General features: G+C 32.4%; 12 protein-coding genes and 1 long non-coding RNA gene across 18 annotated transcripts; 7 read left to right on the top strand and 6 right to left on the bottom strand.

Annotated features, from left to right (window-relative positions):
- Positions 1–93,483: 93,483 nt before the first annotated feature.
- LOC134687745 (myb-like protein D) lies at positions 93,484–108,820 on the bottom strand. Its single transcript, XM_063548201.1, has 4 exons — positions 108,808–108,820; positions 105,875–105,999; positions 94,971–95,642; positions 93,484–94,110 (listed from the first exon to the last, which is right to left on the bottom strand). The coding sequence occupies exons 1-4, from the start codon at positions 108,818–108,820 to the stop codon at positions 93,484–93,486; spliced, it is 1,437 nt and encodes a 478-aa protein (XP_063404271.1).
- Positions 108,821–109,924: 1,104 nt separating this feature from the next.
- LOC134687051 (pre-mRNA-processing factor 17-like) lies at positions 109,925–149,088 on the bottom strand. Of its 2 annotated transcripts, none has more exons than XM_063547011.1 (14): positions 148,820–149,088; positions 146,426–146,512; positions 145,743–145,872; positions 145,301–145,384; positions 144,525–144,667; positions 144,112–144,208; positions 143,011–143,225; positions 140,237–140,384; positions 139,382–139,497; positions 138,872–139,005; positions 135,871–135,947; positions 134,971–135,071; positions 134,214–134,257; positions 109,925–110,167 (listed from the first exon to the last, which is right to left on the bottom strand). In XM_063547011.1, exons 1-14 carry the CDS (start codon positions 148,976–148,978, stop codon positions 109,990–109,992), a joined length of 1,713 nt encoding a protein of 570 aa, XP_063403081.1. In that variant the 5' UTR covers positions 148,979–149,088; the 3' UTR covers positions 109,925–109,989. The 2 variants fall into 2 exon arrangements, with proteins under 2 accessions (XP_063403081.1, XP_063403080.1); XM_063547010.1 differs by lacking the exon at positions 109,925–110,167 and adding an exon at positions 133,089–133,550.
- A 130-nt stretch (positions 149,089–149,218) lies between these two features.
- Positions 149,219–172,311, top strand: LOC134687050 (actin-binding protein WASF2-like). Its single transcript, XM_063547009.1, has 7 exons — positions 149,219–149,359; positions 159,291–159,571; positions 160,530–160,683; positions 162,805–162,928; positions 163,763–164,008; positions 164,964–165,744; positions 166,592–172,311. Exons 2-7 carry the CDS (start codon positions 159,304–159,306, stop codon positions 166,786–166,788), a joined length of 1,770 nt encoding a protein of 589 aa, XP_063403079.1. The 5' UTR covers positions 149,219–149,359; positions 159,291–159,303; the 3' UTR covers positions 166,789–172,311.
- Positions 172,312–176,185: 3,874 nt separating this feature from the next.
- LOC134687048 (uncharacterized) lies at positions 176,186–178,073 on the top strand. Its single transcript, XM_063547007.1, has 2 exons — positions 176,186–176,441; positions 176,872–178,073. Exons 1-2 carry the CDS (start codon positions 176,234–176,236, stop codon positions 178,071–178,073), a joined length of 1,410 nt encoding a protein of 469 aa, XP_063403077.1. The 5' UTR covers positions 176,186–176,233.
- Positions 178,074–178,231: 158 nt separating this feature from the next.
- Positions 178,232–179,518, bottom strand: LOC134687049 (uncharacterized). The gene is made up of 2 exons (XM_063547008.1): positions 179,176–179,518; positions 178,232–178,893 (listed from the first exon to the last, which is right to left on the bottom strand). Exons 1-2 carry the CDS (start codon positions 179,501–179,503, stop codon positions 178,232–178,234), a joined length of 990 nt encoding a protein of 329 aa, XP_063403078.1. The 5' UTR covers positions 179,504–179,518.
- Positions 179,519–183,842: 4,324 nt separating this feature from the next.
- Positions 183,843–185,780, bottom strand: LOC134687743 (uncharacterized). Its single transcript, XM_063548200.1, has one exon. The coding sequence runs from the start codon at positions 185,778–185,780 to the stop codon at positions 183,843–183,845; it is 1,938 nt and encodes a 645-aa protein (XP_063404270.1).
- Positions 185,781–192,125: 6,345 nt separating this feature from the next.
- LOC134687742 (uncharacterized) lies at positions 192,126–193,766 on the bottom strand. Its single transcript, XM_063548199.1, has one exon. The coding sequence runs from the start codon at positions 193,764–193,766 to the stop codon at positions 192,126–192,128; it is 1,641 nt and encodes a 546-aa protein (XP_063404269.1).
- Positions 193,767–203,342: 9,576 nt separating this feature from the next.
- LOC134687047 (uncharacterized) lies at positions 203,343–213,151 on the top strand. Its single transcript, XM_063547006.1, has 3 exons — positions 203,343–203,754; positions 206,500–206,712; positions 212,129–213,151. The coding sequence occupies exons 1-3, from the start codon at positions 203,367–203,369 to the stop codon at positions 212,770–212,772; spliced, it is 1,245 nt and encodes a 414-aa protein (XP_063403076.1). The 5' UTR covers positions 203,343–203,366; the 3' UTR covers positions 212,773–213,151.
- A 6,163-nt stretch (positions 213,152–219,314) lies between these two features.
- Positions 219,315–225,301, top strand: LOC134687046 (uncharacterized). 2 transcript variants are annotated; one of them, XM_063547003.1, is made up of 6 exons: positions 219,315–219,446; positions 219,782–219,889; positions 220,505–220,540; positions 221,363–221,439; positions 222,344–222,496; positions 224,336–225,301. In XM_063547003.1, the coding sequence occupies exons 2-6, from the start codon at positions 219,812–219,814 to the stop codon at positions 224,502–224,504; spliced, it is 513 nt and encodes a 170-aa protein (XP_063403073.1). In that variant the 5' UTR covers positions 219,315–219,446; positions 219,782–219,811; the 3' UTR covers positions 224,505–225,301. The 2 variants fall into 2 exon arrangements, with proteins under 2 accessions (XP_063403073.1, XP_063403075.1); XM_063547005.1 differs by lacking the exon at positions 220,505–220,540.
- A 6,983-nt stretch (positions 225,302–232,284) lies between these two features.
- LOC134686068 (uncharacterized) lies at positions 232,285–235,896 on the top strand. The gene is made up of 4 exons (XR_010101525.1): positions 232,285–232,386; positions 234,585–234,611; positions 235,104–235,180; positions 235,873–235,896. It is a non-coding gene; the product is annotated as an uncharacterized LOC134686068 (long non-coding RNA).
- Positions 235,897–242,937: 7,041 nt separating this feature from the next.
- On the bottom strand, positions 242,938–245,643 carry LOC134686067 (uncharacterized). Its single transcript, XM_063545758.1, has 3 exons — positions 245,394–245,643; positions 244,414–244,677; positions 242,938–243,138 (listed from the first exon to the last, which is right to left on the bottom strand). Exons 1-3 carry the CDS (start codon positions 245,528–245,530, stop codon positions 242,979–242,981), a joined length of 561 nt encoding a protein of 186 aa, XP_063401828.1. The 5' UTR covers positions 245,531–245,643; the 3' UTR covers positions 242,938–242,978.
- An 859-nt stretch (positions 245,644–246,502) lies between these two features.
- LOC134687045 (actin-binding protein WASF2-like) lies at positions 246,503–255,077 on the top strand. 2 transcript variants are annotated; one of them, XM_063547001.1, is made up of 7 exons: positions 246,503–246,608; positions 250,021–250,297; positions 251,115–251,262; positions 251,878–251,989; positions 252,525–252,791; positions 253,182–253,863; positions 254,667–255,077. In XM_063547001.1, exons 1-7 carry the CDS (start codon positions 246,603–246,605, stop codon positions 254,855–254,857), a joined length of 1,683 nt encoding a protein of 560 aa, XP_063403071.1. In that variant the 5' UTR covers positions 246,503–246,602; the 3' UTR covers positions 254,858–255,077. The 2 variants fall into 2 exon arrangements, with proteins under 2 accessions (XP_063403071.1, XP_063403072.1); XM_063547002.1 differs by lacking the exon at positions 246,503–246,608 and adding an exon at positions 248,809–248,923.
- Positions 255,078–273,262: 18,185 nt separating this feature from the next.
- On the top strand, positions 273,263–282,176 carry LOC134687044 (actin-binding protein WASF3-like). 3 transcript variants are annotated; one of them, XM_063547000.1, is made up of 7 exons: positions 273,263–273,320; positions 278,480–278,756; positions 279,173–279,326; positions 279,871–279,982; positions 280,495–280,758; positions 281,093–281,777; positions 281,975–282,176. In XM_063547000.1, the coding sequence occupies exons 2-7, from the start codon at positions 278,483–278,485 to the stop codon at positions 282,160–282,162; spliced, it is 1,677 nt and encodes a 558-aa protein (XP_063403070.1). In that variant the 5' UTR covers positions 273,263–273,320; positions 278,480–278,482; the 3' UTR covers positions 282,163–282,176. The 3 variants fall into 3 exon arrangements, with proteins under 3 accessions (XP_063403070.1, XP_063403069.1, XP_063403068.1); XM_063546999.1 differs by lacking the exon at positions 273,263–273,320 and adding an exon at positions 275,101–275,214; XM_063546998.1 differs by lacking the exon at positions 273,263–273,320 and adding an exon at positions 276,726–276,859.
- The last annotated feature ends 6,182 nt before the right edge of the window (positions 282,177–288,358 follow it).

Here is a 288,358-nt window from a genome sequence, read left to right as displayed (position 1 = left end):
CCCCTATAAGTGAATCAATATTAAAGCCAAAATATGCAATCTTTAATGACATGACAACAGTATCGTAACTATATCCCTTCTTAATAAGTCTGTTTAAAGGTTTTGTTAGCTTTTGAGGTGAATACTGACATTTTTGTGCTTTGTAAAGAATATTACCATAAAAGATTGGATGTGAAATACCTAAACGTATAAGATGTCTGCATGTTGAGTTATATTTACGAATGGTGTCTTTGTACCGATGATAAATTATAGTAAATGTTTTGAAGATCGTATACGGATCAAGCATGACTTGTCACTAGTGTGTGATTCAGACACAGGTGCCATCCTAAGAGCCGCCGCTGTCAACGATGTAGCAAAAATAATCCTGAGTAAAATCTCTTGGTTCGTCCCTCACGTCACCCCTTCAGCCGAAAACAAGATGCGGCTGTACAAAACCAAACAAAGTAAAGTCGACTGTGGATTTCGCATAAGGCAGTGTGATTCTATCACCGTTCCCCAAAACACGATTCCACTGGCGCTTATCTGCTAAAAGTGGTCGCAAAAAGCCTAGCTTCATCATCGTTGCCTTCCGAAACCGACAAAAGTGGGGATCAGACCCATAACGCCGCCCTGTCCGATCACTGTCGATTGCGAAACATCCATGTTACTCTCAATGCTGAACGCTTCCCAGCCGTCGAATTTGATGCCGGTTTCACCCAAAACAGGGTCGCCAGAGTGTTCAAGGAGGCTGCAGACTTTAGAAAGAAATCCTACAACATAGACACCCTCCTCAGTAACAGGGGCGTCAACCCCTCTGATTTCATAGACCTATACCCGCTGTTTGTCTTCGATGTAAGCCATCAGTCCGAGCGGCTAAAAGAATCCTCGGTGGACATCCAAATTCGAGCCGATTTCGAGCGCAATATTCCCGCCAACACCAAAGCATTTGCACTTGTGATCTCCGACAGAATCCTCCAGTTCCAATTCGACGGCCAAAAGATGACTGTCGTGTTCTAAGCCTAAATAAATGAACAACTTACTTTTGCAGCGAACTGTAAGTAACACCGATCCCAAGCAGGAGTTCTCGTTCAAATGATAGTATCCGGGAACCATAGCCAAATTCTAACCCGCTTCAATCCACCTTTGCTACCAAAAGATTGAAATGATTATGAGATGGCATTGGTAAATTTGGAGACCTACTAATCCTTTCCCAACATTCACGCAGGCAACAATTCCTTTCGATACTCCCCCGACGATGGTGCAAACTGGTTTTCCATCACACTGAGCACAGGTTCCTATGGTATTGAAGACATCAACGATGACATCCAGCGGCAGCTACGGCTCAACAAACACAAAGCCAAGATCATTATCGATGCCAATCGGGCAACCCTAAGAGCAACACTAAGTCTCTCCAGGCACTACCAAGTAGATTTCAACGTTGCAAATAGCCAACACCGTCATGGGATTCGAGCGGCAAATTAACACCTTTGAAAGGGTCTCAGACGGTTATACAAAATGGGAATACATTGTGAATATCATCAACATCATTAGCATCCTGGTGAAAAGCGATATCATCCATGGGAGCTATGTGAATGGAAACCAGCAATCCACCATCTACAGTTTCTTTCCCGGCGTCGATCCTGGTAAAACAATTATTAAAACCCCAAAAAATCTATTGTTCTTATCGGTGACCCTGAAAACCATCAATCGCATGTGCACTTATCTCACCGATCAGGAAAATACCCCATCGATCTCCGCGGCGAACATCTCACCATCCGCTTTCATTTTCGTGAGGTATACATAAATGACTTATCTCGAACATGGTTTGAACTCGACAAAAGGTCAACTGATAAACTACAACATGCTGCCAAGAAAGGTTGTCTGGTCTCCTCCATTCGTTTGTCCCATTCAAACCTCTAGGCAAGTGCAAAAGATTACCAAGCTTCTCCAAAAAGGTACCGGTGGTATGAATCTGGAGCTGAGTACCATCCAAATAAAGGAAAACATGCAAAAAGTAGGTGGATTTCTACCCATGTTGGAATGGCTGTCAATGAGGGCACTTCCAATGGTAGCTAAGACCATTCTACCTGCCTTGGGTGTTGGATCCTTGAGCAGTCTGGATGGTGTAGCTGTCAACAAGGCATTGGGATCTTGATTGTACATGAAACGTGGTGGATGCGTTTGCACAGTGAATCCCAGTGGCAACGGTCTCTACCTCAAACCCTCAAACGCCCGGATCACCTATGGCGATGGACTCTACTTGAAGCGTGGTCCGCAATTTCATGACGGAGCAGGTCTGATCTTAGGTGCTAATAGTTATCAAAGGTACCAGGATTATAATTTAGTACGCCAGACGCGCGTTTCGTCTACATAAGACTCATCAGTGACGCTCATATCAAAATGTTTATAAAGCTGAGTCTAACAGACCCTTCAAAAACATTCCCTCCTCGGTATGCTCCAATAGATAAATCGATGATTTAGATTCTGGGTATCAGCAGACCAGAGATGAATGTATAGAAAACCAATTCAACGCGGAGATTCATAAATATCAACGTGTCTTAAACACCTACAACCGACTGGACAAAGTTGTGTCTGAAGCACAGGGTGTATGTTCCGTAGGCAGTTTGATGTTGACCAGCTGCACAATGGGTTCAGCTTTGACCGGTATAGGTATTATAGCCTCCTTGCCTCTGGGGTCCTTAGCTTGCTTGAGTGCCACCGCCGTAATGGTACTCATACTGATATCAAGGCGTGTAACCAAAAAGAAAAATAAACACCACGATACCTTGCGATTGGCCCAGTCCATAAACTCCTTGGTTGAGCAATGTGTCAGCTCTGCCTTGGCTGATGATGAACAGATCAATGATGCCGAGTTTAGGAAAGTCGTCACCCGCCTCAAAAACTACTACGACGAGAAAGATCAGCTGCGGCAACCTATGTCAAATTTCAGCGCGGATCTGTCAAAATGTTTATCTTAGTTTATTCCCACTATACCCAATTCAATGGTTGTAAGACCCAGTTTTCGGGCCTAAAAAATCATATCCTAACACTTCCAATCCTACCGTCCTTATAAAAAATATCAAAGTCGTGGTAATCATACCCAGTGCGCCTGAATGTTGTCATCCCATAGCTGGGTCAATATGCGCATTAGATTCTCCATAGGCCATAATGTTAACGTTTTCTTCTGTTGCTCAGGCCATATCGTAAACTTGGATATGTATGATAGCTCGTTTTGAAGCTGAGACACTTGGACATATGTGGTGCGATTTTCGGGGTGGCAAGTGTGATTCGTTTTCCCGTCAAGTGCCCAACCCCGAAAGATAGTGAAAAATGTCACTCTCCACAGGAAATAATCCCAAAATTCTGACCATAAAAATCATTAAAAAATATGTCCTTTGTAATTTTTTGATCAAGTTTATTTTTGTATACTTTTTTTCACATCACATCAGCGCTAAAAAACACCAGTCCTAGTTCATTTATGTCAATTTTTAAAATCACAGCTCCCACATATGCATAGCGGACTAATTTTTTAATGAGAGTCAAAAATCTGTGTTCCTCATCTCAAGGTCCTTTAGGGGTCTTGTTCCATATTAGATCAGCTAATGTCAGATTCCACTTATTATGTAGTTTGTATCCCTTCAGTACACATTTCTGAACAATTCTGTGAAGTTTTAGCCATATCTGAAATAAAATAAGGTCATTTTAATACTTTTAGGTAGCAATGTTTATAACTGTTTAATATCATTTTAAAGAAGAAAAAAAAACACAATAAGCATATGTTATAAATTTTCATTTTAAACATTTGTTTTAATTTTTTTTTGTATAACTGCAATTCATAAGCCTCTTCTACCTTACAGACTTTCTACAAATCATCTTTTTTTGTTGATAAATCATGAAAATATAGTGTTTTTCACTTAAAAACTATCAGATTTAAGAAATTTTTCCACCCTAAGAGTCTTGTTTTCTATTATTTTTTTTTATTGAATAAAAAGCTCTTATATCTTTGCATTACTGTAAAGATTAGTCATAGACCTTTCCAAAACTAGTCTTGTTTTAAAAATCCATCAAGTAATAAGAATGTTAGAGGCTTTCTTTGTATGTGTCATGAAAGTGGGAAAAATGGGTTATTTTTTTGGTGAAGAGTACATTGTGACGTCATGGTTTTTGTGACGTCATTGCATTATGACATCATAATTTAGAGTTGTACACAACTTACAGAGTGTAATAATTTTGAAAAATGATAGGCAAAAAGAAACGAAACAAATTTAAGGTTGGTAACCAAGCTTTGTTATCACGTTATGATTCCCTAGCAACAAATCAAGATTGTAATGGTGTTGCTCCATCTACAGCTCCATCTACACAGGTTTTAAAAAATTCATCTATGCAAGTTTCATCTGCATCATCTAAAAGTGAATTTACTAATTCAACTACAAATGTATTGCCAAAAATCCCACAGAATCCCTCTGGTTATCCCGTCTTACTGAAAAGGATTTTAAATTGTATTCTAAAGAAAGTTATGATAAGAAGTCATATGTAGCACCTCAGACTGAAAAGTGTGCTACTATCGTGAAACTCCTTCGTCCACATAAAGTTTGCGACCATCAAATCCCAAATTGATGCCGTCGGAGCTTAAAATCTCCATTCTAATGAAACTTACAGAAAACAACGTTAAAACATGTATTTGAAATCTGTCAAATGCCGCCTGCACTTGCGCGTACGTCCCATAACATCAATTGTCAATTGATGCCATGTAGGAAAGTGACGTTATCCAATCAAAATGAACGTTAAAAACGTTGTTGCATTAGAATAACCAATAATGTATGTGACAAGGTTGTTAAACTTGCTAATGAGGAAACTAGAAGGTGGTTGAGAATTTTAAAAGGAGAAATGAAACCTTAGGGTTAAATAAAAATAGTCCAATAAAATTACAAATGGATGGTACTTACCAGAGTGTTTATATTAAAAGTAGACATAAAATGGGTCAAAATGCCTCACAAGCAATTGGCATTGCCTGTGAGAATGAAACTGACAGTCATGATGTTACAGGATTTCACTTAATAAACAAACTATGCTGGGTCGGTGCATGGTTACGGGGTAAAGGTTATGATGTTGAATGTCCTAACCATGAGCATTGTACAGCTAATACCAATAGGTATGATCCTTTGAGTGAAAAGGATCTGGGTATGAAATAGGTAAAAAAAATGCCACAAATGAGTTACTTGTAGATTATTGCACTACTGATGGTGATGCAAAAAGTGTAAAAGGTTTACAAGAGGCAATGCAAGAGGTATTTGGTCCCTTATGGTCGGTTAACAGACTTGCCGATACAATTCATAGGGGTCAAAGTCAGTTCCGTGAAGGAATTCGTGCAAACTTTAGTGTCGGTATGTTCCCTGGTGAAACAAAAGCCCAGAAAAATGATATAAAAAAAGCTTTTGCAAATGATATAAAACTAAGGTCACATGGTATAATGAAATCATTATTTATGAAGTACAATGGTGACCGACAACAAATTTCAAAATGCTTGCCTGGTATTGTTCGGTCTGTGGTAAATTGCTACAGCGGTAATTGCGGTGATACGTGTAGATGGAGCATAACACTTTGTAATGGTGGTATAAATCAATAAACCTAAATAGCCATGGCTTACAAAATGGGTCTCTGATACCAACTGACAGAGACAAATTATAAATAGAATCATTACTAGAGATGAAACTCTCGCAGAGTGCGTTAGATCAAATGAAATTTTTCAGTAACACTAACAAGTGTGAGTCTGTAAATAGGACTATTTCCGCATACCTACCAAAAAATAAGAATTTCTCCCGCAATGCCATAGGTCGTGCTTCTGCATTATAGAGATGTTGCCTTGGTTAAAACTCTAAAAGCTGTTGGCTGCACAATGGGTAAAAAGTCTCGTGCTGCAGTAGCTCTGAAAAAAATACGTAAACTTGAAATATATGATAGTGCATATCAAAAAAGTTCAAAAGTAAAATATCGAAGGTTACAGGCTCGTAAAAGGCAGGCGATTAATTTTCTGCTTCACAAAAGTAACCGAAATGACGGGTACAAAAAGCATCAGTTGGAACCAAAGCTTAGTCAGTTAACTAACTGCAAAGAGTTTGTTCCACAGCCTGGTTGTAGTTTTTGGCCAGATTAACAAGGTCACAATTTCCATTTCTCTTTCAGCTATTTCAGGAAATAGTACATGTACAAATGTATTAATTTATTCAGCTATTTATTTATTTTTAATGATTACAGGGACTAATATATATATGGTATATAAATTATTGTGATGATAAATCAAAATCTTTTTCAGTAATATGCATGTGCATGTTGTTTTGAGTTGAGTTATTTCTATTTCTATAATAAAGAGTTTGTTTCATTTTAACTGTTTTGAAAATGGGATAAAGGTCCAAGACATTGAAACATACCACACACAGCATCATACATGCAAATTTAGACACATGTATATATTGCATAAAAATTTATGTTTCCTATCCTGCACACATTAGTTGAAACTAAACATACAAGGAAATAAAATAAAATAAAATCATGTCCATATTTACTTCCATTCTATTTTGCAACTATTTTAGTTCTGTAGGCTTTTTCTTTTACTTTTTGATATCCTAATTTTATAATTTTGTAGGTTTTGTTTGATTTGTTTGGTTTTTATATTGAGGATTTCTTTTAACTCGTGCTTACTTTAGTTGGTTCATGTGGTTTGATTGTCCCAATTTCCTGACACAGTTAGAAATACATTTATAAACAACAAGAGTTACTCCCCCTTCTATAAAAAGTAAAATGTAAACACTCGTGAAACCAGCCGTAAATGTTTTACCTCAGGTTAATAAACGTGCATGTTTGTTTCAGTGTCTTGGAGGGTAAGAGGGAGGGCTTTTATCCCATTTTCATTTTTTTTAGCAGTGTAAGAAACTTGTATTTGAGTAAATGATTCGTGCATAATGAAATGTGCAGTTGTCACCTCGGGGAGACTTAAATTTTAGAATTATAAATATAACAAACCACAGTTTAAGATGCAGCATGCAGTTAGGATATGTTGTGCCATGCAGTTCATGAGTGGTGCATTTTTGTGAAGCTAAACAGACCTTTCGGTGGTTATTTAAATCATGGGGCTCAAAAATTATATGGTCAGCATTAACACACAAGGCATTATGACAGAGATAGGAGGCTTCTAAATTTCTATCAATATCAATTGTTTTTAGCTGTAACATTTTTGACAAGCGTGCAACATTCATTTTTGTCCTTTTTCCATTTGGATAAGCCACATTTAGCATCCCTAACATATAATTTCTTTTCCTCTGAATGGCCCCTGTCCATATTTTACACGACCCATTTTCTGCATCAATGCAATTTAACAACAAAATATTGGTATATTTTTGATAAAAATCAAAAGTTTGAGAAGCCATTTTGTATTGTTTTGATTAATTAGCACTAAAAGAGTGTAACTGACCTTGATTTCAGCAGCTTTCATCCTAATATTGTAGTCACTGAGCCATGAAACACTTCATCACCTTTGAAATTAAAGGTCACAAGATGGGTCAATATGCGCATTAGATTCTCCATAGGCCATAATGTTAACGTTTTCTTCTGTTGCTCAGGCCATATCGTAAACTTGGATATGTATGATAGCTCGTTTTGAAGCTGAGACACTTGGACATATGTGGTGCGATTTTCGGAGTGGCAAGTGTGATTCGTTTTCCCGTCAAGTGCCCAACCCCGAAAGATAGTGAAAAGTGTCACTCTCCACAGGAAATAATCCCAAAATTCTGACCATAAAAATCATTAAAAAATATGTCCTTTGATTTTTAATTTTTGATCAGGTTTATTTTTGTATACTTTTTTTCACATCACATCAGCTCTATAAAACACCAGTCCTAGTTCATTTATGTCAATTTTTAAAATCACAGCTCCCACATCTCAAGGTCCTTTATTATTCAAATTTGGCTATTTCTTAATTTTCACGTGTATTTTGGCATTTAGGTCCTCTGTAACCACTCTAATGGTCATTGCAGCACACATCGTTTATACTCAGTTTATTCCTCCATCAATAAGCTTTAATTTGGTGTATACTTTTTTCCTTAATTAGGAGCTGACGGGTTGCAGCAGTCCATTCCATTATTCAAAATCAGCTATTTCTTAATGTTCACGCGTATTTCGATGTTTAGGTCCTTCATTACTCCTGTAATATGCGTTTCGGATCATATCGACTATATATCTTTTACTCCTCTTTTAATAAGCTTTCGATTGAGGTATACGGTATATCGATAATAAGGGGCTAAAGGGTCGCAGCAGTCCATTTCATTATTCAAAATATCCATTTCATTATTCAAAATTGACCATTTCTTCATTTTCACGCGTAATTTGGCATTTAGGTCCTCCGTAACCCCTCTAATGGTCATTGCGGCTCATATCGTTTATACTCAGTTTATTCCTCTATCAAAAAACTTTAATTTGGTGTATAAATTTCGCCCTGATTAGGGACTGAAGGGTTGCAGCAGTCCATTCCATTATTCAAAATAGGCTATTTCTCAATGTTCACGCGTATTTCGATATTTAAGTCCTTCGTTTCTTCTCTAATATCCGTTGCGGAACATATTGACTATATACCTTTTGTTCCTCTCTTGATAAGCTTTGGAATGAGGTATAAGGTTTATCTGTAATTAAGGGCTGAAAGGTCGCAGCAGGCTATTCCATTATTCAAAATATCCATTTCATTATTCAAAATTGGGTATTATTTCTTCATTTTCACGCGTATTTTGGCATTCAGGTTCTCCGTAACCCTTCTAATGGTCATGGTGGCTCATATTGTTTATACTAAGTTTATTCCTCTATCAATAAGCATTAATTTGGTGTATAATTATTTCCTTAACTTGGAGCTGACGGGTTGCAGCAGTCCATTCCATTATTCAAAATAGGCTAGTTCTCAGTGTTCACGCGTATATCGATATTTAAGTCCTTCGTTTCTCCTCTTATATCCGTTGCGGAACATATTGACTATATACCTTTTGTTCCTCTCTTAATAAGCTTTCGAATGAGGTATAAAGTATATCAATAATTTCTGGCTAAAGGGTCGAAGCAGTCCATTCCATTTTTCAAAATATCCATTCCATTATTCAAAATTGGGTATTACTAGTATCTAATTTTCACGCGTATTTTCGCATTTAGGTTCTCCGTAACCCCTCTAATGGTCATGGTGGCACATATCGTTTATACTCAGTTTATTCCTCTATCAATAAGCTTTAATTTGGTGTATAACTTTTTCCTTAACTAGGAGCTGACGGGTTGCAGCAGTCCATTCCATTATTCAAAATAATCATTTCATTATTCAAAATTGGGTATTATTTCTTCATTTTCACGCGTATATTGGCATTCAGATTCTCCGTAACCCTTCTAATGGTCATGGTGGCTCATATTGTTTATACTAAGTTTATTCCTCTATCAATAAGCATTAATTTGGTGTATACTTTTTTCCTTAACTAGGAGCTTACGGGTTGCAGCAGTCCATTCCTTTATTCAAAATAGGCTATTTCTCAATGTTCACGCGTATTTCCATATTTAAGTCCTTCGTTTATCCTCTAATATCCTTTGCGGAACATATTAACTATTTATTTTTGTTCCTCTCTTAAACAGGTTTCGAATGAGGTATAAAGTATATCAATAATTTATGGCTGAAGGGTCGCAGCAGTCCATTCCATTATTCAAAATATCCATTTCATTATTCAAAATTGGGTATTATCTAATTTTTAAGCGTATTTTCGCATGTAGGTTCTCCGTTACCCCTCTTATGATCATTGCGGCACATATCGTTTATATTCAGTTTATTCCTCTATCAATAAGCTTTAATTTGGTGTATACATTGCCTTATTTGAGGGCTAACGGCTTGCAGCAGTCCATTCCATTATTCAAAATCAGCTATGTCTTAATGTTAAAGCGTATTTCGATGTTTAGGTCCTTCGTTTCTCCTCTTATATGCGTTGCGGAACATATTGACTATATATCTTTTGTTCCTCCCTTAATCAGCTTGCGAATGAGGTTGAAGGTATATCTATAATTAGGGGCTAAAGGGTCACAGCAGTCCATTCCATTATTCAAAATATCCATTTCATTATTCAAAATTGGCTATTTCTTAATTTTCACGCGTATTTTAGCATATTAGGTCCTCCGCAACCCCTCTAATGGTCATTGCGGCACAATCGACTTGTTATGTCTATAATTAAAGGATGAAGAATAGAAAATTACAAAAAATAATAGAGTATTTCAATTTTGATATATGTTTTGGTATTCAGGTCGTCCATACATTGAACCAGGAATTTCTATTAAAAACAGTTAGGAAAACCAACTAGTTTATCCTCCGAAACTAAATAAATAAATAAAATTATAAATATAAAGAGTTGTTTATTCTATTTTCTGATATTAATTTGAATATTTGTTACATAACACCAAACTGAAGAATTTAGAAATACGGGATATAGCTGTCACAGTCATTTTTTTTTCTCACTATTCACCGCTTCAAGTTGAATAATGAAACATAAACTATTTCATTATTCATTATTCATTTTTTAACATTGAATAGTAAATAGTGAACTATTTCATTATTCATTATTGAATTTTGAATTTTGAATAATGAACTATGAATAATGGACGTACTTCAGCGCGGTGTTAGAAACGTAGTTCGATAATGACGTTAACAGTCGGTTATACAAACAAAAAATGAATATGTCGGAAGATAGATTAGAAACATTTGATTAACAATTTTTACACAAAATGTCCATGTATTGCGAGTAATTGATTTAATTTGACCGTTCTTAGTCGGCTGAATTAATCACAATGTGTTTTTTTTTCGAGTGCAGGAAGAAGGAATTGTATCTTACAGTCGACCATTTTACTACATAAATACAAAACAGTATACGCATACTTATCCTGCTTCTATTTGAGGCAAACAGATACATTCGAATTATTGTTTATGTGGCCGTTAACTTTGTGATCCCTGTTAAAATGCTGTCGATTTTAATGTAAAGTAACGTCAGTAAAATAGAGATACATGTATTCATGCGTAAACTAAAAAATCGTCTACTAAAACATTAGTTCGTACTGTAAATTTTAGGAAAATAAAACATATATTTGTACTCGCTACGAAAAAGGAGAAAGCTCGGCGAACATTACATTTCTCTCGCATTTAGACTAAAGCTTATACAAATAAATGTTGCATATTCCGACAATAAACGAATTAGGATTTTTTTATTTTCAATGGCAAATGTAAGGGAAGTTGTAACATTAGTGTGAACGGCAATCTACACCAATATTTTAAATATTCAATACGCTCCGACTTGTTTAAAAATTCATTTTACAGATAATATTTGAAAAACATAAATTACCTTTATAGCAATTATTACTTGGTCGGACTTAAAAATTTAGAAACAATATCTTCAGCATACCGGTAAATTGTGAAGCCTATCACATATATTTTACCTAATACACTCACGTTTTATTCCGTTTTAAAATGCTACGTTTCAACTACGTTTTGAATAAACATGTCCTGTTATTTTAAAAGCTAGGTTTTACTAGGTTTGTTTGTGCTACATTATTATCACGTTTTGCTACGTACTAACTACGTGTAGACCCACGTTTCCAACACGCCGGTAAATTCATTGTAAAGCCTATCACATATGTTATACCTTAGCATAATAGCTTTTACAAAAAGATTTTTTAAACCTCGATGTTTTAATACTTTGGACCATCGCACTTTAGCGTGATACACCATCGGACTTTAGCGAACAAACAACCATCGCACTTTAGCATGAGACACCATCGTACTTTAGTGAACAAACAACCATCGCACTTTAGCGTGATACACCATCGTACTTTAGCGTAAACCAACGCACTTTAGCGTGACCATCACACTTTAGAGTACCATCGCACTTTAGAGTCCTACATATTAATTTACTAAATTTACCCCTATAAGGGACTTTTTTACTTCTTTTCCCACTTTTTTTTGTAGTAAACATGTGATGTATCCAATTTTCAAGTTCCAGTTTCAATACAACATTCATAAATGCTGAATTTGTAAAAATAGAGCAAAATTTATACTACATCACATACTGCGGCCAATGTAAATTTGGTATATAAAGTTGCACATTGACTGTTTTTAAAAGAATGTTGTAAATACTATGTTTAATAAATATGAATTATTTTCTGTGTTTGCTTTGACCAGTATTGCAAGTACATCTAAAAACTAAAGTCTTGATGTACTGCTAAAATACAAATAGTTATTTTCGATATGAACTGGCACAACTCTAAAATTCAAAAGTTGATGACAGTTAAGATGTTACAACAACTGCGTGGAAATACAATCACAATAAACAGTCCCGACCGATCTAAGCTGGTATAATAATATTAAAATATGACAACGGCAGAGCAATTGCAACAGAGACTGCGTATTAAACATCCCACATATATAGTAATTTGATGATTAGAAAAATGAGTAATAAATTTTTACTAAGGTTAAGTAATTTGAACGTGACTGCGTACTTATACATCCCTGTCAACTGTAATAAAAATAGTATATTCAAAAATTCCTAAAATGTGCAAGAGTCCAGTACGGAAGACGGAGTTACTGGACACAAGTGATGGCAGAAAAATTAGTGATGGTAGGGAAAATGAGTGACTCTTCTATGTTTTTTCATTTATGCCCTGGGGAAACTGTCCTGAGCTTTCTTATCCAAAAACTTTCCCGAGCAAGTCTGTCGGTCTTTGACCAATCCTCGTTGTGATCTATGATAGTGATGGAAATTTTTATTTGATCAGCTTGGGCGTACCGAGGTGATATCAAATGACGACTTACGGGGAGGTCGGGCTTGCAGGTGTAGTCACTACGATGATCATTTATGCGTTTGTTGAATTGCTGTTCTGTCTCGCCAACATACTCTATGCCAAATCGACACGGAAGAATGTATACAACATTCTGGGTTTTGCCAGTTTCAATACAAAATATCGTGTACACAGACCCAGTGGAGTGGCAAGTAGATGTTTGAGTATTCAGTATGTGTTGGCAAGTCAGACATCGTCTGTTACCCCATGACTTGCACCATCCTGTAGTTGAACAGCTTTTATTAGAGGAAACGTCAGCTCTCACAAATAAGTCTTTCAGACTTGCTGGTCTCCAAAAAGCTGACAGGAGGATCTGGAAAGATTTGGGATAATTTTGAGTACGGATCAAACGTGAAAGGTTAGTAAAGGCGGGATTGTATGTTAAAACAAATGGAACTATTTTGCTGCGCCTCTTCCAATTGTACTGTAACAGGTCATTGCGGGTTATTGTTAGCACGCGCAAACCCCTTATCTATGTCCCATTTCTTATAACCTCGATTGGTTAGAAATCCTCGAAGTTCCTGTAACCGCTGAGTGACAGCCTCCTCAGAGGAGCAAATCCGCTTTACTCTGAGAGCTTGACTGTACGAGATACTTTTTGTACAGTGTTTGGGGTGACAGCTTTGGGGAGAAAGGTACTACTGTTTATCTGTAGGTTAACAGTAGAGGTCTGTTGATATGACACCATCCTTTATAGATGTAGTTGTGTCTAAGAAAGATATCTTAGAGTCGGATTGTACAAATTATAATTTGTACAGAATTTTTGTACAAGTTATCAGTGTTTTATGAATCGCTTAACACAAATGGATGATACTTGTTCACTGTCTTTTGTTGCACAAATTTATGTCATATTGCCATGACTACATGATACAATCTTATACTGAGCATAAATACAAAAACAAATTGAAGAGCACAAAATGATTGTTTGTGGATATAATTTTGGTATAAGGAGGAAACTACAAATAGAATTTTAACCCTTCAGGTGTCTTTTTCAGTTTTACTTAGGACAAGGAAAATAGCACTAAATGTTAGGTTGAAGTATATCAAATTTGAATTTACGGCATTAAGCTGATAAATTGTACACGATAAACTTGCATCACCTAGTGCATAAAGATATGTGCCAAAAACATATAACTTGTACAAAAACCCTGTACAAATTATTTGTACAAACTTACCAATGCTTACATCTTGTACACAACATATATATATATGCATTTCGTCAACAAACGAAAAGTGGTACGCGACGATTTTATATGAATATGATTTAACATTAAACAGGATTAATATTAAAATTCCAATTAAGTATGTAGCACTATATTATAATCATTTTATCAGCAAATGCATGTCTATATCAATTTCCTTGTTTTTTCAAGGGTATTTTCCTGTTGTTGCAAATCTGATGCCAAAACATATTTATATATAGCAATATTGAACAATTTAGTGACAAGTTTTATGTAGATAAAATGGAGCTTATATTCATATATTTCATTGTCTATCAATTTACAGGTTTGTAATTTTTAACACGCATATATAAAGAATACTAATGTAATTTTGCAGAGAAATTTGTAAAAAGGTTTTTAGACCTAGTCGTTTTATAGGTTTTACCGATATTTCAAATCCCAACAAAAAGGCTCTGTATTTCTATAGATTCTATGGTTTGTTCAAATCACGCTCTGTTCTGCTTATGTTCTTTTAGGGGTATGGAGAGAGCGCAAAAAAACCCAAAATATCCTTCTCGTCACCCTCTCCTCCTATGAAAATTGAAAAATGGTTATTTATAACCAAGTAACTGTGAGTTAAGTAATGAAGGGAGTGCTTTTCTTACTCCTTCTCCTGTGAAATTCCTTGCGAAAACTCAAAGCCACATTAATCTTGTTACTTGGTAACCAAAACCACATTTAAAAACGTCAAATATTGTTTCATCTCGATCTTATGCTCTCTAGTATGTGTTTTCTACAACTAATATGTAAGTGCTTTTATGTACTCCCTAACTACTATAAAAGAAACTGTCATTCAGTTCTGTAATAAACATATGACAATTATGGTGTTATTTGTGTATGTGGTGTTACAAAATCTTGATTTGTTTTCGATTTTTGTCTTCTCAATCAGGTTGACAAACTTTACTTTTCGGCCCTCCACACTACACTCCGAATTATTCTTGATCTTGAAGATCAGCTTCTTTAAATAATTTAACAATATAATGTCTGTAAACAAACTAAATAAAAACCTAAGTAAGATGGTTAAAAAAAATCAATTTGCTTCAGACCCAACCTCTTAATCATAAATAAGCTTCTACCAAAGTTTCATTAAATGTAAAAGATGTATAACAGACTAAAACATCAGATTGTATATACATGTTGACTGCTATATGTCCTTTTATTAGTAAAATAGAGACAAAAAAAAAGAACAAAATATTTTCAAAATTTGATCTTGGATACTTTTTTTTTTTTATGAAAAAAACTTCTGTTCAAAATTAATAGAAAACTTAATAGTTTTGAATGATTAAACAACTTAAACTTACATTTTATTCAAATTTTAACTGTTAAAAACAAAGTCTATCTGTGAAAAAAATTTAAAAAAATATTATAATTTTGAGCTATGTCTCAAATAAACTGTAACCACATCGTGGTTAATAACGCCGATGCTGCAGACGGAAACTAGAATAACTGCTGTCTCTCTTTCGCGCAAAAATATTATGACAAAAAAGACCATTTTACTTTTTTGAACCATGATGTTCCTTTGGTGTTAACTACGTTTTTTTATCCAAACTTGTTCGCTGTGCTTGGTATGAAGTGATGCTTATAGATTTTCATGTATTTAAAAAGTTAACAAAACTACCGTGAGGTCATAGTACGGCCTGCAACACACTGAGTGTAATATCATTCAATTGTTATCATGTAGTTTGCTGTTATCATGTAGTTAATACTTATGCATAGGTGACTACGTTACCTTCCCCCATCCTTGTAACTGCCCTTATTAAATAAACGTGCAACTCAACTGTGGTTGTTATTACATGGCGTCAGATGTTTTTGACGTATTCCACGCCGGAATTTAAGTAACAATTCAATTAATCCTGTCAGCAGTAACGTCCGGAAGATATTTTAGAGAATATTATTGCACAATTTGTGTACAACAGGTGACATTGATCAGTAACAAATATGGCAACCGGGTTTCAGTTCGAACACCCATCATTAAATTGGGGTGCACCAGACGTGTACCAAGAATTTCAAAGATTCAAACAACATGTTGAGTTTACATTCAAGGGTCCCCTAGTTAAGGCAGAGCCTGCTGACCGCGCAGGTTGGTTAGGACTATGGATTGGACAACAAGGACGTGAAGTCTACAAAACTTTTGTCTGGCAAGAAAATGAACAAGACAACCCTGACATAATTCTAGGAAAACTGGAAACATACATCCGCCCAAGGACAAATAAACGTGTAGCCAGATTTAAAGCATGTCAAAGGAAACAGACTGAAGGTGAGAACTTTGATAATTTTGTTAAAGATCTTAGATTATTATTGATGGACTGTGACTATGGAAACACAGAGGATATCTTAATAGATCTAATAATCAGTGGCGTTAAACACTCAAAAGTCCAAGAGAGAATGCTCGACAAGGGCTCAGATTTGACTATAGCAAAAGCTATTGAGATTGGGCAACAATTTGAACTATCACAAAAACAACTCAAAATGATTCGTGGCGAAGAAATTCTACGCGTCAGTGAACACTCTTACGACAAAAAGAAAGATCACAAAGGTACAAAACAACAACACCGTAGACCGCCTGTTAACACTCAAAATAACAATAGACAAGATAAAAGAAGACAAGATACCTATCATCAAGCAAAATGTGGAAATTGTGGAACAACGCATGGAAACAACAGATGTCCAGCAAAATGCACAACATGTAAATACTGTAAAAAGCCAGATCATTGGTTAAAAGTTTGTAGAAAGAGACTTAGAAAAATCAACATGATTCAAGAAATAGATCAGAGTAGTTGTGATAGTCAAGATAGTGGAGATGAATTATTATACATATCAACCGTAAAAACCGAGACTTGGCGAAACTCAGAAGATAGATGGATTGTAGACGTTCACATTGGAGACAAAGCACTTCCGGTCAGAATTGATACCGGTGCAAAGTGTAGTAATATTTCCAAGAAATCACTCAATAAATTAGAATTAAAGAGTAAAAAGTTCGAAATTACTGATTCAAAGAAAATACTGAAATCGTACACAGGACACAAGATTCAACAGATTGGTAAAATAAGACTTCCGGTTATATTCAAGGATCGTAAAATTTATGAAACTTTTGAAATAGTCGAAATGGAACAGGACAATATTATCAGTGGCGACTTTGCAGAGAGTTTGAATCTCGTAAAAAGAATAGACACAATTGACACTATAGATGAAATTGCTAAGACAAATGAATTGTCACATGACTTTCCAGAACTGATAAAACTTCAGGAACATTACCAGGTGAATATCGACTCACAATAGCTGAAAATGCAAAAGGTGTAGTGCATGCACCGAGACGAATTCCTGCCGCTATTAAGGAAAAAGCGATAACTGAACTTAGAAACATGGAAGAAAACGGTTACATAACAAAAGTTGAAGAACCGACAGAGTGGGTCAGTTCCATGGTAGTCGCACTCAGAAAGGACAAAGTTAGGATTTGTATCGACCCGAAAGATCTGAACGAAGTGATTCAACGTGAAAACTATCCGTTAAAGACAATTGAAGACGTAATACCGTTGATACCAGATGCAAAAGTATTTTCGGTACTAGATGCTAAATCCGGATTCCTACAAATTAAACTAGAAGAACCGTCTTCATATTTGACAACTTTCAATACTCCGATTGGCCGATATAGATGGTTACGCTTACCTTTCGGAATCAAGTCCGCACCAGAAATATACCAGCGTATTATGGATCAGATGCTTGAAGGCATTACAGGAGCTACCGCTATTATAGATGACATTCTTATTGCAGGCCGAAACATGGAAGAACATGACAAAATTCTGAAACAAGTGGTTGAACGTGCTACTAAACATAACTTACGTTTAAATTTTGATAAATGCTTTGTGCGAAAAGCAAAAGTTGCGTACATGGGCCATGTTATCACCGACAAAGGACTTCTACCGGATCCTGCTAAAATTCAGGCCGTAGTCGAAATGCCTGCTCCACAAAACAAGGAAGGTGTTCGTAGATTCTTGGGACTTGTTCAGTACCTTTCAAAGTTTATACCAAATCTCAGTCAAGTGGACGCTCCGTTAAGGACACTATTGAAATCTGATGTTTTATTCATATGGGAATATGAACAGGAAAAGAGCTTTCATGAATTAAAGCGTTTGTGTAGTACAACGCCAGTTCTTGCATTTTTCGATGTTAAGAAACCTGTCGAAATCGAGTGTGACGCTAGTCAAGAAGGGCTAGGCGCCGTTTTAATGCAAGAAGGCCGTGTTATTGCTTATGCATCTCGTTCCTTATCCGAGTCTGAAAAACGTTATGCACAGATTGAGAAGGAGATGCTCTCCATAGTGTTCAGTACTAAGAAGTTTCATTGTTATATTTTTGGGAAGAAAACTGTAATACACAATGACCATAAACCGCTAGAACACATTTTTAAAAAGCCATTATTAGCAGCACCGCTTCGTATACAGAAAATGATGTTAAAATTACAATGGTACGACGTTCAAGTGTGTTATCGGAAGGGAAAAGACATGAAAATATCCGACGCTTTATCAAGAGCGTTTTTGTCAGTAGAAAACAAAACTGAAGAAGGAGATATCGTCCAGGACATGATTTGCATGATATCAGTAAGTAAGGACAAATATTCCAAAATACAGGATGCACCGAAATCCGAATTGTGTGAACTTAATGAAACAATTCTTAAAGGATGGCCAGATCTTAAAGTCGAAACTCCGTTTGAAGTCAGAGAGTACTGGGATTCTCGTGATCAGTTATCTGTTCTTGATGGAATTATTTACAAGGGACTTAAAATTGTGATTCCGCCCAGTTTGCGTGACAACATGTTAAAACTCATACACAAATCTCATCTTGGCATGACAAAATGCAAGAAACGTGCTCGAGAAGTAATGTACTGGCCACGTATGAATATAGAAACTGAGCGATACATTGAAGATTGTGCGCTTTGTGCGTCATATCAAAATCAGCAGCCAGCTGAACCGCTTAAACCTACTCCGACTCCGGATCTACCGTATATGTTAGTTGGATGTGACTTGTTTGACTTTCAGAGTAAAGCTTACATACTTACCGTGGATTATTATTCTAAGTACGTTGATGTGTTACCGTTGAATTCAACCAATACTACAGCTATAGTTGAAGCTCTAAAATCCATATTTGCAACACATGGAATACCAACTACATTACGTTCAGACAATGGACCGCAGTTCAGTTCGTCCGAGTTTAAGAAGTTCAGTAAGGAACTCGGAATTGACCACCAAACATCGAGTCCACATTTTCAAAGTGCAAATGGTGAAGCCGAAAGATCTCGTTAAAAATCTCTGGAGAAAATCTGATGACAAACATTTGAGCCTATTAGATTACCGTACTACACCATTGGAAGGAATTGACTTGTCGCCTTCCCAACTTTTAATGGGTAGACGACCGAGAAATACTCTGCCTGCGTCAAAAGAAGTGCTGAAGCCTAATATGAACAACTCAATGAATGTAAAAAGGCACTTTGACCGCGAGAAAGAAAAGCAAAAGTTTTATTATGACAAACGCAAAGGAGTGAAAGAATTACCAACAATAAATGATAAATGTGCCGTGCGTATGACACCTTTACCCGGCTCAAAGGAATGGAAACCAGGAACTATTGTCAAGCACAGCGACAAACCTAGATCTTATATCGTGCAAAGGTCCGATTCAGGAAACAATCGCTTGTATAGGAGAAATCGTAAACACTTGCGTACTTCTACCGAAACAGCCTCCAAGGACATTAACCGCGAGACAATAAGTGACAATTTTGAAATAGACAATCTACCCAATAGAATCGAGACCGCTCCGAAAGAATCAAATGACAATAAGCTAGAACGCAACGAAGAAGTGAAGAGCTCAGATGTGACAACGACTAAATCAGGAAGGATTGTCAAGAAACCAGAGAAGCTTGATTTGTAAAACTTTGTGAATTAGACTTTTAAGTTTTCTCATATAAGCGTAGAACTTTATGAGCAAGTTTCATTTTTAGTTTTCATTAGAATAGACTTTAAAGTTGCTAGTTCCGAAATCCGAAATTTTCATATAATGACAATTCAATTTGATTCAATTTGTGAGTGTAATAAGAGACTTTTAAAATTCTTCAATTAGTTTCATTTGCGAGAGAAAGAGAGATGTAATATCATTCAATTGTTATCATGTAGTTTGCTGTTATCATGTAGTTAATACTTATGCATAGGTGACTACGTTACCTTCCCCCATCCTTGTAACTGCCCTTATTAAATAAACGTGCAACTCAACTGTGGTTGTTATTACACTGAGCTTTGTCCTAGACCAAACAGCAAGCTATAAATGACCCCAAAATTACTAGACGTGTAAAACAATTCAAACAGGAAAACCAACGATCTATTCTATATACAAACTGAAAAATACATATGAACCATGCACACCAACAAACGACAACTACTGAAAATTAGCATGATTTTGCAGGGACATGTAAGTAAGTGGGAAGAAAACCAATGTAACAAATTTTTAATGTGTAATGATAAAAAAAAAACGGCGCAGGAAATAGACACGATTACTTTTCCGGATGTTGGAAATAAACAAAAAAACCATAGGATAATTTTATTTTATTGGTTCAAATACTAAAATAATCTCAAGGGATTGTGTTGAGTGAAGAAGTCCGGTTTCAACAGTAAAACCCAGTAAAAGTGTGGGATGTATACATTAATAGATTCCGTTTGAGGTCTCAGGAAAGTGGTTTTATTTTGACACTATAATACTTCCATGGTCTGAGCAAGGAATGGAATATTTTTACAATTACTTGGTCTGAGGAAGGGCTTTATTATAAATTCAGTACCTCGTGTATTCAGCATGAAAGTTACGGCGATCTCTGATGTAAAAATGCTACTTTGAAATATCTAAAAAAAAAAAAAGAAACTTTTGAAATTTCAAATTGTTACCAAGTCATCGGATATTTTTGACAAATGTATTTCGGTATGTGTAATTGGGACTAAGTGGCCCTCTGCGACTTAGCCGTTTTCAACAAATTAACACCCACTTACAGAAAAGTCGGTAACATTTCATGTGTAATTATTGTCTTTCCTACTCTCTCCTTCTAATATAAACTCCTTGGTAGAAGCAATGAAAACATCTTTTACTTATACGTAAGAGATCAGACTACCTTAACTATCAATCGTACCATCATAACCGGAAAAACATCCCGGAATCGCCGATTCAGGAGAAAAAAACAAAGCTGCATGAACTATACAAACACTGTTGTCAATTTGTCTTCAGTTACTTTGTCGGAGACCGACACTAATGTACTGTCAAAAGGTCTTAATTTTTGTCCAGCGCCGGGCAAAATAAATTCTTTACTTTTGGAAGATGACCTAGACAAGTAAGCAAGACACTCAGAATCAAGGAATATTTTTCTAAGGACACCACAAAAAGTACCACTGATAGTGACACAAGTTATCTCGACTCGGATGACGACCAAGAAGATTTCGATATTCCCAGATTCAGGAAAAAAAGTTCATGGATTCCTAAACCCAGTAAATGTGCTAATTAGAACATATTATTGACAAAATTAAATCCGGCGTAAAACATCTGTCCACTGACAATTCCCAAACATTCAACAATTTATCGTCTGAAGAAAATGAAGTTGTGTGGTTACCAGCAGATAAAGGTAGCGTTGTTATCGTCATGGACAAATGTGACTACATTCAAGAGACAGACCGTCATGCAACTCTCTGATGAGAGATTTTATAAGAAATTAGACTCTGACCACACCCCTCAATTCAACAAAGACATCACCACAGATCTGAAAAACATGTGTGAACAGGGACATATTGATGAAGAAACATTTAAATGTCTAAAACCTGAAAAAACAAAGCCCGGGCGTTTCTATCTTCTGCCCAAAATTCATAAAGTCAAAAATCCAGGTAGACCAATTGTTTCCCATTAAGATCACTCTACAGAGAAAATACCAGAATTTATTGACCTTCATCTGAGACCACATGTAGAAAATTTACCATCCTATATACAAGACACAACACATAAAGAAAATGGAATCTTTGAATCCTCTCCCACCTGAAACGATACTTGTTTCGCTTGATGTTACCTCCCTCTATACTAACATCCCCCATGATGATGGTATTGGAGCCTGTAGGGAAGTCTGGAACTCTCGTAACACCTTACATCCACTAACTGAATGTCTCATCCAGCTTCTAACTTTGGTATTACAATGCAATAACTTCACATTCAATGGTAAAAACTTCCTCGAAGTTAATGGAACAGCAATGGGAACAAAGATGGCCCCGTCTTATGCCCATATTTTTATGGGGAAATTAGAACAGAGATTCTCCATTCTTCTCTTTATCAACCCTCTCTTGGTTCCGAATTATCGACGATATTAACATGAAGTGGGATAATACTGAACAAGAACAAGAACTAAAAGTGTTCATCCAACATGCCAACGATGCCCATCCCTCAATTAAATTCACATATGAAATCTCTGACTCTAAGATCACATTTCTTAACACTACGACGTAAGTGAGGAATGGAAACATTTGTACAGATCTGTGTTGCAAGCCCACAGACAAACATCAATATCTATCCCCTTTGAATTTTCATCTTAAACATTGCACCAAGAGCATTCCCTACAGCCAGGCCATACGAATAAAACGGATTTGCTCCACCAATGATACTGCAAAAAAGCGACTACAAGAACTTCGCGGTCATCTAAAACATCGGGGCTACAAAAGAAAAGACATTGACAAAGGTTTTTATCTTGCTAACAACATCAGCCGAGATGAACTTTTACAATATAAAGACAAAAAGGTCAACAAGAGGGTGCCTTTTGTGTTGACTTAACATCCAAAATTTGACAACTTATCTCACCTAATCCGTGAAAAGAAATAAAAAAACATCCCAAACTATCCAAGATCTTTCCCGAGCCACCTGTACTCACTTTAATTAAGAAAATTAACAACTATGGCACCAAATGGGATAAATGAAAAGATGTAGTTCGACATCATGCAGTGCTTCACATCTGGGTTATACTATTTATTATTACAGTCTCTGTTTCTATTTCTTTACCTTACTCATCTCTAAAATAAATCTGTTGAATATAACAATTTAGATTGCTTAATTTTTTGAGGGATGTATAAGTACCAAGCCACGTTCAACTAGTTTACTTTAGTCAAAATTTATTATTATATTTTAACGGCCGTTGGTTTTTAAACATATCAGACTCTAATGTAACTATACTACCGTTGTCAAATCTGAAATATTGACAAATTTAGACCGTTCAGTGCTGTTTATTTGGAATTCTTACTGACGCAATCTTTCTTGTAACATTATAATTATAGATACCGTTAAAGCTTTGGAGTTGTGCTAGTTCATATCGCAGATTTTTTTATTTTTTTTTATTTAAAGCATATATATGAACTCTCTGATGTAAATAGTCATATAACCTATGTCGTGTTTAACACATTTTTAGAACTGTGCAAGCGTTATAATTATTTTCTGTGACTGTATCTTACATTAATTTGTAGGATCCTTTACTATAGATAATTTAGCTGATCTGTAACAATAACATCTTCATGCCTTATATATCATGTACTGTAGTACGCCGCTAGATTAAAACTGACGTGGAAAGGTAACATATGGCCACCGAAAGCTTTTTTTTGGAGAGCCCAGGTGGTCGTGTGGTCTAGCGGGACGGCAGCAGTGCAGGCGATTTGGTGTCACGATATCACAGTAGCATGGGTTCGAATCCCGGCGAGGGAAGAACCAAAAATTTGCGAAAGCAAATTTACAGATCTAACATTGTTGGGTTGATGTTTAGACGAGTTGTATATACATTATGTACACAGCCATGTATCACCATAATTGATGGCGATCCGATGGATACATCTGTTGTAGGGTTGTCACTGACTCAGACGTACTTATGAATATAATTATTTTCTGTGACTGTATCTTACATTAATTTGTAGGATCCTTTACTATAGATAATTTAGCTGATCTGTAACAATAACATATGCATGCCTTATATATCATGTACTGTAGTACGCCGCTAGATTAAAACTGACGTGGAAAGGTAACATATGGCCACCGTAAGCTCTTTTTTTGAGAGCCCAGGTGATCGTGTGGTCTAGCGGGACGGCTGCAGTGCAGGCGATTTGGTGTCACGATATCACAGTAGCATGGGTTCGAATCCCGGCGAGGGAAGAACCAAAAATTTGCAAAAGTAAATTTACAGATCTAACATTGTTGGGTTGATGTTTAGACGAGTTGTATATACATTATGTACACAGCCATGTATCACCATCATTGATGGCGATCCGATGGATACATCTGTTGTAGGGTTGTCACTGACTCAGACGTACTTATATATATATATAAAGTGCCTAGAAAATCAACCTAACGATGTTAGAGAAGATTTGATTCGTAACTTCCTCCCCGGCGCCGGGGCTGGAACCTGTATATTTTTTTCTAACTTCTACGACAACACCGCCTAGCATTGCGCAGAGACCTTATCCCCTCCTCTAACTCTAGCTTATAAAAATAAGCTTACGTTTCGGGAGGTGTTACCTGCTTGTAGGAATTAAACAAGGATCTCTGATACAATACACGAAGTATTTATTTTTAGTGTACAGAAATGATCATCTACTCATCTCTTCAGTATAATTGCAGGATGCTAATCTTTTTTTAGAAGCATACAATCACTGTAAATAAATATATGTATATGTCTGTCTGTGTGTAGTGACAACTCCAAATTATACCTTGTCCATCGGATTTCTTATGATTAAGAAATACCAGGCCTTAGAATATGTATAAAGTGTCTAGAAAATCAACCTAACGATGTAAGAGTAGATTTGATTCGTAACTTCCTCCCCGGCATATATATATAAGTTAACAAAAAAAAATTTCTGTGACGTATTAGATTTATATTAAGATCCATTTTGTTACATCTTGTGATCAATTTTATTTGGCAATCGTCAATGGCAGTCAACAGGGTTTAAGAACATCAGTTGTTCGACCTGTTAGTCAAATGCGTTTTGTTTAAATATACTTTTTCACTTTTTTGGTCTTTTGGAAAATGTTGTTTGTGCTGTTTTTAGACCCTTCTACAACGAAATTTGTTTGACATGCACACGTATAAAAATTGCGGTTTTTATCCAACGCAATCATAGGTTTGAACGTAGTTTTCAATTTAGACTCGTTTATATTTTTTGTTTGAGCATGTATCATATTTTCCCTCCGGTTTATATGATCCGTTCATCCTATATTGTCTCTTAAAATTCAAGAGTCAATCTTAAATTGAGAGTAAATTATATGGCCTTCCAAATACCGTTTCGATCCCTAACATCACTGAAGAGACATATATTGTCGAAATCTAGATCTGGTGTACTAAAGAAATATTGACACCGAATGTTTGTGGCACAACATCGTAGCCACAAGTTAACAAAACTTTTTTTTTCTGTGACATATTAAATGTATATTCAAACAAGTCGAACAACTGATGTTCTTAAACCCTGTTGACTGCCATTGATGATTGCCAAATAAAATTGATCACATTATGTAACAAAATCGATCTGAATATAAATTTAATACGTCACAGAAAAAAAAAGTTTGTTAACTTGTGGCTACGATGTTGTGCCACAAACATTCGGTGTCAATATTTCTTTAGTACACCAGATCTAGATTTCGACAATATATTTCTCTTCAGTGATGTTAGGGATCGAAACGGTATTTGGAAGGCCATATAATTTACTCTCAATTTAAGATTGACTCTTGAATTTTAAGAGACAATATAGGATGAACGGATCATATAAACCGGAGGGAAAATATGATACATGCCCAAACAAAAAATATAAACGAGTCTAAATTGAAAACTACTTTCAAACCTATGATGGCGTTGGATAAAAACCGCAATTTTTATACGTGTGCATGTCAAACAAATTTCGTTGTAGAAGGGTCTAAAAACAGCACAAACAACATTTTCCAAAAGACCAAAAAAGTGAAAAAGTATATTTAAACAAAACGCATTTGACTAACAGGTCGAACAACTGATGTTCTTAAACCCTGTTGACTGCCATTGACGATTGCCAAATAAAATTGATCACAAGATGTAACAAAATGGATCTGAATATGAATTTAATACGTCACAGAAAAAAAAAGTTTTGTTAACTTGTGGCTACGATGTTGTGCAACAAACATTCGGTGTCAATATTTCTTTAGTACACCAGATCTAGATTTCGACAATATATGTCTCTTCAGTGATGTTAGGGATCGAAACGGTATTTGGAAGGCCATATAATTTACTCTCAATTTAAGATTGACTCTTGAATTTTAAGAGACAATATAGTTTGAACGGATCATATAAACCGGAGGGAAAATATGATACATGCCCAAACAAAACATATAAACGAGTCTAAATTGAAAACTACGTTCAAACCTATGATTGCGTTGGATAAAAACCGCAATTTTTATACGTGTGCATGTCAAACAAATTTCGTTGTAGAAGGGTCTAAAAACAGCACAAACAACATTTTCCAAAAGACCAAAAAAGTGAAAAAGTATATTTAAACAAAACGCATTTGACTAACAGGTCGAATAACTGATGTTCTTAAACCCTGTTGACTGCCATTGACGATTGCCAAATAATATATATATATATATATACGAGTCTAAATTGAAAACATATATATATATATATATATATATATAAACGAGTCTAAATTGAAAACTACGTATACAAATTGCGGTTTTTATCCAACGTTATCATAGGTTTGAACGTAGTTTTCAATTTAGACTCATTTATATGTTCAAACCTATGATTGCGTTGGATAAAAACCGCAATTTTTATACGTGTGCATGTCAAACAAATTTCGTTGTAGAAGGGTCTAAAAACAGCACAAACAACATTTTCCAAAAGACCAAAAAAGTGAAAAAGTATACTTAACCAAAACGCATTTGACTAACAGGTCGAACAACTGATGTTCTTTAACCCTGCTGACTGCCATTGGCGACTGCCAAATAAAATTGATGACACGATGTAACAAAATGGATCTAAATATAAATTTAATACGTCACAGAAAGAAAAAAAATTGTTAACTTGTGGCCACGATGTTGTGCCACAAACATTCGGTGTCAATATTTCTTTAGTACACCAGATCTAGATTTCGACAATATATGTCTCTTCAGTGATGTTAGGGATCGAAACGGTATTTGGAAGGCCATATAATTTACTCTCAATTTAAGATTAACTCTTGAATTTAAGAGTCAATATAAGATGAACGGATCATATGAACCGGAGGGAAAATATTATACATGCCCAAACAAAAAATATATAAACGAGTCTAAATTGAAAACTACGTTCAAACCTATGATTGCGTTGGATAAAAACCGCAATTTTTATACGTGTGCATGTCAAACAAATTTCGTTGTAGAATGATCTAAAAACAGCACAAACAACATTTTCCAAAAGACCAAAAAAGTGAAAAAGTATATTTAAACAAAACGCATTTGACTAACAGGTCGAACAACTGATGTTCTTTAACCCTGCTGACTGCCATTGGCGATTGCCAAATAAAATTGATCACAAGATGTAACAAAGTGGATCTAAATATAAATTTAATACGTCAAAGAAAAAAAAATGTGTTAACTTGTGGCCACGATGTTGTGCCACAAACAGTCGGTGTCAATATTTCTTTAGTACACCAGATCTAGATTTCTACAATATATGTCTCTTCAGTGATGTTAGGGATCGAAACAGTATTTGGAAGGCCATATAATTTACTCTCAATTTAAGATTGACTCTTGAATTTAAGAGTCAATATAGGATGAACGGATCATATAAACCGGAGGGAAAATATGATACATGCCCAAACAAAAAATATAAACGAGTCTAAATTGAAAACTACGTTCAAACCTATTATTGCGTTGGATAAGAAACCGCAATTTTTATACGTGTGCATGTCAAACAAATTTCGTTGTAGAAGGGTCTAAAAAGGCACAAACAACATTTTCCAAAAGACCAAAAAAAGTGAAAAAGTATATCTAAACAAAACGCATTTGACTAAAAGGTCGAACAACTGATGTTCTTTAACCCTGCTGACTGCCATTGGCGATTGCCAAATAAAATTGATCACAAGATGTAACAAACTGGATCTAAATATAAATTTAATACGTCACAGAAGAAAAAAAAATTGTTAATTTGTGGCCACGATGTTGTGCCACAAACATTCGGTGTCAATATTTCTTAAGTACACCAGATCTAGATTTCGACAATATATGTCTCTTCAGTGATGATATACAACTCGTCTGAACATCAACTCAACAATGTTAGATCTGTAAATTTGCTTTTGCAAATTTTTTGTTCTTCCCTCGTATATACAACTCGTCTAAACATCACCCCAACAATGTTAGATCTGTAAATTTGCTCTCGCAAATTTTTTGTTCTTTCCTCGTATATACAACTCGTCTAAACATCAACCCAACAATGTTAGATCGGTAAATTTGCTTTCGCAAATGTTTTGTTCTTCCCTCGCCGGAATTCGAACCCATGCTACTGAGATATCGTGACACCAAATCGCCTGCACTGTAACCGGCGCGATATCACTGCCATGCTGGACGTTTTAATTGACAACATATTTATTGAATTTGGATGTTTGGTCTTCCAACAGACTATTGGAATCCCAATGGGTACCAATTGCGTTCCTCTTCTTGCAGATTCGTTTTTGTATTCCTACGAAGCAGAATTTATATAGGGCTTGTACAAAAAGGAGAAAAGAAATTAGCCCAGTCTTATTATTTCACCTTTCGGTATATTGATGATGTACTGTCTCTTAATAATAATATATTCAGTGATCAATTACATTTTATATATCCGAGTGAACTTGAAATTAAAGATACTACCGACACAGATAAATTTGCTACATATTAAAACCTTTTTCTCGAAATGACTACTGATGGTAGGTTGAATACCAAAATTTATGACAAACGCGATGATTCTAATTTCCCTATTGATCGTTATGGAATAACCGTTTCACAAATGATATCGCATATGTTCCTTACGTCGTAACTACAATCCCCTTCCCTTTCGTGAATTTGACCTACCGAATTAGACTATTTACCGGATTTGTAATCACATAAGCAACACGACGGGTGCCGCATGTGGAGCAGGATCTGCTTACCCTTCCGGAGCACCTGAGATCACCCCTAGTTTTTGGTGGGGTTCGTGTTGTTTATTCTTTAGTTTTCTATGTTGTGTCATGTGTACTATTGTTTTTCTGTTTGTCTTTTTCATTTTTAGCCATGGCGTTGTCAGTTTGTTTTAGATTTACGAGTTTGACTGTCCCTTTGGTGTCTTTCGTCCCTCTTTCAATTTTTGTGTAGCAACATTCCAGCGGCACCACCATACGGAGTATATGTGTCTCAATTGATACGTTCCTCTTGAGCAAGCTCAAAGTACGTTGATTTTGTTGAACGAGGAATTCTGCTTTCTCAAAAGTTGCTAAGACAGGGCTATGAATCAATCAAATTAAGGTCATCACTCAAGAAATTTTACGGTCGCCATCATGAGCTGATTGGCCATTATGACAAAAGTGTGTCAGAAATCATATCTGATATTCTGCCTCAGTCATAATAACCTACCATTATTACCGAACTGAACAAAGAAATAACACGACAAGTGTCGTATACGATGCAGGAAATGCTTACCCTCTCGGAGCACCTGATTTCACTCCCGTATTTTAGTGGAGTTCGTGTTATTTCTTATGTTTTATTTATAACTGTTGATGTAAATGTCCTTTGTTTTTTTGAGTCTTTGTTTACTCCTTGGTTTTGATTGTTTATGTCTTTTAACAATTAAGTTAACATTTTCTGAATTTGTGATTACCAAAATTAATAAAGTTACAAGGCAAATCAATTAAGGTGGTATGGGTGTCTTCCGCCATCTTGGATTGTAAAAAACAGAGAACCTAAGGTCCAGATTTTCTATCAAGTCAGCAAAATTTGATTGCAGGAATGCAGACATTTAATGTGAATTTTTATTTAAAAGAACAAATTTATAAGAATATAACTTATACATATTATAAATTTTACAAGTGTTGATTTTTTTTGGTTGTTTTCTAAATGTTTTTAAATTAGCATTTTAAGGACAGGTAACTCTAGAACAGTGCATTTGCTGAAGGATTCTACATGGAACTTTCCTTTTTTGTATTTTAGCCGGAAAAAACGCACGGTAACCCTATCTTTTCTTTTGGTATTCTAAAAGCGTTGTCTGAAAGCTATCTTTTCCTAATTTATTTTACAATTCTATCATTTTGTTTAGTTTCTTAGTGTTTTTTCCTGTATAATCCATACAAAATGTGTCATTTTGGCACCACCTGTAGCTGTAAATAAATGTAGACTGTTGTAATGTTTGATAATCTTTTCATATTATGACATTTAGACTCTATTGTAAAGTTCCTGTCTTACATGTTATGATAAGAGAAGACCCATGAAGCAGAAAATATAAGATCTTCATACTAATAGTCATGTTCACATTCCAGTTCAATTTGCTGTAAGGTAAATCTTTCCTTGATAAGTCTACCCTACTCAAATTTATTATTTATTGGTGTTTATGTTTTTAAAGCATCAAACAGAATAAAACTTTCAAGATTCGTCCTGCTTGAACTGACTTTTAAAAAAGAAAATAGTTTTTTTTACTTACAATGAACACTGCCCTTTCCTGGATCCTGATATCTATATATTTTACGGGAGGCTTAATACCAAACATTATGATAAGAGAGATGATTTTCATTTCCTATTGGCTAACCGGACGAATAGAAATAAATGCCTTATCCTCCGGCCATCCGGAAGAATAGTTTTTCTCTGCTATTATGCTATTATTCCGGCCATATCAGAATAATAGATATGTGTTGGTTAAGTGGTTATTGAAGCATCCAATGGAGAATGTAGTGGAACCATTGGAACTATAATTCACTTGTTGCAGATTCTCAGCTCGTACGTTACTGATTATGAATTAAAGATAGAACATTATGGAAAATAGTTATAATGAATTTTTTTAATATAAACAAAATTATCATTGGAATAACCCCCTCAAGTCCCAACTTTTATTGATTTTTCTATACTGACTGTTAAATGAAGCACTGTAGGATTACTGTTTATTTTCCCAAATTATATGATAAATATGCATCTAATACTGTACAAACAAGTTTCCATTCACTAAAACAAATAAAAATGTAAATGAATTTTTATCATAGAGATTTATTTTTCATTTTAAAGGAACTGGAAGGAGGTTATCAACGATGCCTCTCCTCATTTCATATTCTACCTTTAAATTTCCCGAAAGGTTATGAGTCTACTGATTTATGGATTCAATAGGCATCTATGGTTCCTAAAGAAGATCCTGAATTTATCATTTCCTTGAAGGTTGGTTCGGTTCTGCTGAATTAAGTCGTCAAATGATTTTGCAAGATTTTTCTCAAAACGTTTGTTGTTTTCCAACACAAATTAAAATATACAGAGAAAGTGGTATGCACATGTTAAATTGTCTCCAAAAAAAGGCTTAGTTTATGATAGTAGAACAAAGTTTATTGAGAAAATAAAAAAAAACATAATGAAATAAAAAAAGGGCGATTACACCCAACCCTTGTATACCATTCCCAGTCCAGGCATATGGTAGCATGTTCATCTATCTCCGTTGTAGTAAAACTAAGAAGCTATTAAACCAAGAGTTCCAAATGGTGAAATTGAAATCATTCCTTTGTTAATTTTAAGAACGCCATCACGAGTTGGTGGACCGTTATGGAAAAACCGTTTCACAAATGCTATCGGATATGTTCCTTATGTCGTAATTACAATCCCCTCCCCTTTCACGAATGTGACCTACCGAATTAGACTATTTACCGGATTTTTTATAACATGAACAACACGACGGGTGCCACATGTGGAGCAGGATCTGCTTAGCCTTTCGGAGCACCTGAGATCACCCATATTTTTTTTATATTTTTTTTTGAGGGGGGGGGGGGGGTCGTGTTGCTTATTCTTCAGTTTTCTATGTTGTGTCGTGTGTACTATTGTTTGTTTGTCTTTTTCATTTTTAGCCATGGCGTTGTCAGTTTATTTTCGGTTTATGAGTTTGACTGTCCCTCTGGTATCTTTCGTCCCTCTTTTATAGAAGTTTGTTTCTAATATCACATTCTGTCTAACTTTCGTTGGGCCATCATAAGATATATATTCCAATTAACAATTCTCAAAATGTCCATAGCTTACGCGCGTGTGCAATCCGACACCTCATCCGGGTTAATTTCCGCATCAAATGACACTGCTGTTGATATTGAATATTTGCGCATCATCAATCGGATGGACGGGAAAATAGAGATTTTTAACTATTCTTCCGACTAGCTGGATAAATAGACACTTTGCAAATTCAGCGGTTAATCAAACCCCGCCTCTTTTAGGGACATATAGAATATTCATAGATAATTAATTTTGTTTACATACTGGTTACCAGTTATGATCTATATGTTTCGGCTCATAGAGACATAAATTTGAAATGTTATCAGTAAATATACATACGCATATTGTTTATATTGAAATATGTGGTAACCCTACATTTAAAGAAGGAATAGTTAAGAAATGTAGTGTTAGTTTTAACTCTTATATAACCGTTGAAAATATACCGCACAGCTTTATATTTGACCTTTGGAAAAAAATGTCGTGCATATGAACTTTCCATAGGATGTGATTTTTTTCAAAACTTCATAGTAAAAGTGGTACAGTTTTAGCCGTAACAGGAGTTACTATGGAATTAAATTGTCAATATTTAAAGAATACAACCTATAGATGGCATATTTTGGTACTAATATTAATATGAATCAACTTTACTAATTACTATTTATAGGCATCTCAATAAATACTAAATACTATATATATAAGTTCGTCTGAGTCAGTGACAACTCTACAACAGATGTATCCATCGGAACGCCATCAATGATAGTGATACATGGCTGTGTACATAATGTATATAACTTGTCTAAACATAAACCCAACAATGTTAGATCTGTAAATTTGCTTTCGCAAATTTTTGGTTCTTCCCTCGCCGGGATTCGAACCCATGCTACTGTGATATCGTAACATCAAATCGCCTGCACTGCAGCCGTCCCACTAGACCACACGACCACCTTGGCTCTTTTAATCTAGCGGCGTACTACAGTACATGATATATAAGGCATGAAGATGTTATTGTTACAGATCAGCTAAATTATCTATAGTAAAGGATCCTACAAATTAATGTAAGATACAGTCACAGAAAATAATTATATTCATAAGTACGTCTGAGTCAGTGACAACTCTACAACAGATGTATCCATCGGATCGCCATCAAATCTAACATTGTTGGGTTGATGTTTAGACAAGTTGTATATACATTATGTACACAGCCATGTATCACCATCATTGATGGCGATCCGATGGATACATCTGTTGTCGAGTTGTCACTGACTCAGACGTACTTATGAATATAATTATTTTCTGTGACTGTATCTTACATTAATTTGTAGGATCCTTTAAGCATGAGTATCAATGCACATGCAATAAATTATCTTTCGTTAAAGAATTCGATTTTAGTAGATTGTGTTCAAAATTATTTTGCTCTGTCATCAACTATAACGCCTGCCAAGAAAAGCCAACAAAAACGGGTGACTTCGGTCAAACTCAATTTAAACTGCAGTCAGAACACTACATTTTAAATAAAGTGGAAAATGTAGGAAACCTGTGTCCAAACCCAAATGCTCGGAAGACCGTCTCGAGAGTTATACTTGGACTGTATATAAAGTAAATATATTATTTGTAATAAGTTATAACTTAAGTTACTCTATAGTAAAATATCTAATTCCTACTAAAGTACATACGAACCCCCCTCAAGTCACAGACACACTGTAACGTTTTACTACGTTTTAAAATGCTACGTTTTAACAACGTTTTGAATAAAAATGTCCCGTTATTTTGAAAGCTTTTTTACTAGGTTTGTGCTACGTTCTTATCACCTTTTGTTACGTATAGTACGTGTAGACATAGACGTTAAGCACGATATTGCGTCTCAAATGGTAACGTCCAATTTTTACGTTTTACGGCGATTACCGCTTATTTGGGATAAGTTTTGTAATATCGCTTGCACTTTTTGTTTTGCACATCAATATGGATACTTCTTATTATGTTTTGTTGTACTGAATATGCATGGAATATTTCCAGATGAAAGTAACGTAAGCAACAAACAACAAAATATATCGTATTTGGGTAATGCATAAGCTATATGAAATGAGAAGATATATACGGTATAATGAGTGTCAATGAGACAACTCTGAGTCTCTACCAGAGATCAATTGACATTAAACGTAATAAATTGCAATGTTTTCCCATTTAGATCCGAAAAGGAGGATGATATATGTTTTGCTTTAATATAAAAAGTTTGTCGGGAATTATAAGTTAAACTGGTCTTGCTTATAAAATTTACTATACTTTCTTTAATAGCGGTACAATTTGATTATGAAATGAAACGATTGTCAGAAAAAAAAGGTAATTACCGGTATAATTCATGTCATATGTTTACAAGCTTTGTATGCTGTGGAGAGGTATATAGCCACGCTTTAGGCCCAATTTTATTTTCACTTTCAATTCTATACACATGAATCTTTTTGCAGAGAAATAAAAAAAAAAAATCGCAGTCAGTTAACGCTTCCCAAATTTGAAAATTTGATAAAGATGATTTGTTATCCTCTTGTGATACAAAACTTTTTCACAACTTAAGTACCTCATCTAAACGAACAAACCCAGTCATCGGATTTTTTTTAATACTTTGTGGTCTTGTTGATAGTATCTGACTATCAAGAAAATTCTATTTGAGGAACTATATACAGATGATCCACCATAAATAGCGTACCCCGAATCGACAACGTTGAAAACGTACGAAAATCGTCCAGTGGACAAACTTGCAAGACATTTCATTTCTTTGAAAACGAAGTCGTTTTGACTACGCAAGTTATCGAAAAGTATGTAGCTGTTTTTGTAAAGTTAAAGCACAACTACGGAAAAGCACTATTTAGCATGCAACTAATCTAAATTTTAAATAAATAACGTCGCAAATGACAATTTATTTGTAAAAAACGGCGAAATCCGACATTGGACATCTTGCAAGACATTTGCCAGAAGCAGTTGCATTTTAATATGTAGTGTGAGTGCTGCAAAAATTCGATTTTGATATGGTCTATGCATGCACTTATGAGAGCCAAATTTACACAAACGAAATATCATATAATCTTATATTTCAAAACCTATAAATTTTGATAACTTAACATCTTCCAAAATCTGACCAATATGAACACTATTTGTTTTTGCCAAAAAATTGCGTTGGTCGTATCGGAAACACATATCCAGTAATATTGTTATACTTTATATATAAAGCATATCATTCATTCGAATTTTCGTGGATATAACACTATTTTGAAGAACACAAACACCCCTGCTAAAGTGATTATGCGTATAGTCTGTTACGTCTGACACGCATATTTTTGACATGTTTTCAATATGTTGTCCTTATTTTAGACTAAAGTAAAATATGACAAAACAATATGTACCTTTTTCGGAATAGTATTTACATGTCTAGTCTATGGATATAAGTTTTATATAACTTAACTGTTATGATTTTATAGAAAAGCTATTTATTAGTGTGTAATGGTTGATTACACGGTATAGACGCAATAACGTGCGTAACGTCACACGTTTCCGCCACGCATTGATACGTTTCTATTCGTATTAAGGTGGCACCTAACACTACAGGGAGATAACTCTGTAAAATGGGCAGAACGTTTTAATGACGTTGTGTTCATAAGGGAATATTAAGCTTCTCAATGATCAAAATAAGTGTATGTCAAACTGCTATATAACCAGTGTAATTTTTCTGATAAAACGGTTGGTTCAAATTTTTTGAATTTTTTATATTTTTGTCAAAGGGTTTAAGTAAATACTTTGTCAAAATCTCGAAAATTAAACGAGCCAAATTAATTTTAGTCAAAGTGTTAGGTACCACCTTAAGAGCGGTTTGTTACGTTCCGCTAAGTTTTGATACGTATTACAGTGAGTTGCCTATAGGTGTTACTGAAAAATTTTACCTATAGCTCAACCTGTTTTAAAAAATGTCAACACAATAGGGACATTTAAATTGACCAGTTGGTATTGTTAGATTTAAATATACCTTGATTCTACCTGTACAGATTCTTATTCACCTAACCCAAAGTTTCAGCATGCTTTTTTCCTGAAGATTTTCTTACCTAGGATTATTCTATTAAAAATTGATAGGGAAGAAAATAGTTTTGGTTTTCATTGTTTTAAATCCCTGATATATATGATTTATCTATTGTTTACCTAAAATTCTAAATCAGTAAAAGATTAAAATAAATATGTATTACTATGCTTGAAAATTTAAACTGTTTTCACACCAAAATGCTTCTTTAAAATTCTAACCCTTATACATAGTATTGTCCAGCTGCCAATGAAACAAGAAATAGCTGCTCAGGTGTTTACAGTTTAAATTTTCAGAGGGATATGTTGTTTTTTTCTTCACATGACCCTTCAAGATTCTCATTTTGGATTATTATTTGCAATGTTTTAAATCTTTTGGTGTCATTGTGCATACAATATTGAATTTATTTTATTTGAATTCTCTACTCAGACTTTTTATAGCAATTTTGCTTCTTAAAATGTGATGTTTCTTTCAAGATTTTATTGTCATGAAGGACATCAAGGAGGAAATAATTCATTCAAACCGTTTTGTGGGGCTTACATATGATGTTGTACACATAAAATTCGAAATAATTTTGGAGTATACCTTGCTGTGTTTTTTCTTTGAAATCTATTATAATATTAGTAGGAGATATAGTGTGAGTTCATCCAACATGTTTCTGTGGCTTTAAATGTGATTTTTGAAATATTCATTATTAATTTTGGGATCTATTACAAATTTAAGATGATTCCCTATTTAAATGGGATCTTGGAAATGAAATAAAATGTTGAAAGAATGCAGTGGATATAGTCTAATCTAGTGATAAAGTGAAAAATGAAAGTAAAATATTCTAAAATATTCCTAATGTGAGGAAATGTTTTTTAAAGGTGAATGTGAAATTGGAAATAGTCATTATAAAATTCTGAATCAAATATTGTTTAATTTGGAAATTATTATAGGGAAATGAAATAAAATGTTGAAGTAATGCAGTGGATATAGTCTAATCTAGTGATAAAGTGAAAAATGAAAGTAAAATATTCTAAAATATTCCTAACATGAGGAAATGTTTTAAGTGAATGTGAAATTGGAAATAGTCATTATAAAATTCTGAATCAAATATTGTTTGATTTGGAAATTTATTATAGGAAATGAAATAAAATGTTTACGGTGGATATATTAAAATCAGGTGATATATAGTAAAAATATAAATAAAATATTACAAAATATAAGTGAGGATAACTATTTGGAATATAGTAATGGAAATGATTCTGAATTATGTATAGATTCTGCACCTGTTAAATTAGGATGTAAATCATTGGAAGTTAATCAGAATTTATACTATGGATTTAGAAAAAAATCTAGTGAAGAAGTGAAAAATGAATAAAATTGGGAATTATTTAAAATCTTTGGAATTCTGGATGAGATGTCAAATATTAGTGTAAAAAAATTAATGAAATTGTTTATTCAAATATGATTTTGAGGTTTCATTAAAGTGAGTGAAATATTACGACTGGATTATTTAGGGTATTAAACACTGCTAGTAGTAGCTATGCAAACATTTAGATGAAATGTAGTGCATTTCAGGTCATGCAATTTTAAATAAACTGCAAGAAAATAACATGTATGATATAGTCATTCTTGTTTGGCTTGATCACTCATAAGATTTTGAATGACAGTAAAATAAAAAATCTCTCAATAGAATAATCCTATGTAAAAAAAAGTTCAGGAAAAAAGCATGCTGAAACTTTTGGTTAGGTGAATAATTTTTTTTACAGGTAGCATCAAGGTAGATTTAAATCTACCAAACCAACTGGTCAATTTAAATGTCCCTATTGTGTTGACAATTTTAAAAACAGGTTGAGCTATAGGTAAAATTTTACAGTAACACCTATAGGCAACTCACTGTAATTAGGTGTCTACTTCGTTTCAATTTTCGCTACGTTTTTTGATAAATTTTCAAAACATGCGGCGAAGGTCACGTGACGAACAAAAGATCGATACGCTTCGTTACGTATACTCCCATTTTGCAACGCTTTCAAAACGTAGTAAAACGTAGCACTTGAAACGTGACAGTGTTCACTAGTACCGTTATTACGGTAATTTTCCACTAAACTATCGAACCGTTGGAAATTATAATGATTCACTATAGGGTCTTTGCATCGGAAATGAACACATTTGTGCTAAAATCTGCTAATGGCATCAATGATGTTATATGAGAACCTCTTTGTTGGCATGATACGGGTTATATTCTTCTCATATGTTTTTGGTATGATACTACTCGAAACCCCTAATCGGAAGGATTGTGCTTATTTTTTTTTTAAATGATTACGCAATCGTTTAATCAATTTAATTGAAGTCTGGAGCTTGAATGTCAGTAACTGCTAGTATAACTTTATTAATTGATGTATCATTGTCGTTTTGTTTATTTCGTTGTTTGCCTAATATTCTGACATGAAACTCGAACAAACAGAATTTTACTGTGCGTATTGCTATGTGTTTGTTTTTTCTACATTTACTAGAGTTAAGAAGGGGGTTGAGATCTCACAAAACATGTTATCCCGCTGCATTTTTGTGTCTGTCCCATGTCAGGAGCCTCTGGTCTTTGTTAGTCTTGTATGTTGTTTTTGTTTTTTTAGAGTTCGTTTATATGTATTGGAGTTTAGTATGACGTCCATTTTCACTGGACCAGTACCCATTTTTATTAAATGGCCAGCTGAAGCCTGCCTCTGGGATTTTTTCGCTGTGTTGAAGACCCATTGGTGGACCTCGGCTGTTTTCTGCTCTTTGGTTGGGTTGTTGTCTCTTTGACGCTTTCCTCATTTCCATTGTCAATTTAATTATCAACATGTTGTAATATAGATTGAAGACAATCTGATGTGTCAGAGAGCAAAATAATATCGTCTCCACATATTTATTATTTCATATTAATATCACCCAGGGTCAGCTCAGCAGCCTCTTTATTAATATATGATGGAAAGTCGTTTAAAATAATTTTGCAAAGATTAGGGCTGAGGCTATCTATATTTTCTCCTAAAATTATCCATATAGTTTACGAAATTAAGACTAAATTCTTATTAAATTCTTGTTTGTCAAATTGAATAATTTTTCTTGTGACTGTTCCCTTAAAATTAGGTTTTGTTTGATTTTGTTGAGCCTGTGATTTCTGTCTCTGAAAGCGACCGAATTGATAGTGATCCGACAGCGGCGATGTATTCTTATTAATATTAAGTCAAGTCTTATATATTGCAGAAGGAAGAGTCCTGGATGTTTCATACTTTGTATTTAGATTTCTTATGTCACGAATTATCGATCTGCCATATGGCCATTGTCATTGACCTCATTTACATGGTTAAGTGGCTACTTGAGAAAAAAATCTGTCGTTTGGTCTTTTTCTGATAATCATTTAAATAAGCAACATAATAGATTATATTTGGTGTATTGAACGATTGTGGGATGTACTTGTCTTTCTGGCAAAGTTCACATGACCTTTACCTTATTTTTATTGTTCATTGGTCAATGATAAGTTTTCGTTTTTTGTTAGTTTATCAGATACTATAAGCAAAAGGGGAAATATGGAATGACTGTAAGGGGTAAATATCTGTCTGGCAAGATTTATATGACATTGACTTATTTTTCATAGAACATTTATAATGTTAAGTTTAAGCGATACTTGTGATTCAACCTATATATAAAAAACTTTCCACATGAAATCGGGGATAGGTAAAACAGGCGAGACAATTCAGGATGTGCAATGCCCTCTTCTTCTTTTTAAAACTATATTTCTACTACTAAAATAGCCATATAGTTTAGGAAATTGTCACACTTGGTCAATCACATATTACTGCAGTTATCCAATCGTAGTTTTGGAAATGATAATAGATAGTGTAAATGCCTAATATTACACCATAAGCACCTTTGATTCGCCCATTCGTATCTTCTGTTTTTATCTTATCTTAAGCTAGGGTCACATATTCTAGACTTTTACAGCCGGCGTTGGCAGGACCATTCCCGATTACAATTTGTCAAAAGTCTTTCTTCTTTCTCAATCCGATTCTAGTCCGATTTGTATCTTTCGCGTAGTTGAAAACCACCGAACCTGTCTCGACAGCGTCCCGAATCGACCGAATGGAATCTGAAAGTGATCAGTCAGTGAACCAACGCTGTCACAAGTTATTCGTTTCAAAACTGTCGTCATATTCGAGATGATCAGGTACTGTCGGAACGGAATTTATTCACAGTCTGTTGTACCGCATTACAAATGGTTTTGTCTAGATTCAATTGCATTTTGTTAGGTAATTGTCGGGACTCTGACGTGGGTATCATTCCCAAATTTCGTATTAATAATGGAACTACTCCGGAACGGTTTCGACAAAGACGGTTTGCATACTGTAAAATCTGGATACAATCTGGACTCAATTTGAAAAAAAACAACAGCAATGACAAATTTCTCCAGACAAAGCCCGTTCTAAAGAACACCATCCAGAAAACAAAGAAAAGTGTAACGATTTTGATCGGATATAGAAAAAAATGTTACGACGTGTTCACAATTCCAATCTGACTAAACAAAATCGGCTGAGTATCCCCGAATCTTACTGCCGGGGTTCTTTGTCGACCTCTCCGGAACATTCCCGATCCTTAGGAATCTATCACGAACGTATTCAAAAGCGTTCAGACAGTTATAGGACATTACAGATCATTCAAGATAGTTAACCGACTTTTTCACCGTATACAACTTTTAGATGATTCTGCAAATGCAGTTTCGTCGATTCAATTCAAGCTTAGGTACTTTAGAAATATATAAAGAATTATAATTTATAGGAAATGAGACAGATTTTACGATTGACAAGGAATTGGAACTGTTAAAATGGATTTGCTGGTAAAAAGGTGTTAAAATACTAGTACAATAATATGTACAGTCTAAAAGTTTACAGATACGATTTACACCCATATTACACGACATAGATCGTCTACTATTTTATGTCGGGTTGACTTGACTTTATCACATCCAGGATTTTAACACGACTAACACAATAAAAAATACTCATTTGTATACCGTTGCGAAACAAGATGGAGGGAAAGGGAGAGTACAAAGCATGACGAGAAAGACCATATAACCCTTTTTACTATCAAAATTGCATATCTGCGAAAGGTCAACGTTATATTCTTATGGTTTTTTTTAGATAAAGACGTATATAAATACAACTCATATAACTTATTCAATTTACTTTTTAGAATATTAGCAATTCTCAAATGCGTATAATACCTTGTTTATTATTCATAACTTACAGTACATTTGACTATAATATAAAACAAAGACTGATTTTCTTTCAAGTTGTTTCTTCATTTTCAGCTTCATACTGCGCCGAAATGATTAAAAAGGAAATATATGCTGAGATCGGAAGTGCAGTTATCTTGTCATGTGCGATCTCAAAACAGGACTTTACACAGAGTTGGAGGAAAGGCTTAACAGTCTTGACACAAGGATTTGAGATAAACAGAAGTATCCGCAATCACCGAAGACTTGAAGTCATCATTGATGAAAAATTTTATAATCTCAAAGTATGCAACATAACTGTGGATGATTTTGATACTTACTGGTGCGAGACTCAACAAAGTAACTCTATAACAGCTGATGGAACAAAATTAATTCATTTAGGTATATGTTTATATATCAATACTGAACATAGTTGGACTTTTTTTTTTTTTATAATTTTTTTTTTTTATTCATGGATTAACAGGCATTTACATAAATTATCTATAGTGGCACATAATAAAGCAAGCAAGAAAAATAAGCATAATCAAGCAAAAAAGAGTAAACAAAAATAAATAACTAATAATACGATATGATATAAATATGGATGAAGTATAACATTTTCATCAAAAAATATATAGTGATAATGGAAATTACATTTCAGGCACATCTATATAAAATAGTTCACTATTAAATTAATTAATGATTTTATCCCAGGGGTTCCAGTACATGTTATAATCTTTCACACTCATATTTTTTAAGGAAATATGTTTTTCTAAAATCAAATTTTCTTTGATATAGTTTTTAAGTCCCTCTATATGAGGTTTTTCCTCTCGCATCTTTGATCTGTATATAAAATACTTAACTAGTAAAATGACTTTATTTTTTATAAAATTTAGCGTTTATAGTTATCATAAAGACCAAACATGACTAAATCTATATTAAGTGGAATTTCAATATGTGTTGTTTCAAAAATCCAGGCATTCAGATGGTGCCAAATGTCTGCTACAATATGACAGCCCCACAATAAGTGTTCTATGGTTTCTGGTTCTTCCTTGCAAAATGTACATAAATTACACTGTACACGGTTCATCTTTAAAAGTAAAGTATTAGTACCTAAAATACGGTGAATAATTCGGTATTGAAACCAACAGAGCTTGGTATTTTTTGAAATTTTAGTGACACAGTTATGGATTTTTTTCCAATCCCCTATAACTTTATTTAATATACCCTCCCATTTTCGCTCAGCTGCTATTACAACTGGTATCGCACCTAGATTTAATATATTATACATGTCTTTTGAACCTTTGTTTGATTTGAAAAAAATGTTAATATTAAAAGGTAACAGAGCTTGTTGTTGTTTTTCCCTTTCGGTGTTGATTCCCATAGATTGTAGCCATTGTTTTAATGCTACTTTAATACCATAAAATTGTAAAAATGTGGGTTTAAAAGAATATAGCTGTTCAAAATTTTGATAAGACAATATATTTCCTTGCTCATCTAGAAGGTCATTTACAGTCCATACCCCGTTTAGTGCCCAACTTCTATAATAAACACTGACGTTATCAATTTTAATGTTCTCATTATTCCAGATAGATGAAGATATGACTTCCTCAAAATAGCGAGGATGTCGGAATCTCGACATGTTTTTCCAGGCACAAATAACTTCTTTCCAAAAAACGTTATCTAATTTTTTAGTTGTTCCAAAATAAGCCAACTCTGTAAAATTTATATTTTGTGTAGCAGTAAATAATTTGACCCACTTTGAATTTGAATTAAATAATCTTCTAACCCAGGTCAGTTTTAGTCCTTGTATAAAATTTCTTAAATTAATCATTTTTAAGCCACCTCTGCAGTATTCTTGACATAAGAGCTCCCGATTTACCTTGTCAGGTTTACCATCCCAAATGAAAGCATAAATTTTACCATTGAGTTGTTGTAGTACATTTTCATCTGGACTTGGTATGGATAAGAACAGATGATTCAATTTTGATATAATTAAAGATTTTATAATAGTTATTTTACCAAACGGAGAAAGCGACTGTTTTGACCATTTTTGTATAATACTTTCTATTTCCTGAATTCGAGGAGCATAATTTAGATTGAACATTCTATCCAAATCAACACAAAAAGTGATACCCAATAATTTGAAGGTACTGGAACCCCATTTCAATCCCCACTTTACACATATTTTATCTTGACTATGTTTTTTACTTCCTATCCATATAACATTTGTTTTATCTAAGTTAATTTTCAGTCCTGATATCTCAGCATAGAATTGTAAGATACGGAGGGATGCATCTAAAGAAGAAGGAGATCCATCTAAAATAAGTGATGTATCATCAGCATATTGAGACAATACAAACTCTGTATCATCTATCGTAATAATTTTAATATCATTATTATTTCTGACTAAAATGCCAAGTATTTCTGCACATAGCAAGAAAAGGTAAGGAGACAAAGGATCTCCTTGTCTCAGCCTCTTTCCACACGAAAAAAATCTGACCGACAACAATTTTGAGTTACTGTTGAAGAAATATTATTATAAAATGTTTTTATCCAGTTCATCATGGATTCTCCAAAATTAAAATATTTAAGTGTCTCAAATAAAAAAATGACCAGGAGATAGAGTCGAATGCTTTTTCAAAATCAATCAAGAGTAATATACCAGGGATGTCATTTTCCTCTGTGAAATGTAAAATATCGTATATAAGTCTACAGTTCTCCCCAATAAATCTCCCCGGAATAAAGCCTGTTTGGTCAGAATTAATTAGTTTATTAAGAACCGACTTTATTCTCTCTGCTATACAGCTAGATGCTAATTTATAAGTTGAGTTTAAAAGGGTAATAGGACGCCAATTTTTTTAAAAACTGTCTTGATTTACCTTCCTTTGGGATACATGTAATAACTCCCTGCTTCTGTGTGACAGACATTTCCCCTATTTCATATGCATCATTTATTGACCTGAAGACAAATTTTCCAATATCTATCCAAAAAACTTTAAAAAATTCTGCTGTGAAGCCATCTGAACCAGGGCTTTTATTATTTTTCATCCTTTTTAATGCTTGTGTTAACTCACTAAAAGTAATATTACCTTCTAAAGAATCTTTTTCATTATCTCTTAATTTAGGTGTTTGAAATGGTAATTCCTCTGATAGATTGACATCTTTTATACACTCTTGTCTTCTGTAAAGCTTCTCATAAAATAATTTTGTTTGCGTCAATATTTCTTTTTGATTTTCTACTACAGTGTTATCATTAATAATAATTTTTTTAATTGTTTTATTTATAAAATTTTGGGTTTCTAGGTTACAAAAATAATGAGTTGGTCTCTCTCCTTCTTCAATCCACTGGGTTCTTGACCTAACATATTGACCTTTAATCTTGTTTTGTCGCAAAATTCTAAGTTCACATTTTTTAATCTCTATTACATTTATATTGTCCTCAGTGATTGTGTTTTGTTCTAATTTTTGTATTTCTTCTGTAAGTTTTTTTTCCTGTTTTACCCTTTCCATTTTTATATATGTCGAATATTCAAAACTATTCTTAAACAAGATAGCAACTCCTCGTTGATTAGATGCGTAAGAATTGAAAATACATTGACCTTTCCACTGGTTTCTTATCAGGGTTTCATCTTGTTCTACAAAGTGTGTGTCTTGAAGACAATATATATCAAAATCTTTTGAATGCAGATAATTAAAAATATCCCTCCTTTTTTCTCTCATTTGAAGTCCTTGACAATTATGAGACATTATTTTAATATTTTTACCCTCCATTACAATAATAAATCTTCAAAGGATTGAAAGTGGATAGCTGCCAACACAAAGAAGTGAAAGGTTTAGTTGAGATATCAGGACTGTTTACATAATGCTCTATTTGCTTCAAAAATATACCATATATGTGCCAAGTAACAAAATTCCATATTTTATATAAAATATATACATGAAATAAACAAAAACAAGTTAAAGGGAAGCACATTTAAAAGACTAAGATATTTCATATTCTAATGCAGATTTACACTTGTGGTCAAGGGGAGATAACTTAAATTTGTTTTAGTATATGTAAGCTTTAATGTATATTGATCTACTTCATTATTTGTAATACATGTCATTATCTTGACACCTTTATCATAAATATATATTCAAATTGGTAAACTCTATTATACATTTGAATAATGAACAGGATTAGTATGGCAAAAGAGAAGAGATCACACAAGAAGCACATTACCACAAAATGTCCATTGTTTTGTGCTCTCTCATCTGATCTGGTCAAACTTGCCTAAAATTTATATCACCATCAGCACTGCATGGTGTCATCTGTAATTCACATCTCAATGTAAGCTTACACAAGGCAATATAAAGATAGATAAGAGAGATCTAAGAATCACCAACATATAATATCAGCTCACTTAAACTGACAGTGATTTCCTCTAAAAATGCATGCTTGATGTATAGTTTAAATCCAAAGTTTTTGATTTTGAAATGTAGAGTTAAGTGATAATGATACATGAATAAAAGATATAAACTTCATTGTATTTTACTTGAAACTATCGATGTTCTGACCGTTATACTGTTGAGATGTAAAAAGATTTATATCTTGCGTTAAAAAATTTGTAATCATGAATTTCAGTAATAATCTTATTGGACTGTTTAAGAAAATTTTGTCTTACATTTCTGTAATTGTGTATGTCCAAGTTTTAACCATAATGCTGCCCATTGACTAAGCTATACCTCAAGCATACATTTACTTAATATAATATGAAACAAGTAATACTAAATCAACAAATTTAGCATATAATATTACATATTGTAGCATATCTATAAGTATCTATAACAAGCTATGACATGCATTTACTAAACCTATGAAAAAGCAAAACTAAAACAACAGATTAAGCATTCATATAAATGTAGCATATAACTATATATAACAAGCGAAGGCATGCATTTATGCGGCAAAAAGAGAAAGCAAAACTAAGATGGCAAAGTAAGCAAATTGAACTATTCTGCTAAAAGCTTAATAAAAAGAAGCAACCAAAATGAACACAAAAACTTTTTTTTTTCTTTCTTTTCTATACTTACTTCAAATGTTCATATCAAAGCCTGCAAAAAGATATCTAACATTACAGCATCATTGATTTACTAAAATTATAGTACTTTTTTTCAATAAAGATTAATGTAAGAAAATATACATAATATATGCACTGTAAACACAAAGCTAAATTAATTATTACATTTTGTATTTGTAAACTATATTTTTCTGAGTGTATATGTATATGTTACAGACAAATAAACAGTTATTCCCATAACGCCCAATTTTCTGTGTTGTTTTTACGGGTCTCTAAAGTCATATGGGCCCCTTTTGCTCTTATACGTGTTTGCACTTTGTCATTTTTTCTGATTGTGAATGCGTTATGAGATAACAAGAATCTTTCCTCCTTCATAGAAACTGGCAGATCATCTAGTAGGCGAATCTTTGTTCCCTTCAAATTATAGGTTTTGGACATTACAAGTTGTTTATCCCAAAAATGTACAAAACGGACAAGAATAGGCTTTGGGCCCTTCCCATGTGTTGGAACTCTATGGGCGTTAGCAAGCGGCATGGAATTGGCTTTTGGAGCTTCTCTAAGCAACTTTTCAGAGAATAGCTTTCGTGTTGTTGCATAGAAATGTTCCTCTGGATTGCTGTCATCCATACCATAAATAAGTATATTATATTTTCTGTCATGCTTTTCGAGTAAAATCGCCTTTTCTTTAAGCTCATCAATTTGCTGTTGCAACTCAAATTTTTGTTTGAATAGCTTGTCATTTTCTAATTCTTGAAGCTGTAAGTCCATACCTTGTACACCTCTTTCTAGCTCTGTAAAATCATGTAAAGAGTTTTTATTTCTTTTTGCGACGTTTCAAACTTAACATTGAGTACTTTAGCATCCGCTTTAACCTCATGTATCATACTGGTAAGGTTACGTTCGACTTTAGTTAACTGTTCCGAAAAAACTGTGAGCTTCTTATCCACACCCAAAATGAGGGATTTTAATTCCTCAAATTGTTCTAGTGATGCCATATTCGGTTAGAAGCACCTTTTAGGTAAATATTTATAAAATTTATAGTTGGACTTGGTCCTTGGGAATACGTATACTAATTAATTTTCCAAAATGGAAACATTGAGTACGGTATTTTGCTTTTTTAAACATATTCGAAAAATAAGTAAACGTAATAATAATTTTCCTATTCATTAAATTGGTCACACTAATCTATACTATTAAACGAGAAGACCTCATTTTGTGTGTCGCTTCTCTTCCTCTCACAATAAATTGATCATCATGCCTCTGTGTTCTATAGGTACCATGCATAGTCGCATTTTTCATCCATTCTTATTACTATATTCAGTTGGGGTTATTTTGGGAGAAAAACGAAAATAAAGGCGTACGGATATACATTCCGTCATCAGACCGACTTTTATGTCAGACATGACTTCCGGTTTCAACATTGAAAACCAATCGTATGACAGATAACAAAAATGAAAAATGAATAAGCCAATCAGAGTGTTGTCCATATCGTGATTTTTTGATCGCAAGAACCACTACTATTATATCGGTTTTAACAAGGATTTGAATAAAACGGGGACAGGACAATTATTTTTGCGTTTATCTGCATGTATCTGTATACTCAGTGGCGGATCCAGAACTCAAGTTTTCATAACGGGGGGGGGGGGGGGGGGGCGCTGACTGACCTAAAGGGGGGGGGCCGCTCCAGTCATTCCCACAAAAGGGGGGCCGGGCCCCCCGTGCCCCCCCCCCCCCCACTGGATCCGCCTATGATACTATGATTAAAATACTACTATAATATATATAGACACTCTATATAATATAGGACATATAGCAGTGATCGCCATGGAGAAGAATCTTAGAATTAATAGTTAATAGAAAATAAGATACACTTTAATATTTATAATATGGATTCGTATGTTCATAGCAGAGACATAGAATGTATTATATGTCTCTGTTCATAGTATACAGAAACGCGAAAATAATGGAATATAACAGAAAACAAAATAACGGACTTTGAAAAAAAGAGTGAGGGCTTAAAAATATTTTCCTGTCTCCATGTACCTATATGACTTTTGATATCATTTCTTAAATTCTCAAGACATAAAATCTTTTACAAAAATTATCCCTTGAAGAGATAACATACTTTCAACCAAGCTTAAAATGCTCGCGATTTTGCTTTTAAGTCAAATAGGACTTCCGGTTTTAAACTTGCAAATAAATAGACCACTTTCGAGTTCATCCGTCACCGGAAAAAACTCGTCAATTATACGCGCCTTTATCACCGTCATTTGTGCGTTTAGGGGCGTCGTCACTTCCTTCCAATGTTGAGCGAGTGGTTGGAAAACTATAATTCTATATTGTACGAATTATTCGGCAAATTGAATTCTCAAAATTGACAATCAACACTGCTGTCATTAGGGAATTGTCAGTAAGTACCTACAGAGCAACCATTATTTCTAGTTTATCCTGCACAAAGACGATCACTAAGACGCTTGATGAACGTAAATAGTGCAGGGATACAGGCGAGCCCCTCTATCTGGTAAATGACGCCATAAAGGCGTGCATAATTGACGAGTTTTTGCCGGTGACGGATGAACTCGAAAGTGGGCATAAGAGTACAGTCGGGGACAGCACAATAATAACCGGGTTGATAGAGACTTTCTTTATAATATAGCAGTGATCGCCTATGAGAAGAAACTTGAAATTGATAGTTAATAGCAAGTACACTTTATTTATAGGATACGTATGTACATAGTATACAGAAACGCGAAAATAATGGAATTTAATAGAAAAAAATAACGGACTTTGGAAATAAGGGAGAGGGCTGAAACTTTTTCCAAGTACCTATAAATTTTGATACCTTTTCTGAAATTCTCCAGACACAAAACCTTTACAAAATTTCTCCCTACAACAGTATACATAATTTCAACCAAGCTCTAAATTCCCGCGATTGCGGGTGTGTTCTAGTAAACTTTTAAAAGCTTTAATCTTTATAGAATTCTAACATTTTGATTTATACAAATACTATAAAAAGGATGCCTTTGATAAAAACTGCGAAAAGACAATAGAATTCACAAAAGACTACATATATAAGGTCACCACACACATGATTAAAGCCTGAGAACAACGAACCCCTCAAAAACTGGTAATCTTTTACGGTAACCGTGAAGAACTATCAGATCCTGTTCCACTAGTTAAACCCACCATGATATCCCTTTACAATATGATAAACATTGTTGAACTTGTAATATAACGATTGTCTATCATTATAGGCGAGTGTCTTATTTGAAAAAGACGCCTAGTTAATGACTTTAATGCATCCACCTAACATACGGCTAATTTCTTTTTTAAATGAAAGAATAATGATTTAACTTTGCCTGGTCGTCACAAATTCGTACGGTACAGTTTTTGTAAAATTAACGTTTATTTCAGAAATTACTTGAAAATTATAAAATTATGACATGTTTTGAAGCAAAGGAAATTATACGTATCTCTCATTCAATGCATAATAATTAAGTCAATTAGATTCTTAAAATATAAAAAAACAAAATTTACAACTGTAAGTCCGTATGCTTTTGCATTCCTTCGAAATATTTGACTTTTTATACGAAAATTTTCATAATCCTGACCTTTCCAGGTCTACAATTTGATTTTTATTAAAAAAAATTGCACTCTATCCGTTTTAGAAACACTGAATTACTGGTCAGTTATCGGTTGTTTTTTTTTTGTTCAAGACAAAGACTTTATCTAAACTTTTCTTAAATAATGAATTTCTGTAATTTTAAAATTTAGGTTTATGACTGTATTTGTTAGTCGATTTCCGTGTACTTATGTGTGCTATTAGAGTACGATAAATCATATTTAAACGGTTCTATTTCCATCTAAAATTTAAGAGTAGCTTAAATAAATATAAAATCGTCCGAAATAAAGATCTAATTGAACTTAAACATATTTTTTAAGTTCTGTCGAATTCACCCCTTTCTTAATAAGGAATCATATCGGAAAATTGTACGAGTCGTGTCGAATTTTCACAGTCCAGTTTAAAAAAATGAACCCTTCCTATGCTAAAAAGCAAAACTATCCATTGATTGGCAAAGACGCATAGTCTGTCAGGAGCTATGTAGTTCAACACTTAATATTCCGACATCTACATAGTCCATCATCCAATGGGTCCGACACCTTTTAGTTCGGCGTCTCGATCATTTGTACGCTAACGGAATACTTACAAAAAGTATTCATTTTAACATAAGAAAGCCAAATAAAGGTTCAATATTAGGCCAAAATAAAATATTGTTTGTTTCCCCTCCCCCGACCGACCCGGTAAAATCGCCGCGACTCGAAAATTTTATTGGCCATTCTTGTCCAAAAATTATTTTTTTTGCTCTGTTGGTTTTTTGCGATATCTTTCCGATGCTGTAGTAAACGTGCGTTGGTTTTTTGTTATGCCTTTCCGATGCTGTAGTCAACAAGCGTTTTAAATCAAGGCATTTTTGCATTGCAGCGTCAATATGATTCGGAATCAAGGAAAACAAACATAATGCCTTGCCACACGATTTGTGTTGTGTGCAAGGGTGATATTTTAAAATAAAAAATCTGAAGCATCTTTCAACCCACTGAGTGCACCTTGATTGGCTTTGTCTTTTACCTCTGTTCCTGTTTAAAGGATAAAATCTTTGAGTAAAAATGGTCTGAATCGTGCTTTGAAATCAATCTTCTTTGTCTACGACTTCGAACAGGTTGGGCACAAGTCAGAAAATGTTGGATACGTGAATTCCCTGCTTTCAGGGAACCTCCCTGATTTCTGGTGTAAACAAGACCAGTTTAAATGTGTTTTTATTTTTCAATTTATGGCATGAAATTTACAAAAGGGCACGTTTTACGTTATAACTTACATCAGTTGAATTTGTAAATAATCAAAGTATTATAGGCACAACAAAACATGAATAAGTGAAGCCTTGTTTTTTCTAGAACTCGAAAAAACATACAAATCTTTTGTTTAGGAATTAATTGACGAAGGTGCATGATCCAGGTGTTACTGAACATAACTGAATTATGTTCACTTCTATTGAAAATTTTTATTCATTGAATTTTAATTTCCAAGTCATTAACATATCTTTTTGTCATCTCATAATTGATGATCATGGTATGAATTGGTGAACACGGGAATTGTTGTGAGTTATGCATCAAATAAGACTTGACATAAGCTTGATTTTTAACTAATTAAACACTTGCTTTCATTTAAAAACATTGTTATCACATTAAGAATGTGTGCTTTTGTAGATTTCATACCATAAAATGAATAGGAAAAAAGGAGGTCTTTAACACCAGAAAACTGGGCTGTACACTGAATACAGGGAATACCCCACTTTTCTTGACTTATCTTACCTGTTGTATTTTGTAAAAATTCAATATAGAAAAATTGTATCAAGAAATAAAATAAATAATTTGCCTACCTACCTACCCATACCCTGATAACCTCAGTCGGGGAGGGGAAACAAAGATATTTTTAATGTTGGCCTTAGGACTGCCTTGTCATTCGTTTGAAGCGATGTTACAAGTTATAAAAAAGTTAGTACATCATTGCCAAAGTAGCCGAACGTCATCACCAGCGTTACTAAAAGTACAAAAGACTTTGTCAAGTGTTGTTTAATTAATTAGATATCTCAAGATACACGGCGGCCGACCAAAGTATAATCACAGTTTGACATACAATGAGTGATCATATTTTCCTTGTGATTTTTTAAATCAAAATTGTGTATTTGTTGATATAAATATAGCACATTGCTCATTTAAGTAATGTCAGTTAGTACTCAGTCATATCTGGTTTATTGATGTAAATGGAATTGCAGGATGATCCAGTGTGTCAAAATATTGCACTACAATAATATAAAAAAAACTGTCATATGGTTGTCTGACCTTGACACGGTCGGCATGAATTGAAACTGAAAGGAGACCACACCTTTCATCCATTTTAATGTACAGTTCACCATGGGACTTTTCTATGAAAATAAAAATACGCCATATGTAATATTTACCCCTTACTTCAAATATTTTTTTTGGATTTTTTTTTATATCAAATTTGCAGATATATGTTTGTAAATACGTGCAGTCAGTTGATATGGTGGTCTTATAAGATTTAAATAATGCAAGGGCGACTACAGATACATTTGTGCGACTTAAACAATTGATTTTCAAAGACTCCGAGAGAAAACGTTACGTCACATACGTTACCGTTAAAATCGTCCAATTATAATTAATTTTATGATAGAAATTAATTTTATGATAGAAATATCTTTTCCCAACAGTAATACAGTATTCCTATAGTATTGTTTCGTTTTTTGCATTTGTTTTGACTAGATGTTTTTTCTGGAAGTATCCGTGAATTAAAATTGCACCCATGACCTTTGATCCCGATTTAAAAAAATTGCGCCATAATTCTTTTTACGACCGGGATATTTAGAAAGCACACATTCTTAGCTTTCCATTCATATATAATTTAGCCTATGTTAGGTAGGTGCATTTAAAATGTATGTTTTGCTCTCATATCACTCGCCCATTAACAGTTAATCAATATATTGATCAACAATTATTTCATAATCGGGTTTTTTTCATTTTTTTTTCTCGCATTACACGTTGCGATTTGTCAACTCTTTTTCACTTGAGATTTCAAATGAAATGACACTACTCGACATATATTATTAGTTACAGGGTGTCTTAGTCACCTAATACGATATATATGGGGTCAGTAAATTCCTTATGGGGTGAGAGCGAAGCTCGAATACCCATATGGAATTTACAGTTCTGACACCATGTATATCGTATTAGGTCACTAGCACAGCGTGTAACGAATTTATCTTACTGACTATCTTCACAAGTCGTATTTTGACTAGCAGCCGATCAAAGTGATCAAGTCTTCAATACTAAGTATTTTTTAAGATTCTGCTTCCATTTGTCTGTACAGAAAAAACAAATGCCAACAGTAACAACTTTTTAGCTTTAAATTTGTTTAATGAATTTATTTCAATCGTTTATTACATGTGTCAATTTCTTCGTCTGTTGAATCCTTTCAGATTTTTTTTATTTTGTTTTGAAAGGGAAGTAACGCTGATATGTCAACAATAACAACTTGTTTGCTTTAACTATGTTTTATGAACTTATTTTAACCTTTCGTCATCAATTTCTTCGTCTGTTGAACCCTTCAGGGTTTTCCTCAAAACCGTTTTGTTTTTATAAAGGGGTATGGCATCTTTTTGTTTTTAAAGGGAGGTACTCCTTTCTAACCCCATATGGTAACTAACCATGTATTTTTTAGGACACCCTATATCAAATATACATAGTCACCACGTGTAGTCCTTTAACCAATCATATCTCTATAAATATATTGGAGGTAAGATAAAAACGACCTATCTGACCGATATTGCAGTGAAAGACGACTGCACGAATTTTAGGTTCGTTTGAATTCATATTTGTTGGAATACATGTTGGTTTTTTTAAATAGCACAAACAACTATTTTAATTCTTTACATGTTTTGTTATAAAATTTGGGGTGATTTCACCAACAACAAACTTAAAGGGAATAATTAGTTCAGTAACCGGTAATCAAGTACAATGATCAGTAATTCGATCTTCATTTCCCTTGACCCATATATCTATCTTTCAAACGATGAGTTCTTTAAGCTCATAAATCAAAATTAAGTTTGAACAATTAAAATAGTGGAATCTGAAGAGTGATCATAGTCTCATTTTTAAGTTTAATTGTAATATTTTTTTCTGTCTATGAAGAAATAACATAAACAATGTGGTGCACAATGAATAACGCGCGAAGCGGGTTATTAAACAGTGTGCACCACATTTTTTAGGTTATTTCGAATACACTGACAAATATAACAGTTATTTTTATAATTTAATTCTAAATTCCATTTAAACCGGCGTAAATCATGAAAAAACGTTGATGATGTCATGGTCACATAACAGTATTGTGTCTATGATATGATAAACAAAACCATGTCAGCCAATCAGAAGACGTGTTACATCCAAAAGTAAATTATAAGATTATAACAAGAAATTCAAACATACCGAAATGTAAAAACACGAATGTTTAGCATTCAATTATTACAACATTCAAGATTATATAAAGCATCCAATCCTGCCTCTGTCTCCAGTCCACATCTTACTGTATGCCTATTTGTTAGCAATTAAAGTTCACATTTTCTACCTCAAATGGTCAATTTAGAATTCTTGTCACAAGAGTATCATCTGTAACCATCTATCTGACACAATTTACTTAATAAATATACTAGAAGTGTTCAAACAAAGCCATATTTGCAATAGTTGTATGCATGCAGATACCAGTCTGAGATATAAATGAGATATTAAAATGTTATAGAGATGACTGCTAACATCTGATTTTTGCATAACTTCCAAGCATAGTTATTGTTTTTTATATCAAGAATTTAAAAATCATAAAATCATATCATTTACAAGTTAAAGTTTTTGTTTTATGACACAGGGGGTAGGCAATTTTCTATGATTTGACCCCTGGGGCCTCAAATTTCCTAAATTAACTGCTGTTTCTAGCAATTTGGAATATGTTGTACATATTCAGAATAGAACACACTATTGTAAGTTTTGTTGAGATATTTTTGTATATCTAGCTTGTATGTTTTATGCCATAGTGACAAAAAAGCAGATTTAGGTGTTAAGGCTTTAAGTTACTTTTGAGTTATCGACAGGACACAAACACCCCATAAATAATATTCAGGAAGTATCGATGAGTTTCAATGACTGCGAAGAGTAAAAATAAGCACTTCTTAACAATTTAACTTACATATAGGCAAATATTATGAATTAATTGTGTATTCTGGACTTTAAGTAAACTATGTATACTGTAAACTGTGAATTTATGCTGGGTCATCATATCTTCATGAAATATTTATAAAACTTCATATTTGAGTTAATTTCTTTAAAGTCTGTGAGATAAAGCAAATTTGGTCAAATTCTGAATTTTCTCTTTTTTCACCCTATATAGGTTGCATTTCTGTAAATATTGACAATGCAATTTCCCATAGGAACTCCTTTTACGGGTAAAACTGTACCACTTTTACTATGAAGTTTTGAAAAAAAATCTTATCCTAGGATTAAAAGTTCATCTGCAATACATTTTTTTTTCAAAGGTCAAATTATAGGGCTGTGCAGCATATTTTCAACGTTTTTATGCCGTGAACTTTTCAGAGTTAAAACTAACACTAATTTTCTTAACTACCCTACCTCGAATGAAGGGTCACCACAGATTTCAATGGGAACAATATGCACATGTATATTTAATGGTAACATTCCCAACTTATGTTTCTATGAGATGAAACACAGAGAGCATAACCGGGAACCAGTATGTAAACAAAATTAATTTTCTATGAATATTCTAATTCTCCCCAAAAGAGGCATGGTTTGAGAAACAGCTGTATGTACAAAGTGCAACCTTTAGTGAAAAATATTTTCTGCTAATTGTAAAACCTAGTCAGACATAATTCTAAAACACTTTCACACAAAAATTTACGTATCTCTGGTTATTTATTGAGTCATATATATATATTCATTTACTAGTAGTTTGGAAGTTACCCGAGAAAACTCGGTAAAACAGGATTGCACATCCCGTGTTGAGGGTGATGGTGCTTAAAAAAAAATAATTTAGAAACGATCCATGTAAACTTGTCAATTTTCTAGGGGGGTTTCTAAGTAGTATCAATACGATGTTTTATCCTAAGCTAAGCATTATTATGACACTTTTGAATGTATGCGACTGGCCATAAATTCACGAACAGACTGATAATCCGTATCAGGCCTATGCGAAGTCACCTGGACAGGCTGATATGGTTGCTTTTGTACATCTGTGGTATATGATATTATATTTACAGATTGATATATATCTTTTCCATATCGGCTTGATGCGTTAGATGAGGTTTTGTCCCGGGCAAAAAAAACAAGTTATTGGCTATTGTGCCCTGTAACCAAATGAAGTGATGTCTTTAATACATCCTTTACGACAATTCGTAACACTTTTATGATAAAATGTTTTAGATTTTACCTGTTATGATTCGTTAAATTGTTAGAATTTTTTGTCTGCAGAACTTAAATATGTGATAAATGGATTATAACATGTCCATATTGGCCCTGGTATCCTCCCTCAGGTCGATATGGGAGTCTCTGGATGATACCAGGATCAATATGGAAAAGGGCATGTTATAATCTATGCATTGTTTGTATTAGTACTTACATAAATTTGGCTATAAATGAATCTAAAACATTATTAAATATATGTTCTATACGGACTCTCCTTCATCTCTACCGATGCATATGGTTTGGGATGTACATGGTTATGTTCTTTTGATATAAACATAAGAAGATTTGACACCGGTATATTTGCCAATGAGACAATTATCCACCAGATGAAATGAATTATTACCGCCTTCAACGATGACCCATACTGTATAACGTATAATCGGTTATAAAAGGCCCAACTAGAAAACATAAACTTAAAACAATTCAAAAGAAAAAAACTAATGGTCTAATTATAACAAAAAAGTTTAAGAAAAAGAAAGATGATAAACATAAACGACAACCACTGAACTACATGCTCCTTACCTGGGACAGTGGGGTTACTGCCAAACATAAGACCAAAGTTTAAGAATCAGTTGGAAATGGCTCAATTAGTCAGATCGATAAAAATCAGAAAAAAAATCTCACAAAAGACAGAGACCGTACGTCGATGGGTATTTGTACATTCCTTACAACAAAAATGATACAAAGTACACACCAGAGTGTACTCGCAGTTACTGACAGCTAATCCAGAGACAATAACAATTAATAAAAGAAATTTCAATCTATTTGTAACGTCTGTTCACGAAGTTAATTTATTAGATATGAACTCATTGATATATATTTCATTTTCGAAAACATCATTTAGTTGTTATGAACTTTAATCTAGATTTTAGTTTTTGCGAGTACCCTTAAATCGGAACTTTTTTTCCTTATATTTTTATAAATTTTAATGTGATTCGATCTGATCAATGAATTCCTTTTCAAATGATTTTTGCAGTTTGAGATTTTGTTCTCATGTTGTGCTGTTATACTAATGCTCAATTTTAGGTTGAGGGTTTGGCGCTCATAATCATGTTTAACCTAGCCACATATTTATCTGGCAGTCGCAAGTTAGGAGCTTATTGGAAATTGCATAGACTTTTTCTTACTTTATTATATTCATCTCAATAAAAATCTTATATTTTCAAATCAGTCTGATACTAAAAATCTATTAGTCGTGCTAAAAAATGTTAACAGAAACCAAGTGAAAACAGATTTTTTTAATATCCAAAACGGGAGTGCTCCGATATAAATTTTTAACAGCCGTAAATACCTGTAAAGAACAAAAAAATGGTTTCTTTCCCCCTTACTTATATTCCCTATCAAAACATGTTTGTTGTTAGAATAAAGTACAAAGAACTTCTGAAGGATTTTCCTTCAACTGCAATTATATTGTATGCTGGCGAAACAAAACTATCCATAACCGCTGCATGTTTATGCACCTGTCCTGATTAATTCAGGGGCGTGTCGTTCAGCAGGTATCGTTTGTTGACGGTTGTTCATTGGTATTTTCCCGTTTGGATATATATAAATAAGATCGTTGGTTTTCCTGTTCGAATTGTGTACGCTAATAATTTTGGGGTCCTTTATAGCTTGTTGTTTGGTCTGTATCAAAGCCCTGTGTAAAAGACCTGTTTGTTATTATCAGGTTGAGAACAACCCTCCCTCAGACAAGGGGTCATTTTACTGATGTAGAAAAGAAAATAGAAATACCAATTAAAATTTGTATAGTTCTATACAAAAACTTTGAAAACTTAGAATTTTGTACTCAAAAAGACGAGAGTTACATCATATTTTAAAATATATATATATATTTCTAAAAGAGGAGTCGACTTATTTTGAATAATATTTTAAAAACTGTTAAAGTAGATGTGTTTTAAAACATGGTTAAAGTCCAGGAATATTACAAAATTCTTGGACATGTTTTGACCATTTAATACCAGATAGATATATATTTCTTTCAGAAAATATGAGCCCTTTTGTACAAACAAATATATTATAACTTATATTGATCCCCCATAAAACATGTAAAAGGAATATTTATAACATTAAGGGGTTGCCTCAAAACTAATTATGACCTGGATGGAGAATTGTCTCATTGTCAGTCACACATACATCATGTACATAGACCAGATTTAATTATTTCTTGGTGAACAGGGAAAAAATACTTCAGAAATTAAAGAAATGTCAAAGTACAAGTGATAAATCAAGTTTAAATATTGTCAAAACCTACTATTTTATGTTTACAAAAAAAAATTATAATCGCTCGCCTTTACTTTTTAAGCTTCGCCTCAAAAATTTGCCAATTGAATATTTTTTTATTAAAATTTTCAAATCGCTCGCTCGCCCCAAATTTTGGAGTCCAAAAATCCGTAGAACAAGAAATTAAATTAGTGTGGCCTTAAATACATTTTTCATTAATTTAAAGAAATGAATATACTACATGTAGAATAGTATATATTGTCATAGTTTATTTAATGTTTTAAAAATTAGATATGAGTATTTTCTTGGCAACTCAGTATTTCACAAGACTATTCCACTGGCGATTTCTGTTCAGTGAAGTATAATTGTAAAAGACAATCTGAAGAATAAAGAATATAGTTTTGTTGTTAAAAAAGAAGAATTAAAGGTTTCTTTATAAAACAATAATGTGTGCTGACCGGAGACTGTTAGATAGATTTGCTTGTATTGTATTCAAATCAGCGTATTTCTTTGTTATTTTTATTATACATTTGTTACAAGTAAATGTTTACTTATATGATAATACAGAATTGTTTATCATTACTTTACAATTAAGCTGCTCTCGAAAGTCATACGGTATATTTCTGAACAGCTAGCCTATCCTATATACCAATGGGCAAAAAAATAAACGTTAACAGAACAAACATAGGAGACAGACTATGTTGACCTAACATCGTAACAAATCCAAGGTCTATAGACTGTTCAACAAAGGATAAAAAGGAAATAGTGTAGGAAATATATCAAAATGATAAAATGTATATGTGTCAAATATACAGGATATTAACATGTTTAAAATCAATCATTCCGCTTTAAATATACTTCATATTGTCGGATTGGCTTCAAGGTCCTGACAATATTATTTAGGGTGAATGCACTTCATTTTTCCCTTGTTTGAATCGAGTTTACAAATGCCACTATATTAAAATATTCCTTCAATACAAACCCCAATGAGAACCAGAATGTCGCAATATGTTTCAAGTGTACTAACTTATTTTCATTACGTACCTATACAAAATAGGAATTCAGGCCGGTATTGAGTTTAGATTACCAATAGTTCAGGATAGGTATATAGTTATCAAAAGTACCAGGATTATAATTAAGTACGTCAGACGCGCGTTTTGACCTGTTATCAAGTGCTCATTGTAGTTTTGTCTTTAAAATATATTTCACTTTTTAAACATATAAAAAATATGTTAGCCTTAACCATATAAGTATATAATTGTTATTATTTAGTTACACTCCAGGTTTGACAGCAACTATATATAGTACTATTTCCTTTAACTGAAATTATGTTTTATTATTGTAGTTATGAATACAGTCAATTCTTCTGTAGATACTACCACAGGTAAATTAATCGATATTCAACTGATAACTTGTTTTTCTAAAAAATGAAAAAAGTACATTTCCTCTTTACATGAAAAATATGCATATAATTTAATGAACATTTTTTAGAACAATATTATACCACCAACGAAATATTTTCGAATCAGAAACCTGCATTTAAGTGCTGATACACGATTTATTCATACGATAGGGGGTTTAGTTTTCAAAATTATTTATTAACTTTGCTACTAGAAATTATTGATCAATGATTAGAAATGAAATGTCAATAGTTTTTATTTCTGCAGACTACACTATTAAATATTTCGAAACTTGGATAGTATATTAATGATACTTAATGAAGAGATGTTTTTATGTGTGTTGTGTTTGAAACTACACCATGGGATAATTGTACCATATACAAATGGCGCATGACCCTATGTTTTTATTGTTGCAAAAGATAGTATAAAAAAGAAGATGTGGAATGATTGCCAATGAGACAACTCCCCACAAGAGACCAAATGACAGAGAGATTAACAAATAAAGGTCACAGTACGGCCTTCAACAATAAGCAAAGCTCATACCGCATAGTCAGCTATAAAAGGCCCCGAAATGACAATGTAAAACAATTCAAACGAATATGTAGACATTTTCGAAAATATTGGTAAAGTTTACCTTTGTTTCAAATAAAGAAGTACGTTGCATGAGTAAAATTTTATTCTTTCAAATAGTGAAATTGCCACACGACATTCCACTTGATTTAAAAGGATAAACTCCGAATGAAGTTAATATTTAAATTTTAATAAAATGCAATATTTTTTTATATTCCGATAAAATATCAAGTAATTAGGACAACTCATGTTTCAAAAATATTTGAATAAACACTTAATAAAAATGAACGGTATCTGAAATCACCAACGATAAATGTATATATATGATTCATAAAGCTTTCTTAATGCAATTTTTTACAACTGCATTTGATTTTACTTTTTGTTCTTTATCACATGAAATCGTGTATGGCGTACTATGTCTTGGTGTAATTACACTAGCATGGCATCCTGGTCCGACCGCCTCTACGCGTCAGAAGAATTTGGTTCATATTTAAGTTGTTTTTCGTGAAATATATATGTACAACAAATAAGTGTGTCTTCATTTTCATTTGTCGCCTGTTTAGTAATTTCCCATTTTCAGTTTGAGTATTGTGAACATTGTCTTTGGTACTGATCACCATTTATTTTGAAAGCATTTAATCCATGGTAGATGAGTCAAATCATTTCCAACTGATTCACATAGTTTGTTCCTATTCTAGGATCTTATAACAACATGTCTGAGGATCCAACAATTTTTTTGCACTCTATGAAAAAGGAATGATTTCATACGTGATCTGTAGCTTGATATTGAGATGTATCGTGCAAGTAATTTTAACAACAACCGTGAAGCCCCTTACTATGAGCGGATATTCTAAAGTTTAATACAACACTCAATGACAAGGAATTTCTTCTTTTAAACTTTTTTTATTTCGATAGCAAGGATGTATTTTATATATGGTGTGGAGTTTGTTAGTGTTGACATGGTTGAGGTGTACTGTGTAAGCAATTTTTTATCCATCCGTATACGTACAGCCTCTTACTTTTTGACATTGGTTTAATATTTAACATTATTTATGTACATGGAACATTTTCGTCAAACAGTTCTTCGATTTTATGGTAGGGAATATAGTTATAATTAATCTTGAGCTTGATTGTGTTTTGTTCTAACGTGTAAGCAATTTGTACAATAGCAGTGCAACCCTGATTTTATGGTGTATAACACATACTCACTTTACCAAATGTTATCTGACTGTTGGCTTATAGGGAAGTATATTATGACTAGTTATGGTTCCGTTTACAAGAAACCTCAATCAATCACACGCAGCAACACAAGTCCAGACCCGGTATTGGTATTGTTTCACCTGGAATACCACTTTGAAAGATAAATACCGAAAACGAAATCAATAACCCTGTTATTATTTAACATCGTGAAATTTGCATATATATATCAACTAATGTGAATGTAAGAACTGTGTATTTTAGCAGAAAGGCAAAGAATAGGCTTAAAGAATACTATTAGTGCTACGTCTACATCTCAAACAAACGACAAGACAGGTATGCGAAAATTTGTCGAAGATATCAGAACTTGGTTTAGTACTCACTGGGATTAAAAAAACTCAAAAACGTAATATCAAATCTAGCCAAGACTTTCTTTATCTGGCAACAACAAAACAATTTAGTGCTTCAAATGAGAATAAAGTTTTTTATTTACAGTAATTTTTCAGAAAACGGTTTTATCCATGATATTTATGTCATTACTGACTACTAATATGGTGGTATTCTCAGGGATGAAATGTCCACAAACAGTTATATCGACCCTTTGCAACCTATGGTTGAAAAAAGTCATAGAAATACTAACATAACGCAAAACGTTAAACTAAATAAATTACTTATTACCTGAGTGGTATAACAGAACAACAGTATTTGGACAATTTGAAATTTCTTTTTTCGCTAAATGTTATTGAGCATATACATTGCTAATAAGTATGAAATTTTCCCACTATCATTCAATGTTTCGAATTAAATCAGATATGTATTACTTTTCCGGAAGGGAAGACTGAAACTTTATACTAAAAATATCGGGATCTTTATACCTGATATCATGGTAAAATGCTCATCTGATCAGGTTTATGATAAATAATTTCTGAATGCAAAACAATCTTATTGTGTGACAACTTTGTCTTCAATTGTATTACCTAAAAATGATTTAAAACATTGTGGGACTTGTTTTTTCTTACTTGTGAATTCACTCTAATAACAGGACAGTCATGACAGTTCAAAGCAAATAATTTCTATAAATAAATTACAACTTCCTAGACTGAGACACATTTAGTGTCCTTTGAACGGAATTAAAATAAATCGACTAAAAAATGTAAAAATCAAAATAATTTAAAAATAAGATGAGCAGCAATTCCGTATCACTTCAAAAACTTTTATATTGATAACTAGAAAAATCCCGATACGATACAACATATATGTCATAGATAAAGAAAAAAATAACCTGTACTTTTAATGAATATAACTGCATAAAATGTACTGAATCTATCTGGTGCAGGAAAATTGGTACCGTTAATGTTATTACTACCACTGGGTCGATGCCTCTGCTGGTGGACTATTAGAATGTATCTCCCTCATGCAAAGCTCTGATTCCTTTCACGGATTTGGCTATACTTTTTGGACCTTTTGGATTATCGCTCCTCAACTTTTATATAAACTTCGGATTTCAAATATTTTGGCAACGAGCATCACTGAAGAGAATGTATTGTCGAAATGCGCATCTGGTGCAGGAACATTGGTACCGTTAATGTTATAACTACCACCGGGTCGATGCCTCTGCTGGTGGACTGTTAGTCCCCGAGGGTATCACCAGCCCAGGAGCCAATAATTCGGTACTGGCATGAAAATATGGATTTGTTTGTTATTAAAATTTGCCTTTACAAAAAGTTAGAAATTAACAAAATTAAGGAATGTATCTCCCTCATGCAAAGCTCTAATTCCTTTCACGGATTTGGTTATACGTTTTGGACCTTTTGGATTATCGCTCCTCAACTTTTATAAAAACTTTGGATTTCAAATATTTTGGCCACGAGCATCACTGAAGAGAATGTATTGTCGAAATACGCATCTGGTGCAGGAAAATTGCATTTTTCATTAATTTAAAGAAATGAATATACTACATGTAGAATAGTATATATTGTCATAGTTTATTTAATGTTTCAAAATTAGATTTGCTTGTATTGTATTCAAATCAGCGTATTTCTTTGTTATTTTTATTATACATTTGTTACAAGTAAATGTTTACTTATATGATAATACAGAATTGTTTATCATTACTTTACAATTAAGCTGCTCTCGAAAGTCATACGGTATATTTCTGAACAGCTAGCCTATCCTATATACCAATGGGCAAAAAAATAAACGTTAACAGAACAAACATAGGAGACAGACTATGTTGACCTAACATCGTAACAAATCCAAGGTCTATAGACTGTTCAACAAAGGATAAAAAGGAAATAGTGTAGGAAATATATCAAAATGATAAAATTTATATGTGTCAAATATACACAGTCCGATATGTGGTTTAAATAGAACAAAAGAATTCAACCTCTTGTGTTTAGAAGGTAGAAAAGTGTAATGAACTTTGTATACGGTTGTCAAGATGTCACAAAAAGTTACTTTCCGTAAAGTCATTAAAAATATTTGCATTCACGTTGTTTAATTTTCATATTGTACAATTGTTCACAATGCAACTTGCAAACAATCGTTTTTAAAACGACCATAAGTCAAGCTGTTACGTCATTTAGGGGGTCTCCTTATAAACTGCTACCTTTTTTTGCTCGACATAGAAAAAATCTGGGGAAAATTACAAAAATTGAGAAATGAATTGTCAATCGTTTAAGACCATTCCCAAAGTGGCACACCTAAATTTGACATTAAGACGCAACTTCAAAGTTGGATGTTATATGACGGGGTTTTGTTAATTAATTCACGCATCGAACACACCCTTCCTATATATGTAACATCACATGACTTTCAAGTGATTAAAACTAATTTTTTTTAAATAATATTTGCATGCTTGACATGTTTTTTTCTTAAACAATTACAATTACACCGACAGTCATAATTTCTGTAATATTTAAAAAAGAGTTTTGTTACACATTTTGTTACACCTTGGTTATACAGTAACCCGGATTGGTTGACCATTGTGAAGTTGAGTTTTTAGGGTAGCATAGATTTATATCGTTGTATTCCTTTTGTTTGTGTTAACCAATTGTTGTTCGGAATTATTTTTTATACATCATTTATTGATCTTGCAATTACTTGTAATTTAGTTTGGGACTTATTTCTTGAGTGTCATAATTTGGCTATGTTTGTGTTCGATCATACAGTATAATAAGTCGGTAGTTGCCCGCGAATGGATTTTTTTTTAATTTCTTGTGACTCTTTGCGTCTTATTTGTTGATTGCAGTTGGTTTTTGTTTTGTGTCATGTGGAGATATGGTGTGATTTTGTTTTTCTTTACATGTGTTTGCATCTTAAATTGGGATTGCACTGAGTTATTTCGTGATTTCTTTTGTGCTTTTCTTTCGATACATTTTTAGTCTATCTCATAGCATTTTACAATTGTCAGACGACATAATGTGATACTTTTTTTGTTCGCCAATATACTTCATACAATTTGAATTTACTATTTATATCTTTTTCTTTTCGTAATAGTTTACCTTCAGTCGAAAATTTGCAAGACATTAAGAGTCTTTACTTATTTAAAAGTTTTACATTAGACTCAATTTTATTATAGTTTATCACATAAAGACTCGATTGTATTATAGTATTTTACTTGAATAACCGTCCCACTGTTAGTGCTTTTGTTAGTTCTTCACAACTCAGGAACAGATTCAAGGATATCAAAGTTCCCTTATATTATTTTTTACAGTATACGGTAGCTCACTCTATTTTTCTCATACATGCTCACTATTACAAGTCAAGTACTATAGCAGTACACCGGTGTCTTCATATTTCATGTACTACAAATGCGTATATATATTACTCGAGTGTGAAACATTCAACAATACCCTACCAAAGCAAGCCAGGAAACAAGCCATCAACAAGGAAGTAAGTTAATCATTTAACTTCAAAGGGGGTATGGTTTTCTTGTCTGAGCGCGAACATTTATTTTCCGCCTCCATCAATCAAATATCAATCAAATGTTTTTTTTTCTTTCAAAACTTAACACTATAATGTTTTAGAAGATCAGAATTCATAATATTCTTTTTGGTTTTAAATTTTGCCTGACAACAATATTTTTTCGAAAGAATTTTGGACCAGACGATATTTTTTTGAATGAATCTTATCCCTCACTCTTTTTCGCAATTTGAATGTTAAATTTTCGTTCCCGTATGTAAATAACCAGCACAAAGACTTTCGTTATTTTTTTTTTATATATATATATATACTTGAAGACTTCCATCCCACTGTTCAAACTAATATTCAGTGGTGGATCCAGAATTTTACATTGGGGGGGGGGGGGGGGGTGCACTGACTGAGCATAGGAGAGCTCGCTCCAGTCATGCTTCAGTGATTCCCTATGTTTAATCAAACAAACTTTACCGACTAAAGCTCCCCCCCCCCCCCCCCCCCGCTCAAATCCGCCTATATTCTTGAAAACGTTGTTCTTATACATACTTCCCTCCATGCTATTGTCTCAAGTCTTCAGTCTCTGCACCACACACTTACAATCAACCAAGCCGTTGCTAAGACGGTGCTTTAAGAGCAGGGGCTTAGGTTTAAATTGTACTTACTAGACAGTCTTTGATGATCTGTTACAGTTTTGTACAAGAGTTAGTCCTTTGTTTTTTAATAATAAAACGGAACTATTATGATGAAGGGAAAATATCGAGTTTGCCTGATATTGACAAATCAAAAACTCAAGTCACATGGTAATGGTTGGGATGCTTAAACCTTTGACATATTCTGTAAGTTGACAAATGAATATACTAAGGACCTTTTGGGGTGTTAACATTTACGGTTGACTGGCATATTTTATGTAGAATGTACAACCTGTTTCATTTAAAAAAAAATGATGATTCTAAAAAATAACGAAAATTAAGCGTATGCTCTTTTAACTGTTTTTGAACTTTTCCAATTTAAAAAAAAAAAGATTTCAGATGATCAAGTTCTTTCAAGAAGGAGAAAGGGGAAACCAATGGCACTGCTATATCATCTCAGAAATTATATAAATTATTACCATCAGTATTACAAGGCTATGAATGATGCATTCACATCTCTTCTGTTATGGATACGTTTGACAAATTCTGTATATAAAAAAAACAAGTTCCTTTTGTGGCATAACTTTATTCATATAGATTATTTCTCCAACATATCTTTATATATTGATTTCTTTAGTTCAAATTGGAATCTCAGAACAGCATCTGGTACCTCTCCTCTCAGTTCCATGCCTCTGGTCGACATGTGTACTTCAGAATAATTCCTGACTGTCAGATGTATAGCAGAACTTTCACATAACTTCTTGATAAAACTGCTGTCTTTCTCCCTTTTCGACACTGCAAACAAAAAATCGAACAGGCAGTTATAGAGGGGGTTGCAACCACATGTTCCCCGTACAAATGGATCGAAACTAAGAGCTCTTTCTCGGATCTGGCACTGGACATCAGATGCGTCACAAAATATAAACATGTTATTAAATATACTAGAATATGAATCGAAAATGTTGAATTATCATTTATGTCTACGAAACAACAAGATCCTACTTAATTGGCCATGTTTTCAAATCATATCAAATGTTTAATTGGTCTTCATTGTTAGAAAAATGTACTGAATAAATTTTTAGCTAAATTATCAATGTTAGGTTACTGCATATTCTTCAGAGCTGTATTTTGAACTAATGAATTGAAAAAGAGGGGATGGGTATACGTATTAAACATTTGTATGTATTTTCAACATATCTAACAAACATGTCAGAAAAATTAGTTTTAGAATACGAAATATCTCTCTCATTTTGTAAACAGATATTGTAGGATTGTTAAGGTATTTTGGTGTTTTTAAAAGACCCCCCCCCCTTTTTTTTGTTGTAATATACACCACAAAAAAACATTTAGTTAGGATAAAAAAAACTAATAAACGATAGTCCAATAATGTAAGGCTTCAGAGTTTCACATAATTTACATTCAACATGTTTATCGGATTTTTTTTTTACTATCAATGTTGAACCATTAATTTTTATCAGATTTTTTTTAACTACCAATGTTGAACCGTTGAACCGTTGAACATTGAAAGTAAACAAATATTCGATAAAAAAATGTTGAATGTAAATGATATGAACCTCCGGTCTTATATTAAAGGACAATATATAAGACTTCTGAGGTTCATGTCATTTACATTCAATTTAATTTTGACTATGAACCGTTCAATAACAATAATAAAAAAAATCCGATATAAAAACGTTGAATATTAGTGATATGAACCTCCGAAGTCTTAAATAATAGCACTACGGTAAATAGAATAATTGAAATTCAGTTAATTGAGTGTGAGATGCTATTTTAATCCACTTTATGAGTGTGTATTATATAATGTTACAATGAAAAAACCTATCAAACACACCGTGAAAAATAACATTATCTCCCCTGGAAATGCTTAACAACACGACACAAAAAACTGCTACCTTTTTTTGCTCTATATCACATAATTATGAAAACACATCACATAGATAGGGAATACTGTGCTTGTGTACACCTTTGAATGTGTAGGTGGCACACTCAGAACGATCGTCTCTAGATTATTTTTTTTAATTCGTCCCGGCCTTTCCGGGGTCACGTAGCAACACGTTTCTTTCCTTCCCAGCTATTCCTGATTATGAATTAATCCAAAACATGCATTTATCCCAATGCAACAACTATTAAACAACTCACCTATACCAATGGTGATCGTCTAATTCCTAGCTGATTCCTTTAATCGTACCTTTCTTGACGACACCCATCGTTGTAGCGTCTACCATTGGAGGTAGCGAAATTACATGAATTGACAGGAGAGCGAAATAAACAAGGGGAGCAATTTTATCGAACCGCATTCCGGACTGTACAGGATATTAACATGTTTAAAATCAATCATTCCGCTTTAAGGTGGTACCCAACACTTTCACTAAAATTAATTTGGCTCGTTTAATTTTCATAAAATTTTGTCGAAGTATTTACTTTGACCCTTTAACAAAAATATAAGAATTTCAAAAATTTTGAACCAACCGTTTTGTCAGAAAAATTACACTGGTTATATAGCAGTTTGACAAACACCAATTTTGATCATTGAGAAGCTTAATACTCCTTTTACAACACAACGTAATTAAAACGTTTAGCTGACTTTACAGAGTTATCTCCTTGTAGTGTTAGGTACCATCTTAAATATACTTCATATTGTCGGATTGGCTTCAAGGTCCTGACAATATTATTTAGGGTGAATGCACTTCATTTTACGATGTCCCTTGTTTGAATCGAGTTTACAAATGCCACTATATTAAAATATTCCTTCAATACAAACCCCAATGAGAACCAGAATGTCGCAATATGTTTCAAGTGTACTAACTTATTTTACGTATCTATACAAAATAGGAATTCAGGCCGGTATTGAGTTTAGATTACCAATAGATCAGGATAGGTATATAGTTATCAAAAGTACCAGGATTATAATTAAGTACGTCAGACGCGCGTTTTGACCTGTTATCAAGTGCTCATTGTAGTTTTTGTCTTTAAAATATGTTTCGCTTTTTAAACATATAAAAAATATGATAGCCCTAGCCTTAACCATATAAGTATATAATTGTTATTATTTAGTTACACTCCAGGTTTGACAACAACTATATATAGTACTATTTCCTTTAACTGAAATTATGTTTTATTATTATTGTAGTTATGAATACAGTCAATTCTTCTGTAGATACTACCACAGGTAAATTAATCGATAACTTGTTTTTCTAAAAAATGAAAAAACTACATTTCCTCTTTACATGAAAAATATGCATATAATTTAATGAACATTTTTTAGAACAATATTATACCACCAATATGTGGTTTAAGTGCTGCTACACGATTTATTCATACGATAGGGGGTTTAGTTTTGAAAATGTCAATAATTTTTATTTCTGCAGACTACACTATTCAATATTTCGAAACTTGGATAGTATATTAATTTAGTAATTTCCCATTTTCAGTTTGAGTATTGTGAACATTGTCTTTGGTACTGATCACCATTTATTTTGAAAGCATTTAATCCATGGTAGATGAGTCAAATCATTTCCAACTGATTCACATAGTTTGTTCCTATTCTGGGATCTTATAACAACATGTCTGAGGATCCAACAATTTTGTTGCACTTTATGAAAAGGGAATGATTTCATACGTGATCTGTAGCTTGATATTGAGATGTATCGTGCAAGTAATTTTAACAACAACCGTGAAGCCCCTTACTATGAGCGGATATTTTAAAGTTTAATACAACACTCAATGACCAGGAATTTCTTCTTTTATATATTTTTTTTTATTGGAAGGATGTATTTTATATATGGTGTGGAGTTTGTTAGTGTTGACATATTTGAGGTGTACTGTGTAAGCATTTTTTATATCCATCCGTATACGTACAGCCTCTTACTTTTTGACATTGGTTTGACATTTTACATTATTTATTGTACATGGAACATTTTCGTCAAACAGTTCTTCGATTTTATGGTAGGGAATATAGTTATAATTAATCTTGAGCTTGATTGTGTTTTGTTCTAACGTGTAAGCAATTTGTAAAATAGCAGTACAACCCTGATTTCATGGTGTATAACACATACTCACTTTACCAAATTTTATCTAACTGTGTTGGCTTATAGGGAAGTATATGACTAGTTATGGTTCCGTTTACAAGAAACCTCAATCAATCACACGCAGCAACACAGTTCCAGACCCGGTATTGGTATTGCTTCACCTGGAATACCACTTTGAAAGATAAATACCGAAAACGAAATCAATAACCCTATTATTATTTAACATGGTGAAATTTGCATATATATATCAACTAATGTGAATGTAAGAACTGTGTATTTTAACAGAAAGGCAAGGAATAGGCTTAAAGAATACTATTAGTGCTACGTCTACATCTCAAACAAAGGACAAGACAGGTATGTGAAAATTTGTCCAAGATATCAGACCTTGGTTCAGTACTCACTGTGATTAAAAAAAATCAAAAAGTAATATCAAATCTAACCAAAACTTTCTTTATCTGGCAACAACAAAACAATTTAGTGCTTCAAATGAGAATAAAGTTTTTTATTTACAGTAATTTTTCAGAAAACGGTTTTATCCATGATATTTATGTCATTACTGACTACTTATATGGTGGTATTCTCAGGGATGAAATGTGCACAAACAGTTATATCGACCCTTTGCAACCTATGGTTGAAAAAAGTCATAGAAATGCTAACATAACGCAAAACGTTAAACTAAATAAATTACTTATTACCTGAGTGTATAATAACAGAACAACAGTATTTGGACAATTTGAGATTTCTTTTTTCGCTAAATGTTGTTGGGCATATACATTGCTAATAAGTATGAAATTTTCCCACTCACATTCAATGTTTCGAATTAAATCAGATACGTATTACTTTTCCGGGAAGAAAGACTGAAACTGTATACTAAAACTATCGGGATCTTTATACCTGATATAATGATGAAATGCTCATCTGATCAGGTTTATGATAAATAATTTCTGAATGCAAAACAATCTTATTGTGTGACAACTTTGTCTTCAATTGTACTACCTAAAAATGATTTAAAACATTGTGGGACTTGTTTTTCTTACTTGTGAATTCACTCTAATAACAGGACAGTCATGACAGTTCAAAGCAAATAATTGCTATAAATAAATTTCAACTTCCTAGACTGAGACACATTTAGTGTCCGTTGAACGGAATTAAAATAAATCGACTAAAAAATGTAAAAATCAAAATAATTTAAAAATAAGATGAGCAGCAATTCCGTATCACTTCAAAAACTTTTATATTGATAACTATAAAAACCCGATACGATACAACATATATGTCATAGATAAAAAAAATAAAAAAATAACCTGTACCTTTAGTGAATAAAACTGCATAAAATGTACTGAATCTATCTGGTGCAGGAAAATTGGTACCGTTAATGTTATTACTACCACTGGGTCGATGCCTCTGCTGGTGGACTGTTAGGATGTATCTCTCTCATGCAAAGCTCTGATTCCTTTCACGGATTTGGCTATACTTTTTGGACCTTTTGGATTACCGCTCCTCAACTTTTATATAAACTTTGGATTTCAAATATTTTGGCCACGAGCATCACTGAAGAGAATGTATTGTCGAAATGCACATCTGGTCCAGGAAAATTGGTACCGTTAATGTTATTACCACCACTTGGTCGATGCCTCTGCTGGTAGACTGTTAGTCCCCGAGGGTATCACCAGCCCAGTAGCTAATAATTCGGTACTGGCATGAAAATACGGATGTTTTTGTTATTAAAATTTGCTGTTACAAAATGTCAGAAATTATTATAAATTAAGGAATGTATCTCCCTCATGCAAAGCTCTGATTCCTTTCACGGATTTGGCTTTACTTTTTGGACCTTTTGGATTATCGCTCCTCAACTTTTATATAAACTTTGGATTTCAAATATTTTGGCCACGAGCATCACTGAAGAGAATGTATTGTCGAAATGCGCATCTGGTGCAGGAAAATTGGTACTGTTAATATTATTACTACCACCGGGTCGATGCCTCTGCTGGTGGACTGTTAGGATGTATCTCTCTCATGCAAAGCTCTAATTCCTTTCACGGATTTGGCTATACTTTTTGGACCTTTTGGATTACCGCTCCTCAACTTTTATATAAACTTTGGATTTCAAATATTTTGGCCACGAGCATCACTGAAGTGAATGTATTGTCGAAATGCGCATCTGGTGCAGGAAAATTGGTACCGTTGATGTTATTACCACCACTGGGTCGATGCCTCTGCTGGTGGACTGTTAGTCCCCGAGGGTATCACCAGCCCAGTAGCCAATAATTCGGTACTGGCATGAAAATACGGATGTTTTTGTTATTAAAATTTGCTGTTACAAAATGTCAGAAATTATTATAAATTAAGGAATGTATCTCCCTCATGCAAAGCTCTGATTCCTTTCATGGATTTGGCTATACTTTTTGGACCTTTTGGAATATCGCTCCTCAACTTTTATATTAACCTTGGATTTCAAATATTTTGGCCACGAGCATCACTGAAGAGAATGTATTTTCGAAATGCGCATCTGGTGCATGAAAATTGGTACCTTTAATGTTATTACTTCCACCGGGTCGATGCCTCTGCTGGTAGACTGTTAGTCCCCGAGGGTATCACCAGCCCAGTAGCCAATAATTCGGTACTGGCATGAAAATACGGATGTTTTTGTTATTAAAATTTGCTGTTACAAAATGTCAGAAATTATTATAAATTAAGGAATGTATCTCCCTCATGCAAAGCTCTGATTCCTTTCACGGATGTGGCTTTACTTTTTGGACCTTTTGGATAATCGCTCCTCAACTTTTATATAAACTTTGGATTTCAAATATTTTGACCACGAGCATCACTGAAGAGACATGTATTGTCGAAATGCGCATCTGGTGCAGGAAAAATTAGTACCGTAAATGTTATTACTTCCACTGGGTCGATGCCTCTGCTGGTGGACTGTTAGTCCCCGAGGGTATCACCAGCCAAGTAGCCAGTAATTCGGTACTGGCATGAAAATACGGATTTTTTTGTTATTAAAATTTGCTGTTACAAAATTTTAGAAATTATTATAAATTAAGTAATGTATCTCCCTCATGCAAAGCTATGATCCCTTTCACGGATTTGGCTATACTTTTTGGACCTTTTGGATTATCGCTCCTCAACTTTTATATAAACTTTGGATTTCAAATATTTTGGCCACGAGCATCAATAAAGAGACATGTATTGTCGAAATGCGCATCTGGTGCAGGAAAATTGGTACCGTTAATGTTATTGGTAAGTATATTCATTTCAAATTCATTGCTGTACTATTAAAGAATAAAAAATAAAATACTTAAAATACTAGACTCCGAGGAAAATTCAAAAGGAAAGTGCCTTATCAAATGACAAAAGCTCAAACACATCAAATGAATGGATAACAACCGTCAACTGTCATATTCCTGACTTGGTACAGGACTTAACCTGGTTTTATAGCTATCTAAACCTCTCACTTGTATGACAGTCCGAGTTGCATCAAATTACATTACATTGTAAACGATGCGTGAACAAAACACACAGACACAATAGGTAAAAAGTCAAAAATAGAGGTACATCAGTCAACATTGTGTTCTCATCTTAATTACTATGAAAACAAACAAATGTAACAAAGAAGCACCAAAAGGCATATATAATTGACTGAGTTTTTACGGTAAAGTATTGCTTATTTCTTTTTCCTGTAACGTTCGTATTTATAGTCATACAATGCTTATTATTTTCAACAGTGGAATACATAGGCGGATTTAGGGTGGGGGGATGTGGTTGATTACATGGGGAATCAATGAAGCATGACTCAAAAAATGTCTGACTGCAATATGTTTCTGAATGGTTAAGTTTAATTTTTAATAATATGTAAATGCATAAGGACTTGTTAAAAATGAACTGCTATTGAATTAATGTCTTTTCGTACATTAAATCGCTGACAACTATCTCGTAATGACTTCGGTAACACCATAGCGCCAGTGCAAGGGAAAACTGCAATGAAAGAAGGAATAAACAAACGCGCAATAGTAGGCACATGGTGTTAATTGATTCAGAAACAAAAGGTTAACACAGCAAATCACCATATAAGTGTTTCACGTGTATCATATATTGATTGTTTATCAAGTTTACAACCGATAAACCTCGGCAAGAAAACCTGAGAGTTGATTAGCAGAAACATATGGTTTTTTTTCTATTAAACGTTATGCGTTCATTATAAATGTTTAAAATAGAGGACTGATATATATGCATTTGTACAATAATTCGAATAGCGTATCGATTTTAAGAAACTCGTTTTATGTGGCTCTAACCATAAGGTAAGGGAGTGTAAATATCTTAATGTATTTATAAGATATATATATATCTTCACATTTATTCCATAATACATACATCTTTCATACAGTTATGAATGTTGGTCAAAGTTTCTACAATGGTCTGTTTGCAACAGGATTTGTGGTTTTATGTTTGTCCATTGGTTGCAAGATATTTGTCAATAAATGCAAAAGTTCCAGTATGAGTAGAACAAAACAGATTTCTGTTGACAACGAACACCAAGACGTGCTGCATGAAAATAGTATAAATAGCGAGACTGCTCCGGAAGAAAATGAATATATATTTTCACACTATGAAAGAATTAACGAAAATGAGATGATAGAAATGTCTCCTCCTACAACCAGTGAACTTTGTTTTGATAGTGCCTCAAACATTAATCATTCTGCACAACTGGACAACACATATTTGACAGTTATTGAGGACACTAACAATCAAACGTTTGATTCCAGAAACAAAATAAAAGGAGCTGAACCCCATAAAAGTATGATCAGATGTTCACCAAGAGAAGAAAGGAACATTTCAACATCTATATGTTTAACAAAAAACACAGAAGGAGACAAAAGTAACACAATTAACACAGAATGTACAGTGAAAATTAAACGAAATAATTTTAAAAACTGTAAAACAAGCAAAAATTCCATATCAGTGTCGTCCTCCTCTTCAGAACAGTCTTTCAGTGAGAGCATACACGAAAAAGATAGAAAAGCGTGTGAACAACCAAACCAATATATGTCTTTAAATGCAAATGATATGGAATATTTAAACAGTTACAGTACACCGATAACTGAAAACAAATTAAGGAAAAGTGAGTTTTATATTTCAAATACAAGTGATGATAAAAACGAACAAAATGAACAAGAAATTTAAAGATATCTTATGTGTGGTTCTAAGATTCTATAACATTGCGAAAATAGATGTAGTTCATTGGCAATATAGATAAATGCTACATATAACTAGTGTAAAGATTGACAGATTATTTAGCATAATTTCATCATATTTACTGTGAATAATAGCCAGCTATAGGAACTTTAATCTTTCATACTTGTTTTTCAAAACATAATAAAAAGAGTGGGTCAACGTGCTATTTTCAGACTTCAAATCGTGCAAAACTTCCCAAATTTGCCGAAATTCGAAAAATAATGTTAAAAAAAAATGTGAATAAAAGGAAATCTATGAGATAGAATTTTAAAATAAAACATGAGAAAAAGGTTTTAAAATATGCTTTCAGAAAAGAAATTTACAAAAAATTGCGTCATCGACCTTGTTTTCTTACTACAAGAAAAAATGAAAATTTCTCTATCATTCCTTTATAAAAGAAAATACTGTTTGAGTTATATTCCACCCAATGGCTAAGGTGACAATTTGATTTAAACAAACACACATAGTTGGTGTTTGATAAATTAGTCTGTAAATGAAATAAATGTCAAATCTTCTCTTTATTCCAATACACAGTCTAACCCATTAATTGGCAATCTGTCTTAAAACAAGGTTTGATTTTGCATATCTAAGAATGATTTTTTGATGACAGCAAACACAGTTTCATTTTAGACCATTTTTGACATTAATGTGCACCAATACAAAAGACAGGGCCAATGATCCAAAATGTATAGACATGGTTAAATTCAGCATATCAAAGACCCTTCACATACTGAAGCATTCAAACCTTTAAATAAAACCACATTCAAATTGGTCAAGAAATAATAAAAGTAGCAAATAAACTGTTAACACAGAAATATATTCGTTATTTTGATAATACAAATGTTTAAAGTAATAACACTTTATTAAACATGTAAGTGATGCACATATTCAAAGTCAATGAACCCTGACCGTAGGTACAGGGCTGAACAATCTCTATGGAAATCAGATGCGCCAATGCTGATACTACTGCATATCAAATACCATTTACTTTTTGTAAGCCGATTCCTTTTAACAAACATAAACACAAACATTAACGTGTGAACTATTTAAGAGGCCAAGTTCAAAACCAATATAAGATAATGATTGGCGTTATATAATCTCCATGGAAATGAAACTGGCTAATACGTACATTTGCATACTAAATATAATTTAAAATTAGTCTTAAACTACCCTAGTCAAAATCTAATACATGTTAACTAAGCAAAGTTTCAAAGTGAATAGACCATGCCTGGGTGTGGGGCAAAATAATATTCATGGAACTGAAATGTGCTAATGCTTATACAACTGCATACGAATTATCATTGACCTACCAATAACGTGGGTTATCCTTGAACTGACTTCCTCACAAACTAACACATAAAAACTAAGCATAGGTTTCAAAGTCAATAGACCATGACTGAGGAGGCGGTGCCTAATAATTTGCTTAGAAATGGGATATGCAAATGCCTATGAAACTGCACAACAAATACCGTTGACCTAATTCTAATGGTTTCTCATAAACTGACCTAATAACCTACTAGTTCATGTTAACTAAGTACAGGTTTCAAAGTCAATAGACCATGACTGAAGGAATTATAGTCATTTATTACTCTAACCATTTCGTACCCTGGCCAAAAACCATTTCGTACCCTGACCATTTGGTACTTTGACCATTTCGTATCTAATGGAATAATAACATGTATACCATTTCGTACCTCATGGGAAAGGAGTTTGTCCGGTAAGGACCGATTTTGGCCTCAAATTTCAGGTTCATCTAACGAAAGTTTTTGGACCCGTTTTAATCACCTAAGTGTCCATTTCAATTGATTCGATTAGTTTTTGTGAAAGATTTTAACTGATTTAGTCATTAAAAACGCTCTGATTCAAGCTTAAATATGAAAAATCTATCAAATATGCCAAAAAACGTCACTTTTCAGATGTTTTTTCTCAAAAACGAAAGTGGCCGTATTCGTGTTCATCCTCAACCTTTATATATGTTTTGTATTATCATCAAATACAACTTACATTTCAATATTATGAATGAACATAAACCGTCTAAATATTAACCAAAATGCTAAAATTCTGAAGATTTCAGTAATTTAGCATGACTTAATGATGCTAGAACGCGATATTTGTGCATTGTATTGTCAAAAACAGCTCATATCTATGTGGCAGAACCATTTTACTTTCCAAAATATAGCTTAAAGATTACATTTTCACAATTTTGTAAAACTGCTATATTTTTGGGGCCAAAAAGGGGTCTTACTGAACCTACTCCTTTGTATGTTAACCATTCGTACCTCATGGAATAATAACATGTATACTATTTCGTACCTTATGGAAGATTTATATGTATGCCATTTCGTACCTCATGGAAGACTTTTAGTTCTAGATTTCGTTTTTTTAATCTGTAATACGTTTTTTTTTTTATTTATGATATTTATTTCAAGAATTACATGTATTAGCTAGCGATTTAGTTACAGTTCACATTTCTGATAATAATAATGATTTTTTCATGTTGTAAACATGTAACACGCGCCGTACTGGTGTCTCGAGACTGGTGTATTACTTTAAAAAGGTGGCATTCTACCTAATTGGATTCAAAATGTTTATTGTATACACTCAGATGCCTGAATATTGGAATATATTCAATTGGTCATCATAAGCTGTTTATAACTATTATAAAAACAGTTGCAGATATTTATTCCTTTATTGGTCGATTACCCTCATATTTTAAGGGTTGAAAAATTAATTGAGGATTATATCTGCAAACAAACAAAGTGTGATTAACTTATTAAAATTTGCAAGTGCCAAATCAAAGCAATCATGGGTTTTAATAAAAAAATCTATGACTGGATGCAATTTATGTCATATGTTATATTAATCATCTCAAAAATATATTTTAAAAATAATTAGAACTTCTACAAATGTATATGATACGAAAAATTAAACATGTTTATAGTCTATGATGTACGAAATGGTAGATGAATTTGGCCCATAGGGTACGAAATGGTTTAAACGTCGGTACGAAAGGGTTGTTATCATGGGTATACGTACGAAATAGTGTTTATCATGGGTACGAAATGGTAAACGTTTGGTACGAAAAGGTAATTTTGGGTACGAAATGGCTAAAGTACGAAATGCTTGATTCCGACTGAAGGGGCGATGCTAATACAACTGCACATCACATATCATTTATCTACTACAAGTGGTAACCCAAACTGACTTAATCACACACTAATAAATATAAACTGAGCAAAATTGCAAAGTTACGACTGAGAGGGCTGGGCGAATTAATCTCCACAGAAATAAAATATGCCAATGCTTATACAACTGCATACCAATTGGTATTGACTTACCACTAGTGGTTCACCATAAATTAGACCTGAACAAACTTATACATTGTCGACATCACCAATGCAGGAAACTGCATACGTATGTGTCAGCTTTACATCGCGATGACCGTGAGATCATTTCGATGTATTGCTATCGCCTCAATTTCCATTATGCAAGTTAGTTTTGGATTTTCAACCGATCTATAAAAATTATCGATCCGCGGTCATTATCTAATGCAAAATAACTTTACTTATCGCTTGTTTCAAATGATTTTTTTCAATGGATACTCCTATAATTATTTTTATTAAAACAAATTAATAATATGAAAATGTGTAGTCGTTAGTTATAATATATATATATAAAAGTAAAAAATCATTGATGATATCTATGCACACGTACCGAAAAGTTGTGTTAAAGCTTATGGAAGAATATTCCAAGAACGTTTTGTGACACTCTCGGGAAGGACCGATAACTCTGTTATTGTTTTGCGGGAAAATATGAATGGCTTTTCATATCCAATCTTTTCGAAAAATCAATTATTTTACAGAAGAGTGTCCACAATGCACTGCACTATAATAGTAAGTAGAATAGAATTAAATACAACTAGATGAACATTATATATACATGCAACCGTATTACTAATATTAACATGATATATAACAACAAACCAGTGTACACTCTGGGACTATTATTATATTAGTATAATAGTCCCAGGTATACTGATTTGTATCACTACAATATAATAGTTTTTCACGGTGCGGTTGAATTTCCTGTCATTTATTCATCATTTATGCACAAACTTGTATCAGAAAAAAATATATCTCTGTAAATTAACCTGAGTTTCAGGGAAAAGAGATGTGATCTGTTTCTGTGATATATATGTGCCTTTGACCATCCACAAGAACCTGCGGTCATCCGATGTTCAGTACTTCAGTACTTTGATTGGCTCTGTCAAGGCGAGACAAAAACTATTGATTTTGGTCCGTTTTTATAGAACGACGACAACGCGGACAACAATATACCATGGCAAAAATTTGAGGTCATATTTAAATCAATTTAAAATCAGCTTTATGATATGTTTACCAAATAATGCAGGTATTAGCTTTATCATCATGGTTCCTGTATAAAATATGTATGTGTAATGTCCCCTGATTCAATGTTGTTTAGTACGGCTGATGTCATCTTATTTCCAAAAAATTAAATACAAATACACTTTAAATTATGAATCGCATGCATTACTTAAACAAGAGTGCAAACGCTGAAATGTCTCGCCTTCTTTACTAATCATTGATATTATGTTGATAGTCCTATATATAAAGCTGTATTACAACTGTCACACAAACTTAACCAAGAAAACTAAACATTGACCAAATGAACCATGAAAATGAGGTCAAGGTCAGATGAACCATTTCAGGCAGGCATGTACAGCTAACAATTCTTCCATACAACAAATATAGTTGACCTATTGCATATAGTTTTAGAAAAACAGACCAAAACACAAAAACTTAACACTGAGCAATGAACCGTGAAAATGAGGTCAATGTCGAATTAAACCTGACATATAGATCAAAAACATTTCCATACACCAAATATAGTTGACCTATTGCAATTACTATTAGAAAAAAAGACCAAAACTCTAAAACTTAACTTTGACCAATGAACCATTAAAATGAGGTCAAGGTCAGATGACACCTGCCAGCTAGACATGTACACATTTCAATTATTCCATACATCAAATATAGTAGACCTATTGCATACAGTATAAGAAAAACAGATCAAAACACAGAAACTTAACTATGAACCACTGAACCATGAAAATGAGGTCAAGGTCAGATGACACCTGCCAGTTGGACATGTACACCTTACAGTCCTTCCATACACTGAATATACTAGACATATTGTTTATAGTATCTGAGATATGGACTTGACCACCAAAACTTAACCTTGTTCACTGATCCATGAAATGAGGTCGAGGTCAAGTGAAAACGGACATGAGGACCTTACAAGGTACGCACATACCAAATATAGTTATCCTATTACTTATATTAAGAGAAAATTTGACATTACAACAAATCTTAACTTTTTTTCAAGTAGTCACTGAACCATGAAATGAGGTCAAGAACATTGGACATGCGACTGACTGAAACTTTGTAACATGAGGCAACCATATACAAAGTATGAAGCACCCAGGTCTTCCACCTTCTTAAATATAAAACTTTTAAGAAGTAAGCTAAATATGCCGCCGCCGCCGGATCACTATTCCTATGTCGAGCTATCTGCAACAAAATTTGTTTCCCACCTTTTTTGCCCCTAAATGCTTAATGATTTGATCCATTACCCCTTATAATCATCCCGTTGTAGTATGGAAACATGTGGTATGATTTCAGAGAGATTTATACACTTAAACACAAGTTATTGACAGAAAACTACAAAAATGCTTATTTTGGCCCCTTTTTTTGCCCCTCACTTATTGAAACCCCCCTTGGAGCAAGAAACCCAAAACTCAATTCCAGCCTTTCCTTTGTTGTAACAAACCTTGTAGTATAATTTCAGAGAGATCCATACACTTAAACACAAGTTAGTGTCTGTAAACTAGAAAAATGCTTCTTTTTTGCCCTATTTTGGCCCCTTATTCCTAAATGTTCAAGAATATTAACCCTAAACTGACACCAAGCCTTACCTTCATTATATGGAACCTTGTGGTACAATGTCAGAGAGATCCTACAATGTCAGAGAGATCCATACCGTTAAACATTAGTTATTGTCCCGAAACTTCAAAAATGTTTGTTTTTGGCCCCTTTTTGGCCCTTAAATCCTAGACAGTTTGCCCCATTACCCTTAGAATAAATCCCAACCTTCTACTTAATGCTATGAACATTGTGGTAGTACCGTACAATTTCAGATTAATTAAAATTCTTATACACAACTTATTGCCCTTTGGGTCCTTTATTCCTAAACCGATGGGAACCCCAAAATCAATCCCAACCTTCCTTTTGTAGTAATAAACATTGTTTTAAAATTTTATTGATTTCTATTTACTTATATTAAAGTTATTATCCAAAAACCAACCGTCTTTGGATGACGCTGACGACGACGACGACGACGTGATACCAATATACGACCGCAAAAATGTTTGTGGTCGTATAAAAACGATATCACGTCGAGTACACATGGTGCAATTAACTTTTTAATTAGAAACAGTTATTGAACTTTCCCACATCCACATATTCATTGGTATTTTTAACACTTAGGTAACTTTTGCGACCTCAAGACTATACTCCCTTGTGTGAAAAAAAAGAAGGAAGGAACTGTTTGCTGTCTTATGGTTATTTGCGGCAACGCTTAGTTATGGTTAACTGCAATATCAAATACCGATTTAGTCTTAAAAGTCAAATCGTGTATGCAAACGACAGTCAATTTCAAAGTGATATTTTTTCGTGTTTTCATACTTCGTTTGGTGTGGAACTTGACAGAACAAAATGGCGTCAATGTGAACTATAAATAAGGGATTTCGAAAAATCATAGAAAATCTGTTTCTATCACCATTTTCGTAAAACCAACATCATGTTATAGAAAGAAAATTAGTCTTTTGGATGGTATTTTTTGCCTGGTCTATTTGAAGGAGTTATCTAACCCGTACCAGAATATAGTGAGGTGGTGAATTTTTCACACACTACTTTTCCGTATGTTTTGAAATAAAATCATTTCCAATATATCAGTAAAACTTAGCATTCGTTAATGAGACCAAATTGAAGGAAAACGTTTCTTCTTTAAAATGATATATAATGGTGACACTTTGTTTCTTCTACTTTTCGACATTTAAATAAACAATGCGCCATGAGCGCATGATAAGTCTGTAATAAAGATTAATTTCTTCTCAGTATCATATCAGAAATTGAATAAAAAAAATCCAAAAAAGGGGGGGGGGTATCTTAATAGATATATATCCGTCACCAAAGTTAAATGAAAACTGCTCACAGCACTTAAGGGAGTTTGTCCGAAAATTTGAAAATCACCCCTTTTTTATGAATAAAATCTAATAACTCGGAAACGTAAAATCGAAAAATAAAACTAGAGGGCCCAAGGACCCAGTGTCGCTCACCTTAGATTTTGTTGACAATTGATGCATGAAATAATGTAACAATAATACTTTTTGTTAAAGGAAACTTTGTGGATCAAAATCTAATCTTTCTTATGATTAAACTACTTTCAACCAGTTTATTATTTTCAGTTTTGAAGTCTAAAACACACTTTTTCAAGTATTGTGTTTTTCTCTCATGGACATACATTTTTATATATTTGTTGTATATGATTAATGGTAAAGGATCATCAAGGAAACTTTAATTGATTTTGACATATTTATCATATATAAGTTGTTCAATTGGTTGTCACAGCAAAGTAACTGATCATATTGGAGACTCAGACAACAGAACTGTATCAATCTTTTTATTGGACCCAAGATTGTCATCTTTTATGAGTGGTGACCTGACCTTTAAATTAAGATTGAAAATGAATAAGTATTACTTGAATTGAACAAGAAGGTAGACATATAGAACTATGTTCTTCGCTAGCTTAAATAGAGACAATCTTACACGTGTTAAGCTGCTATTTATATGTCATTTTTTAGTTGTTTCCATGTTAACTTTGTTTCTGACTTGTTTTTTTCTCTTGTTGACTGGATGTTTTGTTCTTGTCAATTTCAAAAATGAATGGGATGAGACAAATAATAAAAGACATCAAATTTAATTGTTTATTATGAAAATTTGAACACATCAAATACTTCAAATAATGCATTATAATATTCATTGTCTTATATATTTTTTTATATGTTAAAAAATGTGCATTATAACAGTTCACTTATACAATGTTTACATTCTATAACAAAGTCAAAATATGACAGTAAAAAAACAGTTTAAATGAAAAGCAACACGCTGATTATATTGTGATATGATTATGTTTCCATAACTTAACCTTCAAAATGCCTTGAAGTTAATTTGTAAAGACTTGTGGAGGAGAATTTTCAACAGTATTTCAACTTAAGAGTCTAGATTCTAAATAGACTTCATTTCCTCTTGAGCATATAACAAATATCTGTCAAAGTAATTGTCATGTTTGTTTCCTTTCTATTCATAGTATACTGAATTTTATTATATACTTAGTAGTAAATACAGATAAATTGTATGTGTAATACAATCATTGACAAGCGTGCTGTATCAGCCACCCGTGATGATATCGAGTTCAGCCCGGTTACAACTTTAGGCTTTATTACACCCTTAATCTGTATGACGTCACATCATAGATTGCAGTCACTGTTGCAAAGGCTTTATCTAATCCCTAATCTGTATGACGTCATGTCAAACCTATAATCTTTATGACGTCATTTCAAACCTCCTTATCTGTATGACGTCATGTCTCATAAAAAACATCTACTTGAGGTACATGTATTTGTAATAAAGTGTATATGATATGGCTTTTTCAATATCACACACCGGATCAACCCTCAACCAATATAATCCTTCGAGCAGAGCTCTTGGGATTATATTGGTGTCTCGGGTTGACACGGATGCGATATTGAAAAAGCCATATGATATTCTCTATATATCATAGTATCACTGTTTAAACTTTATTCATATCAGTAGTGGTGGATTTGCTTTTATGCAATATTCAAGAGTATATTCCATACGTTTAATTATTGTTGTATCACGTTAATATAACTACAACTGAAACCATCTGTATAATGTAAATTTTCTTCAGCAGTTAGTTTACTGAATTTACTTTACATTGGCTTATCATAATACAGTCTCCTAAATGTTCTCAAAGGAGTATGTTCGATAAGGTCCTAAAATGGCCCTTTTTTTAAGCGTAAATTTCAAATTCAGATTTATCAACCAATATCACGATAAATTACAGCTAATACATTGACTAGCTATGCTATAAGCCATTTTGTTGAAAATTTTACGTTTCTGTGTTTCATTATGACGTCACAAGTTGTACTCATATTGATTTTTCACGAAAAAATCAATGAAAATGGGTAAATTTCCATAGATTATTGGACAGGAAACATAGAGCGCATACGTCGACAACAAAGATCTTTTAAAATAATGTTTGTGAAGACATTTCACATGTCTAATTTGAATTTTATGCTTGTCGACGCCTGCGCTCTATGTTTCCTGGTCCTTTATTTGGTTGAAATCTAGCTGATTTTGTCAAATTTCATCAAAATCCCTTATTTTGACCTTGTTTGGATGTGAAAATCAACGTGTTAGAATTAAACTTTGACAAAAACAGTTCTGTTTAACTTTCTAACATGTCTTTAGGGCAACTTAAAACATTTATTTTCTTGTAAATATGAACTTTATAATTGGGGCCAAATATGGTTCTTACCGAACTTACTCCTTTCTTCTCTAATTGGCAAATGTTCACAAATTTCTTCTCTATGAACAGGGTTTCCGCTGGCGGTCGCCATTTTCGCAATTTGCGAAAAAATAATAATTGTGGCGATAACAAATCGTCATTTGCGAAAGAACTTGGCGAAAGGAATATTTATAACGATTTGTTTGCCTCCATCTTGTTTTTTTACTTTTTTTCGAGTTTCTCGGACTTTACCCGATCAGACAATACTCGGATTTCACCTTGACCTCATTAAGATTTGGACAGAAAATCAATAATCAGCTGATTGCATTTCATAGCTATCGACAACAAAGGACTAATTAATAAAGGTGTTGATTGTATTGTTTGAAAAAAATGATATGGTTAAATGGCTTCCGTTAAATGTCACATATATAATTTATTTACCACTTTGCGACGCAAATGTTTGAAGCTAACTTTTGACGTCTCCTCTCCTTATAAAGATAGTTTAGAAACGAAAGCTGTTGTTGTGACGAAAAATGTTAAAAAGCAAGAAAAATCTCCGATTTAAAACTTTAATTATCCTTTGACTTTAATATAGGTAATTGCGTAGGGAGTCTACTGTAAAGTCGTTTGAGTGACACACGTGTTTCAAGCATAAAATTACGTCTCAACTTTTTCATTTACGATGGTCAAGGAAAGAAAACTGTTCAAAAGGTTGGGAACAATCCCTCGAATGAGAGTAACCCTTCAATGTAATGACTACACATGAAATGAGGGATCAGCTTTTGTTTTGTTGTAAAAACCACTTCTTAGCTAGTACAAAAGGGCACATCAGTATTTTTCTATGACTATGAAGCTAATGTTTACATGAATTGTTCATTAATTTCTGTCTTATAAATGTCTTCTACGTATTTATTGAATGTATAAGTAACCACATAGATGAGTAGAACAACAATTTAATGCAATATTTGTGGGTTTTTTTTCACATTTAGCCCTTTGCATGAATTAATAATTTACACATTTTGATAAACTTGTACCTATAATAAGACATCATTGAAATCCTAAGAAATCCAAAATTTTGAATTTATGCATTACTCCAAGTAATTATATTATAATAAAATATGTGGTATTTGTACATAAACTGATTTAATATGTTTGATGATATGAACATGAGAGCATTTTTTACACAGAAAAGTCAATGAATATTAGATGAAAAAAATATACAGATAAATTTGGCATTACAAAGAGTGAACTGTACATATTTAATTATGATAAATGTTTAGTATATCATATATTTATATAGAGAACAAAAGTATTGTAAATTGTATCAAGTAATCTACCGTTATATGAAAAATTACAATGAATATATGTTGATAATTATAAGTGTTTTTTTATACAATTAAAAGTGACAGCAAGGATTACATAAACATTTTGATGATTTAATTATAGTTCATCAAACAGCAAGTTAAAATTCATAATTTTGTAGGAAGAGAAATGTGGCATGGAACCTGTGGTCTTCAAAACTCCCTTTTTACATCTATATATATAACAAGTAAATACCAGGAGTGTTCACATGCAAAGTGCACACGACTCTCCACTGATACTATGTGCATTCAGGTAGTAGAGGTGCTAAAATTTAATGTCTCCAATCATTACTAACTTTAAATGAATGGAGTCCTACCCTTCTTCCATAGCAAAATGGTTGACCAATCACCAAGGGTCTTTCTGCTTTATGAAAGTTAAAGTAACACACTTTCAAATTTCTCACCTCTGCTATCCTTAATCCAGTGTACCTATAAAGAAGAAAGCTTTGTAAAGAAGCTTTCTTCTTTACAGGTAAAACTGGATATCAAGAGTCTTGAAGCCAACTCATTTCTATTCCTACCTATGAAAAGGCAAATATGTTGGAGTGGAAACCCATTTTCCTTTGAAACCACTCCTGCACATTTGAGGTTGCATTTTTAGCAACCGCAAATGTGTCATGTTTTTCAGGGGGTTTAATTTTCATTGTATCAAACAAAGCTGATTTCGGCATATAAAATAATCATTGCACTAAATTATTGTGTTTCAATGGCTACATATATTACTTTATGATCTGCCCAATAGGAATCAAGAACATCTGTTTCAAAATTTACCCTACTATCAAAATTTAAGAAAATTAAGTCCAACAGTGTGCCATAAGATGTAGTAGCTTAAGACACAATTTGTGAACAGCAAAATGAATCTCTCATGAACTTTATAAAAGAAGTGTTCCCACTGTTTAAAACAATATTAAAGTTTCCCATTATGATTATTTTTGGATGTCTTGAATACACATCAGGAAGAAGGTCTGCAAGGAAAGAATCTTTTAGTTGTTGCAATTTGCCGTTTGGCGCTTTGTAAACAAAGACCACCTGAAAAAGACCTTTGCTGGGTGATATTATGTCTGCTATAACAAACTCTAAAGATGGAGTTGAGAAAACGACTGTATTGTGAAGAATACAATCGTTTCCATAATATAATACCAATCCATGAGGTGGTCTTGTATTAAAATTTGTTTGCTTTTGGTCTAATCGAACTGGTGGTTCAAAACCAGGTACACGAAAATCATCATTTTCATCTGTTGAAATAAGTCTTGATTCAGCAATACCAATAACATCAGCATCCAAGATGTTAGGGTCTAATTTAAGATCATTAAAAGGAGCATGCAATGACCTTGAGTTGTGAAAAAAAACTACTTTAAAATAGTTACTTGATAAGTTATACAATGGCTTAAAGCACAACTGTAGAGTTGCATTTGTCCTTAGTCTGTGTAATTCTTGTCGAACACAATCTGCTACAACTATTGCTTTTTTATTAAGATATAATATCTGTAATCAAGTTAAATATGTTACTCTGCTTAGTGCAACATAGTGAATATGTGGTATTTTCCCTTTACGTTTTGATTTTAGACTAACAACAACCTCGTGTAATGTATCTCCTTGCGATTTATGAATTGTTTTTCCGGCTGCTGGGCAAAGAGGAAACTGAATTCTTTCAAAGGTCTTATATTTATAAGTAAATGACCCTTTAATGTCAAACATTGGAGTCCATGTTTTTTCAACATCTTTTCCGTACAAGTGTTGATATTTTTTTCTATTGTTAGCACCTATTCTGGCATCTTAAAACTTAACCCATATGGTACTTGGTCTCAAAGATGTAGTTTTGCACTCAATCAATTTAAGTTCACAAGTTGAACCATTTGTAAGACCATCAGTGACTTCAATATTAGCTGTAAGATCATATTTCATCCCAATTGCTAATAATTTTGTTTTTACAGATGCTGGTAAATCCCCACAAACTGTGTCAACTGATTTAACTTTAACTTTTGGTGAGCATAATTTAGATATGTATTGCAAATTAAAATTATCCACTAAAGCATTTTCAACAAACAAATGAGTAGCATGAGTTCTGTATGTTGGATCACTGATTGAAACAGTTATTGTGCTTAAAACTGCAAAATCGTTTTCAGTCAGCTGATTTTGTCTCAACCTAGTTAGTAGTAGAGCAAATTCTAAATCATCATTTTGTCTCATTATTTCAGTAAGTTCATGAAAATAAAATAATAATTTACAGTAATTAGGGGCTTATGCTGTTAATCCTTTGCTAAGATCATTGAAAATTCAGCTGTCAAATACAGGCTGGAGTTGGAAAAGTCACCAATAGCTATGATACTCACGCCACCGAATGAACAGTTGCTTCCCTTGATTTTTTTCAGCCTTCTCTCCAGTAAAGAGAATATTTTGTTTCCAACCATTGAAATTTCATCAATCAATATCAGAGACAAATTTCTGTATTTCATTCTGAGTGTATTGAGAACATCACATGACAGTGACTGGTCAAGTCGTGTATTTGGTTGTATCTGGAAAGCATTGTGAATAGTCAGACCATTTCTATTGTAAGCTGCCTTTCCAGTAGGAGCACAAAGAAGAATTCTAATATCGTCAGGGTCCTCACCTTCAATAGAAAGTGTCTGTGTAAAGCTTGAAATATTGCTCTGACAACAAAAGATTTTCCACATCCTGCTCCACCTGTCAAAAATACATAAAATGGTTCATGTTTTTTTTAACCCATGTGACAACATGTTTGAAAAATTCCCACTGCTTTTTATTCAAGGATCTTATCAATGCAAAATAGTCACTCTCACTTATTCTGCTGGCATGATTTGTCAATTCTACTGTTCTTGCTTCTATTCCAACTTCACGGGACATATCATACAGTCTATGTTCTGTTGGTCTATCTGGATCGAAATGAACATACTGTTCTGATTCTGTTGGGCCTATTTCAGCATCTTCCATTTCTACTTGTTGTGTGGCAGGTGCTATTTGATCATTCTCATTACAATCATTTTCTGCCTCTTCTATAGCTTTCTCTAGATCTATTACTTTACCTTCATCTTGCTTGGCTTTTTTTCTAATAGTCTTGCACCAGTCAAGTACATTTTTTCAAATGGTTCATGTCCACATTGCAAATCTGAAAGTTCATTTCTCCATGGATAAAATAACATTAAGCGTTCTCTGTAGAAGTTTTCAGAGTCAGTTTTGTAATTGTATTTTACATATCTTATAACTTTGGGTGTTTTTCTTTGGTATATTCTAATACCATTCTTCAGAGTTAAGTCAATTTTTTTATTGTTTTCTTCTATAACATCTGTATTTGCCTCTTCATTTTCACTTTCAGATTCATTGTCCTGCTGTTCTGATTCATGATCTGAGGACTCTAAAGTTTAAGGATACTGCAATTCAAGTTCAGATACATAGTCTGCTAGACACCAGTTCTCCAGTTGTTTTGGTCTACGCGAGTAGCTTTTAATATCATTGTCTGATTCTATTTCAGTAGAGTCTGGGCCTAGTTTTTCTAGGGCTGATGATTGCTTTAGGAGGAAAGTTCTTTTGTGTCGTGGAGATGTGTTAATGAATACAACTTGTCTTGTAGCTTTTGTTTAAGGCATCTGTAGTGTTAAGTATGTTGCTTCTTGTGCGCTTGTTTCAACAGAATTTGAAAAGTAATTCCCAATGTGCCTTACTTGATGCTTCAAGTCTAAATTTCCCTGTCGTGCTTCTTTTGCTGCTTGGTCTAGTAATGCACTCATACCTTTTTGTGACTTACTTATGTATGAAACAATATACACTGTACATGCAAATGCATCTAAAACAAACTGTAAATCATGATTTGCTTGCCAGGCTACCAACACAGTTTTCATGTAACCATTAACACGCACTTCAGATGGTTTTTGTTTGAGAAAAACTTTTGGACCACTCAAGTTGCTTCTAACGGTCTATATCTTCAGAATTGTGAAGTGTATTAATTTCGTTTTGTATTTCTTTATATATAGCCTTGTATTTTTCTATGTCATCATTTTCTCCCAATGGTTCTAGAATTACTGTTGCTTTCATAGGTGGAAGGGGAAAACCAAAACGACAAATTGGGTGACCTTTTTTTCTGCACGTTTTTGAATGTTTATGAACTTGCAAATTGACTAAACTGTCATTTTCAAAATATAGTTGGAAAAGATAAGTACTCTGCATCAGGATCACTATAGAGGCTAATTGGTCGTTGACCTTCACCAGGAGCAAAAGTTAAACCTGAATCACCTGGCGGATTGTCGTCTGGAATGTAATCTAACAGTGTATCTGTATTTCCAACATGTGTTTCATTTTCATCTACTTCACTGAAATGATCGGAGTCATCGTCTGAATCATTTTCATCTTGGTTATCCTCTTGTTCTGTACTATTTTTTTCATTTTGTCTTTCTTCTTCATTTATTTTTGTCTTAATGTAATTTTCATCATTCGTTTGTAACACGTCATCTAAAAACATATCATATGTCATCTAGTCTATATCTTCAGAATTGTAAAGTGTATTTATTTCGTTTTGTATTTCTTTATATATAGCCTTGTATTTTTCTATGTCATCATTTTCTCCCAAAGGTTCTTAAATTACTGTTGCTTTCATAGGTGGAAGGGGAAAACCAAAACGACAAATTGGGTGACCTTTTTTTCTGCACGTTGACTAAACTGTCATTTTCTTAAAGTGAACAGGAGACATATTTATCAATAAATGCTACAACATCTTCATTTGAATCACTTCCATATACTGGTGCATTTTCAATCCAGATCAAGATATGAATATGTGGTGAACCTCTCTGTTGAAATTCAACCCTATAAAAAAAATCTGTCAATTTTCCAATAGGATCATGATCACTTTTCAACACCAAGTTGATAAACTGTTGGACACGATAATTAAAATATCTAGAGCATGTCACAGGGTCTTTTTGAACAAGTTTAGATTCCAATCCATTTCTTCCAATTCGTTGTCAGTATACTCTTTTCCATCATTTAATTTGCCAAGAATTCGTAACAAATCTTTCCAGTTAGTGTCTGCAGATGAAAGAGAGCCAAACCCCATTGGAAGACCCAAATGTCTAATCATTGCAAACAAATCTTTTTTCCTCTTTTCAAGGTATACTGGAGAGTTTCTTAAACTTCTGAAGATATAATAACCTTCATCCAATCTTACAAGATCATTTACAGTGTTAGGATTCAGTACATCTTTTGTTGTCCATTGTTTTCCTTCTGATTGACACCTTCTCAGAGCAAGATTGACCTTATCACTTATGTTTTTTAACGGAATTTTCTTTAACTTAAAAAAAATGTTTGGTACAGAATGTGCTACTCTCCTATCCATGGACCTTAGTTCCCATTTAACAATATCAGTATAGTGAACAGAAACAAACCTGTCCTTATTATCTGGCCTTTTTTTACCACAAAATATAGTTGGAAAAGATAAGTACTCTGCATCAGGATCACTATAGAGGCTAATTGGTCGTTGACCTTCACCAGGAGCAAAAGTTAAACCTGAATCACTTGGCGGATTGTCGTCTGGAATGTAATCTAAAAGTGTATCTGTATTTCCAACATGTGTTTCGTTTTCATCTACTTCACTGAAATGATCGGAGTCATCGTCTGAATCATTTTCATCTTGGTTATCCTCTTGTTCTGTACTATTTGTTTTCATTTTGTGTTTCTTCTTCATTTATTTTTGCTATTTCTGTAATCCAATTATCATTTATTTCAATCCCAGAATACTTGTACAAGTCACTTGTTCTCATTCAATAATGTAATGCACAAACGACAGCAAATGGTCTGACATTTTCACTAAAATCGCATTTTTTTAATTCAAGCTTTTTCTTCAATTTAACTGATATTGTACCTGATTTCTCTATTGTATGTGGAAGAGAATTATTGTAGGTTGAACTTCAACAGGCACATTTACAACATTGCCTTTAACTGATAACTGTCCACCTCTAGGCAACTGTCGAATCTACATAAAAGGAATTCTTAATGATAACAGTCTCTCTTCTAAAGGATACAAATTTAATTCTTTTGGTTTTTGAGGAAATCCCATTTGATTTGCTATTGCAAAACGAGTTTTTTTTGTCTTTTAATTGCATTTAGACAAGTGTGGCATATCCATTCTATTTGCTGTACAGATTTAAAATTAGTAAAGCAATGAGTCATGTTAGCAGGAGTGTTCGTTTTGACAGTTTTAGAATTTACTACAGATTCACAGAACCAAGTTTGATGATATGAAGTACATATATATGTAGGACCTTGATTTATTTTTGTTTTAAAATTTCTTATGCAAGCATCAAGGGTTATACACTGAGTTCTTTTCTTTTTTAGGTCTTTTTCGTGATCTGTAAAATCAATGTTTTTCTTTTAGTACTTTTGACTGTCTTTTCATAACATCTGTCTATATCTAGGTTTTTCTGTCTAGAAACTTTGTTTCTTCAAACGCTCATTTTCTAAATTTTCTGGATGTGACCTATATTCTTTTTTCTGTGGAAGTCTCGTTCAGACTCATGTTTTCTGTAGTCTTCATCTGTCTGGCAATTTTTTTTCTTTTCTGTTTCGTTTCTTTTGAAATCTTCATTCTTTCTCTTTGTCTTTCCATCTTTCTTATATCAGAATTATCTCTTTGAGACTTCTTACTTTCTGCTTCAGCCCTTCCGTAATTTTTATCCTTTCTAGCCTCTCTTTTAGAAGCAAGTTCTCTTTGACTTTCCATCTGTCTTTCCATCTGTCTTATCTCTTTGAGACTTCTTACTTTCTGCTTCAGCCCTTCTATAATTTCCATCCTTTCTAACTTTTCTTTTAGCAGCAAGTTCTCTTTTATTGAAATCTTTATTCTTTCTAGCCTCTCTTTTAGCAGCAAGTTCCATTTTTTGGAAATCTTCATTCTTTCTAGCCTCTCTTTTAGCATCCAGTTCTGTTTTTTTAAATCTTCATTCTTTCTAGCCTCTCTTTTAGCAGCAAAGTCTGTTTTTTTTAAATCTTCGTTCTTTCTAGCCTCTCTTTTAGAAGAAAGTTCTCTTTGTCTCTTTATCAGTCTTATATCAGAATCATCTCTCTGAGACTTTTTTGTATCTGCTTTAGTTTTTCTATATTTTTTCTGGAATATCTTTTTGCATTTAATTCTTTTTCCTTGAATTTTTTATTTTTTCTTCTATTTTGCATTTCGTTTTTCATATATACAAATTTGGTTACCTTAATATACTGGTAGGAAACTTTTTGTTTGTTTTGTGTTCCTTAGTTTCTGATCATCGAAATAATTCTTAATCTGCTTGGTCACATCTTTGTCAGTATCTTTACTACTGATACTTGCAGGTAAAATTTCAAATTGAGAGTCTAAATCAATTTGTAAACTTGTGTAAAAAGCATACAAGTAACTGAGGAGGTCATGCAAGTCAGCAAATCCAATCAAAATACTTTTGCCAGAGGAATCTAATTGATTATTCAGTGTACATTCTGAATGAGAATGAGTGTCAAAAAAATAGTATGTACGATTAAAATAATAAACTGCTGAACATGTGGCTCCAATCAATATAAGAAATTTGTTAGACTGCTTCATACAATTTTGACTTGCTTCTTGTAATGTGAGAAATCCAGTCAACTCTTGGTACTGTAAAGCTAGACCAAACAGAATATTTTGTTTGTTAATTATAAAAATCCCTTCAGGAATTTCTATTTTGACAGGAATTTCATCAAAACTTAAAATAAAAGCATATTTTTAAATAATCCCTGTGTTGTTAATTCTTGAACATGCTTCCTGTAAATTTCATCACCTTTATTCAAAATGTAATCCAGGTTCAGTGTGTTTGAATCAAAATTTGATGTAGAAAGTGACAAGAAAACTAAGCAATTACAAGTACATTGGTTTCCCCTGCTTTAATCAGCAAATTTTGTGGCATATTGGTCAAAAGTTTCAAATTTCAGAAATTTTGCATTCAAAGAATTGGAATAGTTTGATACTTCTTCTAAATTATTTTTAGATTGTTCATTTTGGTCTTGCAACAGATCAGTTTGGATATTACTATGAGAATCTTTTCTTGCATAACTATTGTTTGATTCATTTGACAGAATATCGGTTTGTATTTGACAAGTTTCTTTTGTACGGTTATTGTTATTGTTTTGATTCAATTCTTTTGCACAGTTATTGTTACTGTTTTGATTCAATTCTTTCGCACAGTTTTTGTTACTGTTTTGATTGAAATCAGATAGTTCATGTTTATTTAATTCAGATATTTCAAGTTTATTCAATTCAGATATTTCAAGTATATTCAGTTCAGATACTTCAGGTTTATTCAATTCAGATTTTTCAAGTATATTCAGTTCAGATATTTCAAGTGTTTTCAATTCAGATTTTTCAAGTAGGTTCAAGTTACTGTTATTTGCATTAGAGTGGAGGTCAGAATTCCCCATATTATTTGAGTTACTGTTGTTTATATTTGTGTGGAGGTCAGTATCCCCCATGTTATTTGAGTTACTGTTGTTGAGGGTGTCAGTATCACCTATGTCAAGGTCGAACTCTGTACTGTAAATGGGTCCAGTATCCCCAGTCAAGTCCGTCAGTCTCTGTTTCCTTTGGTTTTTCACACCACGATTAGCCTCCTCCAATTGTTTCTTCTTGTCATCTTTAAACATCTAAAAATACATATGCAACCAATGTACAATAACGAGGACAAAATGTTATAAATGCATAGTATGATAAAAGAAAGGCTAGATGAACAATTACATAATGAGAGCTAATATGATTGGGGTAGACATAGTACCTATATATATATCATGAATATAATATGTGTTTTCTGTCATAGAGGGTTCACTTGTTCAGACATATGTATAGCTATATCTATATATGTATCTAGAATATATTTATGCTTCATGTATTTGAATAAAATAATATATCAAAGTGCAATTATAGTTGCTAAAGATGAAGCCTTTGGTTAAATAAGGAACAAATTATGTTATGCCCTTTTTATCATGATTAATATTATGTCGTGGTTTTTTTTTTTGCATGTACAAAAAATGACCATTTAAGAAATTGGTATTGCTGGTGCATTTAACAGTATTGCCAAAAATAACCATAATTATTATGTATTATAACAGACTTTCTAGATTAAGTAAACAGATTTTCAATTAAATAAGGTGATAACATTAACGCGGTAATGTCAATAAAGAGTAAAATTTAAGTTAAACCTTTAACAATACTTCCTTCATATGTATGTGTACAGAAGTTTGAACTTTGACATTTGAAATAAGTCAATACAAATTGGTGTTCAAAACAGTTTTGTGCTTGTAAATTAATTCAATCTAACGTTACACAGAAAATAAGATAGAAGATCTATCACTGATGTTGTCACCTAATTAAATTGAATCTCTGTTAACTTAATTTAGAAAGTAACAAGAATGTGTTCAAAGTACACGGATGCCGCATCCGCACTAACATTTTCTTTGATAAATTGTTTCTCTTATGAATTGTTTTACATGGTCATTTCAGGGCCTTTTATAGCTGACTATGTGGTATGGGCTTTGCTCATTGTTGAAGGCTGTATGGTGACTTATAGTTGTAAATTTCTGTGTCATTTTGGTCTATTATGGAGAGCTGTCTCATTGGCAATCATACCACATCTTCTTTTTTATATTAACGTTAAAAAATTTCAAAAATGCTAATAATTTCAAAGTCACTGGACCATGACGTAGGGGACAGGGCTTCAAAATAGTCATCAAACTGATATGTAATGACAGTATAGCAAATTCATACAAAATATCATTGAATTTGATCTAACACATGTAGCTCTTTTCAAACTAACTTAAGTAGAAAACTTAACATTGTAAATTGCTATTTCATTTAAAGTCACTGGCACCAAAAGATATTAACTGGTGATAGCAATGCATTTTTGTACACAATATCATTGATCTATCAATAGTAGATCCTATTGAACAAACTTTTTAAGAAAAATACCAAACAGAGAACATGCACCTTTTTTTGTTGGGGAGGAGAAGTGGGGTCTTTGCATAGTCAGATAATCTCTAGTATGCATGTGCAGTTCTTCTCATAAAAGCTATATCTGTTTCATTTAACATAAAAATCAGGGGGCAGGGAAATAAAATTTGAATATTATGGGGACGAAGTCCCCTATTACAGAAGAAAAATCAATAATGAAACAAATTAAAAAAATGATCGGGAAAATTTCCCGAATGTTTTGATTCTGCTAATGAACTCAAAAAAATTTCAGACTTTCAATAAAATATATATATTTATGAGTTTAGTAAAATATAGGAAGGAATTCAATACCAATTCCTTTTTAATAATTGTTTGGTATGAAAAAATCGTAACCTGATAACAGCGTTTCTTTGTTTACATTGAATATGACGTCATAACTTAAATAACTTCACAACTAAATCCCTAACAACAGAAACAAAATCAGAAACGTTACAGTATTTCCGTTGTTTCTTTTTTATCATGTTTGAATTACAGCCTTCATCCCCATTCACGGGTAATGTCTGCCGCATATTAAATCTGGAAACAGTATATCTAACGGGAAACAAATATGATCAGTTTTTCACTATAAAATTGATAAAATCTTAGACTTTACAAGATTTTGCAAGATACATTGATTTTCGAAAACGTCTGACTGAAAAACTATCGGAACTGCTAAATAAATTAACCACACAATTCCAAATATTCAACAAATACGTGTTTTATGTAAAGTAAGTATATTTTGTCATGTAATATAATTAATTTAGGTGGCATTCTATTAATAATAAAGGATACAAAGTGAAGACCTCCTTTTCCCCCCTCCAAAGACCTAAAATTCTTACCTTTTGATCATGACTCAAAGAAACCTAAACCTATATGTCCTGAATGAATACAGATTTTGATATAGTCAGTTTTAATGAGAAAATTGATACAATTTGAGTTATCTTTCTTTGTATTCAGAGGTGCTCTTACCGGAGTAGGCTTACACATACGGTAAACGGTGCAAATTGTGCTCGTATGATAAATTGATTAAAGATTCAGATTCAATATTTTATTAAAGTCTCACTACTTGCAATACATAAATATACAGTACATACAGAGTATATACACAACATACAGAGTATATACACAATATAAAACAGACAATACACAAATATAGAATACAAGTAACATTCTATTAAGAATTATGAGAGACTGTCAAACAATTTCTATATAAAACTAGTTAAAATATATATGATTATTAAAATAATTTCATTTTAAGAATATAAAAAGGTATTTCTTCTACTTAAAATATCAAATATGAAAGGCCGTATGACCAAATTTCTGTTTACAAATATCTGGCCGGGTGGGCACTGGGTATATCATACTAAAGGAAAGTATAATAGTCCCAGCAAATATTAATTAGTGAGGATTGTTGACCCATCAGGTAATCCAATTACATGCAACAACAAATTATGACACCTGTTGTGACTGTTGATTAGCATAGGGTCTTAAACTTGTCATTATATGTCCCCACGTAAAATTAAACATTCATTTGAATGGACCAGAAAAAAATAAAATCGGAAACCAATAATTGTGTCAGTTATATTTTGTGAAAATCAGGATTTTGACCTGATTTATGATCCCGATATCGGGATTCGGGTAGAGGTATGAAAATCAGGATGATACCACGAAAAATCGGGATAGTTGGCAAGTCAATTATCAATTATTGCACTTTACTAAAAATTGGGATGATCAGTTTTCTGAAAAAGTGACAAAACATGCAATCTATTGTTTAGCTTAGGAATAATCAACGTATAGAGGATTTGTGATCATTTGTTCCCAACCTGTTCATCGTTATCTAGCTTTTTTCATTCTAAATTTTTAGAATGCTAGCTAATCAAATTTTTCATTAACTATGTTGATCATATTCATCTATATTATATGAAAATACGGTGTCATCCTGGTTTGCCCACTTTTAATTACATGTATATGTAAACATAGAGGGAATTGTTGTTTTAACAATTATAGTTTCTTTCTGAATTGTAGTCATATTTTTTACCTTTTATTTTACCTGTAAATTTTTAAAAGAATATTATATTCTGCCATTAAATCAAGGAAAATGTGCAAAACTTTTCTATATTTGATATATTTTTGGCAGGAAAGTGCAAATGCATTTTTATTTATAAAAAAAATCGGAAATAATGTGCCCTTTAAATGAATTATTATTCTAATTGATCAACAGTCAAATAGTTTAAATTATTGGTACATTCTGAAAAATAAGTAAAAAGTAAAAGAATGAAACTAAAAATTTATTAGAATAAATCTCATTTGAATATCTGTGACTTTATTCAACTTATTTTTTTTTAATTTTAATAAAACACATTGTTCTGAAATTTAATATAAAACTATCCAATTAATTCTAACAACTAGAATATAAATGCAACTGTTCAGTAGCCAAACTATTAATATGACACAATTTGAACAGTAATCTGCTTCCAAGCTAGCATTTTCTTAAGAAAAAACAATAAAACATCTTAGACAACAGACTCCAACAACTGAAAGACCAATACCAACACAGACTCATCAACGTGGTAGATTACTCTGACGCAGCCGATGATTCCATTCTCTCCATTTGAACTGAACAATGGAGTGAACTATTGTAAATTGTGACTTTGTAAATATAATGTTTTGTGACCTTTGATGTGTATATAAAAGATTGTATTTCTCCTCATTTTTCACATTTCCTTATGCAATGCGTTTATAAAAATGATAATATTTATTAAACTATATGTTTGCAATAAAAGAGATCTTGTATTTATGTATTTATATTATGAGAATCATTCAGAAACTAATGAACTATATAGTATAAAATTGAGAATGGAAATGTGGAATGTATAAAGACACTTTTGTAACTGAATATAATTTTTTTTTATTTGTTGTGTACAAATATTTGATTTCTTTAATAATTTTTTATACAAAAAAAACCAACTGAATATATAGAAAACACTTACAAACTATATCCCAAAGTTGGAACAGACTATACAATTGTATGCTCATAAAACCTTTTGTCTTTTTTGTTTTCTTTACTAATAGTTAGAACATACTCACCCCTTCTCGTCCAATGAAAAGTCAGTTTTTTGCCCTCTAATTTTCATAGTACATGGTTTTCCATGCACTATGAAATGCTATACATGAATGACTTTTCATTGTCAGTTAATGATGAAAGTGAACTCGTTGCACTAACGAAGTGTTCAATCCCCTAAGGCATTTTCCTTGGGAAAATAGCCTACTGATTAAAGATGAAAGAGCAAAGATTAAAATTTAAAAAAAAAAAATTTTGCAAAATTTCATGCATTTTCTAAGGAACACATATATAGAATACACAAAACCAAAAAAAATTGGTAAGGATACATAAAATGATATTTATTTAATTCATATACCTTACATTTGAGGGAATTATTTTCTTTTTTTTTCAAAATAACACAATGCCCGACTGCTGATATATAAAGCAAAGGATTGTTTTCGGAGAAACACAATACATTTAAATTTATCAATAAAAAGTAAGCATTTAATGTTGAATGGTCTGAATTCAAATATTCATAAATAGAGTTACATATTTATAAAAAAAATCAAATTTCAAAACGGGGATTTTCAAAGCATTGTGTTGCTTTTTAAAATTAAAAAAATCTAAAGATATACAAGTATTAAATTTTACCTGAAGCAGAAGAAAACAATTTATCCTTCATAAACTATGTCAGTGCTATTTCATTTCATCCATTGAAATGATTATTACCTATGTTTTATATTTAGTTCATTATAAAAAGTGAAGTCTTATTTAGGTTTGAATATTACAATGGGAAAGGATAGTTTTGTAAGGTCACTCGAAAGTGTGAATATGTTCTAAATTGGTCAGTAACCTATAAATAATTGGTAGAATTAAAAGTTAGCAAACCAGGAGTAAACCGAAAATACAAAGCAGTTTGTGTGTCCCCATTATAGTTAAAATTTCACCTGTAAATCAAAGAAGATGTGTAATTATATGGCTTCACTTGACAGCTTCGGTGTCAAACATACTGGTAATCAACAATGTTTACCTCTTGCTAACTGCCGTTGTGTATCATGTGTATTAAAAACTTTTGTGTGTTGAAAAAATGGTTACTTCCCTTTGATTTGTCCTGTTTTTTTAAGTTATTTTTCTCTAAAAATGTAAATTGTAAAAAGAAAATAAATTAATTATTTTTTAATCAAATAATCATAAAAGGATGGTAATTAAATGAATTTAAATGTTTTGGGATAAATAAAAAAACATAAATTTATAAATTATTTTAGGAATCTTGACCTCTTTTCAAGGATTAAATTGAAAATTATATGCAAAATCTGATTAAATTTTAATTTTTGAGAATCTTTATTGAATTTTCACCCATATGGGTTGAAGGCATAAATCAACATAATGATTTTACAATACATCATACAGAAAAAAGAAAAAAAAAAGAACAAAACATTTATGTACATATATTTATGAGTTATATTCTTCAAGAGCATAGCCTTGACATTCAGATTTATTAAAAAAAAATCCTTTTACAATATTGTTATATTCATCTAAATATAACAAAATATTTTACACTAATAAAAATTAATGAAGTGATATCATTCAAATAGAAAGGCAACAAGGGTACTATAAACATGATAAACATTACATTCTGATGGAAATTTGAAAACAAATCACTTTAAAAGACAATATCTACATCATACGGTATACATTTACGACAAAATTTATCTTGATAAAAACCCTCCTGATCTGAGTCCTAAACTCCTGACCAAAATTTCCCAATCTCCTGATCTGAGTTGCACAGTCCATCACATGTATGATTTTCTTGTAAAGTAATATTTTTATATTTAGTATAATATTTTTTTAAATATCAATTCAGAACCAATACTTTATATTGGATTTATCCTATGAATTGATAACAAGGGACACAATTATATGTATTTATAAAATATTTCCCTAAACTTGCAATAAAATATCAAATGTAGCATATATTCTTTGTTTTATTTTTTATGAGAAAAAAACGTCTTTTAATAGTAAATTGATATTTTGAACAATATAAATTAATTCTAAGATCCTGTGTTGTTGATAAATCTAGCTTTCAAAATTTCTGTTATTCTAGTAAAGTTTTAAACAATGATATGAGTCACACACAGTGGCGGATCCAGGGGAAGGTTCCAGGGATTGTGAAAGGGGACACAGTCTGTATAAAAAAAAATTGGAATTCGAATTTGACATTCAAACTGCAGAATCTGTTGAACAAGAAACCAAAATACTTACATTATTGCTGTTTACATTTTATCTCTATCTATAATAATATTTAAGATACTTACAATTTTCTAAACTTGACCCTTTAGATACAGAGGAAAATATTTTGTAAAAATTTACAAAAATTTACCAAATTAGTGAAAATTGTTAAAAACTGACTATAATGGACAATAACTCCTTAAGAAGTCAACTGATTATTTTGGTCATGTTGACTTATTTTTAGATCTTACTTTGCTGAATATTATTGTTGTTACAGTTTATCTCTATCTATAATAATATTCAAGATAATAACCAAAAACGGCAAAATTTCTTTGAAAATTACCAATTTTGGGACAGCAACCCAACAAACAGTTGACCAATTCATCTGAAAATTTCAGGGCAGATAGATATTGACTTGATAAACAATATAATCCCATGTCAGATTTGCTCTAAATGCCTTGGTTACAGAGTTATAAGCCAAAATCTACAATTTACCCCTATGTTCTATTTTTAGCAATGACGGCCATCTTGATTGGTTGGCTTGGTCACAGCACACATTTTTTTAAACAATATACCCTAATGATGATTGTAGCTAAGTTTGGTTAAATTTGACCCAATAGTTTCAGAGGAGAAGATTTTTGTAAAAGATTACAAAAAATCTACGAAAAGTTTGTAAAAAATTACTATGAAGGGCAATAACTCCTTCAGAGGTCAACTGACCATTTTGGTCATGTTGACTTATTTGTAGATCTTACTTTGCTGAACATTATTGCTGTTTACTGTTTATCTCTATCTATAATAATATTCAAGATAATAACCAAAAACGGCAAAATTTCTTTAAAAATTACCAATTTTGGGGCAGCAACCCAACAATCAGTTGACCAATTCATCTGAAAATTTCAGGGCAGATAGATATTGACTTGATAAACAATATAATCCCTGTCAGATTTGCTCTAAATGCCTTGGTTACAGAGTTAAAAGCCAAAATCTACAATTTACCCCTATGTTCTATTTTTAGCAATGACGGCCATCTTGATTGGTTGGCTTGGTCACAGCACACATTTTTTTAAACAATATACCCTAATGATGATTGTAGCTAAGTTTGGTTAAATTTGACCCAATAGTTTCAGAGGAGAAGATTTTTGTAAAAGATTACAAAAATCTACGAAAAATTTGTAAAAATGACTATGAAGGGCAATAACTCCTTAAGAGGTCAACTGACCATTTTGGTCATGTTGACTTATTTGTAGGTCTTACTTTGCTGAACATTATTGCTGTTTACTGTTTATCTCTATCTATAATAATATTCAAGATAATAACCAAAAACGGCAAAATTTCCTTAAAGTTACCAATTCAGGGGCAGCAACCCAACAATCAGTTGTCTGATTCATCTGAAAATTTCCAGGCAGATAGATCTTGACCTGATAAACACTTTTACCCCATGTCAGATTTGCTCTTAATGCTTTGGTTTCAGAGTTATAAGCCAAAATCTACATTTTACCCCTATGTTCTATTTTTAGCCATGGCGGCCATCTTGGTTAGGTTGACCGGGTCACCGGACATATTTTTTAAACTAGATACCCTAGTGATGATTGTGACCAAGTTTGGTTAAATTTTGCCCTGTAGGTTCAGAGGAGAAGATTTTTGTAAAAGTTAACGACGACGGACGACGGACGACAAGTGATGAGAAAAGCTCACTTGGCTCTTCGGGACAGTTGAGCTAAAATAAATCAATGGGAGCTTACAACAATAGATATAAACCTTTCACCAAAATGTCAGGAACACAGATCAAACGTTTATGAGTTTTTGTCCGAAAACTTGAAAATCTCCCTTTTTGTATTGAATAAATTACTCGAAAATTTATAAAAATCGAAAGGGAGCTCATGTCAATATATATATTAACAATTCACCAAAGTTTAAGGCAAATTGGTTGAAGCGTTTTTGAGTTAATGTCCGACATGTTGACAACGGACGGACAGACGGACGGATGGATGGTATACCATAAACGGGCGTGTAAAAACAATCTTACTACACTGCCAGATTGAATGATACGTTTTGACAGAATAATAAAATTCCAACTGAAATTTTGGAAAATTATATAAAAAAAAGAAATTTAACTGGAAGCATAAAAATAAGCCAAAGTTCTTGAATAACGTTTCATCTTGAAGTTCGTAATGATATAAACTGTGGTTATCTTTTGCCTTTCATGGTTGTCGAGACGCATGTCCGAAAAATAATTTAAATAATACCTAAGGCTTTTAAATGGTATAGTATTTATACTTGAATTGGGTTTTTTTTCTACTTTATATCTTCATAAGCAAGATGATCCAGTGAATTTAGGTGACCAACATATATGACAGGAAATGGGCATCTATCATGATTCTTTATATTATTCATCATACTTCCTACCGAGTCATATTTGGATTATCGCTCTGCAATAGTCCCGATTGATTTCGAGCCGCGTTTCCATTCCTTTTAAATATACAATTCCTTGAACCTATGAATCAAGTCAAAACAAACTTTAGTAGGATGATTGGACAGCTAAAGTCTTCTATATACCTTATTTTCTTTCCATACCACCACTTTTATCAAAAGACAACTGAAACACAAATGTATATATGCTTGCTGCTTGTATATAGAAAACAAAAAATATAGCTAGCGTATAAAACATTTATTTCAAATTAAACGAAAATAATACTCAACACCAAACTTGCCCATTAATAAGTCAGAAAACTAATTGCTTAGACACTTTTAACCTGTTTTCAATAGAATCTGCCACAAAGCCCACATAGCCATCTTTGCTAGAATCGCTTTTCCATATACCATGGCGCTTCAATCACCATTCATTAACGTCAGAATTAGCCGCCGAAGTGGCATCACCAGACCTCAAAGAGTGCAAACATAGATTTAACTCCGTTGCAACTAATTTCAATCTCTTCAGTATGCATTCTCTAGCTGTGCTATAACTGATCGGTTTATTAACCTGAACTAAACCAGATTTCTTCTAAGTTTGTACTATGGACGAAACAAATACTAATTTGAAAAAATATCTAAATGCGCCATACAAATATACTTTAATAACATGTCAAATGGACGAGCCATTCATTGAACTTTTGAAACTAAAATTCATCTCCGGCTCTATATTGATCGGTTTTCCTCTTTTAAACTTTACAATTAAATATTTATCTTAAAAAATAATGTCGTTACACTTCAGATTACTCAACTCATTAAATCTAGGAAAAGCACTATAACTCAGTAAAATCATAGCAATATCCCTAACTACTGTTAACTCATTCGACCCTAGAAACATAGAACATAAACTTATCAAATTATCATTGGACACAGGATCTTTCTTTACAACTGGAGCTTCAGCAGGACGTTAGGCCGATTCAACTAAATTTGTTTTACAATAGCATTCGCTGTAGGATCTAACAGACCTGACATGTCATAAGCCCATTTAATAGAATAAAAAAAAACATTGATTGTACTGTATGTAGCACCTGAATCAAGCAAATGAACTACATATAAATAAACATGAATAGGCGATGCTGGCAAATAGGTCAATTTATGTTCATGCGAAAATGTTGTCCATTTTTTAAAAGCATTACCATATTTTCTAACAGTACTGTCACTTCTGGCATCAAGGAGTCTCGACGAAAAACTATCCACCAAATCATGTAAAGGATGATCCTCTCCGATACCATTATCCTCCACGGCTTCTGTAGTAAACTGGTCAAGCTTTGACCCTGTACAAAACACAAAATAAAATCAATAAAATCTGATCTTTAAACATGTAAAATGCCATCAAAGAAAAAATGCATATATTTCCCAAATTTACCATTATTTCCCCTTCCGGAAACAACAGGACTAATGTTCATTATATGATGTTTGTCTGCTATGAAATGTTTCAAATTTCCGAAACTATCATATAACATCAACCAATAAGGTGAAGAATTTCCAGAATGGAACCACCCGAGAACAATTTGCCTCTTCACTTCACAATTTTCTTATAACCTTACAAACTGCAATTTTCTTATAACCTTACAAACAGCATTTGTGAAAACGCATCAATTGCCTCTGTATTCTTACACCTCCACTTATAATTGAATATTGAACATTTAGCGTTAAAATTTGTAGCAAATCTGTCTATAGTATGTCTACACCATAACTAATCTAACGTTTGAAATACAGATTGCTTAATATCCCACATGTCCCGGTCGTCACGATCTGAATATCTACTCAGACCATAGGGAATTTTATTTTTGTTTTCTTGGAATCCAATGTGGTTTAGTTTTTATATTGTACTCAGAACATAAATAATTAACAGATTAAGCTCACAAGCAATATTTTAAAGTTCCGATTTTTTGCTACCATTTCAAACTGTACTAGTTACATTCTTATTATATATATTCATAATAACAACGGTTTTTTAAACATCTTGACGAGCTTTTCACTGTTTTGCATACTGCTTCAAACTTAAGCCATGTTGACCTCTTACCATTTTCCAATACTGTCCAAATTACCTACTGGAGTATTCTAACTGTTACCTGGTAATATTAGAGCCACTCAGTCAGAGTTTCTAACGAGTCACAGACCGAATCTGCACATATGACATCGGTCAATGGACAGAAAGTCACAGGACATAAAGTCACAAATTTTTTTTGGACAATTGTTTAAATATATTTTGAAATATTTTCTTTTATTGCATATATTCATTTTTAAGTTAAGGAAATTGCTCATAAACCTTGATAAATAAAAATGTATTAAATTTTAATCATGCAAAGGATATATATTTATTGGCAAAAAGAAGTTCATTTAAGCACCAAGCCACTTTAAAATGTTGTTTTCACTACAATTATTTGATCATTATTGATATTTATTGAATAAATTTCAATTACAAAGTTGCTTCATATATATATAAAACTTTAAGAAAAATCAAAATAATTTTTTTTCAAGATAAGTGTTTTCTTGTTAAAGAAAATAAGCTCAAAACTGAATTGCGACTTTTTGTCCGTGACTTTTTGTCCTGTGACTTTCTGTCCTACATTCATGACATCTACAACGGGTACATTATAGCCCCCAAAACCTACTTCTGAGACATCAGTGAACGCCACAAAATCACATACATCTGACTCATGCAGACGATTACCTTTCTCATTTAACTATATTACTGAAGTCAACCAGTATCTGAGCTCCTCCAACTTGCCCTTAACAGTATACAGTTATACAGTACTCTAGTTCTAAGCCTAACCAAATTACCGAACACAGCTTGCATTGATATAATGTGGCCAACATTTCCAGCAACAAACTTTGCACTGTGAAAAATTTTACCTTTTCCCGACAACAAAAAGTATTTTACCGATAACATCAACCAATCTTTGAGTTTCTATATGTGCACTATATACTCAATATCACAAACCAAACCTATCCAGGTCATATTTTGTTGTGGATACCAAACATTAAGCTAGTTCTTTCAGCTGATTGAAATTGTTTCCACCTCCAAGCCCATCATCAAGACACATTATTATCTTCAAACCCTGATTTCTCCAGTATTTTTTCACGTCGTAAATTTTTTTTGTTAAAAATATGACCTGCACTGGCACACCAAAAGGAACAACATTAAATACAAAGTACTTTGTTATATATTTGAAAACCCAACTGAAACCTTAATAAGTTTTAACCTTTAATATTTCCAGATGGTGATATGCACTCTTTAAAAGGTCATATCTAAACAAAAACCAAATCTTTTTTCAAACAATTTTCTTGCCACTGAACCCTCTTCAAATTTAAACCTAAACTGGTGTATACATTCAATGATATTCCTATGTTCTGGTCCTCCAGATCAAATGAGTATTTGGACCATACATGTATTGGTCATGACCGTATGGGAATATACTCATATGGTCCAACCGTACATGTATGGTCAGGGTAATTAACAAGTTTACAGTTCATACTTATCTCTTCATCGGGTATGACCCTTCAAAATGTCAAGTCAATAAACAGCTTATATCAAAGGTCATTTTATTATTTTATAATGATAAAAAGATTATTTGAATAGAATTAAGCAGTTTCACGCATTTAGTTTTACTTTATCACTTAAAATATACATGCTTGTGCCCATATCTCTCCATTTTTGTATTGATTTTTCAATTTACCTACATAGCTGTGATTTAACTTGTAGTTACCGTTATCTGGCTAGACACCTGTTTGATACTTTCACACTTAAGTAAACAAATACTGTTGTCAGGTCATTAAAGATTGCATATTTTGGCTTGCCGCACTTTTGCGCCTATCCCATGTCAGGCGCCTCTGGCCTTTGTTGGTCTTATATGATTTTTAATTTTAGTTTCTTGTGTATAATTTGGAGTTTATGACGTCCATTATCACTGAACTAGTATAAATATTTGTTTAGGGGCAAGCTGATGGACGCCTCCAGGTGAGGGAGTTACTCGCTGCATTGAAGGACAATTGGTGACCTTCTGCATGCTGTTGTCTGTTCTATGGTCGGGTTGTTGTCTCTTTGACACATTCCCCATTCCCAATCTCAATTTTACCATCATCATTCATGACATCTTTTAAAGACTTTTCAGTTAGCCATGGTTAGGTGATTCGTATTCACCTGAAAACTATTATCATGCAATAAATCTGAGCAAATGCTACTTAATCTAATAACATGAAATAAATTAGTACTTAACTTTCATTTTCTCTCTGGACATTCAAATTTCCAGTGACAAGGCTTGAAGCAGTTATAGCAATCTCAGGGCATACAACTTGCTTTGCTTGTAACTCTAGATCTGATCTCTCCTTACGTTGATGATCAAATTCCTTGTAGTTTTATTGAAAACGTCCCTTCCAATAAATCGTTCTGTGATTTTCTAATTTCTTCCCCGACAATCCGCTTAACACTATTCTCAATGTCCTGATCCATCATGGCACTCAGAAGAATTTGATGTTCACTCAAGTAAAGCAGAGCTAGATATTACCATATATGCACCTATCATCTAACACAATATTTTTTCTGTCCAAAAAATTCATACGCCTTTGAACTACTACATGAGAAGACAATAAATTCCTGTTACACTACATGCCACTGAAATTAGGAATTAAGTTGTAAACATCAAATCCTAGAAAGAAAATGAATAAGTAGTTCACAATGACTTATTTTTAACTGGATGCTCACTTTATCAATAAAAGTTATGAACATCCTTTTGAACATGTGATATGAATCAAACCAAAGCACTGGGCAATAGTCAGATTATTGTTCCATGGAGAAAGCAAAAATATGTGACAATGGTAAGAAACATAAACTTATGAAATAGACTAGAGCGACATTTATTTTTGCTAATTTTTTTTTATTTATAAATTGTTATATGCTTAACATTCATCGGTGTGATAAGCAGACAGGATTTTTACATCTGAACAACTGAAGTCATATATCAATTTAAGAAACATGTAATGATGTATTTTATTTAAAACTGCAGCAATGATAGCACACTAAAATGAATGATTTATATGCAACATGATCTTTGATGATTGCAATAAAATATGAAATTATGTTTTAGCTCCAAAATTGATATTTGTAATACATTCAGCTACTCCTAAACACTTTGTGGATCTGATCACAGGTTAATTGTACTCTTGATTTTTGGACATCAATCTTAGATACATTTTGTCTTCCTCTCAAATACTATAAGGCATTGATTTTCCTGATTTAACATTTAAATATTTCATCCATCTCAGTCCCAGTATTTTATAACACCATCCCACCCACATGATGCCACTTTTGAGGTTTCGTGAGGATGCCACAACACAGTGGAACACACATCATCATAAGCTTTGAATTTTGTATAAAGTTTTGTTGTTTTCCAGTCCCATACATAAAGTTTTCCATCTGCATCTCCTGATATCACATAGCTGAAATAAATGTAAGATAATAAGTACATTTGAATCATTTAACTAAAACATGCGTAATTGGCTGTCTTGAAAGTGTAATATTTGATTTTCACTTATTTGCACTTTTCAAAAAATTGTGGGGAATTATTCTTTGTTTCAAATAAAGAAATACTTAGCTGGAGTAAAGTTTAACTATAGACAAAATTGCACATAACATTTCATTGCATATAAGAAAATAACGATCACTGGAAGTTAATTACCTCTTTTTTACCTGTGTACAAGATTTAGTAACAATGGAACCTCAATTTTCCAAATTATTCTATTGAAACACAAAATAAAACTAGAGGCTCTAAAGAGCCTGTGTCGCTCACCTTGGTCTATGTGCATATCATAAACTAAGGACACAGATGGGTTCATGGCGTGTTTGTAGATCATACTTTACTGAACATTCTTGCTGCTTACAATTATCTCTATCTATAATGAACCTACAAATCTATCCCAGTATGCAAATATTTTGTAAAAACTAGCAAAATTTACAAAATTTATGAAAATTGTTAAAAATTGACTAAAAAGGGCAATAACTCCTTTAAGGGTCAATTGAACATTTTTATCATGTTGACCTTTTTGAAGGTCTTACTTTGCAGTACGTTATTGCTGTTTACAATAATAATATTTAAGATTATAACCAAAAGCAGCAAAACTTTCTTAAAATTACCAATTCAGGGGCAGCAACCCAACAACGGGTTGCCTGATTGGTCTGAAAATTTCGGGGCAGATAGACCTTGACCTAACAAACAATTTTATTTCATCAGATTTGTTCTAAATGCTTCGATTTCTGAGATTTTAGCCAAAAGCTTCATTTTTCCCTGTGTACTATTTTTAGCCATGTTGGCCATCTTGGTTCGCAGGCGGGGTCATCGGACACATTTTTAAAACTTCAAACCCTTATGATGATTGTGGACAAGATTGGTTAAATTTGTCTTAGTAGTTACAGAGGAGAAGATTTTTGTAAAAGATAACAAAATTTTACAAAAATTGACTATAAAGTGCAATAACTTGTTAAGAGATCAACTGACCATTTTGGTCATGTTGACTTATTTGTAGATCATACTTTGCTGAACATTATGGCTGCTTATAGTTTATCTCTATCTATAATATTATTCAAGATAATAACCAAAAACAGCAAAATTTCCTTTAAATTAAAAATTCAGGGCCAGCAACCCAACAACGGGTTGTCCGATCCATCTGAAAATTTCAAGGCAGATAGATCTTGACCTGAGAAACAATTTAACCCCCATGTCAGATTTGCTCTAAATGCTTTGGATTCAGAGATATAAGGGACCGGTCAAAATTTATCTACACATAGGACCGGTGCAAAGTGCAGTAGGACGGATACTTTTTTCCGGAATAACTTTTGCTGGGACATCACTTTTTTCACAGATAATATCCAAAGGACACAAGTTTTTTTCTTCAAAACGATTACTTTAAATAATTTTTATTAACATTTTTAACAAATCTTGAAATAACCGGGTATAATATACAATATGTAAAAATAAAAATTATTGTATAAAAATTCAGATAGGCATCTTTAATTTTTTTTATAACTTTTTCAAATCAACTTGGATTTTCATCAAACTATGCAGCTATCTTAGATATATATCAAGCTTACTTAAAACCATTTCATTTAGGTTTTTTTTGTATTGCTGTAAAATTTAAGAATTATTAAAAGTAATCTTGGTAAACAAAAAGCTAGGATTTGCAATTCGGACAAAATAGAGATAGTACACTTTAATTTTTTTAATAACTTTTTCAAATCAACTTGGATTTTTATCAAACTTTGCAGCTATCTTAGATATATATCAAGCTTACTGAGTCTCATTTCATTTAATTTTTTGTTTGGTTGCTGTAAAATTTAAGAATTAAAGTAATCTTGGTAAAAAAAAAGGTAGGATTTGCAATTCGGACAAAATAGAGAAAGTACACTTTAATTTTTTTAATAACTTTTTCAAATCAACATTGATTTTCATCAAACTATGCAGCTAGCTCAGATATATATCAAGCTTACTGAATCTCATTTCATTTAGTTTTTTGTTGTATTGCTGTAAAATTTAAGAATTAAAGTAATCTTGGTAAAAAAAGGTAGAATTTGCAATTCGGACAAAATAGAGAAAGTACACTTTAATTTTTTTAATTACTTTTTCAAATCAACTTAGATTTTCATCAAACTATGCAGCTATCTTATATATATATATATCAAGCTTACTTAATCCAATGTCATTTAGTTTTTTGTTGTTTTGCTGTAAAATTTAATTTCACTTATATGGTGAAGTGCATCAAACATACATCATGTACATAACATCAACCAACAAAGTAGCAAAAATCATTCGGGGGTCACATCAGGTACATTTTCTGTAAATGGGAAAATGTTAAAGCAATTATTACCATTCCTAATTAAAAAAAAACACATTACAAGGCAACCTATTGGTCTTCAGGTTAAAATAATATAGAGAGTTAAACCAAATGCTATTCAGTTTCATGTTTCTCCTGGAGTTTGTTTTTATAATTAATATTTAAAGGTATTGATAAAATTTTATATAAGATACATGCAGCTTCAGAAATTTTTCAGTTTAACAAACACCTATTTGTGGTTTGATTGCATTATGCAATGTCTTTGTTTTTGTCAATGCTTTATTCAAAGTATAATTTATGATAATGCCATGCCTGTAATTGTATGTGAATCAACAAAATAAAACATGACTATGCGGTATGGGCTTTGCTCATTGTTGAAGGCCGTACGGTGACCTATAGTTGTTAATGTTTGTTTCATTTTGGTCTTTTGTGGATAGTTGTCTCATTGGCAATCATATCACATCTTCTTTTTTTATATGAAACTGTGACTTTTGATCATATTATAAAGACAACATATGTTAAATGCCTCTATTTTAAAAGTATACTTTTATTTACAATAAATTGGAAAAGTAGGATAGGACACCAACTTTTTTATTACTAAGTTGGCATAGGACATCATTTTTTTTTCAGTCAGAAAGCCATAGGGTTGTAACTTTTATTAAATGTTTTTATTTTTTGCACCGGTCCTATGTGACGATAAATTTTGACCGGTCCCTAAGCCAAAATCTACATTTTACCCCTATGTTGGTTGGCCAGTACACCGGTGTATCGGATCGATAAACATTATAACTTTGATTGATAATTAATTTCAGATTGTATGGCGATTATTTTAATCTGATAACGTTTCCGATATTAGTATTGATTTTATGACGGATTTATCCTGAATTGTTGATGTGATAAAGTACAGTATACGTTAAAGAATTGGAACTCCATCATGAGTAGAAAAGTACCGTATACAGACTCGTTTCTTTCCCCTTTCTCAATTAACACTGAAATGGTTTTTGAACTTGTCGTTCATTCTGAAAAACCAGCAAGTTAATAGCAAATGATTGATATGATATAGGCTGTCAATGCGTAAGTGATATGTACATTATTATTTAACGAATGTTTGAACTGCTTATTGTGTCTAATTAACAGTTATGAATCACGATGTCAACATATATCAAACTTGTGAATTGTGTGTTAGTTTAATATTGTCATATTGTGTATTTATAGGTTGAAACATCATTTACAATAAAAAGTTACAGCCTTTGACGAATTATCTTCATACATTTCAACGCAAGGCAAGATGTATGTTGATGCCGATCACAAAAGAGTAACAAAGAAGAAAAGAAGTATGGCCAAAGGGAGATTTCATAGAATATATTGTGGCTTACTAGAGGGAATACAGGATGAGTTAGGGGCAATTGTGGTTGAAAAAATACTTCAAGATTTGGAAACAGCTTACACAGAACTAGAAGCAAGACATGAGGTATTTTTAGAAACATTTGATTCTGAAAGTGAAGAAGACAAACCAAAGATAAAAGAACTTAATCATGATATAACTGGTATGTACCGAGAACTTTGTAAATCAAGATCATTGTGTGAGAATCTAAGACAGAAGATAAAACATGAACAAGACAGTAAGTTAAAGGAACAAAACTCGATGAAGCATGCTAAGAAAAATAAAGATACTGAAACGTTTAGGGTAAAAAAATTAGAGGCTCCTATTTTTGCTGGCAGTATTCGTAATTATCCAAGTTTCAATGTAGATTATGAAAGACACATGCTATCGTCATACGGTAAAGATCCTTATGCTCTGAAGCAATGTTTAAGTGGCGAAGCCTTAACTGTTGTGAAAGGTGTTGACAATGAGTTCAAGGAAATGTTTCGACATCTTGATATGAAATATGGCAGAGCAGAGAAATTGATCGATCACATATTAAATGAATTGAAAAGATTAAAGAAAGTTCAAGAAGGTGACAACATGAAGTTTATTTCGGTAGTAGAAACTGTCGAGAAATGTTGGCTTGATTTTAAACGTATGAACCTCGAACCCGAGATGAACACAGCAACTATAATGTGTCATATAGAAAAACTCCTACCGCCTATACAAAAACGTGAATGTGCATTACGAAAACAGAAGACAGAATCGAAAAGTATTCCACTGAATTTCAAAGAGTTCTTAAATTTTTTGTTGGAGGAAAAAAGTGCTCTAGAGTACCGGTACATGGAGTCTGATTTGCGTGAACATGGCACAGCAAAAGGAAAGATAAATACTTTGGATGCAAATGAATCCGAAAATGACGAAAATAATAATGGTGTAGCTGTAGATCCCTTACAAGTGCAATTACAAGAGAACCAACAAGTGATGAAACAGGTTGTTGAAGGTCTTGCACAGGTAGAGCAAGCAATGTCAAACAAACCAACAAATCAAGACAACTCAGACAAATATACCGGTACAAATAGAAATACAGAAGGGAAGTGTAAATGTTGGTATCACAAATCAGATAATCACGAAATAGGTGATTGATCTATATTTGCGAGGTTAGATAGTCAGACAAAAGTTGATTTAGTGAGAAAAAATGGTGGATGTTTCAGTTGTTTAAAGATAGGACATTTGTCAAGACATTGTAACAGCCGTAAACCTTGTGACATACAAAATGAACTTCATCAACCATGTGGGGAAATTCTTCACAAAAATGTGCACACTGAACACATGGATGGCATATCCTTTCATAACTCTACACAGGTGATAAATGATGACAAGAACAAGAATGGGGTACTATTAATGATCAGTTAAGTTCAGTAAAGACATATCTCTGACAACACTTTGGGACCCTGGAGCGAACATGTCACTAATCACACACAAAACTGCTAAACGATTAGGATTATCTGGACAAGATATAACATTATCTGTGACAAAGGTTGGAAATGTAACCGAATATGTACAAAGCAAAGAGTATGTAATACCGTTGACTGACCTTGGAGGTAAGATATGGACAATAAAAGCATATGGCATGGAGGAAGTTACGGCCGAGGTTGCAAGAGTTGATATGAGTAGAGTCGAACAACTGTTCAACGGTATCAACAAGAATGATATCCAAAGGCCAACTGGCCAAGTAGACATATTGATTGGCACAGATTGTTGTATTTTAATGTCTAATAAGGAAGAAAAAAATGGAAATCTACAGTTAATGAGAAATCAGTTTGGGTACTGCCTCTCGTGGCAGCCATCCTCTACTAGAAGTGCCAAAATTGTCAAACCATGGCATAGTCTGTATTTACTGGGCATCTGGAACAAATCATTCCGTTAAATGATATTCATGTATTGGACAGAGACAGTATTAAGGACAAACTAGATTCACTTTTTGACATAGAAGGGCCAGGGAAACAAACCACATTGAAATGTGGTTCATGTAAGTGTGGCAAATGTGCTATAGGACAATCGCAACACAGTTTAAGGGAGGAGAGGGAATTAAATATCATTAAATCAGGCATGACACATGATGAAGAATCACAGCAATGGATAGTAAATTACCCCTGGATAAAAAATCCAAACAACCTACCAAATAACGTGAATTCAGCCGTATCAAGACTTGGATCTACCGAAAAATGACTAATCCGAAATTCATTAAAATATGAAAGTGCTTACGATGAACAGATAGCAAGGAAGTTGACCAAGGAGGAGATGGAGATACATAGCGGTCTGGTACATTACATACCAGATCATGAGGTATTAAAACCCAAATCAAAATCGACACCATTGTGAACTCCTGGTCATCTCATATGGGACATACTCTGAATGAGTATTGGGTGAAAGGGTCCAATGTGATCAATGATTTGTTAGCGGTCCTAATTCGTTTCAGACAAGAATCTATAGCTTTAGCTGGTGACAATTCAAAAATGTACAATGCGATAAGACTTTCACCGTTAGACAGTCAGAGCTCAGACATAAATAAGTCTGAATCTGCTTTTGACTCATAGAGGTCTAAATTTGCAAGTTTTAGGATTTGTCTCCTTTTAATGAAGGACAAAATACGACTTGAATAAGTCCAATATTGTTTAACAAGAAATAATTGACCAGAATCAAAAAGTTGCAAATATCGACTCCTACAAGTCGATGAGTGATCAAAATTGGTTAACTTCAAGTCCCACGCATATTTATAATGAGGTCATGCATCTAAATCAAATAATGACAACATTGAAAGTCAATGCTTTGTCTTCTAAAGAAAAATATGAATTAGAGTCTAAAAAATCGGGTATCATGTTAATTAGCCTTCCAATGCAACCACCTGGCATCACACTTAATGAGGTAAAACATCTGTGTTTAGTAAGGATGTTCAATAAGATAATTAAATATAGATATATAATATAGAAATTTAGAAACACACAGAGATCCAGATCACTTTGCATTGTTGACAGTTACTTTTGGCAACAGACCGAGTGGAGCTATTTCGACGCATGCAATACATCAAACAGCAAAAATGTATCAACACATCTAACCAGATGCTTCAAACATGGTGATACGAAACAGTTATGTAGATGATATATTACAGTCAGTTGAAAGTATAGATGATGCTCGTTTGATAACCCAGCAGACCGAGAAAATGCTGGCATGTGGAGGTTTTTCGCATTAAACATTGGATTATATCTGGAAATGAAAAATCTGGTAGTAATCTACAATCCCAAGTTAGTGGTGAATCCGTGGAGGTTGATTTAGATGAATTTGCACATGAGAAAATTCTCGGAATGAGGTGGGATCCAAAACAAGACTTGTTCGATTTCAAGGTGAAGATTACTTTTTCTCCTAAGTACAAGAATGTTCGGAAAGGAGAAAATATAACGAAGTCACAGATTGAAAGTAGTGTACCTACGTCATTAACTCCTCGAATGGTCCTCAGCCAAGTTGCTAGTGCATATGATCCATTATGACTTGCTACTCCGTATACTTTAGCAGCTAAGGTTCTCATGCGAAAGCTATGCATAGAAAACAATACGAATGACAAGACTCTACTCAATTCTCATTGGGATTATGCCATGTCACCAGAATCACGATTAGAATGGATGGATTTTTTCAAAGAGCTTTTCGACATAGAACAGTTGAAATTTCACAGATGTTTAAAGCCCAATAATGCTGTATGGGATCCTATGCTAGTCATATTACCAGATGGAAATAAATTAGCTTATATGGAACATGTGCATATGTCAAATGGGGAACAGCACACGCGGGATTTGAATCATGATTAGTGAAAGCAAAGAACCGTATAGCACCAACTAAACAGATGTTTGTTCCTAGACTGGAATTATGTGGAGCTGTATTGGCAGCTAGAATTAGACAAAAGTTAGTCGAGGAGATGGATTATAAATTTAGTTGTGTTATACACATAGTCGATTCAATGATTGTTAGGGCACAAATTCAACTAGAGAGTTATGGATTCGGCACATTTGTTGCTACAAGGGTAGCAGAAATTCAAAATAAGACTGAACCGTCCGATTGGTGGTGGGCGCCAAGTGAATTCAATGCAGCGGACCTCGCAACAAGGATTACATCACCTAATGCTTTGGTTAAGAACTCAATATGGAAAAATGGACCTCAATTTTTGAATGATCCAATAGACCAGTGGCCTTTAAGGCAAGATTGTAATTAAGGTAATCACGAGTTACCCGACACAATAGGTATTGTTATGTCATCTGACATCAAGAAAATGAATGATACAATGTCTAGTTTAAATTTCGAAGATGTTAAACTGGAAAACATTTCCTCATATTCAAAACTTTTGCGAGTAACATGCATACTGAAGCCAATCGTCACTACGAAATCATTCAAAGGTGCTTCAATGGGTATAACTGCCGAAAGTCTAAATGCTGCAGAACTTGAATGGATAAGATATTTACAAAGAGACAGTTCTGATGATTGGACAAAAACATTTCGAAGACTATCTCCAGAAAAGAATGAGGCGGGTATAGTTGTTGTTGGTAAACGATTAACCGATTAGCTGAAAGCCACTTGGAACAGAACTGATGTAATGCTGTTACCTTATAAAGGGCATTACGTGTGCTTATACTTAAAGTCAGTCCATGATCAGGATCACGCAGGAGTAGATGTAACATTGGCTAAAGAGAGAAGCAAATTCTGGATACCAAAGGTGCGCAAATACATTTCTATGATAAGGAAAAAGTGCATTATTTGTCGAAGACGAGAAAACAAATGTATTGGACAACAAATGGGACCATTACCATTGGAACGACTTCAACCGTCACTAGCGTTTTCGTACTGTTCAGTAGACCTATTCTGACCTCTGACAATTAAGGATACCGTTAAGGGGCGCACTCATGGAAAAGCTTATGGAGTGTTGCATTAAGAATATACTTTTATCACTTTATCCATTTTGAAACACAAAACGCATGTAAAGTTATTCACGGAAACTTTGAGCGGAAACTATGAGTAGTCCTTGCGCACGCAAAAATCATAATAAGCATACCCTGTGTCTTATTCTTCATGTAGCAATACATGTTGTTTACCTTTAGCTGTACTTTCTTTTTGTCTATTTTTTTTAAAGTTGAGCTACTGTTTAAAGGGGCCAACATGTAGGATATATTTTAATGTAAAGAAGTTTATTCACAAAACAATTTGCATACTTGAGGAAAATAAATCTTTGCTTGCTTTTTCTTTTGTTTTACCTTTTTCGGCGTGTTAAACAATGTTTTAAGTAAGATATAAGCCTCTAAAAGTCCATTCTGTAAAATATTGAACAGAATGGACTGTTATCGGCTTATATCCCTTACATAAAAGCTCATCAAATGTAATTCTAAATCATGTTTAGCTCCCTGTTCGATGCCGATGGTGCTTTTATAAGAAGAGATACGATGTCAATTATTGAAAGAGCTAAAACGGCTTCAAACACCATTTCACAGTATTCCCTTTGTTTACACCCTAGACTACTGCTTTATATGTCCTTATAGTAGTTTTAATTTAAACACATTATTTTGATCTTCAAATCAAGTTATGTTTTCTAAATAGTAAAATCACAAAAATACTGATTTCCGAAGAAAATTCAAAACGGAAAGTTCTTATCGGATGGCAAAATCAAAAGTTTTAACACATCAAACATTGTATGTGCCTGTCCCAATTCAGAAGCCTGTAATTCAGTGGTTGTCGTTTGTTTATGCGTTATATATTTATTTTTCGCTCATTTTATTTTTTATATATAAATAAGGCCGTTAGTTTTCTGGTTTGAATTGTTTTACATTTTTGGGGCCTTTTATAGCTGACTATGCGGTATGAGTTTGCTCATTGTTGAAGGCCGTACGGTGACCTATAGTTGTTAATGTCTGTCTCATTTTGGTCTCTTGTGGACAGTTGTCTCATTGGCAATCATACCATATCTTCTTTTTTATACAAACGAATGGATATCAACTGACATATTCCTGACTTTGTACAGGCATTTACTTGTGTTAAAAATAGTGTATTAAACCTGGTTTCATAGTAAGCTAAGCCCCTTACTTGTATAACAGTAGCATTTTATTGACAACGATGTGTGGACAAAACAATCAGACATAATACGGTGACCTGTAGTTGATTATTTCTGTGTCCTGTTGGTCTCTTGTGGAGAGTTGTCTCATTGGCAGTCATACCACATCTTCTTTTTTATATAGTATGTACAAATGTCAAAAAAGGGATACAGTAGTAAAATTTTGTCATAATTGAAATCACTATTAAAAAACCCAAATCTAAACAAAAGTTAGTATTAAACACCATATTCCAAACTAAAAGACAAATTGAAAGAGTTAGTATTGCTTTGTTTCATAAAAAAGAATGGCCAACGTAGAACAAGTATCTTGTCTTAGGGAGGGATAAATCCTACTTTGTAAAGGATCACTCTGATTCAAACAAAAAAAATCTTTGAAACTGACATTATCAAGATGCTTGATTTCTTGATCGATAACATATTTTTTACGTTTAGGGGACGTGTTTTTCAACAGACTGTCGACATTCCAATGGGAACCAATTGTGCACCTCGTCTTGCTGACTTGTTTCTTTATTGTCATGAGGCTGCCTTCACACAGGAACTTCATAGGAAGAAATATAAGAAGTTATCAATATCCTTTAACTTTACTTTCCGATATATAGATGATGTTCTCTCACTAAATACTACAAAATTTGGTGACTATGTTGAACGCATCTATCCAATCGAACTAGAGATAAAGAATACAACAGATACAGTTAATATAGAAATTGACAATGAGGGTCGGTCGAAAACAAAACTGCACGGCAAAAGGGATGATTTCAACTTTCTAATTGTGAACTTTCCATTTTTAAGTAGCAACATTCCAGCAGCACCTGCATACGAGGTATATATCTCCAAATTGATAAAACATTCCCGTGCTTGTATTTCCTATCATTATTTTCTTGATAGATGGTTGCTGCATACAAGGAAGCTATTTAACCAAGAGTTCCAAATGGTGAAGTTGAAATTCGTAAATTTTACGGACGCCATCACGAGTTGGTTTAACGTTATGGAATTACCGTTTCACAGATGATATCGGATATTTTCATTACGTCGTAACTACAATCTCCTTCCCTTTCATGATCGTGACCTACCGAGTTAGACTATTTACCGGATTTGTCATCACATTAGCAACACGACGGGTGCCACATGTGGAGCAAGATCTGCTTACCCTTCCGGAGCACCTGAGATCATCTCTAGTTTTTGGTGGGGTTCTTGTTGCTTATTCTTTAGTGGTATATATTGTGTCATGTGTACTATTGTTTGTCTGTTTGTCTTTTTCATTCTTAGCCATGGCGTTGTCAGTTTATTATCGATTTATTAGTTTGACTCTGGTATTTCGTCCCTCTTTTACAAGCTTAATTTTGCAAAAGTGCTAAAGAAATCAGGTTAGTTGTAGAATAACAATCTATCATAGTATTTGGTGAATTGACTGACATAGTGGTATCATAAAATAAGTTATATACGTTTCTTTGTATTGCTCACTTTTGTTAAATGTATATAAATAATATTTTCCAAAAGAACTGTGCATGAACTTATCTTTAAAGAAATTGATGTTTCCTAATTTCTAGGATTTTATTTTATATATTCAAAGATTGTTTACTGTTATAAATTGCGACTTTTTGTACCATTTACATTACTTAACAGAAATTGTAAATGTTATAAGTCAGTCTTTTCAAGCCGGACCAAATACAATGAAAGTTTCAGCTATGTACTGGCTTCCGAAGCTGTTTGAAACACCTTACATATGTATATAGATTTGTTTTGTACCCAAGCCATTTTCCCACTATTAAACTGTCTATTCTACTTACTAGCAAACTTAATACAATAAAAAAAAACTAGGAATAAATTTAACCTTTGAAAATAATAGAATAAATTACTTTTAGAATGTAAAAAAAAAGTCGGAAGTACTTAATAAATTGCATGCTTATACCCTGGTGATTTTGAATCTGTTCAAAGATCAAAGTTTTTATTTTTCTATCCTATATACAACGTTGCCTCATAATCTTATTAAGAACAAATCCACACACCTAATCAAATGGGCATTGAAGTAGGCATAATGAGAACATATATGTGCAAACTCTTTTAGGTAAATTTTTAGTAAAGGACTTTGTCAATTGGACCTGCATTAATACTACAACTGCCCTTGAAGTTTTATTAGCAAACATTGTTGTTCGCTATGGAGATTCCGCATATCGGCAAGTTATCGGAATTCCAATGGGGACTAACTGTGCACCACTTATTGCGGACCTTTTTTCGTAATTTTATAAGTTACACTGTATGACTATAATCAGCAAAGACCATTCGAAACAACAACTGATACAAAAATTTAAAAACACTTTTAGATATTTGGATGATATGTCGGCTCTCAATGGTTAATTCTCAAGAAATTTATTCTGCTGAAATTATTTTAAATAAAGCTAATACTAACAATGAACACTGTCTTTTCCCGGATCTTGATATCTATATATTTAACGGGATAATTAATAAAGGTGATGATTTTTCATTTCCTATAGTTGATTATCCATTTTTGGAAGGTGACGTTTCCTTGTCACCATCGTATGGTGTTTATGTCCCAACTGTTTTGATTCGCTCATGTATGTGACAACGTATTCGATATCAAAGAAAGAACTCTCGCTATTACTGAAACAAATAATAACACCAGAGTTTTCGATATCACAAACTAGTCAAAACATTTACTTAACTTTATCATCGGTGTAAGGACACAATTCGTAAATATAAATCAACATCCAGAAATCTTATACGTTTCGGTATTTCACATCAAATCTTTTATTTTAATATTTTATACAAAGCACACAGATATAGGTTAAAGACAAAGGGAAAATCTTAGTTCCTGAATTTTTTACATGCCTTTTTGCGATACATTGTTATCTATCGGAAATCAAAGTTATGGAACATGCTTTTTCCATAAAATAGTTATCAAAGATACCAGGATTATAATTTAGTACGCCAGACGCGCGTTTCGTCTACATAACACTCATCAGTGACGCTCAAATCAAAATATTTATAAAGCCAAACAAGTACAAAGTTGAAGAGCATTGAGGATCCAAAATTCCAACAGTTGTGTCAAATACGGCTTAGGTAATTTATGCCTGGGATAAGAAAATCCTTAGTTTTTCGAAAAATTCAAAGTTTTGTTAACAGGAAATTTATAAAAATGACCACATTATTGATATTCATGTCAACACCGAAATGTTGACTACTGGGCTGGTGATACCCTCGGGTACGGAACGTCCACCAGCAGTGGTATCGACCCAGTGGTGTAAATAGTTATCAAAGATACCAGGATTATAATTTAGTACGCCAGACGCGCGTTTCGTCTACATAAGACTCATCAGTGACGCTCATATCAAAATATTCACAAAGCCAAACAAATACAAAGTTGGAGAGCATTGAGGATCCAAAATTCAAAAAAGTTGTGCCAAATACGGCTAAGGTAATCTATGCCTGGGATAAGAAAATCCTTAGTTTATTCGAAAAATTCAAAGTTTTGTTAACAGGAAATTTATAAAAATGACTACATTATTGATATTCATGTCAACACCGAAATGTTGACTACTGGGCTGGTGATACCCTCGGGGACGGAGACTTTTTAACGATCTACCAGTGTGTAGATTTTTTGATTTTTTTCCAAACTGTGTATGGCTACCTCAAGTTTGAACATCGAAGTTTATATGTTCCAAGATATCAATTTCATGCTGCCAAACTAAACTCAATTTTAGATAAAGAATAGTATTTCCCCTGGATGCATTATGTATATGTGCGAACCAATGCTGATAGTTCTTAGATGTAAATCACTGTTTAATTATACTCTTTAACCAATCATTATTTAAAGCTAATGTTTCGTTCCATTCAAAACTAAGTCCTATCTAAAAAAAAAAAAAAAAAGATTTTACATATTGAGTCCATTTGAAGTTGGTAGGATCATTATTTCAAAGGTAATTGAATCATATGCCTAAGAAAGATCTATTACGGTTTGCTCTCTGCTTAAAAAGTTCTATAACAGGATGATGCCATCCTATTTTATTTTAGAGATATTCAAAGGAACTCGACCATGTTTTCCATAAACCATAATCATTGTTGTACTATTCCGCAGACCGAGAATATTAATCGGAACCGTAGAGGCCTTTATTCATCCTTTTGTTTTAATTCAGCCATGTTCACTCCAACCCCCTCCCCTCCAAACTTTTTTTATGAATATACAAAAATAGGTGAGATTACAGAACCGAAAAGTTGTTACTGGTCTTTCTGTAGAGAGCAAACAAATAGGTCTATACTGATATTTAGTGGGGAAACCTCAAATATTTTTTTCATTAATTTGAATATAATTATGCCTTTCCGACGCCATTATATTTCATGTAAATAACAATTAATTTCCTTGTTTGTTCAAGAGTCGTTTCCTGTTGTTGCTAATTACCTGGTGACACAAAATATATGAAACGAAATAGGAATTACTGAATTATGTTTATGCTAAGTAACATGCAAACTATATTGATCTATTTCATTGTGTATCAACTTGCAGGTATGTGAATTTTTACCTTTGCTTCCTACAGAATATAATACTGATATCATTTGAGAGAAATAGGTAGGTCCAATTTCTCCAGAATTCAATTTAGTTTCTAGAATTTCAAGAATTCGTTTAATTCTTTCTAAAGTTTCATTAATCAGTGGCGGGTCCAGGGTTTTTGAAAGATTAAAGAAATATCATATCGCTTTTTATATTGTCAAGCAGAGCGATGTAAACACAATTTTGGACGATTTTATGCTCGAGATAATAAATGTTTCCATCAAAGAGGACGGAAACCCTCTATTTCCCACTAAATCAGTCACTGTTGATTGAGATATGTTAATGAGTACTTTAAGGTTTTAATAAAAGTTTGGCCTAATTCCGAACATGTAATCAAATTAAATATGTTAAACCTCGCGGCATTCTGTAAACGGTGCATAATGTAATTCAGAAGTCGTCGTTGGTGATAATTTGCAATATTTTCTCTTTATTTTTGTTTTACGGTTTTCTCGTTGTGTGAAGCTTACTCTTTGTTCTTTGATGAAGGCCTTACGATTACGTATCTCTGGTGGATAGTTGTATCATTGGAAGCCCTGGATTACCATGCAAAAATTGAAATGTGAGCAAACTTGTCTAACGAACACAAGTTTCTATTGTTTCCACATGAGTAACTATCTTGGGCGTTCGAGTTTCTACAAAGCAATCATGATACAATTCCAATTAGATTTGTATTGATCAGGTACATTTTAAAGTTGTAAATTGGGACAGAATAAAAGGAGAAACACTACTCGATCAAAGCTCACTTTGTCAACGTATCTTACTAACAGTGATTCTTATATCTATATATTTGTTATATAAAGTTTTGATGCTTATAAAATACATTTAGTTGATTTTAGTAAAAGCTGTAAAAGCATCTCACGAATTCTTAATAGAGTTTTATGCGACTTTCATACAAGTGAGAGGTTTAACTAGGTTTAATCCACCATTTTGTACGTCGGAAAATGCCTATACCAACTCAGATATATAAAAGTTCTTATCCATTCGTTTGATGTGTTTCAGGTTTTGATTTTGCCATCTGATTAGGGACTTTCCGTTTTGAATTTTCCTCGTCGTTCGGTATTTTTGTGATTTTTCTTTTTATACATAGTAAATCTTTGTTTAACACTTCATGTTATTGTTCCTCAAGTTGCAAAAAAATACTTAAAATATTGTTTTTCCTGAAGCTTCACACGGAGACCAAATATTTCAAGAGGACATGTATGCTCGTATTGGAAGAACAGTTATCCTGCCATGTGAGATCTCAAAAGGGGCCTCAACACCGAGTTGGAGGAAAGGTTTAATCGTTTTAACTCAAGGAGGTGAAATAAACAGAAATGTCCGCGCACACAGAAGACTTAAAGTTATCGTCGACGGAAAGTTATATAATCTTAAAATATACAACATTACTGATCATGATTTTGGTACTTACTGGTGTGAGACACAACAAGACAACTCGATAAGAACTGAAGGGACAAAATTAATCAATTTAGGTATTTACATAACTGAACATGATTAGGCTTGATTTTGGAATATTATTTTAATATTCCTGTTTTAAAAGTGCCATCATAGAAAGCCTTTTAAGTGGGAGGATTTTAGAATGAGGGGTATTTCATAGATTGCTGGGAAAGATCCCAATGTCAAATGTATAAGGGGATTCTTTCATGGACTGCCTTCGCTGTATTAAAGCCTTTGTGTGCTGATGCGGCGTTTAGTTGAGTGAGATAAAAAAAAAAAACACAGACGGTCGTTCTTGGGATCAAGTGAAGGGAAAGTGTCATGTTTTGTGTAATTAAAGAACCGTTTTAACATATATTCTAGGGTTTTGTTGGTCCATTGAAAGGCAAAATCATGATTTACACGTGTTTTTGCAAGTTTGTTTCTTTTAATAAGTGCTAACGTCAGATATGCTTCTTGAAGATAAAGGCAAAAGTAGTATACCAGTGTTCAAAAGTCCTAAATTGATTGAGAGAGAAAAAATGCGGGTTACACAACTAAAACAGAGGGACACACATCAACTATAACATGAACAACAAGAATACTGAAGTGAAACAAAGACAAACGTCAACATACATGAAAACGAACTATGTGATAACTATAGTTATAAATGAAAACTATTTTTCATTTATAGTCATGGCTTTAACGTAAATAATCTGGTCTTGCTGTTTGAAATCGAATGTGAGGTGATACAGATTTTGAGAACGCAACTCAGCGGAACAAAAAAAACACCATTAGAACATATATTGCCGTGATGGGATCAAAACAAGGACTCAAACCTTAAATGCAGTATATACAATAAACAAAACTTTAAACCGTCCAGAGTATGAAAAACAGTGAATAAATTTAAAAGAGACTATATTAAATCATTGATATATAATTCAATACAATATAATGCACCAACATTAGTTGTCATATTTGTAAAATATGTCTCTGATTAAACAGTTACCGTAAGAAACCACATATTATGTAAAAAAGAGTGTACACGCTGAAACTGAAAATTTTCGCCTGCTTTACTTACGACAATCGATTTTAAGTTGAAAATTTAAAGATAACGGTTTTACTATAAGTATCACATAAACCTGATATCATCAATGATTCATGACAATGAGGTCAATGTCAGAATTAATCTTGCCAGACTGACATGTACATATAATAATCATTCCATACACCAAATATAGTTGATTATAGTATAGAAGTAATTGGTCAAACCATGAAACTTGACATTGACTAATTAACCAAAAAAATGAAGCCAATGTTAGAAAAATATATACTAGACAGACATGTACACATGGTACAGTAAACAATCAAATAAACATAGTTGACATATATCGCTTATAGCATCAAAGAAAAAATCTTAACTAGGAAATATTAACATTTACCAGTGAACCATGAAAGTAATGTCAAGACCAAAGGTTATATACCGCAGACTTATATATAAACCTTACAAGTATTCCATGCACCAAATATGGTTGGCTAATTTATCATTGTATCTAAGAAACCGACTTATCATGAAAAACAAAACATTGAACTATGAGCCATGAGAATCAGGTTTAGGTTCCTTAAAACCTGACAGACAGTCATGTACACCTTATCATGTTTCCATTGACCAATGTAGTTTACTTATCGATTGTCGTATTTGAAAAACAGACCAATACCAAAACACGTTTCATTAACAAAGTAACCATAACAATGACAACAACGTCGATGAAACATACCTGACATATGAACATCTTTCTATCATTGACAGGTACACCTTGCAATCATTCCATACACCACATATTGTTGACCTACTGGTTCTCCTATCTGAGAAACGTACCTTATCAGTGAATAATAAAAAAAAAAATACATTTTCTTTTCGAAATTATTTATGTAATGTGAGTGTTTTTTTTATTTATATCATTTGTTTTTATTTATGTAAGTGAATACTACATGTATAGCTACCATGTAGCTTATGTGTTCCTATTGCGAATTATATTTGATTATTGAAATTTTTCAGACAGGCATGCTATTAGTACTTTAAGTGATTCCTCTCCGTCTGAAAGTACAGGTATGTAAAGAATATTGTAAACATACATATATAGATATGAGAAGATGTGATATGAGAGCCAATTAGACAATTTTCCGTGCAAGTCACACGTTGACCATTATAGGTCAAAGTCCGGTCTTCAACACGTAGCCTTGACTCATATCGAACAACAAGCTAAATAGGGTCATATAAATGGCTAGTGTCAATCCATTCAAACAGGAAAACCAACGGTCTAATCTATATAAAAAAACGAGAAACACTAACGAATACTATCTACAAACGACAACTACTGAACATCAGACTCGTATATTTCAAAATGAGTAATAGCAGTTTAAATAATTTGCAAATACCTTAAACAATGTTCTATTTCCTCTAATACACAGTTTAACAAGTAATTGCACATATCACATAACGATAACCTCTCATTAGATTGCTTTTTCAGGTTTCCATCATTACATTTTTCTTCAGTAACTATTCACGAAAATTCATCGATATATTGCATTTGGATTGGTTATTCAGTTAATTCTGGCATATGTCATACAGATTTGACCTAATTTAAATGCTACAATGGTCTTGCATATATGTCTATTCTTCAGGAACATACATGTTTAAGATGTCAATGATATTTGATAAATATTTGTTTTAACCACAAACTGTTTCATTAAGTAAGATTATAATCACTGTAAATTAATCATTCCAAAAATCCTGGGCTTCATGATCAGTAAATAGAATATGTTCATTAGTTTGGTTTTGAGGAGGGTGTCTGTATGTCTTTGACCCTCTATTATGCAATAGTATTTGTTTTTCAGACTCGATATATATGGTATTAAACTAATAATATAGATGTTAGGTTGAAAACATTTGTGAAATTACAATGAGTAACTGGGTCAAATAACCATTAGTAAATTACACGATATTTTAAAAGAGTGTGACACCATCTCATTCTTCAGCCCACTGTATGAATATTCTCGTATAATTACAGCTTTTTGCAACCATAGCTATAGGCTGTTCCCACGTATCGACAAACCTGAAGATCATAAACGTCATTTTTTGAAAATTAAATATATTAGCAGAGGTATTGATTTTATCAACTTATCTAGTATATTTAATGACTCTACCGTTCAAAACTTTATACCTCCCTATTTTGATAATATAGAACCACCTATAATTTCATACACATACAATAAAACCCAGCAGAAGTTTAATTTTTAATTATACGTAGGTTACATCCGACGTGAATATAGATAGTAATGCTCCCTTAACTTGAAACTGTGAATCGTCGAAGTTTAGATATGTTCCCTATGGCCATGTTATTACAGGGGACCTCAATATCGTCCAGGACAGAGAGGTTAAAAACTTTTTGAAAAAAGGACCAAAATATCGTCCTCCATCTAAAATAGATTGGAAAGGGTGTCGTCAAGTCACCAAAGATGCTCTTTCCTCATTTTGTAAAAAATGGTGTAAACGGGAAAAATCTGATAAAAAATCTCTTGATTCTTATTTAAATAAATGTATAAATGTGGTAGATACATGTAAGAGAATATCATATTTTGAAAATAATTTAGAAGTAAATAAAAGAGTACATAATACAACTATTTCCAGAATAAGAAATAAACTTCAAATACTTTCAAAGCGGTATGTGTTTGTACCGGCCGACAAAGCAGCCAGCAATGTGGTTGTGGTATGACGTAAATACTACACGACGTTCGTAAGAATGAAATTTCAAATTCATCTACATTTAAGTCCATCCGCTTCACAGTGAGTCATATAGTAAACAAGCATATCACAACCACATCAAAGCTTAAGGCTTCTTCTGAACATTTGAAGGTCCCTACTATGTATTGGCTACCTAAACTACACAAAAAAACATTTAAATATCGTTTCATCTCGGCCTCTAGTAAGTGTTCTACAACTAATCTGTCAGTGCTCTTAACTACTTCATTAACTACTATCAAAGAGCTTATCATAAATTATTGTAATAAAATATATGAACATAGTGGTATAAACCATTTTTGGAGTATAAAAAATTATGATGGTCCTTTTTATTCTGTTAATAGTTTTGATTTTTCTACTCTTTACACTACACTTCCACACTATCTTATTAAACAAAAGTTTTCCTATTTAATTAAATGGTCGTTTGGTAAAGCTGAATGTAGATATATTTGCTGCAACTCATTTAAAGCCTTCTTCTCTAATGAGAAAGGTAAATATGCTAGATATACTTACTGGAGGTGTGATGAGATGATTAAGGCTGTTAATTTTCTCCTTGATAATATTTACGTACGTTTCGGCAACAAAGTTTATCGACAGGTTGTAGGTATCCCCATGGGCACTAATTGTGCCCCTTTAATAGCAGACTTGTTTTTGTACTGTTACGAATCACAGTTTATGACTAAACTCAGTAAAGACCCATCGAAATTGCATTTAATTGATAAATTCAACAACACTTACCGTTATCTTGATGATATTTTTTCGTTAAATAATCAAGAATTTTCTCAATATACTGCTGAAATTTACCCCAAGGAACTTACTTTAAATAAATCAAATGTATTCGTTAATAATGGTCCTTTCCTGGATTTAGATATTTCGGTTTTAAACGGGAAACTACACACTAAAATTTACGACAAAAGAGACGATTTTTCGTTCCCTATTGTTAATTTTCCATTTTTAGATGGTGATGTTCCTTTGGCACCATCTTACGGTGTTTATATTTCACAACTTGTTCGCTATGCCCGTGTCTGTTGTGACGTTTTTGATTTTAACGAACGCAACCTATGTATAACTGGTAAATTATTAAACCAGGGATATCGTTACCATAAATTACTTAATACCTTTACTAAATTTTTCCATAGATATAAAGATTTGGTTTTGAAGTTTGGTTGTACCTGTAGAAAACTTATTTCAAACGGGATAGCACATCCTCATTTTTACGGAAATGTTGTTAACCGTGCTCGGAAATTTAGAAATGATCCATGTAAACTTGTTGCTCCTTTAAATAAACTTATTCTTAAAGGTTACATATTCAACTCTGTAATAAGATCATTGAATATTGTTTTTATTGGTATAAATATTGACTTTGTTATCAGTAGATTAAAAGCTAACAAAATATTACTAGTATGTTATATACATATACATTTTCATGGATCTACTATCTGTTGATACCTGTAACTTGGCATTGTACAAGGTCATGTTTTTCTCTGGCTGTTTATGACGTCTTTACACTAAATCCATTGTATGTTGGATGTGTACAGATTGATTGCTTAGTCTTAGAGGCATGATTTTTTTATTAGTTGTTAATGGCTTTGAACTAGCTGTCAGATAACTGTGAGTACTCTCAGATCTGTTCATTGTGTCTTTTTGTGTCGGGATGTATAAGTACCGGGCCACGTCCACTTTTATTTTTTGTCTATCTGATGAGTTAAGCCTTTTTCAACTGATTTTTATAGTTCGTTCTTATGTTGTACTGTTATACCACTGTCCCAGGTTAGGGGGGGGGGGGGATCCCGCTCACATGTTTTACCCCGCCACATTATTTATGTATGTGCCTGTCCCAAGTCAGGAGCCTGTAATTCAGTGGTCGTTTGTTTATGTGTTACATATTTGTTTTTCGTTCATTTTTTTACATTAATAAGGCCTTTAGTTTTCTCGTTTGAATTGTTTTACATTGTCTTATCGGGGCCTTTTACAGCTGACTATATGCGGTATGGGATTTGCTCATTGTTGAAGGCCGTATGGTGACCTATAATTGTTAATGTTGGTGTCATTTTGGTCTTTTGTGGATAGTTGTCTCATTGGAAATCATACCACATCTTCTTTTCTATACATACCGTTTTGTTTGAAAACTTTCACTTGACCTTGACCTCAATTGCATGGTAAGTTGTCTTGAAGATTTAATTATTTTTAAGATTGATGTAGGTGAGAAACTTATTTAGTTGACTTTTGTTTTCGTTTCGTTTGAAGATTTACTGTAAAACGAAATAAGTGGGTAAATAATCATTTTGGTTTTAAATACAGGAATTCAGTTTGGTCAAAGCTTCTACTACAGTATTTCTGCAACAGGAATTGCGGTTATATGTCTGTCTATTGGATGCATTTATTTCATTAATAAATGTAGAAAAACAACTTCGAAGAGAAACAATCCAAGTTCAGATGACAATGAGGATCAGCTGGGTGCCCTGAATAGCAGTGGTACAAATAATGCAACAGTAAATGAAGAAGATGTTAGAAAAAATGAGCGTGAATCACCACACTATGAAATGATTAACGAGACTGCATTCATAGAAATGTCAAATTTTAACTCACACAAACATCCAAACCAATACATGCCTTTAATAGCTAGTGAAATGGAAGGTTTAAACAGTTACAGTACCCCAACAACATTGCAATAACCCACACAAGAATCAAAGTGATTAAAATCATTAGTGTAAAGATTGATAGAGAAGTGTACAAAATTTCATATCATATTTATGTCTCTTCCGTGTAGATACAGTGGTGTAAACAAAAGAACTTTCTAATTTGCCATCTTGCAATTCTAGTAAATGTAATATTTTTTTTATAAATTCAAACTATAGTTGAAAAACAGTAGTTGGTGTACTCATGCCATTGCTTAGGACCTATCATTAATTCTTGGACATCAGTTTAACCATGTCAAAATTCCTCCAAGATGGTGAAGCTAATACATACATACAGATCAAGTATACCTTGATGTTTTTTTAATACATCAAACTACCATAATGGTTAGAGGCAAAATTAATTTATACAGATGCTTTCAGATAAAAACTTTGACATAAACCCAAGTCAGTTGATGAAAAACATGTATTGGGTTAAAGAGAATTTAGTAAGGTTATGGGATAGCTAAATTCAAGTTTTATGTTAGACTTCTGTTTGCTTGACATCCATTTGTAAATATTACTCTTTCCCATTTAAACAACAAAAATGTATATGAATAAGAAACATGTAAAGATTATTTTATTTAAAATTGCAGCAATGATAGCACATTAAAATGAATGACATATGTTACATGATCTGTGATGATTTCAAAAAATTATATAACATTCAGCATCAAAATTGATTTGTAATACATTTAGCTACTCCTAAACCAGAACACTTTGTGGATCTGATCACTGGTTAATTGTACTCTTGATTTTTGGACATCAATCTTGGATACATTTTGTCTTCCACTCAAATTTTATAAGGCATTGATTTTCCTGATTTGACATTTCAATATTTCATCCATCTCAGTCCCAGTATTTTATAACACCATCCCATCCGCAGGATGCCACTTTTGATGTCTCATGAGGATGCCACAACACAGTGGAGCACACATCATCATGAGCTTTGAATTTTGTATAAAGTTTTGTTGTTTTCCAGTCCCATACATAAAGTTTTCCATCAGCATCTCCTGATATCACATAACTGAAATAAAAGTAAAATAATTAATACATTTGTAGCATTCAACTTTATACAATAGGATCTACCCCTTAAACTGACATTATCGCAAATCTTTGTTTCACATCTAATTTTCATTGTATTATTTTTGTTAATATCTATTTTCCTGACTTCGAGACAACACAAATGCTGTTCCTTTGCTTTGGTTTTGTAAAGTGCATGAAGTGGTCATTTTCATGATTATTAGAGATCTAGAGTATGTGTATCAAATGCCTGAAATTGTACAGGAAAATACATGTTTATTCCATTCATATCTTGTTCATATTTGGGCCAATTTAAGTTGAACATATAGAACCAATATTTGTCTTTTGATCAAGACTTATGATGACTCTAACAATTTTTTTTTTTTTTAATGTTTTATTGGGTTTCTGCTGTTTCTATTGTGTTGACTTACAAGCCACATCTGCTTTTTTATATGTTGATAAAAATAATATTCCTCTTTTCCCTGTTATGTTTAAAATACAAAATATTAAGGGTTTTTTGTTAATTTTTGTAAAGACAAAGTATTTTTTTTTTATCTGAAATGACCAACCAATGAAAAAAAACCACCAATAAATAATTAGCTATAATGATCATTTCTTAATCATTTCACTCTTGCAGCATGTTCAAATATTTTATATTAATTCATACCTCATATCTGGAGAAAAATCTGGTTGACAAGCATAACCTGCTACCTGTAAAGACACATAACATAATTAATTAACAAACTTTTGATACAGAGATATATCTTATCTGTATGTTATTTGGATAGTAAAATGCAAATGTTGTAATTAAAATTGCAAAACTTTAACATGTAACTATGCAAATCATACAAAGTCAATGAATATAAAAATAAGAAGATGTGGTATCATTGCCATTGAGACAACTATCCACCAGAGACTAAATGACTAAAGGTGCAGGGCCAAACAATCTCTATGGAAATGAAATATTCCAAATACCATTGTTTTTTCTGACATCGGACTCTGACTTCTTGTAAATTGAGTTTCACTGTCCGCATTGTGTGTCTATGTTTTTTTCTATATTGGCTAGAGGTATGGGGGAGAGTTGAAATCTCTTAAAATATGCTTGACCCGCCCCATTTTGCCTCTGTCCCAAGTCAGGAGCATCTGGCCTTCTTACTCTTGTATAAATTTTAATTTTAGTTCATTTATGTGTTTTGAAGTTTAGTATGGCCTCCATTATCATTGAACTAGTACACATTTATGTTTAGGGGCCAGCTGAATCACACCTTCGTGTACAGGATTTCCTTGTGTGTTGAAGGCCAATTGTTGGGCTTTGGTCAACTTGTTGTCTCCTTGACACCTTCCCCATTTCCATTCACAATTTTAAAAGTTTCAAAGTAAAAAAAAACATTATTTATTAGAATCATTTTGCAACAAATACATACCATATGACCAGTAAAAAGTTTCTTTCTCATGTATTTAAATCTGTTCAGTACATTAAATATACAGATCTTGTTATCCATAGATTGACATGCTAACCATTTTCCTAGGAGAAAATAAGTCAATGAAAATAATTGATTTATGCAAAATTTTTGGATAGTGAATATACATCCCAAATCTGTAACAAAAAAAATTCACCCATCTTTCTGTCTAAAAACTTTAATTCGTGTTCAGCTGTGGTTTGGTTTACAGGCAAGTTGGTGTGTGTTTGTTAAAAGTAAGCTATGTAGGTTATAAGCAAGTTAAATCAATACAACTCTTGAAAAAGCAATAGAAAATCTAAAAGAAAATGAATTATTTTCAATTTAGATATTTATTACAGCATCTAGAAACAGAACTAAGACTAAATGATTTTTTATTTGATTTAGATGGCTTAATTATTACTGATATTTTTTTCTATAAATAAAATATCAATCCAGATTTTTTTCCAGACATTTATTATATCAATTGTTGATTCATGATTGTGATTATTTATTGAGATTTCAAGAAATGTTGCATACAAATGATACTACTAAAATTTCATATGGGAGACATATGTTTTTGAAACTTTACAGTATATGATATAAAGCAGCACTATGTAATCCAAGCATTTTCAAAACTAGATGCATCTGGAGCACTTTTACTGATTGATTCTCATTAATCTAGAAATGCTCCCTCAAAAAAGTACATGGTGTTTAAGTTCTTGCATGCTCAAATGACCTAATTGGACCGTAAATGGCTGAATTCAAAAATATGTTACCTATGAAATATTATAAATTATAAATAGTATCAAAGTAGTTTTACATGAAATAGATGCCTTATAAATAAAATCAGGCATACTATTACTAATTTTATTTTCATCTTACCATTTGGTGACAGTTTAATAGCAGGCATAGAATGCATAGATGGATCAGCAATGTATTTAAAATCTACAGGAATTCCCCTGAAATAAAAGTGAAAGTTAGTTCAAATGTACATGTTGCAATATGAATTGAATTTGTAATGAGTATAATATGTTTTCCTAATTTTTACTAAAAACCTGAATTATTTGTTTTTCCATTACAAGAAATTAATGATAGATTGGTGTAAAGCCCATTGGCAAATATCACATGCATATCAGGACAAGAACTTGATAATGTAATTCGGACATTAACCCACTTTGTAGCAGATCAATGCTGAGTTAGTTTATGAAAGTGCTAGTTCACAGAGCAACAGTCTGTAGGAAGATATTTCAGATTATTTTGACACACATTCTGATTCTAAGATGTTTGTTACAATCTAGACATCTTGATTTTTTGTGTGCTACTGATTTGCTTTCTTTCTGATATACTTTAGAGAACAGCCCGGATTTTCCCTGATATTCAACATTGAAACCATGTAATTAATTGTTTATACAAGCAATTAAATGATTAGGTTAAGTGCTTCTATCACAGTTGGTGTCCACTGATGTTATCAAATGAAAACAGATGGTTAGCTGGTCAAGATTATTTAATTTCCATATCCTCTGCACTAAATTCATTTTATATTCTTGTCTTAAAAATATTCTTAGTCAAGGTATTTTGATGAAAAAAAATACTTTAAAAATGCATTTAAATAATATATAAATTTATTTTTTCTTTAGGATTTCTGCAGCTAATTTGGAAATGCTATGAAATTTTTTTTTTTGAATTTAGCAAATTTGATATTTTTCAACATTATACCATTAAAAAAAGGGTCCAGGACCAATCCAGTCTATCTTATCATAGTCTTTCGTAATTAATTCCATTTTTCATTTGCATATATTTGAAGCTGGTATACTCAGTGAAGGATCAATATTTTTTATGGAATACATTTTTTAGCATTTATTTTGATCTTTTTTAATTCCCACTTGTAGCTTGTAGTATATTTATTGTGTGTGTATATTAAGAATATAAATTAAAAAAAATGGTCTATGTTTTTGATACTAAAGGAGGTATTTCGGTTACAATCACATATCATCATCTGGTGGTATCCCTAACCTATATGTTTCCTTTCTTGTAATTCTTAGAATGGTTCGAATTTGGTTTCACTTATGGGGATACTCCTGAGAGGCGAGTTTAGACCCCCCTTTTCTGGGAGAAATTTGATTGATTAATTAGGGAATCACTAAAGTCTGACCGGAGCAGGCCCCTCTAAGGAAGTTTATGTACTCAAATAACTAAATTGAAATCAATCAGGTTCAGGACCAATCCATATATTCTTCATTTTAAGGCTAAAATATTACCTTATTCTGTTCACGTGCAAATGTGGAGTGGACACACATACCTTTTTATTTTCCACTAAATAGAGGAGCGATATGTATATTAGCCACTTTTATTGTTATAATATCGCATTGAAATGAGTGAGATCATTATCAGACGCTTAAAATAAGAGAAAATAAGTTGAAATATGAAATAAAATTGAGAATGGAAATGGGGAACGTGTCGAAGAGACAACAACCTGTCAGAAGAGCAGAAAACGATTGAAGGCACCAACGAGTCTTCAACACGGAGACAAATATGAAGATGTTTTGAAAATTAAAACTAAGAATGTGTCCACAGTACACAGATGCCCCACTTGCACTATCATTTTCTATGTTCAGTGATATTGGGGTAAAGATTCTTATCTGGCATTAAAATTAGAAAGATCATATCATAGGAAACATGTGTACTAAGATTCAACTTGATTGGATTCCAACTTCATCAAAAACTACCTTGACCAAAAACTTTAACCTGAGCGGGACAGACATAAGAATGGACGAACGAATGGACAAACAGAGGCTACAACCAGAAAACATATATCCCTCTCCTATTTTAGGTGGGGCAATAAAATAATAAACAGCTGCGCCATAATGTCATACCAGAAATTTATGAAAAAGGGGGGTTAGTTTAACAAAAAATTGTCAAAGCACTTAAAGGTTATTGTCTGAAAAGTAGAGAATCACTCCTTTTCATGATTAAAATCCCATAACTCAGAAATGTGAAAATCTAAAATTTATAAAAAGCGAAAGGGAGCTTAAATAAATAGATATAAACAATTCACCAAAGTTACATGAGAATTGCTGAAAGCGTTTATGAGTTTTTTCTCCAAATACTAGATAATGTTAATGTCTGACATGTAAAAGACATACGGACAAAGATATACAATAAGACTTCTTTTAACCAGGCGTATAAAAAGGGGGAGGGGTGTTCTTATCCCTAATTGTCTTTGCTTCGTGAATATTTTATATATAAAAAAATATATTAAGGAGATTTTGTTTTATCATTAAATCAAATTCATCAGAAAAATGTGAAAATTACAAACAATATGCATTTCTTATCAAAACTAATCTTCAAAATGACACTAATTATCAATTTATTCAACATTTTTTTTTTAAATGAAAATAAATAAAAAGAAATCATAACTTTATTTTATATTCCTTTAACTGAATTGAACATGATTGATAAAAAATAGTGACTTGATTCTCAAAATGTTATGAAGAATACACACAAATAGATAATGTTACATGTAGTAGAAATATTTATTCTTCAAGAAAAGACAGAAAAGGCCAAAATGTTGACTTTCTTATCAGATAATCTATGTGTAACATCTGTGGTCAGTTTATTGGGAAGAGTGATATATAAATTAGAAGGACTTCAAACTGTGAAGCTAATCAGTTGTGAAATTTGAGATTCCCTCAAATCTGAGGGCATTCTTCGGGCTGTACTATAAAGTAGATATATTCTCATCTCAATTTATTCATATCATCTTGTCTTTTTTTTTTATCAAATTCATGAAATAATTTCCCATAAATAATGTCATGACTATAATTTAAGCTGTTTTTAGAACAAAATACACCTTTCCAATTAAGTAGAAAAATATATCACATACCATTCCCAAATTCTCATACTTTTGTCGTCTGATGTTGACACAAATCTTCTGTTTTGATCAACAAATTCTAAAGCATTTACTGCACCTAAATGTCTGTCGTATTCTTGAACTATTTCACCTGACCTTATATCCCACTGAAATAATCAATAAATACATATTTGACAATTGTAATAAAAGATTATCAATTAATTTGATAACAAGATGACCATCATTAGATAAGATATCAAGAAGATATGTGTTTTTAAAAGAGTATTTGAACAATAGGAAACAGGTGTCTAACTCATTAATGGCAAGCCTCTGACCATATATGAAATAATTTTGTTCAGTAGTACATGAAAAATATTTGTCAAATATGCTTTTTAAAAAATAGAAAAATGATGAATACAATATATCTAAAGTTAAAACTCATAAATTTAAAATACAAAAGCCACATTAAATACTTTGGATTCATTTATTATTATAGCTTTTAAATTTTTACTTATGCTCAGATTGTAATGCAACTAAACTTACGCAGATAATTTTCTTGTCTGAAGTACCAGCCACAAACAAATGTTGTTTATCTTCATCTGGATTGAACCTTATACAATAAGGCACTTTCTTACTGGTAAATCTTGCCTTACATTCCCCTGTTAATACAGTATAAATACATAAGTTGTATATACATATAATACAAAATCATTATTTTTGTAAAACAACCAGAATCTGAGACCTGCTATCATGTTCTAAACTTTTTGAATGAATAGATTGGTTTATAAGGGATGGGTCATATAATTTTTCCCATATTGAAGGTGAGAAAATATATCTGCGGTATGAATTCCATTTTCCTGCTTTGAACAAGACTTCCAAAACAGTAGATACATTTAACAAGCATGACAAGGTAACAAATCGGAATTAAGACATTTTAACCTGTCTGAATTGTTCTAACTCTTCATGCTCTTTGAGATATACAATTTTTCTCTTTCTTTTAAAATCTTCATGCTCAGTGAAGCTTAACATAACTGTTTATTATTTTTTTCTACTACAGAAGAGCACCATCAAGGTGTATATGTATATGTATTTCTTTTAGAGGTGCTGATTATTGTTCTGACTCATAATTTAGTTTGTTTGTCTTCAGTTATCAGATTTCTTCGTGAATTATCATTCCTTTCTTACTTAAATGATTTAAACTATTGATGACTCATTGTTTATCTTTTAATAATTACTTTATGGTTTGCTTGAATGTCATTTCTAACATTTTTTTCACAAAAAGCAGTGACAACAACCCTAAACACTGCCACTCATATTTTCAATATCAAAAATTTCTAACATTTTTATGTTTAGCTTTGAGACAAAATAGTTAATGACATTTGACCTATATATCCATACCTGTTTCCGTATCCCAAAGTTTACAGAATCTGTCATAAGCACAGCTAAGGAATTCTGTCCCTGAGTTATTAAAACATGCATCACGAACAGCCTGTTTATGTCCACTGTATGTTCTGACTAGTCTACGGTCATTATATACTTCCCATATCTAAAAAATATTTTTTTTATTATTTTTTTTTCGATATTGAAGACCATGATGACAGCACACTTATGTTTTGAATATAATCTGATGAAATAAAATCATAAATACAAAACTAGAGGCTCTCAATAGCCTGTATCGCTCACCTGACTCTATTTGGGTTTTAGAATTCATATAAAAAAAGATAAAATTTGGCTACAAAGTAACAACACTTGGTCTGCACCAGATAAGAAACATTCATGCTATGTTTGGTTTCATTCCATTCAGTGGTTCTCTAAAAGAAGACATTTGTATGTATTTCCCATAGGGTCCTATGTTAAACTAAGTCCCCCTCTGGCCGCAATCTTGGATAATGGATCAGCTACAAAGTAACAAAACTTGGTCAGCACCTCATAAGGAACATTCATGCCATGTTTGGTTACATTCCATTCAGTGGTTCTCTAAAAGAAGTCATTTGTATGCATTTCCCATAGGGTCCTATGTTAAACTAAGTCCACTGCTGGCGGCCATCTTGGATGATGGATTGGCTACAAAGTAACAACACTTGGTCAGCACCTCATAAGGAACATTCATGCCATGTGTAAACTAAGTCCACTGCTGGCAGCCATCTTGGATGATGGATCGGCTACAAAGTAACAGCACTTGATCAGCATCTCATGAGGAACATTCATGCCATGTTTGGTTTCATTCCATTCAGTGGTTCTCTAAAAGAAGTCATTTGTATACATTTCCCATAGGGTCCTATGTTAAACTAAGTCCCCCACTGGCGGCCATCTTGGATGATGGATCGGCTCCAAAGTAACAACACTTGGTCAGCACCTCATAAGGAACATTCATGCTATGTGTAAACTAAGTCCACCGCTGGCAGCCATCTTGGATGATGGATCAGCTACAAAGTAACAGCACTTGATCAGCATCTCATGAGGAACATTCATGCCATGTTTGGTTTCATCCCATTTAGTGGTTCTCTAAAAGAAGTCATTTGTATGCATTTCCCATAGGGTCCTATGTTAAACTAAGTCCCCCACTGGCGGCCATCTTGGATGATGGATCGGCTCCAAAGTAACAACACTTGGTCAGCACCTAATAAGGAACATTCATGCCATGTGTAGTTTCATTCCATTCAGTGGTTCTCTTAAAGAAGTCATTTGTATGCATTTCCCATAGGGTCCTATGTTAAACTAAGTCCACCGCTGGCAGCCATCATGGATGATGGATCAGCTACAAAGTAACAACACTTAGTCAGCACCTCATAAGGCACATTCCTGCCATGTTTGGTTTTATTCCATTCAGTTGTTTTCTAAAAGAAGTCATTTGTATGCATTTCCCATAGGGTCCTATGTTAAACTAAGTCCCCCGCTGGCGGCCATCTTGGATGATGGATCGGCTACAAAGTAACAACACTTAGTCAGCACCTCATAAGGAACATTCATGCCATGTTTGGTTTCATTCCATTCAGTGGTTCTCTAGAAGAAGTTCAAAATGTAAAATGTTAACGACGACGGACGGACGACAACGGACGACGGACGCAAAGTGATGAGAAAAGCTCACATGGCCCTTCGGGCTAGATGGCTAAAAATGAGGTTAACAACAGAAATTTACTAAAATAAACATTTTGAATATATATAAATAATATGAGAAAAGAGATAATTGGCAATAAGATGGCTACCCAACAACATAAGAAAAGACTCAAAAGACATCATAGAGTCTTCAACAACTGATCAAACACAAAGATGGCGGCATATGGCACAACTAAAATTGCCTTTTGAATAGATAATTAGTGAATGATTTCAACAATAAAGACCAAATATATAACATTTACATATCATTACCTGTAGTTGTTCACAACTTTGTCCTTAAATTTGTAATCATGTCTCATTGGCAATCATCTCCCTATCTACAGTTTCTAAGCATTCAATACAGAAAATCTCTATCTTATAAAATGAAATAAAAGACTGAAATGCCAACCACTTTTGCTGTGATCAGTACAAGAAAAAGTTTGAGCTGTATATGGTGATTTTGACTATTTATTAGAATAAAATTTGCTATGAAAAAAATGTATATGATTCCTTTGCTTAGTCATGAACTGTCAAGAATAACTCAAGAGTTATCTCCACTTGAAAAAAATCCCAAAACATCTAAACATACTGTTACTTGATATGCTATTTCAGTAAGTTCTAAATATTACATTCATCATTTAAATCTCTGAGGGATTACTTCCAAACTCGGAATTTGTAACAAATTGGTAACGAAGTAAAGGACTTAACATGTCTATTGGGAAGAAATTTTTATGAGTAAATATAATTTCACATAGATAAATGTATTCTAATCCATTTACATGTATTTTGTGTGGATTTTGAACATATAGATGAATATTAATATTATAACTGTTTATCAATTTCCAATTTCCTATGAACTTGTATTTTGTGTGGATTTTGAACATATAGATGAATATTAATATTATAACTGTTTATCAATTTCCAATTTCCTATGAACTTGTATTCTGTGTTTGCTAATAACATGAAATCCTGTACTTTTTCAAATCCACAAATATGCAACTGTTCATCCATTCACACAAAAAATAGTTTCCACAGCAGTTAAGAAGTAAAGGTATAATTATGGTAAAATCACTTACCTTTAATTTTGAATCCATACCACACGATAAAATTAAGTGACCAGATTTTGGGAACCATTTTATGGTAGCGACACCCTTTGTATGACCTGTCCAGGTGTGGATTAATTTCTTTGGCAAGAAACATTTTTCTGGTGGTTCGTCTGATTTTAGATTTATACCAACATCCTGTGGTGGGCACAAGAATGATCTCCCTTGGTAGTCATAAGCATCTTTAACTATAAATAAAAATAATGCAAGAAGATTAAGCCAAAAATTTATTTTATAAGATAAGAACAAAGAAGTTTGTATTGCTGAAACTAGTATTTTGTGGAGAGAGATTGTTTCAAACCTATTGTTATTTTAGTTTATATTGTCAAAGGTTGTATGTGAATTGTTTTGCAAAAGCTGCCAATTTGTGGATGTTTTTAAAGTTATTTTGCTATAAAAACTAATGTTTTGTACAGTATTTTTATTTGGCAAACTTAATTTCTTTAAATAGATTTTTTTCTCTTAGAAGTCTTTGTTTTTCACCAAATGTTTTTTTATATAGTTTTACATTCATAAGTTATATTTTATGGTATTTTTTCTTCTTGATCAAATCAAATTATTTTAAAGGTTTACACAACCAAAGTTAAGTATTTTGAAGTTAGCACTATTAATGAGAATGTTTTGCATTGCTTTTTATGTCATTTGTTTTGTGGAAGATTTCTTGTCAATCCATTTTGTTGAGTTTGTATTATAAAAGTTAATATCTTGTAGACGGGCAAAGGCAAATGTTATGTTTTAAAGAAAATTTCTATCTAAGAGTTTGAACAGCCATTGGTGTTACTTACTTATATTTTGTGAAGTTTATGTTGTCTCAAACTTGTTTTTTTGTTCACATATTATTTTTTTTTTAATTCATTCATATATAATTATCTTGCATCATTGAAAAGGTGTAAATTGAAGTACTGAATATTGATTTTTTTTTAACTACTTTACATGTTCTGTTCAGTTTTTTAGATTTCATAAATTTGCTTTTCAAGGACGTACTATTCAACAAACCTTTTTTTATTTTACAAAAGTCATATTAATAATTTTTTACTAATTTTTTACTTCCTCAAAATAAATATGTCACCATACCATGAAGAGTTGTCTTCTCTTCTGATACTTTTTCTTCAGTCTGTTTTCCTGTTTTACTTCTCTTTGCAAGTATTTCATCAAGTTCCTTCTTTTCTTCCTATAAATACATGTCACTTGAATTATTACATGTATAAAGCAAACAAACAAAAAGTACTAGATGAATCAAAAACACATATACATGAAACAGGCATGCTTTATGTATTAAAATTAAGTCAAGCATTTATTAACAATATGTCAATTTTTTTTTTGGGGGGGGGGGGGGGGGGTCATTTGATCCTTGACCTTTGTTGGCATCTCAGAAAGATCAATAAATTTCATTACCTTTCTTCAACAGACTTTAATTTTTATTTCAAAAGCATTTAAAGAATTGACTGGAAAATTATCGTCACATATTTTGCATGTTTTGTTTGTACCTCATTTGGTTTCATAACAGTTTTCTCGTCGACAAACTTGCCCCATGGACCTAAGTAGCCCTCTATGTCTGAAGAATCATCATTTCTCTGTCTCTTCCTTTTGTCCTCAGGCCTCTTTTGTGTCAGCTCAAAAACAGTTTTACCTGTCAAATGTAAAGACATACAGTTTAGTCATGTTAAATTAGAAAGACACCAAATTACAAGCACAATTGTGAAGAAAACTACAAATCATCTCTTCTTTGTAATATTCATAAGATTGTTGGATGATTATATTACCATCCTCAATTTAAATTTAGAAATTGTTTTTGCTGTATCCCTCCCTAAACACATGTTTTTCTTTCTTTCTTTCAAGTTATGCTAAAAGTGTCATTTGTTTAAATTCGTATACTGGTGGTGAGGAATATTTTACTTAATATTTTTTTTTTTATTAAACATGCCAACTCAATGCAATGCTATTTTTCATGTAGGATTTTTTCTGAAAAAAGCCAAAATTGAATGAGATTTGATTTTTAAACAATTACATTTGTTGAATTGCACATTAAGTGACAGATAACCTGTGGATTCATTATTTTTGTTGGATACCAGTTTTCATTGATTTCAAGGGTACAGGTCAAAAAAGAAACGTTAAACAAATTACAAATTTACTATATCAAAGGTTGAATACAGATTTTTGCAAAACAACATCAAATATCCACTAAAATGCAAGTTTTTCTCATTCAACAAATATTAGTACCTAATAAATCAATCTATATTACACTATTTTACATCAATCCTACCTTTGTTGTCATCTGATTTAGAAGCATCACCAACCAGTTTTGCTTCTGCTACGACATTATCTACAGATGGATCAATGGCATATCCTGCAAAATAATATATAAATTTAAAGTCACCATAGATTTAACATAAAAACCATTCACAGACCAAGCTGCATTTTTTTTTTTTTTAATCTTAAAATTGAGACTTTGTATTTATTTTTTTTCTAATTCAGCCATTGGAGGAAATTATGAAATTTAAATATGTTTCCAACATTAGAAAAGTTTAACCTTCCATTTTAATGTCACAGGGAAAAGAGCTTGAAAAAAACCATATTGTTCATATTAACATTTGGTAATTTAGTTAAATCAAAAATAAATCTCTGATCCATCAAAGGTAATATCTTGGTGTGCAAATTGTCTGGATGTTCATGATGTATAAGTAAATATTTCTAATTCACTGTACCATAACTAGTGAATGTCTTCCTCTGGTTGTCAAACTGAAAGTCACTGATATGGGCAGGCTCTGCAAACCCTGACATCATGTTTCTAGGGGCCAACATCTGTTGTGTTTTGAAGGGGTTACCAGGACCAATCTGAAAAAAGAACATTTAAAAAAAATATATAACACTCTTAAGATTTGATATTTGTAGTAAGAGTGGAATATATGTACATGTATGTAATGAGCCAACATGGCCAATGTTATTATAATCTTAGACTCATCTCTACCAACTATGTATTATTTCAAACTTTGTATATCTTTTTTGTATGTCATTCTCTGTATCTTTGATTTAATTGGTTTTAATTAAATATAGTAGTTATTGATGTATGGACAAACAGACAGAATTTTGGTCGGAAAAGGGTATGCCATCTGCAACAACAGGTGACCTAAAATGGTTAACTTTTACAAACTGTGACTTGGATGGAGAGTTGTCTCATTGGCACTCATACTACATCTTCTTATATCTATATCCACTTTTTCTTGACCAGAGGATAAACAAAATATACTGAGAAGAACTCACACTACAATTCAGAAAACTTGCAATTGATTATCATGGTAACAAGCAAAATAAGGCTATTCCAAATAATACAAATCTTCAAATTCAATTCTATAGAAAATACTTAAAAAGTTATTCTTCATTCACATACCTCTGGTGCAAAAAGTTCTTCATATTTAGGATTATACTTGACTTCAATAGTTGTTGAATCTAAATGTCTGTTAACTTGGATATCATCCTGAAAAAAAAGAACAACAAAACATGACAAAACCCTTAAGCACTGTTAAAGTCAACATTCTGTTTGAATTGTGACTATTAAAGTTGAGTTCGTGAGTCCAAATATCTTCTGACTTTTAAAAGAAATAGTTACAAATATATTGGCACATTCATATCAAAATTAATGTTAGTTAAATTATCATACAATTATTAACTCTTGATCAAACATTTCATGATGCTATCTGGAAACAAAATAATTATATAATAAGAGGCAGGCATTACCTGTGAAAGAGGACGAAGTCTGTATAATTTTATTTTTTTAAACAAACATATATAAGTTATAAATCTGTTAAAAAAAAGGAAACAGAAATATTGTTACGTTTCTGATTTTTTTTTGAAACAGGTAAATACAGGTAAACCAGGTTAACGAAATAAAAAAAATATTACTAACAAATGTGTTTGTTTTTATAAACTGTGTTCCTCATTTGTATGTCATTTTCATGCTATTCATAATTCAATTGTAAATGAGCAACAAATTTTAATCAGGTAATTACAGGTAAAATGACAAGTAAGTCTTTCATCTAGTCTGAGTTGTCAGAATCGGAGGATTGGCTAGAATTTTCACCATGAAAATGTTTTTCAGAGTGGTAAAGTTTGATACAATCAGGTACGCAAAGGGGGACAACACAAAAAAAAGAAAAGTGAAAAGAAGTCCCTTTCGTCTTTTGTCACATTACATGTACATGCCTGACAATCCCTCATCAATGGAAACCAGATGCCATTTTTCAATCTAGAATTTTTTTCAACTGAACATTTTCATTGCGATTTCTGGCATACAAATTTGTTTGATTGACAATCAGAGTCCACATTTCATTTCTAAATAGGAAATTAAAAAAGTCAATCGGTTTTTGATCATCTGGAAGTTGTAAATTTAACCAAGGCGTTCCCATAAATGGGGCACATAACGTCAGAGAATCGTCACGTTTCAAACCAAAGTCATCATCTTCGCAAACTTTTATGTTCTTCAACATGTTCAAGGATTGATCATGGTCTATTTCTCTTACAAGTTCATTGTTTTGAAAGATATCTTCAGGCACGAAGCCATTCACTGTCGTCACCAGAATCTTGCAATATAATTGCATTAACTCATCATCAATCTCCGAGTTATCATCACTTTCCGCCATGATGATTTTATGTTTTTTTTTTAACCTCTTCAGATCTATTTTCTGCTATTTTTCTTTCATTAAAGTTTCGATGATTTCAAGCCCATGCCCGACTCAAATTACATAGCTGGCAATGACAAGGCTGACATCCAAAAACAGCGGCAGAGGGAGCAAAAGATCTACCACAGGAAAGTAACGTCATATTATAACACTGCAGGACGTCAAACAAGCAGCATATAAAATTGTGCTATTGTGGAGAACCTGAAACACCTCACCATTTCCTTCTGGAGTGTCCCTGCTATGAGAACAAACGAGAAAATATGTACATCAAATATCAAAAGAGGTCGGGTCAGAAACCTAAATTTAGCTACTATGCTAACGAGACTGGACGACGAGAACACAAAAGAGACAAAAGCCAAACTACAAGTGGCACATTACCAAAGATTACATTGACAGAATAGGCAGATTGAAGAGATTGTCATGAAATCCCTTCGAAAAATGACGCGACCAGCAGCAGTGGGTAAAAAAGTTGGCACAACTTATGCTGTGACTAGCGTAGTAAGGACTAATGAAGTTACAGGAAATGCCTGCCTCATATTACATATGTCACCGTAACAAATTATCAGCTGAATAAAGAAAGAGAAATACTATACTGATTTCGATTTACTATGATTTACTATCATTTACGCATTCATTCATTCATTCATTCATTGACAGACTATGACAATAGACTTTCACTATACTTTCTGCACGATAATTTAATGCATGTAATCCCGCCACAAATTGTCTGTACTATATATACTGTCTACCCGTAAAAATACGGGTATTCACACTTACTCAGCACATTAGAGCTGCGGGATCTATAACTTTTTCCCTATTTTCAGGTAAGCACATTTTCACTTTTAAAGGCCTTTTATTGCATGTTTTGCCTGTCAAATTCACGGTCCAAATTATAAGGAAACTTTTAATTACATAATTGTAATTCATTTATTAATGTATTTTCAGTGTGAATAAAATATTGGAAAGCTTATACTAGTCACTTATCAGCCCAAATAGAATAAAACCATGTGGCCATTTGACCCTGTGACACATAAAAGAAGGGGATACAAATAAGATTGTTGGGAAACAGATTATGTTGAATTCTTTTCAAAATATGGTTGTCATACTTTTGTAAATATTTCTGGTGCTGCTTTCAACTGAATCGTTGAAGAAATCGCATTTTGCTGATTTATTGGTCTGAGATGGGCCGTGAGATCCTCTAAACGATCTTTGTTTTCATGGTCTGAATTGTCTTCATCACTGCTATATTGTTGGAGTGCCAACATTTTAGGACATTTTCAATAATTGGCGTTGAAAGAGTCTACAGGCCAAAAAACGTTTCAAAAGCATTAACCGGAAATGAAATGCGTAAACAACAGTATCGAACAAAAATTTACTGCAGCAAATGAAATTGACTTTTATATTAAATTTCATTTTTTTCATTTATTGTCTGGTTTTGTTAAAGTTTTTGTCGATTGTAGAAATTAATTGAACGAAAGGAACATTTTCTTAATGAGGAATTCAATCAAATTTATGTCAAGTCTCGTTGATAATGAGAATGCATGATAATTAACGAGATTTTATCGCCATTTTCTTGACTTCCCGGATTGATGATGCTGTATCGTAAATATTTACATTTTTCCAATCATGAAGTTTGAATGCAACTGGTGAGCATGTTTCTATATCACAAAAAAATCATTTGTTCGAATTGCCACGTGAAAAATCATGCCATTTTTCGTAACTGCTCAAAAATTATTATAAACTTGGGTGTGCCAGTGACCTGTTTTTGTTTTTCTGCTGTCATCTTTCAGGTCGAAAAGTAGCTAAAAAATGTAGACAGATTTCAAGGATATGTTCAAAGTTACATTCCGATCTTTTCATAGTGATCCCTTAAAGCATCATGATATCCCAATACACAGCCCAATTCGTAATCAATCATTCTATGCTGCTTAGGGTCGGAATGTTAATCCAGATATTTTTTTGTAAAGAGTAAACCACAAAAAAATTATGATGGTGTAGTCCTGAATTTTGTTATCAGTGATGTGAAAGACCACTCTTTAAGTTGGTTGCATTTCTGTCAAAACTTTTGGTCTTATTGTCATACTGAACATAATTTTTGCATGTTTAGGGCATCATCACTCATGTCACTTGGGCCAGTCACCTGTCCCATGCTGTCGCTGGGCAATCAATTGTAATGCCGTTCATATTAAAGATATATAATATTTTTAATCACTTTGTCTTAACCTGAACCTCTGTGATACAATTCAGCGAGTATACTTACATAGTGAAATCCCATCTCACTAGGGAATCATTTTTGCATTGTTCATCAGGGTTGCTGCTTGCGATCAAAATACCAGACCAAGTATCTCTTTTAATGTCAGGACCAACAAATTATATTCATCAACTATGAAGAAACCACAAATTTAAATGTGAAATGAAAGACATATATTTTATTGGAATGTATATATGCAAACTTTAGCAAAACCACAAAGTTAAAAATCCAGGAAAATGCAAGTTTTCCTCATTCAATCCATGAAAATTGGTACATTGAAAATAGAAAATTATTGAAAACACAGTATTCAACATGTTCAAAGGGACTGCTCACTGATAATAATTTCATGAATTTATTAAATTTCTTTTTGGAATGCAGATCAGCAGTTATTTAATGTAGGTCTTGTTTTACTTCAATATTTGGCTACATGTGTACGTACCATTAACAGATTGTTTCATGTCCTTCACATGTTCTTAATCCTATAAGTCATTTGTAAGTTTAATAGTGCCCAGGGTGTTTGAGTAGAAAAATAAGAGAATGGAAATGGGGAATGTCATTGTGTCAAAGAGAAAACAACCTGACCAAAGAGCAGACAACAACCCAAGTCCACCATCATGGTCACCAATGGGTCTTCAATGCAGTTAGAAACTCCTGCACCCTGAGAAGTGCTTCAGCTGGCCCCTAAAAAATGTTAACTAGTTCAGTGATAATGGACATCATATTAAAGTAAACTCTGTAATATACACAAGAAACTTAAATAAAAAATCATAAAAGACTAACAAACGCCAGAGGCTTTTATTTAATACTTAGACATGTTAGATGAACTTATTTACTTTTCCAATATTGGTAATTTTTTTTTTAAACTGAAAAGAATTTTTTATAAGAATTTTTTCCAATGTACATTTTTTGTAAGTTAATAACTCAATAAAATTTGAAATTTAATAATATTCATGATATTGGGTATTTTTTTGATCGGTAGTAAAACTTTTTTCTAGATGGTGTCATGGTATGGCCACTGTACATGTATATGCTGTACACTATTAACATGATCAAGGGAAATAAATCAAATAAATTATTTTTTTAAACCCACAGGATTGACTTAGAAAATTCACAATCTTTCTAAAGTTAATTTAATGGTAATGGTTTTACAATAAATGATTTACAAGGCTAATGTTGTGTGTATCTATCTACAAAAAAATGTAAATTCTAATCATTTTGAAAAAACGGCATGGTCATCTGTCAGACTTATTGTAAGGCCAATGAACCAGCAAGGATAACTAGTGCCTTTAAGTATGTAATTATCATTAAATTATTGATACAATTCAGTATTCTCCCCAAAGTTGTGTTGCATCATTGTGATGTGATGCTTGATGGCTTGGATGTGATTTTATCCGAAATAATAAGTACCCTAAAGACAAGGTAAAGGGGACTTATATCATGTACAATGTATATATTTGCATTCTGTCAGTTAGTTTAAACATATTTATTTATAGTGGATTGGGAAACAAGTTTTGCAACTTATATTAATCCCTTTCCACTTTCTGTCAGTTGGTCAGTCATGTCAGTCTGGAAAATCAGTTTTCAATTTTTTTTTCTGCGTACTTAAAGATATTGATTTGATATTTGGTGTATTCTGAAAATGAAAACACATTTTTGACTTCTATAAGTCGAAAACAAATATTACTTGTTTTATAATATCTTGTTATTTTTTTTAATGTCTGAACCCTAACTGGTATTGTTACAAGTCAAGTTTGAATTTTATTATGATCTGTTGATTTTATGCAGAGCTATTGTTCTTGAATCGAAATGTTTTGCAGGAAAACTGGAAATCCTAGTCAATTTAGATTGGAATTGAATGTTACATGAACATGTAGGTGCAGGGTTCAAACTAACAATCTCAGTGTTGATAGACTGGCTAAAAATACATTAACTACATGAACATGTGTTTATAGCTGACTATATGCAGCATGGGCTTTGCTCATTGTTGAAGGCCGTACAGTGACCTATAATTGTTAATGTTTGTGTCATTTTGGTCTTTTGTGGATAGTTGTCTCATTGGCAATCATACCACATCTTCTTTTTATATGTACTTAAAACACTCATCCGCACACATGACAAAAGCCCCTGTAAATTAGGATGTTATGTAACACACTTTAAACAATGTATATATGATTGAAGATCAGTGATTAGGGCTATTAACTATAATTTTAAAGGGAAGTTGATAGATTTTTTACTTGACAAAATACTCAAAATGAGGAAATGTGAAAAAAAAGTGTTTTATTGGATTGCTGTCTCGTTGAAAATATATCTGATATACATTATGATATATAATATATATATTCATATATGCAACTTGAAAAACTTGAATATAAACTTCGAAATTATTATCACTATAGGAAATTGGATTTTTTCATCAATTTTATGAACATAATATTTGGAACATATTTAAAACTAAATAACTATATCATATCAAATTCTCCATAACAAAGCTAGAGAGACATCGAGAGACAATTCAAAATCAAGAAAATTTCAACAAAAAAACACCTGAAGTACATATGGACATGTTTACAGTACTATTACCATGACTACATTACCATGATTAAGTATCTTGTGAGTTTTCAACTTCAATTTTAGTTTTATTTGCAATTGTTAGTTACTCCTACTGTTTACATATATATTAAAATAAACTATATACATGCACATCATGCGACATGTATGGTGGTCTTTCAAAGACAAACACCTATCAAAAGATTATTAAAAATGTTTTGGAAGACTGAATGTTGACCCATAGATATCTTGCTCTTGTATTGCCTTTGGGTTGCTGTCTCATACAATATGTACTGTACCTATAATCAAATGATAATTCATTTATCTCATGGTAGGTTTGTTCAATTCCAATCTGGATTGACTAGGATTGTCAGTCGTTATTTTCTGAGGGGACACCACCATTTAAAAGTGTTTCCATATGATATAGCTATCAGTTCTGAAAGTGATTTTAGACACCAACAATCATTATAATTAATGTATTATCTTATATCAAAAACAAATATATTTTGTACAACAATACAATACAATACAAATAGTTTATTTACGTCTCACCATTAATATTACTTGTTTTCAAAATTCCAATAGGGAACATACTTTATATAATTGTTAAAAAATTGGTTTATTTAAACAATTAATATTACAATACATAACATATTACATGAACACATACAATAATATAAAATATTAATGCCATTCTAAAAAGAATTATGAGAGACGGGATTAAAATATCTATTGAAAATTAATACTAATAAATATCACTGTACAGCTAGATTAAAAAAAAATCCTTTAAATATTTATATTTACAGTTAAACAAATAAAAGAGAAAAAAAAAAGTTTAACGATATAAAAATCGACGTCTTCTATCTAAAATAAATTTGCAGATTTTGGCACTATAAATAATAATACTATCACAGTTACTGGCTAGAACAATAGACAAAAAGCATAATCAATTAGACTAATTCTCAGAGAGGTATTCATGTTCTTCATTCATTTTTAAGTGCTATCTTTGTAATACTTACAATACAAACGTAATCACATGAGAAAATGGAAATGAGTTGAGATATATTTGAAGGTGGATTGTAATTACATCTTTATTTGTCTCTTCTTTTGTGAAGATTACTCAAGGGTGACATGTATTTTATTTACAAGGCTGTTGTCCTATATACTTTATTGTAAGAGTTATATTTACCTTTTATTGCACACCATGGAAGATTGGATGGTGATTAATTTAGACATGAATATTGATTAAGTGAAATTTAGTACAAGTTTGACTGAAGTGTTGACAGATTTTTCCTGGTGGATGTTATTATATTTTTATTCAGAACTACATTTGTAGCAATACATTTTTGTACATACATTAAGTAATAAGAAATTAAAATGAAATTAAAAAAATACATGTATACATTTTAAAACATGTTTAACATGTTTAATTGCGAACAAAAAATAGATTTTTAAAGGCATGAAGCCAAATGAAATATTAACATGATAAACATGATAAAGTACAGACTTTTTTTTGATTTGCTAAATTTTTTCACCTTGAGTTTATTAGAAGTCCAGATATAAATTTGTCAAGATTCATTACAAGAAGTCCCAATAAAATACTTTTTGGTAGGAGTATTGCAAGGATCAAAAGAGGGCAGGCGATGTCATTGTGTGTACAAGGAGGTTTAATCTTTTTTGTAATTTGGCCTGAAGGTACAAAAATAAGTTTGCTGAAGGTTAGGTGCACACAGGGGTCGAAATTAGCGCTAGTCTGGGGCTAGTAAAATTTGCGTCGGACCAGTTGATTTTGTCAGCTGGTGGTCCGGCGGACCAGTAGAAATTTGTCGATAAAAATCACTGATTGCATCGCAATCTCCGTTTGTTTACAAAACAATTTACCTGTGAAATCAATTTAAACGGTACTGGGGGGTATTACAATTGATCAAGTTAATTAATATCTCGGGTGAGCTTCCTTCAGAACAATATAAAATTTTTGGAAGGAGTTAAACCACCGGACAAAAAAACGAAGATAACTGAAAATCAAAAGGAAGATTGAAATAAAGTATAAAAAAGTGTCAAAAGGAAACGCAAATACCAAAAATTATGGGAAAAAGATCGCGAATGGTTGCATTATATATAGTAGATCGGAATTTAATAAACTTTACAATATGGGAAAAATTTAATCCTGTCCCTTCCTGCTCATTCTGGTAACGAAAGCATCAAAATAAAATTAAACATCTGTCATTTAATTTATATTTCACGTGAATTTAAATTCATGTGAATTTCACCTCAAACGAGCTTATACGTGAAACTCATGTGAAATCGGTTTATGTGAGTTTCACATGAATCTCATGTGAAATTCACGTGAACTTCACATGAAAATTACATGAAATTTGTTCACGTGAAATTCACATGAATTTTTAAAATATAGTATTTCAAACAACATCTAAAATTTTTAATTTCAAGTAAAATCATGAAAAATACCATTTTTTTTTTTTGAAAAGTTCACGTGAAATTCATGTGAAATTTTTCACGTGAGAATCATGTGAATCTCAATTCACGTGAAATTCACATGAAAAGTTTCATGTATAAGCTCGTTTGAGGTGAATCTCACCTCACATGAAATTTTTCATGTGAGATTCATGTGAAATTCACGTGAGCAAATTTTGCCTGTGTAGTGCTTGTCAAATAAATGTGATTTTTGCAGGACCAGTAGATTTGGAGCGGGACCAGTAGAGTTTTCAGTCCACTGGTCCGGCGGTCCAGTACACAAAAAAGCTTAAATTCGACCCCTGTGCACATGTACAAGGACACATCTGCATTGTATTATATTTTAATGACCATCATCAAAGTGGTGAGATGAAACAAAACATCATGAACATACTGAAGTTAATAAAATATACTTTATACATGTATCTAAATATATATACTAGTAACGGGTCTGTACCAAACTGTCTAGACATAAGTTTTAAAAAAGGCAGTGTTACTATATATATTTACATGTATATGCATGTTGATTTGAACACGAGTAAAACTGTAAGTGGAAACTTCTTGTTGGGAATTTTTAAATGTTATGAATGTAATATAAGATCCTTGTAAATTGAATAAAGAAAATCATAAAGTTTCCTCCTGCATCATTTTATATAACATTAACAAGCTACATTCAGTTCCCTTCCAATGTTGTTTTTTTGTTGTTGTAAATTTTCTTAACAATAATTCAGAAAAAAGAAAGGGTGAAAAATGTCCATCCATATCATTGGTATGTTTCACAGTTAAGTGTGGCGTCCATGTACTGATCTACATGTAGCATACCTTATCGTTTAGAAGCCTGCATATGAGTGCCAGATTTTCTTGTTTGTGTTAACATGGTTAAAGACCCATTTGTGGCGTTTGACAGTTTTCGGGTTGTTGTCTCTTTGATACATTCCCTGTTTCCATGCTCTATTCGATTTTCTAAATAGTTAAATAATTGTATAAGAAATATGCACTAATATAAAAAAGAAGATGTGGTATGATCAATGAGACAACTATCCACAAAAGACCAAAATGACACAGAGTTTGTCTACCAAGATCGTAAGTTGGTACAGCTACATGTATGTGTGAGTTTGATTTCCTCTTGTAGTAAAATTTGCAGTCACATCATGATGTCATGGTACTTAAACAGTAGGTGTGGTTAAAACCTATACATTTGCTATACTAACAAATAGTTTAGTTTAAACATATTTATTTATAGTGGATTGGGAAACAAGTTTTGCAACTTATATTAATCCCTTTCCACTTTGCGGGTACGAGTGCTGCCTTGTAGCGGCATTAGCCTGCTCTTTTTCGAAATCTACAAGGGTGTCTTTAACGTGCAAGAGATATGGCTCTCTCTTAACACGGGTCAGCCATTTATCGTCCCCGTCCGACGGACTATCATCGATTCCTCAAGACCATACTCGCAAATGGTGTCAAGGGAGAGCCGAAAATTAAGTCCCTGAAATTTTCATCCCAGACGGGAATCGAACCAGGAACCTTTGTGTTAGTAGTCCGATGCACTAACCACTACACCACGGCTCTCATACTAACAAATATAGTCATATGTCTCATAAAAAGCTGCATATGTACATGTATATTATAAAACAGCTATGAAATTTCAAAGTTGTGAACTTCTAAAGGAATTTTACTATTTTAAAATATAATTGAAACTTTTGTTTGTTGTGTTTTCAAAACATTACGTGTTCCCCTACATAAGCACAGGTAAATTGTAAGTGAAGGTTATTTTGGGTGTGGTTATAGTTCAATATTGAATGGACATTATTCATTGTTATATACAGTATATTTGAAAGTGTTGTTGCAAGGTAGCTTTCAATATTAGGCATAGGATTATACTCTTATCTGAAATAAATCCATCTGTGAATTAAATAGTGAACACAAGGCTGTTCTTAAGAAATGAAATAATAATTCATACATTTTGTATCTTCTGATATTTATCAAGTTGCAGTTTTTGCAATACAATTATTTTAAATTTAAGGTATTATTTTTTAAATCCTTGAATTTTTGTTAAAAAATTTATTTAGTAGTCACCAGGCCCATGAGACATGTACACTGTTATACTGTTTGAGCTTCTTCATTCCAGAATTTCTGGAAATACCATCTCAGATACACAAAATATTGTTTGAAAATACATGTACAAGACCATGAAGACCATAATAATTCATGTAATTACTAGGACTCAAAAGTATCTTATCAGAGAAAAATTTGAAGTTGACAATTTACTTGTTATATAAAATTGCAGGAGCTATCATAAAAAAATAAATAGGACAGTTAGACACAAATTATTCTCTGTGCAAGAAAATGATGAACAGCTTTTCAAAACTTGTGAAAAAAGTGATATTTTTTTGATAAACATGATCAGCATGAAAACTTGAACGATATACTATATCAATGTTGTCAATTTTCTATTTAAATGTACAAATGTCAAGTTCATTTGATATTGTAAGATTAACACATCCCCTTAAGCATATTACAATGTATTAAGAAAGATTATCAATAATAAATCTTAAATGGATATTTTTACATGTATGGAGTTAAAGGCTATTAGATTAGGAACGAGAAAAAAGCGTTTTAGTGATTTTTAATTCATTTGTAAATGGTATAATTAAAAGAAGATTGAATAATTTCTTGTTTGTTAGTCATGTTAGTTAGCTGAAGGGTTTTAAGTTTCTATAAAATGCAAATTCTTTTATGATTGAAATTTCACTATGAAATGTGAATTTGAGTTGACAGCATTTATGGTGTTTATGTTTTGTTATCTTATAATATTCATGTACAATGTACTTTCAATTGTTCAAGTAACAATAATCTACTCTTGTAAAAATAGACGATATTTAATCTCATTCTGGATTGTGTAAAGATTTATAAATTAGATTTAAAGATAGCCATGATAACTGGGACAATACATAAGATTTTATCTTTACAAACTATTATGTATTTTCCAATATTGCACTTGTATCCCTTTAAAACTTCAGCCGTTAAAACTTCAGTGGTAATTGTGTAGGAACATTCCACAGTGTATATCTAACCTTATAAACAGGAAATATTCTATTGAAATCACTTCACATATGAAGAAGTTATATGTTGTACATCAGGAAATATTGAATATCTTATCTATGAGATTTAATCATGTTAATATAAGAATTATACATTTGTTAACGTTCAACTTTTAATACTTGTTTAATGGTCCTTAAGCTTGTAAATGGTCATTTGTTAATTGTACATGCATATATATATTATAATACCATGATTTTATAACCTGGCGTTCAGAGAAACCTGAATCAGCGAATTTTTTTTTTATGAAAGAAGGACTTCTAGTACTTTATTCTCTAAACTTAGCAAACATATCTACATTTTCTTATACATATCAATGTTGGATTAATATGTGGGGGTTTAATGCTTGAATAAAGCTGTTTAACTAAATGATACTAGTATTAGGACTTAAAAAAGATGATTGTCATGTTTGAAATACTTTGTACCGATGAGCATGATGAGGAATTAAAGGAAAAAAGTACTTTTTAAAGAATGAGGAATTAAAGGTTCTTACTTCTGAATATGGTTGTATGGTTCTTTGTTTCTTTTGACTTTGTTGTAAAGATATTTTACACTTTATAAATAGTTTTATGAAATAATAATTCAAAAAGGAAAAAGAAAATAAGGAAAATATTTGATAGTTAAAACAAACAAACATTTGTACTATGTTTTCCTTATTTTTTTCAATTTCAATGAAGAAAACAAAAGGACTGATACAAAATGTTGAATTTCTTCCAAATTTAGTCCTGTTAATTATATTTTGCATTAATCTAAAAATAGCTCAAGTCAGTATGACAACTCAGGTAGTACTGACTCGCATAATATTGAGGAATTATTCTATATGCATTGTACATGTATCACCATCTCGTTTTCCTCTATCAGAGACATATAAATATAAGACTCTGCCGCTATCAACTATAAATCTGTCAGTCTGTCTGATTGAATTGAAACAGTGCTGTACATTTAAAAACAAAAATCAACGCACCAGACCTGATATTCATGAATATAAATTACAGTAAGAATAAACAGTGATAAAAGATAATTAAAAACTAAAAGAAAGAAAGAAGATGCATAAAATTCTAATCATAAAATTTTAAAAGCAGATGCATAAAATTTCAAAGTAGATGCATAAAATTCTTTAGACCTGTTTAGCAATATCAGAAGTTGGATTTATTTTAACTTTTGTTGATGACTTAATTTAAAAATGTATTATAATTTTCTATTTTCAGATGATTGTACAACATGCCTTTCATTCAGCGAGGTATAGAACCAGTCAATGTCAGCCATGTTGAGGTTGATAAATCGGTAGCTAACGAATTGGAATGTGTGACCAACCACACCCTGAGTTCTGTCATTCAACAGCTCAGCAGCCTCAGTCACCATGCTGAGGACATGTTTGAAGACCTTTCAAAGGAGGCCTCTAACTTTTTGGGGAGAGCCAACCAATTACAAAACCGTATTGATCATCTAAGAGATAAAGTGAAACAGCTAGACGCAGAAAGAGAGCAAGGTAATTTAGAACTTAATGGTTGAGAATACACTGCTATAGATCACTTAAATGCAGTTTATTTTAAGCCTGTTTTTTCAATACTTAATTTTATGTAGTATGGCAAATTGGAAATTATTTTGAATTTTGGATAAGATACTTTTTTATTTTCTTCTTTAGATTTGCACAAATAACATTTGTGGAAAATCTATTAAAGTCACATGAAACCTCAAATTAAAAAAAAATGATGCATATATGTGCGTATAAAATAGATAGTTTTCATTCTTAAACTTATATGTACCTATACTTTTCTCTGAAGAAAATTCTTTAATTTGTCCACATTTAAAAGAAGTTTTCTTTTTTTTTCAATTGTTTGCTTAATTCACCAACATATTTCCCGTATGCAAATTAATCAAATCATGACTCTTCTCGTAAAAATCTGGTGATCGCAATACACATGGATCTATCACTGAAATAAACTATTATTTGATTGTACATGTTTAACATGTGCTCAATATCCATGCTTCTTTGTTGATTGATTACTATAAGGTGACAATCGGTAAACTCAACTTGAAACACGATAAGTAATGAGCAGCCATATTTTCACATCATTACAACAGAGAGAGAAAAAAATAGACGATACATTTGCGTAATAAATGATAAAATTGTGCACAGAAGTCTAGTAAGTCAATGATACATGCATTGGTTCAGGAATTGGATAAGCATTATTTTTCACCAATCACTTGTTTCATATATATGGCAATGTATGACTTTAAATTGAAAATAAATTTGATGTTGAATTTGAATAAAAAAAAGTAGTTGGGTGTCCACAATGAGAGGTATGACAGGTGGAAGTGACAAAACTATTTTTATATTTATAACTGTATGACATAAACTCTTGTTTATTTATTCATGTTCATTGATAAAGATAGATGAATACTTATTTAATAAAAATCTTTTATGAGTGCATTTCTTTTTTCAGTTTCCTTACAAGACATACATTTAAGAAAACCATACAAAAGTTCAAATCAACATGATCAACAGGTTGTTTCCAGGGCAACGATACCAAAATCTATACAACAGGCATATATTGAATGTACAAGACCTCCTGCTTTGGAGAAACTTAATGAGTTCAGGTATTTAGAAATTTCATATGGATTAAACTAGTTCAATGCAGGTTTTCTAAGGTAGAGGATCTGAGTTCAGAACAGTGATCCTCAACAGAATGAACATGATGAACAGCAGCTTTTACAAACCTTACACACTGATTTACCATGAAAATAAAATTGAGAATGGAAATGGGGAATGTGTCAAAGAGACAACAACCCGACCAAATAAAAAAACAACAGCAGAAGGTCACCAACAGGTCTTCAATGTAGCGAGAAATTGCGGCACCTGGAGCCGTCCTTCAGCTGGCCCCTAAACAAATATATACTTGTTCAGTGATAATTAAAGCATGTTAAGTGTAACTAGATATAAACAGATGGAGATATGGGGCAAACATAGGTGAAAGTACTACCCAATTACGCACACAAAACAAATAGCTCACAGCTTCAAAAATAGACCACATGTGACTGTCTATGAACATGATGAATATAAAAAGCTCTTAAATCCCTCTAAAAAATCCTGTAAAGTAAGAATTATTTCACATAGAATTTTGTATCTATACTAGGTAAAGGAGTAGGTCCAGTAAGACCCCTTTTTGGCCCCAAAATAAAGCAGTTTTACAAAATTGTTAAAATGTAAACTCTTAGTTATTTATTGGACAGTAGAATGCTTCTGCTACGTAAATATGGGCTATTTTTTACAATACAATGCACATATATCGGGTAATTGCACCATTAAGTCATGCTAAATTACTGAAAACCTCACAATTCTAGCATTTTAGTTATTTTTTTAGACGGTTTCCGTGTTAAACAACAGTCTGCACCAAAAACTTTTTCAACTACTAGTCCGAAGACCAATATCATGACATTTTTCTTATTGGTCCAAACAAAGTTTTGCAAAAACTTACTAGTCCAAATGAAATTTTACTAGTCTGGGGCATCGGACTAGTGGCTAACCGTGCAGACTGAAACAAAAGTGGCCGCATTCATGTTCATCCATAATATTGAAACGCAAGTTGTATTTTACAATAAGACATAACATATACAAAGGTTGAGAATGAACACGGATGCGGCCACTTTCATTTTTGACAAAAACCATCTGAAAAGTGGCATTTTTTCTGCATATTTGGTAGATTTTTCATATTTGACTGAGCCTGAATTGGATCGTTTTTTAATGTATAATGTGTTAAAATCTTTCACATAAACTAATCAAATCAAATGAAATAGACAATTAAGTGCTTAAAAAGTGGTCAAAATCTTTCGTCAGATGAACTTGAAACTTGAGGTCAAAAATGGTCCTTACCGGACCTACTCCTTTGAATGTGCTGTTATCATGGTTATATTGGATTGGTATTAACAAAGAAAATGAGAAATCTTTGTATTCTTTCAGTCATCATGACATGAACATAAAAAAAGGAAATAATGTACTTTTGGATCTTTTTTTATCACCTTAAGTAAATATATATTGTTATAGATATAGAACATGTAGAAGTAAATGCTTTACAAAGAAGGAAGAACATTCCTTTCAATCTGAGTGTTCATGCTTTGTCAGTTATCTATTTGTTTACTTAGATGACATAATCACATTGTCATGATTGTCAAGAGAGTCTATTGAAACTAGCGTTTTGTTAATTAATTTTTCACATATTTTTATACAAATATTTATATTTTGAGGACTTCCTTGATGGTAACATCATACTTGATGTGCATTGCAATTAAAATTTAAATACTGATATATATTATTTAATTTATTTCAAATTAGTTAACATTTTAAAGATTCAGGCCAAGAACATTGAAAAGATGAAGCTTATTGGAAATAGTCTATTTTATTAATTATACCCAGCTGTTGTCCAGCTGTAACTGATGATATTTGGAGTATATTTTCAGTACTGTAAATACAAAAATTATTTGGCATGTTGTGAAAATAGCGTCAGGACAAAAATTAAAAAAACTGGCATTTTGAATTTTGTTGGCTTTATAAAATGGATTGAGAATTTCCTGCAAATGCAATAATAAATCTCACATTTGAACTCAATAAGAAATGCACAATAACATTTCTGAATTTTCAGTTATCACAGTAGATTCATTGAGATTATAGGGTCAATATGTAGGTTCACAAGATTATTTTCAATATATGTTTTTCTTTTGCAGAGAGGATGGCAAGGACAGTATGAAGTTTTACACAGATCCTGGATACTTCTTTGAGTTATGGTTCTCAGATATACAGAAAGATATAGAACAAAAGAAAACAGAATACAAAGCAAAACGAAAGAAGGTTATCATCTGTGACATTTCTTTTCCAACTTGTGTATCATTATTTGCTATTACATGTACTAAACTAATATCACCTGATTGGCAATTTCTTTGCTATGTTTCACTGATATGTCATTATTTTTAATTACTCTATTACTTTCTCCAGTTTGGAAATTTCCTAAATGACTATCCAATTGAAGAATGCTAAATAGTCATGTAAATTTCACTTTATTAGTGTGATAATATTTATGTTATGATTAGATATGATCATCATGATTTTTTCTTCTTTTCAACTAAACACATAAAAAGATATCTCATAACCGAATGCAAACACTAAAGCCTTAGTTTATAAAAAGTAAGGAAATTGGTATGATTGCCATCCAAACAACTATCAAATAAAGTTCAAATGAAGTGAATGTAAACTATTGAAGACAACCATATAACCATATTCAACAATGAGAAAAATTAGTTCATCTATTTTACCTGATCATGCCTGAAATTTAAACGCTTTTTTTATACATTGAACATTGTTTAATCAAATTAATTTTAGGGACCTTATCACAAACAAAGAAACCTCTTAATTTTTTTTTAGAAAAAAATAAGCGTAGATTATTCAAACCTGATAAGAAAGTATGAATTTTAACAAATTTACTTGTGTAATTATATAATAATTTACTTCTTCAAGTAGATGAAAATAACTTGTACAAGTAGTATCCCTGACTGTCTTATGTCAACAGAACATCAAACATGTATTTAAAAAAAATGTTTATTTATTTTAATCATGTTACTAGTTATTGCTTGGTTTTGTTGTTGATCATGTAAATTTCATTTTCATAGTACTATTTCTATATTTTAGCAAAGGCCTAAAGAAACGAAAACAAGAGCAAAACCTAAAGAAATTAAATTAATCAAAGAAAAATATAAAGACAGAGCACAAGGAATAGAATTTAGTTCAGAATATCAGAATCCCCAACAAATATTGAAAGGATTACCTTCCTCTAATGCGACTTCTTTATCTAGTGCTGACATTCAAAATAAACCTTCTCAAAACCATGTTTCATCGCCACAGCAACAGAATGATATAGATCCTAGATATTCACAGGTAAGTAATAAAATTGTGAATGGAGATGGGGAAATATGCCAAAGAGACAACAACCCTACCAAATAGAAGATAACAGACAGCATAAGAACATGGATAAAGCAAAATAATTCTTTTCTAAAATTTACACAAGGGAAGAATAATTATAGATTATCATTGGTCATCTCAACTCTATTGCTTTTCTCACTTTCGCTGGTACCTATGACGACGTTGTCAGTTTCATGTCAATTTCGTTAGCAACGCCAAGTGGCCTCCTTAGTTTCTAGCGATAATTTTTCCATCTCAAGCGAGAAGCATGATCTGAAAATTATCACAAAAAAAGATCAAAGGAAAAATGCACAAAATAGCGATAAATAAAGAATATCATATGGCTTTTTCAATAGAACACCTGCATCAACTATTTAATTCCAAGAGCTTGGATAAAGCAAAATTTTCTTTTTTTCTACAATTAGCACATATATTTTAATTATCAGCAAATATCATCACACAACTCTCCATTCAGAAAGAAAAGAAGAGAAAAAGAACTACACACACATAAATTAAAGCACAAGTTCCTCAGAAGATTATATGAAGGTCACTAAAGTTAGGACCTATTACTGGTTATATGTCAACCCCTATATTTAACTGTTGCACATTATAGTATTACAAAAAAAGCTTCTGCTGTAATTATATCATGCTTATGGTTTTAACTTAAAATTGCCATTAAGAACTTAAGAGGAAAACAAAGAAAATTTCGATGTACTTGCTAAAAACCTACAGACTTAAAGGCTGTATTTGTAAGAGATTTGGGAGTTGGAATATGGTTCAAATTGAATTATCTCAAATCTATCAGAAAAAAATATCGTGAACAGATCCTGACGTAAAGTGAAAATTATGTAAAAATTGTGTCATAATACATCTTTATCTTGTCTTTTCCTTCACTTGGAAATTTTTTAACTTTTTATAAATCTTTTTTCAGGCACATGCGAACAAAAAGTCACAGTATATGAATGGTCCAAACGAATTACCATCACCTCAGGACCCACGAATTAGTCAGATGTCACAGCAGCATCAACAATATTATGATCCAAACTTACCAGATCATCCTCAACAACATCCCAGTCATCTACACCTTCAGCAGCAACATCAAAGAGGATCACGAGCACCGTCAATGATCAGTCCTGCTAGACCGCAGCAAGCTCCTCCTCCTCCTCCGCCTTTTGATCCAAACAGTGACAGGATGAGAGGGCAAAGAGACAGTTTGCCACCTCCTCCTCCCCCGCCCCCATTGGATTCTGACAGTTATAATCATAAGTCATACACGCCAAGTCCGCAGATGACTAGAAACCAACAAATGAATTATGACGCAAGAGGGGAATCACCGCAAGGAGGCTCACCAGTACGACAGCCTAGTAGTTATTCTTCTAGTCCCTCGAGGCGAACACCAGATCATCTACCTCCGCCACCCCCTCCTCCTCAATTCATGCCAGACACACCAATAGAAATTATGCCCCCACCTCCAATTTCTCCACCACCAATGGATGGAGGTGCTCCCCCACCCCCTCCTCCTCCTCCCCCTCCTCCACCACCACCCCCAGCAATGTCAATGCCTAATGGACATGTGAGAGCACCTTCTGATGGGGTGTCCATATCATCAACTAATAGTTCGTCAACGATAGGAAGGACAGAAGTTGAGCAACCCCCTGCACCAGTGGAAACGGAAAGAAGTGCTTTATTATCAGAAATTAGAATTGGGGATTGTAAGTATTTCTAAATGTTGCAGTAAAGATTTTGTTTTGGAATGCCTGCCATTTAGACGTTTATTTTTGTTTAAATTTGAGACAATAGGGATTAAAGATTAATTTAGTAACTGCAATAAGACAGCATTGATTGGTGAGGTTTTGTTCAATGAGACAGCAACCAAAATATATGAATAAAAGACAGATAAGGAATGTGTCAATGAGACAGCAACCAAAATATGCAGAAAACAAAAAATTGAGGTAACATGTTTTAAAGTCATTAATATGAGTTATCAGTAATACAAATTTTTGATATTTAATAGTTTTTGAATTTTTTTTACATTAGCAACTTAATGAAGAGCAAAGAAAGATAACTTTGATTGTTTTAAATTGTAGGCTGTATTTAATTTGAGAGCATTTTTTAGGAGAAACATTTTGGAATACTTCTGGCATTTTTTTACTTGCAACTGGTGAAAGGCACTATTTCCATACCATACAAATCTGTAGTCTTTGTGCCATTGTTTACATTGTAGCAGAACTTACTTAAAAAATACTGATACAAGAAACTGCAAAAAACAAACAGTGGCTCCCGTGAAAAAGAACATTCCTAAAAAAGTTAAATTATTTTCTAGTTATTTGCAATAGTAACTGTATCATTGTGTACTATAGTATTATACATGTATTTGGTTTATTTTTTTAGCTAAACATTAAATGTGAAAAATTGTCCTAACTATAATTACAAGAATTATGGGAGAATTCAGTGAAATCAAAACAATTTATTGTGGTGTTTTGTAATTGATTTGTACAAAATGGGGATAAAGTATGATCATGCTTGAGAAATGAATTAAACATATATTTTCTTCTTCAGGGATGTCAAAGTTAAGAAAAACAGAAGAGAGAAAGAGAAAAGAAGAACAAAAGAAAACACCATCAGGACGATTTGATGTGCATTCAATTATGAACCGGGCATTTGAAATGAGAAGGAAAGCAATGGAAGCTAGTGATAGTGAGGGTGGGGAAGAGGACTCAGATGATAACGGGGAAGATGAATGGGACGAAGATTGATAAAAAAAAATGTGAAATTAGAAATTTTTAATGAAATTTGTGAAAATTCTTTGAAATTGTCATGGAATTATTTTAAACGATATACTATAGATGCACCTGGTAGGAAGTGTAAATGAGATGTGTATACATGTGAACTATCAAGCCTGTCTTGTTGAGATATTTGAATAAGTAGGTACAAAGGACGCATGAAAAGCTCTGCCTAAAATTTGTAAATTCGTAGATAATGGTTAGCTCTGAAGTCTAATGCATGTATGAAAGTAGTGTTGAAGAGCTGTCAGATTAATTGACTTGCATATGAGAAGCATTAATTGTAAAGGGATGTGATTTTCTGCCAATACAATGCCTCTCATCCTTATCTGTCTGGTAGCTATTAATCTGAAATATGTCTTTGCAATATTGTGAATTTGAAAGCATATTATTGAAAGACTATGTACTGTGAATGTACGAGCGGAAAGTTAAAAGTCATGATTATCTGATTATTTTCTCTTCATTGAATAATGTATCAAAATAATATGTTGAGTCCCTTTCTGATGACAAGGAAAATTTAGAAATTTAATACTTTTTTATCAAAATTTAACCTGAATAGGGAAATTGACTTGAAAATAGAATTATCAAAATATGGTTGACTTTCTTTGAAAATATTGGTTAAGTGTCAATATTTCAAGATTTCAGCAAATGTAGAAAGAATTGCTGTCATTTATTTAGCCCTAAGAGTTTGCTCAAATACAGTTAGTTGTAAAGAATTATTAAAGTAGTTGGCTTTTACAGTCATTCTATTTAATAAGCCTTGTGTATGTGATAGTTGTTTTCCTCAATTGTAGTTTGAATGTGAATTTATGCTCTCATTTGTACCAAACTTGCAAAGAAAGACAAAAGCAATTTTTAAAAAAAACTCCTAGTTACTAAATAGTAGACCCCTATTAAATGGTACTTATGTACACTTGATTTTTTTTAAACAGATAATATTTCTTGATAATTATGAATGGCAGAGGTAATAAATTGATGAATATATGTAATTTTTGAAGCTCAGAAGTCCAGATGTCTGTTCTTAACCCTTTAACAAAAGAATTGTTTAAACTATGTTATAATTATTATATTTCTGTTACAGAAAATATCTAAAGTGGATTTTATATAAAATTGTGTAAACAGGGCATGTTGATATATAGTTATTAAGTTCATGTATTGCAACTACAATGTAGTTTTATATAGACCTACTCTGTACATTTATAACTAAACCCAACTAGATGTATACAGTTAAAATTATTTATACAAGTTATATAAATTTTAAACATTGCCATGAAGCTTATTGTTATTAATTTTTTTTTGCCTTTTTTTGATAAATAAAAATAAATATAAATGCATGAAAATGCTCCTGCCAGTAGAAGCTTAACGTTGCAAGGGTACTATCATTATTATCATATGTAGCCAAAATATTGTCTTTGTATACTAAAACGTATATGACTAGTTCAAATTATACAAGTGATGTTTTTACACAAGTTGAAGTACTTAAATATAGTTGTTTTAAGTTTTGGTTCAAAAATTCATGAAAATCTGGTTTATGTTGGCCTTGGTTTACACATATTTTATTCTTAGATGTTTAAAATCCTTCAAACGCATCAGTACATCTGTAACAGTAAGTGCAGAATAACTTTCTCTGTAAAACATAAACAACAGTAATGATGCAATATCGTTTGAAAATGATAATTAAACTCCATTTAGGTCGTCCATTGATGATTGCAAATCTTCAAATACAGTACTGTAATTTCTTGATTTTAGTGCAGTAACCCTACAGTATAGGATGATTTGTTGCAATGTACATGTATTACTGTCATATTTTCATCATACTACAAATGTCTGTTGTTATATCTCATAAAAATTGTGATTTCAGTTGGAAAGTATTAATGAAAAAACTCAGGGGATATCTTTTTGTCTTTAGGAAAAGCACTTACAATAAAGGAAAAATACTATAGATTAGTGGATAGAATAAGTGTCTTAAGTCATGGTTCTATGTCTATTAAGAATAGTAGTCTCATGGAATGTTCTTATATTTCACTGGCCAGAAAGTAGGGCTAATTGTCATTTTCATCTCTCCAAATTTGTATTTTTGTTGAGTTAATGTGCATGCTCATCGTTTTGTCATAAAATTGAGTGATATATGTGTGTAATGTGTGAAAATTGTGTGATTTATATATGCAAAGTGCTACTGTTATGTAATGGTACTAATTAAGACTATAGTTAATTGATTTAGGTAAAGGATTTAAATATTTTCCACAAACTTCAAATTTTTAATTAACACTGTGAAAGATAAAGAAAACTCTTAACATTTATTACTGATTTAGTAAATACACTAATTATTTCTACCTATTTTTTTGTGTTTTTCCTTTGTTTGTTATACATTGGTGCTTATTTCTCTATTTTTAAATACTGATTGATTTCATTTTCTTTCATTAAAAATATTTTCAATATGAGAGCAAGTTTTCCTCTATAGTGTCCCAGGGTTCTTTTTTCCATGGACATATTTCTGAAGGAGAATTTCAAAATGGAACATTTCCAATAATCTTTATAATGTATAATATTTAGATAATAATTTGATAAAAGGGACCGATCAGCAATGTTGTTTAGTAAGAAAACAGAGAAATAAAGAAGGCAATTGTTTTTTACCCTACAAAAAACAAATCTATTATATAACTTTTTAAAGATTCTAATTCTATTTATAGAATAACATTAAAGATCTCTGGCATTGTGCAATTAAAAAAAAACAAAGAGATAACTCTATTAGAAACTAACTTTATAACTTCCCTTTAAAGTCTGAATTTCCATTCTTTGTGCTATAGATTATACTGAGTTGTGTCTTTTATAGGTCTTTTACTCTCTCAATAACTTTGGAAGTACTTACATTTTTTTTTTCTATTTTGTTTAGTTTCTTCTGAAAAATTGATATCACAATCTCAATTTTTTTTTATATTCAATAGAACTGAGCAGCCGTCTTATAATTCCATGTCACTTGTTTTGAATTTTGTTCCGTTTCAATTGTTTTGTTTGTTTGTTTGCATTGTTTTGTTTACTGCTGCTTATCAAGTGAACACTAGAGTCTTCCTTCATTGTACAAAGTTGTATATATAGAGAAGTATAGATATAGATATATATATATATAAAACATCTTATTTAACAAGTCATGTGCAATATTTGTCTTATTGATGTGTACATTAATAAAGATGTTAGATTTGAAATTGTAGAAGTCTAACTTTCATAGTGCAAAGGTCAAATCTGTGTAAGTTAATTTTCCCTTACATAAAAAGGAAGGTATGAACTAATAAATTTGATAAGGAACAAAACCAATAACATGATTTATTGAAATAAAATACGGACACAGAATTGTTTATTTTAATTACAAGCAATTTTTTTCTCGATTATATGAGGTTTATCTAAGAAAAGTTTACTTTGATAGTTAATTTAATGTTTAAAAGAATATTTACTTTTGCAATAATATACATTTAATTGTTCAATTCAATTTCCAGCACTTTGATTGTATTTTTCTATAATGTTTCCATCAGTCAGTCCTTTTCATACATTCATGCTATAGTTTTAGTTTTTACATTTTCTTTACTTTTCTTACAAGGAATGTTTTATTATTGTAAAGTTTTGAATTGAAATAAAGTTAAAAAGCACAGACTCGAAAGAAGTCTAATAGAGACTTAAGTTTGTGAGAAAATTTTTTTTCCATAATTTTGAGACCTACATTTTTTTTGGTACTATAATATCAAAGATTTAAGGAGAAGGATTCCTAAAAACAGTGTCAATTGGAAATATTATAAAAAAGTTATCATGTGTATTCATTTTTTTTTAATTTTCAATAAACAGTTGTAGGTGTGTGCTTTATAAATTATATCCATGGTGGTGTTGTTTTATGACTCTATCAAATAACTACACACTTTCACAGGATGTTTTAATCACATTATTTAAGTCTTAATTAAGAAACAAACACAAAACCACAGAGGAACCGCACCCCTGCAGTTGGTTAATATGAAGATATAAAAAGAAATCAATCTATGAATAACAGAATTTTGTCTCTGTATTGTAGGTTAAAGCATAATACCAGCTTCTTTCCCCTATCTTGTACCACCCCTTTCCATACAAGTAAATAGATAATTGTGTGCTATCTTTCCTGATTATTTAATATTTGGAGGCTCTGTATTTGAATCATGTATTTTGATTTTTGACATACACATTTGAAAAAGTTGAAATCTCATTTTGAATTTAAAAAAATACAAATTGAATTAATGAATTGTGCAAACCATACTTAAATGGATATGAATTTACGGAAATTTTCATGTGGGAAGACATTTCCAGTGTAGATTTAAAATTGAAATTTTCTGATATAATAAAAATACAGATATGTTATAATTTAGTTAGCACATACCTATATCAGAGATAACTTGTCCATGTGGTTTAGTATACCATCATTACAAAGTCATATCTTATAAGAAATCATTTGTATCATTCATATCATCTAATCATAGATTTTGCAAATCATTCCCTGTGAATTTTGTGAAAATTTATTGTGATATTAGTGTAGCATTAATAATAACACAATTCAATCTACCATGGAATAAACATGGTATATCTTTTTTTCTTCGTTTTGCATATTTGCTCACCTTTATAATAGTATTATATTAAATTATACTTGTATTTACACAAAAATAGCAGGTTTTCTGTCATAATACTTTGCAATTTTCAATTTCAAGTGTAAATTTGTTTTTTAAATTCTAAGAATGCGTTGCCTACAACTTAGTTATGTTTGATAATCTACCATAATTTTAAATATTTGGAATAAACCTAAAATTATAGAGTGATGAATAACCAGGAGCAAAAAAAATCAGGACCCAACAATTAAAAAATTCTGGGACAGTATTTTCTTCATACTTCAAAATATTCATACAAGATGTTAAAATGACATATACATTTTTCATAATCAGACTTACATGTATTTGTACTATTTAATATATTTTACACTGAATAAGGATATTTAAGTAATATTATATAATATATAGATTATTATAAAAAGGATATTATTTTCTGTGGTTTTATAATTCAATTTCACAGAAACCAAGAATTTAAAAACTTTTCAAATTCACATTAAGTATAAAAACAAGTATTGTCTACAATTGCTTTACCAAGCTTTCACCAATATCAATATCTGAGATGCATGTTTTTGAAACTGGATAGAACAGCTGCCAGCTTATACTTTTATTTGACTATTGTTGATATTCTGGTATGTGCTTGTAAGAACACTTAAACCTTTTTCTTGCAGGAAGCCTATTAAGGTTGAAATTGGGAATCATTTCAGTCTGAGGCTTTCAGTTGTTCATTTTAAAATGTCTGTAGTTATCATTATTATTGAATAAGTAATTAGTTGCTATATGTGGCCATAACATTAAAATTATATATGAATGTTATTGTACATTAAATTTGTACATTTTGTATAGACTTGTGCTGTAATAATAAATGCTGCTTACAAGGAAATTATTTCAATTATTGACAAGTCACCATCTTTTATCAATTAAAACTTTGTTCATGCCTCTTTATGCTCCTGTCTGACTGTCTGTCCATCCATCAGTCCAACAAACCAGTTTTCCACTCTTACACCTTTTTCTTCATGGTTGAAGATATTGATATAATATTTGGTGTATTTTTTTTATCATGAACAGTTACATATCAATTTCAAATTTTGTTCAAGTCTGATGATTTTGTGCAGAGTAATAGTCCTTGGATTTAGAAAATTCACTCAAATATTCAGTTATTCACACTTTTTCCCCATCATTCTAAAGATTTTGATTTGATATTTGTTATATAGTTTAATCATGACAAGTTAGAGATCAAACTTGGATTTTGAGTTGGTCTGATGATTTGGTACAGAGTAATGGTCCTTGTACTTAAAAAAATCACTGAAATAATCTGTTTTCCACCCTTTCTTGGGTCAGGCATGAAGATATTGATTTGAAATTTGTTATATATTTCTATCATTACAAGTTACTGATCAGATTTGAATTTTATCTGGTCTGACGATTTTGTGCACAGTTATGGTCCTTGGACTTAAAAAAAAATTTACTTAGAATCATCAGTTTTCCACACCTTTTTTTCCACATGCTTAAAGATATTAATTTGAAAATTGAGATATAGTTTTATCAGTACAAGTTACAGATCAAGTTCAAATTTTGTTTCGGCCTTATGATTTTGTGCAGAGTAATAGTCCTTGGACTTTCTTTCCTCCTATTGAAGATGTTGACTTGATATTTGTGATATAGTTTATACCATGACAAGTTATAGATCAAGTTAGAATTTTGTTCCAATACAAAGTATATTTAACTTGTTGGGGAATATGTATTACAATGCAATACTCACAGAATACTTGTTGTTAATGACATTTCAGCAAAATCAAGATTCAAAGTGACACATAAGATTTCCCTCTTTATAACAAAATTGAAGAAAGTAAAGCCTGTTATTTGTTTGAGGTAACAAAACTTAGGTGATTGACTGTTTAATAAATTGTTATGTCTACTTCCAGGATCATCCTATTGTTGCATGTAGATATCAATATTTAAAACATTTATAAAATCTACCTAATTGCCAATTACTAAGCAGTCATCACCATTTTTAAGGGCATACGACACAGTTACAAGGGAGGTAATGATGTTACTAACTTAAAATGTTATTTTCGCAACATCAAATTATGACATATCGGGAAAAGATGCATTTTTCAATTGATTTTTATCATTTAAACTGACTTAATTTGAAAACGAGTGCATGGACGCCAATTTTTTATAACAGTAATTTTTTTCATTTTGCAAGGAGATTTTGAGACCCAAATTTTATAAAACAAAATGGAATTTTTTTTTAATTTGATAAACAAGCAGCAAAAAATTACGTTTTTCCCTCTATTCATGAAAATTTGATAAATATGAGTTATTTCTTAATAAAAATTGTATAATTTTTAATGATACTTATAAAATCCAGAAATTACCGATTATTTAACAAAAAAAAACAATTTGTGTTTATCTTTTAAAACAAAAAAGTTATGTCTTTCTTTCGAAAAAGGAAATACGGATTCAAATCTGAATTTTGATCAAATAAACAAAATTTCTACCTCATTTTACTAAAAAAAGTAGCACATGAGGGTATATTTTTTATTACATATTTGATTTAATCAGGTAAAAAATAGCCTATATGCTTTTCATCAACTTGTAAATACAGGTTCAAAACTGTATCGTATGCCCTTAAGACTAATGTGTTATAACTTTTTGGATAACAATGCATAATGCAAACTAACAGAACTGTGAGTTTAAAAGTCACCATTGACGTGGTTGTATATCAATCTTGAAAAGGAACATCACCAATAAGTAATTTCATTTCAAAGTATTTGACAACCAAAAAAATAGTTGTCATAAAAATGCTTATTTTCATCTGAAAAATAGAAATTTATGTTGGAATGAAAAGCTGTATCTCGCTTCAAGCTTTTAACTGGAAAATTATAATTGTTAAAAAGTTGATCAGTTTGAAAATATTCCTTAAAATCCTCCTCTTTGAATAAGACCTATTTATTATTAAAGTTTTAAATTTAACCCATACTGAAGCAATAGATATATAGTATTTGGGTAAAGATTGCATAAAATGCATTTAAAACCCTACTATGTTACAGCTCTTCCAAGACTTATCACTACTTTTTTGATAAACAAAATATAATGCATTGATTATGACTTTCTATACATCCTCTCAATGAACATTTCCAGAAATTTATCAACCTTGTATATGCTCAGAAAATGCTTTTACACGTTTTCATACAATTTCACAACTTTTGCAAGGTGCATCTAATATCTAATATCTGTTCTTAAAATATATTTGATTTCGTTTTAAGAGCCATAATTAGAAATTGGAGTCCTTTGTCCAGAATTTTAATTGAATCAACTAAAACCATACAATATTTAATGTTACTTCCTACGGATACATTTAGTTTAATTCACTTATACTTTCTTTGCATCGGAATTACACATTTGTATTCAAAATCCAATTGTTGTTGTCATGATACAGGTAATGTTCTTATAAGATATTTCATGATCGTATGATACTTAACCCCTAATGGAAATGATTGTGCATGATATTCATATTCATATGATGAAGAAATAATCTTTCAAGCAGTTTAATTGAGATGGAGCTGGCATGCATGTTAGTAACTGTTAGTAATCCTTCTTAATTTATGTATCATTGTCATTTATATATAATAAGTAAATAAAATTGAAAATGGAAATGGGGAATGTGTCAAAGAGACAACAACCCGACCAAATAAAAAAACAACAGCAGAAGGTCACCAACAGGTCTTCAATGTAGCGAGATGTTTCCTTTGTTACCTATTCTGACATCGGACTCGGACTTCTTTTGAACTGAGTTTTATTGTGCGTGTTGATGTGTATTTTTTTTTACATTGGCTAGAGGTATTGGGTAGCGTTGATATCTCAAAATTTTGTTTAACACCGCCGCATTTTTTGCACCTGTTTAATACAAGGAGCCTCTGGCCTTTGTGAGTCTTGTATGATTTTGAATTTTAGTTCATTTATATATTTCGAAGTTAAGTATGACTTCCATTTTCACCAAACTAGTACACAATTTTGTTAATTGGCCAACGGACGCACGACTCTGGGTGCGGGATCTCGTTGTATTAAAACCCCATTGCATTGGTGACCTTCATCTGGTCTTTGTCTGGTTACGGTCTCTTTGACACGTTCCCCGTTTCCATTCTCAATTTTATTTTGACTCATAAGTCGTCGATCATCTTTATTTCCTTATACTAAATCAAATATCTTATGTCAAGAGACATTACTTTGATGTTGAAACAAATTGAGACTTATATATCATGATATCATGCAAAGATTTCATTCTTACTTGGATATGTGGTCATATTTAAAGGGTAACTGGCTACGAGATATATATAAAAAAAATAATCTTAAGATTGATTTGTTTTGTTCAATCATAAAAGTGGCACTAGCTGTCAAATCCATGGTCGCCGATTTTACTCAAATTTTCATATTTGTTTGATAACAATGTAAAACATTTATCTAAACTACCAAAAGTCTAAAATAAACAGTTTACAGAGCATGGGGTAGATAATGTGTAGGTTCGTTTCGGGTGTATTTTAGTCCAGACGCCAACTAATTAACTATCAATTTGACCTCAGATGACTATATAAGCGATGTAAACATAAATAAAGATATGAATAGATTAAACCAACACGGCAATGAGGGACATTGGTCAATTATTCCCCTTTAATGATAACCCAGGTGGCAGTGCTGTAGTTCAGGTCCAACACACACAGCATCTCTTATCTATATCCTATATAAACTTACAGTGTTGATATTTCTTTACATATAAATAATTATAAGTTTTGTTAATTGAAATGCCATTTACTTGTTGTTGTGTACCTGGATGTTCTAACAGAGGTGGACATCTTTTCCCAAAAAATGGGGAATTAAAAAAGAAATGGTTAAATGCAATCAAAAGAAACTCTTATGAAGAAAAACACAAAGAATGGACACCAAGCAAAAGCAGTGTTGTTTGTCAGGATCATTTTTTGCAAAATGATTATACATCAATTACAAGTTTTGGTAAGTGTATATTGAAATTAAATTCCAAAGATTTAATACTTAAAAAAATAATTTAAAAAAAGTCTAAAATATGCTTATGATATTTTTTTTTAATTCTTATTTAACCTCATAAAGGGAAGAATAAGACGAGAACATTTGTTGCAATAGAAATGTAAATAGAATATTTTCTTTATTTTATTTTGTTAACTCATGATAGAAAGATTTATTTTTAATGTGTCATTATTACATGTAGCATAATTTGTTAATTATCAATGTTTATACAGATAATGTACTTTCACATGTCATACCCTGCTGTGATGATTTCTAATGTGTTTGTTTAATCTGTTCAAAGTAAGCTGGATTAATGAAAACAGTGTATGATAAACAGATAAAAAAAAATATCAGGTCATCTTTTTAATATTAATGATTAATTATGTATTTATTCTTGTAGGCACAGATGTTAGCAGAAAACAGTTGAAAAAAGGATCAGTTCCATCTGTATTTTGTTGGAAAAGAAAATTATCCTCAAACACCCCAGACAGAAGTGATCGACTTTTTAAAAGAAACAAAACAAAATCTGAACTATCATTCACAGAAGAAAATATTGAAATAAATGATCCATGTACTTCTGATATAGGACGGGAAGAATGTGTCGAGTCTACAACAGCACCCATAGTACCTGATGCAGAGTCGCACATATTATATACTGCTGTTCCACTGAATAGTGAATTTAGCTGTCAAACGCCATCCTGGGTTTCCCTTTCTATAGAAAATTTTAGGCATGATGATGCTGGTGTATTGTTTTATACAGGGTTGGCAAATTACAATGACTTTATATTTGTCTTGGCTTCTTTTGGAGAGGGAATATACCACATGAACTACTTGTATAACAGGGTGGACCAACTTAATATTGAAAATCAATTTTTTTTAACCCTTATCAAGCTAAGAAGACACAAAACCAATTTTGAACTTAGTAGACTGTTTGGCATTTCTGAACATTCAGTGACAAATATATGGATCACATGGCTGAACTTTATGTCTAGACAATGGAAGGAGTTAGATTTGTGGCCAAGTCGAGATTTAGTCCGCTTTTTTAGTCCATCTGATTTCAAGCTGAAATTTCCATCAACTAGACTGCTTGTAGATGGGACAGAAATGCCTGTTAAGAAACCGAAGTCTCCAATCGCTCAACAGTCTACTTATTCTACATACAAGAACAGAAACACAGTTAAAGTCTTGGTAGGATGCTCACCCAGTGGTCTGGTGTCTTATGTTTCTGATTCATACGGCGGATCAGTAAGTGACCGTCAAATAGTGGAAAGGAGTAATCTTATTAACTTATGTGATCCTGGGGATTCCATTATGGCAGATAAAGGCTTCAACATTCAGGACTTATTTGCACCAAGCGACGTAACTATTAATATTCCAACATTTTTTAAGAAACGTAACAGAATGACTGGGAAAACAGTTTTAAGAGATAGAAAAATATCCAGTAAGCGTGTCCACATTGAACGAATCATAGGATTAGCAAAGACATTTAAAATCCTTACTGTTGCAATGAATAGAACAGAAACAAAACTTTCAAGTGATATAATTTTTGTAGTTTTCATGCTTTGCAACTTTAGGCAATGTATCATACCAAGACATGCGTAAACCTAAAAATGACAAAATCAAAGTGTAATTGAACTTGTATTTTAAAACATAATGAATGCATATAAATAATATTTAAAGCCTTAGTGTATGAATATAATTCAATATACATTTGTAAATAAAGTTAATATTCTTCTATTGATACATTGAAATCACCCGTGTCACCAGGAATACTTATCATAACTGTTGTACATAAATTTGTCAAGAACAACCTGCTTAAAATATTTTTCATAAAATGAAGTTAAAGAACCTTTCATCTCAACAATAAATCTGTCATTTCTTTCAATTGTTATTAATTTGTGATCTTCATGTGTGTAAACAAAAAAGTCACATGTTTGTTTTCCAGTGCAAAACAGTTGTCCCTGTATTTGATAGTAATAGTCATGTTTTGGGTCTAAAATCAACTCCCCATTTACCTCAGACAAGTAAGGAACAAATTTAGGTGTGATCAGTTCATTTCGTGCAGTATACGGACATTTGATTTCTAACAATGTATTGTTTTCTGTTAATCCATCTGGAGAAGCAGCTAGAAAAGGATGCATTTTTGACACAAATAATCCACATTTAACAGTTTCTAGCTTCGTAATCGATTCATATTTCTCTATTGCTACTGGTTCATACTGTCTACCATGCTTGATAGCTGCTGTATATAATGCAGAACTTCTCGTATATGATAAAGCAAGTTTGTGAAAGTCTGTCTTGTCTGTTGCTTTACATATTCTGCCAAAATTTGAAGATGTCAAACGCTTGCATCTCTCATTCAGCCATTGTTTGCTCTTGGATTGATCTACTGTTAATGCCTGTATTGAAATTATGTCTTCATCTGAAATTTGAAATAATTTGTTGTCTTTTAGCCAGTGATCCTCAGGTGAAAGCTTGAAATAATCATGATCTACTGCAACAGCATACAGATTAGCTGGTTGAAAAAGGTGTGATATAGGAAATGAACCAATGTTTGAATGGTTCAAACAAATATTCCTAAAATAGTCATTATATCCAATAACACTTCTAAACTTTTCCGGCCGTGGATCAAAACTTACATTCAAACCCTCGTTCGAAATTGGCAATTTCTGAGCTTTTATAGGTGAACCAGAAAATGGCTTACATTGATGAAAAGTTTGTAACCGTTGTGTACAAGTCTCTTCTGTCCTCAACTCCTTGAAACAAGAAAACTGGGTCATTCCAAAGAGGACTGCACATACATGTTTACAATGAGCTGTTGGGCCCATACCTGCAGCACATTCACACTGGGCCTCCATGATAGTTAGTTCTTTATTAATACAAACATCAACCTTGTATGTGATTTTTCTTTTCATCTCAGCATGACACTCCGATTTTACAAAAAAAAAATCATTTTCAGTCCCCAGTCGCAAGTATTTCAAAAATCTGTTATTATACAATTGCTTAGCTTTAGTGTCCAGTGTTTTTCCCATTGGTTCCAGATATATGTCTATTGATTTGAAAAGTCTGTCTCTGAATTCACATCTTTATATATAGAAGAAGATGGCAATGTCATGTTAAATTCATCCTCAGCAGTTTCTTTTCCAAAGTTCTGATTTCTGTCATATGATTCCAATCTAAGAATAAGTAAAAATATATTCATTGAATAGTTGGAAAATCCGTACAATTTTGCAAATAGCTACTTTAGACATTGCCTAATACAATTTTGCAAATAGCTACTTTAGACATTGCCTAATATCTATTTTAAATATACATGTATATTTAGCTACTAAATAGTAATTTATTGTCTGAAATATACAATTCTCTTGTAATATGTTTGAATATTCAATAAATTTAATTATATCTAAAAGAGACTTCAATATTTCAATTTAAACACATAGAAGACAAATATATATTAGACTTTAAATTAATCAAATGAACATTAAAAACATACCTTTCAATTAATTCTCTTTTTCTTCCTGATACACGTGCACCTCTTGTTTTTAATTCTTTTTAAAGCTCAGGCAGTGTCCAGCTTCCATAATTTGACATATTGGTAGTGAAATTGACTATTAAACAGTTTATAATAAATAATAATGAACCAAAGGAATTTATAATATCTAAATTATCAGTATAAAAATGTTTGTATATAGTATCAATGAATGCATGCTGGCTTTCTTATCATACAACAGATGTGGTTGGACCTGATCTACCACAGCGCCATCTGTAATTAAGTGGGGATAATCTTCACCAATGTCCCTCATTGGATTTTTATAGGTCTGTTTGATTTTATTTTTAAAGATTAAAAATATATGCTTCTCTTTGTTTTAAAACATATAAGAATGATTTTATATGGATCGAACCAGTAATCAAATGATTTACCGTAGTTTCCTTTTCATTGTTGACATTCTTTTTCTTTAAATAACCAGTACAGTACAATGTATGCGTTGTTAATCTGTAGCTAGGGTTAAAGTGAAGTTCACATGAATACGGATTTAATGAGGTCGAGTTATTCACTTGCAAGTGAATAAGTAATTATCAATGTTTCTTCGCTTAATTTGACAAAATTGAACCATTCTGACTGCTAAAAGCGAATTATTATTTCACTATTTCACTTTCATTATCGATTGAACAGAAAAAAAAATCTTACTTCAGATTTTGTTATATATCTCGTAGCTAGTGCCTCTTGAATGAAGGTGAAATAGTAAAATAACAATTCGTTTTTAACAGCCAGTATTGTTGATTTTTTTCAAATTAAGCTTAGTCATTGACAATACTGTCTAAAATCATGACCAACAAATCATTTGAATAAAAACTGCATGATGATTCACGCTTAATTATACCGTTGTTTTACAATCACACTTGTCAAATATATTTGTGGACATACATAAAATGATAATTTGAATATTTGTTTCTTTTGAATGACGAACGAATTTTTCAACAACCAATCGACATTTCCCATAGGAACCAACAGTGCTCCTCTTCTTGCCAATTTTTTCCTTTATTTAAAACAAACTTTACAAACAAAAACAAAATTTGACTTTTTTTGTTGTTGTGCTCACACATTGTTCTCAATAAAATAGAATTATACGCGACTATCATACATGCGAGAATTTAAGCTAGCTATAAGACCAGGTTTAATCTAACATTTTCACATTAAGAAATGCCTATACTAAGGCAGAAATATGATATCCGTTTCCCTTTGTTTGATGTGCTTCAGTTTTTGATTTTGCCATTTGATAAAAGTCTTTCCAGTTTGAATTTGCCTTGGAGTTCGTTTTTTTTTTGTAATTCTATTTTATATATGTTCCAGTTGAGATTGCATTTTCCTATCTTAATTTCCTTGATAGAGGGTTTCTGGTTACATGGACTCTAATAAACTATGAGTTCAAGGTAGTGTAGTTGAAAAAAAAATGAAATAACGCGTTATAAATTGCATGCGTCTGAAACGATTACCTGGCTTTACCTCCATACGGAATGCTCAATGCCGAATATTTGAAAGCCAAGGACGAATAAGAACCGAAACAGCTAAAGAGCTAAATAATATTAAACTGATGAAGCATGTAAATCCTTTTGAGACCAACTCTGCCTGAGGGAGTTAAAATATCACCCCATCGAACATTTTACGGACGCTTTCACAAGTTTATTGACCTCCGGCTTTCTCAACCAATGAATAAAATTGACAAAGGAAATGGGGAATGCATCAAAGCGACAACAACCCGACCAGAGACCAGACAGCAGCCGAAGGCCACCAATGGGTCTTCAATGTAGCGAAAAACTTTCGCACCCGTATGTGTCCATCAGCTGGCCCCTTAAAATATGTATACTAGTACAGTGATAATGGACGTCATACTAAACTCTGAATTATACTCAAGAAACTAAGATTAAAAATCAAACTGATTGACAAGAAATTACCAATAGCGCTGAAATAATGAACACCAATCAATCAAATGAAGAGGTTGACCGTACTGCAATATTTGTTTTACGGATGACGACGGATATGTTCCAAATGGAACCATAATCCCGTACTTTTTTCCTCTGATGTGCCATACGAAATAAGAATTATCATTGTTTTTTTCTTATGTTAGCAACATCATGGTTGCCATATGTGGAGTATGAGATTTACATACATGTGTATCTTGAACAAAACCATTTTGTTAAATATAAGATAGTTAGAGAAATTATTGTAAGTATTTTCATTGAAATAAAGTTTAACTTGAATCTGCGACATGTGATTTGACTTTACTGTCTCTGACGGACTTGCTACAATGTACATCTCATTATCGAGGACATGAACATCGTAGGTTTGATTCTGTTCAGGGACTCATCAAATACTAGTTCTTGATAATATGTTTGTAGCATTTATGAGGAAGGATACATTAAGAAACAAATATTGAAGAGGCATGTGGTAATGAAATTCACTGATGAAGTTAACACTTTTTCGATTTATCTGATTCAAATTATAGGGTTCACATTTTTTGGTTTGTTTTGACCCTGTGAATCAAATATAGTCGGATGAGTATATCCGACCTTATTAACATCTTCGATTTTATCTTTTTACTTTATCAGTATCAATATTTCCTAGTATCAATACTGAAGTAAGATCAAATGAACTATACTGACGAAACACAACATATATCTCGAAATATGAATTTATATATTTATTTGTATGAACAACTATTTAACATTTTTTTGAAAGAACATTAACAAAAAAACACGAAAAAATATCTATACCAAGGAAAGGCGAGACAAATGTATTATAGATTAATACAGTTCTGGTCAGCACAATAAACCTTCACAATCCTCGCAGGATCTTCTTCACAACTTACATTTTCCAAATATTTTTAAATACAAATAGTACACCTTTTCAGACCTCTGAATTGCTCGCTTATCCAACATTGACACCACAAAGTGATTCGTCGGTAACGTGGATGCCCATTTGTCTTGTTTTACTGCAGTGTTGCTATATGTAACAGGTTTTCGACAAGCCGGACACTTGAAACCCGTGGACTCATTTTCCTTTTTCGTAGATGATACAATGTAAGTTTTAATACACAATTGACAGAAAGTATGGAGACATGGCAATTATTTTTGAATTTTGAAATTTTTAAGACAAATAGTTCATGTTAATAAATCGCCAAAATTACCTATATCGTTTGTGGGTGTCGCAATAATAAATACTGAAGTTTATCCTTCTGTGTTGTCATAAACAACACAAAACAAACAAACACATATTTTATTTGCCTATCATTGCGCCCCAAATGAACAGAATAATTAAAATATAATTTTCAAACATCAAAAATAGGTTAAACAAAGTACATAATATGATTGATTTTGACTGAATTGAATTCTATAAAATGTCAAATCAAATGAAGTAAGCAATTTGTAATAATAAATATATATATATAATATAATATGACCTATTGTCTGTTACTCTGGTCCCTTTATTAGACAGCACACCTCATGGTATACTAATAATTTATTAAATGTAAAAGAAAGCATCTATGATCATACATTTTATTCTATATCTTTATATAGAGAAATCTAATTTGATATTGTTTGATACTATTTCTAGCTTTGGTTTTATATTGAAAATTTTGGGTGTAAAATCAAAATAAATAAAGTGTGAAATTCCAACAACAATAACAAATTTCTTAATTATTTATATGCATGATCGTTTATAAAAGCAGAAGTCGAATGATTGCTAATGATGATTTAATTAAAGCACTAACTAAAACAGACAAGACTTTGGTTAGTTAAAAAGCCACGAGCTATTATAGTTTATGTTGATAAGGGTACATATAAAGTACTGTTTTTCTAATTGATCTATATCTAACTTATTTCACACAGTATAACTTTCCCCGAAAAACTGCATGTAACGACAAATTTATTACTGTTAGGAGCAAAACGTATTGTCCATGGATGTATAATTCCAAACGTGTTGACCGGAATTATACGTATTAATTTTCCATCATTAGTAATTTGGTGAATGTTCTTAGAACTTTGTCCAGCAATATAGATATTGCCCTCAAAGTCTATTCCAATTCCCCGCGGATGGGACAACTGTTCACTTGTATACATAAACTTGACTGTGTCCCCTTCTAGACATGATATGGAATTATCTCCTTCTCCATATACATAATGTTTCGTCTCCGATTTAGACACAAAATATGAACAACCACTTGTAGATTTTTGTTTTACTTTCTTCCCTGATGAGTCAACCCATGTTAAATTCGATCTACTCGATATGATTAAATTGTTCCCTTCGACACAACATAATCCATATATTGTTATATCCTGTAAATCCAATGTTCGTAATAATTTCATTTTCGTAATGTCAACAAACACAATTTTGTTTCTACTATAAATCGCAATAGCGACTTGACACTGATCAACTTGTGTTATATCATTTGGATACTTTTCCAAAGCTAAAGAATCTATATATTTTCCATCGAGGCTATATTTTCCAACGTTGCATGTAATAAAGCTCGTTATAACAAGGTGATCACCAATGAAAATAGCACTAGTTTGACTGTTTTCAGCAGCATTAATTCTATGCAATATTTTAATGTCGCCACTATGAAAATTAACCCTTTGTCTGATACCCATAACTGGCAGCATACTAGAAAACTGGTCTTCAATTATATTTAGACAACCGAACGACTTTACGTTTGATTTAAATTTCTCAATCAGTTCAGATGGGACAAACTTAAAAGTAATATTTTTCATCTTTTTCATTTCTTCTGCCATTTCCTTTTCAACTATACTCATTTTTGGACCAATCTTGTTGACTTCCATTAAACACTGTTGGTCTGATCCATGTTCTATTGACCCTTTAAGAACTGAATGCCAGTTAGCCGAGGTACTTTTATAGCTCGAAAAAGTGTTAAGTTCATCTGTACATTTCATGAAAAAACGCTTCTTTGATGAGGCCACTTCGACCTTTATTTGCTCTTCTAACTTTTGTAAATGAACTATTGCTGCCATTTTCAGTGTTGACACTTCTTGAATAATGTTCTCAGATATGGTTTCGAATTTAGTCATGCTATCTTTCCGATTTTCAATTATTTGATGGAATTCCTTATTCCTTTCGTCAAGTTTTGTAACCAAAGAAGTTGTAAGTTTGGCTTGCTTTATACCTTTAGCAGCATTTTCGATTGAGATTACGTTTTCACATTTGCGATGAGAAAGAGTTGCACAAAGGGTACAACACGGCTTCGAATGGTCCACACAATAAACCTCTACGATCTTCTCATGATGTTCTTCACAACTCAGGACTTCAGATGTTTTCAAATCGAAACCTCCTGACTGAATTTCTTTGATTGAAATAAGTTTATGTTTAGCTGAAATTTTGAAAGATTTGTGACATTCATCGCACTGTTCACAAAAAGCCTCTTCACAAGATGTACACCAAGATATTGCCTTTTTGGTCTTATCATTAAATTGGCACGAGTTGCACAATTTTTCAGACCTTTGAATTGATCGCTTATCCAACATCGACCTCACAAAATGGTTCATCGGTAATGAGGAAGCCCATGCTTCTGGTTTATCTGGTCTGTTGACGTATGATACAAACTTTCGACAAACCGGACACTTGAATCCCTCGGACTGATTGTCTTTTTCTGTAGATGATACAATGTAAGTTTTAATACACGATTCACAGAAAGTGTGGAGACATGGCAAATATTTCGGAACTATAAAAGTTTCCAGACAAATTGTACACGTTAATAAATCATCAAAATGTTCCAAATCATTCGTAAATGTCGCCATTTTAAACATTGGACTTTCTCCTTCCTGGTTACCTTTGATGTAAATAGATTGTGTCGATAACTTAGATAGTATTTATAAATTGTCAAACGAGGCTTACGTAATGGATTGTTCAATTTAATTCAGATACAAAAATAGCATAGCAAACCACATAATTCAGGCTTTTGGATTAGTATTTACAGTTTAAACTAGAATGCATAAGAAAAAACGAAAATTGTGTACCCATGTTAATTACAATGTAAAATTAAGGGACTCGTGCATGTTTGTCAGGAATTCGTCAACTGAAATCTATTTCTATTAAAATGGTTATAATGAATTTAAGTCATTAATTCGGGGTTTTTTACTTGTTGACGAATTTTAATTAGTTTGTCATCATCCAGAAATTGACCTCATTATAATGATCCTACATATTAATTAAAAAACTTGGACCATGGTTAAAGAAAACGAAACCCGTAGACAAATTATCGTTCTGTCCTAGAACAATAGGCGTGTTCTTAGAAAGGAAAGAGATGGATAAAACTATGAACTTTTGTTAGACTAAGTACACCTTAATAGTTATCAAAGGTATCTGGATTATAATTTAGTACGCCAGACGTACGCGCGTTTCGTCTACATAAGGCCGTGTTCACATTGACCTAAACTCGGTTTTGAAATATTCTGATTTTGAAGTAGGCAAAGTTACTGATCATGTATGTAATGAAATAAATAGAGATGTAAATGACAGGCACAGAAAGATTTCTCTTTGGTATGTAGATTGAGATGGCGGAGCAGTTCTCGGTGAGATGATCATCGTATATAAAAGTGGTACAAAAATTAAATACAATACAAAGCCGACAAAATGCATTTCAGAATATGGGTTCCGTCTAGACGAAGATGAGGTTCTTATCAATGTAGACTTGTATTAATGGTGTCTTGTAAAAGACTTGTCGTTTAAAACAATTTTTGGAAGAAATATTTGACCTTTTAGTACCCAAAGAATTGAACCTTGGGAATTTCAAAGAAACGTCTCGTGGTGAACACAGTTGTCTACATCCTTTAAGGTGTAAAATTGTTCAATTGCGATATGGTTCATCAGCTATCTCATGTTTAATTTATGCCTGGATTACATATCCTTGAGATGAATTCAAAGGAAATATGCGTTTGGAAAAATGTTTTGGAAGACGACTACATTGTCAAGTAAGAGTACGTAGAAAAACAATTTTATCATTCTACATTGACTTTCCCTCTACATCAAGAAATGTTCACCGCTGAACAACGACGATTGGAAGGAATTCCCAGGGGCGGATCCAGGATTTCCAGTTAGGGGGGGCGCAATTTTTTTTCGCCGAGGGGAGCGAGGTAAAATCATTGAAATATTCTTCTCAAGGAGTGAAATGTAGATATCTCGAACTAATGTGTGTTAAAATTAGCGAGGAATAAAGTTTCAAGCTGAAACCACCTTAATCCACACCTGACAACAATCTACAGATAGACGTGCGGACAGAAGGACGCAAAGTGAGACGAGACAGATCACAATTGCTCACCTGAGCAATATATTTTTCAAACGAAAAGTTCTACTTTTACCAGCGATTTTTAATTGTCCTTTCATACTAGCTGGTTTGGGTTTTTTTTTAATTTTCGGAGGTCGTGCCAGACTTTACTGTGTTCGCCTCAAACAACTAAAATCAGAATGAGATACATTTACGCAGTTACATTTATTTTCTTGGGATCTCAAGCATACAGTAATACGGTACAAAATTCGGCTAAATATTTAGGTTGCAAGTGAGAAATAAATACAGACACAGAGATACTAATTAATAAACTAACCTGTCGCTTGAAACAGTATTTCTATCTTTCATTACGGATACTATAAAAGAATCTCACCTGCCGACTGTTTTCTTGACCGTGTCATGATGAAATTGTGAAAGTAAGTAAGGAATGTTTTGGAACTTCGATTATCAAACAAATTGATTATAAAAACCGCAAATACAATGTAACATTTGTTTTTACTGTAACTGCTAAAAACCTATTATATTTGTCATCAAACGCAGCTCCGCGTTTGACACCTTCCTTTGAAATTATTTTAGAACTTCTATAAAGCGTAGGTCACTTGATTAGTAGTCACGTTGATTCGGTTAAACTGACTGTTTTATATACTTTGAATGTTAAAAAAGATTGATTCAATGTTCTCTTTTGATACTTAAATATGTTGAAGTCAACCCATACTTTGCAAATTTTATTAGGGGGGGGGGGCACGCCCGCCACGCCCCCGCCTAAATCCGCCCCTGATTCCAATGTGTTACATGCACATTATAAAAGCTAGCTCCTTGTATCGCGTGTAATGATCTCGCAGATGCTATGACATTAAACATTCGCAAAGTTTTTGTTAAAAAACGATTAAACAAAACTATGAACTCTTTGGAAGTCAACAATTAATTATCTTTCAGTGCACATTAACCGACCCCTGTTTGAGAATATTTGTAAACTAATATGTGCCAACACTCCAGATATTGTATTGTTGAGATAAATGCCGTTCTACAGAGATAAAATAAAGAAAGAGTCAAGATAATCATTTGGTTTATTCCATAACTGTTGACGATTTTGAAAATTACAGTATTCTAATGACTCATTCATTGGATGAGGAAAGTTTTCTTTTACTTATATAAAATGTTTACACTTGAGTTGTATTGATTTTTTTCTTAAAATGTATCGCTTCGGACATAAAATAATTTGTGAATGATGTTTTAATCATTTGAAAGTATTTATCTATATGAACATTTTGTAAAAATCCCAGAGACAGTATCATGTCACAACAGGGAGTAAAATACTGATTAAACTAATATGTAAATAAAAGTATATGGCAAATATTCTCTATACAAATGCATATGAGAGGAGTTAATCTTTCAATTATCTGTTGGTACCAACTGTTCAGTTGATAATCTAGCATCCTAAGATAAAAAATGTGGTCTTATCTTTGCATATCTTTTATGTTGTAATTTAAGTAATTTTCAACTATTGAAGTAAACAAAAAAAAATAAACAAAAATAATCAATGTTAAGGGGAAAAAACTAAAGTAGGATTAGTTTAAATCCTTAACCAAAAGGCGGGCATCATTTTGTTTATGTAGAGGCCAAGAAGGAGAAAGTGTACAAGTTAAAAGAAACAAAATCACTTTCCTGGTGATTTATCTATAATAAGGATTGTTGTTATTGTTGTTATTATAACTGCGTGAGATTCAGATACATATTCTTCTTGCCTAATGATGAAACTTTTGGTTATCTCACCGTACATACATATTTTTCACTTTAGTTTTTCCCCTTTACATTGTTTTAAATGAAAGAAGATATGTCACGTCAGCACACAACAGACCACCACTGAGGTATTGATTCATTCGAGAAGGAGCAGAGGCTTCCACTAGAAACTTTATTATAAACAATATCATAATATCTGTTCCTGTTGGAACAAATATTATATACAATTCATTCCTATAGGAACATATACTGTAATACTTATTCCAATAGAAAAAATATTCCAGAATACTTTTTCCATTTGGATCTTATATTATGTAAAAAAATTCGTGAAAAGACCAGGGTTTAAATTCGCTACACTAAAAGCGCGTCTCGTCTCATGAAAACTTATCAATTACAATAGATTAAAAGCATAAACAGTTTGAATGTAGGAAATACAATATTCAAAAGATCCGATGTTCGTATTAATTTCATTTCTTAAATGTCAACAATAATAATATCATTGGAAATAGCAACTTTAATCTGATTAACTTGTGTTATGTCCGTTAGATACTTTTCGATAGCCAAAGCATTAACAAATTGACAATCCAGAATGTATTTTGAAACTTCACACGTGACCGGATCTAATATGACAAAGTAATCAGTATTTATTTCGTGCTAAATTTTTATGTTGCCGCCTTCGGAAATTAGCATTTTCTTTAAGAGAACTAGCAGACTTCAAACTAACCATACTATTTTATTAATTGCCTTCTTTCCTTTATTAAAGTTTATTACTAGGATGGTGGTTGGTTTGGATTGTTTAAGCCTGTTGTTGCATTTTCGGTTGAGATCAAGTTTTAACATTTGCGAAGGTACATCAAAAAAATATAAAAAAACAAACTTCGAATGATCGACACAATAAACCTCTACAATCTTCTCTTGATGTTATTTGCAACTCAAGACTCCAGATATTTTCAACTTGGAATTTCCAGACTGAATTTCATTGATCGACTTACGTTTGTGCTGAGACTTTGAAAGATTAATGACAATTTTCATACTGCTAACAAAATGCCTTTTCACAAAAAGTACACAAAGACATGGCCGTTTTTGTTTCATTGTTTATCTGACACGAGTTGTAAACTTTTTCTGACCTCTGGATTACTCGCTTATTCAACATCGACTTCATAGATAATGTGGAAACCCATGGTTCTGGTTTTTCTGCTGTTTTACTCTATGAAACAAATTTTTTGACAAACCGGATTTGAATCCGTCAAATTTCGTTTCCTTTTCGGTAGAAGATACAATGTAGATTTTTTTTTACAGGATTCGCAGAAAGACATGCCAAGTATTTTGGAACTTTAATTGTACACGTCAATGAATCGTCAAACTGATAAATGTCGTTTAAAGGTGTTGCCATTTTTAAAATTGGACTTGATCCTTCCTGGTTACCTGTTTTTCTTATCATTGATATTTGATTTAAACAAAGCGAGAAATCGCTATATTGTTTCCGGCGTTGGCGGTATTGTCGTCAACAATGTTTTCATGTGTACTTAGGTCTAGTTAATGGTGAATCACAAGTGTAAGGAAAATGATATCGTGGTGTCAGTATATCCATACGGTCGGTCTTTCATTTGATCAATCCTGACACCCCTCGGTGTGTTCTACGACAAAAAAAATACTTAAAATGTGCATTATAATTATCTATAACAGAAACTTATGTTTGGTCACTCATGAAGGTTCTGTGCATTGTGAATTTAAGTGTTACGTTCATAGAAATAGTGTAGTAAAATCACAAAAATGATGAACTCCGAGGAAGTTCAAAACGGACAGTCAAATGTAAAACCAAAAGCTAAAACGAATCGAACGAATGAATAACAACTGTCATATTCCTGACTTGGTACAGGCATTTTCCTATGTAGAACATATTCATGCGATTTAAAAGTCGGGTAATCCAACGATTGCCTGTTTGCCACGAAGCACAACTGATAAATGAGAAAGTCGCTATGAGCCAGAACAATGTTACAACTTTAGGAAGTATAGAAAACTATCAAAATTGAATTGTACCTAATTAAACACTTAAATAACACATTGAAAGGACAAGAAACAAAACTTAAATAAATCTTATATAACCTTAGACTTTAACAAAGAGGCCCGGCCAACCTACTCTTTTTATTTCGCCTAATGCTTTTAAAAAAATCATCTGCAATCTTTTCAAAATGTCACAGCATCGCAAGATACACATGTACGTGCGCTATGATATTCCAACAAAATTACGTATATATATATATAATATGTTACCAAATTCTATATTCCTGCAATGAATTTTCTATAGATCATAACAAAGTTTATGTTGAAAAAACTAGACGCAAAAGTTCTTTTGACTTTTTAAAACTAATCAATTCATCCTAGTTTGGAATGTCTTTCATCAAGTGAAAAGGGCGAAATAAAGTACGAACTATTAGAGGATTCAAGATACTTTACAGCTTAGATCATCTATTCCTGGAGTAGAACTATTTAGTTTTTCGAAAGATTAAGCCCATTTAATGTCAGAAAGGTTTCAATCATTTTTCGATTTTTTACCCAGCAAGTGAAAAGTAAAATCACAAAAATACTGAACTCCGAGGAAAATTCCAAACGGAAAGTCCCTCATCAAATGGCAAAATCAAAGGATAAAACACATCAAACGAATAGACAACAACTGTCATATTCCTGACTTGGTACAGGCATTTTCAAATGTAGAAAATGGTGTATTGAACCTGATTTTATAGCGCGAAACCTCTCACTTTTATGACAGTCGCATCAAATTCCGTTATTTTTACAACGATGCGTGAACAAAACAGACATAATCCTAAATATGATTTGGGGAAAGCAGTTCTTACTGTTTTTTTATCTTTGAAATCCCAAAATTGCAATTCCAAATTGAAACTAAAGTGGGAAAACAACACATCTTAATTTCTAAATCTATTTGTATGGTCGTTTACTTATGACGCTTTGAGTATAGCATTAAGGAAATAAAATAGACAGGACTTCAGTTAATAAAAAAAACATTGAATATAAGGCAAATATTGTCTAAAAAGTAACTATAATAGGTTGATTAGGGTACATATTACTATTTTCCTATTTGATCATTATCAATCTTGCGTCAACTTATTTCACACAGTACCACTATTCCAGAAGAACTACATGTCACGACAAATTTATTACTATTAGGAGCAAAACGTATCGTCCATGGTCTTCTAATTCCAAAAGTGTCAATCGGAATTGTCCGTATTAAATTTCCGTCATCCGTTATTTGATGAATGTTCTTAGAACTCCATCCAGCAATAAAGATATTTCCCTCAAAGTCTATTCCGATTCCCCGTGGGGAGGACAATTGTTCATTTGTATACGTAAAATTGGTTCTGTCCCCTACTACACATGACACAGAATTATCCCCATCTCCATATATACAATCTTTCATATCCGATGTTGAAACATAAAACGAATTACCACGTGTTGGTTTTTGTTTAATTATCTCCCCTTTTGAACTTACCCATGTCAGTGTGGATCCATCGGATATAACGAATGAGTTTCCGTCGGCATAGCATAATCCATAGACGGGTAAATCTGAAAAATCCAATTTTCGTATTAACTTCATTTCTGAAATATCCACAAACAAAATTTTGTTACTTTTATACGTAGAAATAGCGACTTGAGTTCTATCAACTTGTGTTATATCTAGTGGATACTTTTCTACAGCTAAAGTTTGCAGTAATTCACCATTGAGGCTGTATTTTGCAACATTACTTTTGTAATAGCTTGTTATAATTAGGTTATCAGCAATGAATATTGCACTCATTAAACCACTTTCTGCAGCATTAATTCTATGCAAAATTTTAATGTCACCGCTTCGAAAATTTAACCTTTCTCTATATCCCCCAATATATAGTGTGCATGGAAACTTGTTTTCTATTATATCTACGGAACCCAACGACTCTACGATGCTTTTAAATTTCTCAATCAGGTCAGACGGGACAAACTTAATAGTCATTTCCTTCATCTTTTTTATAGTTTCTTCAATTTCCTTCTCAAGTATAGTCATTTTTGAATCGATCCTGTTGACTTCCATTAAACACTGTTGATCTGATCCTTGTTCTATGGAAACATTGAGAACTGACTGCCAGTTAGCCGATACACTTTTATAACTCGAAAAAGTGTTAATTTCATCGGTAAATTTCATAACCACATGTTTCTTTGAAGAGGCCAGATCGAACTTTATTTTCTCTTCTAGTTTGTTTAAATGATCTATAACTACCATTTTTAGTGTTGACACTTCTTGAATAATGTTTTCAGAGGTGCCTTCAAATATAGTCATACTATCTTTCCGTTTCGCAATAATTTCATCAAGTTCCTTATTCCTTTCGTCAAGTTTTTTAATCAAAGTAGTTGTAAGATTAAATTGCTTTATACCTTTGGCAGGATTTTCGATGGAGGTCACGTTTTCAAATTTGCGATGTGAAAGTTGTGCACATAGGTTGCAGCATGGTTGTGAATGATCCACGCAGTAAACCTCAACAATCTTTGAAGAATACTCTTCACATTTCAGCACTTCCGATATTTTCAAATTGGAATTTCCTGACTGAATTTCCTGCATTAAAATAACTTTGTGCTTTGCTGTAAATTTGAAAGATTTGTGACATTTATCACACTGTTCACAAAATGCCTCTTCACAAATAGTACACCAAGAAATTGCCGTTTTTGTCTCATTGTTTATTTGACATGAGTTACACAATTGTTCAGACATTTGAATTGCTCGATTATCCAGCATCGACTTCTCAATATAGTTCGTCTGTAGATTACATGCCCTTGTTTCTTGTTTTCCTTGTGTTTTGTCGGGTGAAACACCTGTACAACATACCGGACATTTTAATCCCTCAGACTGCTAGTCCGTTTGCGTAAATGATACAATGTAAAATTTAATGCACGATTCGCAGAAAGTATGTAGACATGGCAAATACTTCGGAACTTTGGAAGTTTCAAGACAAATAGAACACGTTAATGCATCGTTAAAAGATCTTAAAATGATTCGTGTCCTTTGTGTGTGACGTCGACATTTTAAATATTAAATTGTAACCTTCCTGTTCACCTATTTATTAGATACAGATGCACACAAGTTAATACAATGTTTCATAACAAAACATGGTAATATTATATTACACTACAAATAATACGTATTGTAGAAGCATTCTTTTTAATTTTTCATTTAAACGGGGTCTTCCAAAGGGGTATTGGCTGACATTATATATAGCAGATGTACTAAAAAGAAAATGTTGGCAATTTAAAGAAGATTTCAAAATTTGATGAACAGTTTGGCTGAACACGATTTCGCAAAATATAGTAGATAACTAAAAATGCGATGTCATATTCCATAATTCAAGCTTTTGGGATAGTTTCAAAAATCTAAAAAGTTAAAACTCAAATCTTTGAGTTGTTTTTATTTGTTAATCATTATTACTACTTTTGATTTAAAAAAAAAATCGTTCGTGGTTCATTTGAAATTATCAAATTTTGCAATTATAGAAATGAATTATTGGAATAAAATCAAGGCTAAAGTGAATCATCAAGTGTTAAGCTACTTTAGATTAGCTAGTTGTGGACTCAAATTTGATGGTAATAAGTGCCAGTCTTTGTAAGGATCAGAAATTTCAATTAAAAATTAAAACATGGTAAGAAAAAAAACGCCAGCATGAATATTCTATTTTGAAGTTGCCATCATCCTGAACTAGATATAGTATGTCTTTCGTTTCTGTATGACTGGTAATTCCAAATAATTAAAGATAAGTTTTAGTTAGACTTTTAAAAGCAAACTACGGAGTTATTTCCCTTTAAATGCATATTGTATCTTCTGTCACCAGAACAGGAAACGGAAAAGAAAGTTATTCTCGTGCATTATGAACTTAAATCAATGTTAACTTCAGTGTCTTTTTTTATTTGTCATGTTTTCACCACTGTCTGAATCTTAGACAGACTTGTACTTAAAAGTTCTATTAAACATATTGAGCATGTTTAATAAAAAAAAATGAAACACATCAACATGTGGTACAGTTACACAAGCAAAACAGTGTATCTGATTTTTCCTATAATTTCATCTAATACGACAAATGTTCCAAGCAAGGAAAGAGACAGAACAATTTTCATTTCCATTACGTTTTCTTCCTTTTTTTCAGACATAAGTTCAACGGTTGTAAGTTGTATTTCAATAAAATGTTCAAATCAGCATGCATTATAGTGTGTCCTGAACATTGTGATGATAAGGAAGCACTCCACAGTTAGGTGTGTAGTTTCGCATTTTGGCCCCTGTGGCTAGTGTGAAATAAAATTCATTTTTGGATAGCTGAGTACTAAAACAGCATTCGTATTGGGTTTATATGAACATCAAGATTATGTAATGCATGTAATATAGGCTGTTTTCTGTCTGACAGTTCGTATTTGCATGCCCATATCATACTTTGGTCCGGCAATTATTGAAATGTTTTTTCGCAGCTGACTAAAGTTCTCGTCAATTTATTTCCCTGAGAAACAATTTCCCAGTGAAACAATGTAATTTAAAAAAGATTAAAACCATACGCACAAAATAGTGCACCGTACTTCTATCTTCGCAGACACGGTATACTGATTACATTTTGTAACACAAATCACAGATAATTTATAATAATGTTTAAATTTTAAGAAAAGGGGTCATATTCATTTTTCATAGATTGATTAATTATTTTCTTAATGATTCTAGTATATAGTAGGGGAAATATTGTTTATGTCAAACAAGTTTGCATTCACTAGTGATTACTAGTTTGTCATTCTGTCCGTCAGGACAATTTTTCAAACATTTTATCCTCATGTTTGAATATATTCATTAGATATTTGGTATAAACTATGAACACTCATAATATTACTAGGAGGGGTGTCATTTTTTTTGGTGTTTCCAGTGGAAAAATTTTTTTTTGTGTTTCCAGAGGAAACATTTTGTTATGTTTCCAGGTTTGTCTAAAAAAAAATAACTACTTGTCAATGTTTTCCCCCTCCTAGTATGGGTTTATCTTAGAAATTTTTAATGTTTCAAAGGAACACATTTGATTTCATTCTTTTTTATGTGTATGGCAGGGGGAACACATTTTTTTTTGTGTTTCCAGACTTGTCTAGTAATTATTTTTTAATTACTTGTTAATTTATAATGATGCTGCCTAGTATTGGTTTCTCTGCTTCTGAAAGATTTCATTTTCATGTTTTTAAGAACAGATTTAATTCTAATCATTTTCCGTGTTTCGAGGAGGAACATTTTTTCTTTGTTTCCAGGGGAAACATTTTTTAGTGTGTTTCCAGGGCAAACCATTTTTTTTGTTTTTCCCGGGGAAACTTTTTTTTTTTTTCCAGTGGAAACTTTTTTTTTTGTTTCCAAGGAAAACATTTTTTTTTTGGTGTTTCCAGGGGAAACATTTTTGTTTGTGTTCCAGGGGAAAATATTTTTTTTTTTCCAGGGGAAACATTTTTTTTTGTGTTTCCAGGGGAAACATTTTTGTTTGTGTTCCAGGGGAAACATTTTTTTTTGTGTTTCCAGGGGAAACATTTTTTTTTGTGTTTCCAGGGGAAACATTTTTGTTTGTATTCCAGGAGAAACATTTTTTTTTGGTATTCCAGGGGAAACAATTTTTTAATGTTTCCATGTCTGTCTTGTAAGAATTTTTTGACTACTTAGGAAAGATTTCATTTTCATGTTTCCATTGGACATTAAATTATATACGTGTTTTCGTGTTTCCAGGAGGAACATTTGTTTTTGGTGTTTCCAGGGGTAACATTCTTTTATGGTGTTTCCAGGGCAAACTGTTTTTGTGTTTTTCCAGGGGAAACATTTTGTTGATGTTTACATTTTTGTCTAGTAATATTTTTTTAACTACTTATGAAAGATTTCATTTCATGTTTCCAAGGGACACATTCAATTCGATTTTTTTTGGGTATTTCCAGGAAAACCTTTTCTTTTTGCTTTTACAAGGGATACATTTTAATTTGTTGTTTCCAGGGAAAACTTTATTTTGTGTCTCAAAGGGAAACATTTTATTTATTTCAAGCGATGTTTAGTAAATGTTGTTTAACGACATGTTTATTTAAAAAATGGAGGCAAAATAATGCTTTTATTATTATGAAAAAATCTATGAAATTGCTAAAATACTCAAGAAAGCATTAAAACAAATAATTGTAGACAACCGAAGAGCTATCCAAAAAGCGTACCAATCAATGGATAAAACACAAATCAGTTTTGGTTTAGTGCCGTTAGTTTAAAAGATTTCCCTTGAAACTTTGAAAATATGCTTCCCCTGTAAGAGAAACCAATACTTGGCGACAGAATTATAAATTGACATGTAGTTAAACAATAATTACTAAACAACGCTGGAAACTTATAAAAAAAATGTTTCCCTTGGAAACACAAAAAAAAGATTCACCTGGAAACATCAAAATATAATGTTTCCCTTGAAAAGCAAAAAAATGCTTCTCCTGGAAGCACAAAAAATAATAAGAATTGAATGTGTCCCTTGGAAACATGAAATCTTTCCTATGTAGTTAAAAAAAATTACTAGACAAAAATGGAAACATTGAAATAATGTTTCCCGTGGAAACACAAAAATAAAAGTTTCCCCTGGAAACACAAAAAAACATGTTTCCCCTGGAAACATTAAAAAAATGTTTTCCGTGGAAACACAAAAATAAAAGTTTCCCCTGGAAACACAAAAAAACATGTTTCCCCTGGAAACACAAACAAACATGTTTCCCCTGGAAAAATTAAAAAAAAATGTTTCCCGTGGAAACACAAAAATAAAAGTTTCCCCTGGAAACACAAAAAACTATGTTTCCGCTGGAAACACAAAATAAAGTGTCCCCTGGAAACGCAAAAAAAAACATGTTTCCCCTGGAAACACAAACAAACATGTTTCCCCTGGAAATATTTTAAAAAAAATGTTTCCCGTGGAAACACAAAAATAAAAGTTTCCCCTGGAAACACAAAAAACTATGTTTCCCCTGGAAACACAAAATAAAGTGTCCCCTGGAACTCTAACAAAAAAAGTTTCCCCTGGAAACACAAAAAAAAATGTTTCCCCTATAAAAGACAAAATAAAGTTTCCCCTGGAAACACCAACAAAAACGTTTCCCCTGGAAACACAAAAAAAAAATGTTCCTCCTGGAAACACGAAAATTAAATTTGTTCCTTGAGAACATAAAAATGATATCTTTCCTAAGAGACCCCATACTAGGCGACATAATTATAAATTAACAAGTAGGTAAAAAATAATTACCAGACAACTGTAGAAGTACTAAAGAAACGTATTCCTTGGAAACATGAAAATTGTCTATGATAACCCCATACTAGGAGGGGGAAAACATTGACAAGTAGTTAATTTTTTTTTAGAAAAACCTGGAAACATAACAAAATGTTTCCCCTGGAAAACCAAAAAAATGTTTCCACTGGAAACACACAAAAAATTTGACCCCCCCCCCCCCAACCCCTTAAATAATATTATGAAATGTTCATAGTTCATATCTAATAAATAAATTCAAACATGAGGATAAAACTTTTAGAAAATTGTCCTGACGGACAGAATGACAAACTAGTGATCACTAGTGAATGCAAACTTGTTTGACATAAACAATGTTTCCCCTACTATATACTAGAATCATTAAGAAAATAATTAATCATTCTATGAACAAGAGGCTCTCAAGAGCCTGAATCGCTCACCTTAATTCTTTTGGTTAAATCTCTCATCAATGATTATTCTGGCTTTTCAATTTATTTAAATGGTTTTTTGGAATTTATTTTCTTCAAAAGCCAAAAAAAATAATCATTTTCTCCTATTTTCTACAAGGAAATAAAATATAAAATTTATACTAGATACTCTGAAACTCATTTAGCCTAAGTTTGGCTGAAATTGATACAGCCGTTTCAAAGGAGAAGATTTTTTAAAGTAAGTCAACATGATGAACAAATTGTGAAAAAAGTCTTTAAAGGGCAATAACTCCTTAAGGGGTCAATTGACAATTTTGGTCAAATTGACTTAATTGAAGATCTTACTTTGCTGAACATTATTGCTGTTTACAGTTTATTTCTATCTATAATTATATTCAAGATAATAAACAAAAACAGCAAAATTTCCTTAAAATTATCAATTCAGGGGCAGCAACCCAACAACAGGTTGTTTGATTCATCTGAAAATTTCAGGGCAGATAGATCTTGACCTGATAAACAATATTACCCAACGTCAGATTTGCTCTAAATGCTTTGGTTTTTGAGTTATAAGCCAAAAACTGCATTTGACCCCTATGTTCTATTTTTACCAATGGCGACCATGTTTGTTGATAGATCATAACTTCGGATACAATTTACAAACTAGATACCCTACGGAACATTCAGTTAAAGTTTGGAAGTATTTGGCCCAGTAGTTTCAGAGGAGAAGATTTTTGTAAAAGATTACTAAGATTTACGAAAAATGGTTAAAAATTGACTATAAAGGGCAATAACTCCTAAAGGGGTCAACTGACCATTTCCGTCATGTTGACTTATTTGTAAATCTTACTTTGCTGAACATTATTGCTGTTTACAGCAGTTTATCTCTATCTATAATAATATTCAAGATAATAACCAAAAACAGCAAAATTTCTTTAAAATTACCAATTCAGGGGCAGTAACCCAACAACAGGTTGTCTGATTCATCTGAAAATTTCAGGGCAGATAGATCTTGACCTGATAAACAATATTATCCCCTGTCAGATTTGCTCTAAATGCTTTGGCTTTTGAGTTTTAAGCCAAAAACTGCATTTGACCCCTATGTTCTATTTTTAGCAATGGCGACCATGTTTGTTGATAGATCACAACTTCGGATACAATTTATAAATTAGATACCCTAAGGAACATTCAGTTAAAGTTTGAAAGTATTTGGCCTAGTAGTTTCAGAGGAGAAGATTCTTGAAATAGTTTACGACGACAGACGACGACAGACGACGACAGACGACGACGACAGACGACGGACGACGGACGACGACGGACGCCAAGTGATGGCATAAGCTCACTTGTCCCTTCGGGACAGGTGAGCTAAAAATGAATATGACCCCTTTTCTTAGAATTTAAACATTATTGATAAATTATCTGTGATTTGTGTTACGTAATGTAACCAGTATACAGTGTCTGCGAAAATAGAAGTACGTTGAACTATTTTGTGCGTATGGATTTAAAAAAAAAATACATTGTTTCCTGGGGAAATTGTTTCTCAGGGAAATAAATTGACGAGAACTTTAGTCAGCTGCGGGTTTTTTTTCCAACTTTTTGTCGCACGAACTTTGTGATTAGATTTTACGAAAAAATGGAAAAGAAGTTGATAAAACATTTGTGGCTAATTTTATATTTTATTTTCTATCTGTAGAGTGCTACCTAATGATGGTAGGGGACAAATCACTTAATGGACAAATCAGTATATGTTCATATGGTCCGGAACATATTTATGTGTACGATATGTACGATAAGAAGGTACATATTTTTCTCTAGACGGTAACCAAAAAACCAAGGATAATGTTTCCCCAACACAGAATATTCGTTATAACTGTTTACCATCCCAAAGTACTCAACTGGCTGCTATAAAATCATTCTGTCCTACAGTCGATGTACGATCCCTGTTTCTCAGGGTAGATGTCATAGAAGAAGTTGCAACGCAGAAAAATACAAGATTCGTTACCATTCTAAAGACTCAATAGTAGCGGAACAGTTCTACATCGTTCACTGTTAATGATTTGGCTATCAGAAACATAGTAGACATAGCGATCAATCGTATTGCTAACCAGCACCTAATCGATAATTGTTTTTAGAGTGAAAGTCTTTGCAAAACCCGCAACATTTGCTTTACATGACTCTAAGGTGTCTATGATTGCATATATGTTTCAATCACTTTTTTTTTTAAATAGTCTGAAATTGAAAAATGATACGATAGAAGACAGCCAAGATACTTTTTTTAATATCCAATAGAATGTATTTGTATTAAAACCATATGAAATTAAAACGTCGGTCACCAAACCTTAAAGAGGAGAAATTTTAAAGAAAAGTCATCAAAAATTTGGGAATATGAAATACTAAATGAATTATGTAAAACTATACTCATTTATTCTGAAAGCAAAGTCATTAGACATCACACAGAGTTTGCGCTGTAGTCGTGAGTGGCTGATAACTAATATTGTGCCTATTGTTTGTGGCATATGATTTCCAATGAGAAAACTAGGTAACAGAAACCTATTCTAATGAAGCATCTCCCACAAACAATATCGAGGATATGCATCTGATACGTACTACAGATAAAATATTTTTTTTCCAATGATTTCAAATTTGTATTTGGACATTATTCCGTTGTAGCCAGACTCATACTCTACCTCATCTTCGCTAGCCAAGGGTTACGATCCACTCCCGCTCTCTTCACCCTTGGCGGATTGAGCCAACATTTGTGATAACAATGTTGCGCCATCTATCGGAAGATAAAAATCACGCCAATTCTGAATACATTAGTCTTGACCAATGGTAGCACTTGAACTCTTCAATTTGGAGGTAAAAACACGGTAGCGTCTAGATTCTACACACTTGGTAAAGCCGGAAATAGAAGCATACGTCAACATTCATGCATTTGTGCATGAAACATACACAGGAACTTCTATTTGTTGATTAAAAACATTCAAGTTTTCACTAAATATAGTCGTATGTTTAGGTATTTAAAGGCTTGTTGCACAAAAAACACGTGGCAATTGTTTACAAACACTTTCTACATTTACACGTGATCATGTTATAGGCGCATTTTGATTGGATGCAGTGAGTTTTGACTGCAACCAATAAAAATCCTTACCTTGTGTCTCCGAAATGCTATCTCAATCCGCCAAGGGTGAAGAGAGCGGGAGTGGATCGTAACCCTTGGCTAGCGAAGATAACTCTACCTGTCTGTTCTTTGCTTTCAACATAAGTCCCGTACTTGAAAGAGAAGTGCACAATGCCAATTTTATCCACTAAAATACAAAACCTCAAGTATAAGTAGTTTTCTGAATCAACAATGAATATTATTTTGATGATGCATAAAATGTTAACTGAGATATATCTGAGTGTGCATATAAAAAAGAATAATAAAGATCCTCTTTTAAAAATTCTCAATCAAAAAGGTAACATTAGTAATAGCCATTCGAGTCATAGAGAATAAACATCTTTCATAGAATTACCGAAAAACCTTCTTAACCAGGGCAAACTGGCTCTATTGGGGAACTAACTCAGGGCGAACAGATCCCTAGGGCAAAAAGATTCCCAGGGCGAACCTGTAATAAGGGCAAACGGGTCCGATACCATATAAATCAAATCAAATATTTTATTGTCATATAAACTTTACAGTTTGTGACCAACATATATTAATACAATAAACACAATAAACATATATACATACATATTAAACATACAAAATATCAACAGCATTAAAATTTATAACAACAAACAAGTTGTTAAGAGTCCCCTGCCCTCAGTTCTAATGACTTTTTCAAGAAGGATCCTAACTTATTTGTTTGTAAAGGCGATGATGGATTTAGTAAGTAATGATTTTTTTCTTCTTCATTTAAATTATGAAAGTTATTATTTTCTGCACATATTTGATGAAAAAATGCATTTCTTAGAGTTTTATTATACTCACAATATAGTAAAAAATGTTTCTCATCCTCTTGTATTTTACATTTATGGCAAAGACGTTCCTCTCTTCAACTTGGGATTTTAAAATATCTCCCCTTTTCAATCAAGAGGGAGGTATCACTTATTCTAAATTTAGTGACTAATCTCCTTATCTGAAAATTAGATGTATTTAGATAATATTCTAGTTTGTAATCTTTTTTAAGTTTTTTATAGAGAAAAAAATTACTTTTATCATCGATGTTTTGAAATTTATTTTGAATTAAATCTTCATATCTATTTTTCATTTTTAACTTTATATCGTTTTTTATTTTATTTACATCTGTTATGTCCTTACAAGTAGAAAGAATATTAAGGTCAACGTTAGTCTCTTTAACAATATTTTTAGCATATGTATACCATGACGCTAAGTTCCTGTCAAATCTAGAGACTGTGCTAGAGAAAAAGCTTCCTTTAACAATGGATTAATATTAGTATTATATAGTCTAGCTAAATATAAAAGGGTTTGTGTTTTAATAAAACATTCTATAGGCAATCTTCCTAATTCAACTCTTGCTCCTATGGCCCTATAGATATCGGAGGTGCACCAGTTCGATGCGGTGCAAATACTTTACACGAATAAGAACAACCATACTCGTTTCTTTCCCTCTCACAAAACATATCTTTTCAAGAATGAGAAGTTTTCTACCCCGTCAAGTCTTTATAGGATATCATAGAAATTATTCGACATGTCATGATAAACAAATATGGAAAATTATGAAGAATTCTTTGGATGGATACAGAGATATATGGTTTATGCCTCTTCGCCTGAAGGATTTCATATTAGGGACGAATTTTACACATGCTTATTTGGATGTTGATCAGTATTTTCGAAATTCACAAACAATAACAAACAATGATACATGCCCGAGAAGTGTGAAACCATATCTGATTCCATTCAAATCATTGTTCCACAGCGGATTTGATGCTTTACAAAAGAAAATTGATAAAAGACACATTGATTCATCCTTGCTCTCATATGCAACTGAAACACTTGTTTCTGGGTTTTTATATAGAAAAGGTTAGTATCAAATTTTACTTTCATTCAACCTGGCCAAACCCTTCTTTCAGTACAGCCAGGTATAATCCAATCCATGAACCTCTTTTTGGTGCTAAAAAGGACTGAATAACTGCATATATATATGTGTCAGTCCAAATAGGATCGGGGTCCGTTCGTGCCAATTCACGTTCGCACCCACTCATGTTCGCCCCCTTTCACTTTCGCGCCCTACATGTTAGCACCCAAAATCCGTTCGCATCTACATGTTCGCGCCCAATTTTAATTGGTTTTGTGTTGAATAACTTTGTAATCAAGTTTTTGCAAATGTATTCTTATAAGTATAATTGTTGTCAATGTCTCAAAATAAAGTGAGAAAGCATTTTTTTTGTGTTGAATAAATCTTAATCATATTTTGAATAGTGTATTGTTAAAAAAAAATTAATTCTTTCTAAATAAAGTGGAATTCTGTCAATGTTTTATTTTATGTTGAATAACTCTTCATCATGTTTTAGTTTAGCTGCGGAACTGTAGCTCATAGGTCCTTATGTTATTTTTTGATTATTTGCGGACCATAGATTTAGCTGCAGAACCGTAGCTCATAGGTCCTTATGTTATTTTTTGACTATTTGCGGACCATCTATGGTCCGCAAATAGTCAAGAAATAACATAAGTACAGTATGAGCTACGGTTCCGCAGCTAGTTTTGGTTAGTGTATTGCTATAACTTTGTTTCATTGACTTGTTTCAAAATGAAGTGAGATTCTGACTATGGTTTTTTTGTGTGTTCAATAAATTTTATCATGTTTTGGTCATAATATTGTATTGCTATATTTCATTGTTTCATTGTTTCAGATCAAAGGGACCAAGCTGTTAAAAACAATTATCTTTTGTGTTTTTCATTTAAAATCTTCAATGTTTCACCCATACCAAGCTATAATACATTCAGTACTTACACCAAAGCAATATAAAACAACAATCATGATTTTCAAATTATTCAATTGGAATTTGAAATAAAATTGGGCGCAAATGTGTAGAGTGCGAATGGACCTTTGGTGCGAACGTGCAAGGTGCGAATGTGTAGGGTGCGAAAGTGTATTGGACGCTGACGGACCTGATACCGTCCAAATAATAATGACGTCATGAAAGGATGTTATATTTTTTGGCTTTGATGCCTTACTTCGTCGCTGTAAGGAGTCTTTTATGAAAGCTCAAAATATAATAGCCTTTTTGGATGTCATAATTAGTTGCATATGGACTTATGTATGTGGGTGTTCTATAAACAATGAATATAAACATGAACAAATAGACCACTTTCTAGTTTGTCAATTATGAGAATTCACTTTGCTGAAAAATTCATGCAATATAGCATCATATATTTTCCAACCACTTGCTCAACATTGGAACAGAAGTGATGACGCCCCTAAATGACGGAACTTTTTGACGGAAACGCATAAAACTCGAAAGATGTATATTGGATTGTTATTCATATAATTCAACTAGTGATTAACAATGCTATAATGTTTGAATTATTTTAATTGCTGTGTTTTTCTAAAATGGTCTTTTTTATGAATGAAAAGATTTTCAATATTTATGGCAATATACATATTTGAATTTCCTACCATATAATATGCATGACATGATATGACAAGAAATGGTGCTATCCACAATGCATTGTTCTAATATTGAATAAACAAATACTCGTACTTGTCTTGTATTCTGCCTAGCTCTACTGTCAAACAGTCAGCCAGCGGTACCTCCTTTGGCCAAATAACACCTTTATTATCTGATTATCCGAAATTACTCTTGAAATGACCATTCCAAATAACACTTTTAATTTTTTTTTTAAATAGCAAATACTCATGATATCAGTAATGTCAGTGACTTCTTAATAATAGTATATTATAAATGTACTTTTATAACTTAAAAAATGATACATAGAAAGCAGGTTAGTTCATAAAGATCGTTATAAATAAAGCTTGTACATCCAACATGATACCTGTGAGCCTGGACCACAAGCCAAACCAGATCTGTTTAGTCTGGTAATTCATTAAAAAATAATCATCATAATCATGATAAAATTGATTTGGTTTACATATAGCAACACAAACATACTGAATCAAAATACATAACTTAAAATAAAGATCATGGAGATAAAGAATTTAAATAGCTGCATATAATGCATATTTAAAAATGCATAGAACAATCATGACAATATAACAATTATATTCGTAAGTTGAAATTAAAAGTTTTTTAGCCTTTATAAATTATATGAGTCACTCATAACTGCTCTATGATCATGATGTTTATCAATTTTTTTTAAAAGATGGACTTCAGATTGGATTTACAAGAAAAAAAGATAGTCTATGATGCCGGTTTTCCTTGAGTGGGCCATGTACCTATTATATTTCAACATGTTAAACCTATTAATGACAGACACTAAGACACCCAATTGACCAATGTACAATATGTAGTTGAGAAAAATTGAAAAAAGAAGAAAATAAGAAATTAAGATTTTTTTCTAACTGTCATTTGGGAATAATACTTACCTCCAAAATAATTTACTTTAACTAGTAAAAAAATAATAACACTGCAGAATGTCACCATGGTCATATAAAAAAAGAAGATGTGGTATGATTGCCAATGAGACAACTCACCACAAAAGACCAAATTGACACAGAAATTAACAGCTATAGTATAATCCTGTACATTGTCTAATGAATAAACTAAAACGTGTATGTAGGAAACAACCACATTATTTCTATTTCAGATTATCATGAAAGCCGTCTTCAAGCTGTTTTACGATTACAGAATCAAGGTCATATTAGTGTTATTATGGTGAATCACTTGTTCTCAAGACTGACAGCAAACTTTGGAAGAAATCATTTTGTGACGAATAAAAAAACTAGCAAATTGGATCTTGTAACTTGTCCTTGTTCCAGGAACTGTGGAGAGGAAATCATTTATGATAATATTGGAATAGGTAATTTGTTTATTTTTGTTAACATGTAGTCATATGAAACGAGTGACTGGTAAAAATAATGTTTATCCTATTCTTGAACCAATGCATGTATATGTTACAGGCAATTTCTAAATTTAGGCATTTTGTAAAATGACTGAATTTTCAGGCAATTTAGAAAATGCCTAACCTTGACAGGCATTATACAAAATGACTAAAAAAACCTAGTCATTTTGTAAAATGACTAAAATTTTGAAGCAAAATTCCACAAATTGCCTGTTGAGTTTCAGGCAATTTGTAGAAGGAGGATATCATTGAGATGCGTATGGCAAAATTTGACAAAAGCACAATATCTTGCAAAGAAAATAACTAATAGTTCGGTAGAACTAAGTTATTCTCCAAAAACCAGATCGAATTTTTTTTTATGCTTTATGATATGTTCTTTTTAGTGAAACTATGTACATGTGTTAAGTACGTACATGTACTTCCTCTGTATTTATGATACCAACTGTGAATTTATGATTATTTTGTCAAAATGGCAAAAAGACAAATTATTCTGTCAATAGAACAACATTTACAATCACATGTTTAGAAAATGTAGATTCAAAACAGTAAAGTGAAACATTTGAAGTAGAGAAAAGTTCGTTTTTAATTGACGGATTGCTGTTTTTTTTATACAAGATACTCTAAGGATGATTGTGGCCAAGTTTGGTTAAATTTAACCTAGTAGTTCATATGATATCATGCTCGTAAAAGTTAACAGACGAAGACAGAAGACAGCCGCCCAGAAGGGAATTTTAGCTCACTTGAGTCCTTTGGCTAGGAAAGCTAAAAATTGACGACGAAAAGAAAAATAACAGTGCATTGAGAGGAGCAGCATTTCAAAAAAAAGAGGGATCACCCTTCATTGGCAGATCTGTTTGAGTCCGTCTAAAGCTATAAGTCAAAAGATGCGGATAAAATAGTTTGATTTTTTTGGGAACATATGAAAAAGAAGATATGCATTGGTGACGTGTGTGCTTATTGCAAAACCTTATGTTGCCTAACGTTAAGTGTTATATCATTAAAGGTAATGAAAGAATTAAAAGTGTGATGATCCCGATTTTTCCTAATGTGGTCGGAATGCTAAATCAGATTTTACGCCAAACAATGTATTTGCCTAAAAACAGGTGAAATATTGTGTACAGTTCTGTCGTGCAAACTGTTTGGGAAATAAACAAAAATGTCAAGTTCTGTGCTTGTGTGAATTGTAGTCAACTGTGTTGACTTGAGTTATCAATGAGATATGCTCATAATTATAAATTAACTGTTAGCAAAACTTTGAATTTTTGAAAAACTAAGGCTTTTCTACCTCAGGAATAGATTACCTTAGCTGTATTTTGCAAATCTTTAAGGAATGTTTGGTCCTCAATGCTCTTCAACTTCGTACTTTATTTGGCTTTCATTTTTTTTATTCGAGCGTCACTGATGAGTCTTTTGTAGACGAAATGCGCGTCTGGCGTAAATATAAAATGTTGGTCCTGGTATCTATGATGAGTTTATTTGTAATAATTCAGTAAAATGTATTCTGGATTATTTTTTATAAAAGCTCTTCTTTTTTAATTCAGTAATTATCATAAATAAAACAGCTCTGGTGTTCAAAGCTTTCAATTGTTTTTCTTAACATTTTATTCGATAAAATAATTTTAGGCATTTTGTAAAATGCCTAGAAAATTTAGTCATTATGTATAATGACTAAATCTTGCAGGCATTATAGAAAATGCCTAAAGTTTTCAGGCATTTTACAAAATGCCTAAATTTAGAAAATGCCTGTAACATATATATCATAAACTTAGTCTTCTGTGCACCGTTTTATCATCTTTAAGGAATGCATATTGTATAATCATTAAGAAAAATATTTCTCTCAGTCTGATATGATATGAAAATTTGGCCATGGCAGCTAATTGATTGTCGTGTTTTGAAGCTGTAGTTAACTGATTGTCACCTTTTGTAAACAATCAACAAAGAAGCATTATGGATATTCAGTATAACATGTACAATAAGATAAAAGTTTATTTCAATGACAGATCCATGTTTATTGCGATCTTTCGATTTTTTAATAGAAAGGTCACACTCAGATAACAGCATACAGAAAACATATCAGCAAATTGTTTCACTGAAAGCAAACAATTAAAAAAAAGTAGAGTTCTTCTAAATTTTGACAAATTATTGTATTTTCAATTTGCTGAGAAACCAGAATATGTACATAAGTTTTATAATAAAAATTAGCCATTTAGTTGTAAAAAACATTTTTTTATTTGATTTGAAGTTTCATGACTTTCAACATGTCAAACTATATTTCTATTTAGAAGTGTGTGGGGACCTGGAGCCTCCTTATAGAGCTACATATTTAAATGTGCCACTCCTGATGTTATTTTGCCATTAAGGCCTCCCCCATTTAAAAAAAATCTAGGTCTGCACCTAATTATGTTACTGCCTTGGAATTTAGCCTCCAGTCAAATAACATTTAACAGTTAATAAAAATAAGATGAGGTATAATTGCCAATGGGAAAAACCTCTCCACTGGATACTAAATGGCCTAGAAGTTAGACCCAATTACAATGTAATATCAATGTTAAATATTAGTTAAAAGTCTGAGTCCTGCCATTTTTTAATCTAAATCCCACAAAAAGGACTTCTGATCTATCAATAATTTTAGCCTATTTTCTTCCTAAACTAATGCTCTTTTGATTTAACGTTTCAATTTTGAATTCATTTTTGGGATACGATTGCTGTCAAGCAATCTGTAGACTTTTACCGTTGACCCTATGATGCACTCCCTCACGTCATTCGTTTTATTCGAAACATTCAGCAACATCTCAGATTCTTATGATTGTCTTGCTTTAAAAGGTAAAAACAAGCAAAACAATTGAACATAAACAACTTTGCTGTAATGTTTTACTCATAATCTTCATGTGTGATATTTTCCTTGACTTATATGCGTGTTTTTAACAATACGGAAAATCAGAATTAAACAGTATTTATATTTAGTGTTTTTATAAATTTAGAAACACGTCAGAGGGAATTCCCAAATTTTGATAACTTGCGAGAGTTCTCTGAAAGCCGATCGATAATTCTATTTCTGTCACAAGAACTGAAGTGGAGTATTTCTATATTTTACCGTTATGAAACTGATATTTGATACTGTACTCTCATAAAGAAATGGAGAACCATTCATCATATCATTTAATAAAAGTTCTTGTTCCAAATCGCAAGTCGCGGTTTGTTTATGTATTAATGCCCATGCGTGGTCTCACTAATTAGAGACAAAAAGAATTGTAGAGATAAAAAGCGTCAAGAAGCGACAAGAACATTTCCTTTGCTCTTACACATGTTTAATTTCTTCATCTATCAATATGATAATAAAAAGTACACAATCTCTTCCTCGAAATTTTTTTATTTCTCATCTTTCAATATCATCCTAAAAAATATTTTGATGTATGTGATAACAAAATGTATTCTTGTTTAATTAGCTTCTTGTTGCTTTTTGTCACTATTTTTTTTTTCTTCTTGTCGCTTCTTGACGCTTTTTGTCGCTAATTAGTGAGACCCCACATGCGTGTAGTTTTCCTGATTTCAAGGGGTATCAGATTGAGTGGTTCCCCGCTTCATTGATTAATTTGAAACTCATGGGATTCTTTCTATGTCTGTCTGCATATGGAGGGCTATTGTTGTTGCATAATTTAAATTAAAATAAATGTTTCATCGTAAAAATTACCTATAACACCCCTTCAGCAGAAATGGAATCTTCCATATTATCGTTTCGAGTTGTCTCCCTTTTCGAAGTATTCGTCAAGAAGAATTAACTCGTTAATGCCGATAAACGTCGTATTATATTAAGAACGATCTCAATGTAAACAGAGGAGTGTGTACGGAAAGGAGTCCTGCCCTCTGACCCAAAGGAACTTCAATAATTAAAGAGAAAGAAATGGGGTTCCTCCTAAACTGGTCCGTCGTTCTATATATATAGCTTCGCACCGAAGGTCAGTGTAGCGATAAGTGAACACAACAGGGGTCCAGTTTAGGGTTCCTTCTAGAATTACGGTGATAAGATACGGAAGCAAGTTAACTCGTACCACGGCATTGGAACCAAAAAAGTTAACTTGTACTACTGGGAAGTCGTACCATTCAGAAAAATATATTAAAAAATATGATGTTTCATGGGTTTCTGTTTGTAAACTTAATAGAAATAAAGTTGAATTACTTGAATTTTACACAGGAGTTAAATGAAAACTTAGACAAAAATAAAAATGTATTAAAGCATTAATGTTTTAACTGATCTTTCAAACTAGAACATAGGCGGATCCAGCCCCCCCCCCCCCCTTTTTCGTGGAAAAAATTTGGTTGATTATAAAGGGAATCATTGAAGCATGACTGGAGCGGGCCCCCTCTTAGGTCAGTCAGCGGGCTCCCCCTTAGGAAAAGTTCTGGATCTGCCACTGTAGAACTTAATCCAGAGGAAAGTTAAAACATTGCTTTAACTGTACCTTATTAAAACATGTTGAATATATATATATCCAATTTAAGTTAATTAAAGCTGTAATCCATGATCGCAAATTGAATGCTATGTTTACAATTGTTGAAAGCCATGTGCTTTTTTTGCGGGGAAAATGCGGACCCCCTTAACATGAATCAGTTACATTTCATTGTTATTTATAGACAGTAAAAATAATTTTGGCAATCATTTTAACTGCTAAGATTTAATTATTCATGAAAAATTTTCTTCCGGTGAAACTGTTTATACTTTAATTATCTACATCTGCCAAAGTATTTTCTATCCAATATACAAGGAACATTAGCTACAAATTGGTCATTAATTGTACTTTCAAATTATATACATTTTACAGTCTTAAGAGGTATTGGGTGAAAGTAAAGTATATCATGTATATTCACCATTTGAATGCATTTAAATAAGTTGGTACGAGTTAGCAATGGTACGAGTTTGCATTGGTACAAGTTTTTTTAGTGGTACGAGTTTACAATGGTACAGGATAACTATAATTCGATGAAACACAATAAGTACATGGCTCATACACTTGTAACGGGGATTGGCTATTCTTTAAGTTGAGTGACTATTCAGATTGTTACATTTTGCATGTGCAGTCGAATTAGTTATGGGAATAATACTATCCAGCTATACCAGGGTTACAGGCCAAAAATGCTTGAGACTCACGCATGTTCATGCTTTTTTGTGGCAGTATTCTTGGATCTATTTTTTTCCTCTTTGATCTTTTCAATTTTGGCCAAATCTCATGCTTTTGTTTAATGAAAATTTGGCAGAACTGCTATACATGTGTCAATGAAAACTATGGCAATCGTATCCCTCAGAGCATTCTGCTCTTTGATTTTTTATATCACCAGACAAGAGCCTTTATGGTAGAATAATGTATTTTACTTTCAGGAAGTGAGTGTTTATGGTATGGAAGTCCAGATATAATGATGCTTCCCTATGGAGGAGTCTGTGGTATTGTAGTACCAGAAGATAGCGAGGACAATGAATTAATGTTAGAGAGTTACAATCTTGACACAAATCTGAAAACATTTATAGAAAATGGAGACACTTCATCTCTTCGTGGAGAAAATACTGTACAAAGGATAATATCTATGGCGATAACATTTTCTATGTATCAAAAAGTATCAAAACCAGCATTAAAACTTGAACAGACTCAGTCGGCATTCATGGTTCCAATTATTGCTGCCAATGCAAGACATTTTGATATTTATTTGTACGATTCCAAGAATGATATTCTTTTGCGTAATAATGGACCACCTATTCCATTATGGGAAGATGACACAATAAGAAAAAATCCTGCAAAATTAAACCTATCATCTGTGCTACAACTTTGGATGACTATTAATTATTTATCGATGCAATTGCAGCTTAGAAAAGAGGACATTGAGATTTTGTCTGGAAGTTGTGGCTTCCTCTCAAAATTGACAAAGGATAAATTGAAAGACATTGAAGAAACTTTACAAATGACAAAATGGTTTTATCCACCAGAGAAAAAGGAATTTGAGGTGCATTTCCAAACTCTTTCACCCTGAATGCATTTATCATCTAGGACAATCAAACATGAATCCAAATCAATAAATACAACTTTAAACATCGTTTCTCAGTGAAGAAACAGATTAAAGACAGACGGATACTGTTTCATATCATTGGCACTTTATAAAAAAAAGCATAATTTAAAGCTGTTCTTAAAAAGGCACATTACCAGACCTAGTATACATTCTTTTGATACTCTAGATTTGAGTAAAAAGTGACAAATCTTTTGATGTTGTTGAGATCACTCATTGCATTCTTCTGACAAATAGCAACTGATTATTGCATATTAAAATACTAGTGCATATATATATGAATGATAAATATAAAAATATAATTTCTTGGATCAATGTGGTTTTGTTAATAAACTGTTTTGTTTTTTGTCTTGTAAATTTCTCACATTTTGTGAATAGAAGATAACTATATTTAATGTATATAAGAGCCTTGAAAGTTCTACGTGTATATCATACAGGGTCAACCTGACCTTGGCCTCATCTCAAAGATTATTGAACACGTTTTAGGTTTCATGTTTGTCTCTTTCTCAGATACTATAAGCAATAGGTCAACTAATTTTTTGTGTATGTTGTATGGAATGTCAGATTGTAAAGTGTACATGGATGTGTGGCAAGTAAGATCTGACCTTGACAACGTTTACAGGGTTTATTGGTAACTTTTTAGTTATTTTTATAAGGTCTGTTTCTAAGATACTATAGTCAAATGGTAACATTGATTTGGTATATGTAAAGACTGTAAAGTGAAAATGTGCGTCTGTCAAGGTTTAACTCTCCTTGACCCCATTTCCAGGATTTATTGAACACTCTTGAGTTATCCTGGTTAGGTCTGTTTCTAAAATATAGCATGGAGATGTTATTTTTACAGATCAGCTAAAGGATCCTACAAATTAATATAAGATACAGTCACAGATAATAATTATATTTATAAGTACGTCTGAGCCAGTGACAACTCTACAACAAATTTATCCATCGGATCACCAGCAGTGATGGTGATACATGGCTGCGTACATTATGTATATACAACTCGTCTAAACATCAACCAAACAATGTTAGATCTGTAATCTGTTCTTCCCTCGCCGGAATTCGAACCCATGCTACTGAGATATCGTGACACCAAATCGCCTGCACTGTAACCGGCGCGCTAGACCACACGACCACCTGGGCTTCAAAATGAAGCTTCCGGTGGCCGGATGTTACCTTTCCACGTCAGTTTTAATCTAGCGTCGTATTACAGTACATGGTATATAAGGCATGAAGATATTATTTTTACAGATCAGCTAAATTATCTATAGTAAAGGATCCTACAAATATATATATAGTCAATAGGTCAACTAGATTTAATAGATGGTAAGACAGTAAAGTGAATTTGTCCGTCTGGCAAAGTTCATCTGACCTTGACCCAATTGTCAGGGTTTATTGGTCAATTTTCAGCTATTCTGATCAAGTTTGTTTAAAGACACTTTATATAGTCAATAGGTCAACTAGACATGGTGTATGGAATTCTGTAAAGTGACCATGTTCGTCTGGTAAGGTACAGCTGACCTTGATCAAATTTTCAGGGTTTATGGGTCACTGTTTATTTATCCTGGTTAGATCTATTTTTTAAGACACTATAGTCAATAGGTCAACTAGATTTGGTATATTGAAAAACTGTTAAGTGACCATGTCCGTCTCGCAAGGTTCAACTGACCTTGACCTCATTTTCAGGGAATATTGATCACTTTTTATTTATCCTGGTTAGATCTGTTTTTCGGACACTAAAGTCAACAGGTCAACTAGATTTGGTATATGGAAAGACTATAAAGTGAACGAGTCCGTCTGTCAAGATTTAACTGAACGTTCGTCTGTCAGGGTCCATCAATCCGTGATCTCATTTTCAGGGTTCATTGGTCAACATATAATTGTTCTTGATAGGTCGTTCCATAAATTGTTCTTGATATGTCGTTCCATAGAGTTTATAAGCGATTTAATTGCATTTGGACTATGCAGAAAAGATTAAAGAATTATTAAACAAGTGTTTATACTTTTGTTAAGATAAAAAGTCAAAAATTACTTCAGTATGCCAAAAAATAAACTAATCATGCCAGACGCATGTTTTGTCTACAAAAGACATGTTTATCAGTGACGCTCGAATAAAAAAATAATCTAAAAGGCCAAATAAAGTACGAAATTAAAGAGCATTGAGGAAAAATGTTTTGCCAAATACAGCCCCGGTAATATATGCCTGAGGTGGAAAAGCCTTAGTATTTCTAAAATTCAAAGTTTTGTTAACAGTTGATTTTTAATTATGACCATACCAATGACAACTTAAGTGCTGACTACTAGGTTGGAGATAACCTCGTGGATTTAAAACTCCACCAGCAGTGGCATCGACCAAGTGGTTGTAAATAAACTAATTATATAAACTTGAAATTAAGTATTTGCCCCACACTCGCGTTTCGTCTACAAAAGACTCATCGGTGACGCTCGAACAAAAACATAAAAAATAGATAAATTAAAAGGCCAAAAAAAGTACGACGTTGAAGAGCATTCAGGACCATAAAAAAAACCTAAAGGTTTGCATAACACAGCTAAGGTAATCTATTCATGAGGTATTTCTAAAATTATGTTCTTTTGGTTCAGTTTTAACAATTGGAACACAAACTTCAACAAGGATGTCTCTTTGGAAGTCGGTAACAATTGCTGTTGCAAACATCGAAAACAGTAGCGAATCCAGAAATTTTCATAATTGGGGGCCCACTAGCTGCCTAAGAGGAGGCCCGATCGCTTCACGCTTCAGTGAATCCCTATGTAAGCAACCAATTTTTTTTCTCAAAAGCGGGGCCCTGCCCCCCCCTCCCCCCCTAAATCCGCCTCTGGGAAACACTGGAAATCAATTTTGAATTCAGCCTTTTGAACGAGAGATGAAATGAAATGAAAACAACAACCAAAACCTAAATGTTCTTTAGAAAGAAATAATCCTGGGTGAGTACCCTGGTTCTAATTAAAAGTTAATAAGTCAATTTTTTAGCAAAAGAAAATCCCAAAAGTCTTTAGAATTATAAAAGCTAAAAGAAACTAACTGATACGATAGCATCTGTGATTATTCAATTGTATTTCAGTTAGTGGTATAGCAGGAGTTTCGGATAAAAAACATCTGCCTCTTAACTAACATTTTTCCAAATCAATTTCGGGAAATCCAAAAGTCATTCAGGGATAAACCTGCATACTGACATGTAAACATGCGCAATTATATCATATTATGTAATATGAACGTTCATTAAAATACTGTTTGAGGTTGAAACAAGGTGAGCTGTTGCAAAAAAAGTAACAAAACAAATCAAGATATATCATTAATCATATAATAATAACATGTAATATCCATCAATCACTCCATCATACATACGATGATGTTTTGCTTGGCTACCACATAATTTAACAAATGTGGTGGTCCTTTTCTATTTACCTGTTTGTAGAATGTATGAATGTATATGGACATTTTGATCCTTTGTTGTAATGCACATTGTTTTGAAGAGGAAGGTTCTTTCTTTTCAATATACTTATATAAACAAATTACCTGGGATTTGATTCGTTTACTATGAATTGAAGATTTATATAACACAATAAAATTGAGAAAGGAAATGGGGAATGTGTCAAAGCGACAACCCGACCATAGAGCAGACAACATAAACGAAGGCCACCAATGGGTCTTCAATGTAGCGAGAAACTCCCGTACCCGTAGGCGTCCTTCAGCTGGCCTCTTAAAAAATATGTATACTAGTACAGTGATAATGGACGTCATACTAAACTCCGAACTATACACAAGAAACTAAAATTAACAATCATACAAGACTAACAAAGGCCAGAGGCTCCTGACTTGGGACAGGCGCAAAATTTCGGCGGGGTTAAACATGCTCATAAGATCTCAACCCTCCCCCTATACCTCTAGCCAATGTAGAAAAGTAAACGCATAACAATACGCACATTAAAATTCAGTTCAAGAGAAGTCCGAGTCCGATGTCAGAAGATGAAACAAAAGAAAATAAATAAAATGACAATAATGCATAAATAACAGCAGACTACTAGCAGTTTACTGACATGCCAGCTCCAGACCTCAATTAAACTGATTGAAAGATTATGTCTTCATTATATGAATATCAGGCACAATCCCTCCCGTTAGGGGTTTAGTATCATACTATCATAAAATATATGAGAAGAACATAACCCGTGTCATGCCAACAACTGTTTTTTAAATAAATGTGTTTAGTTCCGATGCAAAGACCCTATAAGTGAATCAATATTAACGCCAAAATATGAAATCTTTAATGACCTGACACCAGTATCGTAACTATATCCCTTCTTTATAAGTCTGTTTAAAGGTTTTGTAAGCTTTTGAGGTGAATGCTGACATTTTTGTGCTTTGTAAAGAATATTACCATAAACTATTGGATGTGAAATACCTGAACGTATAAGATGTCTGCATGTTGAGTTATATTTACGAATTATTTCCTTATACCGATGATAAAATTTAGTAAATGTTTTGACTAGTTGGTGATATCGAAAACCCTGGTGTAATAATTTTTCAGTAATACATAAATTTTTCTCGCTAAAATCTAATACGTTGTTACAAACACGAGCGAATCGTACAAGTTGAGATATTTTAACACCATAACATGGTGACAAGGGAACGTCACCATTTAAAAATCATCTCTTTTATCATAGATTTTAGTATTAAGCTTTCCGTTAGTGATATAGATATCAAGATCGAGGAAAGGGCAGTGGTCATTGTTAGTATTAGCTTTATTTAAAGTAAGTTCAACAGGATAAATTTCTTTAGTATACATACTGAAGTCGTCATTATTTAGAGCCAAAATATCATCCAAATATCTGAAAGTATTGTTAAATTTTTGTATCAAATGTTGTTTCGATGGGTCTTTGCTAATTTTAGTAATAAATTGTAACTCATAACAATACAAAAACAGGTCCGCAATAAGTGGTGCACAGTTAGTCCCCATTGGTTTTCCAATAACATGACGATATACGGAATCTCCAAAGCGAACAAAGATGTTATCAAGTAAAAATTCAAGCGCATATATAGTATCAAAGCATGTCCAATTGACATAGTTCTTTTGTTTATTGCTACTAAAAAATTACCTAAAAGAGTTTGAACATATGTTCTCGCATTCTGACTTTTTAAAAGCCCAGTTAATTAGGGATGTTCGCTTATGACAAATAATAATCACGAAAATCACAACAAAAGACACCTAGACGTTTACATTAGAGAAAATTGACAACCTCATGAATCGGATCCAATTAGATAAATAAAATTAACACTAGTCTATAAAAATTGCATACAATAATATAGTAGTAAATCTGATGTAAAGCGATATCATATAATAGATAAATCTTTGCAACATAACTTACTTAAATTCTATAGCAAATGTTTCAGTGTGAAAAGGCTTACATTAGTTGGTTCAGAATTATATTCTTCATCATATATGATAAAGATCTGTGCACCAAAATAATTAGAGGATTCTGTTGCCGAGTCGTACATGAATCATTTGCGTTCGACTTACATTTTGACTGACTTTAATTTCTAGTTTTCCTGTCGAAGGTCGGTGGTTCTCTCCGAGTACTCCTGCTTCATACAGCAATGACAAAAGACCACCACGATACAGCCATGCAAGTGTGTTAAGAGTGACGTCAAGAACCAAACAAATCTTACAAGTAGTTGATACATATATAATTACAATGACCATTTTGTAATGTAATTATTAACATGTACTATTTTCAATTTTGAACAGCACTTTTTACTAAAGCAATAGTTTGGGCTAGGACACTGGGCATAGTTCAAGAATCGTTGACACGATGTCTCAGAAAGATGTGAATATATGTCCTAAAGTTGTCACATATTTAGTCTTCAATTATAAAACAATATTAGTGTGACTGTATTGTTAGTACTATCATCCTTAACAAACTGCAAAAACAGTTGATCTGCAAGGCTATACCAGCTTTGCTACAATACAGCATGTTCTGTGTTATAGCCCTAGATACAGCTGACGACAAAATGCATAACTTGACTATTAACAAAGGCTATATTTTCGGCTATATTTTTTGTTGTAGTAATAAACCGAATGGTATATGGCGCGGGGACTATATAGGCGATGTTGCCACGACACCACAGAAACAGGGATTTGAACGTTTCTAAAGGGGATAACAAAAACTAGCTAACCCTAATTTGCAGAAATGAATTTCATATGATATACCATTCAACATGTTAAACTTTCCTAGCTGATATACTTAGTCAGTTTACATGATTTAAACAGAAAATATAAAATATATTACGCTTACTTATAACTTCGTTGCAAATTAAACGTGTGGAATTTTACCTCGTCTAAAAAGACAGTCAATATTATTATTATTCCATGCAAACATTCTTTGTGGTCACATATATTACATGTATAGGGTGTTCCAGTCAATGTCCTGTGAAATCAGTTGTCATAAATTTTCATCTCTAAAAACAATATTTACGTCATTATTTCGAATACAAAATTAGCATAAATAATAAAGAAGGATAGGTTTAGTCATTTTGAATTATCCTATTTTCTGAGAGGTATATATACAAGGAAATTATCTTTTTTAGTGATAGGCTCACATCGAATAAGGAGTATTTACCTATAAATGTAAGTTTGATGTTATAACACATGCATATCATTTGCATATTTGTATCTAATGTAAATAATTATATACATAAAGCATACATGTAATTCTATAATCAGATTAGCATTATTTTTCTAAGTTTTGCTTACCAGAACTTGTAATTCAAGATTCAAATTATTTTTATTCTTCTATGTACTTCTTTAGAATGACTTCAGTTTGATAACAATAAAGTTAGATTTAGTAAAAAATATAAAATCATATCATACTTTTGAAAAAGTAGAAATATCAATTAAACGATACAAAACATAAACGTCTATTATGTTTTTTGTTCTCGTCATGTTTTATTTTTATTTTTCAGAATAAAGAAATTTTGCCACAGGAACTTATCATGCGCTGCAGTAGTATTTTAGTTATTCTGATACTGGTTTCTATCAGTGATGCATGGCTTTTCCGTCGTAATAAAAGTGTATGTATAAATTAAGATGTAAAAGGGGAAAAGAACTTGCTGTACACAATAATCAATTTATTTAATACTGCAGACAACACCACAATAAAAGTGTGTGAAAGGCATCTGATGGTTCTTGACGAATTGATTATGGCAAATATTTTTTGATAATATATATGTTCGTTTTGGTAGGTGACAGTAACTCTGTATACTACATTATCATGCAGACAATCTGTCCAAACAAACAATTCCCTATATCTAGCTATAGATAGGTAAATCTGGATGTAACGATATTTGTTATTCTTTTTTTTTTTTATTATAAAACATATACTTAAACAATAAACTCATGATAGATAACAGGATTGACACATTATATTTGCGACAGACGTGCGTTTCGTCTACAAAAGACTCATCAGCGACACTCCAATCAAAAATTATTAAGAAGGCCAGATAAGTTACAAATTTGAAGATCATTCATTTTGAGACCAAATATTATTAATAGTTTTGCCAAATATAGCTAAGGTAAACTATGAGATAGAAAAGCCTTTAAGTTAGTATTTCAAAAATTATATAAAAAAAAACGTCATCGTAAAACATTATTCCTGTTTTTAACAACAAATACAATCTTATTTTTAGAAATCTAGTGGATCAGGAGGATCAAATGTTAAAAGGGTAAGTAATGTAAATAATGCGACACAATGTATTTTTAGAATGATGGAAGCTAAATTCTATCTATGTAAATTACAAAATGTAATATCCTGCGTGGCCTGTTATCGCTATGACTATTATACGTAAAAGAGTAAAATGGTTATCATCGGTCGTGGTTTTAATTATTTTTGAAACACAAAAGCCGAATTTTGTCTGTTTCTTATGAAAAGGTTATTTCTTGTGTGCATCTTTATCCAATTTATAAGATAATCGGCAAAACAAATCACTACCTCAAGAGTTCAATTATTGCTCCCAATTAAAATTATCAAGGGGTCTAACACTGACTACAAGTAGTTTACATATTGAAGGTGTTTATTGCAAAAATGATATTCTGTTATATCTGTTTGCAGGGGGAATATCTACAGAGTAATTACTGATTCAGTACAAGCTTTATTTAAAAGATGTACTATGCATGTACATTTTCAATTAAGTAACTGTACTTCATTGCTAAAACCTCAGTCAGGTTGACTTTGGACAGGTCGTTCTGTTTAGGCACTTTAGATTCAAAACTTTCGAACGAAGTATTTTTGTAATTAAACTTTTAGGTTTCAACAGTTCCCGTTTAGAATTAACTCAGAGACATTATCGCGCGCACGAAAAACGGTATATTATTCCTCTGCGCAAATACATATGCATGTCAAATAAACAGAAAACAAAACATCTTGAAACCCAGTTTTTAGTTCAACTATATCGTACTGTTTTTTGTCATGGCGGAAAGTGTTTTTAATACCAATTCAATGTAAGAGTTTTCATTATTTTTCCTTCAAATTGAATTTTTATTTACAGCTCCCCCATGATATGAACAAGAAAGGTCTTACAAATCTATACAACAGCAAAGTTACGAAAGTTGAAAGTGTTTCAAGGTATGTCATCTATTTAAGCAAAGAAATGGACATTATACCTTTTGTAGTAACTGTCATATTATACCAAACAACAGAATGAAACTAGTTAACTTGTTTAGAAAACAACCCTTTTTTAAGTCTATATCGTACTACTAAAATACTTATAACTAGGTTTTGATTGTTTTTTACTATACGGTATTTATGAAGTACCTACGTCATTACCGAAACCCATTGTCATGTGTTGCTAGAATCTATCTTCATCGCATATGAAAATCAGATGTTATTGCCAGTCAGACGATTAACCATCAAAGGTCAAATCAAAGACGAGGAAAATTTTCAAACGACCTTGACTATCAATGATGGTCTTGCATAGTCGGAAAGGTCAAATGAAGTGGATATTACAGGCAATAGTACAACCTTCAATAATGGAGAAAAGCCTGACGGGTCTATGTGTTTCATTTGCAATGCCTGCGACATTATGCTTGCTATTGATCAGCCATTTTTCAGCAGCATTGAAAGTTACATCAGGTCGTCCTTGTCGACAGTGCTTGCTCATTGGCTCATGATAGATATGTTAAAATAACGATAACCTTGATCACAAAAACAACGTTTTGATAATTTACAGCAACCAATATACTTGTAGCTCTACGGAGAATGATATCAGAGTTTAGATACACAAAAAAATGCGTGAGGCAAAGGACAAATTTAGAAATGTTTTTCGATCTATGGACGCCATGTTTGGAGCATTACTTATTGATTGAACCTTATACTTTGTAATTCAATTTGCTGAAAGTTGAATCGTAACAGATACAACACTGAATCTGATTCTTTATTCAATATAAACTCCATGTATTGACTATTTGTTAACGTAGTTATATGACTTGTGTATATTTTCAGTAAAACTAATGTAATCATTTTTTTCCAGACCATTGAACGGATTTCTAGGGAAAATTGGAATAAAACATACTGGAGTTGTAGCTACTACTAAAAATGGTGGAAGGTTTCTGGTCCACAAAGGCCCTGGTTATGGGAAGTCTTCAAGTACAGTCGTTGTCAACGCCAAACATATGTCAAACAAGTAAGAATTTGTATTCTGCATTTGTCATATGTAATTTGCTTATTTTCAGGGAACGTGTTTTACTACCACCTTTGTTGTTTTGATTATCGGTATAATTTTGATTTTGTCATGTCACTTATCGATTTGTCTATTGTTACAATTCCGAATTCGAAGATCTCCGTATCTGAAAACGTAACAAGGATGGTGCCTTTAGTGGAACAGAACCTGCTTACACTTTCAGTGCGCCCGAGTTCACTTCCTGTTTTTATAGGTCACGTATTGCTATTTTTGTTTTGTTTTATATGCGTCATATTTGGTAACTGTTGTTTGTCTAATCGTTATTTTGTGGTCATGTTGGTTGTTGAGTAGCTTTTATTTGACTTATTGATTAATCAGTTTCACCCGACGTCTCTTTATAATTAAAAAAAATCATAAAATAGTGCATTATAAACATTTATAATTTGACTGAAAACAAAACTTATTAGATTTTGGTGAAATATTTTATGTGCGGATTTTTATTGATATGCTGCTTAATGGCTTTAATTCATATCTCATATGTGTAATAATTTATTGTTTACTTTTTGTGCACAATAAACACAAACCAAAATAACTCGCGGCAGATATAAAAGACTGTTGTATATAATGAGTCTGAATGATCACTGGCACTTGTCTCAGAAAAAATATTCCTATATACATTGTACCTTAATATAACACACGGTACTTTCCTTGCATTTTAGTAAAAATGTCAGGCGTTGACGAAATTCAGTTATTTGCCGCTTTCTATGCTGTCAACCACACTAAAACTTATTATATCGTAAATCTAAATTTATTTATCTTTACAACGATGTATAACATGCCTACATTAGTTGTCGGAATCATCCGTAGCAGTCCTACCAAAGTATGTTAATCGTAATATTTTTGCCAACCGCTGAGGGATTGGCAATAAACGCGTCACGCCTCCTTATATATCTCGGTTTCCGATTGGTCAATTTTATGGGAAAGTCTAAATGATTATCGGAGTTATCTGATCTTTTTTCATTTTCATACGTAAAGTCAAGAGAGAGTCTGCATTTCATTGACGTCATGGGGAAATTTGTATCTAAAAAAGGAAACTCGTAACTTATTAGACATAACACTTGTGAGGTTTTTTCAAGGTATCTTATACAATTGTACTAACTGGATGATATGTTCTATTCATACGAAAACTAACAGTTTTCTCTAAAACAATTTTTATAATTAATCATTTACTGCGAGACGTTTATTGCTAATTTTGTGTCGGTAGACGAAATAATTACGATTGACATACTTGAGTAGGATTGCTACGGATGATTCTGACAACAAAAGTAGGCGTGTTATACACAATAGTGAAGATAAATCAATTTAGATTTACGGCATGACAACTCTTAATGGGGTTGACAGTCGATAAATTGACATATAACGGAATTTCGTCACCGCCTGACATTTTCTTAATCGCGAGTTAAGTACCTTGCGTTATATTAAGGTATATAGGGGGAAAATTCTGAGACAAGTGCCTGTGTGAATGATCTACGAAACAACATATCTTTTAACATGTTAAATATTTTAGATGCTATACATTTATGAGGTTCTTGTGTGGTTTACAGATATATGTTATCCCGCTAACCACACATTTATAATTCTGGTACCTTTGATAACTATTAAAAGATTAATACATAATCATATTACACGCTCAATCTCCTGCATAATGATTATGAATGAAATGCTATGTTGTTGTTTCAGATTTAATACCAACTATTTTTATTCTCGTAACCCGAGCAAGATCCATCGGCGGAGGTATCAATTTTACTGCAACACATTTAATAATAATGCTTTGTATTTCAGATGGACAAAAACAGGAGAAAAAACAGCATCTGGTGGAAAAACAATTTCTGATGTCATGAAAGATGGCTTTGTCAACAAAAAGTATGGATTTCTTCCAAACCAAAAAATATGTTGGGGGGCTTCTAAGAATATAATGAAAAATGCGGATCGACAAAAGCGAAGTTGTTAGAATATCACTTGAATTGTTTCTTTTTTGTATGCATGATATATTTTATATCAAAATCTTTTTAAACATGTAAAGAATAATTATTTAGATAAGTACATTCCAAAATCTATTTTGCTAAGATGTGTTTTATACAAAGATGTAGAGGTAACTTAAGTATCTTTTTATAATCCTTGTATCTATGATGAGTTCATTTACATTTCGGTAAATATAATGTTCATACACTGTTTGCCAAAAGTCATGTTTTGAATTATCAGGTCAATTCAAGTTCTTAAATCTATGAAAAAACATGGTGATATAAAGCTACATAAATATGCAAGATCTTATATTTTTATTATATCATAAAAACGTCAATATTCAAATGATTTTTATTTTTTTAATTACTTAGGAAAACATTCTTATCTAATGAAGCTTTTTTTTATAACCCTTTTCTTAATGACTAGAATGAGTTATGCGAACAATCGTGGCAGTCAAAGAAGATCATCTTAATGATATTAAACATTTTACTTTCACATTAAAGTAAGATGTATGAGATAACTTTCATCGTATTATGGAAACTATTGGCGGAGAAAATGTTAGCATTAACGTCAAACCCTTGGTCTGTAATGGGACGTTTTTTTTTGTTTGAAGTGCATTATCGTTATTATTTACTGTGTGCAAATCAAATTGTGCACGTAATGCATGCTGTTATTGTAATTGTTATTCTATGTTGTGTTAATGCTATTATTCTTGTCTTATTATATATTGTGTCGCATACTTTTACAAAATAGAGTGCCAAAGTAAAATAAAACATTTGTATCTGATCTGATGTTATCTTATCTATTCTCATTATGTTTTTCTTATTCTAAGTCATTGCTAAAATCACCGAAGAACTAGTAGCTATCCCAATCTATGCAAATACTGAAGACAATGGTCAGGCTACGGATTCGAAAACTACTTTTTCATTTATTTTGAAATTTAATCCCTTACTATAGCAAGGTGAATATAATGATTTTTTTCTATTCTGACAAAGAGTTGACACGAACTGCACTTCATTGCCTTACATAAATGGTGTATTATAAAGAACATGTTGGATTGACGTTTGCCAGAAATCTTAAACAAGATTATGTCAGAACTTCAAAGATTCGATCAGCATACAATATTGTCCAAATAAAATAGTTATATATAAACGGTACCAATGTTTCTGCACAAGATGCGAATTTCGACAATCTATGTCACTATTTTAGAAGCATTCACTTCTGGTTTGCTCAAATAATGTTGTCAATCAAACGCGAGTGTCATGCAAATGAGGGGGTAAACTATCTATAAATCAGGTTTAATCCACCATTTTCTACAAAGGAAAATGCAAGTCAGGAATATGACCGTTGTTTGCCATTCGTTTAATATGTTTAAGCTTTTGATTTTGCCTTTTGATACGAACTCTACGTTGAATTACTTGGAGTTCGGTACTTTTAAAATTTTGTTTCGTTTCTTTTCTTATAATATGAACATCAAAAAGCGCAAGCACGATAGAAGTAAAACAAACAGTTTAGTTTCTGACATATGCAGCTTGGTCCGATAAAAAACTACTAAAACAGATTGAATATAAATATTCTCAAAATTCAAGATTGTTTGTTGTTCCCAGCCGTCTCATGCTGCATCAGCATAATTATCTTTACATGGTTTACAACATAAACTCATTATTGAAGATTGTTTTGTATAGCGAACAATGAGGTAAACAATTTTTAAAATACCACACAAAACACATGCACATCAATAAAAAGCAGTTAGATACAATTTTCTATAAATATCAAAATAACAATGAAATTCTTACATTTGATAAGGATGCTGGCACATTCTTCATGTCTTCATATCGCATTATTCAATTAGACGCTAATATACAAACATATACTTCCTCCCTGAAAAGTATGGTTCGAAACAAGGAAAACGATACGGATTACTAAATCAGATTTTAATTGTAATTTGGTTGACATCTCTTTTTCGTATTTTTCATTATGAAACCAAATTACACCATTTAAATTATTTTCCTATAAAGAACATCCCAATGAGCAGTGCCATCTTTTGTTTTTCATAGATACTAATGATGGTCGTTTGAATCATGATACAACTTTATATAACACATTTTATTTTATTTTTTTTAAATTTAGAGCAGTCATCTTATCTACGGGTTTTCGTTTCTCTAATTCCCCAATAATACAGTATGCTTGATTTCGGATTCCAAAATAAAGTTTCTTTTGTAGCAATAGACGCGTGAGCCATCGACGCGCCTGCTACTGCACTTCAATATGTTCGTGTGTTTCCATTTGTTTCAAAACTTGATTTACAAGTATATCAAAAATGGGTTTACGAGTTTTGAATATCGGTATAATACTGTTCATTCTCACTTGTGACTGATGTTTGTGTGTTGCTAAATACATTCATATGTTGAGTACCACTTATCTATGACTAGCATTTGCTTCATCAGATTTTATTAGAAGCAGTTAATCTGCTTCCGTGTGTAGGTAGCTAACTTCGTAAATTGTCAGCAGCAGTCGTGTGTGTTTCATTGTAATTTTTCGCTAATTTTGTCACTTCATTGTCTTAACTCCAAAAGACAAGATTATTTGTAGTTTGCCATCAGATTTTGTTTGCAGTCACGTCTAGCAAAATAGTGTTCGTTAGGATCCTGAACGTTATTTAAGTTAGTGCAAGAAATCAGTCCTTTTTTATTAGCTCACCTGGCCCGAAGGGCCAAGTGAGCTTATGCCATCACTTGGCGTCCGTCGTCGTCCGTCGTCTGTCGTCGTCTGTCGTCGTAAACTATATCAAGAATCTTCAACCTCTGAAACTACTACGCCAAATACTTCCAAACTTTAACTGAATGTTCCTTAGGGTATCTAGTTTATAAAGTGTATCCGAAGTTTTGATCTATCAACAAACATGGTCGCCATTGCTAAAAATAGAACATAGGGGTCAAATGCAGTTTTTGGCTTATATCTCAAAAACGAAAGCATTTAGAGCAAATCTGACATGGGGTTAAAATGTTCATTAGGTCAAGATCTATCAGCCCTGAAATTTTCAGATGAATCAAACAACCCATTGTTGGGTTGCTGCCACTTAATTGGTAATTTTAAGGAAATTTTGCAGTTTTTGGTCATTATCTTGAATATTATTATAAATAAAGATAAACTGTAAACAGCAAAAATGATCAGCAAAGTAAGATCTACAAATAAGTTAATATGACCAAAATTGTCAATTGACCCCTTAAGGGGTTATTGTCCTTTAATGACAATTTTTCACAATTTGTTCATCATATTTGCTAACTTTAAAAAATCTTCTCCTCTAAAACTACTGAACCAAATTCAACAAAACTTCCACTGAATGATCAGTAGGGTGTATAAAATAAAGTTTGTGTTTTATTTTTCTATTTCGTCAAAAAACATGGCCATCATGGCTAAAAATAGAACACAGGGTAAAATGCAGTTTTTGGCTTATATCTAAAAAACTCCAGCAGTTAGAGCAAATAAGACAAGAAGTTAAAGTATTTATCAGGTCAAGGTCTACCTGTCCAGAAATTTTCAGCCGAATTGGGTAACTCGTTTTTCAGGTATTATGCCCCTGAATTGATGATTTTAAAGAAATTTTTAAGTTTTTGGTTATTATCTTGAATATTATTATAGATACAGATAAACTGTTAATAGCAAAAATGTTAAGCAAAGTAAGATCTACAAATAAGTCAATTTGACCAAAATTGTCAATTGACCCCTTAAGGAGTTATTGCCCTTTAAAGACTTTTTTTCACAATTTGTCCATCATGTTGACCTACTTTTAAAAAATCTTCTCCTTTGAAACTGCTGTATCAATTTCAGCCAAATTTAGGCTAAATGAGTTTCAGAGTATCTAGTATAAATTTTATATTTTATTTCCTTGTATGTCAAGAAACATAGCTCCTATGGCTAAAATAGAACATAGGAGAAAATGATTTTTTTTTTGCTTTTGAAGAAAATAGGACGATTCAAAGAACATTTAAATAAATTGAAAAGCCAAAATAATCATTGATGAGAGATTTAACCAAAAAAATTAAGGTGAGCGATTCAGGCTCTTGAGAGCCTCTTGTTTTTATGTTTTTCGTCATTTTGTAAAGCTATTATCGAGCTTGTCAGTCAATGTCTTTTAAACTGAGATAACAGTTCGTAAAAACAAATTGTGAGCTGTGAGATCATAAGTGCGCGCAAGGTTTCAGATCATGATCCCATTTGACAATTCCCCATTAATTATTTATGTTACTGTTTGTTCAAAAGTGTTGTTTTTTTCGGTGATTGTAAGATTGAAATTTAAAAATATGTTCACTTCGGGCTCTATTTAGCATCCGTCCTTTCGACTCAATTACTGATTTTTTTCCATTTAAATATTATCAGCTCGTCTCAGGTCATTTCTATCAATTTGTTATTTCGTGTTTTTTTATAAATTACTCTACGATAGGTTGTTTATTTCATTCTTCAAGTACGTACGGTGACCTATACAGTTGTTCACATCCTTGTTCTTTATCCAATGAAAATTTTTAAATAAATATCAAATTATGCTGTTACTCAATGTGTATACTTCAAAGTAATAGAAATTAAGTATACAATGTAAAGAATTAAGTGTTTAAAAATGTTTTTAAGATCAGCAATTATCCATTACTTAAATAGGCTTTTAACCAACCACTTTTGCCAAGTATTTTGTATTGAAGTTGCGGATCATGTGAATAGAAACCAATTTAGGTAGACAAAGACATCCTGGTTTGTTTTACACTAAATTAGAGCAAGGCCAGCTCTAGATATCACAAGACCTTATAACGGTCAGATGTATATGCACACAAAGCGCTTTTTGTTATATATTTATTGTAAACGAACTGTTCCTTTTTTTTGTTATGACTTTCAAAATAGAAATCTAACAATGGTAAGCTAACTTAAACAAGATATTTAATTATCCTTTTAAATACAATAAATAAAGTATTTTGTGGGTTTTCAATCGTTAGACAGAAACACTTAGAAATTCTCCGTGGTGGTCCGTTTTCGAAAAACAAGTAGCAGTTATGTTTGATGTAAAAGATAGGATATTGAAAATAAATTTATGTCACAGAACATCAAAAAACACTTCCTGAAAGACCGGGGCTAGGGTATAAAATTGAAAAATCTATGAAAATATGGATATATTTGAATTTAAGGCAGGGTTTAGGTCTATGGATGATGAATATTACTCTTGATAAATAAACTCAGCATAGATACCAGGATTTAAATTTGTATTTACGCTAGGCGCGCGTTTCGTATGCAAAAGACTCATCAGTGACGCTCAAATCCTAAAAAGTTAAAAAGGCACAAAAAGTACGAAGTTGAAGAGCATAGGGGACCAAAATTCCAAAAGGTTTTGCCAAATACAGATAAGGTAATCTATTTCTTAGGTATAAAAGCCTTAGTATTTCAGAAATTCAAAAATTAGTTTATATATCAATGATAATTCATGTCAGCACAGAAGTGCTGACTACTGGGCTGGTGATACCCTCAGGGAATTAATTATAAAGCTCCACCAGCAATGGCATTGACCCAGTGGTTGTAAATAAACTCATATATATATCAGGATGAGATTTTGGTAAGATTGGTTCCGCACATTTCGTTGCTCTCACTGTGTCAATAAACTTATGTCAAATAAAGTTCGAATTAAAAAAGCACTTAGGATCTCTGCTGTATGTCCTCGGGGGAATTGCTAGCCCAGTTTTTTTGGTCATAGCACGATTACAGATATACTTGTTGTTAGAAATGTAGTTATGTATTATGAAGTAAGGAGATGAATATTCCTAGTGTATAAGTTTGCATCCCGTCTCGTAGTTTTTCATAATCTGTTTTATTTTCTGTTTGTTTAAACTTATCTCCAACGATTTTATTTCGATTAATATATCCAAATATCGTTGACTCAAGCATTACCCAAAGAGACATTAGTTATTGAAATGCGTATAATCTGGTACAGCAAATTTGTCATTTTGATTGCTGTTGCTTTACAAAAAAGCAGTCTTTCAACTGGGAACACAATCTCACTAGTATTGGTTTTTTTTAACATAGATCAAGAGATGGTAGATTCTCGATTGAATTGTTTATATTTTGTTATGTCGGGGACTTTTATAGCCTGCTATGCGGTATATATTTTCCTCGTGACTAAAGAATCTACTGCTGGCATCTACGTCATTTGGTCCGTGGTTGAAAATTGCTCCTAAGCCATCATACCACATCTTCATATCGCTTATATAATTCGGATGTACTGCATATATTTAACCATTTCTATAAATAACGGCAGAAGTAGTGTAGTGTACCGATGTTCAAAAGTCATAAATCGATTGAGAGTAAACCAAAATTTGGAGAGAAACACATCAACTATAGGAGGACAACAACGGAAGACCAGAAACACTGTTTTAACAAAAACAAATGCCAATGGAACATACATAGGAACGAACTATTTGAAAACAACTGTCACATTCCTTGCTTGGTACATTAAAGTTTTAGGAAACAAAAAACAATGGTGGTTTCGTGGCTAGTCAAACCTCCCGCTTATATAAAAATGTCAAAAAATACCGTTGAAATGACAAAAGGTATGTCGTAGAAAAACTTGATTACTTCAAAACTATCTTATAAATATGATAATACATCTTAGTTAACTTGTTTGAAGTAAACATCTATGGAAACTTCAATTCACTACAATGATCAGTGCATGAATTTTTTAACTTTTACTTTTGGTGGCGGAATCTATATTGATATGAAAATTAAACATTTTCTAATGGAACAATACTGAATTATAAGTTCGCTCATTTTTTGTACCTCGATCTATATTTTATCTAAATTATCTTTTGAGAAATGGACATCAGGAAACTACTGATAACTCAAATTTATCAAAATTAAAATCCATTCTATAATTAACACAATTAGAGATAAGAAGAGCAGGTGAATATGGTAAATTAAATATATTAAAAAAATATATATTATTCCTCGTAGAAGAACTGCACAAACGACAAGTTGTAAACACTCAATGAGTTCACTGGTGTTGTAATAATGTCCGTTTTGCTGAACTTCCTCATTGTAAACGCCGAACTCTCCCAAAGATGAAAAATTTTCCATAAATGGTTTCTTCAATCAAATTGACACGTGTATTTGAAGTGTTTCCCCCCGATGTTAAATATATATAAAGATAAGTTTTTCGAAAACGCCTCAACAACCGACACATTATAATTATATGAGTTGAAGGTAATTGCATGCATTTTTTATTAATGTCCATATTTACATATATATATGTATAGTTTTAATTTTATGTATTCAGTTGTGGTTGCTTTCTTTTTCTCGATTTCTTAATTGTTTGTTTGTTTTTTGTAATATTTTTTTCACAGAATATTAAGCTTGCCGACTGTTTTTGCAATATTAAAAATTTTGATTAGAGTATTTTACAATTTTCTATAATTGTTTTTGAAAAGTCACAAACCTACCGAAAGAAAAGTGAAGTATGAACCGAACGATAACGCTGCACGGAGTTTATAAAGGCATAATACCAATTATGTTTTATTTGGCTCAAGACAAGTTAAGGAGGTGTGGATAAATATCAAGCTAAGGATAAACAAAAGATGGTTGCGAAGTTGTTTTTTTAAGTTTTTGTATCCTTTTCGTGATTGAGGTAACAGCTATAATATCTCATTCTCAAAATGACTAATTTTTATACAACATATTGTTTATTAAATAATAATTATAAAACAACAAAAAATTAGTTTCGATTATTTTGTTTTGTTTTTCAGAACAAAGCAAATCAATCCAAGTTATAAGTTATGCGGTGCACGCTCCTATTAGTTTTGCTTGTAATGGTTTTTAAAACTGATGCCTGTTTTAGAAGCGGCGTATGTATGATTTTGTAAAGTATGATACAATACTAGTATCACACTTTTTAACCGGCAAATATTACCGGTAACACAGATATTCAATGTACTATTTTTTCGCCAAGTCATATAGATAAATCTGTTTTCAAAGCTTTCTGGTAAAAAATTAACTTGTTTCACGTTTTGACCATGCAATAGGTCACGTTTCTGTCGAATATGAACATGGAATTTAAAATATCAATGAATCAAGTCGTGTGTAAAGGTGTTATCCCCCAACAAAATATCGAATATTGCAATTTGCATAAAAACTACAATATGTTTGTCATTTGTAAGGTTTCCTGAAGAAATATTAAGATACGCAGTTATTTTTCTATTGTTTATTCTGGGAACAACGTTTTGGTGTAGCCGAAATATGAAACTTCTGTTGAAAATGTCAATAAGTGAAGAAAGCTACAGATTGAATAAACATTTTGCATTCATTATCACTGAATGATATAAGAACTAAAGACACCAGTAGCCGTAGGTTTATCAAGATAGTTGAAAAAATTAAGGGTTGAAAAATGTCAAAAAAAGTTTCACTTTCTCTTTTATAATGAACTTACCGATGCAGAAAATACATTACATTCAATCTTATAAATCCGAGGCCACGTTACCAATCTACCATCTACAATAACAGAATTCAAACAACAAATAGCAATTAAGTTTGAATAAGTAAAGTTAATAAAGGACTGACAGTGCATCCTTCCCGAAAATAGCTTTAATTATTTATATTGTACAAATGTGGTTTGGAACACAAGATCATAATGTAATCGATTTAACTCTAACTGGAGATCATGTTACTACAAAATTATTTTGGGCCGGTTCGTTTCTGGCATCCAATGTATTACCAATGCATAAACAGCTACAGGTTTACGTTCGTTTTTAAAAAAATCCCGGAATATACCAGAAAACATCGTTTTAATTTGACCGCCGATTCATTTCCAAGATTTATACTTGTGGTTACGTTTGACTGAAAAAATCAATATTTGGGGGATACGGGATTTTAATATTCTTATAAAAAAAAACTCACAAATGTCATATATATACCAAAGACCTACAAATTAAAAACTTCCAATCATTTTCACAGAATCAGTACTGCGATAATATATCGAAATAAAATCCACACAAAAATAGCTAGCCGGCTACCTGAGATAAATTTGAATGGGAATATCGTTGTAATCTACAATAAATATGAAAAGTTTGGGAATGCATGTACCTTCGATGTAACACACAACCCCTCGCTTACATATACATATAGAAAAATTGAAATAAAGTAACTCGAGGAACTATTTTTCGTTTTAAAACACGTCAAAACCACAAAACACACATTTGGTGGCAAAAAAGCGCTACAATCCACCACTACGTATAAGATTGTTCGTATTTTGTTTCGTTTGAACCGGTGTAGGTCGACCAAGTGGTCGGTGTACACCTAATAGGTAAAAAAAAACAAACATATTTTTGTCTCCATAAGACTCGAACTTCCGGAATCTCTGCGATACAAAGCAGGTCTGAGCTTAAACAGTACTTTTTCAGCGTGACCCCTTTCGGCTGACTAAGTAGTAACTACTGAAGGGAGTCAATTCTTTCGAATATGAATACGGAGTTTAAAATATCAATGAATCAAGTCGAGTGTCAAGAAAAAAATATCAAATCTTGCAATTTTCATAAAAGAAACTACAACTGCTTGGTATTTGTAAGGTTTTCTGAAGAAGAAAACACTTTTTTTTTATTTGACTACTGTATTAAAAACGATAGCATGGGCGATTTCACCTTTCCAGGCTTACGTGTAGAGCTGTCTTTGACCTCTTTTTCAAACGTTTTTCCATATAAAGATTCGCAATTGTTGTATCATTGCTTAATCTGGCAAAAAAAGTGTTTGTGTAGCAGAAATATGAAAGTTATGTTGAAAATGTCAATCAGTTAAGAAGACTACAGCATTTTTAATAATAATCACTGCATTATAAAAGACCTCAAGGCCCTGTGGCCTTATGTTCATAAAGAAAATGTGTACCGGAAGGGTAGGCAGATTCTATTCCATATGAGACTTACGTCGCGTTGTTCATGGTTGGCGAAGAAAAGTTGAACAGTGAAATTCTGTCTTCCACAATCAAGAAAAAAGATATGATTGTGGTTACGATAATTGGAACATATTATTCACATATGCTACCATCTAATTTCAGGGGTCATCAAGCTCAGGGTCCGGATCGGTAGGTAATACAATATAATTAGTTTTGACAATTAAAAATGAAAAGAGTGAAAAAGGGGAACGAACATCGCAATTATGTTAAAAAGACTTTTCATTGCAAGAGAAAGCCTGAATTAGCCATTCCGGAATGCACGATCTCTAAGCATTATAGCGATAAAATCCTTTCAAAATCAGGTTGAAACAATCGTTTTCTCAATTTTTCAATTATTTTGGGGGAATTTTCTTACATGATTGGTTAGGGTTAACTTAAACAACATTTTGCTAGTAAAAATTCTAAGTTGTAGTTATAATGGAGAGAAAATAGTTATCATCCAAAAAAGAAGTGATGCTAAAAGTAAATAAAACAAAGTTGTCAACATTACAAACGAAAAAATAATATGTAGCATAGTTTATGTTTTGCAATAAGTTTTTAAGCGATACAAGTATTAATACTAAACATGCTGGCATCTGCATTTTTGGTTTTGTTTTGAATAGTTTTTATATAACATTGTAGTATTCCTATGACGAGGACATAGATGGTTTAAGGAGACTTTACAACAGTCCAGTTACGAAAGTCGAAAGTTACTCCAGGTAAACCGGTCTTTGATTATTTTTTTATTATTATTAAAACAGAAATTCATTAACTTCATAAAAAAATACAGACTGTACAATTTCTTTCCATAAAATGACGCATTACTGAGACAGCACAGAAAGCTAAATCTTGTTCAATTTAAACTCAAAATATTAAGTTTTGATAAGTTACCTTAATTTTACCGCTCTTATTTATTGATCTGGAAGGGTGATTTAAAGAAACCATATTTTACTACCATATTGTCTTATTATTATCTGATATGTAAACTTGATTTATTTTGGTGCACTCATGTTGCTGGATTTCTATCTAGTTGTTGTTTATCTTTTAGTTGACTGAAACGTAGTATTGCCAAACATGCTTATTTTAGTTACAGTATTTAAGTCTGGACACTTATTTCTAAAACCATTATCATCTATATTTCTTGAGGTAATACTTAAAGAACATTATAAATTAATAAAAAGAAGAAGATCTGAGGTAAACTGCTCAACACAAATTTACAAAAGGTGATCAAAAGACATTTGACGTTCATTAATAAGGTTTCTTGTATGTTGTCCATATGTTTTGTATGAAGTTGGATTTGATTCGGAAAGGGGAACATGAACCCCTAGATGCCACATCATATAAAAAAAACATTCATATAAGATATGGGCTCGGTCTGTTTTGGGTTCAGTATTGTTATGATTTTTTTCAGATGGTCAAAGACTGGAGAAAAACAATCTCTGATATCATGAAGGATGGTCATGTCGATCGCAAATATGGATTTTTATTTAACAGGAAAATGTGCTGGCAGTCTTCTAAAAGTATAATGGACAAGGCGGGACGCAGAAAAAGGCGAGCCTGTCGTTAAACAGTAAAACATTCTAACGCATAAATTTTAATAAATTGATTACATCTGTTGATTTGAAATTCCATTAAATGTTTGAGATTGTTTGTAAATTGTCTATGGAAACATGCACAGAAACAAATTTTAAATAATGTAAGACTTGGTTTCATATCATCAAGAGGTACAGTGCAGGTCTTCAAATGATATACGTATTTAGTATTATATAACCTCCTATACATTTCTAGGAATATGATTGGAATAGGAATATAAAAGCGTCTGAATGGAGACGGTGCATATTACATATTAGGTTAGTAGGGGAACGGGGCTTATTTCAATACACGGTTAGTATGCTCTTCAACTTTGAACTTGTTTGGCTATAAAAATATTTCGATATGAGCGTCACTGATGAGTCGATTTAGACGAAACGCGCGTCTGACGTACTAAATTATAATTCTGATACATTTGATAACTATTAGTAGTGGTGTTACGACCCTTTATAAATATCCAATATTAGGCCAATGAAAGAAAAATATAAACTTGTATGAGGCTGAGAAACTGGGGAAGGGCGAAGTTCTACCGAGCTCATCCACAGTTTTGCGCCGAGTACAAAAAAAGTTTTTATTTGTATGACATTGACCTACTATTGTTTTTATACTGCAACTTAATATAATACATTGATTGGTTATTAAATCATAACACAATTGTCAATTTTTTTTTCATCCCTTAATGAACCCCTGATTGTGAAGAAAGTGTTGCATGATGAAATTGACATTATACAAAATATAGCTATGTTACTATATTTAGGAAATAAACACAACTAGTTGCAGTATAAAAAAAAAAGTCATGACTGAGAAAAATCTTAAAGGTTTCAACAGATTAGAGATTGATATTGAAGATTGAAATAAATTCATGAAACACATTTCAAGCTATATATAACAAGTGACTATGTGGAACGCATCTATCCCATCGAACTAGAGATAACGGCTACTACAGATACAGCTAAGTCGGCCTCATATCTTGACTTACATCTAGAAATTGACAATGAGGGTCGGTTGAAAACAAAACTTCACGACAAAAGAGATGATTTCAGCTTTCCAGTTGTGAACTTTCCATTTCTTAGTTACAACATTCCAGCAGCACCTGCATACGGGGTATATATCTCCCAATTGATACGATATGCCTTTGCTTGCATTTCCTATCCTGATTTTCTTGATAGAGGGTTGCTGCTCACAAGGAAGTTATTAAACCAAGAGTTCCATATGGTGAAGTTGAAATCATCCCTTCCTAAATTTTACGGACGCCATCACGAGTTGGTTGACCGTTATGGAATAACCGTTTCACAAATGATATCGGATATGTTCGTTACGTCGTAACTACGATCCCCTTCCCTTTCATGAATATGACCTACCGAATTAGACTATTTATCGGATTTGTTATCACATAAGCAACACGACGGGTGCCACATGTGGAGCATGATCTGCTTACCCTTCCGGAGCACCTGAGATCATTTTAATGGGTTTTGTGGTTTTTTTTTATTCTTTAGTTTTCTATGTTGTGTCATGTGTACTATTGTTTGTCTGTTTGTCTTTTTCATTTTTAGCAAAGGCGTTGTCAGTTTATTTTAGATTTATGAGTTTGACTGTCCCTTTGGTATCTTTCTTCCCTCTTTGCTATTGTTGGTATCTGTTTTTGTATGACCAAGGAAGAAGTTTCTTAATGCTAACGGTATCGACGACTTGCTAATTTTTAAAGGTCACTAGTCAAAATATCACACGTTAAGATAGTCATTAAGATAATTTCGTTACATAGTGTGCTAGTGATGTTATACGGTATATATGGTAACAGCTACACTATGGAATTTACTGACTCCATGTATACCGTATTGGGTCCCTATCACACTATGTAACTAATACTAGTAATCTTTGTCAATATTTTAATCAACCTACGCGACATAGCCGCATTGAGATTAAAGTATATATGTATCTTCGATTCACAATGACTATGTAACAGCAGAATATTGGTCATACAGTTTACTGAACCGGAACTTATCTGAATGTATTTGATCGTTCCCAGAGTTAAATGATAATGGAGATAGACCCATCTCCTCCTGGCTTTATTTCAAATTACATGCATTCCTTTAATTCGCTGTGTAACAATCAGAATATCTTCCCTTTTTTCTGAATAATTCTATGAGATTTACACAACATGATTTGGAGGATACATCAATGAGACACCAAACAAAAAGAAGCAAAACATCCAAAATAATGACTCACGAGGAAACTTACGGACTTTACCAACAGACTAGTGTCAAGACAATAGATCTGAATCACCCTGAATTTAATAAAAATGATATCATTTTGACACCTATTAGTGTTTATTGTGTGTACATATGTTCGAGATAATAAATAGTAAACCATAATTGTGCCAGTAGTCAACCCGTCTGTCTAAGCCACGTGTAGTTGGTTGGTCGAGTATAGTCCCTAGTGTTGACAGTGGGTCACTTGCTATTTTTTTTTATACCCCTTCCAAATTTAGTTCTCCAATTTGAGGCATAAAACATGGGTGCCCCTACTTGCAATTTGAGGCATAAAACATGGAGAACTAATTATACTGTAAAAAAAATGTGGGTCCAGAATTTTAAAGGAAAGTAGTGATTTGGTACAGCTGAAAAAGGTTAAAAATTAACACTTCGGAAGCTGTCAAAAGATTTCAAGACCCCCTAAACATAAAATTGTCCATATTTTGAGTTAGAGCCGATGCAGTTTTCTATAATTTTGATATAATTTGCATTAAAAGTAGTACACCACACTTTAATGAGAAAGCGCAGGTGGGATTTTTTAAATTTTCATTTATGTTCTAAAGGAAATGCACTACGAAATAATTGTGGTCTCGGACCGGTTGTAGTTTGTCTTGTTTTTTTTAGGTCTATAAGAGTCGCGTTGTAAGTCGAATGTTGTCGGCAATTCATTTATTGGTCTTTTCATTAAGAAATGACTGTTATAATTTTTTAGTTGAATGTTAAAAATCTAAAACAATTGATAATAAAATCAATTTGGTGCAATGGATAAATTTTTAATGACACAAACAACAACTATACATAGTCTTACGTAAAAAGTTAAATTATAAGGGTTCATTCAACCTATGCCAACATTTTGAAATTTAGGTATAAATTGTATGAAAAAATGTTGGCATAGGTTTAATAATTTGTTACAAATTAAGTGTTATAAAATTAATCAGGGGCTAATCAATTTACAACCAGTTTAAACCTACCGTTAAAGAATAAAGGTTTTACAAGTACAACACAAGTGAAAATTTAGTTATAATTGTGTGTGTTGAGGATCTCTTTTTCATATAGGAACTAGTTAAAAATTAATATAATGAAATGATGAGGAAAAAGAAGAATTTTATTGATTTTTATTAAAGAAGCAAGCATTTGTCATATTAAATATATATCAGTGTCATTCTCATTAATACATGTAATATAAAATATATGATCAAAATATTAAATTTTATATATAAAATAGTTTTCTTCAAATACAATGGCATAATACACTATTGATACTCGTGTATTTAATAAGCACTGAATCATGTAAAATATCTATTATAAATGTTCACTATAAATTCTCACATATAGATAAAGGAAGATGTGGTGTGAGTGACAATGAGACATGATCTCTCCATCCAAATAACATTTATAAAAGTTCGCCGTGATATAACCTTTTTGTGCTAATGCGGCGTAAAGCAACAATCATTTATAAAAGTAAACCAGTATAGGTCAATGTACAGCCTTCAACACGGAGCATTGGCTCACACCTTTGTTTAGTATACACACAATAATTGAACTACAAACATGCAATTGTGAATTTCTAGAAAAATATGGAAATAAATGCAGAAGAATGTATTCCTTAACCAGAAATATTTATCATACACTGAGTTTACCAGCTCTTTATTACTCTAAATGTATGCACATAGGAAATTGATTTGAAAACGAAGGATTATCAAAAGATATACTGGATTGGTCCTGGACTCGATTGATTTTAACGTATAAATTACATAAACAAACGACAACTACTGTACATAGAATTAGAAAATTTTACTATTATGATTGTCTCAAAAGTCATACTATAAGATATGATGCTGCCTCTGCACAATCAACTGGTGTCATGTTATCCTTTGGTCTCTTGTGCAAGTTTCACAAAGATATCTCAGGAGTAAGACTTGTCATAGAATGATTTTAAAGTTTATTCTAGTCCTTAATGGGTTTCACAAAGTGGTCCTAAATTTTTACATTTTCTAAAGTTGGTCACAAAGTAAGGACTACACAAGCGGTTTCTAATGATGGTCTTATGATAGTCACAAGTTTGTTTGTATAAATTACACTAATTTTTTAGAAGTTTTGCAAATTTACTCGTTATCATCATTTTATCAACAAAATAATGAAAAAAAATGATCATAAACATTTGCAATAATAAAATAGCTTTTTATATCTTTTTTTCTCAAGTATTGTTATGTTTAAGTGTTTAATTTCAGAAAGATAGTCTTTTTTTCTCTCATTTTATTTTTTTTAAATTTTGCTAGTATCAAGGGTTCTATTTAACAATTTTTGTCCTTTTAGCATGTTTAGAAAAAAAATATTCCATTTTTACTACAACACAATTTTCTAAATACTCTATTTTTGTTTCTGAAATTTCAAAGAGTATTTTTAATGCTTGAATATACTGACTATATTTTACCTTTTTTTAATTAATAATGAGTATAACAACACCTATTGTATTTTGTTTGTAGGCATATATTGAATATGTTTTTATCAAATGTTGGCATAGGTTGAAGACACCAATTATAAGATACTGAAATGAGAACACACCTACTGAACTACTAGATAAATTCAAAACAAAAGTCCTAATCAAATGTCAAAATCAAAAGTTCAAAGACATCAAACGAATGGATAACAACTGTGATACTCCTGACTTGGTACAGGCATTAAATGGTGGATTAAACCTGGTTTTAAAACTAGCTAATCTCTCACTTGACAGTCGCATCAAATTCCATTATATTGACAACGATGTGTGAAAAAAACACCAGACATAATAGTCAAAACTGTCACAAATAGGGTTACATCCGTCAACTTTGTGTTATAATCCTAATCACTATAAAAATAAAAAAATATGTAACAAAGAAGCACAACATGACATATAGACAAATCACATCGGCAAAAATAAAAGACAAGAATGATAAATTTATAATAGCACAATAACACAATGACGGGATGTAAAAGTACAGAGCCATGTCATATTTATCAAAGAAACACATCATAGCATATAGACACAGCACATTAGCAAACATGAAATACAAGAATACAAAAACAAATAAAACTAGTACAATGACAGGATGTATAAGTACACTGCCATGTCATTCGTTTAAAAAATGCATATAAGCAAAGCATATTAACAAATTAAAAACCAATTCTTCAGAGAACAATTGAAGGTCTTTCCACCTCGATAATTAGAATGAAATTTAGAAAAAAAAGTTAGAAAGGGTCACTCCTTGTTGATGTTATTTGGTACCTCAACTGATATAGAAAAATAAGATTAAATATAGGTATATACAGAAGATTTAATTGTTTTATAATAAACAAAAACAAATTTAAAGCAAAGGTCAAAATCTAGAACGTCAAGTTGACCTTTGACCTTGACCTCAATTTCAAGGTCATAGGTCAGTGATCTCAAATCAAAAGACCCCAGGTCAATCACTTGTATGGTTGTAGAGAAATATCGATTTCAAAAACAAAAGGGGAGAAAACTCCTTAAAGGGTTGACAAAACACTTCGACTCAAATGGGTTGAAGTTGCCTCTTGTTGTAAACAGTAATTAGGCAAACACATCGTATCATTAACTGTTACAGTTTCTTTTGAATAACGATAACAAGCAAAATTCAAAATTTTTAACATGACCTTGACCTTTGACCTTGACCTTAATTTCAAGGTCATGGGTCAGTGAACTCAAATTGGAAGGTCCGAGGTCAATCACTTGTATGGTTGTGGAGAAATAACGATTTCAAATACATAAGGGGAGAAAACTCCTATAAGGGTTAACCAAAACACTTCGACTGAATAAGTTGAAGTTGCGCCTTATTGTAAACAGTGATTTTGCAAACATATCATATCATCAACTGTTACAGTTTCTTTTGAATAACGATAACAAGCAAAATTCAAAATTTATAACATGACCTTGACCTTTGACCTTGACCTCAATTTCCTTTATATGGACCAAGGACTTCATATCAAAAGACTGTAGGCATCTACAACTTATACTGTATGAATTAATCCATCATATCGTTTATTTTAAATTTTCAAAGGGAAATAACTCCCATAAGATGTCTTCTGATCACCCCAGTCAAAGTAAAACAAATCATTCTTAAGAGTATACGAACAATTTGGTGAAAACAGTTTGTAAAAATCTTATACGGTTTTTGAGATATAGCGATAACAAGAAAAAGGGGACGCGGGGAGATAACTCGTATAAGAATAAGTGTTCGGTCACACAGGGTGAGTTTTGAAACCTCCAATACTAAACAACATCATTGGCCAAACATCCATTCGATATGTTGTAAAACAAAAAAGCATCTCAGACGGCAGAAGAAAAAAAAAAATAATCAGAAGAAAAACAATAGGTCTTTCCACGAAAAGTGGAAAGACCTAATAAGACAAGAATACAAAAGGAATCCATTGTGATTAGGTTGACCGTTATTGAACTATATCTATGTCGTAGCCACTTATAACAATAAGGAATAAGAATACGAGTTATCAATGTTGAAAAGTTATAGTTTTAATACACCCAGGCATACATTTCTGATAGGAAGTTTCGGTTTTAAATCCCTTTCAACTTTTTTTAACATTCTAAAAAAACAAGAGCATTCTATGAAAATAAAAGACAGTTATCTTGCAGTACTGATTTATTTTATGTTAATTTCAGTTTTTAACAGTATCTGTCAATCATGTTCCACATTCCGTTTGCTGCTGTTTGACAGTTTGGACCTGTTAACCTGTAATCAGAATGTATTCTTGCTGCCCGGAGAAAGTCATTCACTATCTTTTTACAAGCGCCAACACCTCTTGATTTGGTTCGAGTCCACGTTCTGTAAAAAAAAAAATAATGAATTAACAAAAGTATAAAGAGGTTGTCTAAGATTCTAAATCATTTCGAAACGCAAGACACACTTAAAAAAAATAAATACTGTTAAATCTATTGAAGAGCTAGCCTCATTATTTTTGTAAATCGGAAATCGATACAATTTTAAAATTTATAAATAGTGACGATGACTTAGGTATATTAATTACATAGGTTGTTATTGACCTAATACGGTATATATGGGGTCAGTAAATTCCATATGGGGTGAGAGCGAAGCTCGAATCCCAAGATGGAATTTACTGACAATAAAGAATATACCGTAATACGTCACTAGCACACTATCTTACCGACTATCTTAACGTGTGAAATTTAGACTAGTGACCATTCAAAATGAGAATGTCTTAAATACTGACAAAAAGTATGTTAGCATTAAGAAACTACTTCCATTGATCCTACAAAAACAGTGCCAACAATAACAACTTGTTAGGTTTAAATGTGTTTTATAAATTCATTTCAATCTTAATCATCAATTTATTGGTCTGTTGAAACCTTTAAGATTTTTTCTCAGTACCGTTTTGTTTTTATAAAGGGACGTAGCACCACTACTAACCGTGTATAAAATAATCCCCGCCTCCCTTCTAACGTAATATGGAATATAAAGGGACGTAACACCCTTACTAACCGTGTATGAAATAAGCCCCGTCTCCCTACTAACCTAATATGGAATATAAAGGGATGTAACACCCTTACAAACCGTGTATGAAATAAGCCCCGCCTCCCTTCTAACCTAATATGAAATATACACGGTCTCCACGAGGGCGCTTTTAACCAATCATATTCCTAGAAATGTATAGGAGGTAATATCAAATGTGATTCCAGCCTCAGGGTGCAGAATTTCTTGCTGTGTTGAAGACCCATAAGTGGTCTTGGGCTGATTTCTACTCTTCGGTCGGGTTGTTGTCTCTTTGACACATTCCCCGTTTCCATTCTATCTTTTATTCTCTTCGTTGATGGGATGCTTTCTCATTGACGTCCATACAATGTCTCTTTTTTTAATTAAAGTGTATTTTTTAATTACTTTTTGTATGGAAAATTATAGTCAGATATTTGTATTGAGTTCAGCACTATTTTTATCTGCAACATTTCATTTGACTATGAGACAGCATGCAAAAAAAAGCATAGTTCTCCTACAAAAAAAAATAGGTATCCGGTTTATACACAATGTCTTTAATAAATATTTTTTAAAGGAATCAGGTTTAACATTTGATTTAATAGCACTCGCCTGCTGTTCATATTTTGTGCGTCTGTGATAACGGTGTCCCATTTATCGCCATAGTTATTTCCTTTATGTATTAGCCAACGATTTCTTCCAACAACATACCGATCGATGGTGACTACCACACCTGCATGATGGAGATGATAATCCCAGTCTCTCTTCCCAAACCATCTGCTAGATCTAGACGAAGACCGTCGGCGCCAAAACCAACCTCCACTAGAAGAGCCAGATGATGGTTTAGACGAACCCGAAGAACTGGAACCAAGTGGTCTACAGTAAACACAAACATAAGCTATAATTACTCTGTATTAACATGAATATTTGAACTCAGATTAGTGATTGTTTGTTTAATTAGATATACGAAGATGTGGTATAGTGCCAATGAGACAACTCTCCATCCTATATATCCTTTTTCCCATAAAGCCAATGCATTACATCGGTACAGATATAACAAATACAAACAATAAATATTTACAATATGTACAAAACAAGTGAGAGAGGTAACATTAGTCACATCAAAGTAACAATTTGTAAAGGTAAATCATTATAGGTCAAAGTGCGATCTTTAACACGGACTCACACCGAACAGCAAATAATGTTTGGTTAATGTCGAATAAATCATATATTATATACAGGTGTCACATGTGAATTTGGATCTGCTTAAACCATTCCGGAGCACCTGATATCACCCAAGTGTTTGGTGGATTTTGTGTTGCTCTGTCTTTCAGTTGTCTCTATTTCTATGTTGTGTTTCGTGAACTGTTTGTGTTGCTTTTTTAAGCCATGGCGTTGTCAGTTTATTTTCGACAAATACGTTTGAATGTCCCTTTTGTATCTTTCGTCACTCTTTAGTGACGAAGGCTTATAGATATCAATAAACGTGTGGTTCAAAAAAATCAAATAACAGTCGTTCATTTTAGTTATACTTTAGTTTAATCCTATCTTAATTCTACAATAAAAAAACAAATGAATATAAAAAAACATACCTGGTAAAATATTCAGCACTTAGTACTTTTGAATTGTACAACCGAGTTAAGCACGATTGAGTAGAACAATCTGCACTTTCTACAATAGAATGAAGACAATTGACAAACAGCAAGAGAAATAATTCTTTCAAAACCATTGTTACGGCCCAGAAAGATCGGTCAATACGCAATGGATTTTTTTTTTAAAGAACTAGGTGTGTTGGATAACGTATTGTAAAAAATAAAGTTTCCAAGAATATGTTTCGTTTTAGCCAACTACGTTTCAAAGTTTTAAATGTCATTTTTATGAAAAATCCTATACTCACAATATGGTACAAATATTGGAAAGCATCTAAAATTACACAAAATGTCAATAAACGTGTCGCTAAATTAATAATATAGAAAACATTTGATGAAAAAAATTAAAGTCGTTTCAATTTTGTAAGAAAGTTTATATTTTGATTTTATTTAAGAACACCTAACTTAACATATTGAAACTTTATACTAGAACTAAGAACTGGTGATCGTAATAAAATTTAAAAAAAATCAATTATAATAAATAGGTCAAAAAAGCTTTAACTTGAACGATTTGAGGACCCCCATCTAAACACTCACGTAAGCAATTATACAAAATATACTTTATTCGGTATTACCATATAATTACTTTATACATATATAAATCTAACATGTCCTATCTTTCTTTCTAATTGTCTTTTTTATCTTAACTTTTCCGTATACTTTATATGTATCGAATATTACTTTCGGCTAGATATTCAAAGATTTTTTTTGAATTTCTTTGGAAATGACTTATCTATTTTAATTTTTTCCGTATAATATGTATCAAATATTACAATACGTTTGATGATACATATTCAAGGAAAAATTTTGAAGAATGACTTTATAAAATAGCGTGACGGCTTACATTACCGACTTAGATGACAAGATGTAAAATGGGGTAAATGATAAAACATTGTCGATCGGTATAAATAAAGAAATAGTTTGACAAATAATTGACGTAGAAATGTTTAAAAACATTTTACAAAGGTATTAAGCATTGATCTTAACCGTTAAACAGGTTATTTACAAAAACAAATGAGAAGCATAAAATGTGTATTGTATATCCGGTTACTGTTTAAGATGTTAAACAAAGACGTGGAAACTGGAACTCGAAACTAACATTTCAAAGAAAAATAACTTTTCCTTGTTATATTTGTAAAACAGGGATTTGAAATGGATGTAAGTATTTGTAATTCAGTAATTATTTTACGGTCAGTCACTGTATTAATGTCATATATCTAAATTGTATAATATGAAAAGGCAAAAACGCATCGATGATACACCCGTCTTTTTATTTATGCCTCGTTCACACGTACATTTTTAATGCGAATTGATTCGATTTAGCTAAATCGCATTTTCCAATTCGCATAAATGCCTGGTTCATACGTACATTTAATTCGAATTGAATTCGATCGAATGCGAATCGAATTCGCTAATCGCGTTCACACACTCTTTTTTTTTTACTGAATTGATTCGAATTGGCTAATTCGCATTATCCAATTCGCATTAGAATTAAACGCAATTTATTAATACGAATCAAAATTAAACGTCGTTCGGATAGTCAAGCGAACTTGACGCGCATTTCAATTCGTATCAGAATTAACGTTCGGACGTAAAACGTTTCGAAATTCGAATTAAACTAATCCAAATTGTGTGCTATTGCGTGGTGGTCAGTTTTTATTGGTAGAGTAAGCTGGAGTACCCGGAGACAACCACTACTTCGGTAGGAAAAATAACAACCCTAGTAAGTTAAAATTGGATTCACTATCACGTCCATTGACGGATCCAGGGGGGGGGGTCCGGGGAAACCCCCTATTTTGGCCGCTCAATGCATTTGAATGGGTCATATAGTTGGAACACCCCCCCCCTTTTTTTGAATGGCTGGATCCGCCCCTGACGTGCGGATTCGAACTCCCGACATCAGTGTTGACAGGCGAGTGATACAGTAGTTCAACTAATTAGATCATTCGACCACAGAGACCCTACCTAACATCATAAAGGGACTCCCATCCTGACCCTCATGTAACCAATAATAAAAAATGTAATTTATTCAGTCTTCACATACAAATACTCTATTTCCTTCATTTGAAATGCCTTTTTTATTTTATTTTTTTTACGTATTTGTTTGACACTAGCAGTAACGTGACGGCTAATATAACCGAATTTCTACAAGGCTTTTGGTCGCTAGCATTCTGGTCCTTATCTTTATCATTATCAATTTTGGTCTCTAGAATTTTTCGTTATCGTGTGTGTTCGCTGGACAGTGGCAGATTCATAGTGGGGGCTGTAGACTGCGATTGTGGCATGGCCTATGATTGAAAAAAAAATCGTATTGTCGTATAAGTTTTTTCGACATGCTAGGCTCAGCTGTATTCCTTCACTTTTATGGAAATACACCCCCTTTTATTTAAATTCTTGGGTGTGCCATCGCTACATTAATTTACTTTGCACGACTAGTTGTTGCTGCAAATCATAAGAAATTGAATTCACTAAATGCTTCAAATAGTTCTTAAAATTCAAGAGTCAATTAAGGAAATAAATTAAATATGACTTTCTCTCATCATCCTTTCTAATCATCCCATGTTGTTGATTTGTTCATGTATGCAACACGTCCGACCAGAATGGGGACGTTTAATCCGATGGTTCATGTATAGAAAGTGACAAGCTCTTTGCACATTAAGAACCCTTACAACCACTTTTTGAGGGTCCGTAGGTGGCCTTTTGCAAGGTAAAATATCTGTTCCTATCCAATATACCCCATTTTCCAGTGGCAGTCCAAATTTCCCCGATCATCATCCTGGATGACCTCTATTATTACAAGACCTATCTTTTTGTATTAATTGTTTAAACTTGTTCTCGTCCTGATTATGAACATGCATGGAATATTTGTCACTGGACGTAAAACAACCAACAATCAATTAATAAATGTTTTTCTATCAATAACATAACATTACTTCACTATTTACCTCAGTAGAATATAGAGGTTGGCCGAGAAATGTCTCGACCTGTATCTTAACTCGTCGATATAAAAATCGGCACTTCTTGTATTGTAATATTTAATTCACAAAACGTACATAACGTTTGACACCTACTTTCATTCGGAATTTGAACGCACCAATTCGATGATGTCGGAATTCAGATAAAAACATTATTTTAAAACCCAAGCATAGTAGTACATATGTTGTATATATACATGCAGTTTGTCCAGTTCTCAAATAAATTAAAAAAAATGTCAACACTACTGACGCTCAGTCTAATTGTACCAGTAAGGTCATGTACTAGTAAGTATAAACCTATTCATACAAGTCGAAATTTTTTAAATAACTTTTTTTGTGTTTACAAATACTTCCCTTTAATTTGAATAGTTCAACGATAAATCGTGTGGTACATTTAATAGCCAAGGTAGATGTAAAACGAGGAAGAAATATACACTAACCTACTCTGGTTGTCGTTTTCATTGAAATTTTATATGTTCTGGTGAAAATTAACACTGCGTAAGTAACCTTTAATTCCTCACAAATGATAGTAAATACTTCTTAATTTTAGTTATTGTTTTCCATGTTTTCTTAACATTGAAATAAATTCATGCTAAAACTGTCAAAATGTGTTTTTAAAATGATTTTATCATCTGAATCTCCCTAATATACTAGGTTAGAGGCGATATTTTTGTGAAAGTATGGGGATGATTTTTGAACGGTTTGACTATTCATTTTCATCTTATTCTACTCCCACTATATAACCCGGTTACTATATAGCACTATATAGCTAATTTTTATTTTCTCTTTTGTACACAATTTGCAGAATATTCATTTTTATATGCAGTCTTTCGATACGAAATGTAGCCTACGAATATGAGTATATCGGGGTATTAGTCAGCAAGACAACAACATACCAACGACCAACAAAAACATTTAACGAACTCGACACCATTCATGAATAAAAAAAAGAAAGATTCAACTCAGATTGCCAATGAGACAACTCTCTACAAGAGAACAAATGCTGTATTCTTGTTACATGTAGCAACTATAGTTCAACCTACGGCCTTCCAGCATGAACAAAACCCATACCGCATAGCAAGCTTTAAAAAGCAAAACAATGACAAATGTAGTCTTCGTTTACAGAATCCTGCCAACTAAGCTTGTGTCAATCATCCTCAGACTTGCTGTTTAATCGGAGAACTCAGAAAAATTTTGTCTCTAGGTATCTCCGAAATTTCCGCCATACAATTACAATAATTAGAGTAAAACACATTTTGAAATTTGATTGTCCCAAAGTCGTTACTTGTACTAACTTACAAGTGTATCAACCTTTTCAATGATAATGGACTTTATTGTCTTTCTATTTTTATGGGTTTTTTGTTGTTGTTTTTTTATGGGGAAGGGGGTATATTAATCTGCTTTCTTTTCTTTCTTTCTTTCTCTTTTTTATGATTGTTTTGAAATTTTTGTTGTTTAATTGGTTGGTTGATTGTTTTCTTTGTGAACAGTCAGTTTGCATCGTTCAGATGCAGTTCCTGAGACGTATGCATGTCATCTTCGGAGCATTTAAGTTAGCTTAAATGAATAATAATTCACTTTTAACTTATTTTCAGCCTATGCCATTTGTCAAACGCAAGTCGGATCCAGTCCGAATAAGCCAGGTGGAGCTTCACAAAGATAACAATATCCGAGATGAACTGGAATGCATATCTAACCACACCCTCTGTGGAATAATACAACAGCTAAGTAATCTTAACCATCATGCCTCGGACATGTTTGACGACCTGTTTATCGAAACTTTAAATGTCGTCAAAAGATCAAACAAACTTAAAGACAAACTCAATGAAATGAGAGAAAAATATAAGAAGTGGAATAAGAAAAAGATTGGAGGTAAGAAAAATTGTTTATACAGGATTGCATATTGCTGCTATGACATTCCTGTATCATTTCAAATATACTGTTTTTATGTCTGAATATATCTTGTTTCTATAATAATTTGACAATGTATACGTTTCTACACGCATTGTATAAAAAAAAAATCAACGTGTGGTTGACGATGATCTCAGAAGATGATTGGATGAATTCAAGGGTCATAACCTTTATCAACTCACCGAATGAATCAAAATATGCTAATGAAATTGGCAACTTTCTGAAATGTGGAAGGCACTCGACGAGGTTTTCAGTTTTACAAAAATTAGTAAGATATTGTTTAATCATTTTAGAAACAGATTCTTACATAGTTACTCGTGAATAATCGGATTTTATCCAATATCGATAGTTAAATTGTAAATTTAAAGTCCTAGCCAAGGCTCAGACTTTAAAATCTATTTATGAACTATCTCGATTGGATAAATCCGATAATCCACTCACTGGTATCAATATTAGAATCTATATATTTATCATTTACAGGATATTCTTTATCATTCATGGCCTCCTGCTTTCACATGAAAAATAGTTAATAAGTTGGACAAATAAATTGGAAATAAATCCATTGTTGTATAAAGTAAACTCAAGGATCACGTACCCTGTGTTATCTATTAATTGATTTTATCGCCAGTTTTTAATTTAACATTTTCCGTCCTTGCTTCGTTTTTTAATATGTACATTCCATTTAAATCACTTAATGATGTATTCCTTTGTCTTTTACCAAAAATATATTTCACTCTTAGTGATGTCCTCCTTTTTTTATATTTTTTCATGACTACAGGTTCTTTGAATGACAATGAAAATGAAAATGCTCTTTCGCAGCATTTTGATCAGCAAATCTTTAGTGTTCAAGGCAGACCCAATGCCATAGTGTCCATGTACAAGGCAGCTAACCTTCCTCCGGCCATTTCAAAGACTGACCAATTCAGGTATAATAAAAATAAAGCAATATGCTGAGCTATATGAATGAATGAATGAATGAATGAATAGTTTATTAGAGTGCAACCTGTATATATACAATACAATGTACATTGAGTATTTACATAATGATTCAGCCAGACAAATAGGCTATAATGTTCATAAGAGGGATCGCGAACTTCCACTGCAGCCAGATTAAGAATTCAAAATTCAACATAGACATTTGATAGAGTAATGAAAGAATATCTGGATGGGGTTAGCAGAAGCGAAAATAAATGACACAAACAAAAAGATTAACGAACAATGGGGTGTAAGAATATAAAGAAAAGAACATAATGGTATGGGGCTGAAATGAAGAAAAACAAAAAATGGCATAAAATTAGGAATTTGTGTAATACGCTGACGGAACCACTACCAACACACTCAAAACACTGTCTCTTTTTTACAGAACAAATCATAAAATAAATAAACAAAAGTGACTATTTCATACACCAAACAATCCTTCAAGAGTTGGTATCTTCCATTTATTAAATTGACATTTTTTTTTGTCTCTACAAATTTAATAGCTTCTGAATGACTTGTTACATGTATTGCTTTACATTTATTTTTTATAATAATAACTGTAGAGAAGATGGGAAAAGTGGATTAAAGCTGTATACCAACCCAGACTTTTTCTTTGCTCATTGGTCTTCACAGATGGAGAAAAAGGAAACCGATTATAGCCATCGAAAGACAAAGGTATTTATTTTATTTCAAGAATTAGGCAGCAGTCATGTCGCGCCAATTGTTATTTTTGAGATATTTCATTTTGCATCAACTATTATTTTCAAAATATCAATAGGACCTATGTACATGTATACAGAATTCCTTTGCTGAACACAAGTCATACTTATCAAACCAAACAATCACAGATATGTTTTGTGACACTTAAAAGTAAAACTCATGTAAGAAATGGGACTATAGTTGCAAAATTATATGAATGTTTGGGTTTTTTTTTATTGTAATAGAAAGTACCAAAATTTGAAATAAAATTTGAAGAACATTTGCATGACTTAAATTTTAAGGTGAAAGTAAAACAAACAAACAAACACACGAAAAAGAAATGTTCTGAATTCATACACATTTTAACAAAAAATGTGGACATCACGTCAAAACGAAAAATTCAAGCAAACAGGAAAAATAAAGCCATCCAAAAAGAATTGGATATGATTTATATAATACTAGTTTGCATACCGATCTTGGTTGTAACAAAAATGTTGACATTTTATTATAGAGAGCAGAAAGAAAAAATCGTCGACAGGATAAAGGAGAAGGTCCGAGACAAGTTAGGAGAATACAAGATAAAATGAGAGACAAAGCTAAAGGCGCAGAATTTAGCACACAGTTTGTTCAACAAAGTCATGGGAAACGTAAGAAGGAAAAAAAGAAAAAGATGGAAGGAATTTCTAGTAAACAATGGGAAAAACAACATCCTAACCAGAAACTTGAAAACGTCGAGGAAAAAGACGAAATGGAAGAATCAGGGAAAATACATAATAGGGTATTTTTTTTATAGATTTATTTGCATTCACAATTATACATTTTTTTTATTGAGTCATGGCAGTTGTTGAAGCTTAATTCCTTTTTACTGGTGTATTTTGAAAACATAAGATTGAGTGAGCAACACAAATTCGACAAAACCGAAGGTGAATTTATTTTCTCTATCGGTTGCACCCGTTGTGTTCTTCTGAGCAAGAACAAATATAATTGATAAAGTCGCATTCGGTTACATCATTAAGATAAAACACTAAACGGCTATGACAACCTGCATTAAAGTTCATATTGTTGATACCAGATTTTGGAACGGTAATTTATATAAAAAAAAGCCTAAAATCTCTTTTTTAAACAAAATATAACTTTAAAATTGTGGTATACAATTCTTTAATTGTAGGATGAAAATAAAAAGATTGTCCCAGATTCTAGTATACAGGCAGGATTGCCTAAAGAAAATGATGCACCGCCACCTGTACCTATGCGTAAAAACAGCGTCATTTCAAATCACACTAATTCGGCATTACCACCACCTCCTGATGATCGATACAGTAATTTACCGCCGCCACCTCCTGATGATCGATACAGTAATTTACCGCCGCCACCTCCTGATCCGCCTAATGCTATGACAAATGGACCTATTCAGAGTGTTGCATTGCCACCTGCTCCTCACGAATTCTATCAATCGACAATAGACGAGCGTGAATCTTTTTATCCGTTACCTCCACCACCCAATGAGTCGGACAGTAATGAAGGAAGAGACAGCATAATTGAACCTCCTCCTACACTTGAAATAAATCCACAACTGCTGAGAACCTCTCAAAAGCTCAGAGCCAATAGAATAAGTACATTTGTTTTTCCACCAGCCATGGAAAATGGCGACAATATTAACAGCAGAAAACATATCCCGCCTCCTCCTGTTTTTCCAAACACTTCCGTTCCAAACGCACCGCCACCACCACCGCCTCCGCCACCCCCGGGTCTGGCGCCTGCACTAAATACGTCGACGACAGCGCCTGCATCTGTAAGTGTTGAAACTACATCTGCAACAGGAATGTTTTCAGAAAATTCATTACTTGCAAGTAAGTAATTTACACATATTAAGTAGTTTTTGTCTTTTTAAGTGGTGTGAAAATAAACTAGCAAATAATGCCAAGCATACAATTCATTGGCGGATCCAGGGGGGATGGGGTTCCGGGGGGTTGGAACCCCCCTTTTTTGGTCGATCAATGCCATTTGAATGGGAACATATGGTTGGACCCCCCTTTGTCCTGGGTTGGGACCCCCCCCCCCCCCCCCACGCCTTTTAAAAATGGCTGGATCCGCCCCTACGATTTGTTAGAACAGTAAAATGAATCTCGTGTGATTTAAATGTAAAGCTTTTTTAAAAAGAGAGGCTAAAGATACCTAAGGAACACTCAAACTCATAAGTGGAAACTAAACTGATATCACCATGACTAAAAGAGAAACAGACCAACAACATTACACAAAACACGACATAAAGAAATCTCGAACCCCACCAAATACTGGTGCTCCGGAAATGTTTTCAGATCCTCCTCAACATATGGCACCCATTGTGATAATTGATATTCATTAACGATCAAACAACTCATGATTAAAGTTTGCAATTTTCTTTAAAAGAAACATTGTGGTTGCAGTTCAAATATATGAGGGGGTTGATAGGGTTTACTGAATAGGGAACATTATAGGAACAAAAATTGCAGAATAAATTGGAAAAGAGCTAAAGAATATAGAAACATAGACCACATAAATAAAGCATAGAGAATACTTGCTTGCTGAAATATAAAGAATGGAGAAAACTGGTAAAAATAATAATAAATCTATCAATTAGTCAATCAATAAAATATAAATTTAAATTTTACAGTGAAAAAGAATTTAAAACAGTCAAAGGACAGAAAAACACCAACACAGTCGGTCAAGTCTAATTCGAATCATATGGATGTTACCACCATAATGAACAGAGCATTAGAGAATCGCCGAAAGTTTACAGAAGACAGTTCAAGTGATGGTGATGACTCCGAATTTTCCGACAGCGATTGTGAATGGGATGAATGATTGTTATTAAATCTAATGACGTCTGTGTACTGACTACAATGCTGATATATGGTTTGAAATACAGGGGATATAATTTTTTTTAAACAGGGAAGATGGACATTTTTCTTTAAAACGTAACGCAAGAAGTTCTTCCAAAGATAACTTATATAAATAGTATATTAGCAACTTTATATTGGACCAGTTGGAAGGGGGCAGGGATTTTAAATAAAAATCAGCCGAGTTGCTTTGTTGAGATCGTTAATAATCATAACTTCGGAATAATAGGCTGGAACCAGACCACACATTCGGTCCTGCTAAATGATTTGAAATTGTCACGACATATTGCACGTGTTTATTGATGAAGGTTATCGTTAGATGTTTTTGATGTTTGTGTTTTGTCAAGTTTCTGTCTTATTTACCATTGATGTATATCCCTCATCTCCTGTAATTCATATTTCTTAGTTAAAATGTGACAAAATGTGTAAGATTTGCATCAGCTCCCAACCAAAGTATATATATATGTTATTGAAATTAAGAATGGATTTGGGGAATGTGTCAAAGAGACAACAACCCGACCATAGAACAGACAAAAGCAGAAGGTCACCAACAGGTTTTCAATACAGCGAGAAATTCCCGCACCTTTAGGCGTCCTTCAGCCGGAGGACTTCATTTCTTTTAATGTTTGATATATAAACATGTATATTACGACATTTGTTTACGATCTCGGATTTATTTCTAAATTCTTCCTTGACCCTTGAAAAAGCTAAATGGTTGTTCCGATAATGACAATATATCAAGAGTATTGTGCATATTCATTAAATTTTAATCAAAGTTCAACATGGTTTAAGTGTTCATTTCCCATATAACTTAATTAATTTTTTTTTTTTAAATGTATGATTTCAATAGTGTATTTTACACGGAGAGTTGATAAAGTGCTTACAGAGTATATTATAAGAAGAATTATATTAATTTATTCAGAATTGATAAGAAATCTTAATATCAATTTTTCAGAGTTGATGTAGATATGGAAGAGGGACGAAAGATACCAGAGGGACAGTCAAACTCATAAATCGAAAACAAACTGACAACGCCATGGCTAAAAATGAAAAGGACAAACAGACAAACAATACTACACATGACACAACATAGAAAACTAAAGAATAAACAACACGAACCCCACCAAAACCTAGGGGTGATCTCAAGTGCTCAGAAAGAGTATGCAGATCCTGCCCCAACATGTGGAACCTGTCGTGTTGCTTATGAGATATCAAATCCGGTAAATAGTCTAATTCGGTAGGTCACATTTATGAAAGGGAAGGGAATTGTAGTTACGACGTAAGGAATATAATTTATCCAATATCATTTGTGAAACGGTTATTCCATAAAGGTCAACCAACTCGTGATGGCGTCCGTAAAATTTACGAAAAGATGATTCAAGCTTCACCATTTGGAGCTCTTGATTTAATAGCTTCCTTGTGATCAACAACCCTCTATCAATGTAACCATGATAGGAAAAATAAGCAGGGGAATATCGTATCAATTTGAAGATATATACCCCGTATGCAGGTGCTGCATATATATGACTTTTGCTAATACAATATATCATCATAATATATTATACAACCGCACCACTCTATCGCACATTAAAGCACATGTGTAACATAGCTATACATTTTATATTAAAACGAGGGAAACACTTACAGAAACCATCAGGAACTACTAACAGTTTCTATCTATTCGTGCTTTCATAATACACACTATACAAACACAACTACTTAAATAATCTATCTTTATGTTATCTCTCCACAAAACGACCCCCCCCCAAAAAAAAAAAAGAAGAAAAAAAATGTAGTCCGAAACTGCTTTGACGTCTGACGTATTTTTTTCAAATTTTTGGGGCCACGGGACGTCCTAGGAATCCAAATCAAAATAGCCTCAAATAAATGTGTGTATGAAATAGCTGCGTGTAGATTATTTCCACAGGAAACAATACAAAAAGGGACAAAATATACCAGAGAGACAATAATCGAAAATAAACTGACAGCGCCATGGCTAAAAACAGAACAAAAAAACAAAAAACCAGACAAACAAATGTACACATAGCACAACATAGAAAATTAAAGAATATTCAACACGAACCCCACCAAAAACTAGGGGTGATCTCAGGTGCGCCGGAAGGGTAAGCAGATCCTGTTCCACATGTAGCACCTGTCGTGTACAAAGTTATAGACTCAAAGAAATTCAATCCATATTTGTTTATATTCTTGTTCCTTCAGAAACAACATGATCTAACTAATCGGGACACTACAAGCATTATTTATCTATATAATATTTTCGTAGAAGTTTCTTATACCATGTACCTGTAATAGAGTATTTCGACAGGAAGCGAGACACTATAAAAAATTTCAGGTAGCTACACCTTTGCAATATTTATAGATAACTTCCTAGTTTGTAGCACATATTTCTGAGCCTAAGAACATAAACAAAACAAAAAACGATTTTGTTAGGAGACTGCCCTTACACATCACATTGTATTTGTCATTCTCATTTCATGATTTCCCAAGGGAACGTGGTATATATCAATGTGTTGTTGTCCCTGTTATCTTAGGAAACAATTGATATCTCAGTTTCCGCTGTTTTTTTGTCGAAATATTGCGTAGGTTCGTTTGTTTGTTTTACATCCTCAAGATATAATAGATATCTAATTTTGCATTTTTTCATAAGGAAATAATATTCACAAACCACCTGTAAAATTGTATTTTTCCTTTCGAGTATACGTAATTGATACCTTAGGAAATGCTTTCTCCGTTCTAAAAGTCTTTTTTTTTGTTGTCTTTCTAAATACCCGTCTTGTTACCTTGTTACTTTATTATTTGTACATCGTCCTCTGAATATTGTAATTCCTATGTTCCAATCTCCTGAATTAGTTTTATATTTTCTAGTTATTTATCACATTAAAAACATTAAAACACAAATGAACAACAATCAATAACAAACATGTTTTATTTCTTAGTCCTCTTTAAAGGCAAATCAAGAGCGTATGAGCGTTGCGGAAAGCGGGACTGTTTTGACACCCAACCCGCACCCACACACAACTTTTTGCAAAAAATGTTGAAAATGAGAGAGAACTCTGAATCATTTCTAGACTTTAAGATGTTATTTTGTTTTTGTGTGTCACTTTTAAAAGTTCACCCCCTCACACTCTTCAGTCTTCTCCTACACAACTTCAAAATGTGATCATCCTCCCCTCGTATCTATATTTGGAAAGTCCTCGTTCTCTGTTATCTTTGATTTATTTTGTTCAATGTGGCAACATACACATGCATGTGCACATTAAGATTTTAAAATTCAATAAACATACAAATTAAATACGTATGAAAATGAAAAGACTAATAACTGTTTATGTAAAGTCCATAGTTCTGGATATTGTACAAATTAGAGATTTAGAATTTCATAATTTGTAAATTTTATAACTATGTAAATTTTATTTTGGAATTTAAAAGAAATTATCTCCTAATTGTTTGCTTAGAGTGATAATGAATAAGGTATTCATCTTAAACTATAAAAAGGTTTTGAGATTCCTCGAGATATTTTTTTATCGATAATTTTCAATGTATCAAATAAAGGAAACAGTAATATACCTTTGTTCAAAAGTCATAAATCCATTGAGAGGAAACAAACCCGTGTTACAAACATAAACCGAGGGAAACTCATCAACTATATAAGGCAAACAACTTATTTATAAGTTATGGTCATAAATACGAAATTTATTGAGTAATTGTCTGTTTTGATATAATGCTGCCGAGAAAAAATCATTATAAGAGTTAGGGAGCTATAACATGTATTCTAAAACAAGGAGGGTTATACAAACAATAAGATCTCTACCTATGCCAAATTGTACTTAAGGTTTATGTACCCTTCTGTAGCCATTTTTGTACGAATTTTTCAAACCTCAATTGTATCAAAACTACAGATTTAATGAATAATAGAGATAGGCCATTTAGTACATATTCCAAGAGGAAACTTGATGCAAAGCATTATTTTTTACTGTTTCATTGCATTTAATAGAAAAAGAGGACTTTGTGACAAATAAATCAAGATTTTTTGTAGAAAATCCACAGCCTTTAATACAGAGATTTTTGTTTTTTAATTTGAAACATAAATTACTCAGTTGATTTTCTATGATGTGCTGTGTTTATTTTTTACAAAAAGTTCTAAGCAACCTGTTACTTCCAAAACACCTCATGCTGAGTCACTAAAGTCGAGCGCATCCTAAAAGGTGTACTTGATTTTGGCCATATTTATACTTGTTTTAACCAATAACTACATTTTTAAACTTGTTTGAAGGAAATCAATGCTAGCACTGCATGCAATAATCCTATAGCTATCAGTGATCAAATTGCAAAATATGAGAGTACAAGGATAAAGGCTGTGGATTTTCTATAAAAAATCTTGATTTATTTGCCACAAAGTCCTCTTTTTCTATTAAATGCAATGGAACAACAACAAAATAATGCCTTGCGTCATGTTTCCCCTTGGAATATGTACTAAATGGCCTATCTCTATTATTCATTATATTTGTAGTTTTGATACAATTGAAGTTTGAAAAGTTGGTACAATAATGGCTACAGAAGGGTACATAAACCTTAACTTAATCATATATGTTAATGCTAGCATTAAAATTATCTGATAATGCTAGCATTAAAATTATCTGATAATACTAGCATTAAAATTATCTGATAATGCTAGCATTAAAATTTTGTTCGCCAGACAACATTTCGAATAAATTCATATCAAGGTGCATAGCCAAGAAAATAAAACACTTTTGGTCAAATTAATGCGTACAGATCAAACTGGTTAAATACAGGTAAATATATATAGGATACCATTGTCCTTTGATTGATGATATCCCCTTCATTTTACACAAGTAGAATAAAACATTCCAGGAAAATTATTGCTGATTTAGAGAAAGATTTCAATTGTATTTCTTTCTTTTTTACCTCCACAACACATTGGAATAAAGGGTTAAATTTTCTAAAACAAATATAACAATTTAAATGTTACGAAATAGTTTTCTGTCAGAGTTTCTCCAGATGCTGTAGACACATGTTTCCCATTTTTTATTCTAGGCGTTATTAATGTTTCTTATGTAGACGAAACGCGCGTCTGGTTTATCAAGTTGTAAGCCTGATGCCTTTGATAACTATTTCCATAATGTCTTGCTTTTATGCTTAGTCCCAACGATGTCACATACTTTAGATGTCTCACTACATTGATGATATAAGTTTTGTATTTGATGGCTGGTTTTAATGCATCTCATATGTGTTTTAGTTATGTTTTTAAAAATACCATGTGCTATTAATTCGGATTTAAAGGGATAAACATTTCTACGTTAAATTGTTTGTTACATTGAAAGGGGTCTATCTTTTGATTGTACAAAATCGGCTGATCTTGATATAATGATCAAATTGAACTACATGAACGTACAGGCCAAATTTTTTTAGTAAAGATATCATCCGCAAAGTATGGCACTCTTTTGGAAAAAGACCATCCTGGAAACTTTGGTTAGTAGAATTAAACCATTTGATTTTGTCTACTTATAGTCCAGCTTATGTAAATGTGGCATATTTAATAAAATAGTTCCAAGCGAGATCTTTAATGTCAAGATGATCATATCGGAGGATAAAAAATGCTAATTATAATTTATACAGGAACTGAAACATACACGGGTAAGAAGATTGAATAGCTCAATTTAAAGATGCGGTATAAGTCTCGTTAATTTTGTAAAGCAAATAAATTGTCATAAAGTAAGAAATATTTGACAACTCAATAATTTTTGGAAGAAGTTTTAAATCTGACTCCAGTATTAATTATCAAAATTGCGCCACAATAGGGGCACGGTAAGCTTCTGATGGCAATATCATATCATGTCAAGACTTTTACCATGCTAATCAAGTTATGTTCATTTTGTAACTAATGAGTTGAAATATAAGTTTTTCCAAATTCTTGGGGAAAAAAGTGTTTTTTGAAATCTCAAAAAATGCAAAAAAATATTTACTTTGGTCTCAAATCAATGCTTTAGATATCAAAACAACACACAGTAAATTTGGAACCTTTTGGATTTGTTTTAAAATTGTTACCTCTTTTTGAATATCACTTTTCTCATACTGTCTATGGTAAATCAGTTGATAATGTATACATTTTAACGATTTCTCGTGGGGCCGAACTTCGCTTAACAAATAAACGAAGAAACTATGATTTTAAAATGCAAATTGATGGCAAACACTGTCTTTACCTTTAAATGAGAGGTTGGCATCATTAGTTGGAGCTTCTGTTTTGAAAATTGTCGTTTCATGTAAAAAAATTTAAAAAAAAAAAAAATGGCAAAAAAACGTCACGAAAGCAAAATAAATTTTTTTAAACGGATTTATATTTCCATAATGATTAAGTATTACTACCTTCAATATTGGTCCAATGAACGGAAAACTTTATCTTTAATTTGAAAAAAGTCTTGTATCGTTTCTTTTGTTCACTAGTATATAATAAATACAAACCCAGATGCATTTTTTTCTTTATAGATATCTTGATATGAGCGTCACTGATGAGTCTTATGTAAACGAAACGCGCGCCTGGCGTTCTAAATTATAATCCTGGTACCTTTGATAACTATTTATAATGGTAAACATGTTATTTCTATCTATTTAGCAGATATTTTTTCCGACGTAGTCGGTACAGTTTCGGTTTGTGCCCTTTGAACCTAAAGACGCTTCACTATGACAACAGAATACGCATGCTCGAAAATCCTTTCTGTGATTGGACAAAAATCTGTCACGGTGGGTGATTTGGTTGTGTTTGAAAAAACGTCTCGAAAATTATATCGTGATGGAAAGCAAGTGAAAAACTATAAATATTTGAACTAGATCTTACAAAGAATTATATTTTTATTAAAATAATTGTTTCTCCAATAACTCTTTGCATCCTTGACAGCTGTTTATTCGGGACAATTATATAATTTTTATTGTAAACTTTGTTGTACCTTTAGGAACGCACCTACTCATGTGAGATTTCCGCGGGGTTTTGGGTGAATGTAAACAGAAAGATACTACTTATAGGTTACAATACACCATTAGATTTTATGGGCGCAGCCATTTTATGAGCATAACATAGTATTCAGAATTAAGAGTATGGCGAATCCTGATTGGTCGATATGTGCTCCCGTTATTTTTTATTTTTAGAGACTTCTTGCACTCTGCTTTATACAAAAGGCAAAATAAAAATTATTCCGTAGCCCTAAAGGCACTGAGATGACTTTTCAACGCTAGGACAAGACACTTATTTTTAAGGGCAAAATTGATAGGCATGGGAGATAAGTACAAAATACGCTAAGATAAGCAACGCGACCCTATATTTTTAGGACCAAAAAATACTGTCCTAATAACTTTTCTTTGATTCTAGCAAGGTTTCGTTAAGAAAATCAACTTTCTAAAGTCTGTATCTCGAAAAAGGCTACCATTGTCGCCTATGGGGAAATTAATTGTTTATTTCAATCTATACTACCAATAGTGTCTAGCTTTGTTAAACATGAATTAAGTTTAATGTAAAACAGTAGTAAATGTATATTTGTTTCTTTTTATTTGCACTGGATTTTTTGGCAAATAAATTTTTTAGGTATCATCACAATATTCTTATATATTATTGCCTTAATATAACCCGACTTAGTAAAGAATTTCTTGTAGTTACATTTAGATGAAGATTTTAAAGAGGTCCTGCATCATTTAGTCATTGTGCTTCTGAAGGTTATCGAAATGATAGTTTTGAACATAATACTCAAATTTAAATACGTCGGATATCTTTTTTAAAGATAGTTCTTGTTTTTACTCAGTTAGATTAATCAATGAGTAATAGATTTCTCTTAGAAGAAATTTAAAGGTCCTAGACGAAACGCGCGTCTGGCGTGAATATCCTGGTATCTATGATGAGTTTATTTACAACCACTGGGTCGATGCCACTGCTGGTGGAGCTTCGTTTCCCCGAGGGTATCAGCAGCCCAGTAGTCAGCACTTTTGTATTGACTTGAGTTATTATTGATTTGTTCATATATACAAATTAACTGTTAACAAAACTTTGAATTTTTGAAATACTAAGGCCTTTTTACCTCAAGCGAAGATTATCTTATCTGTATTTGGCAAACTTTTAAGAATGTTTGGTCCTCAATACTCTTCTACTTCGTACTTTATTTGGCCTTTTTAACATTTTTATTCAAGCGTCACTGATGAGTCTTTAGTAGACGAAACTCGCGTATGGCGTAAATATAAAATTTTAATCCTGGTATCTATGATGAGTTAATTTAAAGATGGATTTCAAACGAGGAACAAGGTCTTTTTACCTGTCTGGAGCGCATGAGATCTCCTATGTGTTATGGAAGATTCGCGTTATCCAGTCTTTATACCACATCTTCTCAGTATATCTATTTAGTTGTATATACTGTGTTTTACATATAAACTGGTATTTGTCTTTTGATTGTATTTCGTTTCCTGGTATGGTGTTGTCAGTTTGTTATCGACATATGAGTTTAAATATCACTTTGCTATCTCCTGCCTCTCTTTGTTACTGTATACATGTGTTTTACATATATACTGGTATTTGTCTTTTGATTGTATTTCGTTTCCTGGCATGGTGTTGTCAGTTTGTCATCGATATATGAGTGTAAATATCACTTTGCTATCTCCTGCCTCTCTTTGTTACTGTATACATGTGTTTTACATATATACTGGTATTTGTCTTTTGATTGTATTTCGTTTCCTGGCATGGTGTTGTCAGTTTGTCATCGATATATGAGTTAAATATCACTATGATATCTCCTGCCTCTCTTTGTTACTGTATACATGTGTTTTTTTGGGTTTCTTTTAATGAGTCCGTTGATTTTCTCGTTTGAATTGTTTTACATTATGTTACGTCGAGGTCTTTTATAGTGTGGTGACCTGTATTGTTGTTACCACTTACATCATTTGGTCTGTGTTGGATATTTGTCTCGTTTACAAACCCACTTCTTTTATACTAATCAATTTGTGAACTATTTGTATGTTAATAAAGTAAACAATAAGAAAACTTCCCATTTTTAATCTGAACACTGTAGTACAAGAGCATTTTAACACCTTATGTAAATTTCTTATTTTAACTTAATACTTCAACCAGGAGAGTGAAATTAAGAACGTCTACATTTGTTGCTGTTCTATCTATTTTAAATGAAGGTCTGTTTATAGAAAGATGAATATATATCCATATATCATAATTCGCTACCTAAGGTTCACATTGGCCTTTCTAATGAGCTAAATAATTGGTATGGATAAGTATGAAAAATTAATAACAATATGTGTTAATAGAATACATTACTTGCATATTGTTCTGGTTATTTCTTTTGCAAACTGAATCAGATTTCCATTCTAACAAAGAATATTACAAAAGGAATTTAAATTTTGTATTTGTTCGAATTTTGCCTCGATGATTTTTCAAAAGTATGTTTAAGTGGTTTCCTTTGCTAATCATGCATACGGAAGATGTTTTCCTGGAACGCCTTCATTTTATTTAATAACAATTCCTGGAATTTTAAAACAATCATTTGAAAGATGTTGTTTTATATAAAACTCATTTTATTTTAAATAGTAATCACCCTTCAGAGTTCAAATAAAGTTCATATATATGTTGAACCTGAACACTATTCCGGCTTTTATAAATACCTCATAAATAAAATATGTTCCAATTATTTTTGGTATAAAACCTTAAAAATTAAATGAAAGAAATATTTGTACTTTAAAACATGGTTTTAACATAACAAACATTTTATAAATAAAAAAAATGATTGTAATGAAATTATGAGGAAAATCGTGTAAAAGTTTTAAGGTATTTTTATGAACCTACCCATGCAAACTTTTTTTCTGACAAAATCAATTAAAAGTATCTTGAATTTGAAATGATTACAATAATGGCAAGAATAAACACTATTGGATGCTTCTTTCACTACTGAAAAAGCGACTGTAGAAAACACAAGAGTAATTTCAAAAACCTCAAAACATGAATGATATTTCCTCTTCTGGTACGACGGTATACGTTACCAAAGATGTATGTGTTTGTGGGTTTTGTTTTATGAATTGATGTTAAGAAGGAGAAATGTTTGAGGATACCCCCATGTTTTTGTGAATATTTCATGCCTGTTCAGGATAAAAACAAATCACAATAAGAGCGATAGGTATGTTTTGTAAGTTGGTGTCCGGAATGAAATGTCTTTTGAAAATAAGAGTATATTGGATACGGACAAAAGTTTATCTTACAACAGGCCACAAATGTACATGCATAGAATTGTTGTTAAGGTTCGCAATGTGAAGTGAGCGCGGCACTCTCTCCACATGCACAAGGAATCGAATTAAACGTTTACTATCTAATCTGGCGTGACGGGCATGACTGCGTACTTATACTCGGAAAGTATACCGTTATTTAAAAGCTATGTTGGTGACCCCTATTATTTTCATATCATTGAAATTATCAGAGCTTAGAGGAGTAGGTTCAGTAAGACCCCTTTTTGGCCCCAAAATATAGCAGTTTCAGAAAATTGTGAAAATGTAATCTTTAAGCTATATCTTGGAAAGTAAAATGCTTCTGCTACATAAATATGAGCTGTTTTTGACAATACAATGCACAAATATCGCGTTCTAGCATCATTAAGTCATGCTAAATTACTGAAATCTTCCAAAATTTTAGCATTTTGGTTAATTTTAAGACGGTTTACGTCTAAAATGAAAGTGGCCGCATTCGTGTTCATTCATAATATTGAAATGTAAGTTATATTTGATGATAACACAAAACATATATAAAGGGTGAGGATGAACACGGATGCGGCCACTTTCATTTTTGACAAAAACCATCTGAAAAGTGACGTTTTTTTTGGCATATTTGATAGATCTTTCATATTTAAGCTTGAATCAGAGCCTTTTTAATGACTACATCAGTTTACATCTTTCACATAAACTAATCGAATCAATTAAAATAGACACTTAAGTGTTTAAAAAGTGTCAAAACACTTTCGTTAGATGAACCTGAAATACCGCACCTACTCCTTTATTATTGTACGGAATTATTTTTTTGGGGGGGGAATCACACTTTGATTTTAAAAAAAATATTTCTAACTCATTTGAGTACTTTTAATATGCATTTTATATCGATCAGAGTTGTGAGGGAATTTTTTCATTCATTCTACATTTTCTTTGTTTATGCAGGTGACGAATAAGGTTTAAAAAAATCATCAAAATCTGGTTATAACCCTATCAAAAAATTACTTTCCCTTCATGTATATGTACATTATTAAATCTCTGTCTTTCTTTCTTTCTTTTCTCTCTCTCTCTCTCTCTCTCTCTCTCTCTCTCTCCCTCTCGACTCAATTGTTACTTGTGTGTAAATACAAGTCCATTTCCTTTCAATATTTATTTTACAAATATGATTTGGTTTGTTCTTTTATTACGCTTCATATCGCATAAGAAACCAATTATCACATAAATAGGATTTAAGGCTTGTAATATGTGACGACCAGTCTGGTCAAGGAATCCTGAATATAAACATTACGTATGTTATTTATTTTCACACGAAATTCATCACGTGCATTCACTTTTGCTCCGTCTGGTAAACCCAAATTAATAACTGCAGAATTTGAATCATTGGAAAGACATTGAGCCCTGCTACACACAATTCTTTTCTTGTTGTTGCTAAGTTTATAGTCTATACACATCAGAGCACTCCGTCCAATAGAATTGTTTAATTGAAGAGCAACCGATAATGAGAGTTCAAAGCTACCGGGCATTTTAACATCGAACTTCAGATCTCGTGTATTGTAAGATAAACTATCACATTTCGCATCCACAAATGGAATATATGAAGAATTAACCAACGAGTCGAGTTTTGTTTGATCCAGATTGAAAACGCAAAGTTCGGAATGAGTTTCGGATGTGTTCTCTCTTGGATTGTTCATGACATAACATACAATAAATGAGATGCAGACACAAAGAATCACAATAAATATGAAAGTTCGTACTTTCTTCATTATAGCCAGTTTTTCCATCCCGATATACTGAAACAGCTGGACTGTTATCGCTAAATATGCGGTTTGAACAAGAAGACAGCATTTTCTGTTGTAATAGTTCTTGCAACGAATTAACTCTTGTTTTATCTATGCTTTTGTTCTTGAGTTTCAATTGTAGATCCGAGCAACACCGGTGGACGTTTTATAAAAAAAAGAGTATGTCTGATCACAAAAATTAAAGATTGAGAGAAAGGTCATAGAGTTTTCCAAATATCTTTTTTTGGCAAATCACTTTTACCGGGAAATATCAATTACTTTAATTATGCATATATGGGTCAATTGCGAACAAAAAAAAATATATAGGTTGTATAATTATCATATTTTAAATAAAATTATACAGACACATGCTATTGATTAAGCGTTATTTTTTTTTTATATAGATAAACTCATCATAGATACCAGGACTAAATTTAGTATATACGCCAGACGCGCGTTTCGTCTACAAAAGACTCATCAGTGACGCTCGAATCCAAAAAAAAGTAAAAAGGCAAAATAAAGTACGAATTTGAAGAGCATTGAGAACCAAAATTCCTAAAAGTTTTGCCAAAAACAGCTAAGGTAATCTATGCCTGAGGTAGACAAGCCTTAGTATTTCAAAAAATTCAAAATTTTGTAAACAGTAAATTTATAAATATAACCATATCAATGACAATTCATGTCAGCATAATATATTATCTAGCGGGACGGCTGCAGTGCAGGAGATTTGGTGTCACGATATCTCAGTAGCATGGGTTCTAATCCCGGCGAGGGAAGAACAAAAAATTTGCGAAAGCAAATTTACAGATCTAACATTGTTGGGTTGATGTTTAGACGAGTTGTATATACATAATGTACACAGCCATGTATCACCATCATTGATGGTGATCCGATGGAAAAATCTGGTGTAGAGTTGTCACTGACTCAGACGTACTTATAAATATAATTATTTTCTGTGACTGTATCTGGCATTAATTTGTAGGATCCTTTACTATAGATAATTGAGCTGATCTGTAACAATAACATCTCCATGCCTTATATATCATGTACTGTAGTACGCCGCTAGATTAAAACTGACGAGGAATGGTAACACACGGCCACCGAAAGCTTTATTTTTAAAGCCCAGGTGGTCGTGTGGTCTAGCGGGACGGCTGCAGTGCAGGCGATTTGGTGTCACGATATCTCAGAAGCATGGGTTCGAATCCCGACGAGGGAGAAGAAAAAATTTGCGAAAGCAAATTTACAGGTCCAACATTTTGTTGGGTTGATGTTTAGACGAGTATATATATATAAGTCTGAAAATCACACTAAACAGTGTTAGAGTTAGATTTTCTACAGACAATTTTTTGTTCGTCCCTCAGCGGGATTCGAACTCACACCTTTGATACACTACAGCACCAATCGCTTAGCCTCATGTCCAGCGCTCTAGACCACTCGACCACATCCGCTATATAAAAAATATAACTTCAATAGTCGTAATGTTAACTTGTCACGGAAGGCTAATATAGAGATAGACATGAAACACGTGTTTTTAAGCGTGTGTAGATGTTATATTATAATTTACATATAACAAGTCTAAAAGGGTACAACATCACCAAATTAACACAATAAAACGAACAATATGTTAGATATTTCGGATAACAGATATCCTTCCTCGGTAATAGCACGATGTCAAATGAATCATGTCAATTGAAATTAAGACTCTATCAAAATCTTGAACTTTTTACAATTTAAGCGAACGCTGGTACAAATTTAAAATTTCCAAACACGGCGCAAAGACTACAAAGATATGCCAAAATAAAAATAGATATGTAAGATGTGAACTGGCACAACTTTGAATTCCCAAAGGTGGTGACAATAAAGATGTTAAACAACTGCGTGGAATATTATAAGAAAATTATAAAAAGATGATAACGGTTTCGATGATTCCTCGATAGTTTCGGATCGCCACTCATCAGAACACGACCACTTCCATCGTTGTTCTAATGGACGATTTAAAATATTTCCATTGTATATGGTCAATCGTCAAAATGATTTTCTCCGGAGGAAGAAAGAAGAATTATTCATAAACATTCTCAATCCGGGATTAAATGATAAATGATATTCTTATTTTAACGTAACATTTTAAAGACTTGAAATGACATTAGTAGTCTCCCTAAAATTTGTTAACGTCATACTATTGTTAACGTCAATCAATTGTTTTATATATACGTAAGTCACATTACCTGAAGATCTGCGAAAGCAGTGAAAGTACTAGTAAAAAAGTGATGCATTAAAACCGTTATAATCTTTTAATAATTTTCTTATATGTTACCAGCATACGGACTTTACTTAAATTTTTCTTATATATATAAGTACGTCTGAGCCAGTGACAACTCTACACCAGATTTATCCATCGGATCACCAGCAGTGATGATGATACATGGCTTTGTACATTATGTATATACAACTCGTGTAAACATCAACCCAACAATGTTAGAACAGTAAATTTGCTTTCGCAAATTTTTTGTTCTTCCCTCGCTGGGATTCGAACCCATGATACTGAGATATCGTGACACCAAATCGCCTGCACTGTAGCCGTCCCGACACACCACACGACCACCTGGGCTTCATAAAAATGAAGCTTTCAGTGGCCGGGTGGTACCTTTCCACGTCAGTTTTAATCTAGCGTCGTACTACAGTACATGATATATAAGGCATGAAGATGTTATTCTTTCAGATCAGCTAAATGATCTATAGTAAAGGATCCTACAAATTAATGTAAGATACAGTCACAGAAAATAATAGTACACATGACACAACATATAAAACTAAAGAATAAACAACACGAACAGTTCCTTGTATCAAGGTTATGGTGTTCATGTATATATGACAGCATGCAATATATTTTTGTACAAGTATAATAAAATAAAAAACAATGAATATGAAAAATGAACAGCCTACATGAGAAATAATGTGAGAGAAATAGAGAGGCGAGAGAGAGGAGGTGGTGGGAAATGCAACACATTTTCACTATGTAGGGAAATGTGTTTAAAAGAGGGAAGAAAGATACCAGAGGGACAGTCAACTGAGTTTCACGAAAACCATAACTGATTGAATGCCATTGACCTGTCTTATTATCGGCATGCTTATAATACTTTAACAATTATGTAACAGTTTTATTCTGAAAATGTGATGGCGGTAACTCACTATATTAATCGTCCGGTGCTGTTATAAGCTCCCGGAATACCACAGTTGTTATCGAACAATTCGTTTCTATGTTTGTTGGCGTTGATTTTATAACTTTTGAATAGCGGTAAAGTATTTTATAGATAATACAGAAAGCAAACTTGAAGCTTATCAACCGCCATCACCTCATGATCCGCCATGGGTGGATATAGTCTTTTCAAGAATAGAAGATGAATATTTTCTTTAATACGCAATCGTTTTGTTGTACCCATAAATATTCAACGCACCCTCGGAATACCAAGCGAGGAATGGACAAGAAAGTCGATGCTTCTAGAGCATTTGAATTTGCAGTTTCGATATATATATCAATGTATAATCTATGAAAGTGGACTGTGTATATCAGCATCTTTAAGTGTATCATCTTTCATGATCCATAAATTCATGATTTTATAGTTTTAACAATGTAAGTGAACGTGGATATATATGGTTATATCTACATGGAAAAGAAGATTGATGTTTATATTCCACATTTTTATTAATTCTTGTCCAAATCACCCATCGAATTTGGTCTGGATGGGGTTTACAGAATAGAGAATAATGAGAACAATGTTCAGAATAAAGAGCAATAAAAATACAGAATCGAGAAAATTCAACCACAGAAATAAAGAATTAAGAAAACATTGGGGTGATTAAGAATAAAAAAAAAAACAGATAAGAAAAGTACCAAATTGCTACAATATGGATTAGTTTTTGCATCATCAGCCACTCATATTTTTATTTGTATTTTGAGTATATTATATTATGCCAAAATCCCGATCTTAATTTAATTTCAAGAATGTACCTTAACTCTCGAAAAATTCAAATGGCTTATTAATGATGATATATTTTTGATTGCATATACGATTACATTTAAATCAAACTTCGTCAAGTACAATGTACGTATACTAGTATTAATTTCCCGTGTTACTTAATCAATTCAAATAGAAGTTTATAATATCTAAATTGTATATGAGGGTCTAGATAAAAGTTTATAATATCTACAGTACACATGAGGGTCTAGATAGAAGTTTATAATATCAGCAGTGTACACGAGGGTCTAGATAGAAGTTTATAAAATCTACAGTGTACATGAGGGTCTAGATAGAAGTTTATAATATCTACAGTGTATATGAGGGTCTAGATAGAGGTTTATAATATCTACAGTGTACATGAGGGTCTAGATAGAAGTTTATAATATCTACAGTGTACATGAGGGTCTAGATACAGTTTTATAATATCTAGTGTACATGAGGGTCTAGATAGAAGTTTATAATATCTAGTGTATATGAGGGTCTAGATAGAAGTTTATAATATCTACAGTGTATATGAGGGTCTAGATAGAAGTTTATAATATCTACAGTGTACATGAGGGTCTAGATACAGTTTTATAATATCTAGTGTACATGAGGGTCTAGATAGAAGTTTATAATATCTACAGTGTACATGAGGGTCTAGATAGAAGTTTATAATATCTTCTGTGTATATGAGGGTCTAGATAGAAGTTTATAATATCTACAGTGTACATGAGGGTCTATATACAGTTTTATAATATCTAGTGTACATGAGGGTCTAGATAGAAGTTTATAATATCTACAGTGTACATGAGGGTCTAGATAGAAGTTTATAATATCTACAGTGTGTATATAAATATGATTATACTGCAATCAGCTAGTTTACTGTACAGATAAAGCTATACGTATAAACGTTAGCTTTATACGTCAATGACCCCAACTGACCTATAAGCCCCGCCTCCTTATTGTATTTCATCAACAACATCACGTCACGACCATGACAACGTAAAGTAACAATGGTCAAACTTTTTTCAATTTAAACTTTTATGTCTTCAAATTGGTTATTTATATATCAAGTTTATCAAATGTTATTAATTAAGTTCATTTTCCCTTTCTAATTCCTTAATACGCCAATGTCTTACCACCTGGACTACGCTCATAGGGAAATACCCCAAAATGGTACCTCAAGAGGGAAATTCCAAACACTTTTTTTAACAATTTTTGTTACATGTTTTTTTCATTTTTCATTTTTTTTTTCGATTTCAGTATAAAAACAATATACGTATAGTGTCTTGAAATATGAAATTTATTTGTATTCGGCACGAAACGGGAAAATGCTCGGTAGAACCTCGCATTTTCCCGTTTCTAAGCCTCATACAAATAAATTTCATATTTCAAGACACTATACGTATATTGTCTAATTGTTATGTCCAAATACAATAATGCTGGAAATAATTCCTATTTATCAGAATTTCATGTCTTTTCAAATTGCGATAACCTGTAAATATCAATATTTTTTCTGGAAGTTTTTAAGAAATTATCTCCTGATTATTTATCTAGAGTGATAACAAATAAGGAACATTTGGTATTAATCTTCAACTATAAAATATTTTCTGTTTCCGTTAGATATTTTTATATCGTCGAGTTTCAATGTTACGGTCACTGATACGAAATGCTAGCTTGTTAGAATAGCTAGCTTAACATCTTCCTTGTCTCCTCCGGTGCACCTGAGATCACCCCTAGTTTTGGTGGGGGTTCGTGTTTTGTTTATTCTTAAGTTTTCTATGTTGTATCATGTATTCTATTGTTTGTCTGTTTGTCTTCTTTCATTTTTAGCCAGGCGTTGTCAGTTTTTTAGTTTGACTGTCCTTCTGGTATCTTTCGTCCCTCTTTTGTATAACTGTCATTTGGAATTCCATTATATTGACATATAAAAATACGTATTAAAATATATATTCAAATCGGACTCCAGCACGATGAAACTGTTTTGAGTACAGGTCGGCTGGTCTTTATAAAATAATCGAATTAAAAAACATACACAAGCAAGTTTTAGATGGTATAACCCTCACCGCAGAAGATTGTAAAAAGAGTAAGTTACTCCTTTCGGAGAAAATGTCATCCTGAAAAATAAAAACCTGTTTATATCAAAATTAAACCCTTTAATTTTGTCTATTTCTAGTCCAAGTAAGGTTATGTAAATTAATATAACTAGGAGAATGTATGCATTTATCTATCATAATTAACCAGATAAGGTCAAGTGAAATCCCTTTGGTCAAGATAATCATATGGTCGATATTGAATATTAGATTTTAAATCATTGATATATGGACTGAAATATACACGGGTACGAAGATCTTTACAGCTTGGATCATAAATTGGTTAGGTAAGACATTATTGCAGAGCAAATGAATTTTATTGAGTATCAAAACTATTTCAATTTGTATAACATGCATTATGTAATTGGGATTGCTAATAAGAACACTTACGAAACAATTTTACAAGACGTTCTGCCAAATCTAAACGCTTTAGCAATTATTTCCTGGAAAGAACCAATACACATTTCCTTTAAATCCTTAGTACAGCTGAACACAACAAATAATAAAACCACTGATCGCCTTAAATTGATTAACTGTTTTCTTTAATACTTTCGATTCAGAAACAACAATATATTTCAATCGAAAAGTATAATACTTGATATCTGGTGCTTACCATTTATTAGTTTTGTTTTATATTAATATTGAAGTATTAAAACGATTTGCCTTTCTGATCGACTGTAATTTTGCATGTTGTGCCAGGTTGTTGACTCGTGTTAAAATCATGAAAAAATTATAAAAAGAAACTGTTCAGTTGTCTGAGTTTCAAAATTCTACAATTCGTTAGACTAAGATATTTTTAATTTTTTATCAAAAACATTCAAAAGTCAGTGTAAAATGAGCTTCTGAGTGTATTAATCTAAAAGCTTGTTTGTGCATCCATACTGTATATATGTTCCGGACCATATGAGTATTTGGACCATACGCGTATGGTCATGACCATATGCGTATAATACTCGTTTGGTTATTAACGGGCCGGACCATATGAGTATTTTGACCATATAGGTATATATATTTTTTTCAAATTACATTATAAACGTTTCAATAATATAAAAACTTTATCTAAAAAAAAATTAAATTTATAATCCAGAAAACTACGTAAAAATTTAATATTGATGCCATAGTTAGTTTTCACCGCTAGTTACATTCGTGCATATAGGTTTGGATGATATTCACTTCCACACGGTATCATAGCTTTTTTGCATTTACAAGAAATTTGTGCACGATCTTTTTCATTTACACATTTTGTTTGCGAGTGAAAAACAAACCTTTTTTGCAGCTGCGTACAGTGATACCGAGGTCTTTGGCAATTCTGATGTCTACGGTGGTTTTAAGAAGCTCTAGGTCTCAAATATCGTAAAATGACTACAATACACCATTTTCACAACACAACTTAAATAAACTAATAGTATGCTACTTTCCAGTGACTTATTATGCAACAGTTCATTAAGAAATTTTTGGAATTTAATTTTTTAGTCGACATTTTGCCATTTAGTCGTAATAACAAATCGGTAATGACCATCGGTATAAAATGTGTTTACTTTAAATTTGACAATTAAGTAAAATTAACTATGTGAAACTTCTTATTTTTATTTAGCTTATCTTTTTATTATAGTATAATGAAAAAATTACCTATATGATAGCGTATTTTGAATGAACGGTCATACCATATGAAGAGTTTAGAAGTATTAAATGTAAACTGTAACAGAGTGTTAATTACCCCGACCATACGCGTATGGTCCGACCATACGCGTATGGTCAGACCATATGAGTATATACCAATATGGTCATGACCATACGCGTATGGTCCAAATACTCATATGGTCCGGAACATATATATACAAACGTAGTTCACCTGTCAGATAAATAAATAAGTAAAAATACTTACAAATATTAAATTGCATATATACACGCTTCGTTTGATTTTATCAACTGACTGTTTACATACCGAAACATTATGTACATTCACTTATATTAAAATGGTACAGATACTTCCCGATTTAAAAAAAAGGTTTATTGATTCGAGAAAGTTTTAAAACGTAATTGTAAAAACTATAAATTATAGTCAGGTACAAGTATATTTTACTAATATACTAGGAAGTGTGTGAAAACATTACCTGTATCTCGTCTTCCTTATTATATACTACGTCTTATTGTTCAGGAATTGATGTTAAATCACTCTGCGTAAGTTACATTTATATTTTATTAGTATACTGCCGCTCTGCAAATTGTGTTGTGTTCGTGAGTGCAGTGTCTTTCCGTTCGTCCGTCTGTCCTATGTACTTGTCCTATCTTACTTTAAACCATTTACTAGATTTCAAAGAATAAACATATGCATGTAATATTGCAAGTACAAAGGTACTGTGAGCAATTTAACAGAGTGATACCGCGGTACCTTGCAATGTACATGCTTAGAAGGGAAATCGAACTCAGGTAACAGTGTAAAAAACTATTGCGATCAAACCATGCCAAAAAAATAGACGACGTCTATGCATTACATGCTGAAGAGTATTATACATTTTCATCCAATTCTGAATGATTACGTGCATGATCGTTCGCTTTGTCCGTGTCCGTGTCTGTGGTGACGATTTGGCTTCCAATATACGTAATGTCATAAAAGTGAGAGGTTTTGCGATATAAAACGAGGTTCAATTCATCATTTTCTACATTTGAAAATGCCTGTACCAAGTCAGGAGTATGAAAGTCGATGGCCATTCGTTCGATGTGTTTTATCCTTTGATTTTGCCATTTCCGTTTTGAATTTTCCTCAGAGTTTTTGTGATTTTACTTTTTATTACTGGTAAATTTAGGTCAATAATTTCTTTTCATAAATTACTTCTGGTTCACCTTTATTAAATTCTTCAATAAACACAAATCTTTGATTTGGAACTTGGGCTGTGTCTGTAGATCTATTATTTATTACAAACGGGTTAGCAATCCAAATTTGTACGGTGATATTGTTTACTGAATCCAATGAAACTAATCGATCCTTTAAATAAAATTATTCTAAAGATCTATCATTTTGACATAGTTATTAGATCTTTTAATATGGTTTTTATTGGTATAAATATTGATTATGGTATCGGTTTATTAAAACTAAACAAGTACCATACAAGTGAGAGGTTTAATTATTATGATAGCTATAAAACTAGGTTTAATCTTCATAATGAAATGCCTATACAAAGTAAGTAATATGGCAGTTTGATGCACTTGTTTGGAGCTTTTGATTTCGAATTTGATAATATGAGTTTTCTGATTTGAATTTTCCTATGAGTTCGTTATTTTTGTTACTTAGTTTTTACACTTACCTACATTCACATTCTACAAAATATCGATACTTATATGTTGGCATTTTACAAGGCAAGAAATAAATTAATGAAAAGTCCATGCATCGGAATGTAATAAACGAACGGATGCACAGACAGACGGACACATCCTCCGCAATTCTTATATATAGACTACTTCGAAAGCAATATGTATTAAATTGAAGCAATAATTAAAAAATATGTATTATCAAATCAACCAATATTCCTTTTTTTGTATTTCACTGCAGACATTTGTCTGCAAGTTATAAGTCTAACTGTTTATATATGAAAGACTTTCTTAATTACAAACTTCCTTTTTCTAACATTTAAGTGGTCACTCTATATACTAACATGTGTTAGAATACGGTTTCATTTTTCAATTAAGTGTATCAGATGTAAGTGAATTCTATATGAATCATACTCTGGATTTTCAAACTAAAAGTTTTAATATATCTTATCATTTAATATCAACACATTTTATCTCTAATAAAGCATATACATGTAGGATAAGACGGAAGAGTAATGTGAGTACAATATATCGTAAGAATCTTGGGAAATTAAAGAATAGTTTTATTTAGAAAAGTTACTATTGTTGATTTTACATATTAAACATGTTAAAACAGTGCACTTCGACGGGGCAGCATCATTATAAGTTTTATTTCATATTTATAATAATCAGTACTTGTCGTTTGTTGATGTGGTTCATAAGTGTTTCTTGGGTTTTTTTTATATATAGATTAAACCGTTGTTTTTTCCCGTTTGAATTGTTTTTACACTAGTATTTTTTGGGCCCTTTATATCTTGCTGTTCGGTGTGAGCCAAGGCTCCATGCTGAAGAACGTACTTTGACCTTTAATGATTCACTTTTATAAATTGTGACTTGGATGAATAGTTGTCTCATTTTGACACTCATACCACATCTCCTTATATCTATAAAATTTATATACTGAATTAAACATGGTAATATAACGACATTAATGGAAGTTTTGTATTGCTACACGTCCTAGGCTCATCAGAGACGCTCGAATAAAAAAAAAAGATTAAAAAAGGTCTTTCTATTATGTCTTATCGTTTGTAGTCCATGTAATTGTAAAATTGCATTTTCATAACATCATGTCATGATAATTGTTTGGACTAGTATTGTGAAAATAATTGCATAAAGTTCGATACTGCATGTTAGTTACGTAATCACATCACTGGATTTCCTGTGGTGTTTCTCTTTGGTGTGGCTTACATGTTTTGTCGACTGTTATTTTATTTGTATGTGAGTTTGTCTGTGTCGAATGTTTTTGCTTGGGTTTGGGGTGTATTGCTTTCACGTAGTATTGACATTTAGCGATATGTTTAACATTGACATAAAACGAGATATTTGGCCAGTCAATAAACAAGGTTCAACCCACCTGGTTTTTTTTTATCTTAAAATGTCTTGAACTAAGTTAGGAATATTTCGGTTGTTATCAAATAGTTAGTTTCTATGTATGTTGGCGTTTGTTTATTTGCACTACAGTGTTCCAGTTATATTCCATTGTTTTCCTCTTATAGTTGATGTGTTTCCCTCGTTTTTAGTTTTTCTCTCAATCGATTTATGACTTTTGAACACCGGTATACTACTGTTATACTATCTGCGCATTTAGACCGACAAATTATGTCTCGAGGTCAAAATGTTGAAAATCCAGAAATCTAACATAAACGTTGAATGTCTGATTAAAAATAATAAGGTCACATGTTAGTAAAAGCTAGACAAAGAATCGCAGATATACATGACAGAAATGCATTCTTTTAGTTTGAATGATTGTCAAACTTTTACATCTGCAGATTTCAACATTTCAAAGTTTAACATGTTCATGACTGCTGTACCTAAACACTGGCAATACGCTATTGGACCATTATAATAGAAAATTAAACATTGATTATTAGACTTAAATACGTCGAAAAAATATCAAAGCAAAATAAAAAATATTTAGAGTTTTCTCCAGAGATTTTCGTTGCAAATATTTCGATATATGTTTTTTTTGCTTTGAAATTTACGACCGACTGCTATCAAATTCGTCATATTTATACAGCGTTTATACATGCTCTTTCTATAAACTTTTCCTAATTAGATTATCAATCTTAGATATTAAAGCGAAGAATCATTGTTTCAGTCGATGCCTTTTATACAACGAAAGACCGTCCCTGTTCGCCTTAGCCAAGTTCAGCTTACCAAAGATGTTGCTATAGGGGATGAACTCAATTGTATAGCTAACCATACCCTCTGTGGAATAATACAACAGCTTAGTAGCCTGAGTCATAATGCCTCGAGCATGTTTGAAGACCTGCTAACAGAAACAATGAATGTCATCACTAGATCAAACAGACTTAAAAACAAAGTCAGCGAAATGAAAGATAAATGTAAATTGCTTGTAAAGGAAGAGATTACAGGTATATACCTAACTGCTAGGTTGCTGTTTACATCATCGAATACTTGTACAGCTATCCAAAAAGGATAAAAAGACACCATCGAATCAAAATCACCCAATCAAAAATTGGTTATCAAAACTAAATTATTCACTACTTTTAAAGCAAAGACAATGTGTTGTTTTTGAAAGCACATTTATCATTTGCTTGATGTTAGGCAAAATCATGTTCAACTCTTAAGATGTACAAGTGTATCAAATGAAAGTAACTACTGTTGATGAATCATTAGAATATGGTTTAATCTCTAAACTTTAAATTATGTAATCTCTAAACCATAAATTACGTAATCTCTACAAATTGAATTGTTGATTCTCTAAACATTCGAATTTCAATTTAAACTATGAAACTTTTCATTACTTATCATGCATATTTGTTTACAGAATCTTTGCATGCAGTTAATATTGAAAATGAAAAGGCATTACCGCAGCATTTTGATCAACAAATTCTGAGTTCAGAAAGCAGATCTAACGCTATAAGAACAATATACGAGGTTGCTAACCCTCCACCTGCTATTACAAAGATGAACCAGTTCAGGTAATGTCCAGTGTACACATTTCAAATGCATTTTCCCTTGAGGTCCTGCACATTCTAAATGACTGGACCACACTCAATTTTTCATAATAATGGCGGTTTGGACTGATTTATTTGTTTACTAGGATGTTGGAAGGAGACCTTTGTCAGAAATCTTCAGTCTAAATGTTACCTTTTACTTTTAATGACAAATGAAATGTTACCATGCAATTTAAACTATTAAAAGAACATTTACCTATTCAGACCTTTAACCACCTTGAATTCGCTATCTTTTACTAGCTGTGAGAGTAAGATACATGCTTCTGATATTATACTATTTCATTCTACAAAGTTATTGTAACAAACATAAGCAAGCGAGTACAAACGACAGCAAATTGTTTTGACCGAACTTCTATTGTCATAGCTAAAGAGGCAGACTGGTAACCTTCCTTTTAAGATACACAATACAAAATCTTACCCTTTAAAATGATGCGTTTTAAATTGGTGCCTCATACATTCGATATTCCGCCAAACTTCATTGTTCAATAACTTCCCTGTCTTTTTTCAGGGAAGATGGTTCTGATGGATTGAAAAAGTATACAGATCCAACATTTTTCTTTATGCATTGGTTTTCAGAGATGCAGAAAAGGGAACCCGATAACCGAGAGCATAAAATGAAGGTTAGTCAACTTCTTTTATAAATTAAGTATAAATACAGTAGCATACTAGTACATGTAGATCTAGACGCAAGTGAACAAGAATTATCCGAAAGATAACTACTCAAATAAACTGTATTTCTTCCTATTTAAAGTGGTTACGTTCAACTTTGTAGTTATTATTGCGATGCGCAGATTTTATTATTGCGATGCGCAGATTTTATTATTGCGATGCGCAGATTTTATTATTGCGATGCGCAGATTTTATTATTGCGATGCGCAGATTTTATTATTGCGATGCGCAGATTTTATTATTGTGTTTTATACTTTTACGACAAATAATGTCATAATAGTAACATACTGGTTTTTTTCGTTTTCCCAGGACGTTGTCAGTTTGTTTCCGACTTATGAGTTTGAATGTGTCTTTGGTATCCCTCGCCGATCTTTTTTTTGTACAAAATATATATAAAATATGAAAAAACTTAATACGCCATGGAAATATACGTATTTGCATTTCTTTTTGTATTTATATATAGAGAGCAGAAAGAAAAACCAGGCGACAAAACGGTTCTGCACCGAGGCAAATTAAGAGAACACGGGATATGATGAAAGAAAAAGCAAAACGTGAGGAATTCAGCTCAAAGGGTGTTCAACCAAGTCACGGGAAGTGTAAGAAGAATCAAAAGAAAAATATGGAAGGTTTTTCAAATTCACAGTGGGAAGAACGACATCCTGACCAAGTTCCTACAAATGCAGGAGAAAAAGATATAAAAGACACAAATGGCACAGAACACGATAAAGTATATATAGTTTACATAACTCTATTTTGTACAATTCTAAATTTTCATATGTAAGTATCAGTTGAAAAGCATGCAGGGTGTTAGAATAATTGTTTGGAATATGTAATGAAACAAGTTTAAATTATCTGACGGTAAATAAAAGCATCTTTTTTTATTTAGCTGCTCCTCCAATTTCCAATTCCTACAAATAAAAAAATAGTTATTGAACATATATGCACCTACCGTTTATCTTGTGTTGGATGCATATGGTTCAACATAAAAAAAAACGGTCCTCCACCCGAAAATATTTATTGTTATTGGAACACCAATCGAGTCACATTAATATCTATTTCAGATGCAAAATGAAACACCAGAACCACTTGTCATTAACAATGATAAAGATGAAACAATGCCACCAGTTCCTTTGCGTAAACACATTGAACCATGCCATAATACACAATCTGTTTTACCGGCACCGCCAGATGAAAGATATAGCAAATTACCACCACCACCTCCGCCGCCAGACGACAGATATAGCCAATTACCACCGCCGCCGCCATCACCGCCACCAATTCTAACAGAAAATGATCCGCAAATTTATCCCAGAAACAGCGTGGCTATGCCGCCCGCTCCTCACGATTTTTATCAAAATTCTGTTATTAAAGATCGAGACTCTATGTTCCCTTTACCACCACCAGACGTTTCAGGATTGGATAATGACGAAGCAATGGACAGTTTTATGGAGCCACCTCCTCCACTTGAAATAGCTTCAAACATGATCAGACCATCACATAGGCTTAAAGCAAAGAGGATAAGTACATTTGTCATGACATCCGGAATGGAAACGTGCGACAATATAGATGGGCTGCGGTATACCAAACTGATAGATTATCCGGGAGTTTCTAATGCACCGCTACCACCACCACCACCTCCTGTACCAGGATTACCTCCTCATCCTACTGAATCCGTTACGAATAATACACCTACTACTGAATCTGTACCCGCAGCAGGAGTGTTCACAGAAAATTCTCTACTCGCAAGTATGTTTTAAGGGTATCCGATATTTTAGATTTAGAAAGGCTTCGTATTTTGATTGTTGTTGGGATTTTTTTTTTTTTTAGTTATGGCAGTTTATTTTATTTTTTTGTTATGGCAGTTTATTTTATTTTGGTATCTTTTGCATCTCTTTTAAATGTGCTTAAATAAATATTTTAACTGCCAAATTAATCCATTTCAGTTAAAAAGAACCTAAAACAGGCGAAAGAAAGAAAGACACCAGCACAGTCAGTAAAAACACAGACAAACCAACTTGATGTGAACACAATAATGAACCGAGCGCTAGAGGGCCACAGAAAGTTTATCGAGGACAGTTCAAGTGACGAGGACGATAGCGACTTTTCTGATAGTGATAGTGACTGGGATTAGTACCGGAAGGTTGCGAATAGACTAAAATTAGTAAAACTGAGGACTTTATTCAGTTCAGTGCAGTTAAGTTACAAATACAAGTGTTTGGAAACAAGCTATAGACGGATGACGAATCTAAAGAATTCAGTTGAATTTTAAATTTCAAATCCGTGATGATTTGTTTTACATTCTTGAATACTGAATATGCTATTGTGTACAAAGAAAATTATATAATTGCTTATTAGCGATACAATGTCTGATAGAAGTTAAAGAATAGAGAACCATGGAAAAAATAGATACGTGGAAAATGGCATTAAGGGTGTACTTAGGTCAGGTTTACGAATTTTTGTCAGACTCCTTGGATTATTTCCTACGATACAGGGTAACATATGTTGACCATTACACTCACTTTTCTTTTTCTTTGAGACTTCAATAGGTCATAAAAGGACATTGACCAAAATTTAAGCAGATTCTAGTTTTCATTTCTTTCGATTTGAGAACAAAATAATACCAATGCAACTATAAGGTAAAATCTGATTCAGCCTTTTCTAGCTGTTTTTTTTTTTAGAAATTATAGCGAACCTAATTGAACCTTTCTATAGATTCACCTGCAAGTTACCTGTCCATTTAAACTTTTGGCAGTTCTATTGTCCCATTGAACAAATACAACAGGTATTGTGCTCTGTATAGTTTATTCACCAGGACCTTTAAATTTCTTCTAAGAGAAATCTATCACTCATTGATTAATCTACCTGAGTAAAAAATGTATCTGCTAAATTGATAGAAATTACATGTTTCACATAAAAAAAAAATGCCTGTGATTTCGTGTTTATTAAACATTTATAATACTTTTTTCAATCTGTTCAAAATACTTAATAATTTAATCATAAAAAGTTTGTTTTTAAAAAAAAAAGTATTGTTCGTAGAAAATTTGCATCTTTCAGTTTTTGTTAAGTTATAGAATACTTTTAAGAAGGCCTTAATATATAAACATCAACATTTTTAGGGGTTTTATATCAATTTTTTTTTTAGAAATAGGAATAATGTTGATTTTTTTTCAGAAATCAATTTTTATTAATGTTTGAATTAGTGTTTACATTCAACAGATTGTAAATATAATACATTCAAACTCATACACAGTTTTTTATGCATAGTAAAAGTGTTATTTCCATCTAATTTAGCAGATAAATTTTCTACTCAGGTAGATTAATCAATGAGTGATAGATTTCTCTTAGAAGAAATTTAAAGGTCTGAGTGAATAAACTAAACAGAGAACAATACCTGTTGTATTTGTTAGATGGGACAATAGAACTTACAAAAGTTTAAATGGACAGGTAACTTGCAGGTGAATCTATAGAAAGGTTCAATTGGGTTCGCAATAAATATCTCGAAATGGAGCTCAATAGTATCAATTTCAAACTCAATTTTTTTTTTTATTTACGCAAGTACATTCCTAAATGATTAGGAATACAATAGTACAGTATCTAACCAGATCTAGACTCTAATACTGTTATTCAATTTGCGAATGTAAATTAAAATCACCTAAACAAAATTAAAACTGTCAGATAATTAGCACGAGTGGGAAGATTTCCCAAATTTGGTGATAATGGTAAAATTGCGGAATTACTATCAAGCGTAAATTTTAAACGAAATTAAAACCTCGCCACCAGCTTCAATAATTGAGTTTTCGGAAATAAACCATTTTATATTAAATTCATGAAAATAAATTGTTTATACTTTATTGCCTACTATATATGTTTTTACAAGTATAATTTAAGAATAAAATGAATATGAAAACTGATCTGCAACCACAAACGAGAGAGAGAGAGATGTTCATATGGGAAAAATCTGTTGTACTGCCCAACAAAGATTAATTTTCTATATTAATAAGATGTGTTATGATGGCATATTTAAAAGATCTACAGTAGAACCCACGGTTCAGTCATAACAAGCATTTTTGCAACTGTCAGAATGTCTTTCCATATCTACTAGTTTTCAAGAGTTGACAGTTATCATTCAGTACCCCATTTTTCATGTCCTATTGATAAACAAAAATAGCCATGTTGGTCAATTGACGAACAAACTCGTTCAGCAGATTATGAACTGAGATCTGATAGATACATAAGAAAAATGGTCATACAGTATGGGTTTTTCTCAATATTGGAGGTTGCTCGGTTGACTATAATTGCTTAAACTTCATTTGAACTTTAATGGATATTTGTTCAATTGGCATACATACAACATCTCCTTATTTTTATGTTGATCTTGGCGTTAAACTGCAATTTGACAGTATCATTCAAAGACAGTTTTCTGGTGAGATTCTTAATGTTTTGATTTTTTGATGTTGCTAAAAGGGAACCCGATAATCGGGAACATAAAATGAAGGTAGGTACTTTTGTAAATCATTAATAAATAATTATGATATCCAAATTAATAACTGAATCATAAACAATTATGATTTAGACGCCAATGAGCAAGATAATGTGTTCATCAATTGACCGGACGATAAAATATACAGTCAGTTATCTTCTTTATAATTTCAAATTTTTAAGCGAGAGGCTGTAGTTGCGATGCTCAGATTTTTCTTTTTCGACAAACAATCTAGACGTGAAAGGGGAGATTTGTATGGAACGCCCAATGAATGAAGGTTGACTAGGTTTTGGCAGATTGTAAAAAATATTAATACTTTTGTGCTATCTTGGCTAATTGTGCTATAACTAGAAGTTACTAGCACTTGGTTAAACCCCAGCTTACTGCAATTTGGTTTGCAGCGTACACCCAACAGACACATCACCCTGGGTATTTGTCTTTCTTTATATATTACATTTGTTAATGATTAGAAAATGCAAAATTTTCAGTTTTAGTTCTCTAACTTAAGTTTGCCCCAACCAAACATATTGAAACCTTTACACAATACTTATTACCACAAAACTTAGATCTGTCATGTATAAATTTAGCTAGCGTCACTTTTGTCGTTCTGGATCAGGAGTAATGTCCCCGTTATAATGTTGTATGCAGCGGGGGCATCTACTGTGTTCATTGGAACACATTCTCAATTTATTTTTTAAAGGACTGGCAAAACTGTCTTACAGGATCAAATGTTCACAAGTACTACTTAAAAATCTCAAAACTTTTGAGAGAAAATAAAGAAACTGGTTGAACAGTTGAAACAAACGAGACTCATATTAAAAGGACAATTGCTCATCAAGGTATAAACCAAATAAAAGCCTTTCTTACCCGACTGCAATACTGAAATATGCTTTTTAGTATCATACATCTCATAGAATTTAAAATCAATAAATACAAATAGGTGTGAAACAATTGGCGGAAAATTAATTAAATGGGGAATGTTTCGGAGAGACAACAACCCAACCATAGAACAAACAACAGCAGAAGGTCACCAATAACTTTACAATGCAGCGAGAAATTCCCATATCCGGAGGCGTCATTCAGCTACATGTAGCCTACATGGATATGTGCTTTGCAGAGTGCCCTCGTAGTCATGTGCTATGGTTTTCAAAATCAAAGGAGTAGGGGCTTTAATGGCCTAAAATGGCCCCAGATTTATAAGATAATAAAAATTCTAACAGAGCAGATTTTTCTCCATAAATTATTAGAATATGAGTAAATGATTTAAAAAAAATGTTTTTATTTAACTAAAAAAGGTTCAATGACGTCACAATGGTAGGTGCAAATGACGTCATAATTGGGAAAATAAGCAAAAATAACTAAAATTTGATGGTTTTTCCAAATTTTGACCACCGCACCATGCTTGCACCAATTAGAAATTTTAACATTTTGACAAGTTCATACATATACAACTTCGGATAAAAAATCTTTTTGGTGCATGGTTGGTGCGATAGTTTATTTTATATTTTTCATAGCCAAGCGGAGCAATAAAAAGCTGAAATTTGCTGTCCAAATTGGACCTTTTCATCTGACAAAGTTTAGTTTATACATTCTTATAACTATAGAAACTTATTTTTTTTGTTTATGAATGTAAAGTGTATTCCTAATTATATTTCCGTAAGTTTATCTTGTGAATTCCTTTAAAAAATCCGACAGCAATAGACTTCATGTTCAAGGGAGTCAATAACAACTTTGAGGAAAATGTTTTAAATTATGAAATTTTAGATAGACCTTCAATATAACAAAATCTGTACATTTCTGATGTGTTTGCTAATTATAATTTCAAAATTTGTTGTTTGAATGGGGCAATCGTCTCTCTCTGGTATTAGGGTCAGATCCATGATTTATGAAACGAAAAGTGAGGGGGGGGGGGGGTTTATTTCGAAAATGAAACAACCTATATTCCAATTGGATGTGTCTTTGTGGGTAATGTGCATAGAGGACAAGTTCTATAAAATTTGATGGTAAAAAAACGGAAACGGCATAAGGTAGACTATCCATATTTCCGTATAAACATTTATATATTATTATATAAGTACACCTGACCCTGTGACAACTCTACAACAGATTTATTCATTGGATCACCAGCAGTGATGGTGATACATGGCTGTGTATATTATGTATATACAACTCGTCTAAACATTAACCCAACAATGTAAGATCTGTAAATTTGCAAATGTATATATATATATATATATATATATCAGTCTAAAGATTTGCACAACGGTACTGATATAAGGTGTTATTAAACGAAAATGTAGTTATAAAATCGTGTTGACAAATATTTCGGCTCAACAAATGGCCTTCTTCTTGTGTCACAAGTTTTAACAATACTGATACATAATGTATAAGGTGTGAAAATAGATCAGGTGATAATACAGGTAATGTACATCACCCAAACGGCATCAATAAGAAATACTAACAGTTTTGTTTTCACTTATTTTTATTGTTAATATACACAGTCACGTATATTGATTTTTAGTGTTTTGTTTAAATTATGATATTCAGGATTAAAATCAATCGACCAAAACTTACCTGTATTATCACCTGATCTATTTTCACACCTTATACATTATGTATCAGTATTGTTAAAACTTGTGACACAAGAAGAAGGCCATTTGTTGAGCCGAAATATTTGTCAACACGATTTTATAACTACATTTTCGTTTAATAACACCTTATATCAGTACCGTTGTGCAAATCTTTAGACTGATATAATTTTTTCCTTATCTGCATAGTATCGCCTATTCTAGACGATCCGGTACATAGTAAATTTGCTGGTTGGTCCTTTTTTATAGACTTATATATGGATAATTGACCTTTCCATGCATAGAAACAAGAGCCTGCAGTCTGTAAGCATACTACATGTCTGTTACCTTTTTAAAGGTTACGTTTTGAATAGTTTTATAATCATGCGTAAAAATGAAGTGTACATTTTAAAATGTGACCCGGCTTTGTTGTTAAGCCCCATTTGTGGGCATTATGTTCTCAGGTGTATGCGTCTGTTCTTCCGTGCGTATGCCAGTCTGTTCGTCCGATTTTCCTTGTGTCTCGCTTCAGGTTTAAGTGTTTGGTCAAGGTAGTTGAATCTGAAATCAGACTCAGACTTTTTTTGAAGTGAATTTTACTGTGTGTATTGTGTGTTTGATTTTTGTCTACTTTGCTTTGTTTATATCTGCCGATTTTTTGGGCCTGTTCTAACCTAGGATTTCCTGGCCATTGTCAGTCTTGCGATTTGGGCATCCATGTACTAAACTGAACTAGTATATATTTGTTTAGGGGTCAGCTGAAGGACGCCTCCGGGTGCGGGAATTTCTCGCTACATTGAAGACCTGTTGGTGACCTTCTGCTGTTGTTTTTTATTTGGTCGGGTTGTTGTCTCTTTGACACATTCCCCATTTCCATTCTCAATTTTAAATTTTACTAAAGACACATTCTTGTTTTCAATAATTTTGACGAATATATAATGAATATTGTCATGATGATCAAAGACCAAGTCATACGACGCTAAGATTAGTGAAGGTAAAACTGAGTAAACTAGTCACATTGACAAAAACTACAATAAAACAAAGTAATATTATATATATATATATATATATATAATGAATATAGAAAAAATCTAAGAATACAGATTTATTTGATATAGTAGCATGTTCCAGTTTTGTAATTCTATAGAATGATACGGTTATAAGTCAGGACGACTGAAATAAATAATAAAAATAAGATGAATTTGGAAAAGTCAACCCTAACGATCCTTTACATAAGTCTAGAGGAGGTTTACTTCAATACTAAATTGATAGGGGGTGCC

This window comes from Mytilus trossulus, chromosome 10 (assembly GCF_036588685.1).
Source record: "Mytilus trossulus isolate FHL-02 chromosome 10, PNRI_Mtr1.1.1.hap1, whole genome shotgun sequence".
NCBI classification, from domain to species: Eukaryota; Metazoa; Mollusca; class Bivalvia; order Mytilida; family Mytilidae; genus Mytilus; species Mytilus trossulus.
This window is presented reverse-complemented; position numbering and strand designations above follow the sequence as displayed.

Coding starts and splice junctions, on each gene's coding strand:
- LOC134687745 (XM_063548201.1), bottom strand. Junction 95,643..105,874: donor ATGCCAGAAGTGACAGTACT/GTTAGAAAATAT, acceptor ATGTATTTTTAG/ATGTTTAAAGATGACAAGAA. Junction 94,111..94,970: donor CTAAAAATAATTTAGAAGAA/GTATCAAACTAT, acceptor AAGATATTCCAG/AAAAAATATAGAAAAACTAA.
- LOC134687051 (XM_063547011.1), bottom strand. CDS start 148,978: ATGTTGGCACTCCAACAATATAGCAGTGATGAAGACAATTCAGACCAT. Junction 146,513..148,819: donor CACCAGAAATATTTACAAAA/GTATGACAACCA, acceptor CTTTTTTTTCAG/GATGATATCCAAGTTAACAG. Junction 145,873..146,425: donor AAGAACTTTTTGCACCAGAG/GTATGTGAATGA, acceptor TTCTTTTTTCAG/ATTGGTCCTGGTAACCCCTT.
- LOC134687050 (XM_063547009.1), top strand. CDS start 159,304: ATGCCTTTCATTCAGCGAGGTATAGAACCAGTCAATGTCAGCCATGTT. Junction 159,572..160,529: donor AGACGCAGAAAGAGAGCAAG/GTAATTTAGAAC, acceptor TTCTTTTTTCAG/TTTCCTTACAAGACATACAT. Junction 165,745..166,591: donor AGAAATTAGAATTGGGGATT/GTAAGTATTTCT, acceptor TTTCTTCTTCAG/GGATGTCAAAGTTAAGAAAA.
- LOC134687048 (XM_063547007.1), top strand. CDS start 176,234: ATGCCATTTACTTGTTGTTGTGTACCTGGATGTTCTAACAGAGGTGGA. Junction 176,442..176,871: donor TACATCAATTACAAGTTTTG/GTAAGTGTATAT, acceptor TTATTCTTGTAG/GCACAGATGTTAGCAGAAAA.
- LOC134687049 (XM_063547008.1), bottom strand. CDS start 179,503: ATGGGAAAAACACTGGACACTAAAGCTAAGCAATTGTATAATAACAGA. Junction 178,894..179,175: donor GTTACAAACTTTTCATCAAT/GTAAGCCATTTT, acceptor TTCAAATTTCAG/ATGAAGACATAATTTCAATA.
- LOC134687743 (XM_063548200.1), bottom strand. CDS start 185,780: ATGGCGACATTTACGAATGATTTGGAACATTTTGATGATTTATTAACG.
- LOC134687742 (XM_063548199.1), bottom strand. CDS start 193,766: ATGTCTGAACAATTGTGTAACTCATGTCAAATAAACAATGAGACAAAA.
- LOC134687047 (XM_063547006.1), top strand. CDS start 203,367: ATGAGAAGTTTTCTACCCCGTCAAGTCTTTATAGGATATCATAGAAAT. Junction 203,755..206,499: donor TGGGTTTTTATATAGAAAAG/GTTAGTATCAAA, acceptor TTTCTATTTCAG/ATTATCATGAAAGCCGTCTT. Junction 206,713..212,128: donor TTATGATAATATTGGAATAG/GTAATTTGTTTA, acceptor TTTTACTTTCAG/GAAGTGAGTGTTTATGGTAT.
- LOC134687046 (XM_063547003.1), top strand. CDS start 219,812: ATGCGCTGCAGTAGTATTTTAGTTATTCTGATACTGGTTTCTATCAGT. Junction 221,440..222,343: donor AAAGTTGAAAGTGTTTCAAG/GTATGTCATCTA, acceptor ATTTTTTTCCAG/ACCATTGAACGGATTTCTAG. Junction 222,497..224,335: donor GCCAAACATATGTCAAACAA/GTAAGAATTTGT, acceptor TTTGTATTTCAG/ATGGACAAAAACAGGAGAAA.
- LOC134686067 (XM_063545758.1), bottom strand. CDS start 245,530: ATGGTTTTGAAAGAATTATTTCTCTTGCTGTTTGTCAATTGTCTTCAT. Junction 244,678..245,393: donor AGTGCTGAATATTTTACCAG/GTATGTTTTTTT, acceptor TGTTTACTGTAG/ACCACTTGGTTCCAGTTCTT. Junction 243,139..244,413: donor GCACAAAATATGAACAGCAG/GCGAGTGCTATT, acceptor TTTTTTTTACAG/AACGTGGACTCGAACCAAAT.
- LOC134687045 (XM_063547001.1), top strand. Junction 251,263..251,877: donor TCAAAGACTGACCAATTCAG/GTATAATAAAAA, acceptor TAATAACTGTAG/AGAAGATGGGAAAAGTGGAT. Junction 251,990..252,524: donor ATAGCCATCGAAAGACAAAG/GTATTTATTTTA, acceptor ATTTTATTATAG/AGAGCAGAAAGAAAAAATCG.
- LOC134687044 (XM_063546998.1), top strand. CDS start 276,746: ATGAATCATACTCTGGATTTTCAAACTAAAAGTTTTAATATATCTTAT. Junction 279,327..279,870: donor ACAAAGATGAACCAGTTCAG/GTAATGTCCAGT, acceptor GTCTTTTTTCAG/GGAAGATGGTTCTGATGGAT. Junction 281,778..281,974: donor AGAAAATTCTCTACTCGCAA/GTATGTTTTAAG, acceptor AATCCATTTCAG/TTAAAAAGAACCTAAAACAG.